Consider the following 267673-nt stretch of genomic DNA (forward strand, 5'->3'; position numbering starts at 1 on the left):
GCCGTGTTTTCATCTCAAAATTTACTCTGAATAGACAAACCTGTGTATCTGGAGAAGTTTCAAGGCACTATATATGACAAAGGTGCAATAGAAATCGGAAGATTTGCTTGAGTTAGATACTTATATTAGATAATTTGAGATGTTGGTCTTGTTCATAAACATTTTATAAACTTAATGGCATAGATATATACTGAAAACTTAAGTAATTTTAAAATATAAATCAGTGAAGTATAATTTCGTCCTTTTAGCTCCTCTCAGCATGTACTTGAGATTTGTTTAATATTGTCATAAACTTTGAAAAAAAGTTCTCTAAAACCATTCAGTCAATCTGCATCCTCTTTAAGGTGTTGACTCTCAAAATTGTATCCAAGGACTCCACCAACCAACCAGCATAGTGCCAGTTACTTTAACATAGGGGACGTAAATTAATATTGCTAATTCAGATGAAACGTGTGTAGTAATACAGGATTCGCCTTTCAAAACTGGATGATGGGGGAACTCATTCTGTCCTTATGAGAGCTTGACATTTTTCTTCTTTGTTCAACAACCATTGAAAATAAATGGAGAATGTGTCCATGGAACACAGATGATGCCCCCGCTTGCATATAACATTATAAACGGGCATAAATCTAGAACCACCAAAATTCAAACTTGATCTGTGATTTGTGGTAATAAGCATTGTGTATAAGATTCATAACATTTGGTTGAGGCAAACTTAAGTTAGAGAACAGAAATAAAAAATTCAGCAATTTTTCCATTTGAAAAGGGGCATAACTCTAGAAATGTGAAAGTAGTGTTACCCAAATTCAAACTTGATCTGTGTTTTGTGGTAATAAGCATTGTGTATAAGTTTCATAACATTTGGTTAAGGCAAACTTAAGTTAGAAAACAGAAACGAAAAATTCAGCAATTTTTCCATTTGTGAAGGCGCATAACTCTAGAACGGTAAAAGTGACGACACAATAATTCAAGCTTGATACGTGTTTTGTGGTAATAAGCATTGTGTATAAGTTTCATAACATTTGGTTGAGGGAAACTCAGGTTTGAGAGCGGAAACTAATTTCAGGATGTACAGACAAGGGTAAAAACTTAATGCCCCCTCTGCTAGGGCGGAGGCATAAAAACCATTAGGTTGAAATATTGGGCTGATATTTTTAGTCATTCGGCTTTTATTGTTTTATGTTTTTAAGATTTGGTGGTTTACCTTCAGGCTTCTATATTTATTGAGCTTTTGCCATTTCAAAATTATTTTGTGCTGTAGTTGATTCATTGCAAGATGAACTCATTTAAATCCTATTCCTATATCTTAACCTGACAGTGATTCCAGTTTACAAGTACCCTAATTTAATACTACACAGATTATTGGAATATTGGAGAACTAAGTGCATGTACTATCAAACCTCTGTAAGTGTACATGAACAGATCATTGGATTACTGAAGCAGGTTTCATGATTAGGCTGAACTTTAGTGTCCAGGATGAAACAAATCAAATGGAAACAAGTTTGAACTGTGAGCTATTGGTCACTAAATATACCCTGCTATTAGTATTTGGCTAACAAGAAGTTGATAAGCAATGGATTTGAAAAGGCATCACATAGTATAGCATGATCACATGAAGCTTGATATAAAAATTCATACGTGTTCATTATGTGTAAGAATATTTAAGTATTTGATAAACAAGGTTTAGTGATGAACATGAAAATCATGACAGTATGACACACTCACATGAAACTTGATACCAAATTTCAGGAAGCTTGGACTAGTAGTTCCAGAGAAAAATGGGATGAAAAATTCTTGGGGCTGACAGATGGATGGATGGAAGGACATATGGACAGACAGACAAGAGTAAAACATTTTACCCCCTCCTTCAGAACAGAAATATAACACCTAATGGCCTTTATAGATTTAACTACTGTAAATTCAGAAATTATTGCGAGGTTTTTATTAAAGCGAATAATGCAACTACTTGAGTATGTTGTATTGCAATAATAAGAACTCGCCAAGGCTTCCAAAACGGTCATATATTCTGGACATTTGTATAATGTCAGGTAAAAGTCCGGCTGGGCAAAGCATGAAACGGTCATCTACTTTTTAGTTTTCAAGGCTTTCTTAAGAGACGGTCATTTTAACATAATTCGCGATCTTTTTGACCCAACCTTTTGTCTTTAAAAGCCACACATTTCCAGTCATAAAAGTGACATGATCATTAAGTACTATCAAAACAACCCCTACTTTAATACCTTCTCATTTTAATCAAGGCTAATTAGTTGTCGAACAGCTGAAATTTACCTGTTCAGGTGACAGGTAAACTATTTTGAACCGGACATTGATCGGTCTATTCAAAGTTATTTTCTTACATTTCAGCGGTTTGCATCTAATTAATTTAGTCAAAAAGATTTAAATTATCAGAAATACGTTTACAAATATGATTTGATGAAAAAATTAAAAAGGTGAAAATGAAAAATCATCATAACCACTTTGTCTGAACCAGAGACATGTTTCTGTTTGAACTAGTACACATGTGCGCATGTGCAAAGGTGTGAAATTTAATTATGCATCTTAATTTCTTCAAAAAATGCTTAAATTGTCATTGATACCTTTATCTCATGTTTATTTCGAATATTTTCTTGAAGAAATAACGTAGAAAGAGCTACGTACACTCATTCATGCTTTGCAAACGTACATGGAATTTACGTATCCGTCTCTGGTCCATGTTTTACCATTGTCAAGATAACATCCGGTATAAGATTTTTACGAATGTAAAGTTTTTGACAACGTTATTTTGCACAAATAAAGATTCTGAGGCAGATATAAGTACGCTGATGTTGCACAAATCGAATGATGCACTGCCAATTTAACAGTTTACGTCAGAACTTTGAATTTGAATCAAAGAAAGTTTAATATCGTTTTTTTTTAATGTCAATCATTGGGATGGCCAACTCAGCAACTGAATACCATAATTGCTTTTTTTTTATTTAGTCTTTAGGGATTGAAATCGAGATAATATATAAAATGTCCGGCTGGCTAAAAATAATTTTGGAAGCCCTGGAACTCGCATTCTAATATCAAATACATGTAACTGTATGTAGCTTTTCCTAAAATCGCAAGAACTAAACTCGCATTTTTGTTAATTCTTCAAAAATCACAACAATAAATGCACACAATAATTTCTGAATTTACAGTATCAAGTTTGATTCCAAAAGATAACTTGTAATCATACTATCACTAGCTGCTTGCCTCATAAGTTGGTCAATATAATTCATTCCAACTAATTTTACTATGAAACACTCAATGTTAATCCTCAAATAGTTTGCTAAAGATTCTTCCACTACTTGGCCTTTACAAGACTATATGATGTAAACAGAGCTTATAAACCAATCTCAGAACTATACATTTTTTCTCATACTAAAGGTGTCTCAAATACATTTCTGATGAATTAACACAATTTTTTTGCCACATTTATTGATGCTTCTGATCTTACATTATGATATATGAAGTAAAATATATGATATATACAATAAATCATACTTGTAATATAAAATGTTTCCAATATCGTGAATTTCCATCAAACAGCTTAGAGTTATTAACTTTAAATTCCTATTTACACCTTAACCTTGTTTATAAATTTAGCCATATAAAAAGATACAATAAAATACAAATTTTTATTCAATATCAGTTAATTTCCTTTTGTTTTTCATTCACTATAAAAAAAAATTTGTTATAATTTTCTACTTTTCAAGTTCAGAGGAAATTAGCATTAAGTTGGTCATTTAATTTTGTCTCCAATGGTTTAGAGCCAATCTAACAATAATTAACAGTTTCTTAATATAACATTTGTTTACATCCCTATATATTGAAGAAACAATATATCAGTCCAAATGAATACTTGAAAGTTTTTATTTCTTAAAACATTAAAACATTCCTTCAATCACTATCTGAGGAATCTTTTTGTTTCTTTTTCTTCTTCTTTTTCATCTTTTTGGCAGATGATTGCTCTACTTCCATAGAGATCTCTGCTTCGGGGGCTTCCTCATCCTGTGACTTCTTCTTTTTCTTTTTCTTTTTAGGAGGTTCATCTTCCTCCTGTGTGGTATCCACTTCCTGTGTTGTTTCCATGGTGTCATTCATTGCATCAGATTTTCGCTTCTCTTTCTTCTTCTTTTTCTTTTCTTTCTTTGCTAATTTAGCTTGAACTTCTGTGGCCTGAAATTTTATAAATCATTACTTTATTACATTAAATTTATTATTATTAGTTGTGTCTTGTCATAGTTAGTTCAATGTGGTTGTGATATTGATAAATTTAACTGCTGTAAAGCAGCATATAAATAACTACACAATCAAGTAAAGTTAATTTTGAAAATATTTTCTCCAACCTGCATAAAAAGCTACACTGAACTATTGATTTGGATCAACCTTTCATACATAACTTGCTTTTGCTCAAGCCAAAAAAAAATATATGTCTGTTTAAGGTTACATCATTATAAAAAAAGGGGTAGTCGATATTTCCATTTTATTTTCTTTTATTTTTTGCGACATGATTGAGGTCCGTCTTGCCATGGTCAAAGTTGTCCATGGGTCTAGTTTACCCGTATTTTAAATGATTGGATTATTTCCCTTTGTTATTGGTTGGAAAAAAAGGTGGCAAAGTGTTTATTTTATCAGAGGAGTCACAAATATCCTTAAAAAGCTGTCATATTCACGATTATGAACATTAGGATGTATCAGGCAATTGATTTCTTTTATAGGCAACTCTAACTTCGCTTTTGACATGAGTTTAATTAATTTTTCACTTTATAATGGAAATAAAATGACTTAGGGTCAGCGCTCATAAGTAGTCAGGTAACTGTAAACAAATATATATTTTTTTGGCCTCATGTCAATGTAACTTTCATATATTTGATGTAAGCCCATTCTATGAATGCTTTTATACAATCGCACTGTATTTTATCATATTTACTGTTTCAATTGTAAAGAATCCCTGAATACACTTAGCGTGTCAAATTCACTGAATATGCATAATATGTGTAATTTTCTATGAATAAATTAATGTTTTAAAATTATCTGAATGCACATGAAATGTGTAAAAAATTCTCAAGTAAAAATAATATATGTCAAGATGAGATAACTACATTTGACATGTCATAGATCCCCTTCACAGGTTAAATTTTACTTCTGAATTCATAATAATAGTACCTCTTCCACTGCTATTTTCATAACATCCACATTTTTAGCGGGAGCATCCCCAGTCTCATAAAACTTCAGACGATCTTCAACCTGTTGCTTCAGATGTTCACCAAACACATTGGTGGGAAATTCTATAACAGAACAAATAAAAGAACCTTAGTTTATCATTTTTTGTTGTATGTACAGTTGTATTATTTTTTTGTACCTTTAGGAGTCTAAGTAAACTAAAGGAACTGTGGGCAAAGCTCACAAAATGATACCCCTGCCTATGGAAAAGTCCATGTATTAGCAAGGGAAACCCAAAAAATGATTCAGATCAAAAACAAAATGGGCGACTGACCATAGCATTATATAGTTGTGAATTTGAAATCAGTAAATAAATAACTTATTTTTAGTCAGGTTTAAATTATCCATAAAACAAGTGAAACAGATGTTGAGAAGCTAGGTATTCATTGTAGGACATCATTCAGAAATATAAATTAACATGCAGACATCTTATACGTTCAGGTATTTCACATCCAATCTTTTATGGTAATATTCTTTACAAAGCACAAAAATTTCGGCATTCACCTCAAAAGCTAACCAAACCTTTAAACAGACTTATTCGGTTGCGCCTGTCCCAAGTCAGGAGCCTCTGGCCTTTGTTAGTCTTGTATGTTTTTTAATTTCAGGTCATTTATATGTTTTGGAGTTTAGTATGACGTCCAATTTCACTGAACTAGTACACATTTTTATTTAGGGCCAGCTGAGGACCACCTCCGGGTGTGGGATTTCCTCGCTGCATTGAAGACCCATTGGTGGCCTTCGACTGTTATCTGCTCTTTGGCCGGGTTGTTGTCTCTTTGACATGTTCCCCATTTCCATTCTCAATTTTATTTAGTCCAATAATTTGTTTATACATACCAGTAAAGCAGTCAATCCTTGATGCAATAGAACACTTGTTGGCAAGGTAACGAGAAATACGACCTTTATTCTTAGCTCCTGCTCTTCCAATAAATGTAGAATGAAATATCAACCCATATTTTGGTGTGTTCCCTTTTGTCTTTAATGCCCTGAAAATATGAGAAAAATTAACTTACAGTTTATACTTCAACCAATCTTTAATTTTATTCACTGTAAATTAATTCTCACATCAGGCTTTTCAGTAAATAAACATATTTTTTTTTATGGAATATTTTGAAGTATTGTCATATTTGACAAATTATTTACTACTGATTAGCATAAATATCAAAATCATAAAATAATCATAAAAAAAACAATATCAAAAGAAATGAAAGGAAAACTTGATTGACAGTGACAGATCTCAACTTTCATTCAAAACAAATATTTTGAGGTTTGTTAACAGAATATTAATGTTGCTATAAAAGAAGAAAAAAAGAAAGAAAGAAAAATAAAATAAAACTGAAAAATTTTAACAAAACTATGATAACATAAATAAGTTTTTACCTGAAGAGAGCCTTTTCTGCTCCTAAGATCTGTACAGTAGATGCTGGATACTTGGCCAGATTAGTTAGACTTCCTGCATGAGCTATTAAACGAGCTCCAACCTTTATAATGTAAAATAGTAATACAGATTATAAAGGTGATGTAGTGTAATAACCAATATGACAGCTACCTACATAAACAAAGTCAAAGGTGAACACTTTATATTTACTTAATAGACCTCTTATAATGAGGAACAAGCTATGTTGTAAAATGAATTTTAAAAGCGCCTCACCCTTCCCTAATAACATTGTTTAAAGTTATAATTTGAGCTCTGTAAATATATGAATTAAGTTAAGGTCGATCATCAGTATATATTTCCTCAGATAGAATTTTCTTATACTTTGCCAAAATGAAGATTTTACTATGCTTTTTTGAAAAATATAATAAAAAGTATGGGTCACCATGCTATTTTTCAAACTACAAGTTGGCAAAAGTGCCTAAATTTGCATAGATTGTTCATGAAAAAACACATTATTTGTGAATATAAAGAAATCTGTGAAATAGATTTTTGTAATAAATTATGAGAAGATAGGTTTTATAATATGCTTTAAGAAAATAAAATGAAAAAATGGTGTCACAGAAAATGTTTTCTTGCTACAAGTAAAAAATGAAAATTTCATTATCATTCCAGTATAAAATTTTTGCCATAAGAGTTATCTCCCCTTAAACGGCCAAGTTGAAAAATTGATTCTAAAAAAAATTTATTTTTCTTTAAACAAAATAAACAGTTTTACACATAAATTGCAAATCTGTCTCAAAATTTGCAGATTTAGGCAGAGAACTAGACCAATTGTGTACTGCTATTGTACAATCAAAGATGGCGGTATACAGTGAATCTACCTAAATTGAGACATATACATGATGGAGTTGAATTGTTGTTTTCTTCTTGTATTTAGATTTACTTTTTCTGGTAAATCTGATGCTTAATAAACAAATCTGATATCTACCTAATTCATAACCATAAAAAAGTTGATAATGACTTATGTAGATGAATAAAAAGTTATATATTTTATCTCACTAAATTTTTATTTATCAAATTTAATTTGTTCACCTGTTCACCAATAAGTGTGGCCAAGTTTGGTGCTACTTGTTTCATCTTGTTCCTTAGATATTCTGCCAAGCTTTTTCTGTACTCTGCCAAGGAAATAACTTTACTGGCAAAACTCTCTATGTTAATCAGATCTATAGGTGATATATCCATACCTAAATAAATAAAAATAACTCTCAATATCAAACCAAAGCATGAATGTCGTGTTTATATCAAATAACTTATTCCTTTTACATATTTGAGTATGTCACCAACTAAACAGGGGTGTATGCATTGCAATGAAAAAGTAACAATTGAAAAACTTGCCGAATGATGACTGCATTTTGATAAAAAAAAATGTCTTAAGAGGGGCTTTGTGCAGTCTTTTATTACATGATTATCATAAGGACACGAATGCCCCCACTCAAGCTTTGCAATTTCCCAAGTATAAAGGGGAATAAATCTTGAACGGTAAACAACTCACTGCCCAAAATCGAACTCTGTCTGCTTGTTGTGGTTCTTAGCATTGTGTATGAGTTTTATAAAACTTGGATGAGGCAAACTTTAGTTAAGAGTGCGGAAACGAAAATGGGAAGAGGGAAGGATGGCCGGCCAGACGGAAAGACTCTAGATGGTCAAGGGTAACACTTAATGCCCCTTTTGCCTATGGTGGGAGCATATAAATTGTAATTAAAAGATTAACATGTGCCCAATTAATTGCAATAGCATTTCTAAAAGCAATTGCATACATAAATACATACCCATAGATGATCTGGAAGCATCATAAATGGCCCTAGCTTTCCCACTATCCATGACAATCTCCTCTAATTCCTCTACTTTTTCTTCTGTAAACTCCTTCCTATTTCCTATATACTTCGCTGCCTTAGCATACAAGTAGTTGTCATTAACTATTTTCACCAATTCTGGGAAATGGTAGGAATACCATTCTCTAAAAACATCAATTGATAGTTTCTTTGTCAGCATACAATATCAATACAATAAAATATTTGTAATATCTACAGATGCACAATTACTTATATTTTCATCAAAACATCCTGATATGAAAAAATGGAGGGATATGCATTGCTCACCTGTCTTCAATACAAAAAGTGAAAAGTCTCTCACTGAAAGCAATGGCCAAATAATGGTTTAATATTCAGTTAATTGTCTCATATTTTGATCAGTCATTGAAATTTTCTCTGATTATCTGTTTATATCAGCAACAATAAGAAATGCGATTTCTAATTTGAAGCTGTTTTTCTTGTTTTTCCAAGTTGTTTTTTTTTATTCTCAAAACTATGTTCAGTTGTAGTGAACTACTCATCGACTGGAGCATCAAGTACAGTGCTAAAAGAAAGATATCCTTTGACGAGTCTAACAGTTCTTGCAAACAGTGACTACTTTTCTAATCTTGTATCTATTTTTTTTAGATACTCCTGAATCATAACAACCATCAATTTTTTTTTTAGATTCCCCTGAATCCTCCCAAACATTATTCAAATGTTTAGCTCATTTTGTAACTTATTTTTACAACAGGTCTAAGACCTCAACTCATTATCTCTCTTTTTTGGAAGTGATTATATTTATATACCATCAGGACCATTCAAAGAAAACATAGCAGAATGAACAGACAATTCATTTAAAATGAGATGCCATAAATTCTTAAAGGGAATATAATGTGAAAAATTTCAAAGAATTTCATTTGAAAATATTTATACCACTAAATAAGTGTGTACAAAAACCATATTAACAAAACACCAACCTCATTCTCATAGCAAAGGTGTTAATATTTTTGTCTAACTGGTCCAACAAACTGATACTCTGAATGATCATGTTATCAACTCTGTTGACATTGAACTTGACCTTTGCTCTTGAGTAACTGTGACCTAAACCTAGTTGTGCTTTTCCTGCTGATTGATCTGTTAAACCTTTGACTAAATTATGGAAATGAGCTCTGATTCCTGAAATATATGTAACATCACAGAATAATTACTAATTGTTGTATTAATGACAAATGGTACAAATGTATCAATTATCAAATAACAGGTGTTCATTTTCCCATTTCTGACAAACTTTAGTACCAGCAAAACAAATTCAACTCAAAACAATTATTTATTTGTTCATTTTATTCAACACTTGCAAAACAATCAATTTTTGGGGAAAACTTTGTATAATTTGCTGATCTTGACATTTAATGATTTATCCTTGTGAACCCCATTCCATCTCAAGAGAGGGATTTCTCTCTCCATAAAGCATTTTCTAAAGTTAATTAATAAAGAGGATCATATAAAAAAAACACCAAAATATCCCCTGAAACAAAAACTCTGATATTGAGCAAAACCCAAAGTTTAAAATATTGCATCTTGACTAAGATAAAACATAAAAAATTAACCTCTGATGATTTCTGGGGCAGCTCCAGTCTGAGAACATTGAATTTTAAGTTCTTCAGTAATGGCAGCTCCTATCTTAGCATCAGCAACACCTAAAATGATTTTCTGTTTCTTAGAAGATTTAGGTACATTGCTCTCTAAGAATATCTGTAAATCTTCATGCACTAAACCTGGAAAGATAAAATAAGATAACATACACTTGCATGTAGCAACTAATCATAATTACAGTAGTGCTCATATTCATTATGATTCAAAAACATTATACTCCCCCCCCCTCTTTTTTTTAAGTTTCTCACGCTCTCTCTCTCGTAAATTAAATGAAAATAGAATTGTGTAATTCAATTCAAAGGAAGTATATTACTGTTGAATCTAAAAGCGTAATAGCATAGCAAAGTACAATGTCATTGTTTATTTTGACATATCAATGATGTATTTGTTAAAATTCTTATTTCAGATCTACAAATCTGATGAAGGAAATAATTTAAATATATATACTTCTTTTGGAAATGTAGGAAAACGAAGACAGAAGACAACTTTACTGAAAATGTAATGAAATTAATGCTTGACAATTCCATTCGTATAGAATTCATTTCCTGTTGTGAAAATATTGCCTTCTTACAGACACAACATGGAAACACATATAAACATGGACAAATTGAAATTAATGCTTGACAATTTTTTTACCTTCTGAAACACTATTTATGTTGTCCAGTGCATTGGTACCACTTTTGAAAGGTGAGAAAGCTGCTAGTTTGACAACAGACTGGAACTTGCTGAGATCTGTTACACATTTTTCTACCTGACTCTGTAATACTGATACCTCCTCAAATTCTTTCACTCTAAAAAGGGCATACCCTGAGGCATGCTCATATAAAATAAACAGTACTTGAGCCTGAAATGATAAAATTATAACAATTATCTATTCATGATAGCATATATATTCAAGCGTTTTATCAATTTTCATAATAGGTACATCTTATATACATGTATAATAATCTAAACTAGATGTGTCGGAATGACACGAATGGAACCGTCCCATAAAGTTTTAAAATCTGCAATTTCAACAACACATGTGGACACAAACATGCATGGATAGTATCCAGCTCTCAAGACCAATACTAGTTTGATGAAACATTTCCTTGATCAATGAGTAGTTAAATTTCAAACTATCAGCAAACAGGAAGTGGACGTACTGAAGATGTGTTGAAACGACATGAAAATCAGCATATCAGAACGAAATATAAACTTGATCTGTAACTCATCATGGTAGACTCACATATCAAAAATCAGCGCAAAATCTGAAGGTGTATAGAAAAAAAGTCTGAATAACTGTGATTTTCATCAATTTTCAAGTCAAAGTCCAAAAAGCGTAATTACGGCAAAAATCAGCAGAGCAGAATGAAACTTAAACTTGATCTGTAACACATCATGGTTAACTCACATACCAAAAATCAACCCAATATCTGAAGGTGTACAGAAAAAAAATCTGTATAACTGTGATTTTCAACAATTAATCAAAGTCCAAAACCGGTAATTTCGGCAAAAATAAGCAGAGCGGAACGAAACTTAACCTTGATCTGTAACTCATCATGGTTAACTCACATACTTATAATCAGTCCATTATCTGAAGGCGTTTAGAAAAAAAGTCCGTATAACTGTGATTTTCAACATTTTATCAAAGTCCAAAGCCCGTAATTATGGCAAAAATTAGCAGAGCGGAACGAAACTTAAACTTGATCTGTAACTCATCATGGTTAACTCACATACCAAAATTCAGCCCAATATATGACATGTATGAAGGCGTTTAAAAAAAAGTCTGTATAATGGTTTGTTGCAGAATGACGGAATGACGGACAAGGGTAAAACTATATGGCCTCGCCAACTTTGTTGTGGGGCCATCAAAATTTGAAAGAAGCTCTGTGATTGCTCCTGTCAGCATAAAAGTGTAATGTTGATTCCATTTATAAGTAAAATACAGAATTTAAAAAAAAATTGAAACTTTTTCTTTAGTTGTTATTTCTTGGTCTTGAAGATTTTTACAAGTTTCATAACAATCCATGAAGGTTTACATATTTATCATGTCAAAAAATTTTAATCCCAGACTGCCTGTAAAAATCTATTTCTATCTACCAGAAAAATACTAAAAACGAAAAAAATATTTTTTTTAAAGTTTGCTTCAGACATTATCTCTTAATCATAAAATAGCTTCTGCCAAAATATCATAAAATTGTATGAAAGTTTGACAAAGTCATTGATTTGTAACAAACTTTAACCCCAGACTGTATCTACTTGTTACCAAAAAAATTAAGTACATTTATCAGTAAAATACGGAAAAATGACAAATATTTTCTAAATTTTGCACTGGATACTGTATGAAATTCCATGATGACATGAAGATTTGACAATGTTATTGATGTTTAAAAATAACTTTAACCACATATTGAACCTATTTAACCAAAAAGCTGATGACGAGGACGACAGAATTTAGGATCCCTAGTATTTTTCGCGACATAACTGATAAATGTTGCCAGCTCGGCAAAAATGATATTACTTCCACATTATCATTATTTTTGTTTTAAATCAGGTCAAAATCATTCAATTTTAGAGAGAGGGAAACAACCCTGACCAAAACAAGTAGGTGCGAACAGAATTGGGGAGAACTGATCCTGTACGGCACAAGTATACCAGCTGATTATGTACTATTAAACAGCGCTTGAATTAAATCAGACCCCATGTCCAGTTGGCCTGTTAGCAGTGCTGATAATTTTCAGCTATCTACAACTTACAAGGATAAATTTAGGGAAAATAGGAGAGTCTAAGCATTGACATTTTGGAATCAAAGATTTCCTACGCAAAGTTTTGTATTTAAATTTGTTATGTATAAAATTAGCTCATCAGTTATATGCATGTATTCAAAAAGTTAAAAGCCACGTGCTTAATTACTTCCACATTATCATTATTTTTGTTTTAAATCAGGTCAAAATCATTCAATTTTAGAGAGAGGGAAACAACCCTGACCAAAACAAGTAGGTGCGAACAGAATTGGGGAGAACTGATCCTGTACGGCACAAGTATACCAGCTGATTATGTACTATTAAACAGCGCTTGAATTAAATCAGACCCCATGTCCAGTTGGCCTGTTAGCAGTGCTGATAATTTTCAGCTATCTACAACTTACAAGGATAAATTTAGGGAAAATAGGAGAGTCTAAGCATTGACATTTTGGAATCAAAGATTTCCTACGCAAAGTTTTGTATTTAAATTTGTTATGTATAAAATTAGCTCATCAGTTATATGCATGTATTCAAAAAGTTAAAAGCCACGTGCTCACCATCTTTACAAACAATTTTCGCCATTCACTAAGAACTCGCCAATATCTTAAATCATCTTTCATTGGTTGTTTTCAGACAGATCTCATGAAATCGCCAATGAGGATAGGTTTAACAAAACCTATGATAGGCGGAAGTTTACAATGGCGTCTGCATTCAAAAAGTCAGTTACAAAATGTAACTTTTCCGTGTTTTAATGTTAAACAACAGTTGAAAGGTTTGTTGTGATGTAAAACAAGAATGACCAGATTAATGAATAGCATACCACAAATTTATAATGATAAGGAGGTATGCATGTTTGCCAATGAGACAACTATTCACCAGAATCCAATAGACTACGGTGCTGGCCGGTATTTTCGTTTGTCCAGTTAGTCCGTTCTTTGAACGTTATGTTCATGGAATGGACAGGCTTACTGATCGAACGAAAAAACGAGCTTGAGGGTAATCCCTTTGTGAAGAACAAACTTTAAAAATTAGTTTGAAAAGGCTTGATTTTCATATGATGAAGACATAATCTTTCAATCAGCTTAATTGAGGTCTAGAGCTGGCATGTCAGTAACTGCTAGTAGTCCTTTGTTAATTTATGTATCATTGTCATTTTGCTTAGTTTCATTTTGTTACCTGTTCTTACATAGGACTCAGACTTCTTTTAAACTGAGTTTTACTGTGCGTATTGCTGTGTATTTCTTTATTCTACATTGGCTAGAGGTATAGGGGGAGGGTTGAGATCTCACAAAACATGTTTAACCCTGCCATATTTTTGTGCATGTCCCAAGTCAGGAGCCTCTGGCCTTTATTAGTCTTGTATGTTTTTTAATTTTAGTTCATTTATATGTTTTGGAGTTTAGTATGACGTCCATTTTCACTGAACTAGTACACATTTTTATTTAGTGGCCAGCTGAGGCCCGCCTCTGGGTGCAGGATTTTCTTGCTGCGTTGAAGACCCATTGTTGGCTTTCAGCTTTTTTCTGCTCTTTGGTCGGGTTGTTGTCTTTTTGACATATTCCTCATTTCCATTCTCAATCTTATTGACTAACCAGATACGCCTTATGGCAATTTAGTCCAATCTGGAGAAAACAGTTACTTAGACGTCTTCCTGTTTGGGTTAAGTTATTATTATTATTATTAATTGCAAATATTATATTTATGCATTTTAATGTTTTCCTTGGGGAACACTAATCATGCTAATGATATAATTTAAAATAAGAAATTAAAACACCATTTTAAAAATAAAATAAAAAAGAAGCATACATTGTAGATGCTCTTTTTGGATAATAACATTTAAAAGTATTCAGGATCTAAAATTATTTTGCCAAATTATTATCGAGCCTGAAACTTTTGTCGCAGAAAGCTCGACATAGGGATAGTGATCCGGCGGCGGTGTTAACTAACTTCTTAAAAGCTTGATATTTCAGAAGGTAGAAGACCTGGATGCTTCATACTTTTTATATAGATGCCTTATGATATGAAGTGTCCGTCTGTCATATGTCAATTGTCCTTGACCTCATTTTCATGGTTCAGTGACTGCTTGAAAAAAAAGTTAAGATTTTTTGTAATGTTAATTTCTCTCTTATTATGAGTAATAGGATAACTACATTTGGTATGTGCGTATTTGCAAGGTCCTCATGCCTGTCAGACAGTTTTCACTTGACCTTGACCTCATTCCATGTATCAGTGAACAAGGTTAAGTTTCGTGGTCAAGTCCATATCTCAGATACTATAAGCAATAGGTCTACTATATTTGGTGTATGGAATGATTGTAAGGTGTACATGTCCAACTGGCTGGTGTCATCTGACCTTGACCTCATTTTCATGGTTCAGTGGTCATGGTTTAGTTTTTGTGTTTTGGTCTGTTTTTCTAATACTGTATGCAATAGGTCAACTATATTTGGTGTATGGAAATAATTTACGATGTACATGTCAGTTTGGCAGGTTTTATTTGACCTTGACCTCATTTTCATGGTTCATTGCTCAATGTTAAGTTTTTGTGTTTTGGTCTGTTTTTCTTATACTGTATGCAAAAGGTCAACTATATTTGGTGTATGGAAATATTTTACGATGTACATGTCAGTCTGGCAGATCTTATTTGACCTTGAACTCATTTTCATGGTTCATTACTTATGTTAAGTTTTTGTGTTTTGGTCTGTTTTTCTTAAACTTTAAGCAATAGGTCAACTATATTTGGTGTATGAAATGATTGTAAGGTGTATATGTCTGTCTGGCAGGTATCATCTGACCTTCACCTCATTTTCATGGTTGATTGGTCAATGTTCAGTTTTCCTGGTTAACTTTGTTTCTTAGATACTATAAGCAATAAGTCAACTACATTTGATGCATGGAGTGATTTTAAGTTGTGCATGTCTGTCTGGCAGGGTTCATCTGACCTTGACTTCATTTTCGTGGTTCATTGGTCAGTATAGAATTTCCATAGTTTGGTCTGTTTCTTTTATACTATAAGCAATACTAGTAGGTCATCTATATTCTGTGTATGGAATGATTGTATTAAAAGTGTACATGTATTTCTGGCTTGGTTTATCTGACCTTGACCTCATTTTCTTGGATCATAAATGTTAATGTGATACTTGTAGTAAAACTTTATATGTTGTACTATCAACATAAAATCAATGGTCAGTATAGTAGGCGAGCCATTTCAGCGTGTGCACTCTTGTTAAAATAGTAACTAATCTGCAAATTTATTTCTGATAGTAATCCTCATCCTGTTTCAGCCACAGTTGTTTCAGGAATACTACCAGTTTGGCCATACTTGGTAAAGTCATTTTGGCCATGTATTGTTATAAATATTATAATTTTGGGAGAGAAATATATTAATGTCTAGAAACAGACATGAACAAATTGAAAATACATAAATCATAATTATGCAATTATATTTACAATTAAGGATTCTATACTTTACCATAATCATGATAATGATTAAGATATTTGTCTGCATTTGATACTAAAATTTTCAATCTTAAAAATTGATCTATCTCTAGTGGACAAATGTTGAATTACAATCATTCATGTTGTCAGTAGGCAGGTAGGGTATTATTGTAGAATTTGTATTTATAGATTTCAGCTTTATGTTATCTGTTGCCTATGCATGGCCCTTTTCCATTGTTCATAATTTGCATTTGTATGGTTTATAAATTATAACTGATACATTAAGTTAATATATATTTCAGTTAAATGGAAACTTGTGAAACATCATCAGAGATAAAGGAACAATGTGAAGGTAAATTGTGCTGTGTTTTGTGTGCTAAAAATGAAGAACAGATAATAAATGAAGAAAAGATATCACTTCATTGTCTCCCAGGGACTGATGATGACAGAAGAGAAGCTTGGTTAGGGAAGATTAAACAAGCAAAACCAGATGTTCTGATATCCGACCATACAAGACTATGCAACTTACATTTTGAAGACAATATTTGTGGAAGTGATTCAGTACCCACTAAACTTTGTGTAGATTCAATTGAACAAAAAGACAATTCAAAGGATGAAAAGGTTGATGAAAATTTAAATACTACAGAGGTAAATTCTGGACATTTATTATTAGCTCACCTTGCCCTTTTAAACATAACTTCTTCTTACCTTGGAAAGGAAAAAATGCAATAGATAAACAATATAAACATGCTTTCATTTGAAGTTAAGCCAGGCGTAGAAATAGTTTACATGAGATTTCTTATCAGTATTTCTGTTTAACTAGATAATCTGTTGCATTGAACATGTTGAATTTTTATAACCAATTAATAATTTATTAAGTGTGTCCAAATAAACATTAAATATGATGTCTTTTTTTTAAAAAAAGATAAACAGTATGAATCTTAACATATGAATTAAATAATGTAATAGTTGTTAATGTAAAAATTTCAGAGCAATCTCAACAACGAAGACACAGAACAACCATCTTGTAGTACAATCCTCAACAACAGCCAGTCTGAGGAAAAACCAGAACCCAAATTATCTTTGAAAGAACAGGTGGTTAAAACAGTATTTAAATATTTGTTTGACATAGTTAGATTTGCCTTTGAAAATTTGTTTCAGTAATATTGTTAAAGAACTATTTTTTATTCTTATAGTATTGGTGCAATGCTAACTAGGTAGTCAAAATATTTACTAGTAATAAGGCATTGAGTAATCTGAGTTATTCAGGCTATGGCAGGTAAACAAATTCTAGTAAGTTAATACATGTCAAACAAGAGGATACTCACAGGTATTATATATATATATAACACCAAATTTATTCTGTATCGAAAGTTATAATTAAAAAAATATATATATAATATCAAGGAGAAAAAATTGTGCCATCCTTTTCATTGCTTGCTACATCACAAAAAGGTATTCAAATGTGGTTATGATTATAATAAAATTATTTCCGTAAAATGTCAATGCCATTATTGAATTTCATGCAGTGAATTGCATTTTTACATGAAAGCTTTTCAATTTTAAGAGATCTATAGTGATCACTTGAGTTCAAGATGGCCTCTTCAATTTTGTCCTGCCTCGACAAAGTTGAGAAAGCAAGACTTAGGCGTGCTGTTATAATGGCAGATGGATTGCAACAACATATTACTTTGTGATTAGGTCATTTTAAGATGAAACATTTATGGTAAACCAATGATATCTTGTATGAAGTTGAATTAGCATTTACACATCTCATTTCCATGGATATTTTTTTGAATCTATAAACTGAGACATTACAAAAATTGTTGCAAGAAATTAATATCATAATTTAAATCTTTATTGTTCAAATTTCGATTTTTAGCTAGCTCAAATTCCAGTATGTCCAAGTTTAAGTAAGGAACCAGTCAGTGTGAGATTGTGTGCTATAAATACTTATATCACATGTGCCTTGTGTGGTGGATACTTGTATGAAGCTTCAACCATTACAGAATGCATGCATACATGTAAGCTGAAAATATATATTTATCACTTATCTATTCAAATGTTGTATTTGCTTATACATTTTTATGCCCCCGCCTTAGTGGAGGGGCATTAAGTTTTACCCTTGTCCGTCTGTACGACAGATTTGAATTTTGGTGGCGTCACTTTTACCGTTCTAGAGTTATGCCCCTTTACGAATGGAAAAATTGCTGAATTTTTCATTTCCTTTCTCTAACTTTAGTGTGCCTCAACCAAATGTTATGAAACTTGTACACAATGCTTATTACCATAAAACACAGATCAATTTTGAATTTCTGTGGCGTCACTTACCGTTCTAGAGTTCTGCCACTTTACAAATCGAAAAAATTGCTGAAATTTTCGTTACGTTCTCTAACTTTAGTTTGCCTCAACCAAATGTTATGAAACTTATAAACAATGCTTATTACCACAAAACTCAGATCAAGTACACATTTGGGTAGCGTGACTTTTACAGTTCTTGAGTTATTTCTTTTTATAACGTTATATGCAAGCAGGGGCATCATCTGTGTCTCATGGACACATTCCCCATTTATTTAATTTATAATACATTGTAGGAACTATCCCTGAATCTTTCATTAGAATTTTAATCGGTTATAACATGTCACTTATACATTCAAATGATCTTTAAACTTTCTTTAACATAGATCTGATCATCAGTGAACATTTTCTTTAGTTCACCATTTTCTGAAAGATCAACTTTTTGATAAATTTTGTTTTTCTTTATTAGTTATTCTCTTTGAACTATTTGAACAATATGAAAAATAAGAAGACGTGGTATCATACTATGATTGTTAACGAGGCAACTATCAACCAGAGACCAAATAACATAGATGTAAGCAACTATATGTCATTTACGGCCTTTAACAATGAGCAAAGCCTATACTGTATAGTACGCTATGGACGACTTTCATATTCATGCAGTTTCCTGTACATTTCTGATGTCGCAATGCTTATGTTATTAAGTCATAATAAGAGTCGATTGTTCAATAACATCATTTAAGCCGATTGACCTTGTGTCAAACGGCGTAACTCGTTAAAAAAAGAACTTGAGATTGGTGTATGTAAGACCCTGAAATGACAAAATGTAAAACAATTCAAACAAGAACACCAAAGGCCTGATTGAAGCATATCAGTATTAATTAAGGCATTTTTGTCATGTTTATAGTAACCTGACGTAAGTATAGTCTTGCCCTAGAAAAAAGGGAATGGTTATTATGTTTTTAAATATTTTAGGAGAATCTTAGGAGTACATGTCTAATGTATCATAGCTAAATATATCTTTTTAGTTTGCAAAACATGCATTGTGAGACATATAGAAAAGTGCCTTAGTTGTCCAACATGTGATACTGAAATCCATCCTACAGATCCTATTGTAAATATCAGGTAGGTAAATCTTGGTTGCCTTTATTATCTTTCACATGAAACAGAATTCCATCCTACATGTCTTAATTTAAATATTAAGCAGGTAAAAGAAGGTAGCCTGAATTGTCCTACATGCGGTACAGAAATCCATCCTATAAACACTTTTGCAGACTTCCCAAAATCTAGCAAATGATAGTAGGACAAATTTCAATGATTCATCTGACCTTGAACCCAAAAAATTGACTGAAAATTTGGAGTGAACATCTGTTTTTACTAAAATATAGATAACTGTTTTACCCAGATACTGGTGTTGATTAAAACAGAATAGTTGTCAGATGTATATGTATCACTCAGGATATCTGCTCTTGAGAGTTAATCATACCAGATTGCATTGATCAAGTTTGCAGCTCTTTCTAGATAAACCTTTGCAAGGAAAGATTGATTTCCCTTAATGTTTATTCTGCATGTGAAATAGAAACTCGCATCATTTATTATATTGGGTATTGACAAAAATCCAATCTCCAGAATATTTATTAATAAAGGTTGATAAAATTATTCACTAGGAAAGATTAATGGTTCTAACAATACTTTTAACCCAAGTGATGTTCTGTATGGATACTTTGTTATCTGAGGCTTAGATGATCAAAGCAATCTTTAAGGATAGATTTCTAAATTATGTTTAATGTAGTTTGAAAGTAAATGGACATTCAGACTAAGACCTCATCCATCATTGAATCAAGATGTATGCTTCACATAATATATATGTCAAAAGGCTTAAGTGGCTTCAATTTCATGGTTCCATGATCAGTGGAAATCTTTTGTTAAAAAATCCATAAATTTTCTTTTTCTTTGTATGAAACTCTTTGATTTGACAATGTTAACTAATTTTCAGGCATGACAGTACAATACAGGATATAGTCTACAGGTTACTTCCTAATGTCGCTGAAGGTATGGTTATTAATCAAAGAACTGATGATTATTTTAGTTCAGTGTGTTTATACTCCGGCAGAGTGGCACGGACATTAAGGTTTTCCCTTGTCCGTCTGTAGGTATGCCCCATAATTGGTTTCCTTTCTCTAACTTTAGTTTGCCTCAACCAAATGTTCTGAAACTTATACATGATGCTTATTACAACCAAACACAGATAAAGTTCGAATTTAGGTGGCATCACTTTCACCATTATTGAGATGTCCCTTTATAAATGGAAAATTTGGGGAATTTGCCGTTTCCGTTGTCTAACTTTCCTTTTCCTCAACCAAATGTTATGAAACTTATACACAATGCTTATTACCACCAAACACAGATCAAGTTCAAATTTGGGTGGCATAACTTACAATGTTCTTGAGTTACCCCATTACTGTTTGTTTAAGAAATAATTCTTTCATATCATGCTCTATGCTCATTTGAACATGGGTAGGCATTATATTTGTCAATATCTTTATACTGAGCGTTAGCCTACCCATGTTAAAATTAGCATAGAGCATGGCATTATAGAATTATTTCGATTCTAATAGGAAAATTTAGAACTTTTGTACTTCGAAGCAGACCTATAATACGGGTTCAAAAGGCATTCATTTTGATTTGATGAAGCCAAAACATTATAGAAAATCAACCGTTTCACAATAAAAAAAATGAACAGATACATGTAAACTTACTTTTAGTATGATTTTATTTAATTTCCTAGCGAGCAACACCGAAACAAATGTTCATTTTGATTTCTGGCGTTATTCAAACCACAGTTGACGTTGCAGTTTCAATTGTGACGTCAATAACGTGCAGCCCATGTTTTATTGGAATTAGAACATGGCTTTGCTTCCAAAGCGAAAGAAGAACGTCATATTAGAATATTGAACAAAAAGAGCACTCAAACACCCAAGCAATCTCTAATGACAACATACATAAACAAATGTCATTAAGTTTCAAAGAAAACAAAACGTCAATAGGTATGAATTAGTACATCAATAACTATAAATTATTTTTGTATTTTTGGTCAATATTGAAAGTCATCTATGAACTAATGCCATATACCCTTACTCACATTAAACTGATGTTATTGCCTACTTAGTTTTACTTTTTTTTCAGAGGAACAAAAAAGAGAAAAAGAATACTATGAAGAACATGAAAGAAAAACAGGAGGTATTATTTATATGCCAGAAATATATGAAAAATATTTGAAGATTTCAGTGTCGAGCTGAAATGACAAAGCCGCTATGCAAGAATGCAAAAAGATATGGATAATTAATGGATTTGCTTAATATTGAAAGAGTTTTTTAAATGTGTATACAATGCCAGCCTTTTCTGATGCTTTCTGACGTCTATATACTGTAAATTCAGAAATTATTGCGAGGTTTTTATCAATGCGAATAATGCAACTGGGTGAGTATCACTATAATAAGACCTCACATTTGGTATCTGACACATATATCTGTATCAGATTTTCCTGAAATCGCAATAATTAATTTTGCATTTACGCCCATTCTTCAACAATCACAATAATAAATGCACACAATAATTTCTGAATTTACAGTAAATTATTCACTAAAGAATTTAGCCGTTCACTTGTTACCAATCTTGGGCAGCTTATTCAAGTATGAATGAAAGGAAATAAGGGCTATTCATCAATGAGACAGAAACTCAATGGCAAAAATGAACCAAAAGTTATCTATTAAAATTACATCTTGTTTTAAGATTTTATTTCTTAGATTTTTCCATAATATGATTTTATGATATAACATACTACAGATTCTATATGAGAAATTTATATTTGATAACTGAAAATGGTGTACATTTAGAAATTCATAGTTTTTATATGGAAAACCTCTCCAAATAATGCTATAAATGGACATTTTAGAAAGGAAGTTTGCCTGATGGTTTCGGGTAAAAAATGGCTGACCCCATATACTTTAACCATTTTTCAGTGTCTGAGGAAATATTTGGAAAATATCCCAGTATCTTGGTAAGGATAAATGAATTACTTTATATGTATAACTACATTAAAAATTGCCATATTGAAAAAAGTATTTGAAAGTGTGTGAAACCATTATTATATTTTCAGATCTACTGCTGAATAATGTTTATTTCAGAATGGCAGTCTTACTAATGACATTTTATACTTTATGTTTTAAAACTTTTTATGATTTTCAGAGAAAATATTACCAAAATTGACACTGCCTCCACCACCACCCACTACTCCCCCAGCTCATGGTCATGACCCCTTCTCATTCCCAGTACAAAGAAAAAAGAAAACACATTCTAGAGGGAATAGCAGACAGATAAGACGAGAGATTAAAAAATATTTTAATACAAATTTTGTATCATTACAGCTAGAGTATGAAGGGTAAGGAAAACTGTTCACTTCTATTTCCAAGTATTTCTTATTATGATTCAATAAACAAAGATGATGGAATTAAAACAAAAAAATAACAGCACCAATTGGAAATGAACTTTTCTTAAGTCACTAAAATGAATAGTTACAAATTGCATGCATATTGATAAGTGTTGTAGTATTAAAAGAGAACCAAAGAACTTTTGCTTACCAATTATTCAGTTTTGCTGGATGGATAACTATATTTCAGCCATCATCTCTGCCTATATTTTGTGAGTACACACAACATAGTGCAGTAAGGTGAACATTTTTAAAATCCTATCCATGCCCTTTTTCAAGCAATTTATTAATACATGTAATATAAATTTAGAAATTCAATTAAAAAACTGATGTTTGTTTATTAACATAGCTATCAAGAAACCATTACATAGAAAATAAACAAGTCGCAGAATTAGTGCATTATGTAATGAATCTCTCTGTTATACCTACAAATATGAACAAAGGGAGATAACTCAATTCAAAATATTGCCTAAAAATGGTCTGGTGTTTGCCTCAAGTGTAGTAGGTCATGGGTTAGAACACTTGCTGCACATCATAATCTGTAGTTTTCACAAGCACTTTTATTATAATCATCAATGCCTAGCCTTCAAATTTTTCTTGAACAATTGTTTAAATTCAAGATGTGCACCTAACTTTGTGAACTCATTTGGTGAATATTTGCCAATTTTCCAGATGGTGAAATTTAAATTAAACTATGCATGATTGATTGATTGAGGGTTCCCATTTTATTTATTAATCAACATGTACTTCAGCTGGTAACTAAAAGCCTTAAAACTGTAATGCAGGTTTGCATAAACATTGAAGATATGAACCTCATATTCAGTATAAATTAAGAGAATTTTAGGCAGATTTTCCAGAAAGTGAATTTTCTTTTAGCAATGTTCTCAATTTTTTGTAATCAACTCCTCCTACAGTTTTCAACAAAGAGCCTTCAAAATTTCTACATTGTTTGGTTTAAACATTGAGGATATGTGCATCAGTTTGTGTACAAATTTGAGAATGTTTGGCTGTTATAGCTACTGGTTCATATCTTCTGTATAATTGTGGTTTTCTGTAGATTTTTTTTATTTGTTGAAATAAGTAGATATCCAATTTCTTTGTTACTGTTGAAATGATTGCTCCCTAAAATAATTATATTAACATTTATATTGCCTTTCAAATTATAAACAACAAATATTTCAAGTTACAATCAGCCATTTTTTACATATTTAACTATCTTACTTTCAGAGATGGTAATATGGAAGACTGTCCAGTAAGTGTATATTTCATTAAACATTTTAAATGAACATTGTAAATATAAAAAAAGGAACTGTGGTATAATAGCCAAAGCGACAACTATTCACCAAAAACCAATTAAAAAGCATGTTAACAATTGCAGGTCACCATATGATCTTTGACAATGAGAAAAACCTATACAGTGAGGTAAAAAAGACTTAGACTAGTGTAAAGATAATTAATGTGAAACAGTTCAAAAGAAACATTTAATAGCCTGATCTAAGCTAATAACATTAAAAAAACAAAAAATAAGGAAAAAACACCACCCACACAACAACTACTAGACTAAAGACTACAGGGAGGAGGCATATAAAGAATATGGAGGGATTACAGATTTTTTTGAGTGCTGAACCCTCTCCTAACCTGAGACAGTGGTAACAGCTTAACATTAGAACAAAATGTAAAAAGCAGTTGAGTAGTCTGGTTTCTAGATATCTAATACATTCTCAGTACTGATAATTTTTGTTTTTACTGGAAGCAGTAGATGTAAAATGTATTTTATCTAAATGGAATTGTATCCTTCAACCTTTTTTTATAATCCAAATGGTTAATGAGGTCTCCAATAGCAAAACGTGAACTCGTCAAAATATGTAAATGGTAGAAAGCATCTCTTATCTACAACTCAACCTGAATCACTGATTGAATTTAAGTGGAACTTTGACAAAATCTTTCTTACCCAATGCCATTATCTTCTATTATAGATTTGATCTGGATGATTTTAGAGGATTTCTCATAACAAAACATGGAATTTTGCTTTATCTATACTAATGTGGGTTTAGTTTACTCTTTAGTTAGCTTTAAACGCTGAATTTATATATGGAATGATATTTTATAAATTCAATTTATATAAATTTGTCATTGTTTGGATTTAAAAAAAAATATATAGTCACAAAAGTATGAAAAAATGGTAAACTCTATAATAAATTATCTTTCTTTTTTGTAGCTTTTACAGGTAGAATTAGATAAAAAGTTCTTACGAGTGACATGTAAAGCCACAGTTGGAAATATTGCTACATTCATTAGAAGAAAGCTACAATTAGAAAAATTTTATCATGTAAGTTAATGAGATAGAAATAATGGTTTTACATTTTGGACAATGAAATGCCTTAGTTTCCTGGTAAAATCAATTGGATTTCTTGTTTTTTGGCACATTTTTTCCAATCAAGTTTTCAAAACAGCATATTTGACTGAAAAATGATAAGGACTGTTCCAGAATTAAATCCATTGGGGGCATGCAACCATCCATTTTTATACGCCCGTTTACGGGACGTATTATGGTATACCTCTGTCCGTCCGTCCGTCTGTCCGTCCGTCGTCAACATGTCGGACATTAACTCATAAACGCTTTAACAAATTTGCATAAAACTTTGGTGAATTGTTTATATCTATTGACGTGAGCTCCCTTTCGTTTTTTATAAATTTTGAATTTTACGTTTCTGAGTTATGGGGTTTTATTCATTAAAAAAAGGGGGATTTTCCAGTTTTCGGACAATAACTCAAGAATGCTTTCACCAACTTGCAAGAAATTGTGGTGAATTGTTTATATCTATTGACATGAGCTCCCTTTTGATTTTTATAAATTTTAGATTTTACGTTTCCGAGTTACAGGGTTTTATTCATAAAAAAGGGGGATTTTCCAGTTTTCTGACAAAAACTCAAAAATGCTTTCAGCAGTTCTTATGAAACTATGGTGAATTGTTTATATCTATTTAAGTAAGCTCCCTTTAGAATTTTATAAATTTTACATTTTACATTTCTGAGTTATGGGGTTTTATTCATTAAAAAAGGGGGGATTTTCCAGTTTTCGGACAATAACTCAAAAATGCTGTCAGCAATTCTCATGAAACTTTGGTGAATTGTTTATATCTATTGATGTAAGCTCCCTTTTGATTTTCATAAATTTCTAATATGACATTGAGAATTAATTGAACTTTATTTGTTTATAGTCTGACAACAGATTTACTAAGTATTGCGCAACAGCACAGTGTATTGCACAACAGCAAGAAATCTTTAATTGAATATAAATTCAATTCATATAAACAATTTCAAGTTCTTTGACTACATTTATTCAGAAACCTGTAATATGTCAAATATTTAATTACAATCCAAATTCAGACCTGTATCAAGCTTGAATATTGTGTCCATTTTTGCCCCAACTGTTCAGGGTTGGACCTCTGCGGGCGTATCCAGCTGCGCTCAGCGAAGCAGTTTATTAATAAATTTTGGTACCTACCATGGTGTAATTTGTAATTGATTGTGAACCTTTATAATGGGGGAGGCTACCAGATATGACAATGTAGGATCATTTAATTTCATATTTTAAAACAGTAAAGCATGTTTAAGAAACACAAAATAAAAACATTAAGTGTAAAGTATCTGACAATTTAAATGGACAAATTATGTCAGTACGTGTTTATGTTTGCTGTGATGAGATAATTTTTGTGAGTTTGAAACTGATAAAATTTCTATAATGACTGCAGCTTAATTATAAATGTTAGCCTTTGGTTAGTAGTTTTTCACATGCGAATCAAGTTAAATGATATATAATATTTTTTGAATGGTTTCTTGATGCTATATTACAGATTGATTTATACCATCCAACGCCTACAGCCTTTCATTTAGTACCTGCTAATAACTCTTTAGAGAAAGTTCGAGAACAATATTATGAAGGAGAGGTGAGAGAATACATAGGATTTTTTTTTTAAAACATACAGTAGTGGTTCTTCATGTTTTTGTCCAGCATTGTAGAAACATATTTAACTTTTCAATCTCTCATCAGTCTGGTATTGATAGGAACACCAAATATTATATGATATTGATAGTTAATCAGGAACCATTGATGATAAGTCATTCTTACAGGCAGAAGAAAGGATGCAACAGACAACACTGCAGTGTATATTTTGCAGTCAATCCCTACATACAGACCCCAATTCTACCTTTCAGCATTACATGAAAGGATATAAATAGATATTCATTGATAAGTTGGTACTTGATATAAGATACAATATTTTCAGATCAATATAATTTTTGTTCCCCGTGCAATGCATTGCAGGGGACATAGAAATACCAGGTGTCTGTCCCTCTGTCTGTCCGTCTATCAGTCCGTTTGTCCGTCCGTCTGTCAGTCCGGTCTTGTTAGCACTCTCACATGTTCAATTCTTGCCAGATTTAGGATTAGAACAGCCATGTCTCTGACAATTTTGAAAATCAGTGCCAATCAATTAATTTCAAACAAGAAATGCCCCTTTGAAGTATACATTATATGGAAAATTGCATTGTAAGCGCTCTCATGTGTACTATTCTTGCCAGATTTTTATGAAACTTATATCATAGGTTTTATATCGGCAATGTCTCGGACAAGTTCGAAAATCAGTGTTGATCAATTATGTTTTAAAAGAGTTATGTCCCTTGGTTATATTAAGTATATTGGAAATTGCATTGCATTTTCTCTCAAGCCTTCACAGTGTTCCAGCTTAAATCTCAGGGCAGAAGGGTGCTAGTTGTCTGAAAGGGCGTTATAACTCAGATTTTAAGGACACTGTTGGACAGTGTATAAATTACCTTGAATATTGCTAGGCTCATGCAGCTGGAGAACATAAGTTGTATTTAAACCATATTCAGAAATTATGTGTTAATGTGTTCTTGATGTTGGTTCCAGTAAGAATTTTTTTTTATCAAATTATCATACCATGAAGCAAAGCATATCATTTCGATGTTAATCTAAACAAACTTGTACATTTGGTAAGGAAAAAATAATCATCAGAAATTTCAATGTTTTATAACTTATACCAGTCTATAAAAATAAACAAGTAGTTTTGAAACATGGAGTTATACATGCAAAATTGATTGTTTAATGTAATTAACTTATCTACATTTAAATTACTTGTTCAAACATATAGTATATATGTTATTGAGAGTTATTTATGATCATTTGAATTGTTACATAAAAGTATTTTTAAGTGCACACCAAAGTGCTCCTCAGTAAGGAGTTTTATAAATATAACAGGCGAGACTGTAGATGATCATTTTACATTGATGCAATAATATATTGCAGAAGGTATAAACAGTTACTTTCTTCTCCATCATTGTTAAAAATAAATTTGTTGAGTGCTCCTATGTCAGGAGGATTATAAAATACAAGAGGTAAAACAGGAAGTAAATCTTGTTATGTTCAAAGTACAAATTTCTTTGATTCTTCTTTAAATTTCATACTCATAGTTGTGAAACAAAACCAATTAAGTCAAAACTGTATGTATGCCTTTAAAATTGTTTAAGATTTTATTTTTTATGTTATGCCTACTGAAATAAATTTTTTCAAGTGTACATGCTGTACATAAACATTACAAATGGATAACATGTGGACATTTCATTCTGTATCAAATATCTAGTATTTGTTCAATTATCTTAAATCCACTAATTAGCAGTAAACAATCATTAACAAAGGTGATAAAACTGAAGTTCATTTCTCTTAAGATATTTATAAAAAGTTTTAAAGAACAAAAAAAAATTTTTTTTTAGTTACTGTAAATTCATTATTATTCGTTGGATTTCGTGGGTATAGGTGAACCACGAAATTAAATGTTCAACGAATGACAAATTTCCTATAGGCTCTTATGCAGACTTCGGCAAAACCACGAAATTAGATATCAACGAACATGAAAGTTTTTCTCAATCCATGAAAATTGGTGCCAACGAAAATAAATGAATCCTCAGTATTGCACTTTGATAGATAAAATATGTGCAACAGAGGGGCTGTTCTTTTATTGAATATGCTATTCATTTCCTTTCAAGTACTTCATATAAGGCACTAAATTCTCTTCAAATCATTGTAATTTGTTCCTTTTTAGCTCACCTTGCCAAAGGGCCATGTGAGCTTTTCTCATCACTTGGCGTCCGTCGTCCGTCATCCTGCGTCCGTCGTCCGTAAACTTTTACAAAAATCTTCTCCTCTGAAACTACTGGGCCAAATTTGACCAAACTTGGCCACAATCATCATTGGGGTATCTAGTTTAAAAAATGTGTCCGGTGACCCGGCCAACCAACCAAGATGGCCGCCATGGCTAAAAATAGAACATAGGGGTAAAATGTAGATTTTGGCTTATATCTCTGAAACCAAAGCATTTAGAGCAAATTGTTTATCAGGTCAAGATCTATCTGCCCTGAAATTTTCAGATGAATCTGACGACCCGTTGTTGGGTTGCTGACCCTGATTGGTAATTTTAAGGAAATATTGCCGTTTTTGATTATTATCTTGAATATTATTATGGATAGAGATAAACTTATTGCCCTTTATAGTCAATTTTTAACCATTTTTCATAAATTTTTGTAATTTTTTACAAAAATCTTCTCCTCTGAAACTACTAAGACAAATTTAACCAAACTTGTCCACAGTCATCATTAGGGTTTCTAGTTTAAAAAATGTGTCCGATGACCCCGCCCGTGAACCAAGATGGCAGACATGGCTAAAAAATAGTACATAGGGTAAAATGCAGTTTTTGGCTCATATCTCTGAAACCAAAGCATTTAGAGCAAATATGACAGCGATAAAATTGTTCATTAGGTCAAGATCTATCTGCCCTGAAATTTTCAGACCAATCAGGCAACACGTTGTTGGGTTGCTGCCCCTGAATTGGTAATTTTAAGAAAATTTTGCAGCTTTTGGTTATTATCTTGAATATTATTATAGATAGAGATAAACTGTAAACAGCAATAATGTACAGCAAAGTAAGATCTACAAATAAGTCAACATGACCAAAATTGTCAATTGACCCCTTAAGGAGTAATTGCCCTTTGTAGTCAATTTTTTACAATTTTCATAAATTTTGTAAATTTTTGTAAATTTTTACAAAATATTTTCCACTGTAACTACTGGGCCAAGTTCATTATAGATAGAGATAATTGTAAGCAGCAAGAATGTTCAGTAAAGTAAGATCTACCAAAACACTATTTTGTCATGAATCCATCTGTGTCCTTTGTTTAATATGCACATAGACCAAGGTGATCGACACAGGTAGTTCTTTAGATTGAATGTTTGGACTGTTTGAAATGCTCGAATAATGTCTATGTACTCAAGTTAGTTGTTTTGAGCAGAACTAAGTAAACTGAAATAGTATTTATGTAAATTCTACTTATTTTTCTTATAAACTGGTATCTAATTTACAAGTTCAAGAGTGGAAAAAACTTAAATTTATACATATTTCAACTGCTCATATGTATGCTAATTTTAAACCAGCTATCTATAAACTGATATCGTTGCTGAAATCAATGTTGTTATTGAAATTCTATAAAAAATTATCTTTCAAGTAACCTGAATTTCTAGGTTTTATCAAGACTTAGACGTACTGTTTCAGGTGTTGGCGTAAGCATTGGTTTCGGTGGCATCAACAATTGTAGAACTTGACATCTCAGTTTATTATTTACAGCTTTCCATTAAAAATAAACAAAAAAACATTCATTAAAATTAGTATACATCTGATGAGTGCAAGAATATATATATCTATAAGGTCGAAGCATTTCTGCTCTAAACAGTTTAAATCATCTCTTTACTCTTAAATAATTGATTTCAAAAGTTATTCTGATATTTTTTATTCGCAGGATGTTATAATGGAATTGAGATACAGAATTACTGAGGATTTGTGACACCAATTAGATTATATGTCAACAGCAAACAGTAATGAACTAAAAACCTGTAGATCTTAAATATACAAACAATTCAACGATATATAAAAGGGCAGCAAAGATTTTGTGGTAATGGAATTGATGATTGACATTATTAAACAGTATGAAAGGGATGTTATTGAGGAGTTTTTGCATATTGATATTGAGACATTGATGCCAGTGTTTATTAAATGTGTCTGTATGCCTTGTTTGAATTTGATTAGTATGATTAGGGTGTATGGTGAAAATAATTTTGTATTCCTGTATTGTTAGAGAGCTTTACATTTATTTTATATATCTTAAAGTTGTATCAATCTTAATTTATGGGGACTAATTATTTACACTCGTTAAAAGAAAAAGATTGAGATCAAGCCAAGGATTAGCTGATAATATTTGAGACTTTGGAACTCTAGGAACAATAATTTAATGAGCTCATTAGACATTGAATTCAATAATTTTCCTCATTTTACACTTACTCTAGTAAATAGTTCCATTTGAGTGTAATCTTTTAAATGAATGTGGGAGGGTAGGAAGGGACGATCTTTGTTAATTTGCATACATCAAATGGACATACAACCATACATGTACTAGGACTGATGTTCAAAAATCAAATCCCCTCTAACTTCCACATTTTCCCATGAGTTATGCCCCTTGGAAATAGAATTTAAACGAAAAGTATCATTGTAAGCTATCTTATGCCTACTTTTCTTGTAGGATATTGATGAAAATTTACTGACTTTTTTAATATGCAAAAAGGTAATTGTTTTGTTTTTTTAACTCTAAATTGAACCTTTATAAATGTAGATGTGGTCCATGAAGTGCACCATTTATTGAAAAATTGTGGCAAGGACTCGTGGAAGACTTAATTTTTAGATTAATCTTAGGAAAGTGACATAGCTCTCAAACATTATCATATATATACCTGGGTAAAAACTATGCAAATTACTAGATGCTCAGCTATGAAATGTATTTGTCTTTATAAAAGTTGTGAGCTAAAATGTCTTATGTTCTGATTTTGTATATATTCATGTAAAATTGTTGATTTTATCAAAGGCAGTAAAATATTAAACCTATTCATATAACTTTGTAATTGTACTTCATGAAAACATTGTCCTTTGAATCTGAATATTTTTTTTTACATTATGTGTTATTTTCATAACTAATGTCACTGTTTTGCAATTATTTACATGTAATGGACAGACAATTTAAATTATTTCTGTCAATAGGTTAAAATTAAATTTTATACATACAAAAGATATAACACTTTATTATTTTCTAATTAATGTAACAGTTATGGCAACACATTTCCAACTAATGCAGCATCAGCATTTGTATTTTCTGTAATCATGCAAACCTTGTAGTTTTTCATCAAGTTATTAGTTGTTAAAGTTTTTTAAACATTGCCGTTTATTTTATTTATTTCTGGGTGCCTGTGCATGCTTTTAGTTATGTAAAGAAATTGATATCCTTTGGTCATGTTCTAATTTTATTGTTATAAAAGATTTATATTAGCTCACTGACCCTGCAACAGTTTTCCAAAATCAAACCTGAACCCACTATTTCATTTGAAATTAGTCTTCATTACTTTCTTGTAGTTTTAATTAAATTTATATCAAAAGAAGCCATCAACCAACCAATGTAGCCACCATTACTTTACATAGAACATAAGAGAAAAACTCTTTTTGATCACTTTACTTTTAAACATGTTGTTATTAATAAGTGATTTTTAATCGACTTTCTGGAACTCCATATGACTGTTACAACAAAACATAGTTTTAAAAAATAGTACATTAAAAAACATTTATGAAACTACTAAAACTGAATGAAACTAGACATGCGGTATGTTGTGAGCGTTTGTCCATTAGTCAATACTTTATGATGACATCTACATCTCTTCTTGCATACTATGCAAAGCATGTTTAAAATCCCACTTAAATTGTTGGTGTAGTACAAAGTAGGATAAAATTGTAACATATATCGGTAATACCTTTTGTGGGACATGAACATGTGATCAAGCAACAATCACTATGATGACCTGTAGATGTCTTAATAACTTACATTGTTGGGTTGCTGCTTCATTGACAATTATCTCACATTTTGTGTTGGTCATATAATAGGAAAGACCAATGTGAGCCACATCATCTTGTGTTGATGGTTTAGTCGTGTTATCAATATTAAAACATAGGAAATACAATTCATTGTACACTATGGAAACTTAAGTTGATTAAAAGTTTTAGCTTATTCATACCAAATTTTAAAAGTTGTTTCTATTAATGAAAAGAGGGAGAAGATATTACTTGGGTAATAAAAAACCATAAGTTTAAGGCATACAATACCTTGGTCAAAAAAAAAAGGACCAATAGACAAGCAATATTCCATACAACACTACACCCTAGACTTGAGCAACACAAACTCCACCAAAAACCATGGGAGAAATTGGTTGCTCCATTAGTGTAACCAGTTCTTGGTCAACTGGGGACATCTGCCAAGGTTAACATGAAATAAGTGATAGTAATAAGGCTTCATTTCATAGCGGATTAGTAAATTTCTCTCGTTTTAAGCTAAGACATTCCTTATTAAGTCTCCCAAACGAAGTTTGGGAAGACTTATTGTTTTTGCTCAGTTCTTATTATTATTATTATTCTTCTTCCTCTTCCTCTTCCTCTTCCGCCGCTTTTAAATTTGAACTTGTCCGCACCCGTTCTCCAAAACCGCTTGTCAGATTAACTTAGGGTTTCACAATATGTTAGACTAACATGTCTAGTGGTGCAATCAGGGTTTTGTTTGTGCAATGGGGTTTATAAAGGGGTACTTTGAGGGGCAAAAAGAAAAGAGGGTTTTACTATAGAACCCTATGGGATTTTATTTTTTTAAATTTTCAAATGATTATAAATTGAAAACCGTTTGTGATAGACACAATCTTTTTAATTGAAAATGTTCTAAATGATAAAACCCATTAAATGAAATACAGGGTTAGTCCCCAGGGGTCATCCCCACCCCCTGCCATTTAAGAAAGTTCTAATACCTTGTAAGTGGTCAAGATCCCCACCCCTAAACCATATATATTCTGGTTTGTCATGCTAAGATGGTTTGAATGATATACAGGGTTAGTCCCCAGGGGTCATCCTGACCCCCTGCCATTTGAGAAAGTTCTAATATCTTGAAAATGGTCGAGATCCCCACCCCTAAACCATATATATTCTGGTTTGTCATGCTAAGATGGTTTGAATGATATACAGGGTTAGTCCCCAGGGGTCATCCTGACCCCCTGCCATTTGAGAAAGTTCTAATATCTTGAAAATGGTCGAGATCCCCACCCCTAAACCATATATATTCTGGTTTGTCATGCTAAGATGGTTTGAATGATATACAGGGTTAGTCCCCAGGGGTCATCCCCACCCCCTGCCATTTGAGAAAGTTCTAATATCTTGTAAATGGTCGAGATCCCCACCCCTAAACCATATACATTCTGGTTTGTCATGATAAAGCACATGAAATGAAATACAGGGTTAGTCCCCAGGGGTCACCCCCACCCCATGCCATTTAAGAAAGTTCTAATATCTTGTAAGTGGTCAAGATCCCCACCCCTAAACCATATATATTCTGGTTTTTCATGCTAAGATGGTTTGAATGATATACAGGGTTAGTCCCCAGGGGTCATCCCGACCCCCTGCCATTTGAGAAAGTTCTAATATCTTGTAAATGGTCGAGATCCCCACCCCTAAACCATATATATTCTGGTTTGTCATGCTAAGATGGTTTGAATGATATACAGGGTTAGTCCCCAGGGGTCATCCCGACCCCCTGCCATTTGAGAAAGTTCTAATATCTTGTAAATGGTCGAGATCCCCACCCCTAAACCATATATATTCTGGTTTGTCATGATAAAGCACATGAAATGAAATACAGGGTTAGTCCCCAGGGTTCACCCCCACCCCATGCCATTTAAGAAAGTTCTAATATCTTGTAAGTGGTCAAGATCCCCACCCCTAAACCATATATATTCTGGTTTGTCATGCTAAGATGGTTTGAATGATATACAGGGTTAGTCCCCAGGGGTCATCCCGACCCCCTGCCATTTGAGAAAGTTCTAATATCTTTGGTCGAGATCCCCACCCCTAAACCATATATATTCTTGTTTGTCATGCTAATATGGTTTGAATGATATACAGGGTTAGTCCCCAGGGGTCATCCCGACCCCCTGCCATTTGAGAAAGTTCTAATATCTTGTAAATGGTCGAGATCCCCACCCCTAAACCATATATATTCTGGTTTGTCATGCTAAGATGGTTTGAATGATATACAGGGTTAGTCCCCAGGGGTCATCCCGACCCCCTGCCATTTGAGAAAGTTCTAATATCTTGTAAATGGTCGAGATCCCCACCCCTAAACCATATATATTCTGGTTTCATCATGCTAAGATGGTTTGAATGATATACAGGGTTAGTCCCCAGGGGTCATCCCGACCCCCTGCCATTTGAGAAAGTTCTAATATCTTGTAAATGGTCGAGATCCCCACCCCTAAACCATATATATTCTGGTTTGTCATGATAAAGCACATCAAATGAAATACAGGGTTAGTCCTCAGGGGTCACCCCCACCCCCTGCCATTTAAGAAAGTTCTAATGTAAGTGGTTAAGATCCCCACCCCTAAACCATATATATTCTGGTTTGTCATGCGAAGATGGTTTGAATGATATACAGGGTTAGTCCCCAGGGGTCTCCCCCAGCCCCTTCTATTTAAGAAAGTTCTAATATCTTGTAAGTGGTCAAGATCCCCACCCCTAAACCATATATATTCTGGTTTGTCATACCAAGATGGTTTGAATGATATACAGGGTTAGTCCCCAGGGGTCACCCCCACCCCCTGCTATTTAAGAAAGTTCTAATATCTTGTAAGTGGTCAAGATCCCCACCCCTAAACCATATATATTCTGGTTTGTCATACCAAGATGGTTTGAATGATATGCAGGGTTAGTCCCCAGGGGTCATCCCGACCTCCTGCCATTTGAGAAAGTTCTAATATCTTGTAAATGGTCGAGATCCCCACCCCTAAACCATATATATTCCTGTTCATCATGTCTCGAACATTTGAATGACGTATACGGTCAGTCCCCACTGGGTTCCCCCCACCCCCAATGTTCTAATATCTTGTAAATGGTCGAGATCCCCACCCCTAGACCATATATATTCCTGTTCGTCGTTTCTCGAACATTTGAATGATGTATAGGGTCAGTCCCCAGGGGTTCCCCCCACCCCCAATGTTCTAGTATCTTGTAAATGGTCAAGATCCCCACCCCTCAACCATATATATTCTGGTTTGTCATGCCAAGATGATTTGAATGATATACAGGGTTAGTCCCCAGGCATCACTAATGCACTAACTTTACTGGACCAAACCAATTTTCACTGGACTTTGTCCAATGTCAGGCGACACTGGGAATTACGAATTATGGGAGCTTCGTTTGGGAGACTTCGTAACAGCATCCTGTTACAATCATTTCTTGTTCATAAACAAATTGTTACATCAAAAATCTCTAACCCTATAACACAGCTGAATGCACACCTGCCAGAATTTTTGGGAGATTTTTCCCATAATAAGCGTTGTTGACCTGACTTAATTCTCCATAATTTAAACGGAATACATCAAACAAGGCATTCAGAGGAGTAAAATGGCTTTTTAAGCACATATTTACTCATTCAAAGCCATAATTATTTATATTTAATAAATGGGGAATGTGTCCATGGGACACAGATGATGCCCCAGCTTGCATATGATGTTATAAAGGGACCTAACTGAAGAACGGTAAAAGTGACGCCACCAAAATTCAAACTTGGTCTGTGTTTTGTGGTAATAAGCATTGTGTATAAGATTCATAACGTTTGGTTGAGGCAAACTAACGTTAGAATTCAGCAATTTTTTCCATTTGTAAAGTGGCATAACTCTAGAATGGAAAAAGTAATGCCACAGAAATTCAAAATTGATCTGTGTGTTGTGGTAACAGTGACGCCACCAAAATTTAAACTTGATCTGTTTTTTGTGGTAATAAGCATTGTGTATAAGTTTCATAATATTTGGTTCAGGCAAACTAAAGTTAGAGAATGGAAACCAATTTCAGGATGTACTAACTGACGTACAGACGGAAAAGGGTAAAATTTAATGCCCCCTCCACTACTGCGGGGGCATAATTAAATAAATGGGGAATGTGTCCATGGAACACAGATGATGCCCCCGCTTGCATATCATATAAAGTTATAAAGGGACATAACTAAAGAACGATAAAAGTGACGCTACCCAAATTTGTACTTGATCTGAGTTTTGAGGTAATAAGTATTGTGTATAAGTTTCATAAAATTTGGTTGAGGCAAACTTAAGTTCGAGAACGAAAACGAAAAATTCAGCAATTTTTCCGTTTGTAAAGGGGCATATCTCTAGAACGGTTAAAGTGACGCCATCAAAATTCAAACTTGATCTGTGTTTTGTGGTAATAAGCATTGGGTATAAGTTTCATAACATTTTGTTGAAGCAAACTTAAGTTAGAGAACGGAAACGAAAAATTCAGCAATTTGTCCATTTGTAAAGGGACATAAATCTAGAACGGTTAAAGTGACGCCACCAAAATTCAAACTTGATCTGTGTTTTGTGGTAATAAGCATTGTGTATAAGTTTCATAACATTTGGTTGAGGCAAAATAAAGTAAGAGAACGGAAACCAACTTTGGGACCTACGTACAGAAGGACAAGGGTAAAATTTAATGCTCCCTCCGCTATGGCGGGGGCATAAAAATTTATGATATGTATATGAGATGCATTAGAAACATTCAGTTTCTCAAGAAAAGGATAAAACAGACAAGAACAGACTCTGAATTAAAATATCACAAAATACAACACTGGAAAATATTAAAAGAAAAAGCAAAACAAACTTTGGATAGTTATTTTACTACTGAAATTCATCTTGGTGAGGCCCTTAATTAAACCAACCCCTACTCAAAGGGAAATCGGGTATACTGTAAAATTCTCAGCAATTTTATATTTGGTACCAAGCTTCATATTGGTAAGTTATAACAGGCAACCCATTCCCAGATCTTTCACTTGTCTACTTCTTGTTTACAGCATAAATGTATGTGCTTCTCAATGATGCATGTAAAGAAATGTTTTCACATTTTTCTTAGCATCTACAAATCAAAGCTTGATATTTGGTACCAAGCTTCACATTGGTAACCTATACCTTTGACACACCGGTAGTCTACCTCTTGTTTGTAGCTTTCATGTATGCTCTTTTAATACACCGATGCATTTATAAGAACATTTAAGGTTATGTTCTCAGCAACTACAAATCAGAGCTTTTATTTTGTACCAAGTTTCATATTTGGATACCAATATGGCGTGACACATTTTCATATCCGTAGCTCATCTACTTATGGTTTGCCACATACATTGTTCTTTACATTGATACTCATTTAATTTTCATGATGTTTTATCTGCAAATACTGATCACAGTGGGAAATCTAGTGACAAAATATTACCTCCCCTGTAAACACTGAAAACAAGATCTTCTCAATGTTTGTCCCATTTTAGCAAGCATGCTATCAATTATGGATTCACGGAAAAAAGTTCTGGTAAATAGTAAAAATAGAAATAAATTGAAATAAAAACAAAACTTCCACTCAATGCTTTCATTTTCCTCCTTAAGTAGCAAACGACGAGTGCAGCAGGCTAAAGATGTTTGGAGTAAAATTGGTTTAAAATGTTGCTATGCGAATAAATTCCTGGAGTACCAACTTCAATTTATTTTTTTACTGTCTGTATACCTCTCTGGAACATTCTAATTATTCGTATATATATACAGCTAGATCAGAGAAAGTCAGGGAAAAAATTTCAAAGGAATCGATTGATATGCAGCAAAGATTGGCACTTTTGAAATTAAGCTACTAAGCAAAATCAAACAGACCTTATCTCAATGTAAACATTGAATGTGAATAGATTGAGAAGACCGTAAATACTTGTACAAAACTCGAGACGACCTTTTCTTAAAATTGTATACAAAATAGTAGAAAGATACCTACTTTATAAAAATTTTAACCCGCTCAGACACTTTTAAATGTTTATATTCACGAAAAGACAATAGTTCTCTATTGAATGTACATGTGACAAGAGCAGACCGGTGTGCTCGATAACTTAGGTGTGAAAAAATAAGCATACTTTGGGAAATTGTAACATGCTAAGGACTTTTTGGAACACTCAGAAAATTGGTGACCCGAAAGATCTTTCGATTTTGTATGTACATGTTTTTTTCCAATTTTTATTATCAATATGCAGCAAAGATTGGCAGTTTTTAAATTTCAGTTTCACAAGCTTCTAAAGCAATTATCTCGATAAATACTGAACATAAAACATCATGTATTTGCCTGTATATTTCTAATAATACAGTTTAATAAATAATTTCTTTAAAATGTACAATTATTATTTAGAAATAACTTTTGATCAGTATCGTCACCGGTATTGTTATATTATTGACTTTCTCGACTCTATCATAAGAATGAATTTTCTTTTGTTTTCATTCACTGGATATCCCACTGATCAGAGCTTCTTGATATAAGAAACGTTTGCAGCATTTTTCTCAGCTTCTGGTCTACTACAAATCACAGCTTTTCAAAATTTTATACACATTTTATATCAGTTAACTATACATTGTGGCTTATTTTCAGATGTGTCATTTATCTACTTCATGTTTGCCACATACACACATTTCCCTTAAAAGAGCTAACATTGATGAACAAATAAGAATATGGGAAATTGTTGTTGCATTTTTCTCTGCAAAGTTGCAAGTCAAAGCTTGATTTTTGGTCCCAAACTAAATATAAGTAAACCACAGTATGACATATTTTTAGATTCATCACTTATATACCCTCTCTCTTTCGGGATATACTGTTTTACCCCTGGCTGACCCATGAAATTTCTGTTGCATTTGCTCAGGAACTACAAATCAGAGGTTGCTGAAATTTGTTATCTGGGTTCATGTGAACATGCTACACTGTGTGTTAGGGTTAAAGGTTCATTGAACCTCAACTTCCTATTTACTGAATATTTATATATTCTAACACATACTGGCTATGTATGCAATGTTTTCGGCATTTTTATAGGAAACTACAAATAAGAGCTTTCTGAAATTGTAGGCTTCATGTTATAGAAAAATCAGATAATGTGGTATAATTGCCAATGAGACAACTCTCCACCACAGACTTAATGAAGTAGTAGTTAGCAATTATAGTTCACCGTACGGAAAATAAAAAATTACTGTTAACATTTAACCCACTTCTATATGTCAGCTAAATCTACACAGAGGAACAAAGAATAACTATACAATAACATGCATTTGAAAATAAATTGAATACCATAATATTAACTCAAAAGGCATAAAAATAAAAGAAATTAAAAAAATTTATGAAAAAATGAGGTTTATTTTTTAAAATAATGTATTAAAGGCACGTGCATTTATGTATAATAACTCTGGTTAGTAACTATTACATTACATTGGTTTTTCATAATTGCCAACACTTAAAATATAATTAATAAACTGTTAACACAGAAATATGTCTCGCCTGTGTAACCTGATCCCATTTAAACCAAAAATATTGGTGGTGCTGAAAAATACACCTAAGTTTCTATTCAGAGACATGTTTGGTTTCAATCCATTCAGTATGTGATTCTCTAAAAGAAGACATTTGTATATATTGTCCATAGGGTCCTTTGTTAAACATTGTCCCCATCTGGCAGCCATCATGGAAGAAAGATCAGCTTCAAAGTAACAACACTTGGTCAGCACCTCAAAAGGAACATGCATGCCATGTTTGGTTTCATTCCATTCAATGGTTCTCTAAAAGAAAACATTTGTACGTATTTCTCATAGGGTCCTATGTTAAACTAAGTCCTCCGCTGGCGGCCATCTTAGATTATGGATCGGCTTCATAGTAACAACACTTGGTCAGCACCTCATAAGGAACATTCATGCCATGTTTGGTTTCATTCCATTCAGTGGTTCTCTAAAAGAAGACATTTGTATGTATTTCCCATAAGGGTCCTATGTTAAACTAAGTCCCCCGCTGGCTGCCATCTCGGATGATGGATCAGCTTCAAAGTAACAACACTTGGTCAGCACCTCATAAGGAACATTCTTGCCATGTTTGGTTTCATTCCATTCAGTGGTTCTCTAAAAGAAGACGTTTGTATGTATTTCCCATAGGGTCCCATGTTAAACTAAGTCCCCTGCTGGCGGCCATTTTGGATTATGGATTGGCTTTAAAGTAACAACACTCGGTCAGCACCTCATAAGAAACATTCATGCCATGTTTGGTTTCATTCCATTCAGTGGTTCTCTAAAAGAAGACATTTGTATGTATTTCCCATAGGGTCCAATGTTAAACTAAGTCCCCTGCTGGCGGCCATCTTTGATTATGGATCAGCTTCATAGTAACAACACTTGGTCAGCACCTCATAAGGAACATTCATGCCATGTTTGGTTTCATTCCATTCAGTGGTTCTCTTAAAGAAGACATTTGTATGTATTTCCCATAGGGTCCAATGTTAAACTAAGTCCCCCGCTGGCGGCCATCTTGGATTATGGATCGGCTTCAAAGTAACAACACTCGGTCAGCACCTCATAAGGAACATTCATACCATGTTTGGTTTCATTCCATTCAGTGATTCTCTAAAAGAAGACATTTGTATGTATTTCCCATAGGGTCCCATGTTAAACTAAGTCCCCCGCTGGCGGCCATCTTGGATTATGGATCGGCTTCAAAGTACCAACATTCGGTCAGCACCTCATAAGGAACATTCATACCATGTTTGGTTTCATTCCATTCAGTGGTTTTCTAAAAGAAGACATTTGTATGTATTTCCCATAGGGTCCTATGTTAAACTAAGTCCCCCGCTGGCGGCCATCTTGGATTATGGATCGGCTTCAAAGTAACAACACTCGGTCAGCACCTCATAAGAAACATTCATGCCATGTTTGGTTTCATTCCATTCTGTGGTTCTCTAAAAGAAGACATTTGTATGTATTTCCCATAGGGTCCTATGTTAAACTAAGTCCCATGCTGGTGGCCATCTTGGATGATGGATCCGCTACAAAGTAACAACACTTGGTCAGCACCTCATAAGGAACATTCATGCCATGTTTGGTTTCATTCCTTTCAGTGGTTCTCTAGAAGAAGTTCAAAATGTAAAATGTTAACGCCGACGACGGACGACGCCGGACGACGGACGCCAAGTGATGAGAAAAGCTCACTTGGCCCTTCGGGCCAGGTGAGCTAAAAATCACAACAATAAATCCACACATTAATTTCTGAATTTACAGTATAAAAAGTAATATTTAACCAATAGTATAAATCTTAAAATAACATCTAAATGATTGGAATTATTGTTTTATTTAAAATACCGGTACTTGAAAAATAATACAATACTTTGCTACCAAATCACATATGTAATATCTGTTTTGAACAAGATTACCGTAATACAAATGACTAATGATTTCGAAAAAAACAAAACAAGAAAAATATATGTATACAACATTGAAAACCACAACCTTTAAAGTAAATATAGAATTATCTCCTTCACTTTGAATGGTTAATTCCGTATTTTTATACACAATCTTTTTCCATGTCTGAAAAACGTTTCATCATGTCCAATAAAGCTATTGAAAAAAAATTTCCCTGCCCTTATGTTGAATTGGTCCCTTTACAGCAATTTTTCTAAAAGAATGTACCTGTTACAAACATGATGAATCTGTTAACAATTTTATCAATAACAGTCTAGTCTTTCCAAAAAGACTAAAGTTAACTTCCAAATTATAATCTGATACAATTTAATTTGCTTCTGTGCTGCAATGTAGAGCAATGAAAAGAAATACAAAAGTTTTAATTACATCAATATGGTTATATTTTAATGTTATTAAATGAGTTGTTTAGAAGTATGTTAGAAATAAATAACCTTAATTTACCTCTAGATCTTTTGGTTATTTGTGTCATTGAGTTACTGTCTCATTGACATATACCTGACTTCTTCTTTTATTCCTAATAAGATTGTTTATAATGAGATTTCATTTGACTATGGCGTCGTTCTTTTATGGACATATTGTGAAATCTACCGATTTCATAAAAAAAAACAAGCATTTCTCTTGAAGATTTGAAATTTACTAATGCTGAAACAACTGCAAATACCAAATATTCACTTACCATAAGAGGTTTCCCTGAAACAAACCTAATCACAACTTCAACAGTTAAACTACAAAACATATCACCTCCTTTCCATAACAGCAATACATGAATTGCTAATTAAAAAAGTAAATATCTGCTCAAATTGTTCTTCATTGCAATAAACCAGTTTTACTTCCCATGAAAGTGAATAACTGTACAAAATGATAATTTTATTTTTAGAATCAAATCTATGCTTTCACAAAAGAGCTCCTTTAAAGTACTTCCATCAAATCACCTGGTATATTAATGGTAATGCAATACCAGTTTGAAAAAGGCATAGTCTATCATATCTGCAACATTCTTAAACATCAAAACTAATCCATATGATTCAATGTGACACCTTAAATGATTGTCTAAACCCTCAAACTGTGCTAAGGGTTACCACTTTGTACTAAAATGGATTTGGCTCGCTAAATTTTCATGAAATTTTGACAAAGTTATAACTATAACAAGTTAACCATACATACACACATTGCCTTTCAAACAAAATTAACAAAAAAAGCAAAGAAAACAACAACAGATATTTAAAAATTAAATTTTAACAACAATCAGTGTAATCAATATCACAGATCAATTAATGGTTACATTTAATAACAAATAAGAATAAACAAAATGTCATGACTTCTATAAATAACCAAGTTCTAAATTTGAATTACCATATCATATTTGAATGGCTGCAGAATATTGTAATCCTGCTTTTTTTATCCCCCTCAACTAAAATGTAACATTAATAAATGTTAAATTATTAAATTAAATTTTTTAAATTAAATATTTGACACAGAATGGATGTGGTCAAAGAACTTAAAAATTTGAAATTGGACATTTACCTATTATGGTCCAATATTCAAAATCTAAATACATGGTTAGAATCAGCATATCAAAGAACCACAAGTATTCAAATTTTGTTGAAATCAAACAAAGTTTAATTTTGGACCTTTTGAATCTAAATGTGGACCAATTTGAAAATGGAGCATTCCAGTACTTGCCAAGATAAAAAAACTACAAGGAATACATTTTGGAATGTTGTCTCATTTCAATCCACAGTTCCTTTTTTCCTAAAACAGCAAATGTGGAAACGAACAGAATATTAGCCTGATAATGATTGTTTACATTTAACAGAATCATGTTAATAGTAACTTCTGATCCTAGTTCATCTATAAATAAAATGTTCTGTAGGGCACAGCTTGAAACGACTGCAGAGGTCAAACCCTGAACAGTTGGGGCAAGTATGGACACAACATTCAATCTTGATACAGCTCTGAGTTTGGATTGTGATTAAATGTTTGACACAGCACAGGTTTCTGACACAGAATGAATGTGGTCGAAGAACTTAAAAATTTGAAATTGGACATTTACCTATTATGGTCCAATATCCAAAATCTAAATACATGGTTAGAATCAGCATATCAAAGAACCCCAAGTATTCAATTTTTGTTGAAATAAAACAAAGTTTATTTTAGACCCTTTGAACCAATTTGAAAATGGTGCCCAAAATTAAAATTCTAAATACACAGTTCTGCATATCAAGGAATCCCCAATAATTCAATACAAAGTTTAATTTTGGACTCTTTGGACCTAAATGTGGACCAATTCAAAAACGTGGCCAAAATCCAAAATCTAAATACATGGTTAGATTCAGCATATCAAAGAACCCCAAGAATTCAAGACTTTATAATATAAAAATAAGGTATATGAGGTATGATTGCCAATGAGACAACTTAGCAATTTATACAAAGTATTACAAAAGTATTGTTTTTGGCCCCTTTTTCCTAAACGGTTAGGGCCATAACCCCCAAAATCAATCCTAAACTTCCTTTTGTGGTATGGAAACTTGTGGTACAATTTCATAGAGATCCATACACTTACACTCGTTATTGTCTGAAAACCAGAAAATCCGTGTTTTTGGACCCTAATTTCTAATCGGTTCGGGCCGTAACCCCAAAAATCAATCCCAACCTTCCTTCTGAGATATGGAACCTTATGGTACAATTTCATAGAGATCCATATTGGCAGTCATACCACATCTTCTTATTTATACTTATACACAAGTTATTGGCCTGAAACAAGAAAAATGCTTGATTTTGGGCCCCAATTCCTAACAGTTAGGACAATAACCCCAACAAATTAATCCCAACCTTCCTTTTGTGGTATGGAACCTTACGGTATAATTTCATAGAGATCCATACACTTATTCTCAAATTATTGTTTGCAAACCCAATGTCTTCAGATGACAAAGACGATGCCGACAACAATATAAAATTATACGACTGCAAAAATTCTGCAGTTGTATAAAAATAACAGGAAGTTTGTGCACATTAAATGTCTATAATATATTTCATTATCTTCTTGCCAAACTTTACATCCAAGTGAACATAAATATTCTGCTAGCCTAGACATTAAAAACACAGTTCATGATTGTATATATGTCAAAAAATTCTATAAATAAAGGAAAAATATTGAAGTCATCTAATGATATATAACAGATTCAAAAGTCATAACATATTTACACAAACATCAATACTTTCTGACTGAAGCCTAGTCTCTCAAATCCTCTTTGGTAACACCTTTAGCTGCCAACTCATCTAACACCCGGTCTAGATACTCTGGATCTGGATATCCAAACCTGAAAAAACCCCACCAAAACTTTAAAATTTTTATAAGCATAAACACCTGTCTATTTTTTATGGCTGTACATTACCCTCTAGATGTCTTTTAGATATTTTTGTTGTTTTGGGGTTGCTGTCTTATTAATGTATACCTCACTTTTCCTTTTATTCCTATTATGTCATGGTTATTTTCAAAGATAAAAAATATCAAATGTACAAAAATTATGATGCAATTTTCAAAAGTCAAGGTGTTAATATGCAGACAATATTGCAAAAAAAGTGAGTAAATCAACTGGTCAATCACATTCAATGTTAACTTACGCTTGAGGACCTCCTCCCATGCTTGTTTTGTGATGTATATCATTCCATGTAACAACATTCTCTTCTCCTGTAGTCCTGGAATGACCTATAGTGAACACCAACTTCCTGTCAAATGCTATCTTCAGTAACTTCATCACCATGGTACCCTTCTCATTGGCTGGTAGATATGCTGTACGACTTGTCCCTCTGTAGGATTTTCCTGGGTTTGGATGTTCAGCCTTAAGATACAAAACTTTTAGAACTATTTACAGATATCAATCAACAATATTAAGTGTAAAACATATATCACAGCTGTAATCTAGAAGAGTAGAAAATGTATACTAAATAACAAAAGAAAATTTACACTTCTTTTAATGTCTGTTTGATTTTTTTAGTCAGTTGTGTTGTATGTCTGTGATGTTTGTTTACAGTTTTAGTTGCTGAATCCCCATTATTGTCACTTTAATTAAACCAAATTAAAGAACCTTTGAGAGCATGCTCACATACCCCACTCTCCACACTGACACTGGGCAAACAAAATCTCACTAGATTCCTAAGTTCAAAGACTCATAACTCCTACAAAAGTCAACTGACAAAAATTTCTTGTGGATATGCACATCTACATATTATGTACTTATCATCTACAAAGTTTCATGAAATTCTGTTGTGTGGTTTCAGAGGAGTTGCTATGACAAACTGTTGCAGTAGTATATTTAGGCCAAAATTCTATGTTCAAATGGGTATAATTTCTAGAAAATAAATGTGGAATGTGTCCATGGGACACTGATGATGCCCCCGCTTGCATATCATATTACGATATAAAGGGACATAACTGAAGAACGATAAAAGTGACGCTACCCAAATTTGTACTTGATCTGAGTTTTGTGGTAATAAGCATTGTGTAATAGTTTCATAACATTTGGTTGAGGCAAACTAAAGTTAGAGAACAGAAACAAAAAATTCAGGAATTTTTATGTTTATAAAGGGGCATAACTCAAGAACGGTTAAAGTGAAGCCACCCAATTTTAAACTTGTTCTGTGTTATGTGGTAATAAGCATTGTGTATAAGTTTCATAACATTTAGTTGAGGCAAACAAAAGTTAGAGAACGGAAACGAAAAATTCAGGAATTTTTATGTTTATAAAGGGGCATAACTCAAGAACGGTTAAAGTGAAGCCACCCAATTTTAAACTTGTTCTGTGTTATGTGGTAATAAGCATTGTGTATAAGTTTCATAACATTTAGTTGAGGCAAACAAAAGTTAGAGAACGGAAACGAAAAATTCAGCAATTTTTATGTTTATAAAGGGGTATAACTAAAGAACGGTAAAAGTGACGCAACCCAATTTCGAACTTGATCTGTATTATGTGGTAATAAGCATTTGGATAAGTTTCATAACATTTGGTTGAGGCAAACTAAAGTTAGAGAACGGAAACCAACTTTGGGACGTACTGATGGACGTATGTACGTACAGACGGACAAGGGTAAAACTTAATGCCCCCTCCGTTCACTTTTACCGTTCTTCAGTTATGTCCCTTTATATCTTTATATGATATGCAAGCGGGGGCATAAAAATACAATCATGATTTCCTGTTGATATGCACATCTGCATAGTATGTATAGTATGTCCTTATCATCTACAAAGTTTTATGAAATTCTGTTGTGTGGTTTCAGAGTAGTTGTGATGACAAACTGTAGCAGTAGTATATTTAAGCATAAATTCTAAGTTCAAAGGGACATAACTCCTGGAAAAATAAATGGAGAATGTGTCCATGGGACAATTTGATGATGCCCCCACTTGCTTATTACGCTATCAAGGGACATAACTGAAGAACGGTAAAAGTGACTCTACCCAAATTCATACTTGATCTGAATTTTGTGGTAATAAGCTTTGTGTATAAGTTTCATAACATTTGGTTGAGGCAAACTTTTGTTAGAGAACAGAAACGAAAAATTCAGCAATTTGTCCATTTGTAAAAGGGCATAACTCTTGAACAGTAAAAGTGACGCAACCAAAATTAAAATTTGATCTGTGTTTTGTGGTTAATTAAGCATTGTGTATAAGATTCATAACATTTGGTTGAGGCAAAGTAAAATTAGAGAACGGAAACAAAAAATTCAGCAATTTTTCCTTTTTTAAAGGGACATAACTCTAGAAAGGTAAAAATGAAGCTACCCAAATTGGTACTTGATCTGCATTTTGTGGTAATAAGCATTGTGTATAAGTTTCATAACATTTGGTTGAAGCAAACTTAAGTTAGAGAACGGAAACGAAAAATTCAGCAATTTTTCCATTTGTAAAGGGGCATAACTCTAGAACAGTAAAAGTGAGGCCACCAAAATGCAAAGTTGATCTGTGGTTTCACCCACCATTTTCATTGGTAAATGCCTGTACAAAGTCAGGAATATGACAATTGTTTTCCATTTGTTTCATTGGTTGACACAGTCTAATGTTTGATTTTGTTTTATAGAATTCCCTCTTTTAGAATTAACCTTGCAGTTTGGTATTTTTGTAAATACTTTTTATACACTTTTTATACACTTCTTTTAAATGCTTATCACTTAAAATAAGACTACTGATTTTTACTGAATTAGTTTAGGCATCATTTGGGCAGAAACCATTGGTTAACAGGTAAACATGGAAAACAAAATCAACTTGTCTAATGAATATAAAGAATGAGTTATTGAGAAGGACACGCTTTAAGGCTTGCATCAGGTCTTTCATCTGCATTGGTTTTTTTTGTCAACTATCAAACATTCATTAACCTGGTAATTAAATATAACAACCTAAAACCTACATATTAGCAATCTGATACAATTCAGGTCACAAAGACAATGAAAGTGAAATCAGGCCTATGTCGACTGCACTGCTTAAAATTCACATTTCTTGTTTCTTTGAAATCATTTCTAACACGAAAAATCTAACTAGTTCTTAAGCCTTTTAACTTTATGTTCCTAAATATATGATGGTTCATGAACTTACAGTTTGTTTATCACTGAAAAAGGTGTAAGTTATCACCCAACTGCCATGTTTTTTATGTCCTTGTAAATGAAACTGTGGTCTATGTTCAACTTTCATCGTTCCAGTTGGCTGGGTTCCTCTGACAATACCATATACCATTCCGCATGTTGGACAAACTGGTCTATGTCTGAAACACTCATCTATACACTCCTTACAAAACACATGTTTACATTTGTGTAACGTTTTCTTGGTATCATTTTGTATTTCTTCTAGGCAGATTGCACAATCTTCAGGTTTTGATTTCTCCTCTGGTTCATCTTCCTTCTTATCAGGTTTTTGAACTATATTTTTGACATCTGAAGGCACCTCTTCTTTCCTAGGCATTTCACTATTTATTTTCTTACATCCAACAATTCTCCAAATCTTTTTATTAGCTTTTTCATCAATGTGTATTAATTGACCCGAGTCTTTAAAGTTTTGTTCTAATACTAGTTTGATTTTCTGTAGTGCATTTGTGTCTTTATTTACAATAAGATGGATTTGTTTTAGCCTACATTCTGGGGTTTTATTGATTGTAAACATATCCACTGCATGTAGGAACACTTTAACACCTTCTTCAAATGATGTACCTCTATTACCTATAATGAAACATATATTCATAAAGATACAATTAACTAACACATGTAACAAGTGTGCAAAAGTTGTATATGGCCCGAGAACACAGTTATTTTGTAGTGCATTGCTTTTAGACAATAAATTCAAATTAAAAAAATCGCACCTGCTCTATCTCAAAAAGATTTTTTAGAGTGTAGTGTACTACTATTGATACAAATAATATCAAAATTATAGAAACTTCTACCAGCTCTAACTCAAAATATTGACAATTCTGTGTTAAGGGGGGCTAAAATTCAGTTTGACAGCTTCAGACATTCTAATTTTTGACCTTTTTTAACTGGACCAAATCACTACTTAACATAAAGATTCAGCACCCAAATTTTTTTAACATGTAATTTCATCCCCTTACTTAATATTTCATGCATAAAATATCAAGAAATAAATTGGAAAAGTGTATAAAAAAAAAATTCAAGTTATACACTGTTCACACTAGGGACTATATTCGTAGACAACGAAAACCTAAGGACGATAACTGTGGCCTTGGACCTAATGTACCATATTACATTGATCTTTTATTCAAAGAAATGAGAAACTGACCTTTATTGAAAATAAGGTCAAGAACATTTAACAGAAAGACATTTAGTCCATAAATAGATATAGGAAGATGTGGTATGAGTGCCAATGAGACAACTCTCCATCCAAGTTACAATTTATAAAAGTAAACCATTATAGGTCAAGGTACGGCCTTCAACATGGAGCATTGGCTCACACCGAACGGCAAGCTATAAAGGGCCCCAAAAAATTACTAGTGTAAAACCATTCAAACGGAAAAACCAACGATCTAATCTATATAAAAACGAGAAACAAGAAACACGTATGAACTACATAAACAGAAGACAACTACTGTAATCAGATTCCTGACTTAGGACAGGTGCAAACATTTGCATAAGCCTTCTCTATTCAATAAATGGAATGTCGAGCTCCCTTTTCATTCTAAAATAAATAAAAATCTTTATACAACCACTTAACGCCATTGCAAACACCCTGCTGTCGCCAAATTAGTTGCAACATTGTTCACTTTGCATTACAAAATTTAACCTACTATCTTGGAACATAAAAACAACAGCTTTATATTTTTACCATATTTCTTGATTCTTTCCTAAATAATCATACCTGTTTTTAGAAATGAAACTGCAAGAAACTCTGTGTCTTTTGTGTTGGCAACCTCCTGAAATATCTTTAAGTAACAACCATACAAGTTATCATGGAACTTCTTATCTTCAACTGGTGTCTCATTCCTTGGATATTTTGGTGTAAAGACTACAAACACTTTTTGAAGGTAAGTATCTGTAACTGCCTCAAACATTGCAACAGTTCCAACTGTTGGCTTTGGTATCTGAATTTTCAGTTGGTCCAATTTTGCTTTAACATTTGTCCTGCGTCTTAAGGACTGTACAACGGTACTCCGTTGGCCATAATCTATATCCTTGCCAATTGCTATTGATTCCATAATCTGTTTTTCAAAGTCACTTTCATACAAATATACTTTCATGCTTGGACCTGTTTCAATTTCTATTAAATCTGTCTTGATAGTAACTTTCCATGATGCAGGTAGGTCAGAACTATTTGGAAGGATATAATTGTCTATTGGACTTTGGCTAATGGTGAAATTGTTACTTTCAGTTTGTGTATTTAACTTTACAGTAGCTTTCCTTTGAACAATTTCTTCAGCATTTGTCAAGGATTGATTTTTTTTCAATTTATCAATAATAGCTGTATCCCCTTTAAACTGTTCTACAGAAGTTTGCAGACTTTCTTCAACACTTCTTTGTCGCCTTGTTTCAGAACTTTCAAAGATATCAGAAAAAGCTTTTTGAACTATGAATACCATGTCAGGTTTGTTGTCAACAAAATGGACCTCCTTCAGGGACCAGAGCCCGGTTCTGTTATCACTGACTGTCATCACACCTACAGCATAAGACTTAGCACATAGTTCTGGTGGCATTCCATATAGACCTACAATTAAAAACAGCATAATATGTATTTACAACTAAAACGATAAACATTGGAAGGTGACTTACAAATTATTTACAGTCATGTTTAACTATGTTTATAATCAGGAACTGAACAAAATAGTGAACAAGATAATCATTACAATATAATTGTTGCATTCGGAAATGTCATACACAAAAGTAATCAAAGGAAAGTGCTTTAATTTTAGCAATACAGGATTTTAATTTAAGACTTGTCAAACATCAAAGAACCTATCTAAGTGAATCTAAAGTTACATGAAAAATATGATTCCTCATTTAATTTTGTCAAATATTTAATAACACAATAACAATGATTGAAAACAAAACCAGAATCTATTGGGATCAGGACCATTTTCTTTACATCAGTGAGTTTGAAACTTGAAACAACTAAATTATTTAACCTTTAAACATATTTATATAAGACATTTTTTAAATAGTTTGCAATATATTTTTCTCAGTGTAATTTTTCTGATATATATCTGGAATGTACAACTAGAGGCTCTAAAGAGCCTGTGTTGCTCACCTAGGTTTATGCACAATGGACAATCTCTGTAGACTAGAATATAATTCATGACTAAAATCTCTTTTTCATTGGGTCTTTTATTGCTGATCATTTTTTCTTTACAGTTTCTCTTTATCTTCTATAGTTTTTGCCAAAAATACAAAATAGGATTAAAAAAATTGTCATTTATGGGCAATAAATCCTAATAGAAGACAACTGACAATTTCATATACGCTGACCTTTTTGTAGAACTTGTCTTGCTGATTCCTTTTGCTATTTAAAGTGTCTATCTATCTAGTATAGTTTTCAAGATATTAGGTAATAACGCAAAAAAAATTTGGTAAAAATCGTCATTAAAGAGCCATAACTCCAATAAGGAGTCGACTGAAGATTTCCATCCATGTTGACTTATTTGTAGATCTTATCATACTTATCAATTTTGCCATTTAAAGTGTTTATCTATCTTTTATAGTTTGCAAAAACACAAAAAATAAAATGCTTCGCTGGGCGCAGCTTGATACGACCGCAGAGGTCGAACCCTGAACAGTTGGGGCAAGTATGGACACAACATTCAAGCTTGATACAGCTCTGAATTTGGATTGTGATTAAATATTTGACACAGCATAGGTTTCTGACACAGAAAGAATGTGGTCCAAGAACTTGAATTTTTTTAATTTACCTATTATGGTCCAATGTCCAAAATCAAAATACATGGTTAGATTCAGAATATCAAAGAACCCCATATATTAAATTTTGTTGAAATCAAACAAAGTTTAATTTTGGACCCCAATTTGGACCAACTTGAAAACTGGGCCCATAATCAAAAATCTAAACACATGTTTAGATTCAGCATATCAAAGAACCCCAAGAATTCAATTTTTGTTAAAATCAAACTAAGTTTAATTTTGGACCCTTTGGACCTTAATGTAGACCAATTTAAAAAACAGGACCCAAAATTAGAAATCTAAAAACACGGTTAGATTTGGCATATCAAAGAACCCAATAATTCAATTTTTGATGAAATCAAACAAAGTTTAATTTTAGACCCTTTTGACCTCAATATGAACCAATTTGATAGCAGGCCCACAAATAAAAAATCTAAATACATGGTTAGATTCAGCATATCAAAGAACCCATATATTCAATTTTTGTTGAAATCAAACAAAGTTTAATTTTGGACCCCAATTTGGACCAACTTGAAAACTGGGCCAAAAATCTAAAATCTAAATACATGTTTAGATTCAGCATATCAAAGAACCCCATATATTCAATTTTTGTTGAAATCAAACAAAGTTTAATTTTGGACCCCAATTTGGACCAACTTGAAAACTGGGCCCATAATCAAAAATCTAAACACATGTTTAGATTCAGCATATCAAAGAACCCCAAGAATTCAATTTTTGTTAAAATCAAACTAAGTTTAATTTTGGACCCTTTGGACCTTAATGTAGACCAATTTAAAAAACAGGACCCACAATTAAAAATCTAAATACACGGTTAGATTTGGCATGTCAAAGAACCCCAATAATTCAATTTTGATGAAATCAAACGAAGTTTAATTTTGGACCCTTTTGACCTCAATATGAACCAATTTGATAGCGGGGTCCACAAATAAAAAATCTAAATACATGGTTAGATTCAGCATATCAAAGAACCCCATATATTCAATTTTTGTTGAAATCAAACAAAGTTTAATTTTGGACCCCAATTTGGACCAACTTGAAAACTGGACCAAAAATCAAAAATCTAAATACATGTTTAGATTCAGCATATCAAAGAACCCCGTATATTCAATTTTTGTTAAAATCAAACAAAGTTTAATTTTGGACCCTTTGGACCTTAATGTAGACCAATTTGAAAACTGGACCCAAAATTAAAAATCTAAATACACGGTTAGATTCAGCATAACAAATAAATAAATGTGGTCAAAGATTTAACAAATCTAATGCGCTATACTGTGCAATTAAAGATTACTTCTTGAAATTTTTCAATATTTGAAATTTGAAAAAAAAATAATATTTGAAGAATAATTCTTTTTAATTTCTGAAATCTGAAATGAGAAAAAATTGACCCCCACAATTTCTTTTTACCCCCCCCCCCCCCCCCCCCCCCCCTCCCCCCCTTTTTTCCCCAAATAAATTCTTTCCCTCAAGATATGGTTATAATCTCAATTCAAATTTCCAATGGAGTTTGCAACCATAATTACCCATTTAAATTTACCATAGTGCTAACTTAATCTATTTTATAATAGAATTTCAAATATAGTGTCAAATCTTTCATATGGATATTTTTGTAAAAAAAAAAGATGCAGATATTTTTACTGGTCTTCCTTTATAAATATGCATTTCTTTAAACATAATTTAAAAGCAGTGTAAGGGAAGTAACCAAAACGTATTTGGATTACCTCCCTTACACTGTTTTAAATTATCTTAATTGTTCATTAACCATTACTTTATACATAATTTAAAAGCAGTGTAAGGGAGATAATTTCAATGATGTATTTGATTTATCTCCCTTACACTGCTTAAAATTATGTTTTGTACTTAAGTATTTGTCCATTAACCAGGACAACCTTGTTTTTCCCCCTTTTTTGCCCCTAATTCCTAAACGGTTTGAGCCATAACCCCCCAAAGCAAATCCTAACCATCCCTTAGTGGTATGGAAACTTGTAGTATAATTTCAGAGAGATCCATACACCGTTCCACAGTTATTGTCTGGAAACTAGAAAATGCTTATTTTTGGCCCCTTTTTGGCCCCTAATTCCTTAACTGTTGGTACCATAACCCCCAAAATCAATCCCCACCTTCCTTTTGTGGTACTGAACCTTATGGTAAAATTTCAAAGAGATCCATTCACTTAAACTAAAGTTAGAGTGTGAAAACCAATGTGCCTTCGGACGACGACGCCAACGTCATACCAATATACGACCGCAAAAATTTTTTTTCAGTCGTATAAAAATTGGTAAAAATCATCATCAAAAGACAATAACTCCAATAAGTAGAGTGACGATTTCTGCATGTTGACTTAGTTAAAGATCTTGTCTTGCTGATCATTTTTGCTTTTAAAGTTTCTCTATCTATGATAATTTTCAAGATAATAGGCAAAAATATAAAAAAGGCTGATAAATTCAAAATGTAAAGGCAGTAAAGCCTATAAGAAAGGCATCTGACGGTTTTGATGTAAATAGACAGAAGGTAGATCTCAACATTCTGAATATTTTTACGCAAGTCAGATTTTCTCTTTTTAAAGCATTTTTCAAGATAATAGACAAAACTTGCATTTTACCCCTATGTGCTATTTTAAGCTATGTCCTCCATGTAAGAGGGTGCACAGGGTCATCAGACACATTTTTTAAACTAAACACCCCAATGATGATTGTGGCCAAGTTTGAATAAATTTGGCCTAGTAGTTTCAGAGGAGAAGATTTTTGTAAAAGTTAACAACGAGGATGGACAATCAAAGAGGATGGACTCTAGGTGATGAGGAAAGCTCACTTGGCCCTTGGGCTAGGTGAGCTAAAAAACACTCAAACATCTTCAATAAAAAAAAAAACAGTATTCTTGTAACATTTATTTTTATTAATAATATATACCATATTGTCAATTATGTTGGTTAAAAGCTTAGTAGAGCTTAGGTTATTTCTTTTTGTTTTTTAAACCATACAAACTCTAAATAAAGCTTATCTACTATCATAATTACCTGCACTAATAGACGGTATAGCTATAGAGGTCATTTGATGAGCATTAGCTGTCTGTATACACTGCTCAATGGTTTTCTGTAACAAGTCACAGCATTCGTTAGCCTTGCCTTTAGACCAATGTGGACCAACTCCATGGATTACACGTTTGTAAGGAAGGTTTCCAGCATGTGTTACACAACAATGCCCTGTTTTGACTTCACCATAACGTTTAACATACTCATAACTTTCTTTATTGAAGGCTTTTCCTGCAGCATCTGCTATGACAGCTGCAATACCTCCTCCGTGCATTAAATGGCTGTTGGCTGCATTTACAATACAGTCAACATTAAGTTGAAGAATGTTGCCCATATAGACGTGAATAACAAGTCCTTCTTCTGTCTTATATGTCTTATGAGATGGCTTCCTAATTTCAAGAGAGTAACTTCTGTTAAACTTATTTGGGTTCCCAAACTTTGTATTTGTATCGCTTGTTTGTGACTGAGTGAACCTTCCAGCTCTAGTTGATGTTTTTAAATATTCAGTTTGAATGCTTTTCTTAGCACTGGCCAAGTCCTCACGTTTCAAACTGACAAGATATACAGGGAATGCCGACTCTGCCCCTTTCCCTTCATTCGTATAAATATACACATCTGGGTGGTCTATCTGCAATTTTAGAATAAAATTTAAGACAGAGCTGTTTTGTACTAGACGATAGGGTACCTCTACCATATCCATTATCATATTTGCCTGGAATGAGCTTACAAGTTCCTGAATTTGTTTTTCAACATTAGCTGGTATTGTATGTCCAGAAATCTCTAACAATCCAGCATCATCTATAAAGTTCAAATTAGCATTTCCTGTTATTTCAGAAAGTTTTCTTTTCTCTAAAAACAGCAGTGCCTGATATAAATTCTTTGTTATATCTACTTTTATGATAATTTCTCCATCAGTTGGCTCTGTTGAATCTTCTGTAACAACTTGTAGGTAACTTTGACACATTTCTATTTGTTCATATGATCCATATACTACCCATTTTCCATCAACCTCAGAGATCTTAACCTTTTCTGATATTCTTTCTAGTCCCATTTTCAATATTTCTAACTGGTTTGTCTGTAAGGCTGTTTGTATTACATCTGGACTTATTTCTGCACATAAATTTACTAGGAACTGAAAAATAAAGAAGATATGCCACTCATATATATCTCCTAGATAATTAGTATTTGTGTTTACCATAAGTTTTGCCAAAAAGATATTTAATAACAACACTTTACGTCATCACAATCTACCTCCGGATTTAATCTTGGTTTGGAAGAAGACTGAAGACTATGCTAATTCAACAAAATAATGACTGAAAACCACTGTTTAAGTTAAGTAAATTGTCATCATATAACATAAGCCTAAAAATGTATATCAGAATTTATGGTAGCTATGTTAATATTTCAAAGTTTCCACCTCCCAAATTTAATTTATTGCAGGATATAATTACTCATCTGAAATACATCAATTCTTCTTTTATAGCACTGTTGTCACAAAGATTTATGTTCTTACAAAATATTTCAATTGCTGGATATTTGCTAAAAATCTTACTCTTTTAGATGGATGTTTAAACTGTTCCATGTCATCTTTGGTTAAGGTTTTGCTTTTTACATCTTCCTCATCAGCCATTCTAGCATCCTGTATTAGTTAACAAAAAATATACATATGTTGTTTAAGATTTTCATAGCTTGGCTTTGTTATTTTTAAGACTTCAATTAGTCCAAAAATGTTAATGATCAATCATAACTTTTATCAAGCTAAATAAACTGTTGACACACAGATATAATTGTATGGGTGTAATTTCAATTTTATACTGCAAGTGTTGAAATTAATAAACATGTAAACTACACAAAACTTTTAAACAATGATATTTTAATCTTTTCCTGTTGGAACAAATATTCCATTCTCTTGATTCCATAAGGAACAAATAATGTAATATTATTCCTATGAAATAATTTAATACTCTGAATATTTTTTCCATTTAGAACTAATGTGATAAAGGAATGTCTATTCCATTACAGTTCAATTACAAAGAAATATGTTTTTCAAATTTAACAACAATTATATATACAGAGGAAAATTCAAATGAACATATTTTTTTATTTGTATTCTTCTACCATTTTTTCATCATGATCCTGAAAACTTTATAGATTGCTTATTCATTTTATGTGATACCTTTCGGTTGTTTAGATCTTCAGCTTCTGCCTTTGGATTAATTTCATACATTATGTTTTCCATGTCATCTTTTAAAGCTGTTATTTCTACAATGCAAGTGGCCTTTGTCTGATCTATAAAAAAAATATTTGTAATTTTAACATTATTACTGCTGTTCGGTTTATAAATGTATTTCTTAAGACAAAGTTGTTCTATTTATCTGATACTGTCATGCTACACAGTACTATAATAAAATGCTCCGCAGGGCGCAACTTGATACGACCGCAGAGGTCGAACCCTGAACAGTTGGGGCAAGTATGGACACAACATTCAAGCTTGATACAGCTCTGAATTTGGATTGTGATTAAATATTTGACACAGCATAGGTTTCTGACACAGAATGAATGTGGTCTAAGAACTTAAAAATTTTAAATTGGACATTCACCTATTATGGTCCAATATCCAAAATCTAAATACATGGTTAGATTCAGCATATCAAAGAACCCCAAGAATTCAATTTTTGATGAAATCAAACAAAGTTTAATTTTGGACCCTTTTGACCTCAATGTGGACAAAGTTGATATCGGGCCCCAAAAATCAAAAATCTAAATACATGGTTAGATTCAGCATATCAAAGAACCCCATATATTCAATTTTTGTTGAAATCAAACAAATTTAATTTTGGACCCCGATTTGGACCAACTTGAAAACTGGGCCCGTAATCAAAAATCTAAATACATGTTTAGATTCAGCATATCAAAGAACCCTAAGAATTCAATTTTTATTAAAATCAAACTTAGTTTAATTTTGGACCCTTTGGACCTTAATGTAGACCAATTTGAAAACGGAACCAAAAATTAAGAATCTAAATACACGGTTAGATTCGGCATATCAAAGAACCCCAATAATTCAATTTTTGATGAAATCAAACAAAGTTTAATTTTGGACCCTTTGGACCTCAATGTGGACCAATTTAAAAACGGGGCCCAAAATCCAAAAACTTAATACACGGTTAGATTCAGCATATTAAAGAACCCCAAGATTTCAAGAATAAAACCCCATTGAAATAGGTCAAGAAATAAGCAATTTATACGAAGTATCTTCTTTTGCACAATACTGTGCAATTGAATATTTCTTGCTATTGCGCAATACTGCACAATTGACAATTTCTTGCTATTGCGCAATATTGTGCTATTGGATATTTCTTGCTATTGCGCAATACTGTGCAATTGAAGATTTCTTGCTATTGTGCAATACTGTGCAATTGAAAATTTCTTGCTATTGCACAATACTTATTATATAATAATTTACACATCCTGTTTGGTGTGTATCTCCTACCATATCATTATTATTTGCTTTTAAATATAAATCAGAAATAACCAACTTAAAATGGAAATTTTTAAAAGAAAAAAAAAAGGAAAAAAAAAAATCCCCCCCCCAAATTTTTTGAACCATCTTATGATTCATCACCCCCAAACTCAATCCCAGCCTTCCCTTTGTGGTATGGTACCTTGAAGTACAATTTCAGAGAGATCCATACACTTGAACACAAGTTATTGTCTGGAAACTAGAAAAATGTGTTTTTTGGCCCCTTTTTGGCCCCCAATTCCTAAACGTTTCGGGCAATTACCCCCAAACTCAATTCCAGCTTTCCTTTTGTGATATGGAACCTTGTAGTACAATTTCAGAAATATCCAAACACTTACACACAAGTTATTGTCATGAAACTAGAAAAATGCTTGTATTTTGCCACTTTTTTTGGCCCCTAATTCCTAAAATTTTGAGGCAATTACCCCCAAAATCAATCCCAGCATTCCCTGTATGATATGGAACCTTGTGGTACAATTTCAGAGAGATCCATACACTTGAACACAAGTAATTGTCTGGAAACTAGAAAAATGCTTATTTTTGGCCCCTTTTTGGCCCCGTATTCCTAAACGTTTCGGGCAATTACCCCCAAACTCAATTCCAGCTTTCTCTTAGTGATATGGAACCTTGTAGTACAATTTCAGAAAGATCCATACACTTACACACAAGTTATTGTCATGAAACTAGAAAAATGCTTGTTTTTTGCCCCTTTTTTTGGCCCCTAATTCCTAATATTTTGAGGCAATTACCCCAAAATCAATCCCAGCATTCCCTTTGTGATATGGAACCTTGTGGTACAATGTCAGAGAGATCCATACACTAACACACAAGTTATGTCTGGAAGTTACAAAAATGCTTATTTTTGGCCCCTTTTTGGCCCCTAATTCCTTAACTGATGGTACCATAACCCCCAAAATCAATCCCAACCTTCCTTTTGTGGTATTGAACCTTATGGTAAAATTTCATAGAGATCCATTCACTTAAACTAAAGTTAGAGTGCGAAAACCAATGTGTCTTCGGACGACGCCAGACGACGACGACGAAGACGACGACGACAACGACGACGACGACGCCAACGTCATACCAATATATGACCGCAAAAATTTTTGCGGTCGTATAAAAACAACTTTTTAAAACTTACAAGTGCACCAATGCCAAATATAAAAGTAAACTGAATAGCCTTAATTTTTATTGAATTCATCATCTGATTATTCACGAGACAGATTTGTAACATGCTCACTGTCTTGTCTATAATTCTATCTTGCAAAAAAAGAAATGATATATAGCTACTGCTTGTTATCAATCAGAAATGAAAACTAAAACTTACAAAAGTACTTTTGAAGTTTAAAGTACTTCAATTTGTTGTATCAGTATGTAGAATTCAGATAGTATATTTTAAATTTTCTGTCTGCAACACATTTTACATATAAAAACAGTAAATTAATTTCTTTTTTTATTCCCATTTGTTCTAAATTTTATTGTAAAACTTTAAATTCACAGTTTACATGTCTAAAAATTCAATTCTGGCTAAAACGGAAACCTACCAAAATGCTGACCACCAGTTTCTTGCAGTTTAGCAAGTGTAGCTAGGATAGGTTGACACAAATGTTTCCCACCAATACAAATTTTCACATGTCTCATTATATGTAACCTGTTATTCATTTCAGTGACTGCTCTGTATATGCATGCTGAAAAATCTCCAACATCTTTAGCTAAGGAATCTGAAAATATTTTTTAATGATTAATATATGCATGGGGTAAAACAGTTGATAAAAGAAATGATTTAGCCTGTCAAAACAATATAAAAACTGAATATACAAAATTTATTAGAAAAATATTGATAGAACAATGTTACTTACATAAGCTCAAGTACTAGTGTGCACATGGGCATAGTTAAAACATGATTAAACAGTTACAATGAATATACAAATGAAAGTTGCAAAAACTAATTATTTACTTTCTTACCTGTTGGTCTAACTGGAATAACAGTGCTTTTCATTTTCATTTCTTCTGCCTTTGCTAATCCTAACATGAAAGCATCTTGTAGGCATAGGTTTTCTACATAAACATGTATAATGGTCTTTTGTGGCAGAAAACCACCAGGGGTCACAAGTATCTTACTTCCACTTAATATTTCCTCTGCAAGACAAAAGCATAATATGCAAAACATTCTATTCATTTAAAGTCACATTCTAATATCTTAAATAAAGAAATGAGCGATCATTAATCTTATGTTTCAATTTAACACTACATAGAAAAGTTCTTATTTATCATTTAACATTACAGACTTCTGTTTGTTCATGCTGTATACTTACTGTCTTTTTCCCACTCAGTTAAAGAGGACTTTCCAACTGATTTAAGGATGACTTCTTTATCTGAAATTATATGCAGATACTTTCATAAAGAGGGTAGTATGAGGCAAATAAACAAAAGCCAAATATAAAACACTGTTAATCTGGCCTGAAAAACTGGTTTATCTTTACCAAGATGTTGGACCTAAATATTGCTTATACGCTACAACTCAACATTATCAAGCTGTAGACAAAATATAAAATCATTTCCTATCATAGAAGCCAAGAAATCTTTGACAAAAGTTTTCTGCCCAATGTCTTTTGGAAAGACATGGAACGAAGGACAGATGCATGGAGTCGAGTCATTACTAAAAAAAAACAGTAAAAATCAACATTTCAGTGGCAACAACTCCAAAACGTCTTGTCAGATTTCCTATAATTTCAGAGTACCTCCTTATACTGCCAATACTATGCCACTTTAACTATGAAGTTTCGTAAAAAATCATGACCTGGATTGGAAAGTTCATATGCACTTCTATTTTTTGCAAAGGTCAAAACATAGGGTCGTGCGGCATATATTCAACATATATGTGCCTTGAACCTCTAAGAGTTTACACTTACACTAAAATTCTGTACAGCCCCTCCTTTTACTTTGAGTCTTCTTGAGAATTAAATTTGTCCACTATCCAACAGTATTTATACTGGCAACCTTTAAACCTTGCTTGTATCTTTATAAACAATATTCAAGAACTGCCAAATAAGTTTAAAATCACCATTTCAGGGACAATCAAAACAGGTTAATAATTTTTTTCAATTTCAGGGCAGATAGAGCTTGCTGGCCTGACCATTTTTACCATTGTAATTTTTCATTTAATTGCTAGAGTTTTCCAGATATTAGCCAAATACTGCAGTTTGACCCCTATGTTCTATTTTTAGCCAAGGAGGCCATGTTGGTCAATCACTCTGGAAGAAAAAAAAAATTACAAACTTCATAGCAGACAACCTATAGATAAATCAGACAAACTTTGGTTTCATTCCAATCTGTAGCACTGGAGAAATGTTTGTCTAAAAAAATTTAAGTGCATTCACCATATTCAAAATTCAAAGTATTGTCAAACAAGAAGTATGTGTCTGACAGATTCGACCAGGACACTAACATTACAACACATCACTATCAAGCTACTGACCAAATAACTAGTCATTCTTTTCAAAAGTACTTAATAAAAGTGTGACGGAAATATTTATTGGATGAACAGAAGGACAAGGTGAACATGATATAGCCCCCACTCATTGAAAATAAATGTGGATAGTGTCCACATGTGGACACAGATGATGCCCCCGCTTGCATATCATATAGTTATAAAGGGACATAACTGAAGAACAGTAAAAGTGACGCTACCCAAATTTGAACTTGATCTGAGTTTTGCGAGTAAGTCTCATAACATTTGGTTGAGGCTAACTTAAGTAGAGAACAGAAACTAAAATTCAGCAATTTTTCTTTTTATAAAGGGGCATAACTCAATAATGGTTAAAGTGACACTACCCAAATTCAACTTGATCTGTGTTTTATCAGTGGAAGTCAAAATTAAACATTGCTCTGTATAAAGCATTGATTGTAGTTGATTCAACTATAATCATGGCCAAAGGAAGATAACTCCAATTTAAAAAAAAACTTGATATTTAGAAGAAAATAAAAATTTTGCAATTTTTTCCATTTATAAAGGGGCATAACTCTAGAACAGTTAAAGTGACGCCACCAAAATTCAAACTTGATCTGTGTTTTGTGATAATAAGCATTGTATATAAGTTTCATAACATTTGGTTGAGGCAAACTTAAGTTAGAGGACGGAAACTAAAAATTTTGCAATTTTTCCATTTATAAAGGGGCATAACTCTAGAAGGGTTAAAGTGACACCACCAAAATTCAAACTTGATCTGTGTTTTGTGGTAATAAGCCTTGTGTATAAGTTTCATAACATTTGGTTGAGGCAAACTTAAGTTAGAGGACGGAAACTAAAAATTTTGCAATTTTTCCATTTATAAAGGGGCATAACTCTAGGACGGTTAAATTGACGCCACCAAAATTCAAACTTGATCTGTGTTTTGTGGTAATAAGCCTTGTGTATAAGTTTCATAACATTTGGTTGAGGCAAACTTAAGTTAGAGAACGGAAACTAAAAATTTTGCAATTTTTCCATTTATAAAGGGGCATAACTCTAGAACGGTTAAGGTGACGCCACCAAAATTCAAACTTGATCTGTGTTTTGTGGTAATAAGCATTGTGTATAAGTTTCATAACATTTGGTTGAGGCAAACTCAACTTAGAGAACGGAAACCAATTTTGGGACGTACGTACGTACAGACGGACAAGGGTAAAACTTAATGCCCCCACCGCTACGGCGGGGGCATAAAAATATCTAGACAAGCTTTATTAAATGAAATTTCATAGTCCAAGGGCCATTATTCCATGAAAAGTATGTCATCTTAAAAGAAAAATTAACTTGATCTGTATCTCAACATAAACTAATAGTTCTGAATGAAAAATCAGCTCAATATACAGATAAAGAGTCTGAACAACTGTTCAATGAAGTGAGAATTTGAACAATAGTATTCATTAACCTTTACACACTTCACTTACCAACTGGAGTTAATTTAATCTCATCTTGAGGCCACAGTAATATCAGACAGTCGAATCCTTCAAGTTTAGTGACATCACCCAGACCAGCTGATAATGTTACTCTGTTAAGGGCAAGGCTTAGTCCTTGTGTTGGTAGATCCTTGAGTAAAGTTGTTGGGTCCTGTTTTGGTGGCTCTGGAGCTTTTGCTGCTGCAACAGCAGAAGGTTGATCTACAGGTTCTTGGTATAATTCAACTTGTGTTGGTTTGTTGTATATCTCTGCCATCATTCTGAAGATCTGTTTTAAATATAACATATTATTTGAAGCCTTCATCAATTTAACAAAAAAATACAATAACTATCAAATTGTTTATCTTTTAATGAACTGATTGACTAGCTAAAGAAAAGAAAAGAGAAACTACTGAGTTCACTTAATACTACTGACCTGTAATATACTAAAGACACTTCCACATTTAATTGTGAACTTCTTATTTATAGGTTTATCAATTTACCTAACAAGGAAATATAAACAGGACCTTGATAATTTTTGTGAATCATATGAAACTAGAATTAGATACTCCTTGCTTTCAGAAAAAAAAACTATTAATGGTAAATGCCACCAATATTGAACTTGATCCGCATTTTATGGTCCATGACATTGTGTTAAAAGTTTCAGATAAATCAATCACTGTATACACCTTTATTTGTAAAAAACAGCTATCAATTATAAATATAAATACATAATTATAACTCTCAGAAAAACTTTACTTAAAACACTGTGCTTAATTCTTGAAATGTATTGGTAATTGTGATAACTCACTGTAAAGATTCCATCATCTTTGAATACTACCACTCTGACTTCTTCTATTGTGGTATGTTCATTTTTCTTTCCAAAATCTTCAACTACTTTTTTCATCATTGAAGCAACAACATCAGGTGGAAAATCAAGTGCACCTGCACCAAGAACTGGAAATGCAATACTTCTGTAGGATTTCCTATGAGCTTTTATCAAGCAACCACTGACAAAACTTGTCAAAATCTGAAATGATTTTTTCAGTTCAGACAAAAATAGATATATAAATAAAAGTTGCATATTTCCATTCAAATTCAGTTTACACTCATACCACATCTTCCTATATCTATTGAATGATAAAAAAATAATCAGTATCAAGGATTAGTTTTTATAAAAGACTTGAATCACATGTACTCTCGATTTGTACAATTTATAAAAAATATTTACACTTTGTTTAGTATGTACTTCTTGAAACCTATTTTCAATGTAAGTCATACTGAAGTGTAATGTAACTGTAAATAAGGCTGTCATATGTTAGACATTGGTAGACAGATCATCAACCTGCACATCTATTTGCTGCCATGTTGGATTTGTTGCTTGTTTTATAAGTCTGTACAAAATGATTTTGAAATATGCACATGTTGACAAAGGGAAAATCCATCATCATTTCTTTGGAAATGAATTTGTTTAAGACATGTTCTATATTCTTGGTTGAGAAATATAATGAAACTTTATTCACTTATTTAAGAATCAAAGAATTTGTGATTTTGCCAGGGGAGATAACTTTTACACGCCAGTCTTATTTTAATATCAAGGGGAGATAATTAAAAAGGATATAAATGCGAGAGTTGCATTATTTTATAAATAGATTTCATCAGATCAAACATACTTAAAAGATGCTTTGCAAATTTATTCTCATGCAAATAGTAGCTTTTCAATGTTAACATTTTTTAAACAATAGTAGCTGCTTTAGATGTCAAAAAATAACTTTTTATCTTTTCTAAGCATAACAGCTATTTTGTTTTAATCTTTATTGTTATATATCTATTTGTAAAGTACTAATGAAAAGCTGAAAAAATCAAATGAAAGAACACATCAAAACATGTGTTTTGAATGTATTTAAGCCCATGCAATAACTGTCTTAGTCTTATGCTGTAACTCAAAAAAGATTGGTTTTTTGTATAGCGCAAAAGTGACTAAAGACATCAAAATTCTAGCTTAAACCCTGATATATTAAATTTGTTAGTATATAACTATTTAATTTCTAAATATATGTAAATAAGTTAATCCTTGTTTTGTTTTCTTGAAAAAGTATATACCGAGTGAACAATGATCTCTACAAGTAAACCATAAAATCAGTTAGTTAGTTACTTGAGTTATGGGTTGATGAATTCTAAACGATAAGCCATCCCTAATACTAACCTTAACAGATCTTTGTTCCGTTGGGTGTGCATTTTTATCATACCCCTGTAAATTTCCATGATATACAGCTTTACAATGCAGTTTATGTCCACCAGTTGCTACAATCTGACCAGGAACAATGTCCTGTGAACTTTTGTTCACATCTTTCTGTATTTTCTTTCCTGCAGCATCCAAAATGGACTTAGAAACTGCCCCATTTTTTAGATCAAAGTCTGGAGATGTTGAATTGACAATAACATCAACCTTTAACACAAATTTCATTATTAGCTGATTATCATAATTCGAAACACTTGTACATGGATGACTTTCATCTCAAAATCAGTAAAAATGTTAGTAGGAAAACTAAATTTTTATTTTGGAGTGATTCCTTACGCATTCCATATTTGACCTGTTACTCAAAGCATGTGAGAAACTAACCTGAGCACAAAAGCTTGACATTGAACCAAGGAAATGAGTTCAAGGTCAGGTGACCACTATCACATTGATCATGCAAACCTTTCAACAAATTAATAGACCAACTATGGTGTTTCTGTTAGTCATTGTAACTGATTAACTTACAAAAGTGCAAAAACTTAAAGTTAACAAATGAAACATAAAAAGAGGTCAAGTTCAAGTGATTTTCTTTGAAAGATATATACACTTTACAATTAAAGAACCCTTGTAAATTGATCAGTGCTAAAAGTATATATAGAATATCTCCTACAACTGGGTAAACAGAATTCAGAAATGTCTTTATCAAGACATGTTATTTCCAGTTGACAGAACAAAGTTAAAACAATGAACTTCTCCTTTTCCATGCTTAGATTGGACAAAACAGACATGACTAAGAGGCTCAAAATTATGGAGAATCTTGCATGACATTTCAATTTCCAAGAAATTTAGAAATATGTTCATAGTTCAAAATTCAAGCATAGCACATTTTATTTTTTGAGTCTTATCAATCCAAACTATATTTTCAATCACCTAATTTATCTCAAATAATTTACATTACTAGGACCAAATAATGTAAAACTGACCTTCTGCTTTGCAATTAAATCTTTTATGACAATGATTTTAGGTTTGATCTCCTCTTGTAGTTTTGGTATGTCATCCTTGATATGTTGTATTACTGGTGGACTGGGGGTGGCATCTTCTGTGTTGACCTCATGTATTTCTGTTTCTGGAGTTGCATCTGCTGGCTGAATACTTGGATGGTCATGTTTATCTGTTCTTGGTTTCTTTATTGCAACTTTAATTAAAAATAAACAAATGTTTAAAACATTAAGAAGACCTCTACCAATCAAATAAATAGTTTTATGTAGAATTTGTTAGCTATGTGAAATATTTCTCTAATTTTGTAGTATCTCAATAAAAATAGACTGAAAATGTATTTCACACAAGGCTATGAAAACCCCAAAAACAACAACTGCAAAAAAATGTACTTTTCTTTATACCAATGATGCTCTAGTTGAAAAAAAAACTTATGCCAGACACTCATCTTTTTATGAGGACCAGTTCACAGTTTTTCTCAAATAATTTATGATAGGAACTCTTTAGGGAAATATTCTTTTAACATCCAAAGGGTTACCAAAAGTTTGATTCAGCACCATAGACTCTGACTTAAGGTTCCACTAAAGTAAAAATATAGGACACTTCATAAACATCTAAACTTTGCCTGTATTTTTCAACCTATAATGAGTAAAGTCCTAAACTATGAGAACATATGTTCATTTAAACATACTTAACATATACACACTGTGTAAATTGTAAATAAACTTGAAATTATTATGCTGTGGCCAAACCGGTTCTTGGGGTGAACACTAAATTTTCAAAAAAATCTGGAGGCCTGCGAGACGACTTAATTTGCTTGAAATTGGTATGGACGAATACTGTTACATGTAATGCAGGGCAAGCTCATGTTGATTTGTCACATACATATGTTTTAATGGCATATTTGTCCAATTTCTGTATTGTACCTTCGATATTTGTTCACCTAGATACATGAAATTAACTGAAACGCGAAAATCAATACATTTTCTGAAAAATCAACATGAGCTTGCCCTGCATTAGATATAACAGTATTCGTCCATACCAATTTTAAACAAATTAAGTCGTCTCGCAGGCCTCCAGATTTTTTGAAAATTTAGTGTTCACCCCAAGAACCGGTTTGGCCACAGCATAACAATTTCAAGTTTATTTACAATTTACACAGTGTGTATATGTTAAGTATGTTTAAATGAACATATGTTCTCATAGTTTAGGACTTTACTCATTATAGGATGAAATATACAGGCAAAGTTTAGATGTTTATGAAGTGTCCTATATTTTGACTTTAGTGGAACCTTAATTCCTCTTATAGACCGCGAAAAGCATGTTACTAGTAATCTGATTCTTGCGGGAAATTTTGGAGTTACGCTAACCAGCTACCATCACTATTGAATCTTACCATCTAATGATAGAATTTGCATTAAATCCAGACACTGATGTTGTATTTTGTATTTTTGTAGCAATAAGAGAAGAATTGACCCAAACACATCACCATTCTGACCATTATCTAATTTGGAAGGTCTCTTTCCTGCTCTGAATGTGAACTTATGTCACTTAATATTAACTATTTACACTGTATTGAAAAGACATATAGACTTTAATTTTGTAATTTATAATTTTTTTTACATTGAAACAGGAAGTGATTCCTCAACAAACTGCAATAACTATAAATTGTGTTTTAAAAAGTAATTAAACACCAGGAAGATATATTCTCATGACACTAAATTATCATTTCTTAAAGATTAGAATTTAATACAGATACTTCCTTGGAATGGTAATTATTTCCTAGGGAGTAATAATTATAATTAACCTGATGATCAACAGATGCATGTTTTGTGGATATTACATTTGCACAGCAATTATGGTCTATCAGTGACATTTAAAATTATTCAATTATCAAAAGAAAAGAAAGTCATGAATAAATGATAGACTCAACTGCTTGGATGCATCTAAACAAGAACTCTATATGTATTAAGTTTTCCTACTGAAATGTATATCAGGTATGTATATATTTATTGTTTACACAGAGACATATAATACAATATGTCTCTAGTATACACAACTATTAACATTTGTAGTGCAGTGTTTATCAAGTAATGCAAAAAAAAACCCAAATAAATGAAAAGAGCAAGAGAATTCAAACAAATGTAAAGACAGGATTGATAACATAAAATAATGATAAATGGGCTAAGCTACCAAATTTTGTACTTTAACAAGTATGACACAGTTATGCAATTTCACAGCAAAATGTGTGAAGGCCCAGATCAAGGTTTATCAAAATTTATTAGGTGCTATGGCGAAACAGATGTGTTTCGAACAAAATACTGTTAAAGGGATTGTTCTGTTGAATTTCAATAATAAATCAACAACTGATATATTTGATAATATGTTGAAAAATATAAAGAACAAAATAGCTATGATAAAAAAGGCACTTTTCCACTTTTCATAATTCATGTAACGTAATTTAAGAAGTTATTTGGTTATAACCTAAATATGAAAAATACATATATAAATAAATATTCTGAAAACTTCACAAGTAAACTGTTGTTTTAAATCTAATGTTTTAAACTAAAAAAACATAGGATATTTAACATAGCAGAAGAAGAATCTACTTTGACCAGTTTGGCATGGTGACCTCTTGATCCAGGTCACAAGTATGGTAGTCTCATGCTAGAAATAACAGCAACTGCCTTTAAAAAAAAAACCAACGAAATACAACAATTGTCCAAAAAAAATGACATAAAAACTAAAGACTGAGCAACAAGACCCCCACCAAAAAACTGGAATGATCTCAAGTTTTCAGGAAGAGTTACCAGATCCTGCTCCACATGTAACACCCGTCATATTATTCCTGTAAAGTGAATCAGAATTTCCACTTGAAGACCTTCCAGTAACTGCCAAGATAAAGAACCACAAGGAATACATTTTGGAATGTTGTCTCATTTCAAGCCACAGTCCCTTTTTCCCCAAACATCAAATGTGGAAACGAACAGAATATTAGCCTTATAATGATTGTTTACATTTAACAGAATCATGTTAACAGTAACTTCTGATCCTAATTCATCTTTAAATAAAATGCTCTGCAGGGCATAGCTTGAAACGACCGCAGAGGTCGAACCCAGAACAGTTGGGGCAAGTATGGACACAACATTAAATCTTGATACAGCTCTGAGTTTGGATTGTGATTAAATGTTTGACACAGCATAGGTCAATGTAGGTTTGACACAGAAAGAATGTGGTCTAAGAACTTAAAAATTTGAAATTGGACATTTACCTATTATGGTCCAATATCCAAAATCTAAATACTGGTACACGTTTAGATTCAGCATATCAAAGAACCCCAAGAATTCAATTTTTGTTGAAATCAAACAAAAAAAAAGTTTAATTTTGGACCCTTTATACCTAATTGTGGACCAATTTGAAAACGGAGCCCAAAATTAAAAGTCTAAATACACTGTTAGATTCAGCATATCAAAAAACCCCATTAATTCAATTTTTGATGTAAATCAAACAAAGTTTAATTTTGGACCTTTTGGACATCAATTTAAAAAAATGGAGCCCAAAATCCAAAATCTAAATATCGGTACATGATTAGATTCAGCAAATTAAAGAACCCCAAGAATTAAAGACAATGAAATTGGTCAAGAAATTTATACAAAGTATTAGAAAAGAATTGTTTTTGGCCCCTTTTTGGTCCCTTATTCCTAAATGGTTAGGGCCATAAAGGGGTCAAAATCAATCCCAACCTTCCTTTTGAGGTATGGAACCTTGTGGTACAAATTATAGTCCGGAAACAAGAACAAGAGTGCACACGCTGAAATGTCTCGCCTTCTTTACTAATCATTGATATTATGTTGATAGTCCTAAATATAAAGCTTTATTACAACTGTCACATAAACTTAACATTAACCAAGTAAACTAAACATTGACCAATGAACCATGAAAATGAGGTCAAGGTCAGATGAACCATGCTAGGCAGGCATGTACAGCTAACAATTCTTCCATACAGCAAATAGAGTTGACCTATTGCTTATAGTTTAAGAAAAACAGACCAAAACACAAAAACTTAACACTGAGCAATGAACCTTGAAAATGAGGTCAAGGTCAAATAAAACCTGTGTGACTGCCAAATAGATCATAAAATATTTCCATACACCAAATATAGTTGAACTATTGCATATAGTATAAGAAAAACAGACCAAAACACAAAAACTTAACTATAACCACTGAACCATGAAAATGAGGTCAAGGTCAGATGACACCTGCCAGTTGGACATGTACACCTTACAGTCCTTCCATACACCAAATATACTAGACCTATTGCTTATAGTATCTGAGATATGGACTTGACCACCAAAACTTAACCTTGTTCATTGATCCATGAAATGAGGTCGAGGTCAAGTGAAAACTGTCTGACAGGCATGAGGACCTTGCAAGGTACGCACATACCAAATAGAGTTGAACTATTGCACATAGTATTAGAAAAAAAGACCAAAACTCAAAAACTTAACTTTGACCACTGAACCATGAAAATAAGGTCAAGGTCAGATGACACCTGCCCGCTAGACATGTACACCTTACAATCATTCCATACACCAAATATAGTAGACCTATGGCATATAGTATAAGAAAAACAGACCAAAACACAAAAACTTAACTATAACCACTGAACCATGAAAATGAGGTCAAGGTCAGATGACACCTGCCAGTTTGACATGTACACCTTACAGTCCTTCCATACACCGAATATACTAGACCTATTGCTTATAGTATCTGAGATATGGACTTGACCACCAAAACTTAACCTTGTTCATTGATCCATGAAATGAGGTCGAGGTCAAGTGAAAACTGTCTGACGGGCATGAGGACCTTGCAAGGTACGCACATACCAAATATAGTTGAACTATTGCACATAGTATTAGAAAAAAAGACCAAAACTCAAAAACTTAACTTTGACCACTGAACCATGAAAATGAGGTCAAGGTCAGATGACACCTGCCCGCTAGACATGTACACCTTACAATCATTCCATACACCAAATATAGTAGACCTATGACATACAGTATAAGAAAAACAGACCAAAACACAAAAACTTAACTATAACCACTGAACCATGAAAATGAGGTCAAGGTCAGATGACACCTGCCAGTTGGACATGTACACCTTACAGTCCTTCCATACACCGAATATACTAGACCTATTGCTTATAGTATCTGAGATATGGACTTGACCACCAAAACTTAACCTTATTCACTGATCCATGAAATGAGGTCGAGGTCAAGTGAAAACTGTCTGACGGGCATGAGGACCTTGCAAGGTACGCACATACCAAATATAGTTATCTTATTACTTATAATAAGAGAGAATCTAACATTACAAAAAATCTTAACTTTTTTTTCAAGTAGTCACTGAACCATGAAAATGAGGTCAAGGACATTGGACATGTGACTGACGGAAACTTCGTAACATGAGGCATCCATATACAAAGTATGAAGCATCCAGACCTTCCACCTTCTAAAATATAAAGCTTTTAAGAAGTTAGCTAACGCCGCCGCCGCCGCCGCCGGATCGCTATCCCTATGTCGAGCTTTCTGCGACAAAAGTCGCAGGCTCGACAAAAATGATTGTTTTTCGCCCCTAATTCCTAAAGAGTTAGGACAATAACCCCCAAAATAAATCCAAACCTTCCTTTGTGGTATGGAATCTTGTGGTACAATTCACAGAGATCCATACACTTATACCTACACAAGTTATTGTCTGAAAACCAAATGTCTTCAGGCAATACATAGTCCCCTTCTGGTTAAAAATTCATTGTACTGGAACAAAATGCTAACTTGATCTATCATTTGTCATGGTGTAAACAACATAACAAATATCAAGTCATTATCTTCAAACATGACGAAAAAAAGTGTGGAAAACTGATTACTTCAGTGAATTTTTTAAGTCTAAGGACCATAACTCTGCGCGAAATCATCTGACCGGAACAAAATTCGAAATCAATCTGTAACTTGTCATGATGAAACTATATACCAATTATCAAATCAATATCTTCAAGCATGATGAAAAAAAGTGCAGAAAACTGATTATTTGAGTGAATTTTCTAAGTCCAAGGACCATAACTCTGCACAAAATCATCAGATGGGGAAAATAATTCGAACTTGATCTGTAACTTGTCATAATAAAACAATACACCAATATCAAATCAATATCTTAAAGCATGAAGAAAAAAAGTGTGGAAAACTGATTTGCCGGACTGACGGATGGACAGACAGACAGACTGAAGGAGTGCAAACCTAAAGTCCCCTTCCACTTTGTCGGTAGGGGACTAACTACAAGTGCATGAACTAGCAATTAGAAGTACTTAGTATTAAATATACCTGCTGTTAAACCATCTCTCTTTAAGTCTGGCATTGCATACTCCATGGCAGAGATAGCCCTCTGACAAACTTCTGGTTCAGTGCTACATACATATATCTTTTGTATGTTGTTCTGGTCAGGTTTTTGTAAGTATTCTTTTAATGCTACTAGCATTATTTTTGTCAGTTTTGTTGATGGCCATTTATTAAATGTTTTGACTGGCAATGCCACTGTATTGTACTGATGACTATTCAGGTCAAACAACAAATCCACCAATAATTGGGTAAGGTCATGTTTTTCCTTTCCTAATTCTTCTTTATACAAGGGTATAGCAACTTGGACTTCTTCACATTGGTATTTTTCTTGGTAAACAAACTTCTTTCCTGTAAATAAAAGGAGCAGAGTAATGTTTATGAAAATAGATTTATATTTTGACATTATAATGTCATATAAAGTACCATACATGGTAATCTTTTCTCTGTTCAAGCTTAATACCAATTGGTATCTAATGTTATTATGAACAATATCGTTATCTGCAAGCTGTGGAAGAAATTCGGAAGATTGTGTTTTAAATATATACCAGTACTTTTGGTGAGAAATCCATATATTTTCCTTGATGAGAACAGACTGAACATGTTTGAAATTTTATGACAAAAAAGGTCAATTGTAAGAAAGCAATTAAATGATATTTCTAGCTGGATGATACTGGCCGCAAACAAACACATGACAAAAGTTAGCAGTAGATATCAGGCTGTTATCACCATCCTTAGTATGGAAAAGATCTAACACACAAGATATCTTTGGGATATTTTTGTCATTGAGTTATTGTCTCATTGAGGTTTACCCCACATCTCCTTTTATTCAGACAAATATAAAGGTATTTATTCTAGTATCTAGAATCTTACATGATCTTAATCAAAATCAAAAGAATACTGGTATCTAAACTTAACATAAAATGCCAAAAAACATGTATCTCACTTTAAATCTTTTAAATCGCATGCTTTCTCAGTGTAGAAAAATAATTTTCTCTAAAATAATCATCTGCAGTGGGCCTAGAAGGTCTACGTTAGCACAGCCCAGTTTTCATGGCAAAGGGTCTTGAAGGAGTAATGTGTTAATGACAGACAGATAAATAAAGAATGATACTACATCCTTTGTGATAATGTGGCAGGGAAAAATAATGTTTAAAGTAACAAATCTAAATCTATTTCCGCTTTTAATATAATTTAAAATTTAGTATACCTGATATTTCTTCCACCATTGGAATGACTATAACATCACATGTAAGACTGTCAGCATCTCTCATGGCAACTGATACTTTTATACCATTTACACACCATACTGCTTCATCTGCTAAATCAGCTTCAACTAACTGTTTAAAATCTTCTTCTTTATCACTCAGTATCTTTATTATACATTTGTACTTCTCTTCCATCCTCTGCAAGTCATCATCTGTCAAATCAGGTACATTTTCAACTTTCCTTATTTCTATTTGTGAGTTTAACCTCATTAAATGATCATCTAATGTTTGGACATTTGCCTTCTTTTCTCCATAGATTTCAAACCCTAAACTGCTTTTGGTAAACTCCACATCAAGGTTAGCCATTATTTCTTTTATTTCTACTATTTTAAATTTGTCAATGTAATGTATGACCCTTTCATCTAACTGGGTAAACTTTCTCGGGATATTAAGTGGAAGGTCCAGTAATTCTTCTGTTACTTTTGGTGGTGTTATGCCAACATGGTTCTCCTTAGTTGTTTCATCCGTTGTACTACTATCATCTTGATAAATTATCCGAGTTTTCAATTCTATCAAACGATCACAGAATTTCTTCACATTATCTTCTGTTTTTCCTTTTACTTCAAAGCCTAGATTTGTTGGATCAAAACTAATGTTCAGTTCCTTACCAAAATTGTTCATATCTGATAACTCATGATTACATAGGTGGTCAATTTCTTCTTCTTCCATCTGTACAAATCTCTTCACTAGTTTGAGTTCAGTATCCCCATCCATTTTGTTTCCATTATCTGATATTTCCCTTTCAGCACTTATTACTTCATTTTTCAGTTCCAATAAGTAATCACAAAATTTCTTTACATTGGCCTCTGTTGTACCTTTAACTTCAAATCCAAGATTAGTTGGGTCGTATTCAATGTTTAATTCTTTACTGTAATTCCTCATACATTGTACTTTCTGCTGACACACTTGTTCAATTTGGGACTCATCCATCTGTACAAATCTCTTTATGACTGCTTCCCTGTTTTGTTTATCATGGTCCTTAATGTTGAATCCCAGAAGATGGTCACACATGTTCTTAACCTTTGACTCATCGAGGCCCTTTACTTCAAATCCTCTGTCAGTATGGACTAGTTCAACTTTGAGATTGCTTGCAATGTTGTGCATTTTGTCCATTGTCTGTTTATTGAAAGTATCAAGCCTGTCACTATCAATCTGAACAAATTTCTTTACAAGTTTTTGATCATCAAATAAACTAGGTGAAGCTTTAATAGTGGGTTTTATGTTCTCATCTATGTACTTTTTCATGGAAGCTAAATTACCAAACTTTAGCCATGCTTCCATGAGATCATCAGTTCCAATTATAGTTACACATGTCTGCATATCATTGATTGCAATGTCAGCCATACCGTTTGATTGGTTTTTGACATCATCAACTATTTCTGTCCATTTTTCCATCTTCCTGATGTCCCCAAAACTAGGTTCATTTTCAAGATTAATTGTGTGTTCAGTAAATGAACCAAAAATAGCATCTCTTATTTCATCTAATTGGCCAAGATTTTCTGTGAACAGGATTATGTCCCCTTCCTCTGGCATAAAGCTCCATCTGTAGTCAAGGCCTAGCATTTTTAGCTTATCATTCACTATGTAGTCCCTAACTGATGCCTTGCATAAGAGAGTAAATTCTTGTGGTTTCATTAGAATTTTGGTTCTGTGTTTAAATTTTAACCAATTTTCAGTCATAAAAGAGCTAAAATTTTTCACATACTTGGTCTGTATTAAAAGTTGCATGGATTTTTCACTAAGTTCCAAATGAATGTTTGGAAAGTTTGTCTTCATGGACTTTGGACCTTCAAATCTAAGGAAGACATCATGCTGAACATCATCTAATGGTATGTTAAGAAGATCAATCGACACAACACTATTTTCTTCTGCTTCAAAAATCTTTACTATATTAGGATCTAACTGCAGTAAAACAGATGCTACTTCAGTGGGCTGGCCAATCACTATAAGTCTTTCTATATTACTTTCTGGATGAAGACAATGTTCAATACAAATATCTAAATTGTGTGATGTATGAAACTTTTCCATCTGCAACATAATCATTTCTATATCTTCCCCTGAACAACAAATAAGATAACTGTTGATTTTTCTTACTTGATTTTCAATCTCATTCATGACATTTTTGGACCACTGCTGAGCCTCCTCTTCAGTTTCTGTCATCTCATACCTGATTAATTCTATCCTTTCAAACGATTCATCATAACTGAAACGTGTTCCTGAAAACTGCTCTTTTAATATTGCCTGAATTTTTTCCTCCCTTGCTAAGACATATCTCCATTTAAAATAAACCAGTTCATTTTTTACTGGGATTTCCAGGTGTTCAATTTGTGCCTCATGTGACTTGTGTTTACTGGAGCACTGATAGTTTCTTATTAACTTTATCCCATGTGTTCTCCTCAAACTCTCATAAACCACAGCTACAAAACAAAATATATTATATCAACAAAATGAAAGCAAAGTATTATTACTGATTTCTTGAAAACATAAAACTAGATCTAAAACACCAATGGAACCAGTAACCCATGGAACCAGTCAAATGTCAAAGTTTTATTTTCCAATTTTGTAAAAAATTAAGCAAAAATTGTCAATTCAGAAAAGAATTTTCTAATTTTTTTTTGCTTTGCACTCTTATATCCCATGACACAGATTCTTTCTTTTTCATGTTTTCATTTATAGTCTTTTTCCCAATGCAGATTTATAATTCTAGCACCTCCATGAATCAAAATATTTTAAATAAGTTCTGCATTTTAAGGCACCATTAGTTTTATCACTTCAATTTTACAGAAGTATTTCAAGATTATCTATTTGTTATTCTGTCAATAATTACAACAGGGATTTAAAAATGATAATGTTGAAATACATTAAAGGGGCATTTATCTGTCAAATTCGTGGTCACCGATTTGATTCAAATGATCATATTTGATTTATAACATACTAAAACGTATATCCAAATTACAATAAAATGCTCCGCAGGGCGCAGCTTGATACGACCGCAGAGGTCGAACCCTGAACAGTTGGGGGAAGTATGGACACAACATTCAAGCTTGATACAGCTTTGGATTTGGATTGTGATTAAATATTTGACACAGCATAGGTTTCTAACACAGATTGAATGTGGTCTAAGAACTTAAAAATTTTAAATTGGACATTCACCTATTATGGTCCAATATCCAAAATCTAAATACATGGTTAGATTCAGCATATCAAAGAACCCCAAGAATTCAATTTTTGATGAAATCAAACAAAGTTTAATTTCGGACCCTTTTGACCTCAATGTGGACAAAGTTGATAACGGGGCCCAAAAATCAAAAATCTAAATACATGGTTAGATTCAGCATATCAAAGAACCCCATATATTCAATTTTTGTTGAAATCAAACAAAGTTTAATTTTGGACCCCGATTTGGACCAACTTGAAAACTGGGCCCATAATCAAAAATCTAAATACATGTTTAGATTCAGCATATCAAAGAACCCTAAGAATTCAATTTTTGTTAAAATCAAACTAAGTTTAATTTTGGACCCTTTGGACCTTAATGTAGACCAATTTGAAAACGGAACCAAAAATTAAGAATCTAAATACACGGTTAGATTCGGCATATCAAAGAACCCCAATAATTCAATTTTTGATGAAATCAAACAAAGTTTAATTTTGGACCCTTTTGACCTCAATGTGGACAAAGTTGATAACGGGGCCCAAAAATCAAAAATCTAAATACATGGTTAGATTCAGCATATCAAAGAACCCCATATATTCAATTTTTGTTGAAATCAAACAAAGTTTAATTTTGGACCCCGATTTGGACCAACTTGAAAACTGGGCCCATAATCAAAAATCTAAATACATGTTTAGATTCAGCATATCAAAGAACCCTAAGAATTCAATTTTTGTTAAAATCAAACTAAGTTTAATTTTGGACCCTTTGGACCTTAATGTAGACCAATTTGAAAACGGAACCAAAATTTAAGAATCTAAATACACAGTTAGATTCGGCATATCAAAGAACCCCAATAATTCAATTTTTGATGAAATCAAACAAAGTTTAATTTTGGACCCTTTGGACCTCAATGTGGACCAATTTAAAAACGGGGCCCAAAATCCAAAAACTAAATACACGGTTATATTCAGCATATTAAAGAACCCCATGAAATCAAGAATAAAACCCCATTGAAATTGGTCAAGAAATAAGCAATTTATAGGAAGTATCTTCTTTTGCACAATCCTGTGCTATTAAATATTTCTTGCTATTGCGCAATACTGTACAATTGACAATTTCTTGCTATTGCGCAATATTGTGCTATTAAATATTTCTTGCTATTGCGCAATACTGTGCAATTGAAGATTTCTTGCTATTGCGCAATACTGTGCAATTGAAGATTTCTTGCTATTGTGCAATACTGTGCAATTGAAAATTTCTTGCTATTGCACAATACTTATTATATAATAATTTACACATCCTGTTTGGTGTGTATCTCCTACCATATCATTATTATTTGATTTTAAATATAAATCAGAAATAACCAACTTAAAATGGAAAATTTTAAAAGAAACAAAAAAGGAAAAAAAGAAAAAAAAGGAAAAAAAAATAAATCCCCCCCCAAAATTTTTTGAACCCCCATTATGATTCATCACCCCCAAACTCAATCCCAGCCTTCCCTTTGTGGTATGGTACCTTGCAGTACAATTTCAGAGAGATCCATACACTTGAACACAAGTTATAGTCTGGAACTAGAAAAAAATGTGTTTTTTGGCCCCTTTTTGGCCCCAAATTCCTAAACATTTAGGGCAATTACCCCCAAACTCAAACCCAGCTTTCCCTTTGTGATATGGAACCTTGTAGTACAATTTCAGAAAGATCCATACACTTACACACAAGTTATTGTCATGAAACTAGAAAAATGCTTGTTTTTTGCCCCTTTTTTGGCCCCTAATTCCTAAAATTTGGAGGCAATTACCCCCAAAATCAATCCCAGCATTCCTTTAGTGATATGGAACCTTGTGGTACAATGTCAGAGAGATCCATACACTAACACACAAGTTATGTCTGGAAGTTACAAAAATGCTTATTTTTGGCCCCTTTTTGGCCCCTAATTCCTTTACTGTTATTACCATAACCCCCAAAATCAATCCCAACCTTCCTTTTGTGGTATTGAACCTTGTGGTAAAATTTCATAAAGATCCATTCACTTAAACTAAAGTTAGAGTGCGAAAACCAATGTGTCTTCGGACGACGCCGGACGACGACGACGACGACGACGCCGGACGACGACGACGCCAACGTCATACCAATATACGACCACAAAAATTTTTTTGCGGTCGTATAAAAAGTCTAAAATAAACAATTAACAATGCATGGACTTGATAATATGTAAAACATTGCATGTGTATTTTTGTCTAGATGTCATCTAATTAACAATCGAGATGAAGACTGCCGAAGGTCATATAACCCGATATAAACATAAATATAAATATATAGCGACCACGTGCAGTTGGATTTTTCTAGGTCTGTTTGATTTCATATTTATTTTGTGGATCAAATCAGTCAACCTAATGGTTCAACCTTGTTTCACTTTCAATGTTGACATTCTTTTCCTTTTAATAAAAGAACAGAGTTCCAATGTCCCCCTCGTTGCACACATTTTATATTTCCAAAGACATTACTCTTTTTAATAAAATGCTTTGCCGAGCGCAGCCTGATACGACCGCAGAGGTCGAACCCTGAACAGTTGGGGCAAGTTTGGACACAATATTCAAGCTTTATACTGTCTGAATTTGGATTGTGATCAAATTTTTGACATAATATAGGTTTCTGACACTAAATAAATGTGGTCAAAGATCTTAAAAATTTGAAATGGGACATTTAATTTACCTAGTATGGTCTGACATCCACTTTGTATCCTTTATTTTTTTTTTAGGCCATTTTTCTCTATTCTTAAGTTATTTTGCCAATTAATAAGTACAAGAATCATGCAAATAAAACAAATCAAGGTTTATTAGCTCATCATTAGTGTACCAAAAGAAATAAATTGCTGTTGCAAATTGACCCCCCCTCCCCCAAAAAAAAAAAAAATTTACCCCCCCCCCCTATTTTTGCTTTTGTGCAATACACTATGCTGTTGCGTATTGACACCCCCCCCCCCCCCCCCCCCTCCTGCGTTTTTTTGCAAAAAAAATAATATTTGAAGAATTTTTCTTTTTAATTTCTGAAATCTGAAATGAGAAAAAATTGACCCCCCACAATTTCTTTTTACCCCCCCCCCCCCCCCCCCCCCCCAAAAAAAATTCTTTCCCTCAAGATAAGGTCATAATCTCAATTCAAATTTCCAATGGAGTTTGCAACCATAATTACCCATTTAAATACATCATAAAAGTCTTAAAATAGAAAATGACATACATAATCATGGCTCAAATTAATATTCCTTAATCAGCATTTTTAAATAGTAACTTCTCAAGATAAATTGACAGCTAATCACCTCAAGACAATACAACATTTCTTTATACATAATTTAAAAGCAGTGTAAGGGAGGTAATCCAAACATAACATTGTACTTTTTTTTAATTGTCCATTAACCAGGAAACCCTTGTTTTTCCTCATTGTTTGCCCCTAATTCAAAAACGGTTTGAGCCATAACCCCCCAAAGCCAATTCTAACCATCCCTTTGTGGTATGGAAACTTGTGGTATAATTTCAGAGAGATCCATACACCGTTCCACAAGTTATTGTCTGGAAACTAGAAAAATGCTTATTTGGGCCCCTTTTTGGCCCCTAATTCCTAAACGGTTAGGACTATAACCCCCAAAATCAATCCCAACCTTCCTTTTGTGGTTATAAACCTTCTGTTTAAATTTCATAGATTTCTATTTACATTACTAAAGTTATTGTCCGGAAACCAAATGTCTTCGGACGATGCTGACGATGACGTGATACCAATATACCACCGCAAAGTTTTTGGTGGTCGTATAAAAATTGTCTTCTAAGTGGATGAAAATAAATGCATTAACTCTCAAAACTGTATGTGATTTATGGAAAATGCTACTGGATTCATGCTTTTGGATTTCATCAAGGTGTGAACCATCCATTAATAGCTAGTAAATGCAATATCTTGTGTATGGGAATTGATTTGAGAAACTTTTTTATAACATAGACAACAATTATTGAATAAATGCAAAAACATTTTAGTTGTTTGTGAATATATTACCACAACTGTGCTAATTGTGGATGGGTAAATAAAACCATATTTCACATTAGCTGGGTTGTATATATAGACTATAGTTACATACCTTCTTCTTCGGTTAATAATTTATCACCGTCACCTAGCTGCCACACATCAGGAGAGGATGATCCAGTGGTAGATGCCTCAGATGATATACTTCCACAACTGTCTCGAGATACACTACCTCTCTTTCCAACATTATCTTCAGACATCTGCTCATTGTTTTGCACTTCATCCCCGAGTCTCTCATCCTTGCTCCTTACAGCTAATTTCTCTTCATCATAAAGTTTCTCTTCTTTCAGATCCCCATTGATTGGTTCATCTGGTCTGCTGCATTTATTGTCCATCTCTGGCATATCAACCCTTACAAAGGACAAATCTGTTACATTACCATCATAGGTTTTCTTCCCAGGCTCACTTTCTGTAACATCTTTTTTGTTTGACTCTGTATCATTTTCAGAACTTGTACCAGTAGCCTCACCATTATCGGGATGTATTTTACATTTTTTTTCTCCATCCTCATCCACATCTGATTGTACTAAGGAGAAATCTTCTGTCTTCTTTGTATTCATAGAGCTAGAATGAACATTGCCTTTCTTTTCATCCAGTGTTTCCTTTAGAAGATCAGGAGGATGGTTACTTCCATTGTAATCAGCTGCATTTTCTTCAGGTTTCTCATTCTCAATTTCCTTCTCTCTTTCATCCCTAAAAGGAAAGCTGCAATTATCAAAAGACTTGTCTGTCATGTTTTTATCTTTTCTATTGTACAATGACTCCTTATTCTCCTCCACTTTATGTGTTCCTACACTAGAAACTTGATCTGTGCCCAAAACACCAGACTGCTCAGACTCCAAGTTACAGGAGAGATTTGACACATTTTGATTTCCACAGCCTGTAGAAGTTTCAGTTCCAGAATAAGAACTGCTTTTCTGTCCATTATGACCATTACTGTCATCAGACAACTCAGGTTCACTCATGTTGATTTCAATACTCTCAGAACTAGTGCTAGTGCTACTGCGACTACGTGGACTTGTGAAATGGCTACTCGGTATATCACTATCAATATCTGATTTCCCAAAATGTTTTGAAACTTTATTTGTGTAATCTACTGGTTCATCAACCACTGAAAAGTCAGGCTCATCATCTGGTTCTGTACTACGATTTTTCATAGCATCTGATATAACTTCTACTGTTTGTTGAGTTACTTGGGATTCAACTTCTTCAACATCATTCTGTCTTTTCTTTAGATTTCCATGTTCCATAATTTTATCTGAGCATTCAGTTTCTTCACTCAAACTCTTTCCAACTGCCTCTGAGTTGTTATTAATGCTTGCTACATTAGTGGTATCTGGAGCATTTTGAGTATGTTTATTTTCAAGTGTAATGCTATCATCAGTTTTCTGTAGTGTGGGATCAACCTGAGTATGAGAATTTAGATTTGATTGTACTTTTACATTTACGTCTTTCGATTCTTCTCTGTTACCACCTTTCTGAGCTGCATTGTCTGTTGTGTCAATACTGTTTGGAGTTCCATCTGTTTTCCAATCTTCACGTTGTACATCAACTTCTACAATGCCACCCTGAATATTCTTTTTCTTTTCAACTTTCTGTCCATCTTTATCAACAGAAGTAGAAATCTGTGAATCATCACTGTTTTTAGGTGGTAAGACATGTACTTTTGTCCTGTCGATTTCTTTGTCAAATGATGAAGGGTAAGAACTGCTCATACCAGAGGCATCTAATACAGCAAAACTAGACCCTAGTTCAGAACTTTGATGACCATTACTATCCTTTGGTCTATTCATAGATATTAATTGACCTGTACTAGAGCGACAAGGATCTTTGTTTTCCATGTGACCAAAGGAAAACAATTTTAAATTCTCTGTAATGTTTTTTCCAACTGAGTCTTCTTCAATATCTCTAGCATCAAGGTCATTGTCTTCTGGTAAATCAATTATGCTGAAGTCATTGGTACTTGATGTTCTGGATTCTCTCCTGGTCTTGTCTTTAACTCCATTGTGTCCCGAGATGTTTCCAGTAGGTTTAGTGTCTTTAACTCCCTTATGTCCAGAGATGTTTTCAGTAGGTTTAGTGTCTTCAACTCCATTGTGTCCCGAAGAGACATGTCCAGTAGAATTAGACTCATTGAATTCCTTTTGTATTGCTTTGGTATCATCAGTAGCAATTTGACTGGGTTTCTGTTTTCCTTTTTCATCTTCATAACTACCTTTAGTTTCTGGGGTTTCTAATAAAGAATAATCACTTGTTCCTCCAGATACAAGAGAAAACTCTTCATTGTTGGAGATACCACTGTCACCAGATGTTGGATTTAGGCCATGACTGCTGAGGCCATCATCTGTTGAGGTTTTTTCAGAGTCCTTCTCTTCCATTTTGATTCTTATCTGATTAAGTTATACAATTCGCTATAACCATCTTCCTTGTCCTGAATGTATTTCTGTATGAGAAAAAATAAATTAATTTAGAATCAGAATTTCAAAGAAAATAATATACTGCTTTCCTAGTCAATTTCAAAATTAGAACTCTCTGGTGGATAGTTGTCTCATTGGCAATTATACCACATCTTCTTATCTTTACATAAAAAGCTTCAGAAGAAATGAAAGACTTTTTCAGAATCTCATCAAACACTGAAAAAGACTTCATAAATATTTATAAATTTTCCCTATTAGCCTGTAAATCGTTTCACATTTCCACAAGTTACACATTAAAAATTTTTATCCATCCACCTTTATTTTTTTTTAAATTATTTTTAAAGAATAACAGCACTCTATATGAAGAGACGTCAAAGTCCCTTGGCCCTGGGGATTTGACATTGGCAAATGCAGTTTTACTGGTAATATGGGTATGTGCAGATCCTGTTTCAGTAGTATCAATCTAATTCTTATATTCCATAGGTAGATATCATAGAACTGGCAAGCATGATACAACTGTCCATTGTTAGAAAGATTTACAAAAGATTTTTTAACTTGTTCTTGAAAACCTTATTATTTGTTATGTTGTATTGTGTTTTATGTAATTATATCTTTACATGGGTACCAGTTTTGTGTCATTTTACAATCTGTTGTTATTGTTCAAATCTTTAAAGTGATCAATATATTAGGATAGGATACCAGAAGAAAATATTTTAATATGTATACTGTATAATCCTCAACTGAAACACTTTTAAATATGCATACTACTATTTGAAACATCTAAACACCCCTCAGGACTACTGGGTGCGCTCAGGATTATTGAGTGCACTCATGACATATCAAAAATTGCACTCAGGGCATATAATTCAATTCAAAATCAAAATAAATGTATAACATTCTATAGAAAATTTTATTTCTAATCTTGAAATGTTTTAAGATTGTCATAGCAATATTTATAAAGTTATGCAGGTTTTTATCGACACGTCATTCTTCTAAGATATATGTCATGTGTGATACATGTTTATTCTATAGTATGAATGGTTATGTTAATTAGAAATTTAATATATTATATATACAGCTATATCAAAAAGTTTTCAAAAATGAAATAACATCAATACACTTGATGGAAATTTAGACTTGTTTTTCATATATTATTTTTAGCTTTGAGATACAGTATGGTCTGAAAAATGTCTAAGAAAAACAAACTGTAATTAAAGAATCCATAGCTATTATGTGTATTGAAATTGCAAGTGTTATGAAATTTGAAGATTTCAGAATTAGCGCATCTTGATCACTTTTTAATTAAACAGTAATGCATTATTGGCTGTGTTTGAATATAGGCACAAGGCAGCCTATGGTTATCCATAGGTACCTTCTGGTACCTATGGATTGATATTTTGTCTATCAAAATATCAAACCATGGTACCATAGTTAGATATAAGAAGATGTGGTATGAGTGCCAATGAGACGAACTCTCCATCCAAGTCACAATTTGTAAAAGTAAACCATTATAGGTCAAAGTACGGCCTTCAACATGGAGCCTTGGCTCACACCGAACAGCAAGCTATAAAGGGCCCCAAAAATGACTAGTGTAAAACCAGTCAAACAGGAAAACCTATATGCATAGGCCACCTTATGGGTATATCCAAACACAGCCAATGTTACTTTGTCTAATCAGGTGAAATTTCCTTACATTCCATTTACTTAAGTATTAAAACCCTTATGGTAGAAATGGATCTATAAATAGTGAAACCTCAGAAGACAGTCCATCTCATGTCTGTGTACAAAATCACTTTAATACATTGTGAAATTACTGACATATCATTTAAAATGTGTAATAGCCTTGAAATTAAATATTGTTTAATCACCATATTAAAAACCACAATAAGTATTTCCAAGAAGTGGAACCTTTCAGGAAGAAACTGAAAAGGAAAGTAGAAGAGATCTAAATATTAGCACCTTCTTAAGTTGCCTTTAATTTATTACTATTTTGACCCGTATATACATATATTATATTAAACTGGTTAAAGCAATGCATGCGTTTTTATAACAATTAAAATGAGACGTCAACCAAAACAATTCAACATATTGAAAACGAAAGTAGACTTCATTTGCTTTGTTAAAATATGGGTGATTTACCTAATTATTAAAGTACCAGTACTGTGTATTTGATAAAGCTTTTCGTGAAAGTATTACCAGTTTAAATCATTAACTCACTTCACGTGTTGAACTGCCGGTTTAATACAGTGCAATGCAAAACGCATAAAACTGATGACACTATTCTTGTTGAAATAATATCACGATCACGTGATTGATGAATATATGACAACTCGGACCAAAGCCAAGTCGGACCAAGAAAACAATTAAACAAACAAATGCGGACTTGTATATATAAACTGTATATATATATATTTGTATGATATTCTGGATGGTGGAGGGTCATATATACTATTGTACTCTACTAAGAGGTTGTCCTGAAGGACGGAGAAAGATTCAGCGGTAAGGTAAGGTAAGGTAAGGACCAGTTTTATGACAACTCAGACCTATTGAAAAGACAATTCGGACCACTTATGAAAAACAACACAGACAAGTTTGAAAGACTGCTCATACCACTTTTTTATATTTTTATTTCATTTTCAATATACAACCGTAGGGGTTGAGAGGCCTTGAGAAAGTTAGTTTGAAAACTGATAAAGGGTTCTTACATAGTGGTTAGAAATTATAAAAATATTTTAGTTTTGATAGATGTAAACTCTAAGATTTGTAAATTTGAAAAATACGTGTTTTCATCTATCACCCAGCCTATTTTATTTAGGTGAGAGGTTTAGCTACATTGTAGCTATAAAACCAGGTTTAATGCACCATTTTCTACATGATAAGGAAATGCCTATACCAAGTCAGGAATATGACAATTGTTTTCCATTCTTTTGACGTGTTTGAGCTTTTGATTTTGCCATTTGATAAGGGACTTTCAGTTTTGAATTTTCCTAGGAGTTCGGTATTTTTGTTATTTTACTTTTTACTTGGACTGGGGCCATTTACAAGTGATAGTTTCAAAAGATACAATGTGCTTTGCTGAGTTGTATATCTCAGATTTCACATCTATTAAACTTTCAATCAAACTGCAAGACGACTTTTACCCAGAGTACATGTACACATCACACTTCTACCTAATGACCATGACATATGGAAATCCGTGCCTCAGACTTTGCAATCTGTTAAACAAATTGAAGTCTTTCTGCAAAACTTAAGTAAATATGAGGTAACCCCTGGAAATTTTTACTAAGAGTTCCAAGATATTAAATATATATGCTCTGCGATTACGCATCCAAAATCGCTTGTGATTGCTGCTTTCCGAGAATTCGACATTGGTGCTTCACATGGAAATACACACCAACTATAAGATCTGTTAATTGTAAACTTCTTTGCTTAAAATCAACTAACCAATGTCCACCAAGATGCAAAGCATGTTGTTTGTTTAGATGTAGCGTAAGGAGTATCAAATCAATACGGGAGCAAATTAAATAAAGAGCTGCGCCATGAGCGTATGATACGCCTGTCGCTTTTTCAACTAATTAAGTTCAATAACTCATCAATGTCATATCAGAAATTTATAAAAAAAAATAAAGGGAGCTTATTTTAATAGACATAAACCAGATACCAAAGTTTCATGAAAACTGCTCAAAGCATTTTTGAGTTATTGTCCGAAAACTAGAAAAGCTCCCTTTTTATGAATAAAATCCCATAACTCAGAAACGTAAAATCTAAAATTTATAAAAATCGAGAGGGAGATCACGTCAATAGATATAAACAATTCACAAAAGTTTGATAAAAATTGGTTTAAGCGTTTTTGAGTTATTGTCCGACATGTTGACGACGGACGGACAGACGGACTGACGGACTGACGGACGGACTGACGGACGATGGTATACCATAATACGTCCCGTAAACTGGCGTATAAAAAGACAAAACAAAAAAGCTGAAAAAACAACGATTCTTGTCTTTATAAAGCCACTTTCTTGTATGCCCAAGACTGAACTTAAACAAAAATGACAAACCACATCATATATTATAAAACGTTAAAGCTCTGAAAGGAACGTTCTGCTCCAACGCTTTGTTCTGCTGAATCAGTCAGTGATGATCTCACAAATAAATTTCTCTTGATAAGAATTGTCTTTAAATGCAGGGCCCGACACGTATTTCAAACTTGTCCGAGTGATCTTAGAACCAGATTTGAAGCGTCCTAATATTGGCCCATCCAGTTTTCACACTGGTCCGAGTTATCTTAAAAGTGGTCCGAGTTGTCTTTAAATTAGTCCGAATTGTCTTATTTTTGGTCCGAGTTGTTCTGATTCCTGATTGATAACAGAAGACAAAACTAGTAAATGCTCGATCCCGTACTGGACATCAGCAAAGACCCATCGAAACAACATCTGATTCAAAAATTTAATAACACTTTTAGATAAATTAAATGATATATTGGCTCTCAATAATGACGACTTCAGTATGTACACTAAAGAGATTTATCTTGCCGAACTGACTTTAAATAAAGCTAATACTAACAATGAACACTGCCCTTTCCTGGATCTGGTATCTTTATCTTTAACGGGAAGCTTAATACCAAAATTTATGATAAAAGAGATGATTTTTCATTTCCTATCGTTAATTATCCATTTTTAGATGGTGACGTTCCCTTGTCGACATCTTATGGTGTTTATATATCTCAACTTGTTCGATTCGCTCGTGTATGTAACAACGTATTTGATTTCAACGATAGAAATCTGTGTATTACTGAAAAATTAATACACCAGGGTTTTCGATATCACAAACTAGTCAAAACATTTACTAAATTTTATCATCGGTACAAGGACATCATTCGTAAATATAAATCAACATGCAGACATCTTATACGTTCAGGTATTTCTCACCCAATATTTTATGGTAATATTCTTTACAAAGCACAAAAATATCGGCATTCACCTCAAAAGCTAACCAAACCTTTAAACAGACTTATTCGGAAAGGATATAGTTACGATACTGTTGTCAAGTCATTAAGGATTGCATATTTTGGTATTAATATTGATTCACTCATAGGGTCTTTGCATCGGAAATAAACACATTTATTCTAAAACCAGTTGTTGGCATGATACGGGTTATGTTCTCATATATTTTATGATGGTATGATACTAAAACCCTAACGGGAGGGATTGTACTTGATTTTCATATGATGAAGACATAATCTTTCAATCAGTTTAATTGAGGTCTAGAGCTGGCATGTCAGTAACTGCTAGTAGTCCTTTGTTCATTTATGTATCATTGTCATTTTGCTTAGTTTCTTTTGTTACCTATTCTGACATCGGACTCGGACTTCTTTTAAACTGAGTTTTACTGTGCGTATTGCTATGTGTTTCTTTATTCTACATTGGCTAGAGGTATAGGGGGAGGGTTGAGATCTCACAAAACATGTTTAACCCCGCCGCATTTTTGCGCCTGTCCCAAGTCAGGAGCCTCTGGCCTTTGTTAGTCTAGTATGTTTTTTAATTTTAGTTCATTTATATGTTTTGGAGTTTAGTGTGACGTCTATTTTCACTGAACTAGCACACAATTTTAGTTAGGGGCCAGCTGAGGACCACCTCCGGGTGCGGGATTTTCTCGCTGCATTGAAGACCCATTGGTGGCCTTCGGCTGTTGTCTGCTCTTTGGTCGGGTTGTTGTGTCTTTGACATATTCCCCATTTCCATTCTCAATTTTATGCAAAGAAAAAAATCATTCAATGAAAGTTTAACATTATTTGTTTGTATTTTTGTATTCACTAGATGACAAAAGTCATTTTTTCTATTAAATCTTTAAAATAACGAAAAGCTAAGAGATATTTATTTTACTAAAATACGACTACTAAAATAGGAATTTTAGGAATTTTACACTGAGAAAATGAAAAAAATACCAACTGTATATTAGACCCGTCAACACCATCTCGAGTAAATAAAGTCGGTTCCTATATAAAAGTATGACATGCCCAGCTATATTATTCGTTTTCGCGTGAATTGGTTTGAATTTCGTGTATCAGATGGAGTAAATCTATTTCTTCTGAGCCGAATGGTATACGTCAGGCGCCATGGCGTTGTCAGTTTATTTTCGACTTATGAGTTTGAATGTCCCTTTGGTATCTATCCTCTCTCTTATCACCTTAAATGTTTATTTTTTATATGAATGAATGATTTGAATAACTAATGTTAATCTTTGTTGTTATTTAAATGGAACACCCGTCAACAGGATTAGTTATGCTGACTATATGGGTATAATAATCTCATCAGTTGCTTGATTGAGAATGCTCTAATCTATTTGGGAAGAATATGCTATTGAGCTATTGAAATTAATATTTTGTCTGATGTCAAGAAATCAATGTGTATGATTTTCACGACAAAGTATACGAATATTTATAATGTGCCAAAATGTTATTTATGTGGCAATCATGCTATAAGAATTTGTTGATGAATTTAAATATCTTGGAAATAATGGAAATGATGATTATGACTTAATGAAATAATATCAAGGTTAATATGCTGACAGCTAATCTTAGAATCTACACTACTTCGGTACTGGTATAAAAATACAAATATTGTTTGATTTAAAGTTTGCTGTTAAAAAAATTCGAAATCATTTTGAAGTTAGAAATGTGTCTTCCTCATGCCGCATAGTCCTAATTTCTTGTCTGGGTTTGGATTTACTTTTAGTCCATTTTGGGTTTTATAAGCCCTTCAATGTTTGTAAATAGGTTGTGTACTTTCAAATATTTTGGCCTCGAGAATCACTGAAGAAAAATTAATTGTCGAAATGAGCATCTGGTGTCGTAAATTTGGTACCGTTGATATTGTTGATTAAATTTTCAGTCTTATTGTATGAACATCTATTGTTTGTCTTTATGCCTCCGGTGACCGAATTCTGTCTAAATAGATAAAATGCGAATCGAGTAATGTATAATATTGCTTCTAGGATGATATTGGAATATGAATATAGTTGTAGTGCGAGTTAAATATTTTTGAGAATGAAGTTTTGCTATGAGAAAGTCAATGTTTAGTATGTTAAGTGGCTTGAAAGCATCTGAAAATCATTTGGTAAATATAATTCAAAAGAGTGATTTATTGTATTCTTCAACATTGCTAGCAATATCTGAATTTTTAACTAACTTTGCTGTAATAGATATAAAAAGATGTGGTATGAGTGCCATGAGACAACTCTCCATCCAAGTCAAAATTTATAAAAGTAAACCATTATAGGTCAAAGTACGGTCTTCAACACGGAGCCTTGAATCACACCGAACAGCAAGCTATAAAGGGCCCCAAAAATTACTTGTGTGAAACCATTCAAACGGGAAAACCAACGGTCTAATCTATATAAAAACGAGAAACGAGAAACACTTATGAATAGAATATTATTGGTACTGTAAATATTTCAACATTCTGTCCTGTACAGTATAGACAGAATATTTGTGATATATATAAAAGTAAGAAGATGTGGTATGATTGTCAATGAGACAACTCTCAACAAGAGACCAAATGACACAGAAATTAACAACTATAGGTCACCGTACGGCCTTCAACAAAGAGAAAAACCCATACCGCATAGTCAGCTATAAAAGGCCCCGCTGATTTATGTACAAAACAATGAACGAAAAACAAATATGATATACAGCATGTATTTATATTTTAGACTCACGGGTCACGGCGACGGCTGCATGGACCCTAATCGACGCATGCATGTTTTTCGAAACGCAATCCGATCTGACGCCACAAGCCTAAAATCAACGTCAAAATAATCTCTTATCCTCTTTAAACAATGCATAATTTAACGACAAATAGTACTTGATCACCTATCCACAGTTCGTTTTATATTTTTGATCTTTACAGTGATCTTTTTGTCTTCGTATTATTAACTATATACTAAGTTGATTTATGGACAAGAAAAGAAGGAAAAAATGAAGACAACATTCAATCTCTAAAGAAGCAACTAAACAAAGTAAAAGGACGGGTATACATTTTGCCTTGAAACAAGCCACATATGTACACAAAAAAGAGTGGTTGCAAGTATTCTTAGCGTGTACAATCGCAACACGCAAGGAAATACATTTGTGGATATATTTTAATTTTAAAAATGGTTGCGGAAGTGCACATCTCGTCAATGTTTTTTTTGTTTTTTTGGCAATCCAATATTTTAGTTTTTCTCTGAAAAATTAAGATACTGTGCAAAGGGAGGCAAATCAAATTTACCAAAAAGGTGCCATATCGCCAGCTGATGGTGCTATATCAGCAGGTGCTCTATCAGCAGGTGAGTGATCTAGACCTTACTGCAAGGCATCGGGTTTAACTTCCCAATTCCTACCTGAATGTGGCTGCATATTTATACATCCCGCACAGCTAAACGGACACTTGACTTTGCAAAGGTTTTACTACCGGTCGGAAGAAGTTTAGCCGGGGGTGACCACAATTTTTTACCCAGTCATCCTAGATTAATGGAAATATATATATTTCGTATAGTATTCAATAAGTCAACATATTCGAAATCATCATTCGACTATGCATGTATATTGCCATTGAAAGAAAATTTTAAAAGAATTGTGGTTTTTTTGTGTGTTTTTTTCTCTCTCGCAAAAACCATAGAAGTTAGAGAGAAACTGTGATAGTAAATTTTCAGCAGGAAAAAATCTTCTTATCAGTCAACATGGTCGAAATCACAGGCACTTGTCTCTGAAAATTTTTTTTCCTATATACCTTAATATAACACAAGGTATTTAACTAGCATTTTTGAAAAATGTCACCCGGTTGCGAACTTCCGTTAAATTTCGATTTCTCGGTTGTCTTGTAATGCCGTAAATTTAAATTGATGTATCTACATAATGGTGTATAACACGCATACCTTTGTTGTCGGAATCATTTATAGCAGGCCTCCCCAAGTATGTCAACCGTAATTATTTCGTTTACAGCCGATTGGAAATATAAGACTCGCAGTAAATGATTAATTATAAAAAGTATTTCCAAAAAAACTGTAAGTTTTTGTCCGAATAGAACTTATCATCTAGATAGTAAATTTGTAAAAGATTTCGTGAAAAAAATCTAACAAGTGTTATTTGAGGTATGTCTTATGAGTTACGAGTTTCTTTTTTTCGACTCAAATTTTCCCATTCCATCAATGTCATTCAGACTCTCTCTGGACTTTACATATAAAATGAGATAACTTCAAGAAACATTTATTTTTCAGCAATATATCTTCCCATAAAATTTGACCAATCGGAAACCGAGATATATATAAGACAGGGGGAGATACCAAAGGGACAATTATAATTAACCATTTACTGCGAGTCTTATATTTCCAAATCGGCTGTTGGAAGACGAAATAATTACGGTTGACATACTTGGGGAGCCCTGGTATGAATGATTCCGACAACAAAGGTAGGCGTGTTATACACCATTGTGTAGATAAATCAAACTAGATTTACGGGCGCATTGTAGTTTTAGTGGGGTTGACAACCGAGAAATCGAAATATAACGGAAGTTCGCGACCGAGTGACATTTTTCAAAAATGCGAGTTAAGTACCTTGTGTTTATATTAAGGTATTTAGGATTTTTTTTTCAGAGACAAGCGCCTGTGGTCGAAATGGTCCATTTACTCCTTATTGTAGTTATTGCCATTGAACGACGTAAAAATAATTCAACATGGCGGAAATCGTCAGTCGACTCTTTGTAGAATTTATTGCCCTTGAAGGATGATTTCTACACAATGCTGCTTTTTGTTTGAATTGTTTGGACATTTTCTGATTGCATTGGATCAATTTTATGCAAAAAGTCCAGATGAGCAATACAGAGTATCTAGTTAATTTTTTGGTTTTTTTTAGCGTTCCTGATGAAGATATCCAGAAAACGCGCATCGGACGCACCAAATTTACAAAGTGTTATTTTTTGTTTCATAGTATAAAGATGTTGTTGAATATCGATAAACAAACAAAAAATAAATCTTCTAAATCTGGACCTTTTTCGATACACCAGTTTCAGAGTGTTCATGGTAGTTTTAAGTAGAATACATTTTCCCAAAATCTTTCGATTTCAAACAAGGCCGTCATTAGTACTTAGAATAGATTTGATCATCTCCCGCTATAAACATAACCCTTCCACTAAAAAACTATAAACAATATGTGAAGGAGCAAATACTACGAATTTGTATCTAAATAATACAATTATAATCTTCTTTTAATTATACAAGTCTGCTATTAAAGGGGCGCAATTGGTGACCATAGGAATACCTACAACCTGTCGATACACTGTATTGCCGAAACCTACATACATGTTATCAAGGAGAAAATCAACCGCTTCGATCATCTTATCATACATCCAGTAAGTATATCTAGAATATTTACCTTTCTCATTTGAGAATAAGGCTTTAAATGAATTGCAGCAAATATATTTGCAATAAGATTTTTCAAATGACTATTTAATTAAATAGGAAAACTTTTGTTTGATAAGATTGTGTGAAAGTGTAGTGTAAAGAGCTGAAAAGTCAAAACTGTCAGCAGAATCAAAAGGACCACCAAGAGCACACATAATTTATCTTAAATATCCAAAGATTTATTTACACTCCAAAAATAGTTAATTCCACTATTTTCATAATTATGTTTTATTACAATACATGTAGTTAAACAATAAACCCACACGAAGAAGATATTTGCTAGGATGGTAACAGTTGTTGTAGGAATGTTTGAAACATAGGATTGTTATTGATCTCTCTCTTGTTTATCAAAATTAATGACATCTTAGAATAGAATAGAGAATGGAAACGGGTAATGTGTCAAAGAGACAACAACCCGAACATAGACCAGAAAACAACACAAGGCCACCAGTCATGGGTCTTCAACGCTGCGAGACAACCCCGCAGCCGGAGGCGGGTTTCAGCTGGCCCCTAATAATAATGTATACTAGTTCAGCAAAATGAACGCTATACTAAACTCCGAAACATACATATGAACCAAAATTTTTAAAAAACACAAACAAGACTAACAAAGGCTAGAGGTTCCTGAAAATACATCTGGGTTAAAAAATTGTGAGATCTCAACCCTCCCCTATACCTCTATCCAATGTGGAAGTAATATTCACACAACAAAACGAACGGTAAATCTCAGTTCAAAAGAAGTCTGAGTCGGATGTTAGAATAGGTAACAGAAGAAACTAAGCAAAATGCCAATGATCGACATAAATTAACAAAGGACCACTACCAGTTACTGACATGCCAGATGCAAACCTCAATTAAACTGATCGAAAGATTATGTCGTCATCTGAAAAATAAATATAGGTTTACTTGTTTAACTGTGTTTCCTTATGAATAAATCATGACACACATTGTCCATTTTCTATCTTTGAATGATAATCTCAGTATTGGCTTGAATAGTTCTGTCTGCCTTAAAACTCCACATTCCTAAATAGTATACAGCGAAATTCTAAGCATCCTTTTGTGTAAAATTCTATCTCATGTAGATATATATAGGTCCATAATTCTTTTTCATTTAAGTACAAAGTTCTTTCAAGTCATGATATTTGCAACCCAAGCTGAAAAACAGATTATTTTAGCATTCCAGAGATCAATCATTTCTAAAGAAAATACGGAAAAATATATGCTATAAATGGCCTTGCAATTTTAATGTATATATAAAGTGAAATCTATATTGTGGGGGAAATATTAGCATTGGGAGAAAGTGGCTTTATGTATACGTATTATCAACTTTCAGCGGGAGAGAATGAAATTGATCCAAATTTCCCGGGAAGAAATGAGATCATGGCTATATAACAACGGCCCTTTTATATTTAGATGTTCTTGGATGGATAATAATAAAACAACTAGTCAGTGTACATCTTATACAGATATTCTATCTCAAAGCCTACACGAGGCATCGGATTTATTGTTCCTATTTTGATAGCCAAACGGACGCGCTGACCAAATTCCCCAAATGACAAACTGAAAAACATTATGTGACAAAATACAATCTTGATGATTTGGTCTGCAACGATGAATAGGCGTCTAGTTTTAACAATTCTGATTTTTATCAGTCGATTTGAAAAGCTCACTAGAGCTTGTGTTTAAGTAGTTTATTGCTTTAAGTAAAACTTCGAGTCAAGTTTAAATAAAACTTTGAATTTAAAACAAGACCAATACCGTGTCTGGAATTAAGTCTCTGCATGCAATTGATTGAGGTAACACGTATACTGGAGCAGGTACATGTAACTTAGAATTGAGACTGCAAACGGGGAATGTATACTGGAGCATAACTGATCATTCTCTTTGACTGATGCCAAGAAAACATTGACGAAGTTTTTTCCTTGTACAATGAGTGTTGTAAAATTTCAAACTATAGGCAAACAGGAAGTGCCTTCATGTCAGATGTAAAAATTGCTTACTCGCTACAACTCAAAATTATCCAGCTGCAGACAAAATATTAAATTTAATCATTCCCTAAAATAGGAGCCAAGAAAACTTTGACGAAAATTTTCCTTGTAAATGATGAATGTTGTAAAATTTCCAAACTATCGGCAAACAGGAAGTGGCTATCATGGCAGATTTAATAATTGCTTACTCGAGCTCGCTACAGTGGCGGATCCAGGAGGGGGGTCCGGGTGTTGGAACTCCCCCTTTTTTTTGACGATCAATGCATTTGAATGGGGACATATAGTTGGAGCCCCCCCCCCTTTTATCCTGGGTTAGGACCCCCCCCCCCTTTTTACAACTCAATATCATCAGCTGCAGACCAAATATTCAATTTATACCCTTCAGTTGCAGCCAAGATAACTGTTTGACGAAAAATTTTCCCTGTACAATGAGTGTTGTAAAATTTCAAACTATCGGCAATCAGGAAGTAGCTTCATGGCAGATGCAAAAAATGCTTACTCGCCACAAGTCAATATTATCAAGCTTCAGACCAAATATTACCAAGTAGTGAACTACTTTTGGGACAAATAATATCAAAATTATAAAAAAAAATCTACCGGCTCTAATTCGAAGTATAAACAATTCTATGTTAAGGAGTCTATAATTCAGTTCGGCAGCTTCACACATACTAACTAATTTTACCTTTTCTAACTGGATCAAATCACTATTTTACATAAAAATTCATTACCAAAATTTTTGAAACGTAATTTCATCCCCCTACTTTTAAGGTATCAAGACCACCAATTCAACCATTTTTTCAATTATCACAGCTTTCAAAATATTACCTTAAGTTTAACATCATAGAAACCATGTATATTCTGAATTGTTCATGTATCACCTTTCTACATGCCAATTTTCACCCAATGTTTAAAGTCTTATAATGAAAAATCACCGTTCAGAAGGCAACTACTACTAATCAAAGTACTGAAGTACTGAACATCGGATGACCGCAAGTTCTTGTGGCTGGTCAAAAGCACTTGTCACAGAAAAAAATCACATCTCTATACCTGAAACTGAGGTTAATGTACAGAGATATATTTTTTTCTGAGACAAGTTCGTGCGTGGATGATGAATAAATAACAGGAAATTCAACCTCACCGTAATAACTATTATATTGTAGTGATACAAATCAGTATACACTGGTTTGTTGTTATATCATTATATTAATATAACAGTTACATGTATATATAATTTTCATCCATTTGTATATCATTCTATTCTACTATTCTAATAATAGTGCAGTGCAAGTGCATGGTGGACACTCTTCTGTAAAAATTCGGTTTTTCTAAAAGATAAGATTGGATATGAGTAGGAGTTCATATTTTCCCGCAAAAACAATTACAGAGTTACTGGTCCTTGCCGGGATTGTCGAGATATTCTTCCGCTAAACACAATTTTTCGGTACGTGTGCATAGATATTATCAATGATTTTTTACATATATATATATATATATATATATATAACCAGTCTAAAAGGGTACAACATCACCAAAAAATGACAATAAACGAACAAATGTAACTATAAATATTTCGGATAACAGATATCCTTCATCAGTATGAGCACGATGTAAAATGAATCAGATCAATCTATTCTGATTATTAAACTATAGCAATCTTGAATTATATACAATAAAAAAAGTGAAACAGTTTCACCCGAACATCATATGTAGAGACGCTAATAAACTTTTAAAATTTCCAAAACACGACTCAAAGACATGCCTAAAATGAAAATAGTAATTAGAGATATGAACTGGCACAACTCTAAAATTCCAAAATGACGTCAGTTAAGATGTTACAACAACTGCGTGTAAAAACATTCCCCCCCAAAAAAAAAAACAATTTCACCTTTAATGGTGAACATTACCTTCAGATAAACGGGACAGCGATGGGGACGAAAATGGCACCGTCATACGCCAATATTTTCATGGGAAAATTAGAGAAACAAATTATTTCAACATCTTTATCCAAACCTCTGTCTTGGTTCCGTTTCATCGATGATGTTGACATGAAATGGATTGAATCCCAACAAATATTGGATGATTTTATCAGACATGCAAACAACACACACCAGTCAATTAAATTTACATATGAAATTTCCGACTCCAAAATATCTTTCTTAGACACTACTACATCTATTAAGGACGGTGTCATATCAACAGATCTCTACTGTAAACCTACAGATAAACATCAGTACCTTTCTCCCCAAAGCTGTCACCCCAAACACTGTACAAAAAGTATCCCGTACAGTCAAGCTCTCAGAGTAAAGCGGATTTGCTCCTCTGAAGTGGCTGTCACTAAACGGTTACAGGAACTTCGCGGTTTTTTTACCAAACGAGGTTATAAGAAATTGGACATAGATAAGGGATTTGCGCGTGCTAATAACAACAGCCGCAATGACCTATTACAGTACAAACAGAAGAGGCGCAGCAAAATAGTTTCGTTTGTTTTAACATACAATCCCGCCTTTACTAACCTTTCACGTTTGATCCGTGCCAATTGGCAAACTATTGCCAAGCAACCAAAATTGTCCAAGATCTTTCCCAATCCTCCTGTCTTAGCTTTTCGGAGACCAGCAAGTCTGAAAGACTTATTTGTGAAAGCTGACGTCTCTTCTAATAAAAGCTGTTCAACTGCAGGATGGTGTAAGTCGTGTGGTAACAGACGATGTCTGACTTGCCAACAAATACTGAATACTCAAACATTTACTTGCCACTCCACTGGGTCTGTGTACACTATATTTTGTAATGTAACTTGCAAAACACAGAATGTTGTATACCTTCTTCAGAGTCGATGTGGCATGCATTATATTGGCGAGACAGAACAGCCATTCAACAAACGCATGAATGGTCATCGAAGTGACTACACCTGCAAGCCCGACCTCCCCGTAAGTCGTCATTGAGATCACTTGGGCACGCCCAAGCTGATCTCAAAAACCTTACAATCACAATCATAGACCACAACGAGGGTTGGTCAAGGGCCCAAAGACTTGCTCGGGAAAGGTTTTGGATAAGAAAGCTAAGGACAGTTTCCCCAGAGGGCATAAATGAAAAAACATAGAATGAGTCACTCATTTTCCCTACCATCACTCATTTTCCTGACATCATTTGTTTCCAGTTACTCCGGCTTCCTTACTTGACCATTACAGTTTAAAGGATTCTTTTGGAATTTTTGGAATTTTACTAGTTTAAATACCAGGGTTCTTTTCATTTGGTAGGGATGTACAAGTACGCATCCACGTCCAATTTTTTAACCTTATCCCAAATTTACTATTATTTTTTCTTTTCATTATAAAACTGCTATTTATTTGGGATGATAAAAGCCTCTGTTTGACATATTTTACCAGCTTATATCGATCAGTGCTGTTTTTTTTTTTTTTTGGTTTTTTTTTGGGAATGTATTTACACGCAGTTGTTGTAACATCTTAACTGACGTCATTTTGGAATTTTAGAGTTGTGCCAGTTCATATCTCTAATTACTATTTTCATTTTAGGCATGTCTTTGAGTCGTTTTTTTGAAATTTTAAAAGTTTATTAGCGTCTCTACATATGATGTTCGGGTGGAACTGTTTCACTTTTTTTATTGTATATAATTCAAGATTGCTATAGTTTAATAATCAGAATAGATTGATCTGATTCATTTTACATCGTGCTCATACTGATGAAGGATATCTGTTATCCGAAATATTTATAGTTACATTTGTTCTTTTATTGTCATTTTTTGGTGATGTTGTACCCTTTTAGACTGGTTATATATTATATTTTGTAGTGTACTGTATCATATTTATATGATCCATTGCCCCGTAAGATTTATCGTTGGCTATCATTCAGTCATTTTATATATATATAAATATATATATATATATACCTAACGACAAAACATTTTCATACTATTAATTTATGTTCTAAACAAAAATATTTTAATCAGTATTCATTGAAGAGATGTATTTATAACAAACGATAAGGAATGTTAGTTTGCACTAGTTTAATATCCGCGTTTTTATCATGTTTATAGATCGGTTACAATCCCAAAACGAAAGTTACGTGTGCAAAATTTAGGCGATAGCAATACATCGGAATGACCTCATGGTCATCTCGATGTAAAAATAACTCCTGGTTTTCTGGAAATTTTAAATAAGTATACTATGGAGCACATTAATCCTCAATTTTTTATTCAAACTCATGGACAAGTAAATTTTTGCTCAAAATGGTATAAATATATTTCTGTTTCAACAAAAATTTCATTTCTGCAAAGGAGTAGGCTCGGTAAGACCTCTTTTTGGCCCCAAAATATAGCATTTCAAAAATTTGTTAAACGTGTAAACTTTTAGCTATTTATTGGAAAGAAGAATACTTTTATCACATATATATGGACTTGTTTTTGACATTACACTGTACATGCATCATATACTAGCATCATTAGTTCATGCAAAATTACTGAAATCGTCACAATTTTAGCATCTGAAAAGTGACGTTTTGTGGCATACTTGATATATTTTTCATATTTAATCTTGAATTTAGGCGTCTTTAATGACCAAATCAGTTCAAATTTTTTACATAAACTAATTGAATCGACTGAAGGAGACACTTAAGTTTTTAAAAAAGATCAAAAATCTTTCATCAGATGTACTTCAAATTTTAGGCTAAAATAAGGCTCTACCGGACCTTCTCCTTTGTTGGGTAGTTAAAGTAAACAATGACATCAAAAGCACTGTTTTTTTTGTCAGGGAAGGGGTATTTTTTGTAAAAACATACGTACTTTAATATTTCAGGCATAAAATATAAAGAAATAAATTTGGTATAAATAAATGAATTTGGAAAGTGTATTTAAGAAAATTTCAACTATTTACAAATGATACGAAATATCCATATGTCCCCATTCAAAAGCATTAATCGTCAAAAAAAGGGGGGGGGTTCCAACCCCCGGAACACCACCCCCCCCCCCCCCCCCCCCCCCCCCAATCTGGATACACCACTGAAATAATCAGTAACTATCAGAATATTTACAATAAATCTTTTCAACTGCAACAAGTTAAGACCAATTCTATGAACAAAACATAAATGTACTCTGGTGCACTAATATAGAATAATTTGCCTTAAAACAAAAAGGAGGTTAAGATAACAAGATAATGAAAAAAACATACGTCGAATAAAACAAACAACACCATCGACAAAAGACAAAAAGACGCTTAAGCAACAGTCCAGAAAATACTTCACAAAAAACTAGAGATCGAGCAACAAGAAGTCACAATAAAAACCGGCTGTGTACTCAGATGAAAATATGAACTGCTTAACAGTATTGACACTCGTAGTCGTAAAAATCCAGTGATAAGACGCATTGGAGATGTCACAATCAAGAAAAGAGGATGGGGTTGAGGCTACGACAAGTGAAAGATTACCGTGGTCATATGCAAACGCAGATATCATAAAACAGTCAGCAAAATCATGATGGCGTCCGTAAACTTTCGAAGAGATGACTTTACAACTAAAAACCCTTGGCCCAATAGCTGACATGTAAAAGTAGAAGTAGTACACATCGTTGAAACAATTTAAAGATAAATGACGAGTTGTCTTCGAATAACGTTTGTTTGTATGTTGAAGCATTTGTTGGAATTGTTTTTTTGTGTGTCTATAATGCACTACATTTGTATTTATTTACTTAATGTTCTATATCTTATATACATTTGAGTTGTTTTGAAAATTTTACATTTGATACATAGATTCAATTTTTAGTACAAATTTAATCAGTTCATAAAAATTATATTTGATATGAAAAGTAAAGTCTAATAAACAGTTGTAGCAAATTTCTTTGGTCCAGTGATCTGTCGAACAGGTTTAACTGGTGACCTGATCCTTCCTGTGTGGCCTTCATGTAAGATAGTATCCTGCATGTCTGCTGGTATTTTCGTGAGCAATTGGTCAGCATAAAAAAGAGCCTTAAAAAGAACAGATAAGATAAACATTCAAAATGAAAATAAAACAAAAGTCAAGAAACCACAATGAATATTTCGATTTGAGTAATATGAAGGTGGTATATCGAGGTCCAGGTACAAGCAGACAACATAGAGTGAAAACATGTTGAATCACAAAACAAAACTGAGTTGGACTAACGGTAAGGATTTTCTAAGATGTATTATGTATCACCCGTCAATGAGATTTCAGAAACATATATTGACTAGCAGTTGTCGCTGGCAGGAACATGACCAAAACGGACACAATGTCATGTGAACATGTGGAAACTGAGAAAATATGTCTAAAATAAACATTACTTCACCAAGACACTGTAACAATCAATCAATAAGTACTTGCGACAGAATAACTGCCCATGTACCTGTTGGAGTTATTTTGGGTTCAGATGTACCTAGGTATGAATTTGTAACGACTAACAGCAAACATTTTGTTGCATATTCAAGACCAGAACGTGTGAATGTAATAAGGATATGAACCCTTCTTTGTACTAGATGGTGGGACAGATGAAACATCATGAAGTTGGGCGGAACGGTAAAGATCACATTTTATAGTAGTATGCTGTATATAAAGGTCTACCCAGATTTTTTTTCAACTTTATAGATTATCACCTTGGTAGCACTGACGGTTTGTACAGAAACAGATCTGGTAAGAACTTTCCTCAGACCGCCAAGTCTAGTAGTAGCTGAGAGGACTCTCATTCTATCGAAGCTGGTTGGAATATTTACTTTAGGACGCGGTATCAATCCTAAATCTCCCATTTGATAATGTGGCAAGGTACCGCCTGGCGGACCAACAGGTGATAAAGGCAGTTGTCTGAAAAAAACCAAGTCATTGATTAATTATTCGTTGTAACTGTTATGCCTACATATTCTTTGCTGTATTATTTTAAAATGTTTTAGACTCTTTCGAGATAAAACCAGTTTCTGTTTGTCTAGTTGCTTTTGCAATATGAGAGATGTATTAATACATATATACATATACCACGCAATGATATTCGAGATCATATTTATTTTCGTTCTTTGAAATTGATTTTTATCGTTTGTTCTTATATTGTGTTTTTCAATGATACCACTGTTCTATGTTAGGAGAGATTTGATCGCCCACACACATGTTTTACCCCCTCCACATTCTTTATGTGCCTGTTTCAAGTTAGGAGCCTGTAATTCAGTGACTGCCGTTGGTTGCTGTCTGCCATATATGTTTTTCGTTTATTTTTTTAGCAGAAATCAGGCCGTTGTTTCTCTTTAGAATTTGTTACATATTTTGTCATGCTGGGGCCTTTTTTTTAGCTTATTAGACGGTCTGGGTTTTGCTCATTGCTGATGGTCGTGCGATGGCCTATAGCTGTTTTACTTCCTCGTCCTTAGGTCTCTGGTGGATAGTTGTCTCATTGGCAATCACAACACATGCATCTCCTTATTCTTATAAGGCTGAAAATGATACATTTTTGTAATCTGTATTGTGATCAGTATTGTCACAATCTAGCCTTCTTAATCTCAGAATTTTTTAATAAGCAATTTCTTGTCTTATCCAGTTTCAGCTATACCAAAATAGTATTCTATCAATATTATTTCATTTTGAAGGAAACGCAATTACATTTACTCGAAATGGACGAATGACTACAATAATAAAATTACAAACCCTCTTTTGATTCCTCCTTCAGTACCAGGTATTCTACTGGCACTTTTCTTTCGTACAACCTTTTCTCCTCTACCAAATTCTCTCATCTGTGGACCAACACCTATTGCTGCTGCACTATTGAGTACCAGTAGAATATTCTCCAGCATGTTGTCACGTCGTTCTATCTCATTGATCTCTTCCATCTCTCCTTCCATTATTGGTTCTTCTTCTGGCTCAGTTTTCTGAATTCAGTTAATGAAATATTGTTTAATTTATAATTTTGTAAGCATAAAAATTTCTGATACACTGTAACACTTTTTAGCAATTTAGGACTCAATGAATTCAAAAGCAGATAAGACGCACTTTGTTATAGATATTGGCAATCTATATAATATTTGTAGTTCATTTCTAACATACTCATTTTAAAAGCGATTTTCCTATTCTGCATTATTGTTATTGCAACCTTTTCGTCTTACTGAAAATTTATCTTTTCAATATCCCCGGTTAGCATGCAAACTGTAAAAGCTATTAAAGAGACTTTCTGAATTGATATTTTCAACCTTAATTGACAATAACAAAGAAATAGGCGTTGCTAAATGTTACGAACCATCTTCTCCATATTTAATTTTAGATATATTTTAATTCCCTTCTCATATGCAACAATTGTGATGAGTTAATTGATTATCTTTTGGGGAAATCTATGTTAAAGTGGATTACAGCATTGAAAACCTATATATTTTTTTAGCAAAATATATGATGTCTTCAAATAGATATATTGTGATAGTACTATATTCATAGACTCTTAAGCTTAAACAGAGGAAGAAAAGTTAATCATCCATTTCCCCATTAGTTATACGCGTTGACTTCGCCGCGGATGCTGTAATTATTATTAACACAAACTATATTTTTATAATAACCTATAGCAAAATGGAATTCGTACCAACATCGTGTTGCTAAGACAAGGCTCGATACCCCGGGTACAGGGGTTCATTGTAAATAAATGTCTATTTTAAAGCAATTATGTATTGGAAAGGCTGCCGATAAATACACACAAAAAACAAAAAAACAATGTAACTTGAAATTCTGGTTGAAAAGAAACTTTCTTTAGTAAACATAATGTCACAAGTTTCACTTGTATTGCTGATATAAGGATATACTGTCTTTAACGTTTAAACACTACACTCTTTTAGTACGAGAATTAGTTACGAACATCACTAATAGTTTCACAGCAACGGGCGACCTAGAAATTGTAAAATTCGCAGTTTGATAAATAGAATTACTCAGACTTTATGGTTGCAACGTCAAAGTTGATAAATAACAATGTCATATTAGTTTTATCATATATATGTCAAGGAGATTTGATAAAATAAATGTTATCAATATATTTGACGAAATATGTCCTTAAAGTGGTAGAAATTAGTTTTTATCATTTTGACATTTTGGCAGCATTCATTTTGAACCACATCGTAAACTCCCAAATCAAAATTTCAGTTATCAGATTTTATGTCAATAAATACGTTACCATCATAAATTCTGAGTACATCCTTCTGCGCAAGTCTGACAGACGGAAAACCCCAAATAAAAGTATCACCCAATGAGGAGAGAGATGACCATGCAGTGCCCATATAACCATGCCTTTATATCATCCATTTAATTTCCGCCTGCGCATCGAGACACACGTATTACAGAGAAGACTTTTAAGTTTTTGTTTTTTGATAGAGAATATTGTAGGTATCCCCATACCATTTGTTTATCAATTATTATTTCATATTGTTATTATAATATTGTATTTTATAAGTATTTAACTTCATAATTATTTAATTATGTAGTTTAATGCTTCCAGTCCTTTCGAGGCCATTACAGGCAATGATGTTTTTAGGCGGTTCGTTACCCTTTCCTGTTACCACAACAACGATAAGGCAGGGAACCCCCTCCTACATGTAATAGTAGTCAACTAACCGACGTTTTTACTTCGGTGACTACTAAGACCGGTCAGCAGACCCTCAATGCAGGTTCTGTCGGCTATGATGGAGGTGTCCCTACCATTACCACTGTTACGCACACACTTTCTAGGCCAGTTGACACCACTGGGTCTATTTCATCCTACCCTGGTATTTCTATGGGTCTAAACTTACCTGGGTCTAGACCACCAGCGTTATACTGTGGCTTCACTTTACCTGCTTCGGCTAGTAACGCCATGTCTTGGTCTAGACCTCCTGGGTCTCAGATTTATCCTTATTCAGGCTTTCCTGGTCAGGGGTTTCATGGTCAAGGGTTTCCTGGTCAAGGGTTTCCTAATCAGGTTTTTCCTAGTCATGTTCCTGGTCAGCCTTTCCCAGGTTTCTGGCCTTATTGTGGACCAGTTACCACACCAGTTATTGTTCCTCAGGGTGCTACATCTAATCTGTCAGTTCCTGCTCCTCCTTTAGCAGTGTCATCTAGTAGTTGTAGTAGTGTATCTGTACCTGCTGCTCTGCCTACCTCTTCTGTAAGGCATCAGTTTAAGCAGGTTACTGACTCAGGCCCCTCTTTAGATGGGTTCAAGAGTATGCTGGACGACTTTCGTCAGTCTATTTCTTCTGAATTGACGTCTTTCTCCAACCGCCTGGGTACGCTAGAGAACAATGCCAATAAGCCCAATTCTCCAGTGATTTCACTCCTTCCAGATCATAATTATGGAAGTGACCCGGAGGACAGTGATGAGGAAGAACGCTTTTCGGTGGCCCTAGGCAGTCAGGAAGAAGGTTTTACTTCTGATGAAGAAGGTGATAACACAGTTCAGGTCTCTAAGAATGTTTCTCAACTTTCTGTTCCTGTGTCTATCTCTTCTTCTGTTATTGGTCGTTCTTCTACCAATTCCAGTAAGGATCCTCAGGCTGAAGATACTCCCTCTACTTTGAAGGATCTTAGAGATTCGATTTATACCATTATGAGAGACGTCAACAAGGTACCATTCCAGTCTCCTCCCAGACTTACCTCTACTTTCGAGGCTTCATGTGGTCTGTCTATATACAACGCTAAGTCACATGCTAGTTTTCCACAATCCAACCATATGTCTACTTCTCTGCAGATCATCAATGATGGTATTGTGGCTAATGAGTCCCAAATTTCCCAAGTGAGTGGTTTTGGTCATGCCTCATTTATTCAGCACTTCGGTGTTGACATGAATATCAATTATATGGTCATTCTTATAAATTTCCTGTTTACAAAACTTTGAATTTTTAAAAAAACTAAGGATTTTCTTATCCCAGGAATAGATTACCTTAGCCGTATTTGGCACAATTTTTTTGGAATTTTGGGTCCTCAATGCTCTTCAACTTTGTACTTGTTTGGCTTTATAATAGGGATGTCAAATCGGTGAAGATTTACTAATCGATTACTCGTTGGATTTACCGAGCGATACTCGAGTACTCGCTCGGTAAAGTATTTACAAAATGGAAACACAAAATTATATCATTTTATGTATTGTAGGTCGTTGTCTTATGATCGTAAAACCCTTAACATCATTACCTAGGACTAGATAACAGTCCAAGGAATTTTATACAATAATTATAACAATATGCTTTATTTAAAAACACTCCGTCACATTGACATGTGAAACAAGAGGTAAATATATACAAAATACAATCACATACAATCATAGAAATAAATAGACCAACTTAGAAATGAAATATATTAATAATTACTTTACTTTATAATATTTTCGTTAACTTTGAAACGAATAAAGATACATTCTTAAGTACATTAATATTAACCAATGATAGTAGTCCTTTCATTTTTGCTGCACTGGGATATTTAACATAGTATTCTGGAATGTGCTGATTTCTGATACTTTTTACTTATACAGAATTGCATTCAAATAAATAATGGTATTCATTACCAATAGCATTTAAACACAAATTACATGTCCTCTCGTCTTTTGGAATATTGTACCATCTACCCAGCTCTACTGGAATTTTTACATTACAGCATCTTGATTTTGAAATATATTCACGTTCGATTGGTGATAATTGTACAAGATAGTTTTCTAATCCAAACATTGTTTTAAAAAGACCATAAAATTCTCCTCTGGATGAGTTGTCAATTTGACTATGCCAATTTTTAAGTTTTTCTTTCAGAACGATTTTTAGTTGATTTACATCTAATGGTAATTGCTGAGTCCAAACATAGCTAAGTCCAGAATTGTCTAAAATCGATTTAATATAGTCAATCCATTTGAACATGTGATCGTCTTTTAAGCTGAACATAATTTGATAAAGTATACTGCTTAGTTTATTTTCATTGGCGAGAAGTTTATTCCAAAAACACACCATTCTACATCTTATTACGGTATCTATTGGTGTACGACCAAGTTCTCCATATGTCATAAAATTTGGTGTCGAGGATCTAATTTTCAACACATTCCGGCAAAACTGTAGTTGGATTTTTTCCAGCATGTAATTGTTTCCGAATCCCCATATTTCACACGCATATGTCAGAATTGGAAGTATAAGTGCATCAAACAGTTGTAATTGTAAGTCGACAGGTATTGAGAGGTTACGTAATTAATAGCTCATTTACCACATGTACTAATTATGTAAATGGTAATAATCTAATCAAGTAATTAATTAATATCTATAGAAAAAATATTACTCAAACAACAGTACTAGTATTTGGAAACCGCAAAAAAACACATGTATTAATCAACAAAGGGTGATAATTATAACTTACTGATGACATTAATCATTTTCTGAGGGTCGATACAGGGTGCAACGAATTTGTTCTTATTTAAAAATATTATCTGGTCAACTTTTCTGGAACGTAGCGATTTCTCAAATTTGTTAGGTAACAAACAGTCCTGCTGATGAAAATATATGCTCTGACGGTACAGAGGTGGGGGAATGACTAAGATTAGCTAAAAGTACCAGCCTTGGAAAAATGCTCTTGTTCATATATCCTACATATACCTCTGTTTTGGGGAATTTAAATGACAGTTAAACGCAAACATTCGAATCGTTAACTTTTATTAATTTTAAATAATATATAATGTCCCGGGAGGTGCTCTCAATAAAAATATTTTTTGTTTATACTTAAGAAAGCAACAAAATTCTAACAGGAAACCGAGTAGTCGAGTATCATTTTGGTAATCGATACTCGGTACTACCGAGCGATACTCGAGTACTCGAGTACTCGTTGACATCCCTACTTTATATAGTTTATAACTATTTCGATCTGAGCGTCACTGATGAGTCTTATATAGACGAAACGCGCGTCTGGCATATTAAATTATAATCCTGGTACCTTTGATAACTATTTACTGAGCAGTTCCGTTCTAAAGATTATGATATCTTTGATTCCACCTTGGGTAAATTGGTACATAAATGTGACATCTTCGATTGTTTATTAACCTGCCGATGGACTGCGTCTTTCTCAGTCTGTTTGGTCCAAAACAGAATCCCTCTTCCTAGGAAGTTGCCCCCTCGTACGTTACTGTCAGAACCAAATCCAGAGATGTACTACAAAACTCCTCTTTCTCAATTGCCAGTAGGGGGAGGTTAACTCATTTTCTATAAAAATGGACAAGTATTACCTCAGATTGTTGGGTTCTGTCAGTAATTCGAGGGGGATTGACTCTTCAATTCAGAGAACAACCTCCTCTTTCTTCTGTTCCTATCCCACTTTCCAATACTCAAGATCCACAGAAGTTTCTTCTTCTGTCAACCGAAGTAGAGACTCTTTTGACAAAGAGGGCAGTGGAGGAAGTCCCTGTATCTTCAATAGATCCAGGTTTATTTTCTCGTCTCTTCCTTGTTTCGAAGAAGACAGAAGGAATGAGACCAGTCATCGATTTATGTATCCTCAACTCTTACATTACTCTGCCATTTCAAAATGGAGACGAATCATTCAATCAGAGCTTCTATTCTTCCAGGTATGTGGACAACATCCCTGGATCTGACGGACGCTTATTTTCATGTTCCATTCATACCGCAAATTCCTTCGGTTTGTTTGGAACAAAAGGGTTTACCAATTCAGAGCTCTCCTTTTGGTCTGTCAACTGCACCACAAGGCTTTACCAAACTCATGCAGGTAGCCATAGCTCACCTTCATTCTCAGGCTATTCAGATTCATTCTTACCTGGACGACTCACTGATCAAGGAACTTTCTCCCGAGAAACTCTATCTCAATACCGATGTAGTCATCAGATTGCTCCTCTCTCTGGGGTTTCTCATCTCTTGGAAAAAGTCAGACCTGATTCCGTCTCAGGACTTTATTTTCCTAGGCGAACATTACCTTACTCATCAGGGCATAGTTCGACTTCCACAGGAAAAGTTTCAGAATCTTTGTTAAAAAATTCATCTGTTTCTATCTCAAAAACAGTTACTGCTCGCCAGTTTTCACAACTGCTAGGTCTCTTGAATTCGCTAGCGGATGTTGTTCCACTTGGTCGCCTCCACATTCTACCTCTTCAATTTTATCTACATCAACATTGGCTACACCGGATAGGGCATTTCCAGTTCCAATCATTCATCAGGAACTGTATCCTCATTTGGTTTGGTGGACTTCTCAAGCAAACGATTTGAGAGGCCAACTTCTGTCTTCTCCAGTTCCAAATCAGACTCTGTTCACAGATGCCTCCAACCTCGGTTGGGGAGCTTACCTGGAAGGTCTTTCAGTCTCGGGAGTGTGGACTCCAGATCTTTTGAAGGAACACATCAACATACTAGAAATGAAGGCAGTTCTTCTTACACTGTCTTATTTTCAGTCCCTACTGCAGAACAAATCTCTGGTTCTAGCATCGGACAACAACACAGTGGTGGCTTATTTGCGAAACCAAGGGGGAACTCATTGTTACGAGCTGTTCCTTTTAGCAAGAGAAATCCTCCTTCTTTGCAATCACTTTCATCTACAGATTGTAGTTCGTCATTTCCCAGGGAAACTCAATGTGTTAGCAGATGCTCTGTCCAGGTCACTTACCCCAGTCAATACAGAGTGGGAACTTCTTCAATCAGTATTTCAGGCAATAACACTTCAGTGGGGGTCTCCTCATGTAGAACTGTTTGCAACAAGCCTCAATTACAAAGTTCAAGTGTTCATGTCTCCTGTACCAGATCCGAAAGCTTACGCAGTAGACTGCATGAGTGTTCCTTGGGACGGAATGTTCGCTTACGCCTTTCCTCCGTTCAGATTTCTGTCAGAAGTTCTTCGGAAGATCTCAGCAGAGCAAGGGTTGATTCATTCTTATTGCTCCAGCGTGGCCCAAACAAGCCTGGTTTCCAGATCTTCTTCATCTGTCTTGTGCTCTTCCACTGGTTCTACCAGTACGACACAACCTTCTGTCTCAGTTCAAGAGCAAGATTCTTCATCCCAATCCAGAGAAGCTACATCTGTTCGCGTGGCTTCTCTCAGGGATAGCTTCAAGGAGAGAGGTTTTTTTCTGAATGCGCAGCCAGACATCTCTCCCGAGCAGTTAGAGATTCCACTAACATCGTCTATGATGCCAAGTAGACAATCTTCAGTAGTTGGTGTAGTGAGAAGGAAATTGATCCTTTCCAAATTTCTGTACAGCAACTAGCAGACTTTCTGATCCACCTTTTTGAAGAGAAAGGATTATTTCCCTCTACTATTAAAGGCTATAGATCAGCTACATTTTTTTTTTGTATTTCTAGGACGATTTAACTATCTGGAGGTCCAGACTTTGGTAATAATGAATTCATTTCTCTTTTAGTTAAGAATTTCACTCTTGAACGCCCTAGACAGAGAGTTTTAATCCCGTCTTGGAATTTGAGTGTAGTTTTATCAGCTTTAAAAACCCATCCTTTTGAACCTGCTGAAAAGGTTGAAATCACAAGTTTTTATCGTATAAGTGTTGTTTCCTTCTTGCCTTGGCCTCTGGTAGAAGAAGAAGTGAAATTCGTGCATTTTCCACTGTTCCACTTTTTCAAGTTCTAAAGTACTCTGTCCTATCCGAGTCTTACTTTTATATCTTCAGAGAACACGGAGTCTCCGCACCTCCTCAAATTCCAGGTTATTTATTCCTATTAACAAAGGAAAACAAGATTTGTCTGCTAAAACCATTTCAACTTGGATCTGTAAAACTATTCAATTAGCTTACAATTCTTCTAATGAAGAACTTCTGAATAGTATGCACGTTAAAGCCCATGATGTTAGAGCTATTTCTACCTCCTGGGCCCTTTTTAATAACGCTTGTTTAGAGGAAGTCTTATCTGCAGATTTCTGGAGAACTGAAAATTCTTTCATTTCTCACTATCTGCAGTCTTTATCTACTCAAGCTCAGAGTTTGTACTCCTTAGGACCTTTAGTTTCCACACAAAGAGATGTTTTTCCTCCTGTATCTTCTAGTTCAGGGGATTCAGCTTTGCGTTAGATTCTATATTTTACTCAGAATTTATGATGGTAATGTATTCATTGATATAAAATAGTACATTTTTAAAGTAAAATGAGATTTTATTAAATAAATATTTACCATCATAAATTAAAGGTCCCTCCCAACCTCCCCTTCATCCCCTGATTTTTTCATAGGGCTTCTTGCTCACTTTAGAAAATTAAATGGATGACATAAAGACATGGTTATATGGGCACTGCATGGTCATCCCTCTTCTCATTGGATGATATTTTTATTTGGGGTTTTCCGCCTGTCAGACTTGCGCAGATGGATGTACTCAGAATTTATGATGGTAAGTATTTATTCAATAAAATCTCATTTTACTTTAAAAATGTACAATTTCCTTCAAATTGGACTTTCAAAATGAATTCCTGACTCTTTGGTATTATACATATTCTTGAATTGATATTACGAAACGCTCATGGTCTTGTTTTAGGCGTATAACATTAGCGCCAATTTTGAAAATATATTTTTTTCTTTTGTGCCAAAACAAAGTTTTCATTTGCGCTAATTATAAATTTTTCATTTGCGCCAATTTAATGTTAACAGGTAAGATCTGATACATTTTAAACTATAAAAGAACAAACAACGGCCCTGAATCGTTTCACTTACACTACAATGAACAGTTTTACTCACACCACCCGAATATTTAAATTTTTATGGATGTCATAAAGAAAATCAAGACAACAACTTATGTAAAATTCAGATCTCGCGACATGTCAGCAGCCGTTAGAAAACATGAAAAAAGGAAAAAAGGAACTTTGTTAGTGAAGAGTATCGGATGTATTGTAGAGAAGATATCACAAAGTCGCAGTTCATCAGAGATGTTGCATACAAATACTCAAACTTGTAAATATGCAAATGTGCTTTAGACGTCAAACTGTTACTATTTCATTTTAAAAAGTGCTATTTTACCTGTAGTATAGTTTTAAAACTTTTACAATAAACTTATTCTGATCCCGTGGTGAGCAGGGGGCAGACAGAAGGGGGTACTGATTTTTGTTATTATATAAATTCTGTACAACTTATATGTCTCACGACTTGAGTTTACCTGGAAATTGGCGCGAATGAAAAAAAAATGGGGCAAATAAAAAAAAAGATTAGCGCAAATGAAGTGCAGATTGGAACAAATGCAAAACGCCGCTTGTTTTCAACTTTCCAATACTGTGGATTCATTTATTTTCGTGGATTACGGAAAAATTGTATTTTCGTGGATATTTTATTTCGTGGTTTTCCCTGTATGATTCTGCGTATTATAAATTCAAAATGGAAAATCCCTTTGAAACTTAAGTTTCATGAAAACTTTTAGATGTAGAATATCTTTAATTTCCATATTCAAAAGAATGAAATGATACCAAAAACACATAGAAATTCCGCATAAAAATTACTATTCAAAATTTTATTTTTCATGAATTGCCAACTGCAAATGAAAGCATATGTATATGCTTTCATGATCTTTTTTTCTGACAATTGTGAGAAATTACTGTAGAATAGGAGACCACCCAAGTTTATGTAGATATTGTTTTTATATTCTTTTAAATATGCTATATACCTATAGTTAAAATTTGTTCCACTACATAAAATATATTTCAATTGAAATTGTTCGAATTTGAATTCCAATGTATATATATATATTGATATTCAATAAAAGAAAAAAAAACAGTATTACTAGCCAAATGTGTGATTTAAAAATCACGATATATCCTTTTTCTGTAAGCAAATTTATGTTTGTAGTCTAAAAATGTTTTGAAATTTAAAACAAATTGAAGGTCCATCTAAGTCTGTATCGGTCACCTTATTTGTAGGCATGTAGCTATATATATTTTTAGACCATATACACATGAATTTACATCTTCCAAATCATTTATATATGCATTTGGCTTCCCTTGTGTATCTGAATTAATCTTCGTCAGTTATGCTCTCGGCAAAAAAGGTATGAAATATTTGTTAGCATCAATATCATCAATCTTAAAATTCAAAAAATTATCAACTGCAAAATTATTGTTCAGATGGTTCGTTTAATTTGAGACAACATTTTCATAATTGGCTGAAAATGTTAAACATGATGTTTCATTACTGCATACCAAATTATGATATGACTTCGTATATGATATATTATACTTGTACAAGTGTAAAATTTTATTCCGTGATCAAGTATCTTTTCCATAAACAAGTGAACTAAATTTATTCCTTTATTAAAGTATCTTTTCCAGAAACATGTGATTCAAACTTGGTATCGGTTTTCATATTCTGCTATAGATGTAATTATTTATCAAACAAGCAGTTAAATAAATATACTGACTAACAGTTATAATAGATCTATTAACAAACCAAACAATATGCGCATTTCGACAATTAATTTCTCTTCAGTGATGATCGAGGCCAAAATATTGGAAATAGAATGAATTTCATAACAGCGTGGACATAGACACATAGTAATTAAATGTTATCGTGTGTATCACTGGCTGTCGACAACAAAGACCCCGCGCAATTACAGTATGTCAGGGGCCTCTCAATGGGGATATACATAATCACTATCTTTACACATGTCCATTCATAAAATAAAAGTTTTTGCATGAAAGTTTAAAGGAATTTGTTTTGAATATTTTTATATACTCACAACAAAAAGTTTCTTTTGACAGAATGAGTATATTCAGAGGTGATATCACCAAGTAATCGAGAAAAAAACGTTAATGTTTTTTCTTGCACAAACGTTCTGTGGCTCCTTAAAAAATAAGAAAACACTTATTCATACGAGTTGATGTAGAGTAACCTACGATCAACTTTCATACTTAGATTATTTTTGTTGGTAACAAGAACCCCGGACCTTCATAAAAAATCATTTTAGTCCTCTGGGCTGCATAATTTTTTGCACGGAAAAAAAATGAATTCCCATCGAAGACTCCAACGATCAGATTTGCGTGAACATTTAAATATCATTCTAACAAAAAATAACTCGTGAAAATATCAAGAAGCATATGAATCCGGTCTTATGTGCAAAATTTACGTTGATTGGAGTCAGAGTAGCTTTTGTGGAACCATTGATATTTATTTTAGATTTTGTTATACCTAAACATGTATAACAATAGTTACGGGATATATATTCTTTTACTACAAATTAAGCAGGTAATTTCAATGAATTTGATCTTACTCAACTATTTTTTTTGTTATTTGAGGACCCATATTTGAGACAAAATAATAACCTTTAAACTGGGTGCACTCGTTTAATCATTCTCGTATAAAAGGTATTGTGAGCATATTTAATGCATGGATAGATACTGAAACACAAATTAAAAAAAAATAAGTACAATTCTACATGTAATTCAAATCGCTGTGATCCGTCCAATCGTTATTCAAATCAACAGAACAGCTGCATTTAACAGGTCGGGCACATTTCCTTATACGGACATGTATTATTTAGCATACTTATGCCCCCGTCAATGCATGTATTAGTGTTTGTTTACAAATAAAGCTTTTTTTTTATTTTGGCGATTGACCAATCCACTGAACGATTTGCAATGCATGCTGGACTACTTGTCTATAACTGACACACTACTTAAATTTTCACTTATTGCCAGAAAAGAATTTTTCTTACTTTTTTTCTCTTGATAACTTTGTGATATCACCTCTGAAAATACTCATTATTTCAAAAGATACTTTTTGCTGTCAGTATATCAATATATTCAGAACAAATTCCCATAAACTTTCATGCAAAAAAAATATTTTATCAATGGTCATGTGTAAAATAGTAATTATGTATATCCCCATTGAGAGGCCCCGGATATACTGTAATTGCGTGAAGTCTTTGTTGTCGACAGCCAGTGACCGACACGATATCATTTAAATATCAGGTATCCATGTCCACACTGTTATGAAATTCATTCTAATAAGATAGTTGAAGAGCTCATAAAACAAAAAAGAACCCCCCCAAAAAAGGACAACAAATCAGAGATACATTCCTGAACATAAAATGATTGAGAAATTTTATGACGGCAAATTTACGAAAACAATATCCGCATTTTCATGCCTGTACCGAAATTCTGTTTACAGTGATGATGATACCCTCGATGATTAATAGTCCACCAGCAGAGGTATCGACCCAGTGGTAGTAATAAAATAAAAGGTACAATTACTCAACTCCGGACAATTTAGTTCTTGACGTAATGTAATAATAATATAGACACTTGTATATTATAGAAAACTCCTATGTTGATCTCTACTTGTTGTGTAATTTTACAAAATGACAAAGAAACTTATGTGAAATATAAAACTTCGCATTTGGTTTTTGACAATATAAAAGGTAGAGAGGGAAGTTGGAATGTTGTATCATGCAGTGATACTGTTTTAGAGTTTTTGAGTTTTTTTTTTCTGTCAATTCAATTCTTTGACGGAATTATTTTATTTATTTTAGAAAAGAATTGATCTGACAATAGAAAATACACGATGCAAATATTTTTTTATGGGGGGGGGGGGGGGGGGGGATATTATCAAATTTGTTGTCATCATTCAATGTGCTGGTACTAGGGGAATTTAATTGAAGTGTTGCGTTGTTTAATAGTCGTTCAGATTTTTAAATACAGTTATTGGTGTCGTTTAGCGAAAATAAAACAGTAATCTACATATTCTTTAAACATCTTCCTTATGGCAATAGAACAATAAAATTCAAAAAGCCCCAGTACCTTTATTACGCTTAAGATTGATTAAACAATGATCTCAACTTACCTGCTATAGTATTACGATGTGCTAAGTAAAAGAAATAACATACCTTCAATACCATTCTAATTGCTATTGTACAATCTTTGATCAGTTTTTCAAGTCTTCGTTTATGTCGTCTTTCTGTACTTAGATCACTTCTGGTTGTCCTAAGTTCTTCTTCTAACATTCTTACATCTTCTTGTAGATGTTGTATTTCCTCCCTTTATCAAAACATGTATTTGTAGAAATTTTTTTTAAAAAATAAACAGCTGTCAAAACATCGTATGAATTGATTTAAGCATTGATTATTAATACTTTTATAAGAGAAAAAAAAATTCCTGGCTCACGTAACGTTTTCTACTGGCCCTAGAACACAGTTATTTCGTAGTGAATTTCTTTTAGACAATAAATGAAAATAAAAAAAATCCCACCTGCGCTTTCTCAATAATATTCTTACAGTGTGGTGTACTAATTTTGGGACAAATTATATAAAAATTATAGTAAACTTCATCAGCTCTAACTCAAAATATAGACAATTTTATGTTAAGGGGGTCTTGAATTCTTTTGACAGCTTCAGACATACTAATTTTTAACCTTTTTCAGCCGGACCAAATCACTACTTTACTTTAAGATTCATGACCCACATTTTTTTACAGTGTAATTTCATCCCCCTACTTGCTATTTGAGGCATAAAACATGAAGAAATAAATTTGGAAGGAGTATGAAAAAAATTGCAACTAATACACTGTTCACAGTAGGGACTATATTTGTTGACAACGAAAATCAAAGGACGATGACTGTTTTCTCGGACCTACTACTGGTAACTCCATTAATATTGTAGCTAATCTATACTAAAAAAATCTAGATTTAGGGCCAATTTCCGTTTAATTGTTTCATTCGCAGAGTCAGAATATGAAAGTTATTAAACGTAATAGAAAATGAATAAAAAACGACAAGAGGATTAACCAAAAATATTGAACAGTACAACGGATCACTTTAACCACGAACATCCGACTCCTTCAAAAAAGATGCTCATGATGCTCAAACAAAGACGATCAACAACAAACAATACATAGACCAAAAAGCGTTACTTGGTATACAGGCACAAAATGTGGTGCGATTAAACAAGTTTTACGTGGAAAATACATTTGTAAACCCCTCTCTTCACCTATCTAGACCATTTGTCGTAAATCTAAAACACATAATTGAAAACCTTTACAGTGCAGCTACCAGCAGGATGAACACTAACTTTAACAAAGACTTTGAAATTAGATTCCTGAAGAGTTAAAGTATGTAACAAAGCAAGAACTTTTTATAACAATTTTACCAATTTCCTTAGTTCAATATGTTATTCTTTGTTGCATACTGCCGTGGAAGAAAATTTGGATACTATGTTGCAAATTGTATATATTTTGAAGGACATCTAAAACCAAAATGAATGAATTTATATCTGGAAAAAAGTATATTGCTCTACTTCCAATGATGTTTTGGTTTTAGTGAAGAATTTCATACTTATACATTTTTGTAAATATTACTTATTTGAAAAATATTAATCGACAGAAACTTATTATTTGGTAGTTCGTTTATAAATAATGCTATGAATAGAACTTCAAAGTACACACACGAAGCTGTGATACTGTGATTTCTAGTTAGATTAAAAGGCCTTTCAAAATGTCCTTATGTGAAATATATCCAGGGGAAAATGGCACAACCGTTTTTGAAAGTTTTGAATAAACAATGTTGACCGGTCGATCTTGGGAAGCAGCATATAGATAGGTGTAATAATGAAATCTATGGACTTGCTAACAACTAATTGCCCATGCAAGAAAAGTATTCTAACGCTATTTGTTATATGACTTACATGAGAATCTACCAGAGTAATAGGCTATAGTTAATTTCAGCTGATCAATTGGTTGATACGCTCGAGGTTTGAGACGATCAAATTCTTAAGAATGTAACTAACGAAAAATGTACGAATGAAAAGGGTGATGGGCATGCCAAACACTCACATTAATATTTTAGAACCACAGACATCTTATTTTTCTTCAATTGTATTGTAGATTCTTCATTGTAGCGATTTCCAGGGATTTTCCTATTCATTTCAGGTGAGTAAGAGAAGGGAATAAGGTGCATTCTTTAACGGTATTGCAGGGGTGTAAAGGGGAAAAAAATCAGATTCTAAAACATAATAAGATCAATCAACTTTTCTGTTTCTCAAATATTACTCCAGTTTGATGCCAAAATAATTCATGATCTTATTATTTCAACCCTTTTCACTTTGTTTTTAATTGCAGCCTTTGTAATTGAGATATTAGAGGAATTCGGTCTTTATTGCACTCTAGTATTCCGGGCGAACTTTAACTAGTGAAGAATATCCACAGATCCATTCTGCTTATTGCAGGAATGCAAGTATTCGTATCAAAAATAGATATGCCTAGCTTGCATACTATTACGTTTATGATTTGTTTGTTGGTTTAAAATAATACAACAAATAATTTGTTTTCTATGCAGCTAAAGGTGTTTGGACTTAGGACTGTAATTTGTACAAAATTAGTCGGTAATATCTATTAACTATTCAATTAAATAATGTTACATACAAAAATAATATATTGGACTTAATTATGTCATTCTAGTATAAACATTTTATAATTCGTAACTCCGCATAATGCATCATTTTATACTTATTCCATGTCACATTTTACACATGTTTTTTTTTTCACAAAGAGTACAGTTTTACATTACTAATGGTTTGGGGGACAGTAATATAGTCCATAGAGTGGACAGTCCATGACTTATAATTTTTTCACACACCTTACAAATATATTTCTTTATGTTTTATGCTTAAAATAGTAAGAAGGGGGGTGAAATTACATGTAAAAAAATTTGGGTCATGAAATTTTAGGTTATGTAGTGATTTGGTCCAGTTGGAAAAGGTAAAAAAAATTGTATATCTGAAGCTATCAACTGCATTATAGACCCCTTAGCATAAAATTGTCCATATTTGGAGTTAGAGCTGATAGATTTTTCTATAATTTTGAAATAATTTGTCCCAAAAGTAGTACTATACACTGTAAAAATCTTTTAGAGATAGAGCAGGTGTGATTATTTTATCATTATCAAGATGCTTGATTTCTTGATTGACAACATATTTGTTACGTTTGGAGGACGTGTGTTTTTCAACAAACAATCAGTATTCCCATAGGAACGGTGCACTTCCTGCCGACTTGCTCCTTTATTCATATGAGACTGACTTCATACAGGATCTTCTTAGGAAGAAAGAAAAGAAGTTAGCAGTATCCTTTAACTTTATTATCCGCTATATAGATGATGTTCTCTCACTAAATAATTCAAAATTTGGCGACTTTGTTGAACGCATCTATCCCATCGAACTTGAGACAAAGGATATAACAGATACAGTTAAGTCTGCCTCATATATTGACTTACATCTAGAAATTGACAATGAGGGTTGGTTGAAAACAAAACTTTACGACAAAAGAGATGATTTCAGCTTCCCAATTGTGAACTTTCCTTTTTTATGTAGCAACATTCTAGCAGCGCCTGCAAACGGAGTATATATCTCCCAGTTGATACAATATTCCAGGGCTTGTGTTTCCTATCATAATTTCCTTGATAGAGGTTTGCTGCTGACTAGGAAGCTATTAAACCAAGAGTTCCAAGTGGTGAAGTTGAAATCATCACTTCGTAAATTTTACGGACGCCATCACGAGTTGGTCGACCGTTATGGAATATCCGTTTGACAGATGACGGCGGATATGTTCCAATTGTAGTAACTTCAATCCCGTCCCCTTTTCCAAGAATGTGACCTCTACCGAATTAGACTTATTACCGGGTTTGTACTAACATGAGCAACACGACGGGTGCCACATATGGAGCAGGATCTGCTAAACTTTTCGGAGCACCTGAGATCACCCCCAGTTTTTTATGGGGTTCGTGTTGCATAGTCTTTAGTTTTTTATGTTGTGTTTTGTGTACTGTTATTTGTCTATTGGTCATTTTTCTTTTTTTTAGCCATGGCGTTGTCAGTTTATATTCTACTTATGAGTTTGAATGTCCCTTTGGTATCTTTGGCCTCTCTTTTAAGTTTTCATTTATTGTATAAAAGAAATGTACTACGAAATTAGTGTGTTTTCGGGTCTAATGATGTGGCGCCTTGCAGAACTTCGATTGGAGACGGAATAAAATCGGTTGCTGATTTGAGAAAGATACTGTCCATCATTCAATTTGAGAAAAAAGAATAAAAATGATATCATTTGAAACACTATAAAGCCAAATCTGACTTTTATTTGAAAAAAAGACGTTGATTTAAGATCGGATATATAAACATGTTTTTTTTTTCTCAATAAATTCATTTTTTGAAAACATCATGTCTAGAGTTTTGAATAACAACAGACAAATAATAAATTGTTAAAAAAATAGAAAAAAAAACAAGAATTTTAATTGCTTTCACAGATTAAAATGATGCATAAAAATCTTTAATTTTTTTGTAGCTTTCACAAGGTTTTCATCGATCAGATTATGTAGGAACAGAAGATTGATTCATCTTTCTTTTTCCAGAAATATAATTTGACATGTGAACTACTGAAAATATAGATCCCTGTAGAAATACAGATCCTAATCTGTTCCTACTTGTCTCAATAATCTCTCAGGAGAATTTGAAATATGTTTTAATTAGGCGGGATTTAGTTTTGTGGTAATGGGAAGGATTTTTAGATATCAGATAGGTGTTAGGATATGTAAAGTATTATCTTGTCACTTTTATTGCGAATAGAGAAAACAATAATTTAATTTGCTTCGATTTTCTACAAATTCACATTTCCTTGATTTGTTGCTTAAGCCATAATCTACCTTGTACATTGCATTAAAATAATTTCATTATATATTACCCTTCTGCAGTCAATGCAAAATACCACCTACATTGAATACGTTTACATAAAAATGAAAATTGTTTATGTACAAGAGACACATACATATATGTTTTTACTTACAGGCTATTAGCATCTACACTTAATATAACAAGATAAAAGCGACTAGATAATTATTCTTAATTTTTTATATTACCACAGTATATAGTACATTATCTATGTTTCCATCAACAATAAGGAGTAGGGGTTGTTGTACTGTGTGGTATTTTCAGCAATTCCTGTTGTCGACTTTTTATGTATTATTGCCCATCTGTTCAAATTGGTATGGGTGACCACATACAAATTTTAATTTCCATTTTATATATCAAACATAAGTCATAAAATTTGGTATCTTGTCCCTACTCCATGATTATTATATATTTATCTTTGTGATTTAATCTAATTGATATCATCATTGATTATACTCTTACTTCATTTTATAGTTATTTTGTACTTAAAATATGACACGAATTCAAAATAACGTGATATGGAAATTCATTTTGTGCACCATGTATGTGCATATTTAGGAACCTGTTCCTCCTCAGTGGGACTGGCTCGAAACCAGGTATAGCAAAGTCGAAATCATTCAATATTTAAGAGAAGCAAAATTTGGATACCAAAGTTAACATTGGCCACAGAAGTTTATCGATGTTTAAATCTCATAAGGGGGCGACCATTTGATCCAGGGGGGGGGGGGCTGAAAAAATTGATGAGGTCAGAATATTTATTTCCAACAAAAAACCGGACAGATTATTTATTTTCACTCAGACCAGGGTCAGAATATTTATTTTCTGCTCATCCACAAATTGTCACAAAAACTGCCCCTCCCCTCAAAATCAACTTTTCACCCCCTAAAAAAATTAACTTTTGTGATACACATCACCTATTTGTAGGAAACACATACAACTTCAAACAAATAGAGCATTTAAAACGAAGACTAGAATGTATATTCTACTAATATGAAAATGTAATAGCCTTACAATCAACGGTGGATTCAGGGTCCAAGGAAAGAGGGGCGTTATAGTCCAAAATGGTTACATTTCTGGCGAGCGTAGCGAGTCGGATTTTTTTGGGGAAGGTGTCATTAATAAAATTTCATTTTTTCAGGTCAAAAGGGGAGTGGACAATACTTCTGTCAAAAAAATCAATTTTATAAACTTTATGCGTCCGACAATATAAAATAAGGAAACCTGGTATGATTCCCAATGAGACAACTATCCACCACAGTTCAAATGGAGTAGATGTAAGCAATTATTGGAAACTGTATGGTCTTCACAATGAGAAAAACCCATACCGTATAGTCGAAAATAAAAGGACCCGACATGAAAAATATGAAAAAAATCGATTGAGAAAACTAACAGCCTAATTTATAACAAAACAATTTACAAAAAACAATTATGACAGACATGAACCAACGACAACCAATGAACTACAGGCTCCTGACTTGGGACAGGCACATATATAATGTGGTGGGGTTGAACATGGTTGCGGGCGCCCAATCCACCCCAAACCTGGCACAGTGGTGTAACAGCACAACATATGAACAAACTATAAAAATCAGTTGAAAAAGGACGTAACTCATCAGATCGATACAAAGCAGAGAAAAAACAAGTAACAGAAATACAGACGGGACGTTGCAGGGTATTTATACATTCCCACAACAAAAAAGACACTAAGTACAGATCTGAGAGTACTCGCAGTTACTGACGTCTAGTTCAAAGCCAATAACAACTAATAAAAAATCATGTATCTAAGGCTAAAATATCAATCAGTACACATCTAACATCCAATGGATTTAGTGTAAAGAAGTCATTAACAGTAAGAGAAAACACGCCCTTGTGCAATGCCAAATTACAGGTATCCACAGATTGTAGAGCTAAGAATGTGCATATGTATATAAATGATATTTAATATTAGTTTATTTTCAATTTACTGATAACAAAATCAATATTTATACCAATAAAACAATATTCAAAGATCTAATTACAGTCTCGAATTGGTAACCTTTTAGAATAAGTTTATTTAAAGGATTGATGAGTTTACCAGAATCGTATCTTATTTTCCAGGCTCTGTAAAAATATCACCGAAAAAATTAGGAAGTTTTCTACAGGTGCAACCAAACTTGCAAACAAAATATTTGTATCTATGATATATTTAGTAAAGGTTTTAAATAGTTTGTGGTAACGAAATCTCTGACTTAATAATTTACCAGTAATACATAATTACGCTCATTGAAATCCAAAACGTCACTACAGACACGGTCAAAACTTTTTTTTTTATTATCTATCTTTTGGAAATCTTTTAAGTTGTGGCGAGCGAAGCGAGCCAAAAAATATTTTGAACATATTGAATGATTGGGGCCAGATTATTTATTTTCATGTGTGATAAGGCAAGACTATTTATTTTCACCTATATGGGGCCAGAATATTTATTTCCAAAATCTGCCAGTCTCCCCCCTTCAGAATCAAATGGTTATCCCCCCTCAGAATCAAATGGTTATCCCCCCCTCAGAATCAAATGGTTATCCTCTAAATCGATTAAGAAGACAAATCAAAGTAACAAACACATACTGAGGTTATCGCATGCACTCCAAAAGAGCGACGCCTGGTGCGTCGACTTGGTACACGTCTTCTGTTATTCAATGCATGACCACCAATCCACACTCGTCAAAATGTCACAATCGGGAATAGGACATACTCGATTACAGATTAGCCGACTATTCAGGTTTCTGAAGATCTACCACTGCCAAAGCATGGCTCTAGTGAGTTGAGACACAGACACGTCATATCGGCCAATCAGTTCGTGATAAACCAAGGAATACCTCGTGTTTGCCAAATTCGGTTCTCGATTTATCATAAAAATATTAATCAAATAGAGTCACTCCCATTTTATCTTTTTGTTTTAAATTGACAAGAAGCAATGTCAAATACTAAATTAAAAAGCCATGTGAAATTACCTCTGTGATTTAATTTGACTAGAAGCCATGTCAAATTCTGTTCTAACTTCAGCGTAATACTCTGCTTCTCTCTGTAATTCTGTAATAACATTCTCTTGGAATGTACATTTCTCCGTTAACATTTGAACCATCTGTGAAAATGAAAACATAACCATCAAGATATAACAGGAGTTAACCCCTGAGTGGAAATACTTGATTTAATTGGTCCAGCATCACATCAGCAGATTGTATAGTAACAGGCAACAGTAGTATACTGATGTTTAAAACTCGTAAATCCATTTGTAATATCCAAATCAAGATAAAAATACGAAGGGAAAGAAAGAAATACATAATTACTATTTGCCTTACTTTTTAATTGTTGAAATGTAAGACAAGGAGTAAGGTAGGCTCAATGCAAAGAGAGGGTAAAGCTGATATGCGATTGCAGGTCAGTCGTGAACGCTAGTAACAAGCATGGTACACGAAGACACTCAGCCAGCTGGCGACATAAAATATCTTTGTGATTACAACCGCATAGTTTTAAGAATAAAATAACTCATCAAAATTACCAGGCTTTGCACACCAGACGCGAGTTTCGTATACTTTAGACTTATCGGCGGCGCTCGCATTTCATCAGTTAAATGGTCATATAATTAAATACGAAGTTGAAGAGCATTTAAACCAAAAATTCTGAAAAGTTGTACCAAATACTACAAAGGCAATTTATGCCCGATGGTAGAAAAACTTTTGTGCTTTCAACAATTCCACATTCTATAAATATTAAATTTAAAGAAAATAAACATATCAATGATATTTCATGTCAACAGAAAAGTGCTGACTACTGGTCTGGTGATACCCTCGAGGACGAAACGTAAACCATCAGTGGCATCTACCTAGTTGTTGTTAAAATTAATCAAAGATATATACCAGGCTTATAAGTTGGTATGCAGAACGCGCGTTTCGTCTACAGAGGACTTATCAATGGCACTCGAAACAAATTAGTTAAAAGGCAAAATCGAATAATAAGTTGACAAATGATATCAATGTGCTTTGTTACTGAGATTACATGTTTTGTCCAGTAACTACGATGCGTATTTGATTGTGTGACTCGCTAGTTAGAGTTGAACGTAATATATAGTGAACACGATCTATTTTTCGATCCACTTGTTTAGAGTTATTACCCTTTTGTTAGTATTATTTTTCTTAGCCAGAGCCTTTTCTGTCTCCTCTAACATTTCATGATGTAATTTCTGTCTCCTGAACTCTTCCTTCATAGAATCATTTTCTGATAGGACTTCCAAGGTTTTATCTGACATTTTTGTTAGCTGTGCTTGAATAACTGCATTTTCCCTGATTGCTCTTTTTGTTGTATCGGCCATTTGTTGGTTAGAAACTTTTCGAAACTCCTGTGCAACAGCGTTAACACGATTAACCATTTCCTTCTTCAATCTTTAGAAAAAATGGAAAGTTTGCTAATGTTTAAGCTTCAGCAATATATATATATTATATATATATGTTGTTCAAAAAGTGTAATTTTGTACAATTTATAATTTAAGAAAAATTGTTAGCATTGTTTGAGCCTCTTAACATTATTGTACAAACAGACACATTGACTTTGATTTAGTTTAGCCCTGTCATTATTGCATGATTGATTGCTACTGTGTTTTAATACACCGTAACAAATTGTTTATAAGGACAAAGTAAGATAATTTAAGGCCAAGACTCTGGTGTTAGAGAAAACATGTAAACAGAATTTAACCAAATCTGAGAGTGTAAATTCACAACTGTTTTCTGCAACATGAAATAAGCAAATCTATCGTTGAACCAGTATGTTAACTTCTAGGTGTCTTTTGATTTTTGTGTCGATGGCTTGCTGTCTCTTTGACGTACACCCACATCTCCTTTTATCCCAATCGAAATTGAACATGTATCTTTCACTATATAAATCATTAGTCAGACTGAGGTTTCGTGGATTTAATATCAAGAATACATTCTAGTACATAAAGATTAAACATGTACAAGAATGAAATGTCAAAAACAACTTTGCAGTTATACCTATCCTTGTCTGCAACAGCTTTTTTATCCATTTCATATATAGTATCCTCATGGTCTTCGTCCTTTATTCTTAGTTGTTCTTCAAGTTCTTGTATCCTCTCAAGGTACTCGTCCTTTTTTACTCTGAATTCTTCTAAAGCACTAAGTTTTCCATCTACAAGAAATAAACATTATTATCTAGTATTTGTCTTAATATTATTTCATTTCAGATCACGAAGCTAGACTGTAAGAAAATTGTTTGGCGGAGGAATCCAACTAATAGTGTAAAAAATTATATTCATGTAATTGTTTTTCAAATATTGCATTTCACCCATCTTATAAGTTTTGATTCGTTTCAACTGCAAGAATATCGCCCAAAATTATCCCATTTTCTCCAATGGGATATTAGTCGCTAAAGATAACATTAGATCAAACGACGACAAATATTATTTGTTTTTTTTTGTATTTTCTAAGAATCGTAGAGAGTATAAAATATGGATATGTGGTATGATTGCTAATGAGACAACTATCCAAAAGAGTCCAAATGACTTGGATTTAAGAAAAAATAGATAAACTCATCATAGATACCAGGACTAAAATTGTGAACGCCAGACCAGCGTTTCGTCTACAAAAGACTCATTAGTGATGCTCGAATCAAAAAAGTTTAAAACACCAAATAAAGTACGAAGTTGAAGAGCATTGACCCTAAAATTCCGAAAGGTTTGCCAAATAATTCTAAGGTAATTAATTCCTGGGGTAGGAAATCCTTCGTATTTCGAAAAATTCAAAGTTTTTGTTATCAGTTAATGACCAATCAATGATAACTCATGTCAACACAGAAGTGCTAACTGATATGATATAAAGTATCTTACTCAACAAAGTAACTTCAGCTCTGAGTGCGTTCAAGTTTTCACTGGCTTTTGATTCCATTTCTTTTATTTTTGCTGACGACTCCTCTCTCTCAACCTCTAAAGTCTTTTCCAGTTCATCAACCTTTTCTGTTAAAATATCTATCTCTTCCTCTACAATATACATTTTATCTATTGAACAGTCTGAACACTGAAGTCTTCCCTCCTCATTGAAATACATGTTTCGTTTTTTCGAACATAGGTCTAAACTACATGTGTGTCTTTTAGGGATGGAAACTGTATATATATATATACCTTTATTCTGTCTCTCGAATCAAACCAGAAGCTAATAGACGAGACTCACATTGTTGAAAGATAATACACCATCTATTTGTAACCTGATATGTTATCACTTTCGTTCTTATTATCTAATTAAAACCAAAATTAGAATTATTCTGTCTCGCCATTACCAATAAAACTAGATAAATTAGGAAAGATTACCTATTTGTACTGTTGATATAAGCATTGTATAAATTTGTATTGTTTTTTTTTTCATTTAAAACCAAGGTGTATCTTTGACCTTTTTCAATCTATAGAATGTCATTGTCTGCAATATTCCATAGTTTGCATTCGTTCAGACATTTCAGATGAATAATGGTTTTAATTATCTTACGACGTACTACTGGATTCATCGAGGAGGGCTGTGCACTTTTGTTGTAGATTTAAGGATATTTACACTTTCTATTGACATATAGATGTTTTACGCTATTTGTGTTTTGGGGTTGCTGTTTCATTGACGTATACCTGGCACTTCCTTTTATCAATATCTGTAGGATAAACATAAACACTGATTCTTCATTTTATCTTTTGAGAATATGGTGTTGACTTCAGTCCCCCAGTGTGAATTCATTTACAACTTGTCTACACTCGGTTTATCCAGACCAACGTTTTGTATATGAGAAGTCCATTATACTAAATAGTATCAAATATTTAAAACTGTCTCATCATTTTAGAGAGTTATTTTTATCTATTGTAGTAACCGATACTTGTATGTACCTTAACTGCATAAAATTTTCTGGAATGCGATCTGTGGAGAGCATAGTTAGTTTATCTGATCAAAGAGCATATTCGAGTCTATTGGAGAGGATAGTTTTAATAATTCGAAAGAAACTTAAAAAAAATAGAAAAGGACCCAAGCCTATAATTGCACAAAACAATTTTCACCAATTCTCTTATAAAAATTATATTTCTAGGTGGTATTAAGCAATACAAATAGTGGTATAATATTCTTCACAGTCATTTCAATATTCGTGTGTTAGTCGGTTTTGAAAACACCCTGAACTTTATCGTGTTTCAATTTTGTGTACTATATTTTCTAACCACCAACAGTGAATTCATTTTTCATTGATCGATTAGAACTATCATCTTTGATTGCTGCAAATACATTACATTCTATGTGAGAATAAATAAAAAAGTTAATATGTTTTTTTGTTTTAAAATGTCATGTGAATATTTTCTGAAGATGGATCGTTCACGTGTATAGTATGTTGTCTATTATGGCAAGCCGTTTTTATTTTAATTCCATTTTCAAGATATCATATAAAGTAAATAAGATATCTTATAAAATAAACATGATATCTTATAAACTAATTGGGATATCTTTTGAATTAAATAAGATATCTTATTAAGCAGTTTATAAAGATATATATATTGTTTAGTTTATTAGATATCTTATTTATTTGAAAAGGCATCTTATCTATTAAAAAAGTATCTTGTTTATTTTGAAAGATATCTTTCTAACTTTGTAAGATATCTTATAAATTGATAAGATATTTATATATTTTCTATTTGAAAGATATCTTATAAGCTTAATAAGGTATCGTATTACCTTAAATAAGATATATTATAAACGAAATAAGATATCCTATAAACTAATTGATATATCTTATAAGTTGAATAAGATATTTATAAACAAATTGATACATCTTATAAACTATAAGATATCTTATAAAATAATAGAGATATCTTATAAACTAAAATAGATATCTTACAAACTTAATAAGATATCATATATATTAAAGCAGATATCTTATGAAACTTGATAAGATATCTTTCAGACTTATATGTATATTATATCTTATAAACAAAATATTATATCTTATAAAACAAAATAAGATATCTTTTAAACTTATTGAGATATCTTAAACAATACATAATATATCTTATACACTAAAAAAGATATCTTATTTTATAAATGGAATAAGATATCTGATAAGTCAATTTATAAGATATCTTTTGAATACTTTTTCTGATAAAATCCCCTTGTATTTATCAGTTTAACAGTGTGTATCAGCGGTATATCAGGTATTGCTTGATTGTTAAATGGTTTAGTAATAAATACCTTTCTTGACAATATCTTTCTTGCACAAACCGATAACCTCATCTTTTGCAACAATCTCTGAATTCTTTTTGGTTTCCAGTTCATTTTGCTTTATTTCGAGTTCATCTGCTTTTCTTGCATATCTATTAAAATGTAAACAGATTGTAATGACAATATCATAACTTTTAATACATTCGTCATATGGGCCTGTTGTCTCATGTATATACTCTCCATATTCTTTCTTTAACAGTTTGCATAAAATGGGGGTGGGGGGCCGTGGGTGGTTAAAATAACTTGAATATAAAAAAATTAGTCTTTCTTCAATGAACATATTTTCTAATTCTAAAAACTTCTACAATAGAAATGCTGGTCATTTTTTGATCTCGACAGTAGGGGAATAGTGTGAAAACGAGAAAAAAGATACTAAAGGGACATTTAAACTCGTAAATCGAAAATAAACAGACAACGCCATGACAAACAAACCAAAAGACAAACAAGCAAACAAACCAAAAGACAAACAACAATACACAACATAGAAAACAAAAGACTTAGCAACACGAACCCCACCAAAAAACCGGGGGTGATCCTAGGTACTCCGGAAGGGTAAGCAGAGGTGTGAAAGTATCATTCCACTTACAGAAATATAATTAACAACTGGTATTTTCCCTCAACTATTACACAGTATTTATGTTTTAAAAAGCGTGAAGCAAACAATTCAATTTTAAAACAGACAAGAACAAAATGTGTCCTTTATTTTATTTTGCTTAATAGACTAATTGTTGAAGATTACTAGTGAATTCGTTACGATTGGTATTTTTGGGAGATTTTTTGAGATTTTGAAACAAGAATGAAATGAAAAAAATTATTTATTTTGTTGATATTTGTACAAAAAAGTACTCTGTTCAAGATAAAAAGCTTCACGGAGTACAGCCACCGATATAAGAATGTAAGAAGACTTTCTATATAAGCATCTAGTAATTATTTTGAGCTTGCTTTCAGTAACTGCAAACATTCTTTGATTTAGTATTGTTTTATATCTATGCACTATTAGGTCGTCTATATAACTTATGTTATAGATATAAGTACTTTTTTGGAAGAGTTCTTTCTGATTGGGATGAAAAAAAAGTGGGATAAGAGAAAGTACTAAAAAAACGCGTCCAACCTCACTTCATGTTAAAGCCAGGACAGGAACCTCTTCAGTGGTTATATTTGCTCTTATCCTATTGTTTTTCCTTTAAATTTGTTGCTGTTGGTGGTAAATCTTTGATTAGCTATGTTCAATTCATATACAACTTGTCTAGAGTCGGGTCGAGTTAGATATACTGAGTATAGATCAGTTGTCTGTTGTCTCAAACAGTATCTTACCGTCTAGATGTATTTTCTAGATGTCTTTTCTAGATGTCTTTTATGTTAGTTTTGCTGTCTTATTGACATACACTCTACACCTATTTTAAGTTATAACCGTCAATTGTTTAGATAAATATGAGAAAAGCAGGGTTAAGAATACAATAAATTGCAAGAATATGTATGTATTACACCATTAAATGCTATATCATTCCATTTTCTTCACTAAGTATTGTGATGACTTTAAACAGTCGTTATCAAACATTTATAACTGGTTACCTTGCTACCCTGTTCTCTAGATCTCTAATCTGTATCAGATAGAATTCTTTGGATAACTCATCTAAATCACTGGCGGACGATTCCAATCCGGGTCCTTTTCCACTCTTCTTCCCTTTCTTGCCTTTCTTTCCCATTTTACAGGAAATAATCAAACGGCCGTTCAAAAATATTCAGCGTTCGGATATTAACTGGTAAACTTGACCACAGTACGTGTATCCTTTTGTTTATTAACAATGTGTATATACACTAAAGCAATGATACATACAATCTTACCATTCATACGGTTTAATTGTTTTATTTGTGATTTTATTCAGTTTGAGATATTTAATTTAGACATCACAATAACAGGTTGAATTGTTTTATATTTAAAGCTCACTGATAATTATCGGTGCAAATATTTTTAAATGTTATAATTTGTGTTTAAATAATTCAAAGACAAAGTAGTCAAACGTTAAAAAAAACTATTTTTTTTATAAAGCCCGAGGGTATTTGGTATAGAAATTTACTGATGGTACGACCGTTCTGCCTTCTAAGGAGTTTACTTATGCCAGCTGGATGTTAAAAATGCGCTACGTGGTCTGGTCTAAATAGGGATGCTAAATACGATGACTCGTGTTGGAAAAATGCCATTGGGTCTATCCATTAAACGATCCTCATTTCAGTGTGGACAAGATTTTATTTAGAGTCAATATCTGCTTCAGTATCATACTAAAAAGGGATTTCTATCTAGGCATTTTTACCAATTTATAAAAAAATATTATATGAAATATGCAATCCATGTATTGTAATAGGAATTCCATAATTACACAATTTGAATCATGGTAGTCTACTATATTTATTTCTCAAACTTTACGTATGTATGTAATATTTTGTATCGATTTAAGTCATTGAGATTATTTTCCTTTGATTTGAATATGACTTTATATCTTAAATTGTTTTAAAACATATCTAAGAAATCGATGTTCTGCAACTTTGAGGTACAATTTGCCAATTGTTTTCGACATTTAATGAATGTTAAATTAGATATACCAGACGGGATTTTACATAAAATGTAACATTTTATAACCAGTGGGCAGATCAGTATTTCGTACTGTTTTAGCATGTTAACGTACATGCATTTTATTCTTCGAGTGTACGCCTAATAAATATTCGGTTTTATACACTATTGATTACTATCAGAGGATTTTGATAATGCTGACGAATAAGCTGTAAATCATAATTTTCATTTATTGTTTAAGATTCATGATGAAGAAGGACAATAACATTTCGTTAGATACCAGCCATTCTCGGTCTATCTGCATGGATATTTCGTGTATTTTCCGATGTAAAACACAAATTGGTGGTAACTCTTTTTATTGACTGTTAAACATAAATTGACGTCATTTCATGTTTTATTTTTATAATTATTTTTTTCTAAATATCCTTAAACTTTTGCTTTTAGAATATTGGTCAGAGAAGCTTAATACTGAAAACAACTCTTTTCCTTGTTGAACATCGGCTTACTACATCTCATATCACTTTTTCAACTTTCACCCATAAGAATTTTAATAGCAAGTGATCTAATAACCAGTAAGTGTCATACGTTGCTAAACAACAGACAAGTGCCCATTTCAAAAGTGTTTTTGGTTTGTGGTGTTATATCTCTGATCTCTCTCCAAGCACAGGCTAGTGCTAATGTTTGTTAACCATTTGCACATGCAAGTGCCTGGGAAGATAACCTCATTGGTTGATATCTTTGGCGGAAGTACATGGGATACATCTTCATTCTTTCAATATCCAAGCTTTGGGATGGTCGTGCTCCACGTGTTGTCGGCAAAGTAATTATATTCTTTAACTTTTACTTACATTTGCCTTGGTGGCAATATAGCCTTGGTGGCTTTAAGACCTTGGTGGTCATTTATATATGCCTTGGTGGCAATAGACCTAGGTGGTGATTTATATTTGCCTTGGTGGCAATAGACCTAGGTGGTCATTTTTATAATTGTTTACATTTGCCTTGGTGGCAACATTAAAAAGAAAATACTAGCCTTGGTGGCTTTAAGACCTTGGTGGTCATTTATATTCGCCTTGGTGGCTTCTTAATAGACCTAGGTGGTCATTTTTGACCTTGGTGGTGAAATGTTTTGGGATTCAGACCTTGTCATGGGTAGATATTATTAACCCAGGTGATCAGATATTTGTTAATATCTTTGTGGTGATTGTAATACCAGAAAAATAGAAAAATACAGGAGCGTGCCCTAAGATTTATATATGAAGACTATTGTAGTACTTATCAACAACTGTTAATTAAATCAAAATTACCAAGTTTAAAAACCAGAAGAATTAGAATGATAGCAATAGAGGTGTATAAAATTATTAATAAACAGTGTCCATTATATCTACATGAACTTATTGAAATTAAAAAAATTAATTACTCTTTTAGAAATAACAACATAGCAGATGTTCCCAGGGTAAGGACAACTACCCATGGGCTACACTCATTCAGATATGCAGGAGCCAAACTCTGGAACGAACTGCCGAATAAGATGAGGGAAGAAATGCCTTTGGGTCAGTTTAAAAGTTTGGTTGGAAATTGGGAGGGCAGTTCGTGTCAGTGTTCTACCTGCAGATCTCAGTGAGTTGTAGATCATTTATTTATTTATTTATCTTGTATACTCTGGCTTTTATATTTGATGCATAACTTTTTATTTGTGTTTTAAATGCTTGAATTACTTTTAGTGCTTTATATAATAGCTATTGCATGAATGTTAGTTCATCTGCATTTTATGTTTGCTTTATATGCTTTAATTTTGCTTACAAATTGCTGTGCTTGAAAATATTATTATTTATGCTTTGCATGATGTGCTTACCGTTTTATGTGTTTTATGTATTGTGCTTGTCATATATGTATGTCGGATAAAAGCTCTACAGACCTTATATTGTATTGTTATATGTGTAACCGACTTTAAATAAATCTTTTATGCTTTATTATGCTTATGTTATGCCGTTTGTCGGTTAAACGCCGGGCAAAGTGCTATAGCGTTAAAATATTTTATGTATAATTGGAGTTTGTTAAAATATTTTATGTATAATAAGATTTTGTTAGAAAAGAATATTAAGATTGAGAAAGGGAAAGCATTAAGTGTGAAATTACATGTCATTTGGTATTAGTTTTGTTGTTGGTGGCTGGAGTGATGTGTATTGAATTAAAAGGTGTCTTCGTCGAGGTCCGCGTTCAGCGGTCTGTTTGAATGTACATAGAATATGAATAGAATGTTTTAGTTTTCAGATCATGGGTGTTACTGACAAGCTGATGTCTGAAGGAGAAGTAATATGACATTCTACGATAATTCATGTCAATGAGAATCAACCTTAAAGGACAGGATTTTTCTGATCAGAATCTGGTGAGTACAAATTGCATGTTTACCGGTAATGATTTGATTTCAGGAAATATAATAATAAAAAAAAGAAATGGTGTAAATATATATATAACACTAAATTATGTTTGTCTGTATTGAAGAGAAAGGCAGAAGATGCCAGTAAGGCGCGATACTTGAATTTTAAAAAAAACCATGTGATGGAACAGCTTTATGTTAAATGAACCTATTTGAAAGTAATTCTAAAAATTTGCCCCTAATTTTGAGATGTTTACTAGTGGATTTGTATATAATTTCATTGATGTGTTTAAAGATGTCACAAAAATCTGTTTGACTTGGAAGATTAATTGTTGCAATATTTTTGTTTTATCTACTAAATATAATGTTGAATGATTTTGTATACCAATGTATACTAAAATTTTATTATAGTGAAATTTTTAAATTCAAATTTCTTTGTCTACAGTTCGAGGGACACTGATTCCCTAGTGGTTTTCCACGTGGATTGTAGGCGAAGGGATTTTTCCTTTTCGAAGTGTGACTAATGCTGTACAAGTACAAATAAACAAATTGTTATTGGTTAATATAGTTTTAGCAGAGTTGAGAAGAATCAAGTGGAAATACAATTGTCAATGTTCCTGATTGGGAAGTAAAGAGTGAGTTTGATCCAACAACAGTAAAGTAAGCGACAAACCAGCATAGTTGACACTTGGAGGTGAAGTCCCTTTGCTTACAACAAGCTTTCATCATGCTGAAGATGTGGTACAAATAATGTTCATTTTGATATGAGTTCATTGCCTTAACGAGACTTTATAAATTTGTATGTGGTCGAATTCATGAGAACTTATTGAATTGTGAAACTATCTATAAAGAACTGTGTACACGTATCTAGAAATGGTTAGTTGCATTGTAAAGAAATAAAAGAATAATATTTAATAAAAGTGTTGAAGACATTTTTGTTTTGAGTTTTGGGAATACTGTTCCTTAAGGGAAAGCCTTGCTAGTGGTGTTATTTGAGATTGGCATGCAAATATGCTGTATGGACAACAGAGTTTTCTATGCCCATAACTAAACATGAACTGGATGCAAGATTATATCAATCACTGAGGATATGGGTATAACCTCATTGGTTGATATCTTTGGCGGAAGTACATGGGATACATCCTCATTCTTTCAATATCCAAGTGGTTGGTTTAAGGGCTATATTTAGTCAGGCAATACATATTGACTGTTTGGGTTGATGAGATCCTTGATATGTTCCCCCCTCTCCCACCCATTAGTACCAAAATGTGGATAGGTTTTTCATATTTAGATTTTGATATTGGTATTACATGTATGTATTTTGGGTTGATGAGCAAGGGACAACATTAGAAAAAACACAAGAATTACTATGTGATCAAATGTTGACGGAACACACCTTCACTTTAGCGTCTGATGAGGCGATGTTCACAGGAAAGGTCAATGAGGGCAAGTGGATTTGTATATTTGTGCTCGCTATTTCATTACAATGGTAAAAATAAAATTATAGATCTCAGATGACAATATTGTTGATTATCATGCGTCATTTTTTATCTCCAGACTAGTTATGTTGTGAACAACTCGGAGCTATATCCAGTGAGCTGTTGTGCATTGCATTGTGCATAGTAGTCCACATTTTGGTATCTGAAACGTATAGATATTATCTTGTATTCGGTTATTCCTCTAGAGTTTTCTATGCCCATAACTAAACATGAACTGGATGCAAGATTATATCAATCACCGAGGATATGGGTATATCAGATTGTTCACGTAGTCTAACTGCTGTCTTCATCTTTGTTTTCTGTTCCTTTTCGGCTTGGTTTGTGGTGTTATATCTCTAATCAGTAGAGTCTAAACAAGATATCAAGATATTGAGGACAAGATATCTATAAAGCTTCTCGCAGCGACTGCTATTATCCAACTGTCAGCAACTACTGAACATATTCAATGAAGCATAGAAGCTATAAGAAAAATAATATGTGGTATAATTGCCCCAAATCCCTATATCTGAATTTGAGATGAACACCCCCCTCCCCCCCAAAAAAAAGGAATGAAGTGCACAATAGCAATCCAGTTAGTGGTTTAGGAGAACAAGTGCAGACGAACAAACGTGCAAACACACAAACGGACGGAAGAACGGACAAAATGGTAAATAAACACCCCGGATTGCTAACAGTGGTATAAAATGGAAAAAAGCAGACATAACAGTCCACAATACATCACACTGAAAACTTTGCATTGAACAGCAAGAAACCCTAGAACAAACAGGGAGTTAACCCATGTGTCTAATGAGGGTTAGCAGTTCCTGTTCCACTAGTGACACCCGTCTTGTTAATCGTGTTGGAAACTGTTAATTGGGAGTGAAAAGGCTCCATACAATCCAGATCCATAAACCATCGATAAAAAGGCGAACTCTCTAACCCAGAAACACGACCGTTCGAAAATTTAAATGACAATGATAAACAAAAATATGACAGAACAGAAATTACACAGAAAACTAAAGAAAAAAATAGAATTACACAAACACAAAAATTTAAAGCATTAAGATGGAATTTTGAGAGTACATTCATCCTCATAACAATCAAATCCCCTTTGGACAATTTATCGCATCCATACTATCCTTGGAGTATCGGGCTTCAATTGATCGACCTTTCCAAAAGATAATGTATTTATTGTTTTGCGATAAAGTTTTCATAACTAATTATTGAAATTTTATCTATACTTCAAACGAAATGTTTTGACGCAGTTCGAGAACTCATTTACTGTGAAATTTGAATTTATTTTATGGGCATTTTTTTTTAACAGTGTTGGATACATTTTTCAAACAAATTGTTATTTTATTGTTGTAGATTTCGGAAACTAAATATGAGCTAATCTATTTCGAATGATGTGAATTTTATTGTTGAGCTATTCATGCAAAGACGGCCAAAGACAGAATTCACATTTCTTGAGGGACACACCACGCAAACTGGTTAATCGATATAAATTCACTTAAAATCTTAACTTGCATGGACGAACTGAATACTGATGAAAGCTAAAGTTTAAAGAAGTAGTGCTCAACATTAAACTCATTGACATTTCCTGAAATTAAAAAAAAAGTTAAGTACTAAACAACTGATTGAAAAAGTTTTTATAAAGTGGTATATATTGAAATTTTAAGTGCAGAACTTCGATTTTCATCATTTTAGACATTCATGTTGTTTCGAGTCCTCCAACTGTTCGCTGAATTAGTTACATCGATCAAAATATATTAAGTACTGGTTTAAAGCATATACCCAGATTATATCCATACAAAATTATAAGCCTGGCATCTTTGAAGATTTTTTTTCGACATGCATGTGGTGGAAGAATGAGCAGCGACAGTTATGTTTGACCCTGTTAAATACGTAATGTACATGTATATGTGTTCTGGACCATATGAGTATCTTGGCCCGTTAGCCAAACGAGTGTATACTCATTTGGTCACATCATACGCGTATGGTCGAACCATATGAGTATACGCATATGGTCATGACCATACGCGTATGATCCAATTGCTCATATGGTCCAAAACATATGCACAACAAGAGATGTGGGTATACGTCAATGAAACAGCAAACAGACAAAACAAATAACCAAGAGACAACTAGTGGTCAACATACAGTCTTCAACAATAGACATGTGACTATACAATATGCCAAACTCTTAATATTCGCGATGTCTAAAAAAGTTGTGAATGATCAGTCATCCACACAAAATTCTCAAAATAACAAAAAACTTTAAAGTATGACATACACCAACCTTTCTATGATCTTTACTTGGGACAGGTACTAGCATATTCAGGTCTGTCTTCAATCAGTTGTCCGTAGTTTTTATGGATGTTTTTGGCCTATTGTTCAATTTTATTTTACTTGATATTATTTTCTTAAATACCGTTAGCTGTTTGTTGATTTTTTCACGTCTCGTCTTTCTGCCCTTTTATCATAGCTTACCTTACAATATGAATCTTTGTTGGATAATGCAGTCAAAGGGACTCGGCTACATGACTGTATAACGGTTTGATGTTTTGATACAATTAATGTATTCATTTATCACTTTTCATTTCTCCAATCGCTACCACAACGATTCTTATGTTTTTCTTTTCCATATAAATATTTATAAAAGAAGATTTGAGGTATACGTTAAAGAGACATCAACTCAACAACTTATACAAAGATACATAAAAAACAATGAAAACAAAAACAAAAGGTATCTTGAGGAAAGTAAAAGATCTTCAACAAAAAACAAGGTCTAATTCGCCCCGAGTCTATTAATGAAGTGAAACAAAATAAAAACCATGCCAGCAATACCAGATTCCCCGAAATGGAACAAAAAACCTACAAATTAAGGTAAAACGAGATTCATTACTTGGGACAGGGACTGGCAAACTTTGCGGGGATTAAGTAGTTTGTTTTAGATTTCAACCCTCCCCTTTAATCAGTGGACTTACAAAAGGTCGCTAAACAAACAAAAAATCAGAAGTGAACAATTTACAATTCATATCCGTATACGCTGAATTTTAATGTTCAGTTTACGGATGTGAATAATTAATCGTATATGGATAATAAAAACTAATATCATTGTAGTAACGAGACAATTATCAAAAGTTGACAAATGATATATTTCTTGATAAAATATATGTGATCAGAACAGCAAAGCTTTTAACACAGTCTGGAACAGTAGTCTATCGACTCTGGCTGTAGATTGTAGTCATTATAGAACAGATTAAAGAAGGATGACCTATAGACATGACTGTTTACCCCTTTTACCAGTTTGTTTCTATATTTACAATAACTAAAAAAGTATTCATGGTTAAGCTATAAATATAAATTGTATGCACTAAGGAAGGATTTGGCTGTAATTAATGATTCATAGGACTTGTTATATTTTGAATATGGAAATTCCCAAAGGGAAATATGCAACCTTGCATCATTAAAACGGCATTAAAGATTTTCTTTCATCTCGTGAGTTGAATAAACAATTATGTTTACACACTTGAAATTAATTCCCTTCAACTTATTGTCAGGAACGTTAAAGATAAAAGTGGCAACGTAATTGTGTATGAATGCACCAATTCTATTGGAAATAAAGTAATGATCGCTCTAAATAATTTCCATCTTTGATACAATATCATTCAATATTCCCAAGTTGACAATGTCAATCTTTGTATGATACTAACGTCATCTTCTTAATGTATTGTATTACCTTAAGGTATTGCACCAGTTATTCAGACCTCCGAAGAACCGGTGTATAAAGTGAAGGTTGTCATTAATTTTTATTTGGAATGGACTTTCATCATTTGTATGAACCATGTGCTGTTGTGGTATGTAACACCATAATATATCATAGTAGATCTGCAAACTTGTCACACAAAGTTTCATAACGTAGAAAAGCCGGTAAAGTACGTGCAAGCATCGATAAGTGGTAAACATACATAAATTAAGACAACAGTTGTTAACCGATGTTCAAATCTCATAAATCAATTAAGAAGACAAACATAAGGTTACAAAAAAAACCCTGAGTGAATCGAAAGCGAAACCGGTTTCGTCTGAACTCATGTTTTTTTCCTTGTCAAATCTCATAAATCAATTGAGAAGACAAATCAAGGTAACAAACAAAAAGAGGGGGAATCGAGACCAGGTGCGTCTGAATTCATTTTTTTTCTCTTGTCATTTATATTCTATAATGCATTTGAAGGCGCGTTAGTTCCGAATAAGACAGAAAATTAAAATATGATTTTTGTTTTTGTTTCAAACATTTATAAGAGCGGAATATAGAAATAATACTTCGCTCTCAGCAGTTATTCTTGTTCAATTTAGTCAAAATAAGCTAAAAAACATTGCTGATGTATTATTGGCTTGCAAGTCAATAATTCAACATCATGCAATTTTTCATTTTAGCCTAAGTTGGAGATGTTCATCAAGTGGTTAGCATGTTCATTCGTTAAAAAAAAAAGAACGTCAACATTGAAAAGTGAAACAAAGGAGCTACCAGGAATAATCACATTGTTGACTGGTCCGGCATAAAAAAATTCATTCTTATACAAGTGAAAATATGATTTACTATGGAACGCCGTATCTGTCTGATACTATGATATAGTGCGTCATTACATGATGATACTTTATTATTAAATGATGATTATTAATTTTAATATGATCATAGTTCGTCATTACATGATGATACTTTATTATTAAATGATGATAATTAATTTTCATATGATCATAGTTCGTCATTATATGATAATACTTTATTATCATACGATTTTAAGTCGTCATTGTATGATGATACTTTGTCATTTCGTGGAACTTATTTTAACAGTTAACCTACTGAAAACAAAGAAGCCGCTTGTGGCATTTGTTGGTATGTGTAAGTTCATTGAAGTATGTGGAATGTATAGGCGTTTTACGTTTCCGCATTTTGGCACTACGTTTCCGCATTAAAATTCCTACGTTTCCGCATTTTTATAGTACTCTTTTCCGCATTGTTTTTACATTGATTTTGTTAAAGGTTATTTACGTTTCCGCATTTTAATTTTTAATGTATGCCTCTTCCGTTTGCCAGGCAAACCTGTTGCCCCCTGCTCAGCAACGGGGAGGTGGAAGTAGGACTTCGAGCAGGATAAGTCTTTATGATTAAAATGAAACTATCAAATTAAAATGATAAAAATCATACATGGTCATATATCAATTAAAAGTCTCAAAATACACTTTCTTAGATACCAGAAGTTCAAACACTGTGAACTTTTCGAAGAACAATGATATGCAAATGGCAATATTGACCGAAACCAAATAAGGACATGAAATTGAGTGTCCAAAAAATAAATCAAACATATGCAAATGAATATAAAAGATATAACCAAATACGGAATTCAACGCATATGGGGTGACTTTCCACATGGTGACTTTTGAAAAGTGCTCACAATGTTAAATCTGAATATAATCTACCTGTTGAAGGAATTATATTATCATAATAAAATACAAATTAAGAAAAAATACTATTATAAAATAAAGTCTTATATATCATTATTACCATTTTTTTACAGGTGAAATACAGGTAAAAATGCGGAAAGGTGGTATCTAATTATTTCGGAAAAGTAATGCATGAAAATGCGGAAACGTGAAACTGGATTTTTGCTAAAAATGCGGAAACGTAATACGCCCGAATGTATTATAGAATCTTAATTCGCGGAATTCCTATGGATATTTTGAGATGAAACCTAACGCCCGATATTGTATGCTGTCGGTGTACGTACTTACAGCTATCGGTATTTCAAATAGGTCAGAAGGAATGTTACTCAGAACCGAATACGTTAAGTATGAAACATCTAAATCAAACAGAATGCAGGATACGAGTGGCGATTGAAAAAAGGTTTCAGATCTCTGATATAGCAAAGCTGTAACAGATATCGGAAAGTACGGTCTAACGCAGAATGACACAGTTTTGATAGAATAAACGGTCTTTTTAACAAATAAACAACTATGATCTGGGTGAAATAACAGGAGAAATAATAAAAGATTATCCTATGAATAGAGGAAATATTTTGAGACAGATGTTAATTGCGAAAATCATTTGAATAAAGAGATGGCAACAAAAAGAGTGTGTTCACCGAAGACAAATCTGGTGTACAGGCAAGAAAAACAGGAAGACTCCATAGACGTGCCTTTATCATAATGAACCTAAACTAAAATCACTTAGCAGCACAACATTACATTTATTTGAACGAAATAAACAGGAGGCTAAAATTTTAGGCAGTAGCATGGTCTGGTCACATAGTCCGCACAATAAAATCATCTCCTCTGAACTTGTTGACATCAGGCCAATTACAATTACAAAACCCTGTACGAATTCCATTCGATCAAACATATTTGATATATAATGGCGTTGAAAGATATATTTACAATAACGCTGAAGATGGAAGCAGATCAATTTTTGAGCCCCTAAAACAAATGCTTGATGAACGATGTAGGCGGATATCAAATGAAAAATTACTTAGAAAAAATAAGGAATAAGGAATGTTAACAAGTACTCGAGAATGTTGTTGCTTTATTTTAATAAAATGGACTTTTGAGTGCCTTCTTAAATATGAAATAGTATTCTTTCATTAATAAAAAATTAAGATACGTTTCGAATGTTTGCGCTTAATTGTCATTTTTTTTTCCAGATAGAGGAGGGCTATGCACGAGATCATCTTTCCTAGACTAGCAACGTGCCTTCGCCATTCCACCAAATCTGTACCGTCAGAGCAAATATTCCCGTCTGCATGACTGTTAGTTATGTAACACGGTTGAAAAATCGACTCTTCTCAAAAAAAGTTGACAAGATAATATTTCTATGTAAGAACAAATTCATTGCACCCGGTGGTGACCATGAAAGAATGTTTAAACGCATCAGTAAGGCAAGTTCTAATCATTACCCTTTTGTTAATCATTAAATTTGTTTTCTTTACGATATCCAAATACTGTTGATTGATCTGGTTTGACTCTGTAATCGTTTTTCAATAGGTGTCTATTAAATTATTGGTTAGATTATTGTTTACAAAATAATTACATGTAGTTAATTAGCTATCAATAACTGGTATAAAATTCATGAGAAAATTATCTAGTCCTAGATAATAAAGTTGAGAGTTTTATGTCTATTAGTCGTCAACCCATAATGTAAAATTGGTAAAATTCGTGTTTCCATTTTGTAGATATTTTTCCTCGCTCGGTAAAGCCAACGAGTACTCGATTAGTAATTCTTCACCGAGTTGACATCCCTAGAAAAATACTAATTTTGGAATTGATGATCATCAAAGGTGTTTAGAGATCATAAATATAATCTACATTTTCTTTTTATTATTAGTATAAAAAAATGTTAAACTGCATTATTACGAGGAGTATAACCATTTCGAACAGCTTTGTGTTTATACCAATCAATTTAAACGTTTTTGCCTTTACTCTGAAGGAAAAATAATGCAAAGATTACATGTCATGATAGGCACAAGCGGACAATGTCAAGCTCTAATTTTCTAAACTTAAAACCAAAGTCAATAAAGTGTGTAAGTCATATCCTACTTTTAGTGGCAAGCTGACAGTCTCCATTAGAAGCATTTTAACACAAATTAAAGTGAAAAAAGGTCAACTAGTATATAAGAACTAAGTTTTGACGCGTATGCTGAGTTTTCTCCAACACAGTAACAGTCAGGCTATCTAATATGAAACCATCCAGTTTAGTCCTATTAGTTCTCTTGTTTCGAAATTGGTAAATTTTAAAAATCCTGTAAATAAATAACCCAACGTGGTAAAAACCATTGTGCTAAAACTAATAATTTGATTTCTAAAAAAGATTAGAGAGCAGTCAACGTTGTTTACAGATATCTATGCTAACGACAAACCCAGAACATTATGTGATTGCATAAAAAATCTATATATAACACAAGAAACTGAACAGTCCCATTGCTTGGTTAACGTTTGTTTAATAATCTCCTTTCTCTATAAACACTGTCTTTCTCTAAAAATCCATGCTTCGTCACAGTTTAGAAAAGACATGGTTATCCAAATCGTGTGGTAATATGTATCATTGTTTTTGTCAAGGTTTTTTAATATACTATTTGGAATTGTAAACTTGATTTTTTTTCTTTTACTCTTTATGACAAAAGATCAACTGTACATGAAATGGGTTACGGGTTAGTAACGGTGATATTGTATTCTATTTTACGTAGTCAGGAACCACTAGTTATTCATTTTATTTTTTGTTTTTATTTCCTTGTTTTCTTTTATGTTAAGGTTGATTGATATGTGTCCCAGCTGATACGATATTCCAGATCTTACGTTTTTCTATATCAAATTTTATTGACGTCAAATTATTTGGTTGATCGTTATGGAATATCTATGTCATAGATAACCACGGATATGTTACAATTGTTGTACCCTCGATTCCGTCCATTTTTCCTCGATTTTGACATCCGCGAATAAGACGTTTCAACAAATGTGTATTTTTCCATTAGCAACTCGATGTACGGGTGCCATACTTGGAACAGGAACCGCTAATCCTTCCGGAGCACCTGAGATCACCCCGGTTTTAAATGGGGTTTGTGTTCCTCAGTCTTTTGTTTTCTATGTTGTTGTATTGTTGACTGTTGGTGGGTTTTTTTCTTGCCATGGTATTGATGGTTTTTCTTCCGAGTTTTGAATTAAGATTGTCCCTTAAATTTCTTCTGCCTCTTTTTTGCCGGTGTTATGCTTTGTTGTCTTCTTCTAATATCTTTCCAAGAAAATGAAAACATTACAAAAACACAACTTTTATAGCTGTGAAATCAACATACCAAAACTTATACAAATTAAATAAATAACTGAGCATTAAATAATAAATACATAAAACTTGTGAAACCTGTGACGTCAAAATAAGCACAATCTTGTCAGATTTAATAAGGAAACTATGGGGTATGCTTTAGCAACGTCGTTAAAAATTACTTAATTAGTACGCTCCGGAGGAACAAAACATCTATTAGAGATTAATTAAAAATAAGAAGTCATTTCTTTTCATAGAATTTCGATTAAATAAATTAAGTTAAAAACTGGGTTTACTAATACAAAAAGTAGTTGTGAAAGCATCTTAAATATATCAATTAGACAGTTATCACAAACACAACCAGGATTAGTCATATGTACTTCCGGCACTAAAGTTAGACATTTCTGTAATAGGACTATGGGCGTCATGGTTTATTGAAGAATTATTCGGTTGTAAATGAACATCGGAATTGTCATGCGTATTGAATATGTCATCATTATATTCTCGAACTCCTTGGCATACTTTAAATGTCAGTAAACGTTTGAATGCTGTTTTGTATGCTCTATTGAAGTTGTAGTAAAGGAACGGATTTAGCATTGAATTAACATATCCCAGCCAAATTGCTGTTGTAAAAAGAGCATACGGAAGCTTATATCCGATCAAAGGATCTACAATATTCATAATGAAAAATGGAAACCAGCAGACACAAAAGCAACCCATGATAATAGTGATTGTCTTAGCGGCTTTCGTTTCTCGCTTTAGTTTACCTTTTTTATGTTTATGTAAATGAGCTTCTAGACTATGGATATGTTGCGCTTGTTTTCTGGCTACTTGAAATATTTTTATATTGCTTAGAATTAGACATATAGCAGGAATGTAAAAAGCTATAGTTGAGCAAATTATCGAAAATGGTTTGTTTACTATAAATCCACATACTTCTTCATTTGGCGGAAAAAGGCAATCATGCAGTTCTTCGATTCCAATGAGATTCCATTTAAACATAATAGGAAGAAATGATATGAAAATAGGCGTTATCCAACAAGCAGCCAACATTAATCCAATGATGGCCTTGCTGATTCGTTCATGTAAAAATGGCCGACAAATAGCCAAATACCGGTCTATCGCTAAACATGAAAGATGCATGATGGATGTTGTCGTGAACATAACATCAAGACTTGTAGTCACTAGACATAAATCTTTACCTAGCTGCCACACTTTGTTGTTATACTGTTGATATATTCCAAATGGCATTACAAAGACGGCCACCAATAAATCAGCAACCGATAGAGACACAACGAATGCATTAGTTATTGTCTGAAGACGTTTATGTGTGTATACCGCTATTATAACTAGAGCGTTACCACCAGCTGTCAAAAGTGGGAAGAATGTCAATACTGCCGTCAAGAAATACCTCGTTTCTTGGTCCAGAAATGGTGGAGGACCTGCAACATTTGCGAGTATTGCTCTACAGAACTCACTAATATTAGATGTTGTCGCGTTAGACATTCCTGGTAAAACATAACTAAACTATCATTAATTAAATCCCAGTATATTCTATTCAGTATCTTAAGATTGTTGATCTGGATCCAGAGTCTAAATGATTTATCGTCTTATGATAATTAGTGTACACCCATCTCTCCTTCAATATCTAAAAATAAAATTAGAAGACTTCACAATGAGTTATAAACATTTACGTCTTTTTTTATTCATATGAATAACATGTTAATCATAGCTTGAAGAAGTATAATTTCTGTTGTTCAAGGATAACTTTATTGGAACATGCATTATAAAATACGATGAAACCCAATTTAAACATGATAGGCAAGACATTTAACAGAAAATAAATCGACAATGATAAGACTAAGAACAGGTCACGTGAATAATCATTAATACTGGGAGTAACAATGTTACTGTTAAAATTCCTTAAAGAGACACTTTCAATTTATTGCTACAAGTGTATGGAATTCAAAGCTTACGTCACGAAATAAAGTCTTCTCGTTTACAATTACAAAATCTCGTTTATAATTACAACATCTCGTTTACAATTACAAAAAAAAAATAATAATTCTGTTTTAGATCTTTACAGCAGGAATATTACAAAAGAAAAGATACAACAAAAGTGTGGTAAAAACTATGTCTCTGTACTTCATGTTATATATTTTTTTATTGTATGGAATATTAAAGATTATTTTTCTTAAATATACATTTTCTTAACATATTGTATCAATAACATGATATGACTTGTACAATGTTTGAACTACATGTGAAACGCGACCACTTAACCACCGAAACACATGCATCTCTTTGATTATATTTAGAATTGGTATAAGACAATATTTTTAATTATTCATTTGCTGCATGTTATTATCATTATACTCATGTATAAACACCTACTTATATTAAGCTGTATCCATTAATCTAATAATAAATCCATATACATACTAGATAGGATGATTTCAGTGTAGATACTTGTAAATATCAGCATACTGTGTCGAAATCTATTTAGAACAACACGACGAAGCACTACCCGTTTCATCAACAATTTAATCCCCTGCATTTTTTTACCTCGTTTTATCAAAATAATAATGACTTTTTTCCCATTTCAAGATTAAATTCTTATAGAGAATGCATTAGCCGGGAGATTAATATACGAATGATTTGATTCTGATCCATAAATTCCAATTTTTCATATGCATTTGAAAACATACTGTTCCACGTATAAAGAAATATGATTGCAAGTAATTTATATACGAACAATTTATACAGTTCAAACATAATAAATATGTGCTGTCTTTTAATAAAGTTAAGCCATTTCAATTGATATTCTATAGTGTGTCTTTCTATGTTGTGATGTTGCACTATTGTTTCAGGTAGGGTGAAGGTTGGCGCCTATCAAAACGTTTTAACCCGCTGCATTTGTTTGCACCTGTCCTAAGTCAGGAACCTGATGTTCAGTGGTTGTAGTATGTGGTTCAAAAGTGTTTCTCGTTTTTATATAGATTAGAACGTTGGTTTTCCTGTTTGCATGGTTTTACACTAGTCATTTTGGGGCCCTATATAGCTTGCTGTTCGGTGTGAGCCAAGGCTCCGTGTTGAAGGCCGTTCTTTGACCTATAATGGTTTACTTTTTCAAATTGTGACTTGGATGAAGAGTTGTCTCATCGGCACTCATACCACGTCTTCTTATATCTATATATGATGTTTTCTGGTTTCTGGCGAACGAAAATTGTAGTTTCAAACTAAAAGACATTTGATACAAGTTTATAGACATTTCAAGGAGTTTAAAGTAAGTGAAACGAACATCGTTTATACAAAAGGGGATACACAACTGCCATGTGTATTTAAGCAACCTCTGACATTTGTGATCCCCGATGTAATAAAGGGAATAAAAGAAGTTTGATCAAGCTTCACCGACAGAGGGTTACTAACCGGGACTCTACAAATATGTGGTATGTATCAAATACCCAAATTATCCTTCGGAAGAGACTTAAATGGCGACTCGTTTTAGTGCTTAGCTGCTAGAACAAATAAAACCCATCTGTATCGTTCGTTAAGAGTATGCTAATTTGGACATATGATGAGGCTAAAATTACCAACCTATCCCACTGTCCATATTTTTTTTATATGGCTGTAAAAGTTCGTTCAACTTTTGTGTCCCTGTAAACTCTTCTTTTCTATGTTATGTTTATTTCTTGGTCTTTTAATTTGATTCAATCCATAATTATCGCCTAGCTATAGCTTTTTTGTGCTACTGGGGTGTAAAGCACCTACGATCAGTTAACCAATATAACACTTGCCAAAAGTAAACTTCTTCACTTTTCATACTTTAACATTTTGCCTAAAGTTCAAGAAGAAAGATTCATAAAACGATATAAGTTATTGTCCATATAATGTCACAGTTGTCTCTTCTATGTCCAAATGAATTATCGTTCTATGTTATAGTCGTGTTATCGAGAACAATCGAGAAATGAATTGGCAAAACGTATAATCGTACTTGTAAATTTTGTCAGTTCAATAATAACATTAAATATCTACCACTGAGTTTTGATAGTAATTAAGGGTATACGATCTTACTCATATGCACATCATTGCAGTTTCCAGCTGATTAAGCTATTTTAGAAGATTCTAACAGTTCGACAGCATTGCAAATAGATTTTGTTCACAAATGTTTTATCTAGAAGTCAAATGTACTTTTCAAAGGAGTTTCAACATATCGGAAAACAGTTTAAACCTTCATTACATAATAAAAGAAAGGCGAATGATACCATGGTATCATTTTTCAGAAGAAATGACTAAGTATCATAATTTAGAAGAAAAAAATAGTACTATAATTCAGATGAAAAGACAACAGTACTACAATTCAAAAGAAAATACAACAGTACCATAATTCAGAAGAAAAGACAACGGTACCATAATTCAGAAGAAAGGACAACTGTACCATAATTCAGAAGAAAAGACATTACCATAATTCAGAAGAAAAGACAACAGTACCTTTATTCAGAAGAAAGGACAAAAAGGTAAAGATAATATGTTGCTGTTAAATTAACTTAATGGCCAGGATCATGAAGTTTTGGCAGAGGTCTTACTTAGACAGGATTATTATGGAGACTTTTCATCTAGTGGTATTTTATGACGTTAAAGATTGTCAAAGAAATCAATTCAGGTAAGAGGGGAAATCGTACAAGACACTGCGCCTCTCCTCCCCCAAAATAACAAACAAAAAAACGAAAACGAAAACGAAAATAAACTAACTACGTTGTATCGAAATTGTTAATGTGCATTATCAAGGACAGAAAGAAAGGAAGAAAATATGTGCCAAGTGAGAGAAAGAAAGGCAGACGCAGACTACGAAACAACGAGCGATGAAACAATAATAGATCTAAAATGAATGGTATTGCATTCACTACCAGAAGATGAATCACCAAACTCATAAAGCAAGCTGTGACATCAAAGTAAGGTGCTGGCATGCATGGATAGTAAGATTTAACAAATGATTCCAATAATTACTGCAAAAATTATAAAAGGAAAATGGCGGTATAGCAAAGTCAAATACACCTTATGACTAACAATTCACATAACATTACATTGTTCGATTGATCATTATAGTGACTTGTTTTCAACTTACAAGCTTAATATTATATATTGAAACAATTAAATCTTTTGTGTCGTCACATAAATTGTTGAGGTCCATCAAACCCATATTGACAACTTGAAAAAATGACAACTTTATAATATGAAAAGCTTCTACTATCTCAATTTTCCATCTAGTATTTCAACTGTTGAAATTACTTTATCCAATCTGGAAAAGACTTTTATCTTTAGAGTCCCTGAAGGCAATTACTAATCACATAATAAGCTCAAGATCGGTTCTTTAAGAAAAACCACCAACGAATATCAACCTTATTATTTTGGACTTTAACGGACTCAAACAATCGTTCAGAGCAAACTTATACATTTAATCATATCATCTTTTTTTCTTGAAAATTCCATTCCTCCTGAAACTGTTTTAGTCCTCTTTTATTTAAATTGTATTCACATCTTTGAAAAAAAATAATTTTAATAGTTTGCTCCAAATCTTGATTACTTTAATCAAGAAAATAATTTCGATCGCGGAAAATTCAGCACATTTGTCTTTTCGACCATTGATTTCATACATCTATTCAAGGATTTTCTGTTCCTTAGTGGTCATTGCTTGCTTTAAGCACATTTTGTAAACTTATCATATGACCTTCCTTTATTTTTACAAAGCCTAATAATCCAGCTCCCACGGGGGAAAATGTACAAATTTAAAAATGGTGATATATTATGGGGACAACACTGTAAACATTTGGATGTCCTTATTCATCCAAACATCATTTACAAAGATATATAGACATCGCAACGTAGCTATCGAAACCACAAGTTGCATCGCTGAATTGGTCCATTGGCCTTACACTAATTTGATTATATGTTTTCGGCTTTTTTCAATTTGATCGCTCCCTATGTATAGTTATCCATCTTTGCCTGTCAGAAATTTGTCTGTGATACTTTCGCATGAAAAGGTCTTTGAACGAATATCACTTTCAGAATATGATATATTATATAACAGTTATCATAAAGCAATGTTCCAATTAGCATGCAGACACCCATGTAGCAATTCAAGCTTTAAACGAACATTTATAGGGAAAATACAAAAATCAGGGGAGTGGAAAATTGTATATGGCATAGTACAAACTTTTAATACTGATTTCAAAGGGAGCGACACGTGCTTTTCGTATACGCTTCAGACCAAATATAAGGGAAGTAAAATAAAATGCTCGCGAGGAACAAAAATAGAATGCCATAAACAGAAGTCAAAACCTTTTAGCTCAACTTTGCCTGAGGCCGTTGCAACCGAATACAGTTACCATGGATACAAAAAAGTAATTCAAAATTAAAAAATAGAGGTAAATTACTTCAAAAAAGTCCACGTGATAGCGCATCAAAGTATAATAAATTTACAGCTATACTAAACGGTAATTTCTTTTAAAAACGTCTACAGTGTACATGGAATGAACAACCTGACCATTCTAGTCTGGAACTTAATGAAAATCAATTTAGTTTCTAAAAAAATATGAATGAAATGATTAAGCCCGACAGTCTTACCAATAAGGGAGATAATGAAAATATAATACATTAATTTGATTTTGCAAGAAACGTTTTATCGAAAACTCACTGCTTTAGTTTATTCAATTGCACTTCAACTTAAGGTTCCAATAATTTTAAAGTATGTACAGTGTTTATCATAAGACATTATTGGTTCAAAGTAAGAATATCACCCCCAGGGATTTATATAGTTGTAAAGTTGCGCTATTTTCCAGCTTGAATGTATTTCGAAGTAATTAATGACTAATTGCATTTAATTTCAATGCATCTTTGCAAGTCAAGTTGTTCAAATATCAAAGGTTTATTCTCCTCTGGGAAACAGTTGTGGTAAAAATTCCTTGAATATCATGCAATAATTTATCACAAGTTTAGTTATAAAATATTTTTCGTATTTTATATTATAAGTTATTAAAGCTGATATATATATATAAAATCAACATAACTACAATATCCATACAAGAATTTCAATGAACAATTAATCCCTTTAAAGATTTTTTAACAGCAGATACCTACTTAAAATATTTAAGGATATGTTGTTGACAATTTAAGTATGATAACAGCCTTAAAGTATGTTATATAAAATTATATACTTACCACAAAGAGTTAAAAATAAACCCAAGTCCAAAATACATTAAAAGCATATTTTTATCCCATTATTGCATTCGAGTTACACACGTTAGGATGGTAACAGTATTGTGCCGAATGTAAAACGATATTCATCAATGTCAAATGTTTGAGCATAATTCTTATTGCAGGCAATGTTCTAACATCTTACGTTTTTCTCAGAGACATGGTATGTGATATAACTTAGCAAAGGCTGAGGTGCAAACCAGGAATGTTTATTTACTTTTATAATTTTTGTGTGTACATACCCCTATCTTATACCTCTTAACGTCAAGATTACAATTCGTTATGACAAATACAGAAAAGAAACATGTTTTTGCTAGGAGATAAAAGATTGTTGGTTAAAAATAGAAAGCAGGAACAAATTCAGACAGGGAAATATTTAACTCGTGATTTTGACGCTGTTGTATCTTCCTTCCACTTCTATATAAAAACCAGATTTAGAATCACCAATATACGGAAATAAAATCTCGCACCGACACTCCAACTGCTTAAGTATTCTTTTTGGTCTGATCAATCATAATAAAAGTTACCTTTCCATTCAATAAATAATTACCAAAACAATATCAATAAGACAAAACAAACCCCCCCCCCCCCCCCAAAAAAAAAACAACGCATAAAGAGAAAGAAAAGGGGGAAATCTTGTTTTGATTGATTGATTGTTGGTTACTTTACGTCCTGTTGCTAATCTTGTTTTGAACCTTGTAAATGACATTGTCTAGTTTGAGAATAGCTAGATCATAACTCTATTTAAAATTGCCAGGGTGTAACAATGTTACAATAGCTTACGAATTCCCTGTACTTGAAGCTTAGGTAAAGAAAAGAAGCCTTAAATATGAAATACCGATGGAAGACAAGTTCACAATTAGGCAGGACGACGAAAATAAAGCAACCATGGAGATATGGTATAGATGCCAAGAAGATGGTAAACCATACAAAATTAGAGGAAAAAGGGCACAGAAAAGTTAATTTTAGGGACAGTCACCGCCGTCTATCATTTAATGATTAGGAAGACGCGATGCATTCAAAACACATATACACCAATAAGCAAACAAATTGTAAAAAAAGCAATTTTAATGCAAACAAAGGACAATACAAACTTATATAGAGCAATACTTTCTTTAATCACGTACATGTGCGTCTTAATGTAGATTTTGGCACTTGAAAGTACAAGCCACTTTACATTAGAAATAACTATTACGAGACAAACTTTTTTTAGAAACATCATTTACTTTCCTTTAAACAATAAATTTTCTGAAGACAAAAATATTATTCCATAAATATGTCTTACACTAATTGTTGGATAATTTATGAGTAGAACACGGAAATCATTCATTTTTTGTAATCTAATCAAAGAAAACATTGCGCAAACGATTTGATTTATCGCTATAAATATCAAAGACTTGTTATGAGGAAAAAAATGGTATTTATCCAAAATTTTGACTTTACGTTTTTTTTTACATAATTGAAACCGACATAGGTACAGCTATCAGTGTTAAGGAGGTTACAAAATAAAAACAAAATATTATTTGATGATTTAATTAAATAATTATTAAGAAGAGAGAAAAACCAGTGCGTGCAGTAGTGTATGACGTACATTGCAAAAGCAATAAAATCAAGAAATGGTATTCACATAGGGGATATTTAGATGAATATTAATATTATAACAATTCAAAATTGTGTACAATGTAGGCATTACAACCCTTTTATGTTTGGCATTCAAATCTGGTTTCGAGAATAATTTCAATAGCTGTAAGTGGCTTTTCCGAAAACACTGATAATCACGACAAAAATTTACAAAATATTATGCCATCATCTTATTTATTAATCAAATTGCACCATAATTTTTTCAGATTTTAATTAAGGCGGAATTACATATTTGCTATAACCTTATTTATGTTGAATTCTGTCGATAATGGAAATGAAAACAAATATTTAGTATAATAAATAGGCCACTTAAATGATTTGAGAGCAATTATTGAACTAAAATAATTCCAATGGTGTATGTTAAGTCTTATAGCATTTGTGTGCGTCATGACAAACAAAATATGTATACATGTATTTACCCGAAAATAGTTCTACATTTCTACAAGTTCTGTGAGGGCTGATCAAATTTTTACTGTCCATAATTTTCGGTGCATTTTAAAGGTATAGTATGTAATAAAAGTTTTTTTACGGACTTTATTTATGTGTAAAAACTCATCAATGATTCCAAACTTATAAATTGTGTACGCTTACACAAGACTCAGTAGCTCTCGAAACAAAACAGTTGGAACCCCAAATCAAGTACGAAGTTAAAGAGCATCGAAAATAATACATTCCAGAAAGTTGTGCCAAATACGGTGAAGGCCATCTATTTAAAAATAGGGGTAAAAAATTTAGTTTTTCGAATAATTTAACATTCTATAATTGTAAATTAACGAAAAATGAGCGTATCAACATTTCATGTCAACACATAAGTGTTGACTACTGAGCTGCTAATAATCCCGGGGATGAAACGTCCACAATTAGTGCCATCGACTCATGAAGTTGTTCCTTTACAACAGACTCATGAGTGGTGCTTGAAACTTAACTATAAGAAGGCCAAATATAATACAAAATTGAAGAGCACTGAAATAAATCAAAACGTTGGGCCAAATACGGATAGGGTCATCTATGTCTGAGGATAGGACAAATTTTAGTGTTACATTACGAATAGTTTAATTTTTATAAACATGCCGTAAATACACATAAAATGCCCTTATAAATTATTTCATGTCAACAAAGTAGTGCTTATGACTTGTTGGTAAGTTTTTACGACTTGGTGGAAAGTTTTTAGTGTGAAGATAGAGTTAAACATCAACTAAAGCCTGTAAAATAACCTTTATCACTTTAATGAACCCTTTTAATGGATATATAATACTTATTCTAGTGGATAATTTTCTTGATTTAGAAAACAAATTGAAGGAGTCAAAATGTCAAACCATACAAGCTGAATAAAGTTTACTGTATTAGAATCCTGACCAATACAAATAACGAAACAGAATATGTTAATCCTTTCGTATTGATATTGCATAAAGTTAACACTCAAGTGTTCACTGTTCAGTCGTATATGGCTTGTGCCGTGCATTGCTTTTGATTCACCTGGTATGTGCATGTATTATCCTCTGACTTCGATATTTTTTTGTCAGCGGGTATTTGGCACAAATCTTCTGAATTGTCGGTTTTTGAAGCTCTTCAACTTCGTATTTGATTTGACCCTCCAAATGTTTTTATTTGAGCGCTGCTAATGAATTTGATTTTGACAAAACGCGAGTCTTGCGTACCAACTAATAAGCTTGGTATCTTTGATGAGTTATTACAACCACTTTGCGATAACACTTCTGATGGACGTTTCGTCCCCGAAGGTATCGGCCAGCCCAGTAGTCAGTACTTTTGTGTTGACATGAATATCATTGATATATTTATTTTTTGTACATTTACTGTATTTAATGTTAAATTAACCTAAACATTAAGGTTGTTCTACCCTCAGACATATATTGTCTTAACCGTATTTGGCACAACTCTTCAGAAGATTCTGGTTTTTAATGCTCATCTACTTTGTTTTTTATTTGGCCCATCACATCTTTTGATTTGAGTACCTTAGATGAGTCGTATGTCGACAAAACGCGCGACCGGCGTACCAAATATAACATTTTGTATCTTTGATGAGTTTTCATCAGTTTTTATTTGTCCACTAACGTCTGACATCGTTGATGTCCTTAACCATGACAATTATTACTGACGATAACCTTGAAATCGCACGGTTGAATGACTTTACCAGGTACGTGGATTTATCATATTAAAACCAGTTAGGTGAATATATCATATCAGAACCAGGTACGGGGATGTATCATAGTAGGACCAGAAACGTTGATAAATCATAGTAAGACCAGATACATATATGTATCATAGTAGGACCAGATACATAAATGTAGCATAGTAGGACAAGATACGTGGATGTACCATAGTATGACCAGATACTTGGATGTATTGTAGTAGGACCATACATCATCTAACAGGTGCTACTTTGAAACATCCACATGTCTGGTCCTACTATGATACATCCATCCACCAGGTCCGACTATGATACATCATTTTAGCAGGTCCTATTATGATACATCCATCTACATGTCCTACTATGATATATCCATCTACATGGTCCAACTAATGACACAGCTACGTACTTGTTCCTACTATGATACATACATTTACCTTGTCCTACTATGACACATCCATCTACATGGTCCTACTATGATACATTCATCTACCTGGTCCAACCGTGATACATCCATCCATCAGGTCCGACTATGATACATCAATTTAGCTGGTCCTATTATGATACATCTGTATACCTGGTACTACTATGATACATCCATCTACATGGTCCTACTATGATGTATCCATCTACATTTTCCTACTTATGATACAGCTTCGTACTTGGTTCTATTATGATACATCCATTTACCTTGTCCTACTATGATACATCCATCTACCTGGTCCTACTATGAAACATCCATCTACCTGGTCCTCCTATGATACAGTAACGTACTTGATCTTACTATGATACACCCATTTACCTGGATCTACTAAGATACAATCACGTAACTGGTCCTACTATGATACATCTATCTACATGGTCATACTAAGATACAATCAGTTACCTGGTCCTACTATGATACATCCATCTACATAGTCCTACAAAGATACAATCATGTACTTGGTCCTACTATGATACAGCTACGTACCTGGTATTTACTATGACACATCCATCTACGTGGTCCTATTATGATTTTTTTTATGCTACATCCATCTACCTGGTCCTACTATGATACAGCTACTTACTTGGTCTTTACTATGATACATCCATTTACCTGGTCCTACTAAGATACAATCACGTACCTGGTCCTACTATGATACATCCATCTACATGGTCCTACTAAGATACAATCATGTACGTGGTCCTACTATAATACGTCCGTCTACATGGTCCTACTAAGATACAATCATGTACATGGTCCTACTATGATACAGCTACGTACCTGGTCTTTACTATGAAACATCCATCTACGTGGTCCTATTATGAGTTTTTTTATGATACATTCATCTACCTGGTCCTACTATGATACAGCTTCTTACTTGGTCTTTACTATGATACATCCATTTACCTCGTCGTACTATGATACATCCCTTTACCTAGTCCTACTATGACACAATCACATACCTGGTCCTTCTACGATACAATTACGTACTTTGTCCTTGTCTGATACATCCATATACCTGGTCCTACTATGATACTATCCATATACCTGGTCCTACTATGATACTATCACGTACCTGTTCCAGCTATCGTTTTATTCAGTTTTGGGGTTCTGACTACTTTCACACCTTATATTTGTTTGTTCAAAGCCGGACTTCTTACGTTTTACCTTTGTTTGATAACAGCTAGATATAAGATTTGTAAGACACAGAAGATAATTTAACTGAGATGCAGAAGCACTTGTTCACATTTACAATAATAAGACAGCAATTAATAGAAAAACGAATTGAGTGCTCTATTTATTAAGAAGTTGTTTATACTGGGCTCTGACAGAAAGACATACATCAAGAGAATTAATTTAAGATAACCGTTACAGTTAATCAGCTTGATATTAGGCATCTCAACTTTAATCTCTTATGATATTTAAACTTATTATTTTATCAATATCATATTGACCTTGTAAAGTTCGGAATCATCTTCCCGTGTGTAACTTTACATCAAAAGAAATTGTCTCATTTTTCAATACGTAAAAACTACTTATCAAAACGGAAACGACATTTATAAACTCATTAAAATACCAATTAAAAACAAATGCATTAGTCGACAAACTAACTATTTTTATGAAACAAGAACTGTTGTATATAAAGTGGTTATTTTGTATCAGGGCATTAGTGTTTTGTTAGTGACTTGTCATAAATAAATGTTCATGTGCTTCTAATAAAACAGTTGATGTCACTTTTACTGTTTTGAATTCCTTACATCTCTAAAAAGAGTCCGGCCTGCTTCCATTTTTAAATTCGATTTTCAGATTACCCGAAAAGCTTCAATACAAATGTCATATAAATCCGTACACAGATAAAAGCAGCAGAGCACTTACGACTGCCCTTTTAGGACCAAGCATGGACAAAGGTTAACATTTTAAGAAAGTAAATCATTGAAGATGTTTACTGAGCTGGATAAAAAATGATTTACTTCTGTGACGTTCTGGACATTCTAGTTGTTGGAGGATATTCTTTTACAGTAAATAGTATTTTTACTTTAAGTGTAGTTCCATGAACACAGACATATAAAAATAAGAAGGGGTATGATTGGCAACGAGACAACCATCAAAATGAAATTTAATGTTTATCCCTCAAACTTAAAAAAAGGGGGATGTTAATAAAGAAGGCGGGAAATGTACTTATATGACACAACAACCTATCAAAATCAATATTTATGATAATTTTCTAATGTGCAAACTATTTTGTAATATGAACACCTGCATGTAGTCCATGCATTTTATTAATAAATACATAATGTCTGCATTATCCATAGATCTCAATAATGTTTTAATTTAAATGGCTTCTCTAACAATGGTTTGGTATTACATCCTTCTAGATGCTGATGATAAAACATGAATGTCTAGTTTCTTTTCGGGAAATTAAGTTTAATTATCAAAATGTGTATAAATTCACACGAATCTATTTCACATGCAGTGATTTTTGTTTTTTGACCATTATGATCGTACATATTTATTTTGTTAATCGCCTACTTTATCTTTTGATTATGCAAATGACAAATCCTAATTGATATTTGACATGGAATTATACAATTACAAATTTGTAAATATTTCCCTATACAAATCACTACACGAGGATAACAAGTATCAAGACATGTTAATTTAAATTACTTAAAATATATAAATTTGTAATAAGCACTCATAAAGATGAATATCAATTTCAAAAAACTGTTTTAGAAATTTATCTCTTTTCGCTTTAAGACTGGATCGATTCAAAATGTTACTCAGTATTCATCTATTTGAAATGATCAGGGTCATAAAAATATAGTCCCAAGAAATATGATCGAATACTTTCTTCTATCTTTTTAATTCCCTATTATTTTTTTGTGTTTACCATTAATTGACTATACTTCCAGTTATAGCTTCTTTGATCTTTGATACAATATATATCTTTATGTTTTTCTAAATTGGAAACTAATTGATAAAATCTTCAAACGAATTTTTCTTTTTGGTAATTAAAGGAGAGAAGATAGTAATTTCTATGTAACTTTATGATCCATGATTTCTGTTAACGTATGAACAAGTAAATTAGATCTGTTTGAGTAAAAACGAGGGACAGATATATGATAATTTGGAAACCTTCACCACAAGCAACGTTTTCATCAAACAATATTTAAAAGCAAGTTAGTTTTGCTTAATTTTATATACATTCTGTATCTTTGAAGTTTATTTTTCGTTGCATTTCTTTTCTTGTAGTTCAGTGTATATTTTCCTTAATACAGGGTTTATGCTCGATATTTTCTATGCCAAAGAGACGCTGGAATGTGACTTTTATATACATGACCGAAACGTATTTTGGATTTTAGTCATAAATTATTTTGAAAATTTACCAGATCAGACATAATTTTTAAACGCTCGTTTCTCACAAATTACATTTTTTTTGGTGTTTGGTTACTAAATATCCAATTCTTTTCCAGCAATGAGGCTTTCGAGTAGTGTAAAATACAGGTGGCTAGTTGTCTCATTGGCAACCATACCACATTCATCTTATTTTTACACGATCAAAGGTTGAATAACCTACCGACCGAATTTACCAGACTATTTATAAAATGATCAAATCCAATAAAAAAAATCCTACCCGTATCACCCAAGGACCCGATTAACGTCTTGACCTATACAGAATATGTTCTTTGTATAACATTCCAAAGTAATAAGGTATCAACTGATGTGTTCTTTATATAACTACTGTGTATATATCCGTGGGCTTTCTTTCTCGCCAATAGGCACAAAAATAACTTACTTACCTCTAAGTATTAGACGAATTCCTGGCACAGAATTGACGTTACGTCTTCATTTCTCATATTCTGTAATAAAACATTGTGATAATTATGACTTCTGCACAAGTTTTTTCCATAGCTAATTCTCGTGTAAGAATGTAAATATTTCAGTCTGCCAAACAGTTTAACATGTTAACAGACTGAAAACATGTCACAGTCTAGATGTACTCAATCTATTATCAACAAAAAGGTGGAGGAGTTGATTTGGATGTTTAGGAATCTTCATTGCTTATATCATTTAACTGGATTTCCAACTAACATTTTCACATCAAATATATTCTTTGTTTTATAATCACACCAAAGCTCCGGGATTTCCCAAGTACACTTCATTTCAGAACACGTGGACCGTTCTAATGGCGAATATGTTTTGGTATAGGATACTGGACGTTTAGGAAACGACAATCACTATCTATTGATCATATACAGGTTTATATTTTTTCCAAAATACTATTTTCACAGTCTGACCTTTTATTTTCGATAAACAATTAAAGTGAAAAATATATATAATGTCATGTCCGCTTAGATATTTGCGAACGTATTCCATAAATATCTTCAAACGAGTTAAACGGACCCTGAAAAGATGATACGTTGTGATAAATTATTCAGTATTTTTTTGTTAAAGATCAAAGGGGTATCTAATAAAAAGGACAACCTTATTAAAATCGTCAAACTAATTAAAGCAATTTAAAACCAATATAGTATTCAAAGGGAAACAAGGAGACAGCCACCAGAAACAATGGAAGTAATGAGGTAGAAACAATACAATATCTGAATATTAGAGAAATAATAGACGTTACAATATAAAACTCAAAGGTTATGATGGAAAATAAATAGTGTAGAAACAAAAGGATATCTGTACTTTTATAACCGATCATTCTTCTGGTATGCAGCACCGCCTGAGAAGGTGTAAAGTTTTTTCACCTCTTGAAACATAAAGTATTATGAATGTATCGATCAATATTCGTCAGATTGTCAGAGATAACAAGACATAAGTCTGTTTGAGATCATTTCATGTCAGATTTCTGATTTGCAGAGGTCTTCAAGCTTTTTACATCTCAGTTAAAACTGCAAACAAATGCAAGGATAGCGAAAGCTTTTATGTCGTAATACGATGGCCGAAGTGAGCCGACAAAAATACTATTTAAAACTTGAATCGTACTTTGTACAGAAAGTTTGTACGTAGTACTATCTTGTTGTTTTACTTCCGGATAAAAAGATAGTACTCTGTACAGAATGTTTGTACATAGTACTATCTTGTTGTTTTACTTCCGTATAAAAAGATAGTACTCTGTACAGAAAGTTTGTACATAGTACTATCTTGTTGTTTTACTTCCGGATAAAAAGATAGTACTCTGTACAGAAAGTTGGTACATAGTACAACAAGTTGTTTTAACTCTGGATAAAAAGATAGAGCCTTTGTTGAGCTCACAATGAGCCACCCAATGTGAGCTCAACAAAGGCACGTAGCTAAGAGAATCACCCAATGTGAACCTAAAAAATACTCTGTACAGAAAGTTACAGATATAGGGACGATGGATTCATAATATATGATGGAACATCAGATGAAATTACAGAATTAATTCGTCTAGCAAATAATTATAACCCCTTATTAAAGTTCACCTATGAAATCTCTAACAATAAAATGTCGTTCTTAGATGTTGATGTAAGTTAAGGTCGAAGATTTACAACACATGGCATTCTTGACCTTGAAATACATTTTAAAGAAACAAATTCTTATCTGTATCTGCATAGAAATTGCTGTCACTCACAGCATGTATTCTGCGGATTTATTAAAAGTGAAGCAATACGGCAAATTAGAAACACAAGTGACCACAACAAATTAATAAACAATCTTAACTAATTTCAAGTGAAATTATTAGATAGGGGTTATGATATCGTCGAAATAGATGATAGTATTACTGATGCTTTATCAACTGACCGTACTGAATTATTACAGCAAAACAAATCGAAAGGAAAAGAATATACTCCGTTAGTTTTAATAACTAAGTATAACCAATATATACGTAAAATAAAAGAACGTATCTTGAAACACAGGCATTTAAGGTAGCACAATACAAAGATTCTATACCTCCAATTCCCCAGTTTTAAAATACTGTAACTTTCTTTATAATGCTTGAAAATTTATCAAAGTGGTATTTATGGATAGCTAACAGATTACTCTTTCAAATTAATGCAATGTTAGTATTATACAACAATTATGTAATATATTATAATGTTAACTGTGTCTACAAAATGTTACAAGAAATTTCCACTTTCAATTGAAATTAGCTTTTTCATGGATACCCCGAGAGGGTCGATTTTATAAAATGTTGTTCCTAAAGCCATTATCTACAAAAGGGTGTCTCAGATTTTGGATAGAATGTATAGATCAAATTTTACACATAATCAAACATTATCTACTTTTATGTGGTTAGGATGTTTACACTAATTACAGATTTATGAGAGAATGGAATACGATACCGATAATTTGAGACACTCTTTTGTAGCTCCTGCTGTGTTGATTAAGATTTCGTTAAAATTTTCTGTATAGTTATAGAAATGATAGAACTAAATTCATTCAAGTGAACTGACCAAGATTTTGCCATTAATTGCATAATAATTGATTACATAATGATTGCATAACAAAAATATTGCATTCATTTAAAAGATTAATCTTTTATCTATCTATATATACCTCTTTTATTAACTTATATGCAGTTTTAAGAAAGTAATAGCATTTTAAAGGTTGGAGATTGGAAGTAAAAAAAATCTTTGTATTGTGCTACCTTAATTATTACAGTTTGACGAAGATTGTATACAAATATTCAGTGTTGCACCAAGAGTTGCGTATAGTAAACATAAAAGTGTAGGAAATATGCTTTGTAGATCAAAGTTAAAGACTTTAACATAAAATTGACAGTTGGAACCCTGATGATGGCAGACCTGTCATAATTTCTAGATCTATTGACAAAAAATTAAAATATCAATATATCTCAATACATGAATAATTTTCATATTTGATTATATTAAAATAATGCATCTTAAGATGACCTTCCCAAGCTTTAACTGCCGAAACACTTAAGTAGTGTCGGGTCCTTTTAGGCAATATGGGGTGCGTGGTTGCATGGGTGTTTTATATTAACAAAAACAAATGTTATTTGTCACTTTTCTAAGAAAAACATTGACTTTTTTTCAAATTTTATAGATATAAGAAGATGTGGTATGAGTGCCAATGAGACAACTCTCCATCCAAGTCAAAATTTATAAAAGTAAACCATTATAGGTCAAAGTACGGTCTTCAACACGGAGCTTATACATATTTTGTCTCATTACACATATCATTTCTATTTTTAATAATAAATCAAATGGTTTGTGTTTAATTCATAAAAAACAATGATAACTAGGAACACACACTTTCTGTACAGTTTAAAACATTTTTAAAAGGAAGAAAAACTAATATAATAATGGCTGTTATGTACTTCCTGATCCAATAAAAAGATAGTACTCTGTACAAACTTGTCTGTACAGAGTACTATCTTTTTACCCGGAAGTAAAACAACAAGATAGTATTATGTACAAACTTTCTGTACAGAGTACTATCTTTTTACCCGGAAGTAAAAAAAACTTGTTGTACTATGTACAAACTTTCTGTACAGAGTACTATCTTTTAACCCGGAAGTAAAACAACTTGTACTATGTACAAACTTTCTGTACAGAGTACTATTTTTTTATCCGGAAGTAAAACAACAAGATAGTACTATGTACAAACATTTCTGTACAGAGTACTTTTTTTTTATCCGGAAGTAAAACATCAAGATAGTACAATGTACAAACTTTCTGTACAGAGTACTATACAAGTTTTAAATAGTATTTTTGTCGGCTCACTTCGGCCATTATTTATGAGCTTACTATTGATACTAAAATATAAGCGACAGCCTTACCGAAAACGAAACAAGATGAAAACAAGGAGATGTTATATGACTGCCATCGAAACAAATTTGCATCAGAGACTAAATGACATGGAAATGATCAACTATACGCCACCGTAAGGGCTTTAACAAGGAGCAAAACCCATACAGCATAGCAGGTTAGAAAAGGAGGCCCCAACATGGCAAATCAAAAACAATTCAAACGAGAAAACTAACGGTATGATTTATCTAAACAAACAATAAACGAAAAACAAATACGATATACACCAACAAACTACAACCACTGAAGGCTGACTTGGATATCGCTATAGTCGTCTGATCTGTAATTCTACTGGTTGTGTCCTATTCCCGATTGTGACATTTTAACTGAGAGTGAATTCGCATGGCGGACGATGTATGCATAGCAGGGTTGCGTTCAATATCGTAGCAGCTAGCATTGCCGCTACGTCTTAGATGTCTATCTATGTTGAACGATATGGTACGTAGCTAGACTATCCAATTGACGTCATTAACAATATCCTATCCGACGCCATTTTGGATTCTCTAGATAGCATGGATTTTTTATGCTATCTAGATCTACTTAGCGACTAGGCTAGCTATACGTTCAGTAGTTGAAATCTACGTAGCCCTACGTAGCAGCTATGATATTGAACACATCCCTATAGGAGATTCTTATTCTGCCGACGCACCAGGTCTCTCTCCTTTTGGAGTTCGTGCGATTCCCTAAGTTTTTACGCGTGACCTTGAATTGTCTCTTCCTAGTCGACTTGCGAAATTTGAACATAGGTAAACTACTGTCACCTTACTTTGGGACAGGTACATACAGAATGCGAGGGGATAAACGTGAAAGAACGGCATGTTTTAATTTGTATTTTTCTATTCGTATATATATATACATGAGTAATTTTTAAGGCTATTACTGCACTATAGCGAGAAGGCTGTGCGATCCTATTCATTTATCAATTGCATAACACAATTAATCAATTCAGCAAATTTAAAGGGTTTGAAAGGGGTTTCAAGATGGAGCCTTGTGCTTTGATAAAAAAAACTATATGAAGGTTAAATTCTGCTACTTTCGCAGAGAAAGTTTTTTTTTAAACCACAGCAAAGTTTATACTTTAACGCTACTACTCAAGTTCAAATCCATTAAAGTATATTACATAACATTCGAAGTACTTTAATTCCATACAGTAATACATTAACAATTGAAAAATGGGATAGTTTTTACACTAACTATAAAGCGTTGTTCTTACTCAATAACCTTTCAATTAAATTTCTTTGAATATTGATGGGAAATCGTCAAAGCTATGTCAGTATATGATCCACAGTGTGCTGATGGTTAAGTTAATCATGTATAGAATTAACAGTTCACACCCGTTACAACACTCGATGAAAGAGCCCTTCATAATTTACAACTATACGAATTCATTACTCTATTGCTGGGATGTGAATATTTACATTTTTTACATGAATCAAACTACGGATTTATACATAAATCTGTGATAATATCTCGAATATGAATTTTGGTCCTAATGATAGATCTTAAGTTTACACCAGAGACGTGCAAAATTACAGATCCACTATCCCTGTCATGACACTGGTAGCCGTAAATATGATGAATCATGAAAATAAATGGTGTCCTTTATTACAATTTTCCCAAGCTACCTATCATGAAATATATTGCAATTCTCCATTTATGCAAAACGAGAACTGATTTAAATAAAGTGCCATGTCGACGTCTTTTTTAAGTATAAAGTGTAATTAATGAAATAGATATCTTCCAAAGATAAGACGAAGAAATAGTTTAAAACCCTATATAAAAGCCTTCGTCATATATTTAGTTGGTAGGCTTTCGAAAACCGTTTTTCAACAATCCAAGTAAACAAAAAAAAAAACAAAACAAAAAAACGAAAAAGCGCAATTTTGTTAATTTTTAAGAATTAACGAAGAAATTTATAATGTAACCAGAAGCTATTGTTTTCCAACGTTTCTACTTAAAATATCACTGCAGTCGCTAGAATTCAGGAAGATATTGTATTAAGATGCTTTGAAGCGCCTTCAGAAAAAGCCAACAAATACATATCTAGACAAACGAGTTATAAAGATATGCTTGTAATAAAAAATCAATTTTTACAGATATGGAAAAGAAAATGGCTACAAAAACAACACAGAGCACCAACCGAATACAGATATCATGCTTTTTATATTGATTTTAAAGTCAGATCAGCATCAAGGCGAACTTTAAACCATAAACAACATTTTCCTTTTAACGTTAAGTGGGATATTTTACGCATAAAAAGAAGTAACACAATTATCAAGCGTAAAAAAACTCCACTCATCGTCGTCAAGCGAGAAAGTATGATAGTGAGAAAGAGAAAATGCTATGATATTCAAATAGCAAGGGAGACATGAAACACAAACTGTATTTTCCATAGGTATCCTTCAACGCGTATGACTAAAAAACAGTCCGACAAATCATATACTGACTGCGAAAAACCTAAAGATCGTCGAGACGACGCCGCGATTGATTTGCCGAGAAAACTAGACAATAAATCCACCCTCATGACAAAAAGAAAAGTGTAAAAATTAATACTTTCGGAATTAATTCATATAGGCCGATACAGTTACATTATCATATAATATTGAAGACAGACTTGAGGAAGGCTCATTTTTCATAAAATGGTCCACGTTCCTTCATATTATAGGTTTACCAAATATAAGAATACTAAGATCATCTCTTTTGTACTATCTTTCAATCACATTGGGAAAACATACCTGGTTTCGCGAAAAAATGTTATGTTATGATCCTTGTCGATTAATTCGTTTTACTTGTTAAGCTTTTCATAAGCGTGGCAAGAGATAATATGATATGAAACATAAGCTAGACAGTGACGCAAATATTTTTTTTTTTATCAAACAGTCCTTTTTTTTTAACGAGTGACCAGTATCATCAGTCGGCCAATAAAAACTAAAATAACAAAAATTCGTAAAGGGGTTCCGCGGAACCCTGTGTCTCGTCTACAATTGCTGCTGTCATTTTAAAAGTGTAATGTTGACTTAAAAAGTGAGTCCATTTATCAGTAAAATACAGAATTTAAAAAAAACACACTTTTTCTTCAGATGCTATTTTTTGGTCTTGAAGATTAGCTTCTGTCCAAGTTTCATAAAAATCCATGAAGGTTCAAAAAATTTAATCCCATAATGTCTGTAAATGTTAACTGTAAAAAGCTAAGCCCATCTATCAGAAAAATACTGAATGAAAATATATTTTCAAAAGTTTACTTCAGACATTATCACTTAATCAGAAAAAAGCTTTTGCCAAAGTTTCATAACATTATGTTAAGGTTTAACAAAGTATTTGAGGTGTAACAAACCCCAGACTGTATGTACTTGTTAACTGTAAAAAAACTAAGTCCATTTATCAGTAAAATATGGAAATATGAAAATAAATATTTTCAAAATTTTGCTCTGGATGCTGTATTTTGGTCATAAACAAGCTTCTGTCCAAATTTCATAAAATTCCATGAAGGTTTGACAAAGTTATTGATACCTAAAAAAAACTTTAACCACAGACTGAACCTAAATGTTGACGCCGCCGACGCCGCCGAAGGAATCTAGGATCGCTATGTCTCGCTTTCGCCACATAAATGTCGCATGCTCGACAAAAAAGCATATTATGATTCAGTTTATAAGAATTTGCATTTAACGTTGAAAAACGATGTAAAAGGCAAATATCATAAACTAAGCCGAACATGTACCGTTATTTCACTAGACCATTCTTAAAAAGGGAAATTAATCAAATCAAAAAGAATATGGCATGTCTATTATATACCTTAATGTCATAACCATAGAAAGACAAACAAGAGAGACAGACATTAAACTGTAGATAACCTACGTTTGCATTCATTATAAATAAATGGACAATTCCTAATGAAAAAGAAGATAAAAACGAAGATTGAAAAAGGCTTCAGGTAAAGAAAAATAAAATAAAAAAAGAAAATAATAGCTTGATTAATATTAATCTATGCACTTGATATAAGTCGCTTAAGAAATCGTTTACTTGCCATTTTTGCAAAATCATATACATCGTCAACCAAATAAAGCTCATTTATATTTCTTATATATATCTAAAAATTCTCCTATCAATTGATTTAATAGTTTGCTACATTTTATATTATAGCAACGGTTGCAGTCATGTGTAGGTAGGTCGAGCCGATTATCCAAAATCACAAAAAGAACTTTTTAAAATTTATTAGCAATTGTTCGCTTCGGACGCAAGAAATTAATAAAATGTTATTTTGGTTTACCAGCTCTGGGTCGATACCACTGCTGGTGCATGGACTGTTGATCTCTGACGGTATCATCAATTCAGTAGTAAGTACTTTGTTACTGGCAAGATTTTAACAAACTTTTCTTTAATTTTCCGTTGATAAATTATGAAATTATTAAGAAACTAAGGTTCCAACTTCATTAAGTCAAGTTGACCATACTAAATTCGGCTTCATTTACCAGCAATATGTCGATACCACTGATGATGAACTGTTAGTCCCCGAGGGTATCATCAACTCAGTAGTCAGAACTTTGTTACTGATAAAATTTTTAACAAAGCTTTTTTAATTTTCCGTTGATAAAGTTGATACATCCGGGGCTTTAAACTTTATGGGTTTGAGCGTTCCTGGTGAAGGTAATTCCAGGAAAACATATAATTTTCTTCAAAATGGTTATAAGGAAGAAACGACTATTTTCACAACGTCATAACTTGTTTGATAGCCATCGCACATTTTTGGATTGTTCGGGCGTCTCAATTTTCTATTATAGACTTTTTATTGTCACATAGAATCCAACATGCCCATTTTGATTTGATAACGGTTTCGGCATGTTTCTGGGACAAAATATACGGGATATGAGTTTAGTGTTGTAAAACAAGAGATCTTTAGCGTGTCGACTTAAAAAATAAAGAAGATACCAATGGTGCAATAACAAAAAAACAGCAGTAGAAGAAAGACAGACACAATGTTCCTACGCAAAAGTTTCAGAGTTCATGCGATTCTCAATTATTTTTACTGTGTCTGTACCAGGCCATGGACTTACGATTTTCGTATTGACTTCAGTATATGTCTACGTATTAATGAGGAAGTTTGTAAAAATAAGAGATCCATGCAGGACTAACAAATAAAATACAAAAGCAGAAGTTTCTCTAAGTGCATACAGTACACAAAAAAGGTTTGCTTTGAATGTCTACTTTCACGAAAACTGTGACCTATTTTTTTCAATATGTTAGTCGTTCATTTTTTGAAAATCTAAGATTGGTAAACCATTAAGACCGGAACAAATCTTTACGTGCAAAACAATTGTTAGCCTTCTTTCATAAAAGCCGGGATAAATATGATAGCACAGAGCATGCATGACACAAGAGTTTCGATGTAAAAGTATCTTTTAAACGACAATGTTATTTCCAGCATGACCCTCTTCATTCGCATTATAAATTAACAAAGCATGCGTTCTAATTTCAATAAAACACGGGCTACACTAGCTTGGCCTAACAATTGAATTCGCAACGTCAGTTGCTCTTTTTTAACGACGCTGGAGATATGTCTGCATAACTGTGTATTGTTATAAAATTATCTAGTCAGGGTATTTTCACAAATAAGTTAAACCGTTGCTAAATTCTTTCATACATAGAAAAACTTGGTTTGAAAGTTTAGCTGTATCTGTAGAAACCTTATTTCAAATGGATATCGCATTCTAATATTAACGGTAATATTGTTTAAAAAGCCCGTAAGTTTAGATACGATCCATGTAAACATATTGTACATATTGAGTTTTTAAAAGCTCTTTCAATGTCTTCACCGGTACTATAAATATTGATTTTGTTCTTATAAACTAAAACATGGCAGCGAGTTGAGAGAACCTTCGGCAGAAATCAGTATGAGAAATCATGTTATTTTATCAGTTGAAATTAAGCTTTGAACTAATTTTCAGTAACTGCGAGTACATTAAATAAATAAGATCGTTATTTACTTATTTGTATTTTTTTAATTTTGTTGTTGTGCTTCATGATACGTAATCTGTTATAAGAAATGAGGCATTTAGGGTATAAATTTAGAGGAATGAGATAATTTCTCGGCTGCATAAAATTTTAATCATTTTTGTAGGGTGTATGATAGTTTGAGGTTGTCACAGGAATCGAGAGGAGACAAAAGTCCAATGACTCTATCGTGTAGCATCTAGTGGCATATAAGCATACAGACTGATGTGATTAGGACAAATATTCATCAGAAATCAACTATTTTTTTAAGACTGCATGTAAATAACTTACAATTTAAAACTAGACAATGCTGATCATGAAACTCATTTGAAGTTTGAAGATGACAATTTAAAACGACTTAGTAAAAATGACAGCTAAGCTAACTTCAAACAGAATTGAGTGTTAGTAAAAGTAGAAAAAAAGATTAATATTACATAAAATCAGTGGCATTTTGATGCGATCTAATGGTAGAATTACAAATACCAAAAGTTAATAAGTAAGAAGCTTGGCATTCATAGTTCAATATATACTTTATAGTAAAAATAGACCCCGCAAAATATGTAACTGGAGGATTTTTAATGAAGATAGGAATTCCTAGTCATCACGCAATACATTTAAGTGGCATTCTTTTATCAAGGTTGGCTACCATGTCAAAAATACTAAAATATATAAATTCAATATAAATACGTGAAGTGGCTTGTCGAAAGAATTAAATGGTGACATGTTCTTTATTCTTTACATTAAGGATTTATTTCAATATTTTAAAACCAAACACACTAAACAACGATATTTCCTTTAGTATCAAATATAAACAGGTAACTTTACGCTATAGACATAAAACGTCAATTTACTAGCATTTAAAATGAGTAAGCCGTATTCATATGCAACTTTTCTCACAGATATAATTATCATACTAATACAGTACAAACGGGAAGTATCTAAGTATATAGTACTTCACACGTTAACGCCTTGTTTGAAAGGAATTAACACTTACACCTGTTTTAAATAAATTTCTATTATCAAGCGTGATATCTCGTGTGTGGTAGTATGATAAGCAAACTTTATTTTCCTTCAATACAAATTAGAGAAGTTCTTTAATTTAATTAAATGTTTGTTTTTTAAACGAAGAAGCACGTGTTTAATAAACTTGTGATTTTATCAGACAAATAAAACTAATATCGTGAGATCATTTAAAGATATTCAAAATATTGATGAACCGATTAAGTTGCTATATGATTATTTTTCATCTTTAATAAACACTCATTAAATGAACGAAAACTTAAAAATGGACGGCAATTGTCTCTGGAATTACATTCACGTGTTAAGCTCGAGACCAAAACTTTGGGAATCAAAACAAATAAAAAGTTTCAGAGCATCATAACAAAAACGACTTAAATAGAACAGTTAAACGCCTTTAAGGTCAACTTTGCAGAAAAAAAACTTGCAACCTTCGTTTAACAAAATAAATTAAAAATTTATAAATTTACAGTGAAATAAATATTTTAAATCCGACCAAAACAGAAGCCCTATATTTTCTAAAAATGCACCTAAACTTTGTTTTACAGAGACCTTAGATTTGCACTGTATTATGTCAATTACTCCTGGATGTGCTTTTAAGATTCTATCGTGGATAATGAATACAGCAATATATAGCAGGACATGTTAACTTTGTCAACGCACATGGTCAAATTCTGGATTTAATGTCTGTTGCATGTTTGTATACAGATAAATGAAGGATATGCTATAAATCTTTTGAAATTAAGGAATGTATCTCCCATAGGTGTAGTTCTAATTACTTGTCCACTTTGGCTATATTTTGGTCCTTTTCGGTTATAACTGCTCTTCAACGTTTTTTTTAGGTTTTGGGTTTTCTAACATTTTGGCCTCGAGCATCACTGAACAGACATTTATTGTCAAAATGCGCATCTGGTGCAGAAATGTTGGTGCCGTATATTCTTATTTTCCTTTACATGCCATGCACAAGCAACACCAGGGATTGCACTACTATGCCACAAGCAAACCGAGGGGTGCCACTACTATTTCTATTGACCCCTTTGTATCTTCTTACATTCCGTAAAACACAGAAGGGATAAGCCTATATAGGATGGTTGTACTATTTAAGATACTGTTGTTAACAACTAGATAGTACCATAAAGAATTTGTTGTTTTTAAAAAAGTACCATAAAGAATTTGTTGTTTTTAAAAAAGTACCATAAAGAATTTTTTGTTTTAAAAAAATAAACAATGAAGGAGATCGATTGAAACAAATCTTTCTTCACGTTTATGGATTCTAATCTATTTTCTGCTACATATTGTGAGTAGCATGTCAAAGAAGGTACTACCCCATTTTCTCGTCCCAAGTCAATTAATTATCAACAAATATGATTGATATATATTGCCTTACCTGAAACTTCCAATATTTAAAATTATTCCTAATATAAAATAATGAGAATACGGAAACCATGTCAAGTCATTGCAATGTTCTTATTATCCTTTAACTAATATAATCATAAATGTAGTAGATAAAGTCTTATCCAGGAAGACATACAACACCTTGAAAGGAAATTAGAAAGAAGCAACTGTATTTAAGCTTCCTGGTAAAATAACTACACTATTTTAACACCAAGTGACACTGCTATTACGATATCGCTCGGTAGATAAACCAAGGATCTCCAATTATAGATCTCAATAAATAAGTAACAAGCTCAGTTTATCAAGTGTAGGTAAGAAAGTTATTCAAGCATACTCATTCTTTTGTAATACCTAAATTATATATACGACTAAGTTTTATGTCTTTAATCAATGGAAAAAAAATCATTACTACAAATTTCCTCACTAGGACCACGATTCACTGATCTTTTAGATATATTTGCAGATAGTAGAATAATTTAAAAACTATACTTTTATCATAGAATATATCAGATAGTTCAATTCAAAAGTACTGGTTATAAAAAGACTGATATCATAGTTTTATGTTTTCTTCCAACACGATGTCGATGGTTTTGTGTTCATGTAACTGCTGATTTAATTTTACAAAGGATTATAAACTGCACTCTCACAATTTTCAGAGAGAATGTGTTCCGTTCATTGTGAGAAATGAAAACAAAAATTATTAAGAAGGACATTGCAACTAAGACAAATAATTCTATTGAATGTAAAGCTACCCATTATGATTAAATTCAAATTAATTCATTCTGAATATGGATGGTTTTCAATGGAGAATTTAATCAAACATGTGGAGCATCCAATATTGTATGAAACGTATATGCATAACGCTCAAAAACTTTTTGCACATTAATCAAAATTGTCGAAACATCTTTTTAAAGTATGTCATTTAGATTCTTTGACATTCAAATTCGATTTTGTTGCATCACCTTTCCTTTTTTCATCCAGTCCCTCTAAATAAAACAAATGCATGGGCAATATTGGGTATACCTTTTTAAACAAAGTACTAGTATACACGATGGTTCTATGTTTTTGAAAGGTAATTAAACTCTTGAAACTCTTGAAACCACGTAAGATGGCGTCAGAGGTATCAAGCTTGAACTACTAACATGTCACTAAAGCCCCAAAAAAACCAGGGCATTGCAAGACACCTTTATAAATTTGTGATTTTAACTCTCCTTACATCGATAAAAAGCTCACATAATATACACATCTAACCAAAAATGTTTTAAACACTGCATGCAGGGAGGCCTTATATTTTTATTAAAAAAAATTTGTTTGGTTGCTGTCTACGTTCAACACATACACACAAATACTCATAATATGTATTTTTATATTATATTTTTTTAAACATAAATTTGATAATTAACAATAATTATTTGATTAAGAATCCAACCTGGTGATCAAATAAGATAAATACCTGAGTCTATGCACTGTACACTTCGACCCCTGCTAGGTCTTGCTGCACAATTTGCCTTGAATCAGGTGTTCGTCTTGCTTTAACACCACGGTCGAAGTCAGTAACTGATACTTAATTCAACAACTGAAACCATCTTGATTTATTTAATTACAGTCGTCCTTAAAATCTTGATGAATATAAAGTGAAACACCATCCCAAATATAAGCCAATTTCAAATTCCAGATAAAAAGGAATGAACACATTTCTCTCAAGTAAAAATGAAAAATCTTATTTACTATCACAATATCCAGTTATAACAGGACCTAATTTATCATATTCAAACAAATGCCCCTTTAGACAGTGATGCATAGTACAAGGACAGAAAATTTTAGATTATGCTTTCATCACATTACATAGGTCAAGGCTATAAAAGTTACATGACCACTGTAAAAGGTAAATATTTATATGCACAAGTATTTTATATTTGTTTTAAATATACAAGAAAAGTAAACAAATTAATCATTTCTAACATAATGACAAAATGAAATGTACTGTAATGTGTTGTTGTACAGTAAACATGATTTGATTGGATGAAATATTACTTCATAATATTACAGGATATAATTTTTATAAAAGAGTAGCTAAAACCTTGCAGCATATTAAACGTACAGCAGGCAATATATCAGTCACGATAAATATTTTGGCGTGGTTAAGTGATATAGATATGCGCTGAGTCTGAATTTTTAAGTGTTATGATTTATGTTTTCTTAAAATGTTTTCAGCAGTTGACCACTTTATAATCTTACTTGTCTATGCTCTTGTTCATGATTACAACAGAAAAACAGCAAATATAAAATTTTCTAGTTTTTAATTTGATCCGATCGGGTTTGCACTCACCACATAATACAATTTGAACTTGCTGAAGAGATCGAATAGATCAATTGCAAAATGAATGACTGGAAACAATGGAGGCAATAAAAACCACAAGTCGACGAAAAGCAGACAAAACCATGGCCCGAAAGAAAAACAAGGAAAAGACAAACAACAGGCCAAAAAAAACACCACAGAACTGAAAACTAAAGACTGAGTAACACAAACCCCACAAAGCAGCTTTGGCCATATAAAATAGGGAGATGTGATATGATTACGTAACGATGAGAAAGTACAAATGATGTATATGAATGCAACAGCTTTACTAAATGGAAAATGTTCGTTCTCTCAAGTAGTTCGCATCCTACAATAATGTCGTATTCGTCAAAGAGGAAAGGTAGTTAGATATATTTCCAAGAGATATCTTCAAAATAATTAACCGAAAAAATGAGATATAATAAAGGTTATAAAAAATAATCATTAAAATGTAACAGAATATGTAGGACTGTTAAAAACGTGATTAGTCAGTTCATCGAACATCTGACAGTTTTTTTTCTAAGGTTTGCCATGAAATTGACTATTTGACATCTGATCGGTTCTGAACGATAAAGTCAAAAGAATTATTGCTTGAGAAACTGTATATGCCTAGGTTAATCAGCGAAAACTATAGAATTACATCAAAATCATCCTTAATTTCCCATGAAAGGCATTTAACTAAATCTAAATGATGTGACTTTATGTTGGTGTGATATTGCATCATTTCATTGATGCAGATTTTTTTGCTGAATTTTATAGCAACCATATAAATTTTAAAAGCAATGACTGATTTCTAAAATGGCAATTAAAATGCATGTATACCTTTGAATCAAGCAATAAAAGGACCAACCACTTAGTAGTCAAAGAAAATTTCAAGTTATTTGAAAGATTCATTAGGGAATATAAATTGAATGGAAATCAAGAAATTCAAGACAGTTATATCTTAAAAAGGAAACCCCTGTAATTAGTCTTAAGTTATTTTACTGATACTATTCTAACATCTCATCTCACGAAATGGATTAGGAAGGGTTTTTTGTTTTCTAATTGGACCGAAGAGGCATACATTTTACGTAAAGGTCTTTGACAGTTGACAGTTTTCAAACTTTAAGTGCACAAAAAAATGACAGTCAATTAGTCAGTGACCCTTAGAGGCAAACAATTTAAGACTTAGGAGTCCATACATCAACACGGTTCAACGACTGCGCAATGGTTTGGGAGTGGGTGGTTCAAGAGCATTACCGTACTAAAGTTTTCAGCATTTACAAAATGAATGCAAAAACGTCGAATTCGATAGAGTTTTGAAAGATTGATTGAATGAATTTGTTTAATTAACGTCCGCACAAGGCATCGGATTTAACTACCCTATTCCGACCAGACGTTGCTGTGTATTTATACATAACGGACAGCCAAATGGACGCCGTTCATCAGCATTGATATTACTACGGATATAAAAAGTCCAGGATGTAGTATATTTGCAAACCCCCGTCTATCCTAGATTTTACTCAGATCGAGAACAAATCATCAATAAATACAGTAAGTAGGTTTTTTTGCAAAGGGCTTTTGATCGAAAACACACTGGAACAAAGTCCTTTTCTGTGATAAATCCAAATTTGTTGAATTTTTATCATGAGTTAATGGTATTTTTGAATGGACATTTTGAATGTAACTATGCTGGATAAAATTTTAATTCTTAGTATTTAAATTGTAAGACATGTCCTGACAGAATCATGATCACCTCTAAAAATATTTGTCTGTTGGTTCTATGACATTAAAGTTCAAGATCATCTATCGTGTATTTCTTGTAACTTTATGCGTTTATGGGTTTTGCCGAAATGCATGGATAGATTATAGATGGATGAACTATGAGGTCTGTTTCATATAAATATAGGATTATGTTGGCGAGAAAAAGAGCAAAGTTGGTTTCCGAATGAATGCCGACTTTCTGTTGAAAAACACGTCAACCAAACAAATGTGTTGTCAATAAATAAAATAACCAAAAGTCAACTTTGTCTGTGGGTGTTCTAACCTAAGTTTTATTTCAAATGAATAGTTCATTCACTAAACAAATATTATATAAATGTATCGTTTACATCATGCGTGTATTAGTGTACTGATGACTGATTGGATGAGTTACGTGGGGACAATCCATCAGCAAATGTACGGAACCAATGGTTGTCATGTAAACGCATGATTACAGTGAAAATGCCACGTGCATTTCAAACCGTATTTGAGACGGCATGTACTAAAACGTTGAGTGGAGTGGAGTGGAGTGTTGGAGTGGAGTTGTGGAGTGGAGTGGTGGAGTGGTGGAGTGTTGGAGTGTTGGAGTGGAGTCATGGAGTAAAAACATGGAGTGGAGTGGAGTAAACGATTTTGGTTAAAAATCGAACGAATCCACAAATCAATCACACTTCTCAAAATGAAAATCATTTATAATTGGGTTTTTTTTCTTCTTTTTTTTTTTAAATTGCAGAACAAGATGATTTTATTTTATTTCATTTGTCATATTTTGATTATTCATCAAAGTTGGACAATGTTTTGGGTAGCATTTTATGACAGCTCAGTTTGAGGTGTGATAATGTTGTCTATCTAGTAATTATGCATAAGCGACCATACATCCTCCCTCCTACATTAAACCAATTGAAGGCATTTGCTCCTTTGTGCCTCTTGTTTTGATACAAGTGGGACCACAATCTCAACCTCCATTTATGGCAAGTGTATTGCACAAAAACATTTTGTCTATGTGGACGACAATGACAGACCAATACCATAATAGAACCATATAAAAAATAAACTTGCCTTTCTTTTTTTTTCTTCCGATATTCCACTGACAGCCTCTGAATAACTTTTCTTCAAAAAGAATTTCTTGAACATGTTGCTGTTCTGAATCAGAATCTAGCAATGGCTTATGGTACAGCAAGCCTTTCCATAGGTTCACATTCTCAGTTGATAACATTTTTATGCCCCACCTAGGGGCATTATGTTTTTCGGTCTGTGCGTCCGTTCGTCCGTCCGTCCGTTCGTTCGTTCATCCGTCTGTCCCGCTTCAGGTTAAAGTTTTTGGTCAAGGTAGTTTTTGATGAAGTTGAAGTCCAATCAACTTGAAACTTAGTACACATGTTCCCTATGCTATGATCTTTCTAATTTTAATGCCAAATTTGAGTTTTGACCCCAGTTTTACGGTCTTCTGAACATAGAAAATGATAGTGCGAGTGGGGCATCCGTGTACTATGGACACATTCTTGTTAAGATTTATTGTGACACCAATAGCCTCTGCCTTGTTTCAAAATGTTTTAATAGTTTGCTGGCATTGATTGTGATAAAAAGTTTACTGATGAAATGCAATTTTATGACCTTTTTCACATACATTCATAAACCAATTGTCTGTCAACAAATTGTCAGTATAATTCTAATTTTCGGACGTGACCTAAAAGTTTAAAAGATTATCCCATGAATCTGATGTGCTACATTTCATGTGAATGACAAGATTCTTAAATATTGAAATGTATAAAATATCATTAATTGATCATCGAATAAAACTATATAATTTATGTCAAACAGACAAAGTTTTGATTCTTGATTTAAAAATAATTTAAATTAATAATATATTGATCTCCATAGATACATAGATCTTTTACCAAATAAGCAAATTCATATCTTTTTCAAATGAAACATACAGTTGTAATATTGTAAAATTGCTGTAAGACCCCCTCCTAAATTATAGAAATCTATCATTTAACATTAATCATAATATTTTTGGGTGTAAATTAGATACACCTACTCGGGCTAACGCCCTCATGGTGAATTTAACACATTTCAGGACATCTTTAAATGTGTGTACGACCTAGACTGCATGTTTGGAGATATCACCTTAAATCATACCTATGACACATACATTTGTACAAGGTGAATTATATTGGTACAATGTACATGAATGCAGTTGGAGTTGAACGTTGTTGAGACCAAACATCCAGATTCATTCTATGATTTTTAAAGCTATAAAAAACATATCTTATAAATTGGTTTAATTTAAAAACAATTTATCCAACAACCCAACTACACTCCATTTCCTAACTCCATGTTTTTACTCCATGACTCCACTCCAACACTCAGTACTCCAACACTCCACTCCAACACTCCACTCCAAAACTCCACTCCACTCCACTCAACGTTTTAGTACATGCCATTTGAGACTTGTGATATTAATATAAGCATAAGGTATACGAGATTCGTGTTTCTGGAATAGTTTTTGTCATGAACGCTTTTAAACCAAAAACTACACATTTCTGTATTTTATTCAAAACAGGCATGCGGGAATAATCAATTGAGAAGTTAACAATCATATTAAATTAAACATGAAAGAAATGCCATGTTGACACGAAATTATAAAGAACACTGTCAGTGAAGGGAAATTGAATATAAATTAAGTAGTATTTAACAAATTTGTATCGAGCTGTTTTATGTTGGATACAAGTTAATTATAATGTAATGATAGGATCATTGTTATTGTGTTTCAATGGAAAATTATCCTACAGTTTACAGATTCCATCGGATCTGCCATTCCCATAATCAATAAGAAAGCCACTTTATCAAAACAACCAGAGCAATGTTTCGTCTATTTCAATTTGAAGTTGATGTTCATATTGCACCATACTAGAGACAGAAGTTGAAACTATTCATTAAAATGTCTCTGTAGAGCAGAGTGTTAGAAGTCTTAACACTCTATACACTAGTCGGTCATTTCTAACGATTCTCCTTGTTACAAAACTGACGTTAATGATATAGACGCTTCGGTATTCTTGTTGTTGAAAGTACAACTGTTTTTGATTATCGTACAGGGAGGTTTATTTATATTTTACATTGTAAATCGTTAATGAACATCATTTTCCATAATAAAGTTTTTCAGAGTACTACAAGCTGACAACGCAAAGACATTTAAAATATGTGAAAATTTACTTTTAATAAGTAGCATATGTCACATCAACTTGAAATATTCCCAAATGAAAATAACGAAATATGAACTAAAATGATCACCCTATTAAATTGCATTCATAAATTTAGCAGTCTTAACAAATTACTCACGATATAGAATATCTGTCTAATCCAAGTGATAGTTTTGTAACCTCACAGATTATTTACAATAGTCAAACTGTTCTAAATAAAGGAGTTAGGGGGAACGGTAAACAATCCTACACCTGATATGTCGGAAGTAATTTGATTAGAAATAGAAAAAGACACAACAACTTAAAATATAATAAACACGAGAAAGAAAAAATAAACCAAGAATATCAATAACAAGATAAAAATGGAAAAATACAAAGACAAGTATATACATATTATTTATAATTCAATTAGTTTAGCACAACGGGCTTTGACCCCATTCCAATCAACGTAAATTTTCTAGGGTTGGAATTTTCCTCAGGAATTTTCAGTACATAATGCTACGGAACAACCTGATCAGAACACTACATAGTTCATTAATGATAACCAAGAACGTGAACCAATCATGTGGAGATACATCAGGACATCTATATCTACCGAGTAATGGGAGATTGTTATAAATCAGTGGGATAGTATCACCCTCTTAATACAATAATGAACCTGATCTATGACATTACAGCGGTTCATCACGGTAATCAGTATTGACACAGAGAATTCAGAAGTGTTAATAAATCGTCTATACTACCGGGTATAAACAATTAAGCATTGTTTTCTTAGACACATACATTTGTGTATTCGTATTGACCTGTAGTATAACGGGAAAAAAAATCTTTTCTTGTATACTCTATAATTATATAAAGATGTCTAAAAGGTTATTCAAAGGACACTTATTACACTTCTCCGCATATAATCAAAGTAATGCAGTTAAAATTGCTGACAGAAAAATGATGAAGTATTTCTTAGTAACTATACCACTTATCAACTTCAATTGGAGGCATCTGTAACAAGTTAATATGACATATTTTACTGGAGCGGACTTTAAATCATTCAACATTAAAAAAAATGATGAATTAGTTTAATAGAACCCAGTATCTGCTAGAGTAAATGAACAATTTATGCCAATATCTATGGAACGCCATAGCTGTCTTCCGCTGTTCATATTTAGTATATGCTGTGATCATTTAATTATTTTCAGCGGCTTTTTCTCGATTATGAGTGCCCTTTTCATTATGTTCAGTAGTATAACAATTATGTTGAGCAGTAACATCATAATGATCAGTAGAATAATCATTATATTGTGCAGATCTGGTATTATATTCAGCACTTTAATCAATATACTTAGCAGTTTTGGCTTTATGTTCAGTAGGTAAATTATTCTATTGAGTAGATTTGTCTTTATATTCAGTACTTTTGAAAATATCTTCTGTCAACATATTTTTATATTATGTAGATTTCTCATTATGTTGACTACAGAAACCGAAATATTCAGTGGTCAAACACACTTTATAATCAGTACTGTTATCATTATGTTGAGTGAAATAAATATTATGTTCTGTAGACTGATCATTATGTTCTGTAAAATAAATATTATGTTCAGTACAAAAAACTTTATGATCAGTGGTCAAAATGTTTTATGTTCGGTTCAATAAATATTATACTAAGTGGTTAATCGATTATATTCAGTGCTTTTTTCATCATGTGGTGGTGGAACTATACATTAAAATTATCCAAGACTTCGGGTAAGTAAAACCGAAATATTCCGAGTTGAAACACAGTACAACTCACCAATAAAAAGCTTCAGACCAAATATCAAATAATTCCTTTTATTAACAGCTGAGAAATCTTTGACGAACATTTTAATTGGATGACGGACTAACGAGGTGATTGCACCAATCTGACGAGTGGGGGTATAATCTTATGGATGTGTAAATTTGGGTATTTACTCACAAACTTTACATAGAGTCATTTGAACTAAAAGTGGCTCAAGGGAATTATTCCACAATTTGTTTGTAAAATAATGATTCATTAAGGTTACATATGTTTAGAAAATTAGCAAAATAATTATTTAATTCAAAGAAAGCACCAAATTATTTAAAACTCATAGTTCTTTATTCCATCTGCAATATTTTAATTAGAAATGAAACAATAAAAAGCAAAAGATGTGAGTCTTGTCCTTATTTTAAAGGACAACAGGATTTATGCAAGGGGGGTAATTTGATAAAATATCTTGTATAGATCTCACAAGAGAACAGTGTTTGCCAAATACCATCAGTCAAAATAAGGCCGTGGTCCGACATACATCACTGATCTACCTGTCAAAATGTCCGGTAAACAAAAATCTTCTTCTCAAGATACCGCTTAGTCAAAACCATTTAAAATAAGGTATAAAACTGCAATTATGACAATCATCTGGTCGATTTGTTAATGATTGTATTTTCTATCAAAAATCTTCTGCGAAATGACGCCTTCAATAGCTGTGGCTTAATCAGTCATCATACAGAAAACTATTTTATAATTTTTACTTTGTACTGGATTTCGGTTAATACAGATATATTGTACGGCTGGTATACTCCACGTTTTTGCTTACAAGCAATCAAAACTTTCTCAGTTTCTCACATGCATTATTAATATACAAACCGACCACGTTTATTATCGATTTTTTTTCCTAATATCGGTTGAGAAGGGTGAAAATGTCATAGGAATAGAGAAACAAGAGGGTTCTCAAAAAGCCTGTATCGCTCACCTGGACCATGGCTCGTGAAAGATACTATCAAGATTTGCTCCGTAGTTTCAGAAGAGAAGATCTTTGAATGTGTTCTCATGGGGTCCATTGTTAAACTATGCTCCCCCTGGAGGCCATCTTGTATGGGGATGCGGGCCTGATGGACACCTTTTCAAGGAGGACCATCCAAAGACTATTGTGAATAGGTTTGGTTCCAATTGGTTTTCAAAGGAAAAAATCTTTGAATGTGTTCCCATAGGGTCCAATGTTAAACTATGATCCATAACCAGAATACAAAGTGATTTAAAAGCCTTATAAGAGCTTACCTGTAACAAACCAAGTGCATTTAAGCCATTTTTAAGGTCTTGGATTACTGGCCTGGGTGTGGAACTTTCAAACAATTCCTCTAACTGTTCAACACTAAGCAGCTTGGGGAGTGGTCCATTTTGAAGAAAAGATAATGCTAAAAAAGCAATTCTTTATACATTCTATTACTAATGAATGGGTTTCAGTAATGTCATTTATGTTTGAACTTACAGCAGTACAGTTTAGAAAATGTCTTAAATTGTGCCTATTGCATTCAATAAAATAAATTGGATTTAAAATCTTTTCAGTGCAAAATGATAAGACTTTTTTCTTGAAATTAAAAATATTCAATGCTATTATGATGAACTAATCAGATGTAATAGAAGTCTCCCATCAACTTAAATGATGAAGTCATTAGATCACATTTCAAGAGCAGTTTCACTTTCAATTTTGAATTTCTAATTAAGTGAAAAATAAAACGAATAAATAATGAATACGGTAAATAATAATTATAAATGCTTCAAAATTTTTATTTATTGTAATGATCAGCTTGATGCTATATTATTTACAATAAGAGGCTTTCAGGAGTCTTAACTGCTCATATTAAATTAATTATAAAACTTGAACTTTGCACATAAATTAAGGCCCGGCCAGCCCTCATCCTGAACATTCCACTTATGTCTTTGATCTTAAAGTTTATCTCAAACAAAGATTCCAGTGTCTCCTTCGGAATGATAAATTTGTCATTATGTTCCAATACAATGTCACTGTAATGGCAGCACATGATTCTCAACTCCATCATCTTAGCACGGCTACTAAGACCTAGTTCAAGGAAATCTTTCTGAGACAGTTTAGAAATAATGTCCGGAGTTATATTTTCTCTTTCAAAATTCTGCTTCAAATTATTCAAACCAGCTCTTTGGAGAATTTCATCCATTTTAAGAACCAAAACATCAACAACCCTTTGGAAAAATATGCCAACAAAATTGCCCGACTTCGTTTCAACTCGGAATATTTCGGGTTTACTTACCGAAGTCTTGGATAATTTTAATGTATAGTTCCACCACCACATGATGAAAAAAGCACTGAATATAATCGATTAACCACTTAGTATAATATTTATTGAACCGAACATAAAACATTTTGACCACTGATCATAAAGTTTTTTGTACTGAACATAATATTTATTTTACAGAACATAATGATCAGTCTACAGAACATAATATTTATTTCACTCAACATAATGATAACAGTACTGATTATAAAGTGTGTTTGACCACTGAATATTTCGGTTTCTGTAGTCAACATAATGAGAAATCTACATAATATAAAAATATGTTGACAGAAGATATTTTCAAAAGTACTGAATATAAAGACAAATCTACTCAATAGAATAATTTACCTACTGAACATAAAGCCAAAACTGCTAAGTATATTGATTAAAGTGCTGAATATAATACCAGATCTGCACAATATAATGATTATTCTACTGATCATTATGATGTTACTGCTCAACATAATTGTTATACTACTGAACATAATGAAAAGGGCACTCATAATCGAGAAAAAGCCGCTGAAAATAATTAAATGATCACAGCATATACTAAATATGAACAACGGAAGACAGCTATGGCGTTCCATAAATATCTATGTTTTGAGTCTTTCGTACCAACAGTAATGACAATAAACGCTAGTTTCCAGTGAGACTTTTGTACCAACAGTAATAACCATGAACGCTAGTTTTCTGTGAAATTTAGTACCAAAAGTAATGACCTCACACGCTAGATTCCTGTGAGACTTAAAAACTTCGTAACAATAGTGAAGACCTCACACCTAGTTTCCTGGGAGACTTTCGTATCTACAGTAATGACCATACACGCTAGTTTCCTGTGAGACTTTCGTAACAACAAGTATGACCTTACACGCTAGTTTCCTGTGAGACTTTTCTACCAACAGCAATGACCATGAACGCTAGTTTCCTGTGGTACGTACGTTCGTACCAACAGTAATAACCATACACGCTAGTTTCCTGTGAGACTTTCGTACCAACAGTAATGACTATACATGGTAGTTTACTGTGAGATTTTTGTTCCAGCATTAATGACCTCACACGCTAGTTTTCTGTGAGACTTTTGTACCAAAAGGAATGACCTCACATGAAAGTTTCCTGTGAGAATAAAAAGTTTCGTAACAATAGTAATGACCTCACACGCTAGTTTCCTGTGAGACTTTCGTAATAACAGTTATTACCATACATGCTCACAGGAATGTTTGAACCTACAATACCAGTTTAAACCCATAAAGTTTCAGTATGTCCTTATCCTATACTCAACGTGTTTTCACTTTAAGTTAAGCAGTTAGGCTCTGTTTTGTGGTATATCAATTTTGACCTTTCCTGGCACTTTCATAAACCAATCAAGTGCAACATCAATTTAGACGATGTGTACACTGTCGATTGGTTGTTAGACTTCATTAAATTGATGTCGAAGTTTTGTTATATAGATTAAAAGACTTACTTTTTACAGCTTTTAATAGCATAGCCATGCGCTTTTCAAATTTTATTTATTGATTAATGGTGATGATAAAGTTTCAGATTTTAGACGAATATCGGTATCTCACTAATCAGGAAGTGCATGGCTTGTAAAGTATGTTTAATATTTTGAACCAAAGAAAATGTCAGCCATGTTGATGTAAGGAAGTTTTCTTTATTGAATTTTATATTGAATATTAAATGCACAGGCCATTAGAAGGCAACAAAGTCAGGTTTGAATCTTTATTTGATCATTAAATTTCTCTCTTAGGCTATATTTCTTTTAATCCAGTGATAGTCGAACTATAAATCTATTCTCGGGTTACGGTTTTCTAGAGTGATATATGTTGAAATGTCAGATGATACAGAATTAATGAAAAGTTAATACTGCACTAGCTAATAAGAGCATGTTTTAAATCATTTGTTGTAATCACACAGTCTGAATGAAAAAGTTGTACGCATGCTATACTGGAAAACAACATAAATAAAGTAAAAATTCAGAATCTACTTATGTCTCATTTAATCTAAAACATGACTGTATTTTTTTAGCAAAATATATACATCAGTGCTTACACATGGAAAATTAAACCAAATCTGTAGAAGTTAAAAAAAACTTGAAGACTGTAGAATATAGGGACTAATATAAATAACTGACGGTAATTCAGAACTTATATAGGACTAAAACAAATAACTGACGGCAATTTGGAACTTATATAGGGCTAATTTCAAATAACTGACGGCAATTCAGAACTTATGTAAGGCTAATACAAATAACTGACGGCAATTTGGAACTTATATAGGGATAATTTCAAATAACTGACGGCAATTTAGAACTTATGTAGGGCTAATACAAATAACTGACGGCAATTTAGAACTTATATAGGGCTTATACAAATAATTGACGGCAATTCAGAACTTATATAGGGCTAATACAAATAACTGGCGGCAATTCAGAATTTATGTAGGGCTAGTACAAATAACTGACGGCAATTTAGAACTTATGTAGGGCTGATACAAATAACTGGCGGCAATTCAGAACTTATGTAGGGCTAAAACAAATAACTGCCGGCAATTCAGAACTTATGTAGGGCTAATACAAATAACTGACGGCAATTTAGAACTTAAATAGGGCTAATACAAATAACTGACGGCATTTCAGAACTTATATAGGGCTAATACCAATAACTGACGGTAATTTAGAACTTATGTAGGGCTAATACAAATAACTGACGGCATTTCAGAACTTATATAGGGCTAATACCAATAACTGACGGTAATTTAGAACTTATATAGGGCTTAATACCAATAACTGGCATCAATTCACAACTTAAAGGGCTAATACAAATAAATGACGGCAATTCAGAACTTATAGGGATAATACAAATAACTGACGGAAATTCAGAACCTAAATATGGCTTATACAAAACAATTATGTCAATTCAGTAATTATAGGGCTAATACAAATAACTAGAACTTTAATGATATAACGCTTAGAGACAAGGTAATAAAACTTCAGAAACACGGATAACGTACTACAAAGAAAAATCAATATACCTAAGACTAACATCTTCAAAAATACCAACATGTGTCCACACGCATTCAATCTTCGTCAATTATTCTTACTTCAGAATTGAGTTTAAGAAAGTTCAAGCCCATCACGGATGGTTCCCAGTTTCAAAACGTTAGTCTGAGAACTAAGCAGTGACTTTATAACAAAATGAAAACCGTACAGAGGGATTTAAATAAAATATTGTGTACTTGAGTGAAACGAAGTAACAATCATTTTACCAATAACACGTGTTCATCTTTTAACTTGAACACCTTGCCAACGCATGCAGATAGATAATGGAGACAAAATATGAAAGGGACGAAAACACATGTTATGTCATTCCTGTAGGAAACTTAACATCACATGAAAACCATTTCGTCTGATATAATTAGCCTACATCCTGGTCTCGTTTCAATACATGAAAAAGACAAGAATATGCCATTTTTTAATTGTTAAACTAAAATGCATTAGCGTTATATTACCCGTGGCTAATGGCTTGATGCAACAAGGTTTGATATGCAATTACATAAAGCATTAATTAATGAACATTCCCGGTGAGTTTGAATGCCAACGGTATAGTCATACTTTTTCATGCTAACTTTATTTTTGTGTAGGAATTCATATCCGGATAAAAATTACGTTATTGAAAGTGAATTATGACAAAACATCAAATAATGAAATGACTGAAAACATGAAAGAAGAACACTTATCGTGTCAACGTGAATTAGGTTGTTAATTCAGATCTTTCTGCTTGTTGGTAGATAACTATTCTGTAGAAAAATAAATTAGATAAAAAAAGAACTATAAACAAGTCAAGTAGTAACAGTTGAAACAGAACCTCCTCTTCATTATTTTGATGTAGAATAATCTTGATATCATTATCAGCCACACGTAACCTATCCGACACTAATCTTTGCCTTCGTCAAGATTTTTTTTTATACATTTTGTATTAATAAGTCTATTCAAATTCGTGTTAATCTTGGATCTTCTAGAAAAACAAAAACCTACATGATTTAAAACACAATGATCTGTGCATGATATATATAATTTCAATAAAATATTTGCTTTTCTCAATAATTAATCGATCTTATTGATTTATTCATAACAAACTGATTTTCACAATCTCGCAATGAAGAAAACCCAATTAAGAATTAAAGCACCATATGAAAAACTTGGAAACAAGTTTTTTTGTGGTTCTTTAATCACTGCATAATTTGCGTAGATTGAATATCTAATGCAAAAAAAAAGCAAAAAACCTCGGATATCTAACTTCTTTTGATTAAAATTTAAAAAGTAACGTGACAAAAAACACGCATTACTCCAATAAGGCATGACTTCTTATGTTTCGTTTAAAACAACAAGGGAAAACGGGGAATAACTCGAAAAAGCAGGTAAACCACAACGCTACATAAGAGTTTCATTGAAGAAGATTCAAGGTAGATTGTAATGAAGGTTCAAGGTAGAATGTGCTGAAGGTTCAAAGTAGATTGTGCTGAAGGTTCAAGGTAGATTATGATGAAGGTTCAAGGTAGATTATGATGAAGGTTCAAAGTAGATTGTGATAAATCAAAGGTAGATTGTAATGAAGGTTCAAGATAAATTGTGATGAAGGTTCAAGGTAGATTTTGATGAATGGTTCAAGGTAGATTATGATGAAGGTTCAAGGTAGGTTGTGATGAAGGTTCAAGGTAGATTGTGATGAAGATTCAAGGTAGATTGTGATGAAGGTCAAAGGATATTATGATGAAGGTTCAAGGTAGATTGTGATGAAGGTTCAAGGTAGATTGTTTCCAGGTAGATTGTGATGAAGGTTCAAGGTAGATTGTGATGTAGGTTCAAGGTAGATTGTGATGAAGGTTCAAGGTTAAAAGTAACGTGACAAAAAACACGCATGACTCCAATAAGGCATGACTTCTTATGTGTCGTTTAAAACAACAAGGGTAAACGGGGAATAACTCGAAAAAGCAGGTAAACCACAACGCTACATAAGAGTTTCATTGAAGAAGGTTCAAGGTCGATTGAAATGAAGGTTCAAGGTAGACTGTGATGAAGGTTCAAGGTAGATTGTGATGAAGGTTCAAGATAAATTGTGATGAAGGTTCAAGGTAGATTGTGATGAAGGTTCAAGGTAGATTGTGATGAAGGTTCAAGATATATTGTGATGAAGGTTCAAGGTAGATTGTGATGAAGGTTCAAGGTAGATTGTGATGAAGGTTAAAGGTAGATTGTGATGAAGGTTCAAGATAAATTGTGATGAAGGTTCAAGGTAGATTGTGATGAAGGTTCAAGGTAGATTGTGATGAAGGTTCAAGATGTGTTGTGATGAAGGTTCAAGGTAGATTGTGATGAAGGTTCAAGGTAGATTGTGATGAAGGTTCAATGTAGATTGTGATGAAGGTTCAAGGTAGATTGTGAAGAAGGTTCAAGATGTGTTGTGATGAAGGTTCAAGGTAGATTGTGATGAAGGTTCAAGGTAGATTGTGATGAAGGTTCAAGGTAGATTGTGATGAAGGTTCAAGGTAGATTGTGATGAAGGTTTAAGACAGATTATGATGAAGGTTCAAGGTAGATTATGATGAAGGTTCAAGGTAGATTGTGATGAAGGTTCAAGGTAGATTGTGATGAAGGTTCAAGGTAGATTGTGATGAAGGTTCAAGGTAGATTGTGATGAAGGTTCAAGATAAATTGTGAAGAAGGTTCAAGGTAGATTGTGATGAAGGTTCAAGGTAGATTGTGATGAAGGTTCAAAGTAGATTGTGACGAAGGTGAAAGGTAGATTGTGATGAAGGTTCAAGATAAATTGTGATGAAGGTTCAAGGTAGATTGTGATGAAGGTTCAAGGTAGATTGTGATGAAGGTTCAAGATATATTGTGATGGAGGTTCAAGGTAGATTGTGATGAAGGTTCAAGGTAGATTGTGATGAAGGTTCAAGGTAGATTGTGTTCAAGGTTCAAGATAGAACATGATGAAGGTTCAAAGTAGATTGTGATGAAAGTTCAAAGTAGACTGTGATAAATCAAAGGTAGATTGTGATGAATGTTCAAGGTAGATTGTGATGAAGGTTCAAGGTAGATTGTGATGAAGGTTTAAGACAGATTATGATGAAGGTTCAAGGTAGATTATGATGAAGGTTCAAGGTAGATTGTGATGAAGGTTCAAGGTAGATTGTGATGAAGGTTCAAGGTAGATTGTGATGAAGGTTCAAGATAAATTGTGAAGAAGGTTCAAGGTAGATTGTGATGAAGGTTCAAGGTAGATTGTGATGAAGGTTCAAAGTAGATTGTGACGAAGGTGAAAGGTAGATTGTGATGAAGGTTCAAGATAAATTGTGATGAAGGTTCAAGGTAGATTGTGATGAAGGTTCAAGGTAGATTGTGATGAAGGTTCAAGATATATTGTGATGGAGGTTCAAGGTAGATTGTGATGAAGGTTCAAGGTAGATTGTGATGAAGGTTCAAGGTAGATTGTGTTGAAGGTTCAAGATAGAACATGATGAAGGTTCAAAGTAGATTATGATGAAAGTTCAAAGTAGACTGTGATAAATCAAAGGTAGATTGTGATGAATGTTCAAGGTAGATTGTGATGAAGGTTCAAGGTAGATTGTGATGAAGGTTCAAGGTAGATTATGATGAAGGTTCAGGGTAGATTGTGAAGAAGGTTCATTTAAGATTGGAATGCAGAACATGCGAAGCCATCTTCTGTATTAAATAAGGAGATGAGGTATGATTTCCTACGAGATAACTGTTTATGTAACCAATCTCACCATAATTTTCTCAACGTTCATGAGTGGCAATAACCAGATGTACATGACACCTCTGTTTCAATCTATTCTTCAAGGACACCTGTCCCAAGTTAGCGGAAAAGTTGAGGAGTCGCAAACAAGTTTGACCCAGCCACATTCTGTATGTGCCTGTAATGCAGTGGTTGTTGTTCATTGCTGTCTATCATATTGTTTTTAGTTTACTGTTTTGTGTTGGTTTCCCCGTTTGAATTGATTTACATTTTTTCATGTTTCGGTCGTTTATAGCTAAAATTTTAAGGTATGTGTGGTGTTCATTGTTGAGGGCCGTACGGTAATCAGTAGTTGCTGGCATTTTACGCCATTTTGTCACTGGTTGATAGTTGTCTCATTGGCAATCATACCGCGTCTTTGTATCTTTATATTGATCGTTTATAGCTTAAACAATTATACGGTATGTGTGGTGTTCATTGTTGAGGGCCGTACGGTAACCAATAGTTGCTGACATTTTACGCCATTTTGTCTCTGGTTGATAGTTGTCTTATTGGCAATCATACCAAGTGTTTTTATTTTAATTTTATACAAGATAAGAATTTTTTTCTAAATGACAATTAAAAGTACATATCAAACCTTAATCAAAGATCTTAATTTCAACATTTTTCTAGAAGATATAATTGAATCAGTTTGGTTTGGAATTTAAAAATCGACAAAGATGATAGCAATTTATACTTAATTTCATTTCCTTCCTTCTTTTATTGCAAACAACTATTGTACGGAAATTTGATTTTTTTTTTGTATGTGCATAAAACCGGTGTTTTTATAACTTCATAACATTCTAATACTCAGTCTAAAAACAATTCATAATTTCAACTCTGAAGAGAGAAAAGGTACATTGACAGCCCTGGAAACGTCGCAAATATTGAGTAGATGCAGGACATTGACCTCTCTATTTGTGGACTTTACATGACATTTTATTTTTTTGTCAAACCAAATATAATTAGATTGACATGCACTCCCCAAAAAACTTGTCTCTTGATTTTAGCTTCTAAATCAATGTATTCAACATATTTTTTTATATTTGTATCCATATAGGTCGATTTGATGCTTCAAATAAATTAAAACTAATTCATAAGCATGAAACAAATAAGTCGAACGGATATACAACAAACGGAGCACACGAAAGCTAACCTTGCTTTAAAGTACTCTCCGATTAGTGACATAAGTTGGATTGTGAAATAAATATTCAATACTTGAATTGATTAATAATTGGAAAAAAAATGATACAGGCAAAATTTTCAGAATTCGTATTATAGTTAAAAAAAATGAACGAGTTCAAATGACAAAGCAGACAACATTTTATATTTTGTCAGAGTTCTTGTTTACATTTGTATTTGCGAAACACATCTATAGTTTGTTGGCATGTAATAATACCACTTTCAGAAAGTTGACAAAAAAATTCAACGAAATTATAGATATTCTTTATTTTGATTCCAACCCCCTTAAAAAAACAAAAACAAGCAAGTTAGCACTTTTCTAAGTCTTATTTTGTGATTTTGTACGCTCTCCCTTCAAAATAGCTCACAATCAATCAATGACTACAGTTTAATTATATCGACTGTCAATCAACGATTTACGTCAGTAAAACTAGAAAAAAAAAAAACACAACACAGCTCTTTATAAATTATATTCATCGCTGGAAGTGGTTGACTGTTATTCAAAGAAAAATTCAAGCAGAGACTGAGGATCTGCTTGAAAAATGGAATCTCAATTTGGATTTTTCTAAATCCAATCAACTAATACTTTGTACTCAAAATAAATTATGTTCATCTTTAACTTGCTTGTTGTTAGATAGTTCTTAAATACTCAAGAATATCCAAAGTCCCAAACTTCCAATGTTATCGTTTACTATTTAGACAATCTAATCCGTAACAAATAATTGGATTTGATAATCTATTTGGGAATAACCATCGCAAAGGTGAGCATGCGTCACATGCAGTTACATTGTATCTACAAATGATGGCTTCAAAAAGGGATAGTTAAAAACATCTTTTATTCAATTAATGGAACCCTTCTAAAGTTAACATAATGATTTTTAGTACGGTCACGCAATTCTTAGTGCGTGTTTTGTCTGTTTAAACAACGAAAAGGTAATCAGTTACGAACTGCCAGTCTCTTCAGATTAATCCAGACTGTAGTTTATAATTTAAAAATAGGAAGATGTGGTATGATTGCCAATGAGACAACACTCCACCAGAGACCAACTGACGTAGAAGGTTAGCAACTATTGTTCACTATACGACTTTCAACAACGAGCAAAAAGCAATACCGTATTGCAAGCTATGAAAGGGCAGAAAATGACAAATGTAAAATAATTCAAACGCGAAAATCGATTTATGTAAAACAAAAAGTAAACACAACAAACGAAAAACAAATATAACAAACAGCAACAAACGACAACCCCTGAATTATAGGTTTCTGACTTAGGACATGCGCATACAGAATGTGTAATATTATATGGTACATGTATAAGTCCATTTCGCATTATCAATATATAACATGACAGAATGATCAGTTTACAAAGAAAACAAAGATTAAAATGAGATATCGAAAAGTTGGTTTGGAAATAAAGATACAAAAGCATCACGGATTTCCGTTTCAGTTTTAGAATATTTCTAGAAACAGAACACAATTGGACGACCTTAGATTGATGATAAACGTGATGACTTAAATGTGATACTGTATTCCCGGGTCATATACCTCCGAAATCAATAAGAACCAAAGCCAAGCAATTAAATATTTGTATTACAACAGTGACAGCCATATCCTGCTTCATTGGCTTATACCCTTCATCTCCCTTTATTTATTATCGTAAAGCCTTTAGATAAACAATAAAAGAAGGGACATGAAGTATTCGAGCTAGATCAGAAATGGCTACAAATTGTAAGCATAATGTCTAAAAAGACGTTTGGCAGACTCAAGAACTATTGTAATTCAGAAAGATATCTTCATAAATAAAAGGATATGTAAGGTATACGTCAAAGGGACAACAACCCAACGACACATACTACCGAAAGACATCTACAGATATTAACATACAGTCTTCAACAATAGCTACAGACAGGCGATTATTTAACATATAAAGTTATACTCCCCAGTATAAAAAGTATTGAAAATTTGAGACCAAGAGGCAAGTTTTAATACACGGAAACATGTGCTGATTGTCAATATACCTGTTAATCTATATAGATTGTCAGCTTAGGTAGACCGAGGTTTGCAACGTTTTTTTATTATGACATGCAAACCCATTGTTTCCACTTACGTACATTTCATATAGTGATGTTGAGATTCTGGATAATTAAACACATAGGTTCAAACACACAAAAATGTCATCCTTCTGTTGTAATATTCAGACAAGAAAATATAAAAAATGAAGAAAACAACCCTTCCTCAATAAGTTAATTGGGTCGGTTGTGTATCGTTTATTGTAGGTAATTAAATCAAAATGTTTCTGTTATGTTAATTGGACTAACTGACTCAAAAAATAACACATGTCATACCTAGAAAAAGTATTACGTCAACGTGGTTCACAGGAGATATGTAAGAGGAAGAACTTATTTTAAAAGTTTTAAACAAGATACATCGCCGAAAGCACTTAGAAAATAGCAATTAACACTTATTAAAATGTGTTGTTAAATATATGCACTCTGAAAACTGGACTAGTAGTCCGACATTTCACAACTATAAATGTGCATTAAGATAACATATTTATTATTTTCAAATCTTCCGTTTCCAATTTATTTTCTATTAAATGTCAAGAAATTTGAAAAAAAAGAGTGGACATGGAGAAATGTATCGTCTGCGAGATTGTTTATGACTGGATAAAAATTACTGTCTTTGCGGTCAAGGTTTAACTTTACATAGTCAATTTCACAAGGACACAAATACAATACTAGTAATATATTACAGACAACAAATACAAGATAAATCTGAGAGCAGCAATTAATAAACTAAAGATAACTTCAAGCAATTATCAATGCAAATCAAATCATGGTATTTTTTTTCTATGTTTATATGTCATTCTGTTTTAAGATAGCTCAGTCCGTATCTTCTCATATAACCGGCTTAATTCTCTTTGCATGGAGTATGAATAGTTAGGTCAGTCACCTTTATACAATGATCAAAATATTTCAGCACAAATCCGAAAGCTTAAATGTATACATTGTTAATAGTACTTTTCCTTATTTTATTAATACAATACAGTTACAATAGATACATTTGCAATATACATAATAATACGCATTTAAATCCAGAAGACACGTTTTCATGGAATAATCCGTATTTGGTACGCTCGAGACAGAAAAATTGAGAAGCCAATTGCATAACATTTTGGAGCATACAAAATAAAAGTGCCAAAACAAAGATAAGATAGCAAATTGCCATAAGTACTTACAATCATAGTTTTAGAAATGGATATATCGTCAGTGATCGAGCTAGGATATATCAGAGATCCGATGTTTTCAATTTGCGTGGAAGTAATAGATAATCATTGGTGTCTCAAGTCATAAAACTAACAAAAACAAAAAACAAACAAAATGTTATTAAACTCTCTCTCTCAAAGCGTTTGAATAAACTATTCCGAAAAGAAATTTCCGCTATTTTAGTTTCTTTGCCATCATAAGTGCCATCATTTCACTATTGACTGTAAGGAAGAATTGCAGTTCATTGTATCAAGTATCATATGAAAAAAGAAAAAAATGTACCACACTAGTTTTAAATATATTGGATTATCAGAACGCAAAAGCATAACATCAAAATATTAAGGAAAAGTTTGACGAAGTTTTTACACGATTTTGTTCTACTTTATCATGTCCAGGTCTTTTAATACATTTCTGTGTGTAATTTTTCAACCCTTATACTTGAACTCGCGTTTAGCTTATTGTTTTAATAAAAAGATCAAGGTCATTATCGTTCTTTCACCGTTTTATGACGATTTGTTTTTTCTTATGCTGCAGTATTTAGACTTTTGACTTAACGTTTTGACTAGCTCTTTCAGTTGATTTTTTTTCTCTTAAACTGGTTAATTATTAAAGCCGATATTCATAAGTTCTTCTCTAGTCTTTTATAGCTCACGTAACACAAGAAGAAATTATAGAACTAAAAACTACCTCAGTTTCTTCCTTTTGAATTTTTTACAGTACTCTACTACCGGAATGTGTTTTAGATAAAAAATATTAATTAAGTTATTGCACCTTTTCTGGGTTACAACCAAGAACGATAGGAATATAATGATGCCAAATTAAGATTGACCTTTAACATAAGGAGAACATGCGACAAGACAATTCATCTTCTCATACATAATTTAAATTAATTTTACAAATAGAAATTAAACAAATGTAATGTGCTGAAAAGAGACCAATTACCTTTCCACGAGAAGGTTGAAGATAAAAATCATAACTCACCTTTAGTAGATTTGGCAGTAAAAATCAAATATCTTTAAGAAGACACATAGACACACAGCAATCATAGTTATTAGAATAACAATTACAAAAAGAAAATTGTCTCAGTCACATTACAACAATCCTTAAAGATGTTTTGATCAATTAAGCTTATAGATCAATAAGCCAATATTTTACAGGTGAAAATACTGATTACAGCACATGCAGTAAAAAATTCATTTCTGTCACAGTAGTTGCACGAAATACTGATTTCATTTTTCTATGGAAGAAATTTACTAATTATAAAGTATCACAAAGAAGATAAAAAGAACATCAAATTACAATTCTTAATTGTTTTTCTTTCTCTGGCGGAATATTCCATATTTGATATGGACTGTTGCATTTTTTTTTATTTAGAGACAATTGAACATAAAGTGAACATATAAGATAGAAGTGACAATGGTATTTCTTTAACCCCTGGATCGAATGAGAGTCTTTAATACTTGATCACGTTGTCAATGTCTTCTATAAATGTAGCTAAAATGATGAAAATGTGTCGTGGGTTTTCTGTTCTACTAGTATCTAATTTAAAACCAATTGTGGTCTATATTTTTTTTATTAAAAAAGGTAAATTTCGAAACCGTCTGACCAAATAAATGATCTCCTCTGTAGTCAAATGTTAACTGAAGTCAACAGTTAAATGAAAGCACAGGAAACATAAGAAAAAAACTATAAAATTGCCTTTAACTTGACTGTGGATATACAGCATTACAGAAATAACATGTAAATCAGATAATATACATCAGTTACATCTGTCTTTGACTTGATTTGTTTTGGAATCATTTCGATAAACACTTCTTTTAAAAACAATGAGCGCTGTTCACCTTTAATTTGATCTATTCATTGTACAGATAGCAACAATCGCACGTTTCAATTTGATAAGTAAAAGATTATCAAATCCCAATTTTTGTGTCCAGTTATACAGAAAAATACCAGAAGTTAGGAAATAATAACCGATTTGTACAAGCTTCCCTATCTTAAAGCTGTCTTAATTTTTAAAGTGTTTTCCTTTATATCATACGTACATGGGGAATACTCTAAGAATTACTAAAAGCTTTTTATCACTGTATGAGAGAAAACAATTATATTCAAAAGGAAAAGTGTCGTACTTATAAGTTTTAAAAAATTTGAATAGATTATTATAGTCGGACATGACAGATCTTTGCCATGAATAATTTAAGCAATGATCTTCAAAATCTAAATACAGGTAGACAAATGTAATCTGTTGATTTCCGTTATGAAGACTTAAAAATGACTTATAAAAACATACACTTAACGTTAAAATCACACAAAATGTTAAGGGGGGTGTATTTAAAACCTGAAATGATCAAAAGAACAGCACCAATCCACCACATCACCCACTCACCCACAAAGGTAAAAAAGAAACGAGGCATCAAACATAGCCTTGAAACACCTTTGCATGGTAAGGACCACATTTTCTTGTCGGAGAGTGAGGGAGCAGGATGATTTTGAAAAGCCTGGTTAGAACTGCAAATAAATAATGTTGTCAAAGACAGGATGGAAACGAATATTCTGCAACACAAAATGCAGGAATAATTATGTACAAAAGTAAAAAATAAACGAAGCAACAGATTAAAAGGAATATTCAATCCACAAAAACTTGAATATAATTCTCCTACCCCATCACAAAATATCAAATGGTCGCCACATACCATTTAAAACCAAGATATTCAGACCATCACTACAAAAAGCAGAAAAGTAAAGGCATCCTCATCACACGAAGTATAAACGCATATATAGAAGCATCATAAAATCTCGAAAACGTTTTATTTGATGAACAAACTGATGTAGAATAAACTGACAATTTCTGAAGTATTCTAAATCAATATTTGTAGCATTTATCTATTTTTATATGAATTTTACCATTCCCTTTACAATTAATTACAGATACAGTAGATTTGCTCTAATATATTTTACTTTTGATCAAAGGTCCAGTGTCACGGGGGAGTTTTTTTATTACGAACATAAAGCTGTGTAGCTTTTTTTCGTGCCACTGGCCATAAAATATATTATTTTTATATCTTTATAGCTGAAACAGAACAGTCTTTCCTTACCAATCCGCGCTGTTGTTTCTCAGATATTACAAAGATTCCCAATAATTCTACAACTACTTTGTCAATAATTGATAGTCTCGGAAAACTACATTACTTTCTAATCTTTATTACTATTATCTGTACGTTGGTGGGTCTATTATTATGATATAATTGTTATAAATCAATATACAGAAGTGTGGATGGGATTATAACAAATCTTGTATATTACAAGAACTGTTATTATTATATATAAGCAGTTAATTCTTATTAACGGTAGGAGACTGATGACCATCTAATAAATCTCTACACGGCTGTTAATACACGATAATCAATTGTCTTTACACATGTAAAGGTCCTTTAATCTAATCCTTCACATTTTGTCGTTAAGCAATGCTGTCACAGTCAAAGTTTGCTTCTTGACAGTGACAACAGTTAAAAAAAACTTTGATCAAAAGCTTTGAAGGACTAAGATGGAAATTACCAAATCAGAGTTTGATTTATGAATGATTCAAAAGAGAATTGCCACGGATGCTGTTTTTTTTAAAATTCATACGTAGGGTCAATGGTATTTGCTTATTGTTGTTAGCGGACAATGATATTTCGCTATTAATGCTAGTGGACAACGGTATTTTCCTACTGTGCGCTGACCATTATGGTATTTTTCTATCGATTTTAGTGGACAATGATAATTCCATATCGATGCCAGTGGGAAATAACATTTCACTTTTGATGCTACTGGGCAACAGTATTGTACTACCAATACTAGTGAACAAGGATATTTCCATATCGAGGCTAGTTGACGACGTCATTTTCCTATCTGTGCTTTATAGAGGGAATAGTTTTTTTCCTAAAATTGGTGCTACAATTTTGTAGTAGACAACAGTATTCCCCTATTGATATTAGTGTAAAAGGGTATTTCTCTAATGTTGCTAGACGATAAGGGTATTTCCCTTATGTTGATAATTGACAAGGGAATTTTCCTTATGTTGATAGTTGAAAATGGTACTTTTCTAATGTTATCAGTGGACACTAGTATTTCCTACAGTTGACAGTGGATCACCATATTTTCCAACTGTTCCCAGTGGATTACAACAATAAGATGCTTTTTGTTTTTGTTTTTTGTCGTCGGATAGCTGTTTCCTTGGTGTAAATACACTAAACATATTTCATTTAATTCTTTCATGTCATGCTCTATGCTCATTTTAACATCGGTATGTATTATATCTGTCAATATCTGTACACCAAGTGTTAGCGAGGTGTAATTTATTAATAAAAATATTTGATTCTTATAGGACAATTTTGTACTTCGAAGCAGAAATATAAGTCAAGTTAGAAAGACACCATTTCGATTTGACGAAGCAAAAACGTTCTTGAAAACTAACGATTGAAAAGAGTACAAATACATGTTAACTTACTTTAAGAATGATTTTATTTTATATTTTGGCGAGCAACACCAACAGAAATGTCCATTTTGATAAAAATAATAATTAAATCAAAATAAAATAAAATACACTAGTCTAGTAAACTGACTTAAATCTGAAACTATCATTTTGATCACCTGAAAAGCCTGAACAATAAATTATTTAGTCATTTTTAGTTTTTCAGACTTGTACATTGCTGTAAATTCAGTAATGTTCAGGCAATTCATTGCAGTCAATTCAGTCCTGTTCAGGTAATTCACTTGTAGTCAATTCAGTACATTTCAGTAGCTTTTCAGACAATTCAATCTTTTCTTGTTGATGTGTACAGGTTAATAGTAGCTATTAAGCAGTCTGAACATAGACTGAACAGATCTTAATTGGCTGCAAGCGAATTACGATTCCATACATTGATAATTGTTTCCTATGTAACTTTTGTACTTCTGTTATAAGTTTAAGTATGTCATAAATCAATTTTGAGAGTTTGCGTTTGATGGACATGATGGCAGCTAATTTAAAATGTAATGCAAAAGATAAAGGGGATCCGTTTTGTCTTTCAAATTGATTGATTCGTACGTTTAGTTGTTTTGATTTGTCTGATTTGTTGATTTTACTATTTTAGGCCAGTATTGGAAGTAGTAATTTTAAGCAACAAAAGTAGTAAACCACGGAGACAAAATTTTGTCATAAACAATAGATGTCAGCAAACTTAGCAAAAGTTTTTACGGTATTAGAGACAACGTGCGCTATAACTGACGGCAAACTTAGTAAATGTTTTAACGGTATTAGAGATAACGTCCGCTATAAAACTGACAGCAAAAGAGATATATTTAAACTGCTAGGTCATTATACGTTTTGTTTACAACGGATGGTTATTGACCAAGAAATTATATCAGCTGACAGATAAAACTACTGCATACAATGTTCTTTTGGCATTTAATGATGCATGTGTAAGGTTATAATTATACTTAGAACATTGACCATCGAGTATGCTTACGTTCATTTATTAAGAAAAAGGCCAGTAGTTGTATAGTTGATTTTTACAGCCGTTCGGGAAAATTAACTAAGATCCTATTGTAATGCTATAGATTCTAATTGGAAGAAAATTGGTTTATTGCCTGGTGATTGATCATAGTTGATTCTCAGAAAGTAAAATTTACCTATTATATATTAACATAATGGAAGACGGGGGCACTAATTTGTTCAATTTAATATTGATCGTTATCTCTTTCGTTTTCGTCTTTGTCTTGTTTCATCACATCTTCAATATCCTATGCTTTTAGATGAGACAAATTAGTCCATTGATCATATTAGCTTCTCACGGTTTTGAATTACTGTCAGCATGAATATTTTGTTGAAATATATGTCTACGCATATCCTAAAAAGAACAGATTTATGTCACGTAGATATACCATCTTTACAATAGATTCATAAATGAATAAACACAAACAGGAAATAACATTTTTCACATTTAATAGTAATACAACACTTAATTGAATATCAATAATTACCACGAGTTAATAACTACGCCTACCATGCGAAATAAGGTATACATTTCAATAGCTATTCCATTGAACAATGGTTTATTTTTGTTATTTTAGATAGTACATCGTATGTTTTTCATGATACCGAAAACTTGTTTTTCAGTCTGAGCGACGTTTCAAGTTAGATTGGTATTGACGTCATGATAACTGTGAATGGCAAATGTTCTTTCATTATTTGATAATGCATGCATGTGCAATGTTTACTGTCACAGAAGTTGATTTTTCGTTCTTCTTTAATATAAAGAAAACAAAATCTCTAACCATTCCAAGAAAGTCACATTGTTAACTGAGAAAAAGAGAATAAAATGATCTGCTTAATCTCGTCGCACCATTTAATTTGATTCCCTCATACTAAAGGTTTTCGATGTCTCTTTGATTTTGAAGAATGGGGTTTACATTTAAATCTGCGGTCAACTACGTTCAAAATATTATATCAAAGTTTGTTACCTGCGTCGCCAAAGGCGGAAGCAGGTCTAGAAACTGTTCGACTCCGTCCGGGTCAATTTAATATTGCTTATTTGGTACGGGAGTCGTTTTGCTAAATGGGACATTTGTTCTTAAAAGTTTCATTTGTGGATTCCCTAGTCAATTTGTTTTTAGATTAATTGGTTTCAACCATTTGATTGGAAACAAATTTTCATTACAACAGAGGAGATTTTTTTGTCATTTTTGCAAAAGTAAATTTCACATCGGACTTCCAGAAACTCAACAACGAATCACATTCTAGTAATTTAACAGTCGCCCCCACACCTCCCCAAACTGTCGTGTATATATATACTCTAACCTTATTCTCACACAAATCAAGACACGGATGTTTGTATAGATATCAATACATATAATATCAAACTTAAATACATAGTTGGTTTATGCTTGTCTTTATACCTTAAAAAAACTGATATCTTACGAATTGTAATTGAAGAAGGACATATCAATTATCAATAGAATACATGCATAATTCAAAGAAAATATAATGCTTAGGAATCTATATATACAACACTAGTCAATATTATACAAATGCAATTCAAGTCAATATTAATATATTATTTTTGTAAAGGAAAAGGAAAAAAGTTTACGGACACCGTCACGTAAATCTCATTGTGAGCATTGTAAAAAAAGGGTGTTTTGATCTGAAATATTTAAGCTGTTAACAGAAAACAAACGATTCCAGTAAAATGATTGCCAAAAAATTTAAATTGAATGTTAATTATTGTCTGAAATTGGTGATGAAATTTTAATTAAGATGAATGCAAGAGTAAATTTAAACTACTATAGTAGTGAAAAAATATTCCTATGGTTTAGTTAAAGATACCAATTGGAAGGGTCCCTAGATTACCCGATATAAGGCAACATATTTGACCCTATCCAATACGTTCACGTGACCAATAGCCCCTACTATCAAGTCCAACCATATTTTAAATCTTTCCAATTGTTAATGAAATATTTGCCATTGGATGCGAAGCAGCGAACAGCAATAATTAGTGACTATTAGTTCATAAACTGCATAGATAAGGTCAACAGTAATTAACCAGCGATGAACAATAGTTATACACAAATAAAAATATATTGATTGACGCAGTTGCGTAAAAGTTATTTCAGTAGAGTAAAAAAAAACAAGATTTGACCTTGAAATGTTACCCAAATTAATATGTTCTTTCAAGACAGTAAATTACTACATTAAACACTGAAACATAAATAATGTGAACTAAATATCGCTGCATTGAAGACCTGTTGGTGACCTTCTGCTGTTGTCTGTTCTATGATCGGGTTGTTGTCTCTTTGACACATTCCCCATTTCCATTCTCAATTTTATTAATGTAACGGCTTTACAGAATTGTACGGACAACATATAAAATTACGGTATTTGCACGGCTCTTTAATAACACGATTTTGTATTTAAAAAAGCTGAAAGTTAAATTCCGGCAAGAGAAAAGAATCATGGACCTACCAAAAGTCTGTTGGATAAGCGAGGAATTAATTTTGTCGATTAATTTTCATACAAAGTTTGTTCTATAGACAAATAGACACATATACTGCTAATGGCAACAATAGTGGAAGTCTGATTTGCATCTGATTTTGGAATTGATATACTATTGGTTTTTATTACGCTTGTATACTTTTGACAAATGCATGGCAGCTATTTTTTGTTGAGATTAAGCTACGTAATGAACGCGGAATACAATTTACGTTTTGTAATACCTGAATCCATACAGTTACATTTAATAAACTCATCATGGATACCAGGATTAAAATTTTGTACGCCAGGAGCGCGTTACGTCTACGAAAGACTCATCAGTGACGCTCGAATCAAATAAGTTACGAACACAAAAAAAAATAATTTGAGACAACTCTCTACAAATTAAAATGACAAGTCAACCGCAATTTCCTCTTACAATAATCATTGATAAATTGAAGCAAATTGAATATTAGCCAGGGAACAATTACATTAAACATCAAATGTGTCGTATTAAGTAAACCATAAATTGCAAATATTATAATATTGAATACATTAATAAATGAAATAATATATTGTACTATCAATTAGGGTCAAACAAACAAATAAATCCATTGGGAACTATTCTTATTTTACTTTTTTTCCTGAGACATAATGAATTTATTGAAAGTGAAATTATCTTTTTGTAAACTTGATTTATATTTATATTCGTTCCGTGGGCTTGTTATGCATGACTACTCTACTATTGCAGAATTAAGTTTTCGTTAAAGCAAGTTTTCAAAAGTTATCGCAAGGTGTTCTTCGTCTTTCGAACTGTTAATATACTCTTTTTCTTCCACATTCAAGGCAAAACCCGATATCTGAACCTATTTGTTATAGGAAAAAAGATCAATTCACTATTGTATTATTATACCAACCAATTTATTAGCTCATTCATAATCTCTGAAACGTTTTTATGAATTATTAATTCTTTAATAAGAGAAAATTAAGTTGCCCAGTTGTATTGGTTATTGTAACCTTATACTATTATCGGGTGCTTTCATTCCTGAAGGGATGTTGTCATGAATCAATGTTATCGAACAAACAGAGGACTTGACATCCTAATTGTGCCCATTTAATCACACACATGACATATATTGTATATGTTTTCAGTAGCAATGTATCGTCGGAGGACATTTTAGCGCATTGGTAGGACATTTTAGCGAAAATAATCGGACGTTTTAAATAGCGCCAAAGTATAACCCATTTTAGCGCAAGATTTTTAACCATTTTAGCGAAAAGTGAAATTATCAATGTCCATTTCAGCGCAAGATATTTAATCTATTTTAGCAAGAAGTGAAATTATCAGTGCCCATTTTAGCGCAAGATTTTTAAACCATTTTAGCGAAAAGTGAAATTATCAATGCTCATTTTTTATAAAATAATATCATGCCCAATGTATATCATGAACAGATAGGTGTTAATATTACCAGTACAACAATATAAGATGCAAAAAAAATATGTAAACAAGTCTGAAATATAAATCCCAAAATTTATTTTCATTGTAACTTTGAACCACTTGAAAGTATAAGTATTTATAAGGGGAAACGTCAATTCAACAACAAAGGAGTAAAAGTTTATAAGAATATCCTCGTGCACTCAAATAATTAAAATTCAAAACTTCCTACATCGATATTTATTAATCTACAGTACTACAGTAAGACCACGGTGAATAACATGTGACACTGTTATAGTTTAAAAAGGTTTGCACAAAGTGTGTCAACAGTGCTTGTTAAATGAAATCAATGATTTTTGAGATTCTGATTTATAATGCGAAAACAGCTGAATGCCGTTAATCTAATGATGTTTACAATGGCGTTGTCATTTTATCTCAACTTATGAGTTGTTATCTTCCGCTTCTTTTTTCCATGAACTCTCGTCGATATAACGTGATCTCGTCGATATAACGTGGATACTGCGATTTTCTGGACCACATATTTTATGTAAACAAGATGAAACAGACAACAATGTAGAGTTATATAGAATTGTTACTGATGAAAGAAAACAAGACGGTAAAATAATGATTATTTACGATCAGATGGTTTTCATACTTTTGTTGTTTACTAGACTAAGTGTGTATTTGGAAGTAATCAGAAATCAATCATAATGATTAAACGACAGCATTTAAGATTGAAACGAGAAATTTTATTCACAAGGTAAGAGATTTGTACGAATGAAGAAAAACTCGTCTCCAAAAAAACAACTGAAACGAACAATATAGTAATTTCAATGCCATAAGATGAGATAGGTTTAATTACAGCAAATTTGAACACTGGGAAGACCTCAGATTGAATATATTTCATTGGTGATAGACGGTTAAACTAAAACATCTCACCATGGGAGCATGGCCATATGTTGATAATATAAAAAGGGCATAGCAATTACCAGACGCAATGATTGAACAACAAAAATTTTTTATGAATAGTTTATTCAAAGGATCGATTCTTTTTTTCCATTTCACATCTTACGCCTTTAACTAGTAGCAGTGCATATTCAAGGGGGGAATAGCAGTACTATTATAACCTTACGCAAAACCAAAAAGATATATATCAAATAAAAAAAAGACCAATGAAACTAAGGACAATTCCTCCTCTTGATTGCTTTATAAATAGTATAAAAATTTGAAAAGATGAGTGTGCAAAATACCTGCAAGTAGAACCATCCTTCCTCAATACTATTAGAGTTCTATACTTGAGGTGAAATTTCGTAAACGTTTTGACCAATTCATGATAGCTATATCCATGCTGCACAAAAACCTTCAGTAATAAAAAACATTTGGTTCATTGAAATCTGAGACTTGCCGCATACGTACTATAACTATTAATTCAACTGAGAAATGTATATTTCATAAGAAGGAGTCAGGAGCATCACAATAAAGGAAAGGAAAGGAAAATTCATAATATGAAATGGTAACGTCCTACTGTTAACCATAAAGTTTGGGAAAAAAATGACCAGGAGAAATTCTAATACCAAGGTATAAAAAGATTACCAGGAGAAATTCTAATACCAAGGTATAAAAAGATTACCAGGAGAAATTCTAATACCAAGGTATAAAAAGGGAAAAGAGAGAGAAGATATCAAGGGGGAAATAAAAAATAATATGGTCATAAATACAGACAACACCATGACCAACAAATACAGACAAGACCATGACCAACAAATACAGACAAGACCATGACCAACAAATACAGACAACACCATGACCAACAAATACAGACAACACCATGACCAACAAATACAGACATGCAACACCATGACCAACAAATACAGACAACACCATGACCAACAAGAGAAACCACGAAAAGACAAACTATAGCATGACACGACACAGAAAACTATAGGTTGAGCAACACGTATCCCACAGAAAATTATTCCGGATTGGCAGGGGGGATAGGCCTTCCTCTTATCCTCTAAAGTTGTGTTTTCTTTACCCTTTCCGAATTTTTGTTGCCACCTTATTATTAGGTCAGCCATTCCGGCCCTTTTAAAAATTACTGGATCCGCTAATAAGTTGTATTCGTAAAAAGGGTATCCTTATTTTCTAAATTTGTATTTTTTTACCTTTTCTTAAAAATTTTGTTGCCCCTTTATTTTTTGGTTGGTAAACACGAGCACACGAACTCGGACAACAAAGGGCACTCCATTTGTTCCTTCTCAACTAAGATAAGGCGATATAGAAACTTACAGTTACTATACATTTCAAGGCAAAATGAAAAAAAAAATGCTCTATTAATGGGTTTGAATTAGAATTACAAATGTCATCAACACGAGATAATACCAGCTGTGTAATCGGTAGTTAATTAGAAAAGTAAGTTATAACAAAGCAGCAACTTGATAGAAATCTTGTGTGAGTATAAAGAAGACAAAAACACAAATTACATTCAAAGTGATACTTAATGAAAAATTAACTACTCAAAATGTACTTTGATCAACTCGTCTTTTTTCAAAAACAGTTCATCAATAATATATAAGGGTATCGATCATCCTTAATTGATAAATTCTTTAACATAGCACCTCATAAAAGTAAAATGCATGTTGCTTTGTTCGGTGTGTAATTAATTTGTCTGGAACGAACTCGTATAAAGTTCAAAACCTTTATAGCTACGAAAATGACATTTAAGATTTAAAATATATAAAAATAAAGAGAGGCGGTATAGTTGCAAATCAGACAATTATCCACAAGAGACCAAATGGACGAGGATGTAAAAATCTATAGGTCACCAACAACGCGCAAAACCAATGCTGTATAATAAGCTACAAAAGGCCTTGACATGACAATTCAAAAGAGAAAACCAATGACCGATTCATTTCAGTTCTTTTCTGGCCTACACAACACACACAAAGTAACGGTTATACCAATGTAGTAATTACTAGTGAGGAACTGACGGCTGATTATGAATTTGCATCATCAATTTTGCACATGTGACAATTAAAATGTAACATTTGTTCAGGAGTTAGCCTACACCAGTATCAGTCTTACGCCAGTAGCTGCAATATATTGTCAAATATGAAAAATGAAATGAATAGTTGTCTGTTGGATATATAGAAATAATACTTCTAGGAAAAATAGTGTCCTTTTAAGAATTTAGATTCTGCAATTCCAAAGGTTTTAAAAAGCAAAAGTTTGCTAAGAATCTAAATTGTATCCGATGAACCTACAAATCAAGTAGAAATAAACGTTTACTGAATAACCTTTTTTCTGTACCAAAAGACTGAAATTAATATCTATCTATATAACTTAGGATTAAGCTGTAATGATTAATCAAGTTTCAAATTCAGCGTGCAATAATAAAATGTTGATGATGATGGTTAATACAACAAAAACATTGCCGCGCAATGCGTAGGCACTAATCAGACAATTTTTGTTTCGTAACGAATTAAAGGAGATGTGTAGTAAACGTCAATCACACAGCAACCCAACGACACAAAAAACAAAAACAGCGTCATTGTCCTCGAAAATTGTCCCCTCGAAGACGTCCAGAACAATGACCTTCCCATGATGCAGCACCATTCCAAAATTGTTCCATTTCGTTAAAAATAAGTGATCTTGCATAACTTAATATTGATTCAATACTATAACAGCAATTCATTAATGCGCTAAACGATCCTTACATTAAATTGGATAGAAAATGAGAAAAAAAACCTTTAAAGGAAAAGCTTCACGCTGGGAAAATCTTATGTCCCAGGTTTACGAATGGTAAAAATTGGCTCTTAGATTTTAATTTTCGTTTAATCATGGAAGTAATATTCAAGCAAAATACTACAAATTTCACAAAGAAATAGTTGTGATAACTATTGATACTTAATAAATTCTTTTTGGCACAATTCAATATAAATTTCTAAGTTATGACCCCTTTTAATTATGTGTTATTTGATTTCTAACGTCTGTTTTGGTTCAATTTTCCCCAAAACTTCTAACAAATTTATCGTAATTTACTTTGGCTGCAACCTCTTATCTAGAACAAAATATTGTCTAGGGATTTGATAAATACCTTGGCACCTTTTGGTTAGAGAACATTTTTGTTGCGGTTTAAGTTTCCTGAAGCTTTGTGGTTCGAAAAATGCACAAAATCTTGGTATTTTGACAACATCTTTAAAATGTACTGACTTTGTAGCCTATAATCTACACTTATGCAGAGGTTTGTTTAACCCAGACTTAAGGTTTTTATTTTTTTTTTATATTTAATGAACAAGCTGAAATTCACGGCTATGTTTTACTTAACATTAACCTTTGTGTTTTCAAGCGCCCGAAGCGCTTTTATTGATTGTCCTTCATCATGAACGCCCAAGGCCAAATATCCTAAAGCCAAGGATGTATAAGTACCGAAACACGTGAAAAGCTACACGACCAAAAGGGAACTATAAAATTATAGTTAAATTCATCTTTACTCGAGGCATTTGGAACCTTACTTTTTCATGATTTAAACTTATAAAAGAACAATTTAAGTAAGGTATGCTATAAATCATATCAGTACCGCGGAATTGTCTACTGAGCTGTCACCGGGAACTTATAGTCCACCAGCAGCGTTATTGACCAAGTAATATATAAAATGAAAATAACACTTTATATTTTTTTCGTCCAAAGTGCTTTTCTGGATCTACCGTTATCAGGAACTTTCCCAGATTTGTTTTGCATTCACAACATCTTTGAACAAAAAAAAAGTGATATGTATAAAACGAATAAAATTGATTGATTGTTGATTGGTTAATGTCCAGTAGCAAATATTTCATATACGTTCAGGACGAAAAACGAATAAAAGGTAATGCATTTAGCAACTGGATGATCTAACTGATGGAGTTATCTGACCATGATAAACATTGCCTAAATTTCAGTACTATTCATCCTTTCATAATACAGAAATTTGAGTGTGACAAAATTCTTATCTTAAATTATTCAGTTTATACTAAACTACAAGGATGTTAATACATTTGTACACATTGAAGATATAAAAGAGGTAGGGTTGAACCCAGAGGCTCGAGTGTGGTCCGAACTTTCCCCCGCAATGTCGGAACATTTGTTTTAGTGACTTTTTCTGTTGCCTTAATATTTGTTGGTTGGCCCCGTGCCCTTCTTTGCGGAAAGTACTGGATCAGCCAATGAGTGTGAAAACGGGTGAATAGAGAACAATAGAAAAGTAACTCTTCTAAGATATTTTTTTTCTAAAAAGACAGTGTATCGTGCAGATTGAAATTTTATTGAAACCACTACATTTTTTTCAAATACCGTATTATCTGTAATATGTTTGCAATACACATGGTCTCACTTACATAATATATCCAGTAAAATACATCAAAAGCTTATTACACTAAAAAAAATTCAAAAGGTCTTGCATATCGTTGAAAATATTTGGAAAATATGAAATACAGATTCCAGAGCTTATAGTACAGACATCTCTTTTCAGGGTTATCCCTATAGTTTTAAGCATGATACATTGCCTCTAAATCTTCCAGTTATCAAAAACTACTATGTTCTAGAGCACATGCACTTGTCTATTCATTGTAACGGAAATGTAACATAAACTATTGTGTCTTTGTGAGAATTAAACGACCAATAGTTATAACTGTATTTACAACTATCATATATATTTACAAATCTCGACCAAATTGACCATATTTCTATTCCCCCAGTCACTTTTTGTGGACTTGATTTAGTCACATTAAATGTATATGTCCTTATATAACGCCGCTCTGAAATTCATTTGCCTTAGAGACGTAGTTTCAAAGATCATTAATTTTTGCTGCATATCATTTGATTTTATGGATACTTTGGTCTTGAAATTTTCTGGTTGAACTTCACAATAAACGGAGTATTGACGTTTTCCTGTGACATATATACAGCCGGTAGAAAAATAAATCGAGGTTAGTAAGTTAAGAATTTGTTCACATGGCAACACTATGAACTTATTTTGCACAACACAAACTTGTAATCTACTGTTCCCTATGTTTGTTATATTTAGAAGCTTACATTATATGGTCACATTGTATTTATGGTCATTTGTTTTCATATTAACTATCTTGTGAACTTATAACCAAGTTTCCTTGCATGAACAGTCTAAAATATTGAAGTGTTCTGTTTGGAAGGGGAATAGTTTCCCACTGTTTTTGCTTCAATTATAATCATAATATTTGCCTATATCTAACATACATACCACACGGAAATACCAAAATTCTGTAAGCATGAAATTATATTGGAATAATGTAAAAATAAAACCAACTCTTTCCAACATATATGCTTCTATGAAATTGAACTTGTATCACACATGTGTTATCTTTATATTCATTTTAACTGATTTTTCCTTCTTCCGGTAAAGTACAGTCCTTCAAGGGGAGTATTTTCATACCGATTTAATCTCTTCTTTACCTTGAACGCGCCTACAACTACCTAACATTGTGTCCGTCCCATTTCTGTCTTATCTTGAGCTATCATATTAGTTCATGCATTATAAATGAATTCAAACGTTCTAAATTTCTTTTGTTGTTTTCTTTACATGCAGTAAAAGGGGAAGTATTTCACTAAAATAAAGAACCCGGAAAAAAATAAAACAATGATTTAAAACTATGTCAAAAAAATCTATTCAAAAATTGTCTAAATATAGCGATGTTAAGTCTTCCTCGTCGTAATACAAACAATCAAATTATGTACGGTCACGAGTGAAATTGATGAAACCTTGCATAGATGTCATTGAGTAGACACGAAACAGGTCAGCTCAAAATAATCTTATGTGCCTTGTACAATCGTTTCATGTCCATATTTAGAAAACTGTGTTTAATCTTGCTGAATAACCTGTGAACACTTCATGCTTCCACAAACAAAGATGTTAACCACTTACCCTTGAATATGTTCTCATGTGTATAATGAAACACATGTTACATAATTAATAGATATATCAGTTATCAGAATGCTAAAAATGCATTTTGCCTTGGAAACATGCATGTTTATAATTGATTTACTATAGTATTTGTATCGTTTTGAAAAGTGCATATTGCGATGGTGAAATACAATAAAATTGAATACTACAAACTGATTGACTAGGGTACAAACATTTTAATGGAATTATACAAACAAAAAACTTGGCAATTGTATATACGGAAATCTTACAGAAAGTTTACGGTTTGTTTCTAACAAAGTCCTTTGTTGAATAAGACTTTATCTTATATAGAAGTATGCTAAAACGTAAAATACTTCATTATTTGAATTTGTTTTTCTACTCAATAGTGGTAAAATAGAAAAGGTATAGATAACAAATCCATGAAACAATACATGATAGCAATTTACAATAAACAGAATGATACAAAGTCCCTGGCTGACTGAAACATATATTATACCCAACAGAAACTTGACGTATATACCCCACATGAGGAACGGGGTGACATGCTCGCACTACCGGAGGATCCGATTCCATTCCCGATTTTATTGGGATTCACGTTGAGTGTAAGAACTCCTTGTCCTTTTTTTCTAAAGATTTTAACCATTTTATTGTCTCTCTCCTTTTGATTGTCAACTTCTGACTGCCACTTGTTATCTGAGGTCATTAAAGATAAAAAAAAAAAAGGTACACAAAAGCATTTCTGAAATTAAAGGTTTTGATAGTTGTGAAAAGAAAATCCATTATCAACCAATTATGCTCTTCCAAAACTAGGTGTACACAATAAAATCTTTAAAGGTATTTTGTGTTTTATCAAAATTGTTATGTTGCTGTCTCATTGAAATTTTCTCCTACATTTTCTCTTACAGTAAAACGTAGTTTTTTTTTTTGCTATATTTCCATTGCTGGATTAAGTCATGCTGTCATACCCTTCACCAAGAATACTCAGATTTATAAGTTAGGAATTCCAAAGTAGTATTGTAACAGGAGGTGCTATATAAACTTCAAAATAATATTCTAAATAATATAAGGTCGTCATAACGTGAGAGAGCTCGATGCTCTTCAACTTCGTATTTTATTTGGCTTTTTTAATTCTTTTGATACGAGGTCGCTGATGAGTTTTTTGTTGAGGAAAAGCGCGCCTGGCGTACAAAATTTTAAGCATGGTACCTATGATGAGATTATTTTTACGACTATAAGGTAATCACTGCTTCATTTTAGTATTTTATTCTTATACATATGTAAATATAAGGGATAATTAAAGTTGTCTGAATGAGAATTTTAATGCTTACACAGACAATTTTAGATATGTTTCACATATGAATGATTCCATGACAGGTGTAAACTAATGAGCTCGTGCAGAGCAAAGGTAAAGTATAATTTCAGAACAGTAATTATTACTACAGCTCGTTTTGATTCTACCATGTTATAGCTAACTAAAGACATATTTAATGCAATAATTACTATTGAAGTGGAAACAATGGGATATGTGAGATATATATGACGCCAATCCAGTCATTTTTTTTTTTTTTATCAAAAAGTGGATTCTAGGGTGTTTCATCTGAAAAGGGAAAGGTTTGGATTCAATCTCAATTGGATTTTCATCAACTTTCGTGTGGTTATAAAAACAAGAGGCTCACAAAAGCCTGAATCGCACACCTGGTAAAAAATATGCAATTTTGATAAAATTTTTTATCTTCATTCCAATCAGTTTTATAATAATAAGTTAAACAAACTTTCAAGGGCAATAATTCCTATTACCGGTCAGTTGACAATATTGGTCTAGCTGACTTATTTGTAGAACTTATTTTGCTTCTTGCAATTTTTCATTTTTTATAATAGTTTCTGCAAAAACACAAGATGAGTATGATATGTCTTTCAAAGACAACAACTATAAGAAGTCCTTTGATGATTAGTCCATGTTGACTTACAATGTCCTTGTATTTCATATTTTAGTGACCATACTTACTTTGGAAAGATTCTCTTTATCAACCAGTTTCCTAACAAACTGCAAAACGGATTAAAATCATCATTTATAGGCAATAACTCTATAAGCTGTCATTTGACGATTTTTGCGTAGTTGATTTATTTGTAAATCCCATTGTTCTGGACATTTTTACTCTTTAAGTTTCTCTCTATCTGTTTTAGTTTTTATGATAATACCAAAAACTGTGTTTGCAAATAATTGAAATTTCATGGGCAATAACTCCAAACTAGTTGACCGATTTTTCTGAAAATTTCGCAGGAGATAGACGCTGATCTGCTAATCAATTTGATCCTATGTCAGATTTTCTCTTACTGCTTTAGTTTTTTTTTTTTATATCTATGCCAAAAACTTTGGATTTTACTGAAATTGACAATTCAGGGGCAATTCTTCCTGAATTGTTTGTCCGACTTTTCTGAAAATTCCGCAGGTGATAGACATCAAATACATGACACAATTTTGTAAAGTAGAAACCCTAAGGATCATCCAGGTAAAGTTTGGTAACATTTGGCCAGGAGTTTTTTTAAAAACATTTACGACTACTGACAGACGGACGATGGACGCCAAGTGAGGGTAAAAGCTCACCTGGCCCGGCCAGGGGAGCTATAATTGCAGGTGTAACAGCCGGAACTCATCTCGGCCCACTTATGTATGTAAGATGCATGTAACATTGAACAACGAAAGCAATTAAAACAGCCCAAAAGTAGTTTATTAAATCACTCCAGCTTCGTTGAAAGCAAGTGTGTCTTATTCACTTTTGAAATTTCTTGTTATTTCCTTAACTTAAAACATCTGGATGTTTCATTGTAATATTTTTGTTTTTATTTTTAAAATTGATCATGGTTTTTGTATACAAATCTTTGAAACCATGTGGACACATTCATACTTCTCTAATATATCTAATATACATGTATCTGTTTTACGTGTGTATAGTCATGGTACACTTTACCAACATTCAAAGCGGATTTTAATTTCAATGACAGTCTGCGTTAATCTATTTAGAAGGAGACCGTGGCTAGTTGAGATATTTCTGTCCTGGTGGATTCACTATATGATATGTAGGAATTTTCAAGGAAACATGGCATGGCCTTAATAAATCAATTTTCTTTGCAAGAGAGCTTAAATGTCAAGAATGGTGTCGTCATCTTGAACAAAAGAAGATAAAGAGACTTATTATTCGATCACGGAAATATTTTCTTTTGTTGACGAAATGTGCAAATTCGGGTCTATATTTATAACTGTCCTATATATAATTTAGATTAAGAAGGTTGTACCACAGACAACTATTATACTAATAGATCTCTGTATGAATGTTATCACTTCGTTAATCTCTATTTAGAAGGAGACAAAAAAGACCCTTGACTAACCGACATATATTCAGTGATAACAATTTTTTAGGAATCATTTTTGATTATATAAATTGGACGTCGAATAATTCAGCATCACCAATACTATAAAAAGAGTACACTCGGAATGGTGTTTAGTTTATAAAGCCTGTGTACACGTATCCTTTAAGATATTTCAATCGTGCAATTATAATGCGTCTTTGAACCAAACCAATGTATGTACGTTATTACACAATTATAAATAAAACACATCGACATTTAATAACATTGCACTTTTGAGAGATACATTTCTCATTTTGCGATCATAATTACCAAAAATATCCAAAATGAAACCTGTTTGTACTTTCTGTCAGTTTATGTGACGTAAGGGTAAACTGTTTACAACGTCATGCTAAATCTACGTCATTATAATGAATCAGACTATAATTTTTCGTGACTTAAATGACCAAAAATGACCTACAAAGAATAGCCAAAATCATCTAAGGTCAACTTTGCCTGAGGGAGTTGAAACCTTAGTTTCTTATAATTGCTTAATTTTTTAACACCTTCTTCTTAAATATATGCAATAAATCATGTCGGTATCGAAGCCATTACAAGGGCTTACACTTATGATCTACTTTCATCAGGAACACTCACATCCAAATAATTTAAAGTCAGGGATGTATAAATACTTGACGAGATGTATGAGCAAATGGAACATAAAACGGTATAGCATGTTCACATGAAGTAAAATGAAAATAACACATAATAAACTGCGTGCGTCCGAATGGCTTTTCTGAAGTTACCTTCATCCGGAACGCTGAAGGGACATTAAGAGCCAATATAAAAAAAAAAAAAGTATAAATGTATGTTATAAATCACGCCAGTGGAGAATCACTGACTACTGGGCTGATGATAGCCTCGGCAGTTATCCAATATGTAATTGAAAAGAAGGGTTTGAGTATAAATCCTTGAACTTTAAATCTAATCACACATATCAAACCCAAATCAAAGAACAGCATTGCTGTTCTTCATCTCAAAGTTACTGTGTGGCCTTCATCACGAAGCAAGAGATCACACTTTACAGCAGGTTCCAGATTGACCTAAGCTCCAGAGTAAGCGATGTTATTTGCTAGATGTCGACAACTCTGCATCTGGATATTGTCTAGAACATGGATGCGCGGGGAAATAGACAAGTCACCGGTTATAACGGGCAAATATATCTTACAGACATTATCAAAGTTTTGACAATCTCATTGCAAAATGCCAAAATAATGAAAACATTTAGACAACCACGAGCACATCCAGATACATGTTAAATAATGTGGCAGAAAATATTAATATGTCAATAGGGCAAATAAGTCGGACTGCTTAGCATATTTGATAAACATACAGATAGAAAGAGGAAAAGGGAAGTAATACTCGTAAACGACGTTATCTCAAGAGAAAAAAAAATACATCAATAACTGTATCACGTATCACGATAGTCGTTTTATGTTTGATAACTTTGGCTCATTCAGATTTCAATCTCTGTCAAATTTTAGAGCTGTGTAATTCCTACTATTTACGTCCGGAAAGCGAACACTTCAAATTAAACCTGCAAGTCCCATCAATACGGACCCAATGTATACATATTAACCTTTAAATCACAAAGAGAGAGCAAAAATCATATAATCAATGTAGCTGTAGAATAAAAATCAAATAGACAACAGACAAACAACAAACGTTTGCCAAATCAAAGAGAGAAAAAAGGTCAAGTCATCGATGTTGAGAGCTGCCCACGAGCCTTTCAATATTGCATGATTTCATATGATGTACGGAAAACAGCAAATTTGATGTGTCAAAGGTCTCCATTAGCATACTCATCTTTAATTTTATGACGCAACTAATATTTATAGTTCACTTTATAGCGATGTTTTTCAGCACTGCATGTTTTTGTTTTTACTTTTATCAATTATCCACGGGCCTACATCTTCTTTTAATCAACTCCACCAATCAAGGATATTTTTGAAGCACACCTGGTGATTAGTTATTCATAAGATGGTTTTGTTTACAGAGATGGTATATCGACTTATTTACCCTCGTCAATAAACCATTGATCGCTGTGTCTCAAATTCTCTTTTAAAACATACTTATGGGATTGTAATAAACGTAAATGCATGCATCATATGTAAAATATTATTATCAATGCATGCCACCTTTGTTACGTATCACTTAAATTAATATCAGATGAGACTCCTCGAGAAAACCAAAGTTGAACAATTATGTCGAGAGCTAGAATTTAAAGCAATCAAAACAAATACGGAAATTGTTATTCAGACGGTTTGACCGATTACCTGAAGGGCACTATTTGAAAATAAAAGAAAAAGCTTAATTTTACTTCAATATTGTATTTAAAAAACATTTTAAATACGTAGAAAACTGTTATCTGACATTCTCATCATATAGCTTTTGTTCCATTTGGACATCATATATCAAACATATATACATGTACATACAACTAACAAGTCATTCAAGTTCATATTTTTAAATAGAAAATAGAAAATATTTTTTTATTAGTGATCGAATATCCTGGTATGCAACTAATAAGCAACTTGTAGAGACGATTAAACCTATTAGTGAATTAAGTCATGCAAGAAAGCATAACTTAAAGTCAGTTTAAAATAAAATTTTTGAATATTATGTTTCATTATATGTTTTTATCTTTAAATGATCGGATAAGTTTATTTTATTCAATAAGTAAATCTACGTACAACATGCATTTTTAGCCTCGTTGAATTTAAAGATTTAACAGAGTGGCCTATAGAGACATAAACGACGGCATTTTATAAGAACAAAAGTAGTATTGAAGTTAACAGACAATACGGTCAGGTTGTATTTTAAATTCCATTATCAAACAATCTGTGGTTTTAAATAATGAAATTAGTCTTTGTTCATTAGCCAAAAAACAAAATATTCTAAACAAATCAGGTATGATACATATATAATGAATAAAATAAAAAACACTGCTTACCTTTATGTCAGATTTTTTTATCCATCAAATCGTAATTATCCAAAACAAACTAGAAATAAAAAAAACAGAAACAGTTGTATAAATAGCTGATAATTCAGAATGATATTACGACAGGAAATTATTATGTAAAACGCTATTTCTGCTACCAGAATCAACATAAAACTTCTTGTAGTAAATGTTAGTTGCACAAACGTATCAATAATTACCGGTATGAAAACAATTAGTAGTCAATAAGATTTCTCTCCACTCACCGGCAGGTTTTAAGCTTCCTTCTGCCTCGGTGCTTTTGTGTGTCACGTTTGAAGGGATTTTAATTCGACTAATTGTTTTTATTGTTAATACAGGTAGTCAATCCAAAACGTGATTCAATACACAGATTTACAGAACTTACATCTTACATACTAAGCAATACCCATTAACAAAAGGTTCCGATCAACTTTTCTGATTTGAAAGAACTGCTTTAACTGTCGAAGAACCTATCGATATTATAAAAGCGTAAACTGTCGATAAACAATACGTGACAACATTCAATATATCAATCGTGGGATTATACATTTAAAGTTATAATGAATGCAAACCCTGATTTAGGGGTCACTGAAAAATGGAACCAGTTATAATGAATTACACACCACATTTAATTAGAGTAAATATACAACTGTATGGTTTAATTATATACTATTAATATATTTAGAATGTATATAAATAAGTATTTTGAATCGATTTCCTTTGTTGTTACAATAAGAATAAATACGCTGTCAATATAATAGTTTAATTTCTTGTAACAGTTATGATACAAGTTCGTATTGAATAAACATGTCAAAATGTACTTAATAACCTTCAGACAGCACACTGGTATGTAATCATGACAATATGAATATTCTATCTTAATATTGTATCTGTTGAACCATGGCTGCAACATCAGGCCTGTATTCACGAAATAGTTATACCAGCTTAAGAAAACAAAAAATAGTTAGATGCTGCTTGGAGCGCAGGTCATTGACCGAATAACTATGGACTCGATCTAGGAAGTGTACTTTCCAGAGTCCAGATTTATTGGCTCACAAAAGAATTATTCAAATGAGTGAATATCACTGCTAGTGAACAGTTAGTCACAGATGGAACCTACCAGTTGCCAATGTTTACGCCTTTACCATGAATTATCAAGTCTAAGTTGATGAACTTTGTACACTATTTGAAAATGAGGTTACAGCTCCTTCTGACACAATTGAGCCCTCAACACCTCTATTCTTTGAAATCTTTTGGGGGCCTAATTAATTGTATAGCTCCACAAGAACTTATTCCACTTTTGGCGCTGGACAATTTCAAAGGTAAATCTAGAAAGGAGGGTAATTTACTAAAACGTATCAATATGAATACTTTCCCTTGTTTTGAATCAAGTTTATACAGTGAACCGGCTTCTATCACCTAGTCGACAAATAACGGCACTCCATTAGCAGTGCTAGCGAAGTACTCCTTTAGCGCAGTTGGTAGAGCGGTGGCTTACTAAGTCGGATGTCTCTGGATCGAATCCCGACTAGGACAGTAATAATTTTTGGAAGGCAAATCATGCTCTCCAGTTACAATTGGCGCCCAACTAATAAACCTAAAGTGGTTATAAATATAACATTACCAGGGTTTGTGATGTGGATATCGTCATTATAATATAATGACTTTTGAGGGGAGTGAGTGTAACGATGCTTTCCTTTACCTTGTAGATTAATAACCGCCTTCCAATAGTGCCAGGGGTTTGTGGATCGAATCCCGATTGGTACATAGATTAATTTTGGAATGGACGGCACATCATATTCTCTCCGCTTACAAAGTGTACAACATCAGATTATGAGCTATATTCAAAAACACAGACATGGACAAGTTCAACACTCTTGATGTTATCTTTTATATATGAAAATAAGATGTAATAACTTGCAAAAGAGACAAAAATGACCAAAGGACAAAGATGAAAACAACTGCAAGTCAACTTCAACAATGAGCAAAAATATTACCATATCAGCCTCCCCAAAATGGTGTATATATATAGATTAGGCCGTTTGTTTCTTTTTTTGCAATGCTTCACATATTTTCATTCTGGGCCTTTTGTAACCTACTAAACGATAATGGTTTTGTTCATTGGTGAAAGCAGTTGTGTAACATGTAAGTCATTTGGTCTTTAATGGATAGTTGTCTTATTGGCAATCATTCATACCACATCTCCCTATTTCTAAATTACCAAGGGAGTATATGTCTAATCAATAACTAAATCAATGAACCAGAAAAATGAGGACAGGGTGAAGTGAACAATGTTAGACTGACATGTACATCATACAATGAATCTATTGACAAAATATAATTGACTATCACTGAGATGAAACCTGAAACTGACTTAATAACAATAACTTAAAATTAATCAATGACCGATGAAAATGAAGACATGATCGGATCAGTTTTATTAGACGAATGAATATATATATATATATAATATTTTACTGTGGTTTTATAGACATAATTCTAATACACGTAGCAGACGTGCATTGCTGCACAACATTTGCTATATAGATATAAGAAGATGTGGTATGAGTGCCAATGAGACAACTCTCCATCCAAGTCACAATTTGTAAAAGTAAACCATTATAGGTCAAAGTACGGCCTTCAACACGGAGCCTTGGCTCACACCGAACTGCAAGCTAGAAAGGGCTCCAAAAATGACTTGTGTAAAACAATTCAAACAGGAAAATCAACGGTCTAATCTATATAAAAATATGTTTAGAATATTGCAATGTATTCATGTAAGGCAGAGTTTAGAATGTATTTTAGTAAAGGATTGGTATTGCTATAAAAGTTAGATATATATAGCTGAAGTTGATTTAGGCCTGCTTATTAGATAACAGCATATAATTCCAATTTTTTTCTCACCCCATTCATTTGGTCGTAGAATGTTGCTATTAATGATAAATGGTATAAAATTGTTATTTAAGTGTAATACATGTAATCCTATAAAAAGTCACTGGTCATACAGACGAATTTGTCGATCATTCATTGTTGAACCATTTTGCTGTTTACAGTTTTTTTTTCTATGTTAGTTTTCAAAATAACCCCCCAAAAAGAATATGAAAACAAAACGCAAAAAGAATATATAGGGACAAAGTTTTATTTTACTTCAGGGTTATAACTCCTATAAGGAGTCCATTGAAGATCCGTCATGTTCACATTATGTAGATATTGTCTTGCTGACCCTTTTTACTGTTTAAAGTTTCAGTCTATACCTATTACATTTTTCAAGGTAATAGGCGCAATATCTCCAATAAGGAGTCAATTAACGATTTCAATCATTTAACTTTTTTACCGATCTTGAGTTGGTCATTATCTTTTGTCTATCTACCATCATTTCAAGTTACTAGTAATTGGTAAAATTCAAAACTGTCAAAGATCATAATTCTGGCCACGAGTCGTTTGCCAATTTTGATCTGAATGAATCGCACAAATGTATTGATATTCGAAGCATATTTGTTTCAGGCAGATTTTCTCTCTGTAAAATAGACAATTACTTGCAATTTAACTCTGCTATATTTTAAGTGATCGCGACGTTATCTTTTGTACGGGGAGCAAAATCTACACAAATTTTTTAAAATAAAAATCATGAATACGACCAAATGTGTTGTTATTTGACTCGGTGGTTTCAGAGAGCATTTACTGAAAAGTGTGAACAATTAAGGACACCAAGTGATGGCAATAGCTCACATGGCCCGCGCGAGATTTCATTTATAAACAATATAATACTGCATCAAAGAATGCTAGATCAGTTACCGAAAACAAGTTCAAAATACTGTTACAGTACTTACTGTTAATGAATCTATGTATAAAACATTCTTTGTTGCTATCGCAGTTTCCATGATGTGTATCTCAATTGGTTAGATGAGCTGTAGGTTACATTGAACCTATTATAATTTTAAAAAAGGTAATGCATCTATTAAACATAATTTTTTATTATCGTTTCTTTATTAAACATTGGATGAATTCTGCTTTGACGTACATTAAAATACAATGTATTTGATGTGAAAGTTTTTCTGTTTAAATGGTTCTTCCGTTTGCTATCTATTTTGTCTGTTTCTAGATTTTCAGTCGATTCCGATAGCAATCTCTGGTTTTTATCAGTTTTGTTGTAATTATCGATTCAATGACACTAGAAATACTATTTCCAATTTTAATCAGTTTAATTTCATAGAACATGGAATATTAGAATCCTTTTATCTATTTTGACAAGTTTGATGGATGTCTACCACTTCATTATCCAACCAAGTTTCCATACAATTATACAGATAACGATTAGAGGCTTATCATTTGATTGAGAATTAAGTGAGTAATTAAGGTTTATGTCATGACATGCTATTTATTTTCCTTTATTGCTCCTGTTAAGTTGTGTTTATTCGTATAGAAAACAGGAAAAAATAAACATCGTTCTATTAAAACAATAAAAAGGGTCAGTAAAATCTACCAGGATTTTATGGAATTACTACTTTTACAAGTTGTAAGCTCGATGATCGAATAGGGAACTAATAAAATATAACAATTTTGAAATTCTAAAAGTAATTATATATGTTCGATTATATCAAAGTTTTTGTTGTTTTTTTGTACTCGTAATTTTTGATGAAGTTTAAAACTACTGTTGAGATAGCCATCAAATATTTATCATCATTTATACTTGTTTTGAGAATAGATAGAAATACGTATATCATTACCGAGTGACAGGAATGTCTGTTCATACATATTGATAATCCTGATAAACCCCTACAAAAAAACAAAAAAAAACAGATAAGAATTCAAAAAGTGTCTTTTAATAGTTTATGCCTATCATTTTTTACACCTATATCAAACCAATTGCAACTAAATATTTCAATCGCAAACACGTGTTGCGGGATCTCAATATTAACGACTTCAAGTCTAAACCTCCCGATTCCACCTGTGCTAGTTCCCCATTCATATATAATCCGACTGGCCACGTTATTACTGCTGTCCTAAACATTGTCAAAAACACTTCTCTGCGAAATGGGTTAACCAAAGGCCTTAAATATCGTTAGCCTAAATCCATCAGTTAGAAACACAACTTCAACATATTAGGCAATGGGTTAAACGTTAGAAAGAAGACGTCGATACTCTTTCCGAATGGATCAAAGCTGTGAGGTCGTTGATACAAATCAGAATTAAAAAACTGAAATGATTTATGAATACACATGCTACATCAATCTTTAAATACTCAAACGTTCTAAAGCCCCTATCCTACCTCTTTGACAAATATGTTGTTGTCTTCGCACATAAAGCCAAAAAACAACATCGTTTTTGTGTGTAAATCACATTACATAAACTAATTGATGAACGAATGAGGTATTGACAATTCACTTGGAAACTCAACATATACCTCAAACGACACTTACCAAGGAGGAAATCCTGAATAATCGTAGGGCTGTTCTATGTTCCATTAGAATTTCAACCAAAGATGAAGAACTGGACCTTCCTTCACTGTATTGGATACCTAAATTACACAAGTGTCCTTGCAAATGATGTTATATTGCAAATGTTCCACGAAACCTCTATCTAAATTATTAACATCAATTGTATTAGCAACCAAAGCCGGGCTTCAAAGTTATTGTGAAACTACCTATTCTAGCGGCGGTGTGAATCAGATGTGGATACTAAAAAAATCTAAAGATCATTCATAGTACATACAATCTAAGACTCTTTCATCTTGAAGCAGTATTAAAACATTCAACTTGTCTACCCTTTACACTAGTATTCCTAATTCCATTCCAAACTGAAATACATGTTAAGATAGTCTCTTCTTTGTTTTATAAAAAAGATGGCCAACGTAGATACATGTATCCTGTCTTAGGGAGGGATAATTCGTACATTGTAAAAAAATCACTCTGATTCAAACAAAACCTTCTCTGAAACTGACATTATCAAGATGCTTGATTTCTTGATTGACAACATCTAAACTACTACAGGAAGAGACCGATTTCATTGAGCCGCAACTCCTTTGAAACCATACAAAGTCGGAAATATTTGTGACTATAACGTATAAATGTAGTGTTTTGTACTTCCTAAATTTGTCTTTGAAACAATCTTTTTTCCACAGAAAACGCCAATTTTTGAGAAAATATCCAAATTCGGAGACCGTTATCGATCCGTGTCTAATACGCTTTCGCGCATGCTCAGTCGACGTACTTCCCGCGATATCCAAGTGAAAGCAAGAAGAAAGGATAGAAAATAGGACAGTTAGGCCTATAAGGATCCTGTTTTGTATTGTAAGTGCATTATTTTGCTAAATTAAACGACATCCACCCTTTTTACTCAGGTGCAGAACTGTCCAAAAATGAAATGGGCGTTAAACGTGTCGAAGTGATCCTCCCCCCTTTTTAAGTGTAAACACAGGCACCCGACGTCCGAACCCCTTCCCCCTTTTTATGTGTAAACACAGGCACCCTTGGAACTCTTTGTTTCAACACTTGCCTAATTGTACCACGATTTCGCGTGCATCTTCTAGTATTTGTTACGTTTGGATGACGTGTTTTTCAACAAACAAATGGAAATCCCAAGGGAACCTCTTCCTGTCGACTTGTTCCTTCATTCATATGAGGCTAACTTCATACAAAAGCTTCTTAGGGACAATGAAAAGAAGCTAGCATGATTATCTTTTAACTTCACTTTCCGCTATAAATATGATGTCCTCTCACTAAACAATTCTCAAAGTTTGGTGACTATTTGAACGCATCTATCCCATCAAACTTGAAATAAAGGATATATCAGCTATAGTTAAGTCTGCTTCATATCTTGACTTTCATCTAGACATTGACAACGAGAGTCGGTTGAGAACAAAACTTAACTACAAAAGAGATGATTTAAGCTTCCCAATTGTGAACTTTCTATTTCTACATAGCAACATTCCAGCAGCGCTTGCATATAGTGTATATATCTATAACCCCGTTAATTCCGTTACATTTAAGTTTGTTGGTCTATAATTGACACTGTGGCTGCTTTAAACGCAAGACCGTATACAGTATATATATATACAAATTTATTCACCCAAGTTTACTGCTTGAAAGCTAGGGGAAGACTGCCCAAGCAACAGTTTACAGAACAATTATAAAATTCATTTAAAGTTAATAATCTTAAAACATTACAAAGTGTTCTGATAAAATATATCTATTATTATCCAATCTTATGCAATAATAATCGGATTATTGTCTTCCGGATAAACTTGGTAAAATAGCGATAATTGCTTCTTTTGTAGTTTAGTGTAAGATACATGTATTATCTTTTGCAAATTTAACTGCCATCGGATTAAGTTGTAAATTATTGAAATCTATAATCTATTTGGGTATTTGAAATAAAGAAACATTATATTTAAGACTAAAGAAACATTTTATTTAAGACTAAAGAAACATTTAAAACAAGAAATATTCAATTTAAAACGACACTCATTAATATCCATATAAAGCACTTTTTGAATTATTGTAAAAGTTCCTACGTCACTTTTTTTTCCAGTTATATATCTCCCAGTTGATAAGATATTCCAGGGCTTGTATTTTCTATCACGATTTCCTTGATAGAGGGTTGCTGCTCACAAGGAAGCTATAAAACCAAGAGTTCAAAGTGGCAAAGTTGTAAACATCCTTTCGAAAATCAACCAGAAGGCCAAATCAAATACAAAGTTGAAGACCTTTGAAATTTCCCTCCCAAAATAGTGTTTCGAATAATTCAACATTATATAAAAAGTTAATTTACAGAAAATTATCGTATCAATGAGATTTCATGTGAACACAGAAGTGCTGAATATTGGATTGGTGATACCCACGGGGGAAGGAACGTCCACCAGCAATGGCATCGACCCAATGGTTGAAAATTTTGAAACTTTAAGCTTAAGTATTTGCATGTTTCATGTCACTGAATATGGTATATATCTCTGCGAAAATATTTTACTATCCACAAGGAGAACTAATTACAAAAATGTATATATAATCTCTCATGATATAAGTGGGAACTTTGATTATAATTACAAAAGTGGTGTATGATTCAGAAAAATAGTAAGAAACAATGTTTATTGAATGCTCGAACTTTTATATTACAAGAAGTAAAACTTTTCTGACGTTTCGTCTGATATAACGCGACTAATATAACTTCATGATCTTATATTATACATTTAAAACACGTAATAACGAAGCTATTTTTCAAAACATAATCGCCAGCTTAGTTGGTAAGATGTTGCTGCCAATATGAAACTAATAATAAAAAAGCTAATAAAAAGAAGATGAGAGCGCGCTTCATCAGTTAAGAGTAATTAGACAAAACATAAAACAGTACAATTTTCTTATTTCTTATATCTCGAAATAGTTCTTTCATACACACCGTTATGTTGTCAATTTATTGAACATATATTCAACGGTAATTCCCTGTTGTATTAGTGTACATGTTTAACAATCACTGTTTTTCTTTATATTTTCGAATCATAATTGATTTAAGGCTTTCTCATTATCATCATTATGAAGCAGAGGTATATCGGCTTTAATAAAATCATAGTTTGAACAGCAAGATATCTGACAGCTAAAGGCAATGAAAGAATGGAAAAGATGACCTTAATTAACGATAACAAAGTATAAATTTCAATTAAATATTAGACGCTCTTCCAATAGTTTTTTTCTATGGATGAAGAGATGGTTCAAACAAAAAATGCTGTATCGATTATAGAAGATTGAATACAGTCAAAATCAAATGTTGGCACCCACTATCACATATCAATGAACATTAGGAGGCGGATTATTTCTGACACTCACATTTAGTCCTGTAATACAGTTATGTGTTCGTTTAGTGTGATAAAATCAAAACAAACCTTTTACAGGTCTTGGTTATATATATACATGATTAACTGATAAGATTTATGACATGTCTAGCACCCAAAAATTGAGAAAAATTACTTAGACTGAAGTTTAAAATTGCCATCGATGGATTCTTCGTTTGATTCTTAGATATACGTTTAAGTGGTTTGTTTACGGCAATGTAACCCGTCTTATTTAGAACAACCACAGTTGAAATATAATGAAATAGACACGTTGAAATAAATTGTCTGCATAAATGATTATGACGAAATAATATGTAGATCAAAATTGCAATAATATAACAGACTATTGTCATTTGGTCTAATTTAAAATTCATGTGAATCAATGATTGCTTTAAATTAAGCCAATTTCATGTTACTCCGAACAGATAAACGTGTACACCCTACAATGATAGTATCGTTGATAAAAAAAAATAGATCAAGTTAAGGATACCCTTGTCACAAGAACATGTGCACCTGCTAGCTATTGTTTTATTAAATATATCTATACACTTAATATACTAGTAGTTGGCATTTGATTCGTTGTAATTGAGAATTTAATCTACTCATGAAAACTTAACGTTTATCAACGACACATGAAAGTAAGATCATGGTAAATCTTTAATACTCATGCACACGAAGAGTTGACTGGGATATACAACTATGGTCACCCGAATTTCTCCCATCGGGCAATGAAACACATTATAAAAAGAAACACCTCCGTTTTGTTCAACAGGATGTATCAATACGCAGTCACCCCCATTAGGGACGGGATCATTAAACCCGATGCCTCGTATAGGATAAGCGCCACGATCTCTGCAATTCCAACAACTATTTGGTCCGTAGGTGGCCATTTGAAATACAAAATTTCTACTCCTCTATCCAGTATACCCCTTTCAAGTTGGAGTCTAAATTATCTTTCCTTCATTCCGATTAACGCGTTATATAGAACCTAACTTTTAGATTAATTTGTTGATTTGTTCCTGTCCTGAATATCCATGTACTATTTGCCCCTTGATGTTATGCAAACATGATTCAATCAATCAAACAATTGATGTTATTGAACAAACCATAAAAACTAAGAGAATGTTTTTTACCGTCACATAGTTTTTATGAATCATTGATTCAAATCAATTCCTAGCCTTGACCTTAGTTGCATGATTCTTTGATAAATGTTAAGTTTTAATGATATGATCATGGTCTCAATTATAAAAACACATCAAAGATACCAGGCTTATAATTTTGTACGCCAGACGCGTGTGTCGTCTACATAACACTCATCTGTGGCGCTCGAATTTGGTAGGTTAAATTAGCTACCGAAAAAGTTGTGTCAAAAATGACTTAGGCAATCTATACGTGTTTTTTTTTAACCCAAGCAGAGATTTCTTCAGCCAGATTTTTGGAATTTCTGGTTTTAAATGCTTTTTAACTTTATAAATGATGTGGCCTTCCAACAATTTTTTTCGAGCGCCAATGATGATTGATTGATTAATTGTTGCTTTTAAAGTGTCCAGTGGCAAATATTTCATGCATATTCAGGACAAGAACAAACTAACAGATAATACAGAAGGTATATGAGTTGCAAGATAGGTCGACCTGGATGAAAGGCGGAAATTCAGACTGCCAAATGAGGGCATGATAACAAGTCTGAGAGACCGCACTTTTCCTTGTAACAGAACGCGTAATGTCCCCTCATAGTGTTGTTGTAATGGATTTTAACGTACAAAGATTGTGGCAATCTTTCTACACGAGGCATCGGGTTACACGTCCCCATTTCGACCGAATATGACTGCGTTTTTTGTACATCCCACACAGACAAACGAACGTCTAATTTCCGCAAGGGTTTGACTGCCGTAACGAAAGAAATTTAGGGATGATCATTATTCTATACACCAGGCAACCTTTAGAGTCCACCACTGATGAAGCTTGAGTAGACGAAACTTCCACCTGGCGTACTAAATTATTACAATGAATAACATTTCACGTTTACCAATCTATAATTCTATGAATTAAATACAGTTTACATGGAATTCGAAGTAATTAAGATAGTAAATGAGGCTGACGTTAGAAAAAATTATGTATTTTGTCAGATTACATAAAGCAGAAACTTACATTGGCCCGGAAACGGAAAGCTATTCAAAAACCACGCGATAGGTCAAGGACCAGAAAACCCTGTAAGCCAGATATGCATATGGCAAAATCCTAGGTACTTTATTGATATGATTTACACCAAGTGACTTTGGTCCTTTTGATTAAATTGCTTCCCTTAGGTGTAGGTTCAAAATATGAATAAAGGCAATAGTAGTATACCGCTGTTCAATTATATCAAATTTGCGGATAATCCAGTCTTTTTCCGTCTTGGATCTTAAACTAACGTGTCTTTGAAAACTTTCTTTGGCGGATATTTACAAATATATGTTGTGTAATTCTAAGGGGAAATGCTTAAAATTCAACTATTTACGAAATGGGATGGATGAAATCATCATGTGTTAAGAAGAATTTGGTCGAAAACGTAAGAAAGCAGGTAAGGTAAAAATCATTTAACCTGAAAATTCAACTTGCAAGGTGTTTTCCTAGGCTATGCGGACAAAACATGTACAATTTCGTTTTGTATCTCCATTTCTATTTTGAATATTGCTTTTTTACGATTTTTCGTTATCTTGTATAGCAATTATACTACGGTTACGCTTCCGATTTTCAAACTGAAAAGGCCGAAAGTTTTCAAAGTAGACAATGGTCATTTGTTCATGAACAGAATGCAAAAAACATGTACTGTTACAATTCACCTTTATGCGGACAAATTGTTGATTCGACTTAGGAATTGTCATATTTACATTTTTATTTTAGAGGTATTTATAATCTTATTGTAATGATTGTAGTCATGATAAGACAATAAGGCCGCTATGCAAATTAGCAAAGTACCCCAGATTTTCCATATGGTTCCCCGGGAGGTTATCCGGAAACAGTTTCTTACAATGATCAAATAGACCAGATATAGGTGCAGAATTTCAAATCTCATAAATATGAATCGATAAAAAGACAAATCAAGGTAACAAACACAACCGAGGGAGTCGCATGAACTCCAAAAGGAGCACGACAGGATTAGCGTCTTCTGTTATGCACGCATCATCCGCCATGCTAATCCATACTGAAATCTAAAGACAAAAGACCGCGACCATGTTGCTAGTGAGTTAAAACACGGGCATATCGTATCAGTCAACCAATTAGTGATGCTGACCGTAAAACTTATGTAGGGTCATTGTTATTCTGTTGAAGCAGTTTTTGTGTACGGATAATATCCCTGCAAATGAAGTATCTTTGTATTGCAAACAATACTGTAAGCAACTTACACACATTCCATATAGTTTTCAATACAAAGCACGTCTCAGTCAATTTTTGCAAATAAAAAAAAAAACAGGAAGAAACACTTATTAAGCAGAGTTGACTGATGAATTGCATTAATAGTTGGAAATTTCCAGTTGCTTATTGCGATTGCAATATTAGTTCTAGAAGTGTCGATCTTGCACGCGGAATTTTGATAATGACCTCAACAGAATTGCACAGATTCGAGTGGACTGATATAACACATCCTGTGCAGACTTAACAGTTCTGTCATACATTGTAAATATAGCAATACATTTGGCAAGACAGTTAAAAGTGAGTGGTTGTCAGATACAATATCTTACAAAGAAATGTTATACTTCATTCTAAATAAAATATCAGAACGGTTAGATAACAATGCATTATTCAACAGATAAGATACGACCAAAAACACAATTTAAAAAATCAGACTAATGTATTGCAATAGGTCATTTCGATTTAAATTATTTCTGAATGACTTCAAGTATATCATTTTCTTGCTGTAAAGAAATATTCCTTCTAAACAAATATTTACATCTTCGGGGTAAAATTTAAACAGCTGACATGTTATACCAACTAGTTTAGAATTGAATATTGAATTTTATTGTTACGTACACTAGAATTAATTAGAAGGTATTCAAATTAAATTGATTGTGTATTTATGGCGGGTTGGGGGACTATTGCGTCATATCAGTTTACAATAATTAGTGTAACCTGATCTTAGGTGTGAGATAAAAATCAGGATATAGCCACTAAAATAACGTCATTTAAATCACATACTATTACATGTCATTTATATTGACAATAAAAATTGTACCATCTTTGGTTGAATTATCGCTAATACTACGGTACAGGCAGTACTATTAACCATAAGTCACCTAAATATATTAATAAAAATAAATCATTAAGAGCATTCAACTTATAAAAATAAAAGATTAAATACCTGATCAATGTAAAATAATCAATTTTGTATTGTGTTAATCAAAATGTCGTAAATTGTTTGTCTTAAACTTGTTACAAATATAAATATCACGGATAAAAAGAGTTAGCACAGTAATAAAGGGAAAGGAACTGGAAGTCATTTTAATGAGAAACGAGAGGCTCCTTAGAGCCGGAATATCTCACCTTGCAAAATTTATCTTTATTTTTGGCATTTTAATTTTTTTTTCGGACAGACATTGCATATTTTTAAACATATAACGAGAGCCAATAAGTTAATACTTCTGTGTCAGGATATTGTTATTTTTTTTTAAATGAAAAACAGGATGAAAAATCAAAATGTCCCAACCCCCTCCCTGAATCAAATGTCCTCCACTTAACAATTTAGACCAATGAAAGAACCAGCTGGCTTGTTTTTCGAATTTTTATGGTGACATTTGCTCTCTAACATTTATTGCTTTTAAACTTAATTTAAAAAATTGCCATATTCGGTCATGTCTATATCTTGCATCAAAGTCATATGATCTTCTTATAAAAAATAAAGAATATGTGTTAAGTACTTGAATGGTTAGTTTTACTATAAAACACATGAACATAAACTTTCTTTTTAAAAAAATACTATAATTTTACATACCCAACTATACCAGTCCTATTCAGGACCAATGACTCTGTCGATAAATATTGGCGGGTATACAATGTTAAAATGTATGCAATAACATATTTTTGTTCACAAGTTAAAGTTTCAATATTGTTTTTTTTTAATGCCTGGATTTTGCTTAAAACATTGAATTAAAAAAAATAAATGACAAACATCATATGCAATGAAGTCTCGTTTAATTTTCTATGAAATAAAAAAAAAATCTATTAAATATAAAATTTGAATTAAAGTATTTTTTTTTTACAATTATCGTGAAACATTAATATTTGATTATTTTTTTTTCAGCAAAAATTAACTTATCGAAGAATTTTTCATAATTTTCATATTTTCTTAAAGTTCTTCATGATTTCAGAGACAAATATTATATAATATTATATGTCTCTGATGATATATATTTCTTCGGTAGTGTACACGGGAAAGAGAATCATATATTTGTACATTTTAGAAAACTTGTGTATATCACTAAAACTAAACTCTGGAAATACAAATGTGTACACAGGATGTTAATGTCACCTGATGGCTTTTGGTTTGACACGATTCCTTTACATTACCTGACAATTTGTTGTTATGTAACATTATAACTTAAATCTGAGTTAACCTTTTGGTATATTGGTCATAGAAACTTTAAAAGGACATTAACTTTAATAGGTACAGAGTATTAATAAATTGTTGTGCATATTTTTTTTTTCTCTCTAGACGAAAATATTTTTTTTCTAAAAAGAACATATTACTTTTCTATTTGAAGATAAATTATACAGAAAAAGGGAAAAAATCTTTAAAACAATGTAAAATATTTTTTTATAAATTTCAGTGGTAACTATTACTTCACTTCACACTTACAATAATTTATATTTTATCAAGAAATTTAGAAATCAAACATCAGAATATCAACGAAAAAAATAAGAGAAACAGCACAAATTCTGCATGAAAAATACAAGATGTATAATAATACATGCGACGCTTCCAAACACATCCGTCATTTTGAAAATCCCGAAAAATTCACTTTTTCAAATCGATGTCGGACGTAATTTCCCCTCGATTCAGACAGTTAAAGGTAGCATGTTTTGCTAGATATATGTGTTGACATTTTCATTATAGTTGCAAAGTATTACTTTTATCTACGGACTTTGTGAACTAGATGTACAAGTAGACATGGGGTCGCTAGATATACCATTGAGTCAACGGGGAAATGAAGAGAAAAAGTACGATTTTTACAAATCTCCAGTGACGATATTTAATCAAAAAATTAAACTGTCAGGACCAACATGTTTTGGTAGAATTACGTTCGAATACAAGGAATATAGCTGCAAAAGTTAGAAAACGGGCCAGATTAATGAGAAAATTTAACTTTATTGAATAAAATTGAGAATGGAAATGGGGAATGTGCCAAAGAGACAACAACCCGACCAAAGAGTAGAAAACAGCCGAAGGCCACCAATGGGTCTTCAACACAGCGAGAAAATCCTTTGAAGCACCTTTGCATTTTAAATGAGACAAAATGACACAAAATGGCGGCTCGCTACGTCACCAAAGTCACGTGATGTCTTACTTAGTTGGATATGGAAATTTTTTAGAAATGTACTGCTATTGAATTATTGTCTTCCAGTACTCTAATCAAAAGACAGCTTTTCTACATACAGTAACCTTAAAGGGAAAATTCGCGATTTTTTACTTATCATCTTATTATGTTCATAATACCATAAAAAACATATTCACCAAGTTTTATCTGGATATGAAAACTAAAAAAGAAAATTGGGAATTATTAATTTTATTTATTCGAACTTCCTGACTTCTGTGACGTAGTTTAAGTCTTTTTGCATGCCGGGAGTGGAATTAATCTCATTTAAGTCTTGTTCGTTAATCATCTAATAACGCGATTTAAAGCGCATCGACGACTTTTGGCGTAGCTATTAACCAACTAATAATTAAGAAAGTAAAGTGATCAGCCGTGCAACTTTTAACTGATAGTGTATTAAAAATGCATATTTGTATTCTCACCTTTTACTTCAGTCTAGCAAACATTTTCCGCTAGTACCGTGTAAATACAATGTGTATTGTACTGTGACACTTAGTGACTACCTGTTGAATGTGTGGTTAAATTCAAGGTATTTAAAGGTTTGCATTCTGTAATTCTAATCTTTTGATCTTCACTCAGTGAATTTTAGCCGTCACGGTTCACCGTTCCAGGTGTGAACATCATTTCGTATGAATGATAAACGGGAGTGATAGTTTGAGACAGAAAATAAAAAAAAAATATATAATTATTTTGAGGGAGTAATATGGTGGCACAATAACTGGATAGCCGTGGTATATTTTTATATTTTCCGTAAGCTCAGTTTAAAATTAATTATGACTGCTGAATATTTTTGTAACAATAAAATACTGAATTAATTTAATTGAATAAATAATAATGGCATTCTAAACACGAGTGTATGAACTAAAAATTGTACTATTTTAAATTAGAATCGGTAACCTTGAATATTTGAAATAGATAATTACCAATTGCAATTATATAATTTGGTCCGTCCAAAGCGATCTTTATTTACATATTCAGGAATTAATGTCCTTATCAAAATATTTTAAATCTCACAACGTATAAATACTTCAGCCATTTGAAGAAAGATAATTAAAAAGTTGACAGGAAAAGGTCAACTTTGTCTTATTGGAATGAGATCGAATAATTAAGAACAAAAATTATTTTCCGGTTTGAAAAACATAAAAAAAAATGATAAAAGAGAAATGTGGGTTTGAGACAGAAAAAAATAATTATTTGGGGAGTAATATGGTGGCAAAATACCTGAATCGCCGTTATATATATTTTTTATATTTTGCGTTAGCTCAGTTTTTAAATAGATGGGTGAGTACTTTGTTGTAACATCGGAATTCTGATTAACTTTCAATGAAATAATTTTATAAATAAAAATGGCCCACGAAAACGAGCGTATAAACCAAAAACTGTGCTATTTTGAATTATCATCGGTAACCTTGAATATTTAAATGTGCAGAGAAAATTATCAGTTACATTAATATAGTTTGGTCCGTCCAAAGCGATCTACATTTACCTAATCGGGAATGTCCTTATTAAAATATTCTACATCTCACAACAAATACTTTAGCTATTTGACCAACGATGTTTAAATTTTTTTTACAGAATCAATCTAACGTCAACTTGCCTTTATTGAATGGATACAGACCGGCGGAATCAATGTTCAATGTGCTTTATATCTTGTACCTTTGTAAGACTTATCATTCATTCATAAACCATGTCTATACCGCAGACATATATATACATATAATTATATGTCTGTCTTAACTGACTAGAATACTCCTGGTTTTACACTAGTAATTTGTTGGGGCCCTTTATAGCTTAATTGCTGTTCGGTGTGAGCCAAGGCTCCGTGTTGAAGACCGTACTTTGACCTATAATGGTTTACTTTTATAAATTGTGACTTGGGTGGAGAGTTGTCTCATTTGCACTCATACCACATCTTCTTATATCTATAAGCAGTATTATCTTTAAATTTCTGTGATTTAATACCAAGAAAGAAAAAAATCCCGAAATTAATTTGATACTTTGATACTCAATATTTTTCCTGGAAAATATTCACATCCTCATTCGGTCTGAAAATAAGATAAGAAACTGGTATACAGAACATGCAGAAGTGTGAATGTCATAAAACCTTGTTATATCAGAAACCATTATAAATGTGAACCTGTATACGTAAGACCTCATGGGACGATGTACCTAACCACATACAGGTAATATACAAGTAGCTCTGTTATACCCGGAAATGTCAAGGTTAATCACTACCGATACAGAATGTACCAATGCAAAGTAAATTCTGATGATTGTGAAGCATGACCATTCATGATTTTAGAGGAGTATTAGGTGGGGGATTGTCGGAACGATTTAAATTCTGACTAGATTTTTCTCAATTTAAATCACTGAACTAAAAAAAAAAAGAAAGGAAAAAACAACGTCCAAGAACAGAATTCTTCTTGTAAATTCATAAATACAACGTTCTTATTTTGTAACTTTCGATAGACTTGACCTCCAACCCCCAACCCCTCAAACCTGGGAACATTATATCTAACAATGTTTATGTTCCTGCCCAAATAAAAAAAAAGAAGAAAAAAAAATAGAAAGAGATGAACGGTAAGTCACATCAGATTCAGATATTTATATAGTTGATTGTCGTTAACTAGAGATGTATAGTTACATGTCTCTGCGTTAACTGATAAGAATAACAGGAAAGTATAAACTTGAAATAGATTTATGATGAATAATATGCAACTGCGGCACCCCTTTTTATCAAAGCGTACATGCATGTATTTTAATGACTGTCCGTTATTTCGATCATAATGACAATTGTACGTGAAATCCTATAGTTGGTGAGACTTTTTTTTTACCAGATATGCGACTTTTCGTATTTATATTTTCTCTTATATTACTCTTATTTAATATTTTATGCATAAGTGCAATAGTGGGAATGGTTTATTCCCCCACAAGCTAACGTAATAAATTAATCAACCCTCAAGCTGATCAGACGTTAATACAACTACTATCAGTCTATCCGGAGTGAAGTTTCTTTATTTCTTCAAATAAACTTTTGGGGATCATTAGTGTACGTCCAGTGGCATATATATTACATGCATGTCGGAACAGGAAAATTGGCATAAGGTTCTATTAGAACCATGTTCACATTAATATACATTATACCCAACAATTGTGATGATGACGAATTTCTTCAACTGTTCGAGAACAATCTAATTGAAATATAAATCTGTGATTTTACTATGTCCATAACTTCGATGAACCAAAGCAAGTTAGATATCGACCTGTATTTAAATCAAATTGGTTCTAGATGTTCTTTCTTATATTCAATATACAATTTTAAATTGCGACTATCTATAGTTCCGTAACTTTCTATCTAGGCGTATAAACCAATGATCGACAAGTGCGTATTTTTTAAATCAATAGTTTTTCATGTTTCAAAATGTCCATCATTATTGACAACGAGTATATACTTACATTTTCCCCAATTTACCCTTGGAAAAATATGTAAATAGATTTTTATTTTATCAAATCTTTTTTTGGAATTATTTAGATTTTCATAAATATCATTCTTTACACTAGAAATGTTATTTATAAACAAGCGTATGAGTTTAGTAATGACTAGTATATCACTATCGGACACGACATACAAAGATGTATATTACACCTGATAGTTTTAAAATGGAAAGTTACAAGTTATCGGCCGTGTACACTAATCAATACCCTCAGAAGTGAAGCGATGCATGAACATGCTTTATGTAATTGTGTAATAAGAGTTTTTAAACCCGACAGGAAATCGCTTAAATACCTGGACGTGTCACCTCACAATACCTCAGGGAATAATTCCTTTAGCCATGCTGGTGATCAGATAAGAGAAGGTCCGAATTTATTTAAATAAGTTTATTACATAAAAGAATTATGAACAAATTAGATTTTCGAAAACGATTTTACACGGAACACTTATTTATGACTTTGAACTTTGACTTTTTAACTAATTCCCATATAAATTTCTTGTTTCAAAAACTTCGTAAAGAAAAAACAGTCTTAAAACGACAGACCATAGTTATTTAAAAAAATAATTACATTTCAAGTTAGTTAGTCGGATAAATGCGACTACGTTAGGTTACTGCTGGTTTTGGTCCTTTGTGGTTTATAGATATATCGGGGTTTCTAAACCGAGAAGATGTCAAAATGGCCGCACGCAGAAAATTGATACTCTAAATTTAAAATCGATGGTGATCTCTTATCTAGCAGAATAAAACTTTAATATTTATGAATTTGTGCTTTTTTATACAGAATGGACATAATATCAATTTTTTATTTTTTTGCGAAGTTTCCCTTTAATCATCAGACCTCTAGTCTAGTAGAAAATTTGCCATATTCGGTCATGTCTATATCTTGACTCAAAATCATATGATCTTCTTATAAAAAATAAAGAATATGTGTTAAGTACTGGAATGGTTAGTTTTACTATAAAACACATGAACATAAATTTTCTTTTAAAAAAAATGCTATAATTTTACATACCCAACTATACCAGTCCTATTCAGGACCGATAACTCTGTCGATAAATATTGGCGGGTATACAATGTTGAAATGTATGCAATAACATATTTTTGTTCACAAGTTAAAGTTTCAATATTGATTTCTTTTAATGCCTGGATTTTGCTTAAAACATTGAATTAAAAATAATAAATGACAAAAATCATATGCAATGAAGTCTCGTTTAATTTTCTATGAAATAAAAAAAAATCTATCAAATATAAAATTTGAATTAAAGTATTTTTTTAAACAATTATCGTGAAACATTAATATTTGGTTATTTTTTTTCAGCAAAAATCAACTTATCGAAGAATTTTTCATATATTCATATTTTCTTAAAGTTCTTCATGATTTCAGAGACAAATATTATATAATATTATATGTCTCTGATGATATATATTTCTTCGGTAGTGTACACGGGAAAGAGAATCAAATATTTGTACATTTTAGAAAACTTGTGTATATCACTAAAACTTAACTCTGGAAATACATGTGTACACAGGATGTTAATGTCACCTGATGGCTTTTGGTTTGACACGATTCCTTTACATTACCTGACAATTTGTTGTTATGTGACATTATAACTTAAATCTGAGTTAACCTTTTGCTATATTGGTCATAGAAACTTTAAAGGGACATTAACTTTGATAGGTACAGAGCATTTATCAATTGTTGTGCATTGTGTTTTTTTCTCTGTAGACGAAAAAATTTTTTTTTCTAAAAAAGAACATATTGCTTTTCTATTTGAAGATAAATTATACAGAAAAAGGGAAAAAAATCTTTAAAACAATGTAAAATATTTTTTTATAAATTTCAGTGGTAACTATTACTTCACTTCACACTTGAAATAATTTATTTTTTATCAAGAAATTTAGAAATCAAACATCAGAATATCAACGAAGAAAATAACAGAAACAGCACAAATTCTGCATGAAAAATACAAGATGTATAATAATACAGGCGACGCTTCCAAACACATCCGCCATTTTGAAAATCCCGAAAAATTCACTTTTTCAAATCGATGTCGGACGTAATTTCCCCTCGATTCAGACAGTTAAAAGTAGCATGTTTTGCTAGATATATGTGTTGATATTTTCATTATAGCTGCAAAGTATTACTTTTATCTACGGACTTTGTGAACTAGATGTACAAGTAGACATGGGGTCGCTAGATATACCATTGAGTCAACGGGGTAATGAAGAGAAAAAGTACGATTTTTACAAATCTCCAGTGACGTAATTTAATCAAAAATTAAACTGTCAGGACCAACATTTTTTGGTAGAATTACGTTCGAATTAACAGTGTTCCAGCTAGGTCGTTTTCACAGGGCGGTCCGCCCGCCCTTTTCCGAGTGCCGCCCTGTGTCCTTTTTACAGTTTGCAGGGCGCCCTGCCTTTTTTGAAGATCGATTGATATATTATTTTGTTCGTATTTATATGATCAGCCAATTACGAAAATTTACCTGGCGACAAGTATATGGCTTTGTTTACGACCCCAAGCTAATCAACGGTTACAACAGGTGTCATAATCTGTTGTTATAGGTAATCCGTTTATCGGATTGGTCATTTAATGATCATCAACATTAATTCATTCAAATAGAATCGGTCAGTCAGCATTTGTCTTTGAACTTGAAGAAATGTTCATACAACTTGGGCACAATTAGCAATGTTTACCGTAGTTTCATGGAGAAAACGTAATTGACAGAAAGTCGAAAACCATAATCAACTCGTTAAAAACATTGCTCTTATTGTTTTCCGTGAAATAAATAGCAAATTAAGACGTTTTTTTCATTGACTGCCTTCATTTTTTATACGAAAATAACAAAATCGGCCGCCATATTATTGATCGTATTTACATCTTCTACGTACTGTTTATTATCCTCCAAAGAAGGAGCACACCCAAATAAAGAAAGATAACTCAATCTTATTTTTTCCTAGCATTGAGTAACCTACTAAGATATTATAAAATATGTCTTCATACTTCTGGCTTTAGAATTTATATGTTTAGGTGTTTTGAGTTATTGGAAAAGTTAAAGAGGGTTTTAGTAGCAGGGTTGGTAGGGTGCCTTGGTCCTCTTTTTCTGTATTTTTTAGGACCAACATGTTTTGGTAGAATTACGTTCGAATACCAAGAATTTAGCTGCAAAAGTTAGAAAACGGGCCAGATTAATGAGAACATTTAACTTTATTGAATAAAATTGAGAATGGAAATGGGGAACGTGTCAAAGAGACAACAACCCGACCAAAGAGTAGAAAACAGCCGAAGGCCACCAATGGGTCTTCGACACAGCGAGAAAATCCTTTGAAGCACCTTTGCATTTTAAACGAGACAAAATGACACAAAATGGCGGCTCGCAACGTCACCAAAGTCACGTGATTTCTTACTTTGTTGGATATGGAAATTTTTTAGAAATGTACTGCTATTGAATTATTGTCTTCCAGTACTCTAATCAAAAGACAGAATTTCTATATATAGTAACCTTAATCATCAGACCTCTAGTCTAGTAGAAATTCGGCAATCGCATAGGACAAAGGCTAAGGGGAAAAAACGTGTTAGAAGAAAGAGTGAACAAACGTGGAAAGAAGATTGTATGAAATGATCATGAAAGAATAATGTGAATACACAAAATCATCGAACAATTGTTATGACTAAGTTAAATTAACAAATAGAAAATATTAAAAACATAATAAACATCGCTCTGACGTTGCGCACGATGTTGGTACGAATTCCATTTTGCTATAGATTATCATAAAAATAAATGCGTAGACTGGTCAGCTCGATGAAAATATAGTGATTTTAGGTTCAAATGAGTTGAATAGGCTTAAAAATAAAGAAAAATAGGAACCAAAATTTAAAATACAAAAAATTATAATTTATAACACTTAATTATCCAATTTTTGCACAAAAACGTAATGTCCAACATTACATTTCTCCACCAAAATTCACTATTTTCTACATAAGGAAATGCTTGTACCAAGTCAGAAATATGACATGATGTGTTTGAGCTTTTGATTTTGCCATTTGATACGGGACTTTCCGTTTTGAATTTTACTTTGAGTTCGGTATCTTTGTTATTTTACTTTTTTTTTTGTGTGCAAAAGATCAGAGTTCCGTGTTTTTTATGTCGAATTTTTTCTCCGATCATCGTAAAACTTGACAAGAATATTGCTTTTGTTATAGTTATTTGCATGTTAAAGAAAAATCAATATCACTGAAACCGTAAACCGGATAATGTCATGTCTTTTAACGTTCTGAAAAATGTCCAAGCATATGCAAGGTAAGCATATATCAAGCACCTGAGATCACCCCCAGTTTTTGGTGGGGTTCGTGTTGCTCAGTCTTTAGTTTTCTACATTGTGTTTTGTGTATTGTTTGTGTAGTATATTTGTATTACTTTGGAAACGTTGTCTATCTACAAGTCTCAAACAGTCAAAAGAAAAAGTATAATATTATCGTTAATTAAAAAAGAATAAAAATAGAGAAAAACCATTGCCGGCAAGTTATAACAAACAAAGGACATGCAATTGCCACAACAAAACAGAATTGAGAAAAACATGACTCCCAAATATTGAACTAGCCTAAATCTTTTTCGACAAAAAAAAAAGCATCGGGAAATGATAAACCATAGAATTGAAGAACAGTGAAAGAAATTCAATGAAAGGAGTATATATGTACAAAAAGTAAGGAAATTTGGTAAATTCAATATCTAATTTATATCCAAAAAAAATCTGTGTACATTTGGAAATTAATGTATGTATTTATTAATGCGAACTGCTGGCAAAAGAACATTTTAAAGTTATGGACCTGAAAGACTGACAATTCCTGTAAATGAATATTCCTTAAAAAAAATATATGCGACCACTTTGAGTTTCATTGGTTAAAACTTTGCATTTTTCGACAAACCAAATTCAGGTTACCAAATTCATAACATTTAATTAAGCTTATCAAATATATTGAAACGTTCTTTGGAACAACGTCAAAATAGTCTTTTTATAGGGAACGTCGTGTAACGCTCACTAGTATCAACATCGTGCGCAACGTCTCTATCATCTCATTTATTTTACATGTACTCCATTATTCTGTGTTGACTAGATTACTTAGTTTAGTAGAAATGTATGCTTTTCTGCTTTGTATCGATCTGATGAGTTAAGCCCTTTTCAACTGATTTTTATAGTTTGTTCTTATGTTGTGCTGTAACACCACTATCCTAGGTTAGGGTAGGGTTGATCGCTCAATAACTTGTTTAACCCCGCCACATTCTTTATGTGCCTGTCCCAGGAGTGTCAGGAGTCTTTAGTTTAGCGTTGTCATTGAATTGGTTCATGTCTGTCATATTTGTTTTTCGTTAATTGTTTTGTTATAAATTAGCCGTGAGTTTTCTCAATTGAATTGTTTCATATTTTTCATGTCGGGGCCTTTTATAGCCGACAATACGATATGGGGTTTTTCTCATTGTTGAAGTACGGTTGCCTATAATTGCTTACATCCACTTTATTTGAACTTTGGTGGACAGTTGTCTCATTGGCAATCATACCTCATCTCCTTATTTTTATATTGGATTTAATAATTCCCGTGACATGATAATCAGCAGAAACGCTCTTTATATGACTTTGCTGTTAACATTTTCTTATTGTTGATAACAGTGTTTGAAATAATATAAAGAGCACCATAACTTGACCAAAAATAGTCATTTAAGGGCAGCAACTCTGAAAAGGAGTTGTCTGAAAATTTTTGAGGATATCACATGTAGATAGATCTTTACATTTTGAGCTTTCTACGATTTTCTATATTTATTATGCTTTTGATATACATTATACTAGAAAAATTACTTACATTTTTATTCCTATTTTCCGATTTTTGCGAAGGCGCTCATGGTTTTTGGTTGACAGAAACAAAACATTAACTTGTACTGGGCACCTCATGCATCATTCAGAGTAAGTTTGATTATACATGTTGTAACTTTGGTATCTCCTGTTTCTTTTTAGGTTGAAATTTGTCAAGTGGTTTCGGCAAACGACGACCGGCGCTTAGTGATGGCAGAGACTTGGGAGTCATAATGGTAGTGATGATCTAACATAACAAGTGGTAACTAGAGTAACGAGAAAACAATTCGTTTCTACAAGATCAAACTCATGAAAAAGTATAATAACAAAAAATACCGAACTCCTAGGAAAATTATCAAAGGACAAGTTCATTATCAAATGGCAAAATCAAAAGCTAAAACACATCAAACGAATGGAAAACAACTGTCATATTCCTGACTTGGTACAGGTATTTCTTTATGTAGAAAATGGTCGATTAAACCTGCTTTTATAGCTAGCTAAACCTCTCACTTCTATGAAAGTCGCATGGAACTCCATTATATTGACAACAATGTGAAAGCAAAACAAACAGACATAATAGGTAAAAATGTCAAAAATTAGAGTACAGCAGCCAGCATTGTGTTATTATCTTAATCACCATAAAACAAACAACTATGTCAACAACAAAAAACAAACAAACAAACAAAATGGCATATAGAAACTCCATAGACAAAGCACATAAGCAAAAATGAAAGACAAGAATACAAAAAATGACCATAACACAATACCACAATGACGGGATGTATAGATACCGAGCCACGCCAAAAGAATATTATCGCTCTCAGTTTTTGGTGGAGTTCGTGTTGCCCAGTCTTTACTTTTCTATGTTGTGTTTTGTGTACTATTGTTTGTCTGTTTGTCTTTTTCTTTTTTAGCCATGGCGTTGTCAGTTTATTTTCGACTTATGAGTTTGAATGTCCCTTTCGCCTATCCTTTACTAAAATAGACTAAACAGTAAAGGTTAACATTATACAAAGACAAATAAAAAGAACAATATAATACGTAATCAAGATAATAAACAACGTCAGTACCTAGTTTCTATACTTCAAGACCATCATGTATTATTTTTGGAGTTGATACGGAATATTTATCAACAAGAAAAAGGACGAGACGTTCTTTGACATAACCCTGGTTCATCAACGTTCTGCTCAGACACTGGTGACGTTTTATAAAGTCTCAGCTGTAAGCTCTTGAATAGAAAATGAGTTGGGAAAGTTATATCCCATATGCAGGTGAAGTTGGTGTATTGCTGCTACGTTGGGGGAAATATATAATTTCAAAATTAAAATCGTCTCGTTTGGCATAGATTTTTAAACTGAGATGACCGCTTATGTCTAATTCGAGGTATAAGTCTAAAAATGAGACAGAGGAAGCCGTGTCTGTTGTTTATTTAATTTCTAGTTCTGAAGGATATAATAATGGAACCCAATCAGAAAAGTTTGGATTGTTAATGGAAAGAACATCATCATTATATCTGAATGTGAAATTAAATGATCTGGATTCTTTGATTTTCTTGTTTTTGACAAGTGTCTGAAGGAACTCCGACTCATATGAAAATAGGAAGAGGTCGAAAAGGAGCGGTGCACAGTTCGTTCCAATATGAATGCCGACAACTTGTTGAAAAAGTCTACCTCCAAATTCAACAAATATGTTGTCAATAAAGAAACTCCAGCATACTGATCACTTGTTCCTCGATGTAGCATGTTTTACCTTTTTGTTCACTATTAACAAAATATGCCGTATGGTATCCCAAAAGCAGTCAATTTATAGCGTATGCTACCAATTTTATATTGTAAAGCATTGTGGATTAGTTCTAATAGACGAGTTTTCAATTTCACATGAGGAATGGTGGTATAAAGGGTTGAAAATTAAAAGGTTTTGATGAAATTAATTTCAGAGAAAGATCGATTTTTAAATTATCTAGACGTTTTCTAAGAGTTTTTTAGAATCCACATATGGTTAATACCACCAGGCGAGTAAACAATTTCACAGTATTTCTGAAGACCTTCTTTCACTACGGACAGAACTTTTATCAGTCTAGTGGACAATTCTTTTGTAGAACATGCAGATGAGCCGGCAATGTACCGTTGTTTGTATGGAATTTTGTGAAGCTTAGGTATTCAATACAAACAAGGTAAGTCCTGAGATTTGCTGTTCAAGGTAATGTTCATTGACGCAAAGACACCGCCTCCCCCCCTAAAAAAAGAACAAAGAAAAATACATTGGCGTCGTTGCCACATCAAACAAATTTCCAGAGACATAAAACATTTTTGTTTTCACTTCCTACGTTTAAGTGAAATTCACACGCTTTATAAATGAAGTGTTCGAAGCGCTTTTCTGGAAACTCCATCATCAGGAACGCTCAAATCCACACATTTGAAAGCCAAGGATGTATAAATACGTAGTAGCGTAAGAAGATATAAGACCAAATGGGTAATATAAACAATAGCTAAATTCATCTAAGATCAACTCTGCCTGATGATTCATGGTCAACAATGAAATGGTAACATTAAATTGATTTCCGACATCATCTCTGTCGCAATTTAGTGTATACAGATATCACATCCTCAGGACAGCAAAACTTTATGAAAAAAAGGATGATTTCAGCTTTCCAATTTTCCTTTAATAATTCTGAGCTTGCGTTTCCTATCTTGAATTCCTTGAAAGAAGGTTGTTGCTTAAAAGGAGCTATTGAACCAAGGGTTCCAAGTGGTAAAGTTGAAGTTATCTATTTGAAAATTTATGAACACAATCTGTGTCACAGATAACCAAGGATATGTGTTCTAGTTGTCGTAATCACGATCCCGTACTCTTTTCCTCGATTGTCAAATTACAGAACGAGTCTCATCACTGAATTTGTAATAACCATGAGCAACATATGTCACATGTGCCACTTGTCGAACTGGGTCTGATTACTCTTGCAGAGTATCTTAGATCACCTCAAGTTTTAGGTTAATTCGTAGTCCTTAGTCTAATTTTCTATGCAGTGTTTTGTGAACGTGTTTGGTTTTTTGTTCATCTACTTTTATTTGCCGTGGCGTAATGAGTTTTATCGACTTACTAGTTTAAACGTGTCCTTGGTATCTTCCATCTTTTTTTTTGCAGCTAGTCAAGTAACGGTAGATTTAGAGGCTTCAACACGGGCTGATTCCTCAGAAAAGAAGTAAAAACATACTTAAATATGAAAAGTATACGCGTTTCCCTGAGTGCAAAATGCTCGAGTTATATATTTTTAGTAATATCACTAAATATAGCCATATCTAATTACTAGTGTGCATTATCTAGATGATGTCTTTACCTAAATAAACTTAAAAAATCCGTGAAACCCTGTACATGTGCTTCCTTTACAATTGTTGTTGTTAGTATAATGTTGATTGCCAAAAACTAAGCCCATTTATCAATAAAATACAGAAAAAAATAGAAATTTTTCTTCAGATTGTAATTCTTGATCTTGAAGAAGCTTATTTCCAAGTATCAAAACATTCCATGAAGGTTTAACAAAGTTTTCCATGACAAAAAATGTAATCCCACACTGTATGTTAATGTTAACTACAAACAAAACTAATTCAACTTATCAGTAAAATATGGAAAAATAATAAATATATTTTCAAAATGTTGATTCAGACATTATCTTGTAATCATTAAAGAGCATCTGCCAAAGTTTCATGAATTCCATGAAGGTTTGACAAATTTAATGATGTCTATAAAATTTTAACCAAAAACTTTATATATATCATGTATATGTTAACTAAGTCCATTTATCAGTAAAATACAGAATTTTTTTTCTTCAAAATTTACTCTTTTGATTATAAAAAATCATCTGTCAAAGGTTTCATAAAATGCCATTGCAGTTTGAGACAAAGTTATTGATTTCTAAGAAAATTTTAGCCACAAACTGAACCTTAATGGTGACGACACCGACGACGGAATGTAGGATCGGTATGTCTCGCTTTACAGACTTAGTATCGCAGACTCGACAAAAAGGATACTCTGATTCTGACAAAACAGTGCTCTGAAAAAGATATCAGCAAGATGCTTGATATTTTGATTGACAGTATATATGTGCATGTGTAATTCAACAGTAAGTAGGTATTCCTATGGAAATACTAAAAATTCTATCTTAGATTGTACAGAAGTTCCGCAGATTAAAATTAAAAAAAACAACCTATGAATATAATGTGGATTGATACATTGATCGACAGACCATCAATAGTGATAAGTTTACAACCAGCATGTTTTTGCACGCTACAGCTAGCTTGAAACTTATTATGCGTATATTCAAAATGACGATAAACAACTACGAAAGTTTTATCCACATATGGCAAAATTTGGGGTTATTTGCTAATTTGCATAGCGGCCATTTTGCCTTATCATGACGGCAGCCATTACAATAGGATTATATAAGCCCTTTTAATAAAAATGCCAATATGCAAATTCCTTTGTCGAATGAACAATTTGTTCGCATATAGGTGAATTGTACATGGTTTTAGGCTTCTGTCCGTGTACAAATGGACATTGTCTACTCTGAAATCTTTCGGCCTTTTTAGTTTAAAAATCGGAAGCGTAACCATTGTGTAATTGCTATATAAGATCAAATAAAATTACGTAAAATCGTAAAATAGCAAGATTCAAAACAGAAATACACATGCAAGAAGATATTGTTCATGATTTGTTCGCATATAGGGAAACACCTTGTAGGTTGAATTTTAAAGTTAAATAACTTTTAACTTACCTGCTTTCTTAAGTTTTCGGCCAAATTCTTTTAAAAACATGATGATTTCAGCCTTCCCATTTCGTAAAAAGTCAAATTTTAAGCATTTTCCCTTAGAATTAAACAGCATTTTTGTAAATATCCGCCAAAGGAAGTTTTTAAAGATACATTAGTTTTAGATACATGACGGAAAAGGACTGGATTATCCGCAAATCTATAATAAATTATATTTTCAATCTTAAGCTAAGGGAAGTAATTTGATCAAAAGGGACAAAGTCACGTGGTGCAAATGATTTAAATAAAGTACCTTTGATTTTGCCATATGATATTGACATACTGCAGAAGAGCAAACTTTCACGTCAAGAAATCGAAAAAATTCCAAAGAAAAATGGTATAATAACGTTGTAACAACTAATCCGCAAATATACCACTCTCGAATTATGTCCTTCACCGGAAAAGTTCGTCAATTATGCGCGCCTTTATGACGTCATTTACCAAATAGAGGGGACCGCCTGTATCCCTGCCCTATTAAAGTTCATCAAGTGTCTTCATGATCGTCATTATGCAGTATAAACTAGAAATAATGTTTGTTCCATAGGTACTTAATCACAATTCCTTAATGACAGCAGTGCTGATTATCAATTCTAAGTATTTGATTTGCCGAATAATTCGTGCCATATAGCATCATATTTTTTCAACTACCCGCTCAACATGGGGAGGAAGTGACGATGCCCCTAAACGCACGAATGATGTTCACTAAAACTAAAGTTTTTGACGGAAATGCAACGAACTCGATAGTGGTCTATTGTTCAAAAATTGCATGTCTCACCTAAGTAGTAGACAATTTTTCATTTAAAATCCATTCGTAAGCATACTGCGGGAGAACTGTGGTGCTCACAAAAATTGTTGACGCAAAAAGTACATATACTTTATAAAAACTAATATAAAAATAGAGGAAGTAAAAAAGCCTTCATGCTCACAAACTCTAGGCTCATAATACTTTCGATAAGTCAATCTTTATCATTGATGGTGAAGATGTTTACCGTAAGATGAATTGTTTTAATCCTCTCATTTCATGTTTCCATATTCAAATTTGGTTCCAATTCCAGATACATTTCTTGAATCATCATCCAAAACAAATTTAATGCACCAATTTGGATCATTTTTTTTTATATCATTGACTGTAATGTGGTTGCTCATAAGGGATCTTTTTCGTATTATATGTGACTATATACATATCTCAGTTTGAATTCAATTTTAAATAAGTTTCAAGAAATATATTTGAAAACTCCTTCCATGCAAAGATTATCGTTGATGTTAGAATCTGTGACATTAACATTAAGCTTGGTCTTCTTGAACTCAGATATCTTGATGATGATAGTTATGATGATGGAGTGGTGTTTAACGTCCAAGTGTGTCAAGAAATGAACCTGACTTGGTAATGTACTATGCATATGAACACTGGTCTGCACAAGATCGACTCGCCGGATTTTTAAAGTTTTAGTTTACAAGGATACAGTTCACAAGATGACATGTCCTCAACTGCATTCTTCAGAAACTTGAAGTTCACTCCCGGATTTTGGTGTTATTCGTTTTGTTCAATCAATAGTTTTTTTTTATATTGTGTTAATTACATTGTTGTTTTTCTTTTGGTCGTTTTTCGTTTTTTGCCATTGCGTTGTCAGGTTGTTTTCGACTTATGAGTTTGAATGTCCCTTTGGTATCTTTCGATATTAACTAATAAAAAAGACATAAATTCGTAAAATGAAAATCGGAGCAAACACACTTCCAACTTGATGCAAGAGTCCTGTGCGAATATTATGAACACAAAACTGAATTGGAACAACTATAAACGAACGAACGAATGGCTATATCCCGTCTAAAACCTAGATGGGCTTTGGGACAAGTTTTATATATATTTAACAGCCATTTGCAAATTTGAAAAAAAAATACTTCGGACGAATTACTGACACTGTAGTTCCTGTTGGTATATGGGTAACCATCTACTAGTGACCCTTCAAATGTCACCAGTAGTGACGTTACATTACTTCTTTGATACAATAATTAAGTACAGTTATGATAAAAATCAATATCAGTATACATGTAATACCCTCCCAAAAACAGGTAAACGTGGATCAGTGAACTATCCATACACAGCTACTTAAGAACAAAAAATCGTAAAGTACTTTAATTAAGGTGCATTTAAACTCTACATTTGAAAAGATGTATATAATCTGTACATCTGTAAAGCTTTGTATGAAATGTACATCCGTTAAGATCCATATTAACTGTGCATCTGTGAAAATGTTTATCAACTGTATATTTGTAAAGATGTTTTTTAACAGATAAAATATATCTTTACAAATGTACAGTTTAAATTCATCTTTACAAATGTAGACATTATATACATCTTAACAGATGTACAATATATTTCTTTTCGATTGAATCTAAGGAATTCCCCTGTGTTAAATATAGTTATATATGTTCAAAACTGGTTAGAGAAGTTGTAAAAAAGGTTATTATTATTTTGGATTTAGATATATGGGTTTTATATGTTCGTAAAATTCTTTGGCGGTTTAAAGGGTGGGGTTCCGGTATACTATATCCAGAAATGATTGAGCTGTGAGTTCATTGAAGGTGCTCACAGTAACTACAACGTACAGTTTACCGTTTATTGTCATATTTATGAATATGGATCGTATACCGTTTAAATTCATTTACACATAATGATGTGTTGAACAATTTTGTTGTATGAAAATGTCAATTTGAATATTGTTATTTAATTATATTAGATTATTAACTTATTAAACACTTTTTTTCAAGAGAAAAGAACAAGTTACTGCGAGCAAACGAATCTATATCAGAGTTTTATCTTATTTATACTAAGTAATTAAGTAAAGAAATACTTTTAAGTTCGGACGAGCATAGCGAGGGTAAATTTAAGTCAGTTTATATGCATTTCAACAAATGAACATTTATATATATACATCTTTACTATTAAATATCCATTTACGTGCATTTTAACAAATGTACACCAAGACTGCCTATAAACCTTAATAATTTATATAGCGCTTCAGACGCATGAAATTAAGAAAGAATCATTTTCATTTGAAAAAAATATATAAGAGAGTCTTTGACTACCCAACGCCAGTATCTTCAACTTCTCAAATGGCAAACAACGTACTGTATGTAATGAAAAGATGTAAACTGTTGAGGCCTGGTGTTAGCATTTTAGGGAAATTTCATTTTCTTAAAGGTTAAGTAAAGATGACCACAAATTCAAAATTATGCAAAACCTCTAGACTTGATCTTTATTGATCAATACAGTCATTGCATGCATTATTGTTTATTTCATTTTCTTTGCCAAAAGCTTTCTATCTTTCATATGTCATCGTTTTCAGCACCCATCAACTGTATATAGTTTTAATTACTACTATATTCCGATTTTATCTTTATCTGGGAATTCCTTATTGTCTGTTTACTGGCAACTACCACGTAAAATGCGTTGTAAAAGTACATATATTTCTCCAGACTATTTTACGTCCTATTCTCGATCAAATGGAAGTTGAATGTAAGTGACTCTGACTTTATCTCTAACTTGAAAGCGAAAAAGATTCTGACTTTATCCTTCAGCTTTCATCACATATTTTGTTTCTTTAATCTACGATACTTTATTCGGAGTCATCCCTTCTTCTATTGTAGCTGTCTGCAAATGTATGCAAATCGTCTAAGTAGGTGAATGACATTTTGATTGTGAAATATCTATAAATCTTGATTTTGATGGTCTTCATCACTCTATCAAGGTAATTGACTTTGATTTCGGTATTCTGTTCAAAAAGATGGTCAATACAAGATTGTTCAAGGGATCAAATACAAATATAGATCTGAATTCGTTATTATCTTATTCGGCGATCTTCTTTATAACAAAACTTTTTGAAGTGCCTCTTTAACATAATCCCCTTTCTGTCAAGGTATCGTCGATAGGAATTATGAAATATTTTTGTCACGATCAAACATTTATGAACATGATCATATCCACAATTATATTTATCAAACTTAGTCATATTCATAAAATATAAGTTCTTGAGAACATATCCTTTTTTGTTAATCGTCTCTTAAAGGTCATTGTAAACTGTATGAATGTGTTTGTTTAAACCATTACCGTATTCTGTATTTGCGTACAATAAACATCCCGTCTTTTTGGACATCCTTATGATATATCTTACCTTTGAAAACAGTGACGTACCAGAACAAATAATAAAACCTGTAAAAATAAATTGGAAATAATATGGCTTGACATCAGTTTGACAGGAAGCACAAAAAAAAATAACATGAAGTATAAAGACACAAATAGGTACCGATCTTAGAGTACTCTCAGTTATTCAAAGAATTTGACGACAAAGATTTTCCAATAAGTGTTTGTCTTTTCTTATAGCCACTTTGATGAATGTTTATAGTCAGTTCGTTTATAGAACAGTTTACTTATCAGTTTCAATGCATTAAAGTGTAATTTACTACTCATGATTGTAGTATATATCTGACCAGGCTACCATATTTAGACTTCGATTGATGCATTTCTTCTTTTTACTTTTTACATTACGACTAACCTTGTGTTCCTCCTCTGCCTATCTAAGTAGTTCTCCATATATTTATGTGCTTTAGATTCCCGTTATTCTTCATTGACTTATCTTGCAAGTTGAACTATTTGTGTGAAGGCTATTTGTGATCCTTCTTATCAGTTATTTTGTTGTAAGAAGCGTGATTGTTATTGTATATCATCATTTTCGTCAACTGTTTTATGATAAATCAAATTGTTTTCTGGCACAATCTACATCTCTTTTCGTATGTCTAGCCAGGTCGAACAAGTAAATAAAAACCAAGTAATGCCCATTAAAGGAAGGCATTTTAGCTTTATCAAAACTGTTCTCTGGTGCATTTTTGTAAACATGGCTGCTTGCTTGCGCGTCTATTTTCAAACTAATCCAATTCCGGTTTCTTTCCACTTATTTTCTCTTTCATTGCATCATCAACCATTTAAGTACCGATGCAAATGTAATATCGATCCACCATGGAGCTAGTTTTGATTATAGTCCTTGCTCTTTCAATAAATAATTTCACACAATAGTTTTGCAGAACAGTTGTGTCAAGCTAACATAAAGGAAAACGGGTTTTATAAAATTATGTCTTGCATCGTTGGTGGTGGTGGTAAGAATTTTGCTGATGGCTATACATGACTGTTCTGTGGATATGTCTAGTGGTTCCATTTCTTTTTCACACACATATATATATATATATATATGTCTTACAAGTGCATCCTTTCTAAAACAAATCTAGGCCGTATTATTCAAACTTAGCCAACAACTTTAATGGCGTTGCAAACTTTCTCCAATTCCTAAGATTTAAGTCAGGATACACTACCAAAAAAAAAATGAATCAAATCCATTGACCGTAAAAAAAGTATTGATATCATCTTTTAATATGCATCGCTTATCATTAAAGGGCGATGATCCCACCTGGTTATTTGAAATACTAATCACTTGATGGTATGGTTACTAGTAGATGTGTAAATAGTTTTGTTCCATATACACTGTTTGTAATGAACAAGTTTCGAATGTTTTCTGATGCTTTTCCTTAATTGGTACGCTTTTTCCTTTACCAATTTATTCAGAAAAGCGCTTCGTACGCAATAAATGTTTTAAGTGTTATTACATTTGAGCAAGAATTTGATAATCTCTTCCGCACTTGCTTATAATACATTTGTAGTGAAAGACATTTATCCGAGTTTTTTAATGTTCCAAAATAGCAAATCAAGAGTAGTTGGGGTTGTTCATTTAAGACCTTATTTTAACTTGTTAATCATGAATCCACATATCTGTAATGATAAAACACTACCAAACAATTTGGGATGAATTCAGATGGTCTAAAAGGTCTCACAGTTCTTGCTCTACTAGTGACATCAGTCACATTACTCATGTTACTAAAATCAAGAATCGTAATGATGCAAGGTTCACTGATTTTATTGTAAAAATCACGGTTTTTTTTGCAATGTATGATGTATGCCTTATAAAGCAAGGTATTTGGATCTACGTTCTTTTGATTGAGAAAAAAGAGACAATTTATCAATATGTCTTTAAGTTAAGTGAGAAATGATTGTATATATTCTTAGAAGTCATATTTATTTATACTATTGCAAGGGGAAAGGGACTTAGCTAATGTAAAAGATCTCTTTTTAGTATGCATGTGGTTCACATATGCCCTTATGTGAGTAGTTTAATAGTGCCTGTTTAGCACGGTTTTGATTGCTGATGGAATAGATACATAAAAGGCATCACACTTCGACTTCCTGATAAGATACTTTGCCTTTGGTCAATTAATTATGAGTTTGATGCCTTTTCTTTTCCTAGTTTTCTCTTTATCTCACCACCACAAATTCAAAATATTTTCTCGAAATTATTTTCTGTAAACAATTTTCGTTTCCGTGTTTATCATAATATTGCGCTCCCAACCATGATTGTTGCCTGAAAGCTATTTTTGTAAATCCGTTAATTTCATTCCCATTCCTTAATTAATTTTTATATTCTGCAACGCACCACATATTTCTGTAATGGGTTCAGATAGAGATGGGTTTTTGTGTTGGTAATCCCCTACAAATATTAGATTTTCTTTTCATAAGGTTACATACAATATGCTCTCCATAATTTTTATTTTTCTCTGGCGCTAAAGGGGATTGTTATTGTTCAGAGCAAGGATATCCTTTATAACAATTTCATTGTCGTCTGCAATTTTAGATCTATTTGTGTCTTATCAACAAGGCGTGCTTTTGACATTTATCATCCAAATAGGTTATTTGCGCCCGGAAACATAACGTAACTGTTTTTGGAAAACTTCTACAGTGATATGGTCTGGTACATATTTCTTGTTTACTTTAGCATAACGATCGATATAAATATTATTCCTCTAAATTATGTCTGTTTGGGTTGCTCACCCAATTTTGTCAATATAACGGATCTATAAACAACTGGCATACAAGTGGGAGGTTTAGCTAGATATAAAACCAGGTTTAACCCACCATTTTCTTCGGAAAATGTCTGTACCAAGTCAAGAATATAATAAGTTGTTTTCTATTCGTTCGTTGGTTGATAAAGTCTAACGTTTGATGTTTTCCGTATTTATGGACTTCAACCTTTTTGAATTTACCTTGGAGTTCGGTATTTTTGCTATATTTTTTTTACTTTTCTAAAAAAAGATCCTAATCGAAGTTCGTGAGAAGTTCTAGTGTTACACGAGACTTTCAATGGGGCTGACAGGCGATCCCGGTGACGTTAAGAAATAAGCTGGATCAAAACAATATTATTTCTTGAAATTGTCTATGAAATTTAACAACAAGATCGCCAATATAAAGATGCACTTGAGGACTAAAGTCATGGTATTGACTAAATTTTTATATAACAAACTGTTGCCATACTTTTGGGCATGCACATTATCCTGTTATACCGTTCAATGACTTCAGAGGGAGACGTGTGTTTTTTGAATATATACTCCTATGGATACACGCAGTTGTATCTGATCTTTTTCCAATTTTCAAATAAAACGATGATTTCGGCGTTTTACGTTTCCGCATTTTGGCACTACGTTTCCGCATTAAATTTCCTACGTTTTATAGTACTCTTTTCCGCATTGTTTTTACAATTTTTTTGTTAAAGGTTATTTACGATTCCGCATTTTAATTTTTGATGTATGCCACTTCCGTTTGTCAAATAGTTTCCCTCTTATTTGACACAAGTGTAAATTGATTGATTGTTTGTTGCTAAATGACAAATATTTCATGCATGTTCAGGCAAACACAAGTTTAAAAGTCAGGTTTATAATATAAAAACGAAGAGTTGTGATCCACCAGAGTTCAAATCGGTGTGAAGTGGATGTAAGCAATTATAGGCAACCTTAAGGCCTTCAACAATGACAAAACCCGATACTGTAAAGTCGTCTAGAAAAGGCCCGACATGAATAGTGTGAAACAATTGTCAAATTGTTTCCCTCTTATTTAACACAAGTGTAAATTGATTGATTGTTTGTTGCTATTTTTTTATGCCCAGTGACAAGTATTTCATGCATGTTCAGGCAAACACGAGTTTAAAAGTCAGGTTTATAATATAAAAACGAAGAGTTGTGATCCACCGGAGTTCAAATCAGTGTGAAGTGGATGTAAGCAATCGAAGGCAACTTTAAGGCATTCAACAATGACAAAACCCGATACTGTAAAGTCGTCTAGAAAAGGCCTGACATGAAAAGTGTGAAACATTTCAAAAGAAAAAACTAACGGTCAAATTATACACAGTTAAGAATATGACAGGGTTGATATAAAAACAAAGATTTGGTATGATGTCAATGAGCCAACTCTCCACAAGAGACCAAATTACACAAGTATACTATAATAAAATAAAGTCTTATATATCATTATTACCATTTTTTACAGGTGAAATACAGGTAAAAATGTGGAAAGGTGGTATCTATTTATTTCGGAAAAGTAATGCACGAAAATGCGGAAACGTGAAACTGGATTTTTGCTTAAAATGCGGAAACGTAATACGCCCGATGATTTACTAGATCCCTCTTTGTCCTGATTTTTTGTAATTTTACAATCTTGATAACAAGAGCTGAGGCTTAACTTAAATCCTCATTTTTTACTTACCAGACACGAAGGGTCTAGTGAGCTTATCATTACTTGGTGTCCATCGTCTGTAATCTTTTACAAACATCTTCTCTTAAACTACTCGGCCAATTGATACCAAACCTGGCTACAATTTTCATTAGGGTATCTAGATTTGTAAATTTGAAAATAGAAAATAAGGTTTTGTCTTTTATCTTGAAAACCTCTATAGTATAGATAGAGAAAAACTGACAGGAGAAGAATTGTTTAAAATGTTGATATCAACTTACTGACCATTTACACCAAAAATGTTAGACGAGTTTTTATAGGAGCTATTGCCACTTAAACTATTATTGTCTTTCTTGCGTTTTTGCTTATTATCGTGGATATAATAACAGATAAAGAGGATATGTACATGTGCTGCTTTTCTGCGAGGCACGTGCACGCGGAATTTAGAAGTAAGAACAAAGACTGGTCCAGGCCTAGTCGGAATAATGTGTCTTACTAAGAGGCATGTCTTCCAGCGAACTGTTACCTTTTGAACTTTCGCGCTAAAATCCGGCTTAGCCTGTTGGTCTAGTTCAAAGCGATGTTCATATTCATATTACATTAACATGTTCTCGTCCTGCATTTAATTTGGCACTGGACGTTAAACAGCTATCCATCATAACCATCATCTTTTATAAATCGGCTTCACTGATTTAGCTGACAAAACCCCTCGAAACATAAGAATGTTTTCACAAGATGTCTTTTTACCTTTAAAGATTGTATTGGAATTTATTGCAAAAAGCAATATAATATGCGTAGAACATCATGTTTAAGTGATTAAAATTGTTATTATTGATTTCTGTCCAATCGACAGCGGTAGTAATTTCTTTCATGGTACATTTTACAAGATAAATCAATTAAAGCTGAGACATTAAAAGGACTATAGAAGACGTAATACCACAATAATAAATCTCAATAAAGACGGATTAATCCTTGTACAAATATCGTTAAATGATTTCTAAAAGTGTTCTGAATGTCTACTGCTGTTGTTTATCCATTTATGTTGTAAACTGTACTGTAGTTTGTAATTCCGGTTTTTGCCTGATAACAATATATTTACATTAAAAAACGGTATTGACTATAAATGGTATTCAGATGAACAAAAACTAGCCTATTCAATCGGAAGCAAACGTAGAATAGTGAAAAGTGGTTCTTGAATTTAATCAAGATTCTAATTTAAGAACAGGATAGCAGAAAGTTTTTAGTATGATCGTGTATAACATACCACTTAAACATATGCGACCCATAGCCGATCAGTTGTGAAACGTTGATCATAAAAATCTTTTTTTTTTTACAGAGATATACTATCAGGTTTAAAAAACAAGTATTTAAATTGTCATTCAACTAGTCTAACAGTTTTGCATTATGTAAGAATATAACTCGAAATGTAAAAAAAGTAGACCTATAAAACAGAATTCCATCAAACTTATGAACACAAACGTACGTATATATGGCTTCAATGACAAATCTGTATAGTCGTGCCACATTTGAGTAGAAAGTTAATTTTCGATCTTTCAACAAATAGTATGATTTTATTGAAAATAATACAAATAAAAAAGATTTCCCAGAATATCTATCACATGATTGAAGATATATTCGATATTATATGTATAATCAAATAATAAGAATACAGAATACATTTATTTTTGTTAATCGTAAAAGACTTTTGATTTTGACGCTCACAAAGTTACTGAGGGGATACAAAAAAGAAGTAACGGCACCATGGTCGCCTGTTCGTTTGTTCGTTTAGCCGTAATACTGTTGTACTTGTTGCCGATTTTAAAAAAGTCTTGTAATTATTCTATATTGTACAATGCTTCGTCACAAGGATAGCTTCAAGGTTACTTATAAAAGTCGCCATGTAACATATTACATGTGTAGGCACTGTAAAGTTTAAGTATTGCTTTCAATAACAAAGTGATAGGTCAAAAGACCTTTGGAAAACAGTTTTTCAGTCTAAGTCGGATTAATTGTATTCATAGGAATCATGGGAAAACTGTTCAATATAATTACGACATGTTTTAACTGAATAAAGGTCTATACGTTCTAGGCATATTTTCGCATAAAAAAGAAAACACATTTTTCAGCCTGTATTATAAGTAAATGCTCTTTTCCCCATTCCAAACTAAAAGACAAATTGAAAGAGTTGGTATTACTTTGTTTCATTAAAAGGAATGGCGAACGTAGATACAAGTATCTTGTCTTGGGGAGGGATAAATCCTACTTTGTAAAGAATCACTCTGATTCAAACAAAAAATTCTCTGAAACTGACATTATCAAGATGCTTGATTTCTTGATTGACAGCATATTTGTTACGTTTGGAGGACGTTTTTCAACAATGTGTCGGAATTCCAATGGGAACCAATTGTGCCCCTCTTCTTGCCGACTTGTTTCTTTATTATTATGAGGCTGACTTCATACAGGAACTTCTTAGGAAGAAAGATAAGAAGTTAGCAATATCCTTTAACTTTACGTTCCATTATATAGATGATGTTCTGTCACTAAATAATACAAAATTTGATGACTATGTTGAACGAATCTATCCCATCGAACTAGAGATAAAGGATACCACAGATACAGTTAAGTCTGCCTCATATCTTGACTTACATCTAGAAATTGACAATAAGGGTCGGTTGAAAACAAAACTTTACGACAAAAGAGATGATTTCAGCTTCCCAATTGTGAACTTTCCATTTCTATGTAGAAACATTCCAGCAGCGCCTGCAAACGGAGTATATATCTCCCAGTTGATACGATATTCCGGGGCTTGTATTTCCTATCATGATTTCCTTGATAGAGGATTGCTGCTCACAAGGAAGCTATTAAACCAAGAGTTCCAAATGGTGAAGTTGAAATCATCCCTTCGTAAATTTTACGGACGCCATCACGAGTTGGTTGACCGTTATGGAATAACCGTTTCACAGATGATATCGGATATGTTCCTTATGTCGTAACTACAATACCCTTCCCTTTTCACGAATGTGACCTACCGAATTAGACTATTTACCGGATTTGTAATAACATAAGCAACACGACGGGTGCCACATGTGGAGCAGGATCTGCTTACCCTTCCGGAGCACCTGAGATAACCCCCAGTTTTTGGTGGGGTTCGTGTTGCTTAGTCTTTAGTTTTCTATGTTGTGTCATCTGTACTATTATTTGTCGGTCTTTTTATTTTTTGCCATGGCGTTGTCAGTTTGCTTTCGATCTATGAGTTTGACTGTCCCTCTGGTATCTTTCGTCCCTCTTTTTTGACGCGATTAGGTCAACTTGTGAAAACCGAGGTTACATGAGATAACGTTTGGTAATGGGAATTTTAAGTATAAACATTCGTTAATGAAAAAAAATTTTTTATTAATTGTTCTGTAAAATGTTTTATAGTTTTACCTTTCCAAACTTTCTTATATTCCCAACCGTTCATGACAAAGATAATTCCAGAAACATGGATCGTCCAAATGAAGATCGGGATCATAATATTTTCTATTTGTGTAGAAACTAATAAGAACTTTCCAAAAATTTGCTTTATATTTTAAATTGCTTTGCATAATATGTCTCATTTCAGATGTTTAGATTTTCCTTAGCACATTATACCAACATTAAATCTTGCGAGGGGACATACAGGATAAATGGTGTCAATATGAATTATGAACATATATTAATATCGTTACGTTAATTTTCGTTTCGAAGAAAGATAAAATCACTCGGCATTTGCGTTTGCGTGTTACAATGACATTATTTAAAAGCTTTCTGTGTTAAAAGTTTAGAAAATATCCGCTTTCAACGATAAATTAATAGCTCAAGAGGTCTATCGAGTCAGTGACTTAAAAGAGTTTGACCGATATTCAATGTTTTAATTGATGTCTAACATAATACCGGTACACAGAGACTACTTAAAAAAATAGAAGAAAAAAAAACAAAATATCAATGTAATTTAGGCAAATGTTTATAACTTCCTATGAAAAACACGATTTCCTCTTTGAGATATTTAAATAGAAAAATTCACTTTGGCAGGTTTGAAGAAGAAAAAAACTGTGCTGTGTATATGTGTGTTAAGTTATACATGTATATACATTTTAGCTAAAAAAAACCAGCTAATTTAAACGAAGAAAGCTTAAAAATAATTATGCAAAATCCATTTTATACAAAATGTACATATCTATCGTAAAACTTATTACAACCAAGCATAAAATTAAATTTGATGGATACATAGACGGTTTCGATGTTCATGCAGCGAGCAATCTTTCTGTCATATTAAGGACGGCATCATGATATAAATATAAACCCTGCTTTTATTAGACCAACACTGTAAATCGGTAATTTAGCATCCTTGTTCATAAAGTATCAGCCAACAGGAAGATATATCGTCCATTCCCGACATCTTAAATTGATAAATCTTTCCTCTTGCTACCAAATGCCGTGAGTTTTATTGTTATATTTGAGTAAAACAGACGATACAATCGAAAATGATGGTGAACATATATAGTTTCATTACTCAATACTTAGTATACACCTAATTAGTGATCTTTGCATACAAATGTAATAAATAAGGTGAAATAATACTACGATACATAATTGTGAGCTACCGAATTAGACGCATCATTGGGTTTGTACTTAACACAACGGGTGCCACATGTGTAGCAGGATCTGCTTACCCTTCCGGAGCACCTGAGATCACCCACAGATTTTGATGAGGTTCGTCTTGCTCAGTCTTTAGTTTTCTATGTTGTTGTTTGTCTTTTGGACTTTTTTTTCTATTTTTGCCATGGCGTTGTCAGTTAATTTTCTACTTATGAGTTTGAATGTCCATTTGATATGTTTTGCCTCTCTTTTACGACGAATTCACTAAATATATATGATCAATGAAAGCGTTCAACAAATTTATTTTTAGGTTTTATTCTCAAGTAAATGTGTGTCATTTTTGAATTTACTATCTACTAGTTAGTGTGAATTCTTACTGTTGCAGTAGAATATTTAGGCCAAAATTTATAGTTCAAAGGGGTATAACTCCTAGAAAAAGAATTGATTCATAATTTCCTGTCGTTCTGCACATCTGCATAGTATGTTTCATGAAATTCTGTCTTGTGGCTTCAGAGGAGTGGCGATGACAACGGTTGAGGTAGTATTTAGGCCAAAATTCTAAGTTAAAAGGGCAGAACTCCTAGAAAAATATTGAATCATAACGTCTTGTCGATATGCACATCTACATAGTATGTGCTTATTATCTACAAAATTCTGTTGTGTGGTTTCAGAGGAGTTGTGATGACAAGAACAGGACTGACGGACCGACGGACGGACGGGTTTAAAACATTATACCTTACACAACTTCGTTGCGTGGGGTATAATAATACCTAGATAAATTCTCGGGATCGACTTGGTCATCTTGTAACGGCTACTCTATCGTTTAGGATATTTTCCAGGAATAAAAGCACGTATGATAACGTGTTTTACAGTCACTGATCCGATGGATGGATGAATATTGTAACACCCAAAGCGATAATGTTAATTTGACTACATTGAACAAATTAGCTCAACGTTGAAGGTAAATTAAGGCGTATTTGACAGTCAGCAAGAAATCATGTCATCCAATCCGGAAACATTATTTTCACTATGAGCTGACCACTCTAGTTTTCATCTTAGATGGTGAGTGATCGGTGAAAAAAAAAATTCGTAAGGGTTCCGCGGAACCCAGTGTCTCGCCTACTTTTTCTGTTAATCACAGGCTCAACAAAAATGAGGAAGTAAATCAATAAAAATATTCCTCTTGATACTATCTTTTGATTGTAAGAAGGTTCTGTCCAAGTTTGGTTAACTGGAAGAAAACAAAATTTCCTTCTAGATACAAGCATTTGATCATAAACAAGCTCCCGTCCATGTTTGGTACAAATCCAAAATAGTATAAGAAAGTTATTAAAATTTTAAAAACTTTAACCACAGAGTGAATGTGTTGTTTCCTGGCAGAAAATCTAAGTCCATTTAAAAGTAAAATAAGGAAAAAATGGATTTATTTTTTTACAAAATTTACTTTTAGATACTAGCTTTTGATCATAAACAAGCTTCTGTCCAAGTTTGGTAAAAATCCAAAAAAGTATAAGAAAGTTATTAAAATTTTAAAAACTTTAACCACAGAGTGAATGTGTTGTTTCCTGGCAGAAAATCTAAGTCCATTTAAAAGTAAAATAAGGAAAAAATGGATTTATTTTTTTACAAAATTTACTTCTGGATAATATCTTATGATCAAAAACAAGCTTCTGTCCAAGTTTGGTACAAACCCAGGATAGTTTAAGAAAGTTATTAAAATTTTAAAAACTTTAACCACAGAGTGAATGTAATATTTCCCGGCAGAAAAACTAAGTCCAATATAAGTAAAATACGGAAAAAATGGAATTTTATTTTTACAAAATTTACCTCTGGATACTATCTTATGATCATAAACAAGCTTCTGTCCAAGTTTGGTAGAAATCCAGGATAGTTTAAGAAAGTTATTAAAATTTCAAAAACTTTAACCACAGAGTGAATATTTGTGGACGCCGCCGACGACGACGACGACGCCGACGGAATGTAGGATCGCTATGTCTCGCTTTTTCGACTTAAGTCGAAGGCTCGACAAAAACATAATGTCTTGTAACAATAAAGTTTACTTGATTGACTTTGCACAGTATTCCACCAAATCTACACCGTGATTAACTGAATCGAATCCCAAACGTTCTCGACAATTTCAAAATTATATTTAACCAAGTTTAACCAGTCCTTGACAAAATCTTACACTTTGACCTATTATAATCAGTTTTGTTCAAAAAACATTTAGAGTATAATATATGTAACTAGGTAGGATTGTTGGGTTCTTTAAACGTCCAGTGGAAAATGTTTCATACATATTCAAAACGATAAAAAACATATAATTTTATATAAAGTAGTCAGTAAATAAAAAGTAGGTTCAGAGTGAATGTGTCCGGATGAAGGGTGTTAAAGTAATAAGTTCACGAAGGGTTAAAAATGGCCCTAAGATTTTGATGTTTTTTAATCAGGTCAAAATATTACAAATTTAGCATTGAAATAGTTGTGATAGAACTATTGATACAAACGAACTTCTTTTTGGCACATCACATTAAAAATAACAAAGTAATGGCCTCTTAAGTATGCATTATTTGTATTTTAGCGTCAGTTTTGGTCAAATTTCAATAATTCTTAACAGTTCTTAACATATTTTACTTTGGTCGCCATCCCTGATCTAGAAATGTTTTGTGTCTAGGGATTCAATATCATCATTTGCAACTTTTGGCTACAGAACATTTTGGATCCTAGGTTGCGGCCAAGGTTTCCTCAAGCTTTTAGGTCCGAAAAATGAACAGACTCATCGTATTTTGACAATATATCCAAAATAAGCTGACTTTGAAGGCTAGAATGTACGCTTATGAAGAGATTTGTTTAACCTAGTAGTATGGCTTTGAAAATAGATCCATTTAAGAACCAAATTATGGCCATTTAGAAATTATATGATAAAGTTGAAATACAAGGCCATATTTGGCCTGAAGAGACAAAATGAAAAAAGAGGGTATATTGGATATACTCTCCTGGTTGTAGTGTAATCTGTTTGACATTAACGGTATCAATTATACTGCACCAGAAGCGCATTTGAGCAATTTCGACAATGAATCTCTATTCAGTGATGCTCGAGGCCAAAATATTTTCATGCCCAAGTACTGGCTACTGGGCTGATGGTACCATAGGGGTATTATTGTCCGACAGCAGAGGTATCAACCCAGTGGTAGTAATAACATTAACGGTTCCTATTTTATGTATGTAAATGTTTAACGATTAATGAATATTATTTTTTATAGACCTCTTTGTGTTTTCTTCTTTTTTATTTATTATCAAAATTCAACTCAAAATGATTGTTGATTTTCTACATAACTTCATATTCTGTAATCGATATGCCCGTTTTTTCGTGAGTTTTAATATCAGATTTTTACACAAAAAACACTTTCTTGTCAAATTACACGCCAGAGGAATGTTTTCAAGTTGTTAATATGCTATGTAATCATTGGCTCCTACTGCTCTAAAGAATCAATCAAATTTACAAATTATATCTATTCTAAAATCAAAATATTTATTTTGTTTCATTTGCACTAATTTCTGTTATGTTCATTTACACCTACAAATGAATACGAACAACTCATTTGGATAATACATCAAAGTCAGTTCTAAACCATGTTATTATCAAACTGAAAAAAATCTCAATTATCGCAAAAAACTGTAGAAATGTTGAAATCATTCTACAGTAGAGAGTTACATCACTTTTTGTAATCTTCTTAATGGCAAAGTAAAGACATCATACTCTCACAAATGCTAATATATGTCTTCAAAGCATTTTACAACAATAAATCATCATAAACCATCTCAAACATAAAACAGTTAGTTGTATTTAGAGCAGAGATCATACATGTATACTCTACTATTAATGATAATGCTCATCATCTTGCCCCAAACACATTCCCCGGTTGATATATAATAAGACGAACAGGGGAGGGTGGAGCAGGTACTTAATCGGCCGATTGTTTTTTGTATTCATATGGAGAAGATTTCATAGAAAACTTTCTCAAAGACAAAGAGAAAAAGAATCTTGCCAATTTCTTAAATTTCATGTTCAGATATATTGATGATGTCCTGTCATTCAATAGTCCACATTTTTGCGAATGCTTGCATCTCATATATCCAAGGGACCATGACTTTAAAGATAACACCAACACTAGAAGGTCTCCTTAATATCTTGATCTTTCTCTTAAAATTAGCAGAGATGGACGTCTGTTAACTAGGATATATGAAAGACAAGACGATGTAAGTTTTCTAATTGTAAACTTTCCAATTTTCAGCAGTTATGCCCCTTCCCCCAACGAATGGCGTATGATTTGTTAATTTAACGATTGTGTCAAATTCCCTTTTGTTATATTTCAATTGAGTATGGATTTACATGGTGAATAGTGAATGCACAGCAGATCATCATGTGCATATCCTATTTTAGACAGATTTAAATTATTTGCATGGTCTTTTTTTTATTTGTGGAACTTGTCCATTTCTGTCATTGAAAGCTACAATCGAAGTGACGTTAAAGGCTGTTCTTAAATAACGCACCTTTGGACACACTTCATGACCCGATACCGGTCTTTTTTTTCAAAAAAAGCGTAAACAAAATAGATTTTGGCACATTACTTGACCCCATTAAATACCATTACTTTCAAATAGCAATACTGTTATATAAAAAGTATTTTTACGATTAAAAGAGAAACTTACACAACGGACTTGGTGTGTACCATCGGCAAAATTGACAAAAACAGTAAACATTCTTGCAACTGTCTCAATGATAACAAGAAAATAACTTGTTACTTAAAGGAAAGGCTTACACAATCCCCAATAGATGGACAGAGGCCATCTGACAATATTCTATGTATGATCATTGTGCAATCTAAATTAGAAGCAACAGTAGTTAACCGATGATCAGATCTTAATAAAGTCTATAAACCCATGTAGAAGATACAAATATTGGTAAAAAAAATGGAATGAATCGAAATGACTCAAAAAGGAGCGATACCGGGTGCGTAGACAAGTAAACCGTCTGCTGCCATGCATGGTTCAACCACAGTCAAAATGTCACATGAAATAGGATATGCATGGATCAACACCCAGTCAAAATGTCATAATCAGGAATATGACACAATCTTTAAATTTACAGATTAAACGACTATTAGGGTATCCAAAGACCGAGAAAACTTGTCGTAAGTGAGTCAAGAAACATACACATTGTATCGGTCAAACAATTCGTGATGGTGATAGTAAAAACTTATGAAGTTTGGTGTCCAGTTGTTCTTCCTGATTAATTTGTTGCATCACTTTTTGTGTCAGGGGAACACCACTGTTAATAAAGTCCGTATTATCTATTTTATAA

The 267673-nt window shown here is 32.7% G+C and overlaps 5 protein-coding genes across 12 annotated transcripts; 1 reads left to right on the forward strand and 4 right to left on the reverse strand.

The window, feature by feature from the left end:
* Positions 1-3911: 3911 nt before the first annotated feature.
* Positions 3912-13460, reverse strand: LOC127734519 (nucleolar protein 56-like). Its single transcript, XM_052244436.1, has 10 exons — positions 13418-13460; positions 10771-10978; positions 10089-10256; positions 9459-9657; positions 8458-8645; positions 7721-7872; positions 6631-6731; positions 6088-6236; positions 5194-5315; positions 3912-4203 (listed from the first exon to the last, which is right to left on the reverse strand). Exons 1-10 carry the CDS (start codon positions 13418-13420, stop codon positions 3925-3927), a joined length of 1569 nt encoding a protein of 522 aa, XP_052100396.1. The 5' UTR covers positions 13421-13460; the 3' UTR covers positions 3912-3924.
* A 76-nt stretch (positions 13461-13536) lies between these two features.
* Positions 13537-32418, forward strand: LOC127734521 (polycomb group RING finger protein 6-like). The gene is made up of 12 exons (XM_052244437.1): positions 13537-13632; positions 16598-16943; positions 17286-17390; positions 18178-18319; positions 19622-19718; positions 20590-20645; positions 21780-21833; positions 22842-23034; positions 24310-24334; positions 25301-25411; positions 26940-27032; positions 30952-32418. Exons 2-12 carry the CDS (start codon positions 16602-16604, stop codon positions 30994-30996), a joined length of 1263 nt encoding a protein of 420 aa, XP_052100397.1. The 5' UTR covers positions 13537-13632; positions 16598-16601; the 3' UTR covers positions 30997-32418.
* An 8037-nt stretch (positions 32419-40455) lies between these two features.
* Positions 40456-87282, reverse strand: LOC127734517 (uncharacterized). 3 transcript variants are annotated; one of them, XM_052244419.1, is made up of 18 exons: positions 87192-87282; positions 82613-85000; positions 75275-77749; positions 74053-74415; positions 67666-67877; positions 66650-66892; positions 65255-65473; positions 64456-64732; positions 61842-61901; positions 61492-61665; positions 61071-61247; positions 58180-58292; positions 57556-57642; positions 55989-57135; positions 50928-51770; positions 49161-49777; positions 46199-46416; positions 40456-45894 (listed from the first exon to the last, which is right to left on the reverse strand). In XM_052244419.1, exons 2-18 carry the CDS (start codon positions 84933-84935, stop codon positions 45807-45809), a joined length of 9636 nt encoding a protein of 3211 aa, XP_052100379.1. In that variant the 5' UTR covers positions 84936-85000; positions 87192-87282; the 3' UTR covers positions 40456-45806. The 3 variants fall into 3 exon arrangements, with proteins under 3 accessions (XP_052100379.1, XP_052100378.1, XP_052100380.1); XM_052244418.1 differs by having other exon boundaries at positions 87171-87271; XM_052244420.1 differs by having other exon boundaries at positions 87114-87271.
* Positions 87283-103065: 15783 nt separating this feature from the next.
* On the reverse strand, positions 103066-133082 carry LOC127734523 (cilia- and flagella-associated protein 157-like). The gene is made up of 10 exons (XM_052244439.1): positions 132846-133082; positions 131244-131365; positions 128867-129016; positions 128016-128169; positions 127142-127409; positions 125982-126112; positions 118174-118324; positions 105047-105267; positions 104014-104218; positions 103066-103371 (listed from the first exon to the last, which is right to left on the reverse strand). The coding sequence occupies exons 1-10, from the start codon at positions 132977-132979 to the stop codon at positions 103219-103221; spliced, it is 1689 nt and encodes a 562-aa protein (XP_052100399.1). The 5' UTR covers positions 132980-133082; the 3' UTR covers positions 103066-103218.
* A 13415-nt stretch (positions 133083-146497) lies between these two features.
* Positions 146498-220080, reverse strand: LOC127734525 (5-hydroxytryptamine receptor 4-like). 6 transcript variants are annotated; one of them, XM_052244443.1, is made up of 4 exons: positions 219940-220080; positions 219549-219597; positions 161832-161891; positions 146498-148151 (listed from the first exon to the last, which is right to left on the reverse strand). In XM_052244443.1, the coding sequence occupies exon 4, from the start codon at positions 148007-148009 to the stop codon at positions 146870-146872; it is 1140 nt and encodes a 379-aa protein (XP_052100403.1). In that variant the 5' UTR covers positions 148010-148151; positions 161832-161891; positions 219549-219597; positions 219940-220080; the 3' UTR covers positions 146498-146869. The 6 variants fall into 6 exon arrangements, with proteins under 6 accessions (XP_052100403.1, XP_052100401.1, XP_052100402.1 ...); XM_052244441.1 differs by having other exon boundaries at positions 219800-219946; XM_052244442.1 differs by lacking the exon at positions 219940-220080 and adding an exon at positions 219755-219909.
* Between the last annotated feature and the right edge of the window lie 47593 nt (positions 220081-267673).

Source organism: Mytilus californianus, unplaced genomic scaffold (assembly GCF_021869535.1).
Source record: "Mytilus californianus isolate M0D057914Y unplaced genomic scaffold, xbMytCali1.0.p SCAF_3, whole genome shotgun sequence".
NCBI lineage: Eukaryota > Metazoa > Mollusca > Bivalvia > Mytilida > Mytilidae > Mytilus > Mytilus californianus.

What these genes read in the sequence shown, in the direction of transcription:
- LOC127734521 (XM_052244437.1), top strand. Translation starts at nt 16,602, where the DNA reads ATGGAAACTTGTGAAACATCATCAGAGATAAAGGAACAATGTGAAGGT. An exon ending in GATCCTATTGTAAATATCAG is followed by an intron (nt 19,719 to 20,589) that starts GTAGGTAAATCT and finishes ACTAATTTTCAG; the next exon opens with GCATGACAGTACAATACAGG. An exon ending in AACAATATTATGAAGGAGAG is followed by an intron (nt 27,033 to 30,951) that starts GTGAGAGAATAC and finishes TTTTATTCGCAG; the next exon opens with GATGTTATAATGGAATTGAG.
- LOC127734525 (XM_052244443.1), bottom strand. Translation starts at nt 148,009, where the DNA reads ATGTCTAACGCGACAACATCTAATATTAGTGAGTTCTGTAGAGCAATA.
- LOC127734519 (XM_052244436.1), bottom strand. An exon ending in ACCTTTGCTATGAGAATGAG is followed by an intron (nt 8,646 to 9,458) that starts GTTGGTGTTTTG and finishes TGATGTTTTTAG; the next exon opens with AGAATGGTATTCCTACCATT. An exon ending in TGAAAATAGCAGTGGAAGAG is followed by an intron (nt 4,204 to 5,193) that starts GTACTATTATTA and finishes ATAAAATTTCAG; the next exon opens with GCCACAGAAGTTCAAGCTAA.
- LOC127734523 (XM_052244439.1), bottom strand. Translation starts at nt 132,979, where the DNA reads ATGGGAAAGAAAGGCAAGAAAGGGAAGAAGAGTGGAAAAGGACCCGGA. An exon ending in AGTCAAATTAAATCACAGAG is followed by an intron (nt 118,325 to 125,981) that starts GTAATTTCACAT and finishes GTTTTGATAAAG; the next exon opens with GGAGGAAATACAACATCTAC. An exon ending in CAATTAGAATGGTATTGAAG is followed by an intron (nt 105,268 to 118,173) that starts GTATGTTATTTC and finishes AACTGAATTCAG; the next exon opens with AAAACTGAGCCAGAAGAAGA.
- LOC127734517 (XM_052244419.1), bottom strand. Translation starts at nt 84,935, where the DNA reads ATGGAAGAGAAGGACTCTGAAAAAACCTCAACAGATGATGGCCTCAGC. An exon ending in CGGAACAAAGATCTGTTAAG is followed by an intron (nt 65,474 to 66,649) that starts GTTAGTATTAGG and finishes AAATCATTTCAG; the next exon opens with ATTTTGACAAGTTTTGTCAG. An exon ending in AAGATGATGGAATCTTTACA is followed by an intron (nt 64,733 to 65,254) that starts GTGAGTTATCAC and finishes TATTTAAAACAG; the next exon opens with ATCTTCAGAATGATGGCAGA.